The sequence below is a fragment of the Tiliqua scincoides genome, chromosome 7 (genome assembly GCF_035046505.1).
Source record: "Tiliqua scincoides isolate rTilSci1 chromosome 7, rTilSci1.hap2, whole genome shotgun sequence".
Taxonomy (NCBI): Eukaryota; Metazoa; Chordata; class Lepidosauria; order Squamata; family Scincidae; genus Tiliqua; species Tiliqua scincoides.
The window spans coordinates 48,278,897-48,482,596 of NC_089827.1; the positions used below are offsets into that span (position 1 = coordinate 48,278,897).

At 43.6% G+C, this 203,700-nt stretch overlaps 2 protein-coding genes and 2 pseudogenes across 3 annotated transcripts; all 4 read right to left on the reverse strand.

The window, feature by feature from the left end:
• Positions 1 to 5,656: 5,656 nt before the first annotated feature.
• ATP6V0A4 (ATPase H+ transporting V0 subunit a4) lies at positions 5,657 to 53,777 on the reverse strand. Of its 2 annotated transcripts, XM_066634657.1 has the most exons (20): positions 53,661 to 53,777; positions 51,941 to 52,019; positions 51,094 to 51,188; positions 50,297 to 50,422; positions 48,605 to 48,699; positions 47,718 to 47,844; positions 47,494 to 47,576; positions 41,580 to 41,673; positions 40,660 to 40,872; positions 34,999 to 35,149; positions 33,097 to 33,236; positions 31,556 to 31,713; positions 28,956 to 29,052; positions 26,156 to 26,274; positions 24,066 to 24,282; positions 22,806 to 22,913; positions 17,622 to 17,762; positions 8,037 to 8,154; positions 6,303 to 6,474; positions 5,657 to 5,747 (listed from the first exon to the last, which is right to left on the reverse strand). In XM_066634657.1, exons 1-20 carry the CDS (start codon positions 53,775 to 53,777, stop codon positions 5,657 to 5,659), a joined length of 2,541 nt encoding a protein of 846 aa, XP_066490754.1. The 2 variants fall into 2 exon arrangements, with proteins under 2 accessions (XP_066490754.1, XP_066490755.1); XM_066634658.1 differs by lacking the exon at positions 17,622 to 17,762.
• On the reverse strand, positions 20,369 to 20,487 carry LOC136657937 (5S ribosomal RNA; annotated as a pseudogene).
• Positions 53,778 to 80,735: 26,958 nt separating the features above from the next.
• KIAA1549 (KIAA1549 ortholog) lies at positions 80,736 to 202,430 on the reverse strand. The gene is made up of 21 exons (XM_066633492.1): positions 202,253 to 202,430; positions 130,072 to 132,789; positions 128,987 to 129,075; positions 125,622 to 125,799; positions 124,536 to 124,666; positions 123,321 to 123,504; positions 119,288 to 119,347; positions 116,285 to 116,430; positions 112,122 to 112,299; positions 109,861 to 110,042; positions 102,971 to 103,173; positions 98,845 to 98,969; positions 97,857 to 97,871; positions 95,547 to 95,752; positions 93,292 to 93,515; positions 92,109 to 92,253; positions 90,358 to 90,666; positions 89,561 to 89,613; positions 86,906 to 87,051; positions 84,912 to 85,066; positions 80,736 to 81,067 (listed from the first exon to the last, which is right to left on the reverse strand). Exons 1-21 carry the CDS (start codon positions 202,428 to 202,430, stop codon positions 80,813 to 80,815), a joined length of 5,880 nt encoding a protein of 1,959 aa, XP_066489589.1. The 3' UTR covers positions 80,736 to 80,812.
• On the reverse strand, positions 144,695 to 144,815 carry LOC136658038 (5S ribosomal RNA; annotated as a pseudogene).
• Positions 202,431 to 203,700: the final 1,270 nt, after the last annotated feature.

Here is a 203,700-nt window from a genome sequence, read left to right on the forward strand (position 1 = left end):
GTGATTACAGCAGGGTGACAGGACCATTGCATCCTGGACACCTGAGTCCTCGGTCAAATGCATACCAGCATTTGCAACCAAGTTTTTTGCATCCCAGACATTTGTTTCCCAATGTATGTATATTTATATTAGATGTACTCTTTTACTTTTAAAAGAGGTGTCCTGGACCATCAATGACTGGGATACATTTGACCAAGACACAATCATCCAGGACACAGATAGTTTCGTACAGTGGTTCTCAAAATTTTAGCACCCGGACCTGTTTTTTAAAATGACAATCTGTCGGGACCCACCGGCAGTGATGTCAATAACCTGGAAGAGAAGTCATGACCGGAAGTGACATCATCAATTTAGGCTTCAAACCTCAGAATTCAAACATTCCAGCTTGGAAGTCAAAGCAGAACATAGACTTGAATCATTCTCCAATCACACAACCCTCCCCCTTTCCAGTGTCCCATCTTTCCACCTATTCAGGACAAAGCACCATGTCTCCCCCCCCCCCCCCAGAGCCTCACCTGCCCAGTAGCTTTCCCCTGTATTTTCAGTTCTGTATTTTCAATGGCAGCTAGGCTAGGTGACCCACCTGAAATTGGCTTGCGACCTTCGTAGAGGGTCCTCACCCACAGTTTGAGAAATGTTGCCCTAGTACCTTACAACAGTAACAAAACTTATGGTCGAACTAGTTGTGATCCACAACGTGGAAGATGCCCCTTGTTTGTTAACTAGCCCCCAGGAGGGGAGGCAATATGGGTTGACACTATGGCAGAGAGACAGGTGCTTTCAGACTTTGCCCTCATCATGTTTCCAAGTCCAATTGCACACCCCTGCCCACTGCTATAACAAAAAAAGTATTAATATTAAGAAAATCTATGTATTGTATTGCTTTTCAACAAAAAGTGGTTCACAATGCAATTTACACAGCAAAATTAATGGTTCCGTCCTAAAAGGCTCAGAGCATTCCACAGACTTTCAAATCCTGCCTAGTTTGCCAGCTTTAAACTTCACTTTGACATAGCAGGAAGAGATAGAAAATCACTAAGGAAGTACTTTGAAGTTTGCTGGAAATTTGAATTACTTAATGCCCATCGCAACATAGCTGTTAATTTGCTTCCACTTGTCTTTGCACTTAAAATATTGTCCTAGACTGTGTTTCTCTATTGCTGTGCTATTTTTATTATTAAACATAAGTTTTTATCTTATTCTTGTTTTAAGCCTATTTTGTAACCTGCCTCAAACAGTTCTGAAGAGGCCATGCATATATTTAAGGAGCAAACACTGTAGGAGGAAAGTTGCTCAGGGAGCCACATGACTAGAGCAGGAGTTGAATCCAGATCTTCCCAGTCCTGGTTTGACACTCTTAAGCACTACAAACCATTGGCTACCCATTGGCAACCCAACTACAACTAACTAGTTAACTGGTCAATGCTAACTTAAAACTTCTTCATGGACCAAAGCCATGAAAGCAAAGGACAAATTTAATTTCATGGATTGAATGGATGTCTCTTACCTTTTCAACTATCAAATGTTGACAAATTCTGCTCACTCTCTTCTTTTCCAACCTGCAGCTACTCCTATGTGATGATACTCACCACGACCCTGTCTGGGGGCTCATCCTCTCAGTTTCAGCTGGCTTCATGCGTTGCGGCGCCTCTCATTTCAAAACCTTTGCCTCACGTTTAGGATTTCAGGCTTAAGGTTGGCAAGGCAATTATTGGCCCACTTTCAGAGAACAGGTGGCTGCACCTGCAGGAGTTGGACAAGAACATAATCGCAGGCTACATTATGGGATTTTGTGTGTGTGTGTCTTTTTTTAAACCAGGAACTTTTTTTAAAAATTCAGGACTTCCACAGGTCACACCTATTACACATCACTGCTGTGTCTTAAAAGGGCAACATCATTTCAAGTGTTGATGGAAAGAAGCCAGGAAGAGAAAAGTCAGGATGTCTCATTGGGCCATTTGGGGTGGCTGTTGCTGCAGAGGACTGTGTTTCTTCTGCACTCATGTTGAATCTAGCGGTTCTTTCCTTTATTATTTTAAAACATTATTCTGCCTTTGTTGCCAAAGAAACTCACAAAATATATATGATCATAAAATAAACACAACTGTAAAAATATTATCATAAATATATAGACATACTACTGCTAGTGCTACTACTGTTTGAACAAAACCAATGGAGAAAGAAGGGAACAGAACTAACAAAATGGGCAGCCCAATCCTGGCACCAGGAGGAACAGCGGTGGCAAAATGTTAACCGCTGTATCCCCCCAAGTGTGTTGAGGCCACCGGGGAAAAGCAATGGGCCTGCAATGAGCCTTCTCAAGTCGGCGCTGGCTATTTTGCCAGCACAGACCTGAGAACCTCTTTATAGGGTTTTTTAGCCTGACAGAGGATAGGATCTGGCAGAGGAGGCCTCCTCTGGTCCCACCCCCCTCCCGGGCCAGTTCCTCCCTCCCATCCTGCCCTCCCCCCCAGAATGCCTCCCCACACCCCAAAACACACCACCCAGCAATCTTTCTTACCTCCGACAGCAGCACAGTGTCGTCCTGGCGCCAGTGTTCCCTCCTCCCATGGCAATGTAAACATGCTTTTTGGCACATGTTCAGCACCTAGCACCAGTGGCGGAGCTCAGCACAAACACTAATGGCCCATAGGATTAGGCCTTAAGATACAATAAATTGGAATAAAGCCCCCATTCTGCAAATAAAACCAGCCCTTTTCCAAACTCAAAACAAAAACTAAAACACACAAAAAGGCAAGTCAAGTTTTAATTCGGCATATGAAGGAGCTGAGTTGTGAGAGAACACTGCAAACCTCCCTTGGAAGGGTGTTCTACAGATTGGTGTCTCTTGTAGCGCGTGTCAATAAATTCTTCCTAGAATGCTTTGGGAGAAGCCATGACAGGTATAAATCTGGTATACAGCCAACCAAAGCATGCTTTGTGTATAATATAGCCTGAGACATATTTGTAATCCCTGGAAGCAAAGGGATTTTTAATTCATTTCTCCCATCACGGTTCTTCACTTATGCACCTGAATCAGGTACTCACATCCAGGTGCAGGCCAAGATTCAGGCAGATGTGTTTTCTCTCTAGGTTCAAAAGACCATTTTATCTTCACTTCAGTTCACATGCAGATCACATACAGTTGGTTCCTAGTTTCTGGTACCTGCCCCTGAAATTTTGCTCCCTTTCAGCTCCTAGTTTTGCCTTGAGGATGCTTTGCTAACATTCTCAGTGTGCTGGATCATGTCTCAAGATTCTGCTACCTCCCCAGGGTCTCTAGAAGTTGCATCTTGGACTTGGGAATAATTGCATGGCCCTTACACTGAGATATACCTGGGACCTTATGATGAAGTCTATTTTGAACAGCTGTTAAAACTATGATCAGATAATTATGTTTTCACTAGTATCTGCCCAGTATAAAAAAATATACACTGGCTTTTCAACTGGTGGAAAGCAGGTGATTGCAGAGGAAATACCTAGAGAACGCAGTCTGGTATCTTCAACAATGTGCAACGGACCTGGTTTATACATATAGTAGAATAAAATGGTGGACCCTGAGGTGCTACAGAGGATTATATGACTTGAGGTACATAAGACAAAACTTTTCTGAAGGGAGAAAGAAGGAAAAAGTATTTGTTTCTGGTGTGCAGCTGGTGGGGCTTCTTGTTTAGTTTTAAGTTTAGTAGAATTCAAAACTTGTTCCTGTCACGATGTGTGAGAAAATCCCTAGCCAGGTAATGATAAACTGTGGAACAATTAAGATAATAAGGGGGTTCTGCTAGCGAAGCATATTTATGAACTCAGGCTTGCAACAAACTGAATGCTTCCCAGTTATTTGTGAATCCTTTTTGTATTCTTTAGGTGCCAGGAAACAGAAATGTGATCTTGTGCTAGAATCATTTTGTCATCTGATCAACCGTGGCCTTAAGCTAAGACAATACCTTAACATGTTTTCTCTGGAAAATCAACCCGGAAGCTCAGAGAGGGAGGCAGATGGGAGTTTGGTTTGGAACAATTTATTCCTTTCTCTTAGCAAACCAATGAACACGCAGATGATGTTTAAAGATACACACGGCATCTCAACAGCTTTATTCTGTGGAGCAACGCAGGGTTTACATCAGGCTACAAAGCTGTGCTTGCACGGCTGGAAGGCACAAGAATTAGTAGGCGCAAGAAGAGATAGGGTAGCCCTTCATTTCTGTGAGCACATGTTCCTCTCAACTATCATTATTATGAAGACGGGTACAAAGTCAAACACAGTCATCTGTCCCTCACAAAATCTGTAAACAAAGGCAGGAGTTAGCTATAGGCGCTAGAAATTTTAAAAAGGTGTATGTTTGGAGCTGTAATATCAATTAAGGGCCCAATCTTATTCAACTTTCCAGTGCTGATGCAGCTGTACCAAGGGGAGTGTGCTTCAGCCTGCAATGGAGAACAGACATGGAGGCAACCTCAACAACAGCGGACCTAGTGGTGGGCAAACAGGGCAAATGCCCAGGCGCTGAGTCTGTGCACCTCTAGGAACACATGGAAAGCCTCACTGAGACTCCCGATACAGTCGGAAACGGTACTTCCGGTTTTCCTTGGGGAATCCTCAGAAGGCTTCCCCACTCCGTCTAAAGGCTGCACAAGGCGACATCATGATTGAAAGGTAGGGGGTGGCTTCATGTGTGGGGGTGCGGCATCTCGTGGGGGGGTGGCATTGCGGACCTTTGCCCCGGGAGCGGGGAGGGGTAAGTCCGCCACCGCTCCTCAAGGTAAGGCAATGTTTGTTTGCTTACCTCAGGGGTACATTGTGGCTGCATCAGTGCTGGAAAGTTGGATAGGATTTGGTCATAAGACTCTAGTCCCAAGCATACTGACCGAGAAATAAGGTCCGCTTATTTCCAAGTACACCTCTTTAAGTCTAGGTTGCAAAGGGCTGCTAGGCCTTTAATAGTTACATAGAAGGGAGAGGTTCCAGTTCTCCCATCATGGTGCCCTAGTAGCAGCTGCTGTTTCGTTTTTCAACTACATTCACAGAAACCAAAGAAATACAATGTTGGCCTAGTTCTCACTGTAATGACAAATCTGTTGGACTATACCGCTTCATGCAACAGATGGGGTCTCATGCAACTGAATGCTCCTCTGAACCACAACTGAACCCTGCATGTAGAAAACAGGCATATCCCAAAAGGCTAGACTGAAACCCTTCTCAGTGACATCTAGTTTTCTTTGTGGAGATAATTTTTTTCTTGCATGGTGCAGCTTTCAGTCATGATAGTCGTGCAGCCTGTAAAGGGTCAACACAGAAGCTTCTTTGCCCCTTCACTAGGTCATCATTTCAGTTTCTTCAGCCTCTGGCCCAGGGCCATAAACAAACCCCGTTTGCATCTTTGTTTTGAACTGAACTACTACACATTTCTTTTTGACAGATTAGAGAGGAAAAGATTCTGTTAAACCATTCTCAGATGTTCTTAGAACAGTGGGTTGTTCTTGACCAGCTTCCTAAAGCTGGACAATCTCCCCATGTAGCCACATGCAACGTGAAGCCCCTACAGAAGGTTTTTTTTCTCCATCCTTCGCAGCGCCTAATTGTCAGAGATTTTAGAAAAAGAAAAAAAAAAACAGACATATGCCTGGGAATTTCAGGTTTCCAGACTCTGATCAGGTTTCATTCATCTTTTCCTTCTATGATGGTCTTAAAGGAGAATGGGGTAAATGCATAACCTGCCCCCGCATAGAACTTGTTCTGGAACTCCACCCTGATGGGGAAAAACAAGACACATCAATTAGAACAAGAAAGACCCAAGTCTTTAAATAAGAGACACTGCTGGAAGTCTTGTTCAGCTGTCTGTGGGCAACAGGACATCTTCCTAGGGCTGGGCTGGTTCCACTTGGCCTTGCCTCAGCCCCTACCTCAAACAAGAACGCCAGAGTGGCTTCCACACATGCCCTCCCACAGCGCCTCTTTTAGCTGTCCACCAACATTTAGCTGCTCGCCATTTTGAATATAGTTTCACAGAACAATAGGATATAAACCAATTCCACAAACAAATACTTTTGTTACAATGCAACTGAGAGGGTTCTAGTTGGGCAGATGCAATTGACATGCCAGCGAAGCAGCTACAGCGCCCCATATGCAGAGGTGCCCTACTACTGAACTTAAGACTCCTCCCTGCAGGTGGAAATGACAGGGGTCAAGGTACATGAAGCACTACAAGCTAAACATCAGTACCGTCACCTCCCTAGGCGAGGTTTTTCATTGTATCATTAATTTATCAGCCCCTTGCCTGCTGAAAACCACCCAGGCTACTTACCAGTGAAGCCTCAGCGCATGCAGGAAGGCAGAGAGGCCTTCCATGACTAGCAGAATGGCAACGGTCAGAGCAGCAAATACAGCAAAGATGATGAAGATAATGATAAGTCCTGCCCAGCCAGAAGACTGCAGCCCGCTGTGCAACACCATGCTCCAGAGGACCTCTGAGAGTTCTGCAGACCAATGGCGGGGGACAGAATACAGAGAAAAGAGGACTAGCCATGACCACCCAGATTCAAATCATCTCAGACATGAGATCATTGAGCAAAGGACACATTCCCAAGTGCAGGGTTGGTGAGTTCAGGCTCCTCTGCTAGAATTATGTCTGTAGTGATGCAACCTGAAATGTATGTTTCTTTGCTCAGACATATAACTCTTTGATGTCCATAATGCTCTATTTCCTGGCACCAGACATCAGACAAGGGGGCAGAGAGAGCTTACCGATGATCTCCAGCTGCCACCACTAGAGCATCAGCAAAGCATGGGAGGGGAGATGGAACTGAGAGGCCTGTTGGGGGTTGGGGGGGGGGTTAGGAGCAATCAGACCACATTGTGCTCCTGATGACATCCATCAGGGGCATGATAAGAACCAAATTGTGCTCAAAATAGATTAATAACACTTTCAAATTTGGGAAAATAGCTTTTGGGGGGCCCCAGACTGGAAGAATTTGTCTTAGGCATCAATAATTACTTCTGGGATCCAATGGGAAATTTTCCTTTTTTTCAGACATTAGATTAGGCATACTACCGCTTTCCTGCAACTGCACAGGGAAGCTCTACTTCTCAGCGACACTGTTAGAATGGATTTCTCTTCTCATTGCCCTGGGGTTGCCAACTGATCAGGATAGGCTGCCTTTGTGTCTTTAACAGCAGCCTGATATGCATAAAACAGTCAAGCTTGTCAGTTCAAGCTGATGTTAAAGGCACAGCTACAGTGCTAGTTGAAAAGCTGGCCACTCTTATTTGCTTCTTAGCAATGGCTGTCCTTGCATCGGGGGGGTAGGGCCAGATCCTAGTTCTGGCACAAGTGACTCAGTTGTGTAAATCGTTGTTAAGGATACCTTCACTCTGCCTCCCGAGACAATACTCCCAAACAGCATTTTGGGGTAAAAATTTGATGGGGCAGCCTCACAGAACTCAGTTATATAAGCTGAATGCATATTTATTTATGAAAAGACAAAGATCCATCAGTAGACCAATAAATGTCACCTAAATACCAAGATATGAAACTGACACATCACTTACTTCCTTGACCCAGCCTCTGTCCATATATCAACACCTCACTCGATCAGTCTTTTTAGGTACCTCTATGGTAGTGGTTCTCACACATTTAGCACCAGGACCCACCGGGACAGAATGAGAATCTGTCGGGACCCACCAGAAGTGATGTCATGACTGAAAGTGACATCATCAAGCAGGAAAATTTTTTAACAAGACTAGGCTGCAATCTTACCCAAGATTAAGTCCCATTGACTATCATTGTTAAAAGAATATACATAGTAGCCTGTTCAAAGTACAGATCTGTAACATTTCCCCAAATGCAGTCATATACCATGTAGCATCAAGCCTAATATATTAAAAATAAAATATTGAAACGAATGGGGACCCACCTCAAACTGGCTTGTGACCCACCTAGTGGGTCCCGACCCATAGTTGAGAAACACTGCTCTATGGAAATGCTTAGTATTCGTATGACACTGGTATGCAGCAGGAACAGCCCAAATGGAAAACTCACGTGCGTGGGCTAGGCTGAGTGCCCAGAGCCGCAGGTAGGAGGCTGTGTTGGAAATGCAGCCCAGGCAATATTCAATGGTATGGATGGCCTGATGAACAAAGATGTCTCCGAAGTTGAACTGAAAGAGACAAAATGCAAGAGCTACAATGGCCAGGATCCAAAAATTTGTGTGATGTGTTTGTGAGCCCAGTGGACTGCTTTTTCAGGCAGTAGTCCCAAGCCATTCTGACAACAGGATCTAGAGCAGTCTGTACACCTAGGTCTGATCCATGGGCCAGTTTCCACAACAGTGTTTTAAGATGAAAAATCACCAAGAAGTACCTTTTCCACCCAAAACTGACTTGGTAAAATGGTCTTGTGAATGCACTCCCTTATAATCAGATTTTTAAATTTATTATTATTATTATTATTATTATTATTATTATTATTATTATTATTATTATTATTATTATTATCCAAAATAAAAACAAACAACAAACACATAACAAATACACAACACAAAAACACACCATTGGAGGGTACAGGCAATCATATGTCAATATATCTAATCAATCAATACATATCTTCTAATCTTGTTCCTCTTCTAGTTTAGCCTCTTAATATCATTTATCTATCATTTCATATCCTACATAATATATCATGTATACAATACATTCATCTAAATGCCCATCTTATACATCTACAACTTCATTTTCAACCAAGCATAGAATGGTCTTCATTGCTCTATCTGTGTTGGTTTGCACTGTTGATCCAAAATCTCTGAAAGCCTATCCATTTCCGCTACATTCATTATTTTCTCTATTAATTCATCTTTCGTTGGAATTTTAATATCTTTCCAATATCTAGCATATAAAATCCTTGCAGCAGTTAATATCATAATAACTAAATACACATCGTTTTCTTTATCTATAATATCTAAGGTAATATTATGCAAGAATAACTCTGGTTTCAGCAGTATCATAAATCCAACAATCTCTTGTATTAGATTCCTTACCATTTTCCAATTTACTAGCATTTTTTTTACATGTCCACCACATATGATAAAAGTCCCTTCTTCACATTTACACTTCCAACAATTTTTTGATATGTTCTGATTCATTGTTACCAGTTTTACTGGTGTCATGTACCATCTATAAAACATTTTATATACATTTTCTTTAAAATTTGTTGCTCTAGAAAATTTTATATTATATTTCCAAATCTGTTCGCATTGTTCTAATGTAATGTTATGGCCTATATTTTGCGCCCATTTTATCATACTTTCTTTTATTGTTTCTTCATGCATCTCCAAATCCAATAGGAACATATACATTATTTTGATATATTTTTCTTTTGTTTCTAAGAGTATTCTATCAAATGGCGTCTGTTCTGAATAGAATCCTTCTTGTTTATCTTTCCCAAATTTTGAATCAAGTTGCAAGTGAGTCCACCAATCCATCTCCATGCCCTGTCTTGACAATTCTTCTTTTGTCTTTAATTGCCCATCTTTCTTCAATAAACTTTCATACCTAAGCATTTTTGTTGTCTCTAATAAATTCGGCTAGATACATGCTTCTAGCGGCGCCACCCATTGGGGGATTTTGGTATACATCTGTCTTTGTATTTTAGCCCAGATCCGTAATAAAGATTTCCTTAATATATGATTGTTGAATTGCTTATATTCGTTTGCTTTTCCATACCAAACAAATGCATGCCATCCCCATTCAGGATCATATCCCTCCAGTTTAAGTATTATTTGATCTTCTAATATAATCCACTCTTTAATCCATAGTAGTGCTGCGGCTTTATAATATAAAAACCAATCAGGAAGCTCCATGCCTTCTCTTAGTTTCACATCTTGCAAGGCCTTCATTTTAATTCTTTAATTCTTTCCCTGCCAGATAAATTTTGAGATAATTTGATTAATTTCTTTAAATATATCTTGCTTCAATATTACAGGGATTGTTTGGAAAAGAAAGTTTATTTTAGGCAAAGCTTTCATTTTCACTGCGGCAACTCTTCCCATCAACGAAAGTTGCAATTCTTTCCATTTTGTTAAGTTTCTTTTTATCTCTTCAATCAGTTTCAAATAATTATCTTTCACTAATGTACTTGTTTTCTTCGTTAATTGAATCCCTAAATATTTAATTTTTCTTCTTCTTCAAATTGTAAAAACATCAAATTCCAGTTCACATTATCAAATGCTTTTTGAAAATCTATAAAAATTATTGCCATTTGCTTATCAGGGTGCATTTTATAATATTCTAAAAAGTTCAATATCTTTCTCATATTATTTCTGATTTGTCTTCTTGGTAAGAACCCTGTTTAGTCTTGATGAATAATGTTTATCAAAACTCTTTTTAATCTTGCAGTTAATATTGTTGCAAAAATTTTATAATCCACATTGAAGTGAAACTGGTCTGTAATTCTGAATCTCTTTTTGGTCAAGCCCTTCTTTACATATGACTGTAATAATTGCTTCCTTCCAAGTATCAGGGATTTTATCCTTTTGCTGTATTTGTTCTATCAATTTTTTAAATGGTAACATCAACTCTTCTTCAAAACATTTATAAAATTCAGCTGGTAATCCATCGCTACCCAGCGATGTCTGATTTTCTTGTTTAGCAATTGCTTCTGAAATCTCACTAACTGATATTGGTTGATTTAAACTCTGATGTTGCGACATCTTTAATTCATTATTTTTTTTGTAAGTAATTCCTTTGAGTAATGCTTGGGATCCCTTCTTCCATATATAATTTTTCAAAAAATTTTTTAGCAATAGCAATCATATCTTTTACATTCATAGTCTTTTTCCATCTTCATTCTTTAATGTGTCTACATAGGATTCCATTTTCTCTCTCTTTAATTTATAAGCCAGCCATTTTCCAGTTTTATTGGCATTTTCAAAAAAATTTTGTCTAGCAAAAGTAAGTTTCTTTGCTAGTTCTTCTGTCAATAAAACATTCAATTTGTGTTGCACCTCTCTCATTCTCTGTTTTATCTCTGTTGCTGTAGGGTTTTGCTTTGCCAATAATTCTTGTCGTTTCAATTCTTTCTCTAATTCTATACATCTTTTCTCTCTTTCTTTTCTTTTTCTTGCACCTTCTCTTAATGCCAATCCTCTGAAAACAGCTTTACTAGCATCCCAGACCGTGGTCATTGGTATATCATGTGTAATATTAGCTCTAAAATAATGTTCTATTTCTTCTTTCAAACTCTTTTTAAATTTTTCATTTTTTAAACTGTTAATGTTCAATCTCCATTGAGATGGCTTTTGAAGAGTTTCAGATTTGCTCTTTACTGGGTTGTGATCTGATAGTATCTTTGGTAATATTTCCACTTCTACCAGATTTTTAATCCATACTCATTGTATCCAAAGAGCATCAATCCTTGACCACGTCTAGTGTCTATTTGAATAAAAAGTATAGTCTTTAGTTTCTGGATATCTTGTTCTCCATACATCTATCACAAGTGGTACTCAAACTTTTCTGGCCAGTGGCTCCCTTGACCCCCGTGGCTGTTGGCCATGACACCCCATCATGTTCCTGAGGGCTGGAAGTGACATCATTAAACAGGAAGTGGCCAGAAATATTAACTATATTAAATATATTAAATATAATATTAAATTTCAAATATATATTAACTATATTATATTTAACCCTAACCCCTGCTAATTGGGTAAGAGGCACTTTTTCAAGTGGGTGCACCATTTTTTTTAGCAGGGGGAGAGTAACTGTTTTATCAAATGAACTTTGTGAACAACCAGTCTGACCAACATTACACACATGTACCCCTGTGGACCCCAATCCAACTAGTCATTTCTCCCATTCTCCTTGGATAGGATTGAACCCTTCATTAATGTAAATGCAATTACATTTCTCCAGCAGCTGGTGGGGAAAACAAAAATAGACCATGAAAATACTGTATATCAGAGCTGATAAGGGTTTGGTTAGGAAGTTGATTTGTCTTCTATACTAGGAGATGTACAACTCAAGCCTATGCATATCTACTCAGAAGTAAGTCCCATTATAGTCAATGGGGCTTACTCCCAGGAAAGTGTGGATAGGATTGGGCTGGCAATCACTTCATCAATGCCTGATAAGTATTCCCTTCAAATAGCAAGGTTCATCACTTTAAAAATACAGCCTCTCCTCTTCAGTCCAACAACAAGATTAATAAATCACTTTAAAAACAGTACCCTTTTTCTGCTCCTGGCCAAGTAAAGTGTGTGCTTGTCTCTTCCCTCCCCCTTTGCCAACTACATGGATACAACTTTAAGGGGAGGGCGAGGAATTGGGAAGGTTTGGCGATTGAAAGGGGGGAGTGGAAGAGGGAGGGAGGTTGAAAAGAGAGATTTCACTTTGATGAGAAGCGATCCCAGGCTGGGAACTAGGAACCAACCAGACAAGGATCAGTGAGCGTTAAGGACTGCAAGCTAAGCATGCTCAGTACTTGCCAGATGGGGGTTGAAGAGCTTTGCAAACAACATGGAACACAGCGAACACAGCGAACACAGAAGGTGGCAGCCTCGGAGTGGAGGGAGAAGAGGGCGGGGCGGCAACAGCCACTCTCACAGCTGACGGAGAGGGAGAGCTGACGGAGCGCAGAGACGGAGCGCAGAGACGGGCTCGAATTCTGCCCAGGGGTGTGACTGTATCGCTGCGAGAGGACATCCCGTGCCTGCCTTTTGAGTTCCTGGTGCCGCCCTAAAGAGCTGCGCCTCACAGTTTGAATAACACTGATCTATCAGATACATCTCTTCCGCTAATTGTAAAAATGCTTTAGGAATTTGTGTTCTTTTTTCTTTTCTTTTACTTGCATCGATGTAGAATCCATTTGTCTATCAAAAACTGAATTAAAGTCTCCAACAATACAGCACTGTTCGTATTCTCTAATTCTTGTGTCTTTATATAGCTTTGTAAAAAATTCTTGCTGATTTTCCTTTGGTGCATAAATATTCACAATTAAGATTCTTGCATTTTCTTTTTGTAATTCCACCATCAATATTCTTCCATCTTGTGATGCATATATTAGTTTTGGTCTCGGTCTTTCTTTTACATATATGGCCACACACCCCTTTTTAAAAAAATCTGAGGCTACAAATACTTCTCCTAATTTTTTGTTCACAAGCAGTGCTTTATTCATATTTTTGATGTGCGTTTCTTGTATACAAGTTATATCCATATTTAACTTTTGGCAATTGAAAGAAGACTTTATTTTGTTTTTGAGGTGAGTTTAAGCCATTTATGTTGACAGAGTAAATACTCCATCCTCCCTTAACCATCATGTTTCTTTTTACTATTCACCTTCTCTTTTTGTCTTCTTGTTGCTATTGGTGAATGCCTCCCTGCCCCTCTAGTCTCTTCCTTCTCTGATTCCTCAGTTGTCTCTGAATCATCTGATTTCTTTTCTTCCAGCTCCATTTCTACACTTTCTAGTTCTTTTCTTCTCAGTTCCTCTTCCTCATTTTCTTCATTTCTTGCCTCACCCTGCTTTCATTGTTGAATTTATATTGTATCTTTGTGACTGGAATTGAAAAAAACATACCTTCCAGGAAAAGCCATCTATATGATATTTGCTTTCCTCTTAAAAATTTCTGCTAGCTCTTCATATTCTTTTCTCTTCTTTCTCACGTTCCATGGGACATGTCTCAGAATTTTCACTTTGCTACTCTCCATCATCCATTCCTTTTCCTGTGAGCACTTCAATATTTTATCTCTGTAAAAAGTTATGATGAATTTCACATGGATTTCTCTTGATAGTTCATGTTTTCTTAGATAAAAAGTGCTCACTCTTCTCGCTAAATCCAGATCCATAAGAATCTCCTCGGTGTGTCGATTCACTCTGATATTAAATCACCAATCAGACGTCATGTATCTTCCCCTTTCTGTTCTGGTACATTTTGTATTCTCACCACTTGAGCTGCACTCTCCATCTGAATTTCCATTAATGTTGCCTCTCCATCATACTGTTTTGTTCTATCTCCAGTATTCTAGATTGATCTTTTGTTGTCTTTCTTTCTAATCTTCTAATCTTTTGCGTATTCTCATCCATTTGGCCTTTAACAGCTTTCAATCGCACACTAAGATCATTTAATTGTGTAGTTAAAACATCCAGACTAGCTTGAACCTGCAGATATTGATTTGTGTGCTGCTAGCCTATCGCCACTAATTTCTCTATATTGTCTTGTATTGTCTGCTTCCAATCTTTCCCTTTCAATTCAGATTTTTAAATTATTATTAAGGACATAAGATATGAGCCAGGAAATCCCTGCTCCAAACCTCACCTTGACCATGAACTCACAGGATGTCCTTTGGCAAGTTACTTTATTACCTCTTAAACTTAGCTCCCCACACTGGGAATGCAGAGCTGACAGTCTTACAGGATAACAATTAGTGCAGAGGTTCCCAAAGTGGTGGGTCATGACCCACCAAGGTAACTGGAAGCAGAGCATTCCCCCTTAAGTGGTGTGGCCCTGCTCTGATGGCAGCGACAACACTGCAGCAATTGCAGTTCTATCTCTCCCAAGGGGCTTGGTTTTTTACCTGAGTGGCAGAGCTGGCCTAGAGGTTCACAGTCCCCTCCAATGTCCTCCATTGTTGTGTAAACAACCCTTATCTCCATTCAGCAGCTCCATTTTTGTATGAAAATGTGTGCTTGACCACCAGAGCCTGAGCAGTACCAGGACAGGGTCTGTTTGTGTCAGCCTGGGCAGACCAGCACAGGGGGTAGGAGAGGGTGGAAGGAGGGAGGAATAGAGATGGGAAGGGGGCATTTCAGGGCAGGGAGGGCAGCTCAGGGGAGGATAGGAAACAAGAGGGGGTGGGGTTGGCTGTGGTGATGCAGGCTAGAACCCAACCTCCTTCCCCAGCCCAAGTGGCGTTACTAGGGCTTGGATTTGCACTCATGAAATTGTGGGCTCAGATTCAAGTAGCCCCATAGGGCTGCTTGTGGCGTTGCTCAGATAAGGGAACTAAAATCCCCTTATTCTGAGGTGCAGCCCAGGCCACACCAAACCTATGACAGATATTGTGCAGGCCCAATTGGCCTGCTTGTTCCAGGGTAGATTAGCATGCGCCCAAAGCAGTTGAGACAATGTGGTCTATTCTGCATATGCATTCATATTAGATGGTGTTAGTCCATGGAGTATTCTTTTATTTTAAAAGGGGTTAAATTTTAGAACTTCACTCTAGACTGGAACTAGGTATTGCAGTGGCCAGGGGCAAAAGCAGCAGCTCTGTGTCTCCTTCTCCTTTGATCCCTAATGCCTAGAACCCAACCCATGATGTGATATCATCATGCTCTGAGCTTCCCTTATCCCCCTCCACATAGCTGGCTGTTGCTTGTGATGATCACACTTTGGGTATCTAAGAGAGAAGACATGTGTGGCTGCTGATTTTGACAGCAGCCACGCATCTGCCATAAATAACCAGGCCTAATGGCCATCACAGGTTTCATTGGGATATACAGTGGGTTGTATGTGAATGTATGTTAATTAGATTTCCCATGTATGAGTCTTGTGGACTGCATTTTTAGAAACAATTTTTCTTAAGACATTTAAACGGGAACGCTGATGAAACTTGGGTTGTTTTTTTTTAAATTTGTATCTGTTATCTGTGTCTGGAGGTTACATGATCATCCTAACTGTCTGTCTCCCCACAAAAGTGTAGCAGCCTGAAAAACTAAGAACTTCCTGTTGTTCGTTTTAATAACGTCTCAAACATAGATCACGCAGGGTTGGTTTTGATGCCACTGAAAAAAATATGGTGGAAACATTCTCCTGTGATTCAATAACTAGCTGCATATGTGAGCCCTCTGATGCTCACATTCTTGTCCACATGCTAAAGATAAAAAACCTCATTATTAAAATTCAATTAACAGTCTTTGTGGACAAGAAGCTATGGAAAATTGGAAATTTGACTATATTCATTATTACTGTTTGGGTGAAGGTGTTTACATGTATATGATATTATTTTGATACATGTGTACATGCATCTCTGTACATAAGGACACTTGGACCACACTTACTAATAGCGATGGCAACACTGTTAAGGCATTTCTGCAACAGAAAGACAGAAAATTTGGTACACACCTAGTGTACCCTGGATCACTAAACAAGTGCTACTTTCCAACTCGACAACATTCCGGATCATTAGACAAGTCTGAAAATAGGACATTTTTTAAATTCCTCTCATCTGAACATGCTATGAAATCTACCTCATAATTATTTTGTAGGTGTCTTATATGCACACTGATAGTTATCTATATTATGTATCTTATAGGATTATGTAACTAAGATAAAACATCTGAAGAAGTTTATCCCATAACAGCAGCCCGTACTTTATCAAAGAGAAAACCAGGCCAAATCACTGACAGAGGACATGTTGTGGTAGGATGTGCAATGGGAACCAGGAACATCACATTCATACAACAGAACTGGGAAGCACAAACTGTATTTTCCCATACCTCAACAATCCTCAAGTCAGGGAAACTGGGAGATTTCCAAAGGCTGCCATGACTGTAACATACAAATTATGTTTTTGTTGGCATCCTTCAGTCTCGGAAGACTATGGTGTCACTGAATGGTGGCTCTGAATGGTGGTTCTGGAACAGAGTGTCCTCTCCAGTGTGCGAAGCCTGGGTAAAGTAGGTATGGAGGATAGGCTGTTACCCATGCAGCAAATCCCCCCTCTCCACGTCGCTGAAATGGTCCAATGGAAAGGCAGAGGCCAATACGGTTGGTTCCAGCGGCGTCGCAGGAGTTGCCAGAACGTGACTGTGTTCAGCCATGAACTGCCTCAGGGACTCCGGCTCTGGATTTTGCCTCGAGGTTGACTCCTGAAGCCTTTTCCGTAACTGGATGTAGCCACAAGGCAGTGGAGGTTTGGGATCAGAGTTTTCCTTCTCTCAGATGAGCTGCCTTCCCAGGCTGACGAGCCCCATCTACCCGGTGGCTGTTTAGTCGCCTCTTACGACAAGTACAGCCAAACTGAGGGCCTATTCTTATCCCCAGCCCCAGGGGTAAAATTATGTTTACAGTATTTGAAAGTAGCACAATGCCTGTAACGTTCGGGAGGATGATAAAACAGAGACTACCTGTTTGGACTTTGCCCTCTTTGATCTCGGACGTGAGTCCCTCCTTGGCTTCCTTCCTCACCCCCCTTTCCTCCCAATCTCCCAAGGTGCAAAATCTCTCTCCATGAGCTCTGACCAGCCACACAGAGTCCACCATTCCATGAGATCAAACATCCATGCAACAGGAATAGTTCTAGGTTTCTCTATTCCAAGTCTAGGACCTGTATTACCAACAGGAATGTACATGCTTGCAGATTGCAAGTAAAATATTTTGCTTTGAAATCTTTTTATTGCCTCTACTCCTGTTTTATTGTTAGCAGCAAACTAGCAGGGTTTGGTGGGAAATGATTGGAAAAAAGATCTTCCGCTATATATGATTCTGCTTTTATATCATACACACACACACACACACAGAAGGGAAATATATCCCTTTCCCCAACATACTTGTACACATGTATGCATGAAAGTAAAAAAGAAAATGGGCATATTCCTTTGTGGTTTCCTTCATGTCTGTACATCTCCCAGTCCTACCTCTTCTTCATGATCATCTTGCCCCCCATGACCGCCACCGCCACTGTGGTCTTCTTGGCTTGCTTTCTTGGCATGGTTAGATTCAATGATCTCCACCTCAATATCGCCAGTGGGACTCTCTGATATCCCAGGAGACACCAGCTTACAGGAAGGAAAAAGAGAGAATAGTTATAGGCTCCTGCTTGGATTTCCAGTCACGTCACGCTGATTTCACAAGTACTGTAGTTGGAAATGTATTGGTATAATGAGATTGCATATTTCCATTACCAATAATAAAACGAACAGATGTATTCCTATATATGGCAACCTGTCTATTTTTCCATCTTTCAATGAACTTAAATTGAGAGCTGATTGACTTCACACCTTCACAAGGGTCCACATCCTTAACCCATTTTTACCCAAGCCACAGGCTTACACATTTGGTCCCTGTTGCATAAATACAATGTTGGGTAGAAACGCTTAAGCAACAGTTGGATTCTTCCAACTGTGATATAACCAAATAAGAGTTTATTTGACTGATAAATGCATGAATTATTAGCTGGTGTGGAAAAACGTATCATTGCACTCCATGCAGTGAAGCCATGCATCAAAGACACTGCAAATATTCCTTGCCCCAGTCAACATTCATCTAAGACAGGGGTGTCAAACTCATTTCATACAGTGGGCTGAATAACGTTCATGATGCCTGCTGAGGGCCGGAAGTGATGATGTCATTTGGCAGGAAGTGATGTCATTAACCAGGTCAAAACCAGAAATATGAGTTCTTGTGTAGGAACTCATTAGCTGCAAATGACAAGAGAAAATACACAAATCTTGATCATAATTCAAGATGGGGGGGCCAATTATCATGCGGGCCACTCTTTCAGCAGTGAAACCTCAGCATTGCTTAGCAGCTGAGAGCCCGAGGGCCAGATAAAAAGCTTCTGAGGGCTGCATCCGGCCCTCAGGCCTTATGTTTGACACCCCTGATCTAAGAAATTCATCCGACATGAAGAAATTCATAGAGAATGATTTTTAAAGGACTTGGTGACAAGTCCTGTAAATTTCCTGTTAGCTTTTTGCTTCATTTTCACTGTTTTTGGTTTTGACTGTAACTGGAAACAAAAAGACAAAGGTGTATCACAATGGTGTACAAACTGATTGGCATCAGAGAGATGGTTTATATATATAAGTCCCTCCTCCTTTATAAAATTGCATGGTGGGAGAGAAAGGAGTCTCTGGCAGTTGGGAATGAATGGACCATTGAATCTGAGAGAGATTTGTTAGGACAGGCCTATGAGAACATAAGAACAGCCCCACTGGATCAGGCCATAGGCCCATCTAGTCCAGCTTCCTGTATCTCATAGCGGCCCACCAAATGCCCCAGGGAGCACACCAGATAACAAGAGACCTCATCCTGGTGCCCTCCCCTACATCTGGCATTCTGACTTAACCCATTCCTAAAATCAGGAGGTTGCGCATACACATCATGGCTTGTACCCCATAATGGATTTTTCCTCCAGAAACTCGTCCAATCCCCTTTTAAAGGCGTCTAGGCTAGACGCCAGCACCACATCCTGTGGCAAGGAGTTCCACAGACCGACCACACGCTGAGTAAAGAAATATTTTCTTTTGTCTGTCCTAACTCTCCCAACACTCAATTTTAGTGGATGTCCCCTGGTTCTGGTATTATGTGAGAGTGTAAAGAGCATCTCCCTATCCACTCTGTTCATCCCCTGCATAATTTTGTATGTCTCAATCATGTCCCCCCTCAAGCGTCTCTTTTCTAGGCTGAAGAGGCCCAAACGCCGTAGCCTTTCCTCATAAGGAAGGTGCCCCAGACCCGTAATCATCTTAGTCGCTCTCTTTTGCACCTTTTCCATTTCCACTATGTCTTTTTTGAGATGTGGCGACCAGAACTGGACACAATACTCCAGGTGTGGCCTTACCATCGATTTGTACAACGGCATTATAATACTAGCCGTTTTGTTCTCAATACCCTTCCTAATGATCCCAAGCATAGAATTGGCCTTCTTCACTGCCGCCGCACATTGGGTCGACACTTTCATCGACCTGTCCACCACCACCCCAAGATCTCTCTCCTGATCTGTCACAGACAGCTCAGAACCCATCAGCCTATATCTAAAGTTTTGATTTTTTGCCCCAATGTGCATGACTTTACACTTACTGACATTGAAGCGCATCTGCCATTTTGCTGCCCATTCTGCCAGTCTGGAGAGATCCTTCTGGAGCTCCTCACAATCACTTCTGGTCTTTACCACTCGGAAAAGTTTGGTGTCGTCTGCAAACTTAGCCACTTCACTGCTCAACCCTGTCTCCAGGTCATTTATGAAGAGGTTGAAAAGCACCGGTCCCAGGACAGATCCTTGGGGCACACCGCTTTTCACCTCTCTCCATGAAACCTCTCACCTCTCTCCTCTATAGAGCCATGAAACAAAGGCTCCTTGACATCGAGCAACAGGATCTCTATAGTAATGCTTACAAAATCTGCTCTCCAGTACATCTCCATCTTTCCATCTTACCTGTAAGGAGCCTTAAGTATTTTTACTTTCTGGAATGCTCCCAAGAACGAAGGGCGTTTACCCTTGTGAGATGTCATGTCATTCCATCTGAGCAGTTATGTGGCAGATATAGAGGTATCCCAGTTGCAGACAGAGTTTGTCCATGCAGGCAGGGGAATACCGAAACACTCCCTCACATGTTATTACACTGGTTGGCAACCTTCAGTCTTGAAAGACTATGGTATAAGCCTACAGCACCCAGTATTCCCAGGCAGTCTCCCATCCAAGTACTAACCAGGCCTGACCCTGCTTAGCTTCCGAGATCAGACGAGATCGGGCACGTGCAGGGTAACACTATCCAAGATATCAGGATCTTCGCATAAGCGGCTTATCGCCAACCTTGGCCGCTTTCTTGGGTTGGAGCGACCAGAATAAATTTGCCTACTTACTTAGTGGGGCAAATGAAGAACTTTCTGGGGTGGTAGCTAAATATATAAATATTTATGTCAAGAGACATATCTCTCTGATGGTCACAAATGGTTGAACCTATGTAGTAAGATCTGGTTGGTTACGGCCGGAGGTAAACTGTCTGATTCATGCATCCCTCCGTTCAGTCTTTTGTTTTATACTGTTTGTATTTTAAATATGCCAATAAAGGTTTCTTGAATCTGAGAGAACAGTAGCTAGAGAGTGAGGGAGAATGGTTTAAGATTCTGTTTGCTATTTTGGCTTCATTCCAAGATCAAGTTATAAATATGGATTACACTTCCAGGAACTGTTAACAATCCCGGGAATGAAAAATATTGCATGAATAGAGTTTAGGAAGTAAGTTGCTTTTTATTGGCATGGCTTTGCAAAATTACACTCATTTTTCTACTCCAATTCATTGCTCCTTGAATGCATCAATAAAGCATCTTGTTGGGTATTCATGCAAATCTTTGCGTGCTGCTTGTTGCCAGATGACTGCCTTGAAATTCTCCCCCATAACACCTAGCACTCCAGGCTATTTACTGATAGAGGGAGTTTGAGATAAGGGGTGCTTCTGACTCTATCAAAATAGCTTGGTAAGCTAGAAAGTGGTGGCAATGAATCTATGGGGCAGGTACTCATCGGACCCAAATGTGTAACCAAGGAATACATTCCATTTATTTTGTATGTAAAACAATTACGAAGAGTTGCAATGTTATCTGGTTGTTCTGGAAGCACTATTTGGAGAGAGACCCGTGAGAAAATCAAGAATGATCAAGGTGTATTCCATGACACCTTACGAGAGAACACTCTGTTCTCTTACTCATTGTTAGCAGAAGGCCAGATTGAGCAATACCTCGTGGGAAAGTTGTTCTTGACTCTATGCTGGAGTGGGAGGTGGAGGGGTAGGGGTAGTTCAATCACGAAACAAAACATTTTTTAAAAAGAAGTTACACAGACAGAAGGGTTGAGACTAGACTTCTTTCTGAGATGCTACTTTTTCTGTGTGCAGGAGGCAATTGGGTGCTTGGGAGCATTGATACAATCAAGTCCCCACCTGTAAATTACATAAGAAAATTACGTAACGACGAAAGCAGTAAATTACATAAACCTGAAAACAAAAGTCTCTGAGAACAGCCACTCGGAAGCTTTGGTGCTGGACAAAGCCGGGATCTCTCTCTCAGCCTGTTCTGTAGGCAGTCTCAGCACAAATGTGAGACACAGATGGGTGTTGCCCTACTGAACCAGTCATGATTCTGGGTGATCCTTGCCTTTTTCAAGCTGTCTCAAGGGCAGGAACAAAGAAGGCATTTTGCTTGAGATGTCTGCAAGCCTGCTCAGACAACCTCAGAGATGGAAATCACGGAGTATGGCTGAAAAGTCACAAAAGAGATTGGATACAGCTGTGGAGCTTGCCTGCAAACCTCAGGAGAAATGCACTTATCAGAACTTCCAGGCCAAATGTGCTTCCACACCTCCCTCTAAAGGGGTCTGCCTTTCAGTTCCAGGTCAGAGGCCTCCATACAAGGCCACTAAAAACAACCAGTGTCCCTATTTTAAGGAACAAAAGAGCTGTATGATCTCTGAGTTATCCTTGAGAGCAGCTGCCATCAAGACAAGCAAGGGGAAAGTTTTCAAACCTTTTGAGATTTCACCAAAGCACACAACATTGGCTCAATTTTGTTTTTGTCCGCTGAAGGTCTTGGTAAATCTCCAGCAGGAGATGGGAGGACAGTTTGCAAGCTGCTGCCCTGAGCAGTGGGGGTCAAAGTCACATAATCATCTCTCCTGTACTTGGTTTTTTTGTTTAAAGTAGCAGGCGCAGCCATGGGTGTTGTTTTTTTTTTGGGGGGGGGGATCTGAATCAGGACCACTGTGCACAGGGTGAGATATACTATCCCTTTTCCCCTGTGCTGTTTTCCTTCCAAACCGCATCTACCAGAAAGCTGCAATTTCTTGAAATAGTTCAAACAACAGTTGGGAGGTAATGTTTGGTGAGAAAACAGTACTGGGAGCAAGTGTTAACCATGTCTCCTGGCACATGACAATTCAGATTTTGGGGTGGGTGGGTTGCTGGTGCTGCTGTTTTCTCCGACAAGCACAGGAGAAATCATCACATGCTGAACATATTGTCTAATTTCATCACAAAATATCCTAAGAAGGTCTTTTATCCACGCAGATGCAAGACCATGATGCAAGACCACTTGGTTCTTACCATACGCTGAGCTTTCAGATGATTGGCTCGAAGGATGAAGGGTTTAATCAAGAGCATCCAGGGAATCGAAATCAGAGCAAAAATTACCAGGAAGGTTTGCACTTCTTGCTAGAAGGAACAGATTTTAAAAAAAACATTTGCTTTGTATTTTGAAGGAAATGCATAAGGAACATTTCACATCAATTATATCTTTTTAAAAAATGCAACTGAATGGTTACACTATGAAATAACAGCCCCACCACATTCAACATTATTGCTCAAAGTTTGGACTCAGAATCTCACCAACTTTTTGGGTGACAAGAATCAGATGTGGTTAAGGAAGACCACTTAACCACAACTTTTACCATACCCTGGTACCAGATGGTGTGGTAAAATCTTTTCCATTGGAGAGGGGGATACAGAGACCCACTGGCGTCACTAGGGGTGTGTGGGAGGTGCGGGCCGCACCAGGTGACAGGAAAGGGAGAGTGGGGTGATTGCGCTCCGCTTCCGCTTTTGCAGAGGCAGAGCAGATCGCTCCACTCTCCCTTTTCCTGACCTGGGGCGCCCTGCAGGTGCTCGTGTAGGGCTTCCCGCACACAGGGACGGCTGCTGCAGGGATTGGAGGGTGTACCCCAGTCCCTGCAGCCCCCTGAGCAACGCGATCCTGGGGATCGCGTCGCTGCCTTCCCCCTGCTGCTTCCCCCCCACCCAAGCAAAGACTTACTGCAGGTTTCAAAATCCCGGAGAGTTTGAAAACCACAGCACTAAGGGCTTGTCATATGGGGAAGCATTCTATAATATGACCCCCCAAGCCTGCAGTGTGTAGCAGAACAGCCCAGGATTCTATCACCTCAGCTTACCACCTCCTTCTGTGCAACTGGAGGTCTCAGCCTCACCAGGTGGGATGACATGGACAAAAACAAGTCAGTATAAAAAAAAAATTAAAGGAGAAACCACACCGGAAAAACATTTCTTCATAAAAATGTATTAAAACTATCATCTCTTGGAATGAATGGTACTTTCTCAAGTTAAAATTATAATTGCATTTATTTATATCCCACACTTCTTCCAAGTGGCACATATGAAATGTCCACCTTTTCTCCATACAGCTACCCAATGAGGTAGTCTAGGCTGCACTGATGGCCCCAGGAATCTCTGGTGAGCTTCATGGATAAGGGAGATTTGAACCCACATTTCCCCAGTCCTACCTGCTCTGCTACCCAGGCTCTTCCCTGTCTAATAATACAAGATACTTAGGAGCAGATGAAGAGTCCATACCTGATGCCTGTACAGGGGACGATTTGACTTATCATTGTAACTAAAGAGAAACATGTTGATAAAATGGATGAGGATGCTCGGGGCTTCGTCGGCAAGGCTGGCATCATACTGGCACCACTTGAAAATGATCATGAACACCAGATAACCAAATAAGGAGAGGATGAAGATCATCTCTGGAATGAACTGCAGGACAATGTTGATGGTTTTCTTGAAATAACTGGAAAGATCCACAAGCCAAGAAAGGGAAGAACAACAGAGGGGATGATCAGAGTGGAAGGCAGAGGGTCACAGGATAACAAGAGAAGGAAAGTAGGAACTTAAAACACTTCCACATGGACTATTCAAGTCTGGGATGGTTACACTTGATTCACTCACTCTTTATGGGTGGGGGGTTCACATTACATTCTCATCCATCCATTGGCCAACCACCTTTTCCCTGTGCTTAAGTTGTCGCATTTATTAACAGATAAAGGCACAAATCCTAACCAACTTTCCAGCATGGCCATAGCTGTGCCAATGGGGCATGTGCTGCATCCTGCAGTTGGGTGGCAGTCAAAGAGGCCCCTTCAAAGTAAGGGAATGTTTGTTCCTTTACCTCGGAGCTGCACTGTCCTTATGTCGGTGCTGGAAAGTGGGTTAAAACTGTGCCCAAAATCAAATGGTTAGCACCAATGTTCCATCTTTTTTGAAAGGTGCACATTCAGATTCAGCAGACAGGAACAGGAAGGGTCAAAGGGGAAAGGTCCCTCTACTGTGTCTCCAAAACATGCGATACCTACAGCAGTGTAGAAGGCATGTTACAATTCCACATGTGACTGCAGGCATGAAAGTACTGGCAACAGGTACATCTAGAACCCCTCTGGACCACACTAGACCATCTTCTGGCTTATTTTGGTATGGAGGTTCCAGCAGAAATCAGTCACCATATCAAAGCCATCATATCAGATTACAAACCGATCCATCCCAAACAGAGTAAAAAAAACCCAAACACAAGTAAGTTACCATGAGAAATTGGATGGTGGTGTAAATAGCACCGGTTCTGGCAAATCAGAGCTTTGCAGGGGTGGGGTCTTCCTGTTTGTAAGGCTTTGAATTCCTAAGGATCCCCCCCCCCCCAATTTGGTGGTAGTGATTCAGGAACAGGAAGGGGTCAAGGCAGCTCACAAGGAGAAAGGGGAAGAGGAAAATCAGCTGTAGAGATGGCTGGGGGAAGTGGAAGGCTAGTAGGGAAGTATTTGGAATGGGTCAGAGAACTCTGAGAAACCATCCACAGCTTAAAAAGAATAAACCATTCCAAACTGGGCTGGGGGGGAAGAGTTTGTCCATATCTATTAGGAAGTGGAGGAGGGAGAAGCAGTGACAAAACAAAGGAGCAGCGTCTCTCTGCTGCCTGAATGTTGGGTGCTTTGCTGCACACAGACAAAGTCTGCTAACAGGAAAGGGAAGTTACACAAGGGCAGGCGACTCCTAGTGAGAAGGTGGGAAGCAAGGCAAAGTGTGGGAAAAGTTCCTTGGGCCCAAGGATGCCTGTAGTTGCCCCAAGGGATGCAGTGGATCAAGGAGCAGGGCCCACCTATGGCTGGTGACCCTGACAATCTCAGCCAACTCCAAATCTATCGGGATTTGGACAATGAAGGTGTGATTAGATTAAAAATAAATAAGGGCCAATACATATTACATTAAACACACTTTAAAGAATGTGTTCTTTCTAGACAGCAGTGGTGGTTTGGGAGGGGTAAGGGATCAGGATCTGCAATATGGCATAGGGAAGAAGGACTTCAGCAAGTTCCCATACCTGGTTCCTCTCCTGATGTCCCCCTGCCCTCTGCAGCCACTATTTGTTGCTTACAAGCTACAAATTTAATCTAACAAAGTTTGGCCCTTAGGACAAGATGATACTGATCTTAAATGTACAACTGGGGTGGGTGGGTGTGTGTGTGTGTGTGTGTGTGTGTGTGTGTGTGTGTGTGTGTGACATTTCTAAGACTACTCAGGGAAAACAGGGTTTCAATTCACTCACACAGGCTTCCCAGCAGGCCAATAAAGGACCAACAGCAGTATACTGGCCACGATGAAGCAGTAAAACTTACACATAGTTGAACAGGCTGAGGATCACCCCAAAGACCATGTGTACGATCCCCAGAATGACAGACATCTTCATTTTGTAGGAGTTTAAGAATGTCAGCTTGTTCTTGGCAATGTTCCAGATCTTGGAGAAATAAACATGGGAATGACTATCCAAATCAAAAGTAGGCCTTTAAGATCTTGCAATGAAAAACAGACGGCGTTGTCCTTCTTGGACTGAAAGAATGGTCAACTATCCTATCCAAGCTCATTTGAAAATTGTTCTGTAGGGTTGCACAAATCTTCTCAACCTTGATGGCATCCTTCTGCTGAAAGCTCCTTGCTTTAAAAAAAAAGTGCTCAGGGGAGGGACACAGAATGTGTCCTGTAGTGAGAAATAGGGAGGTTTGGCACTTAGTCTCTGCTGTGGTTCTGACCCCAATCACACGCATAACACCCTGTGTTGTCTCATGTATTCAAAAAAGCTTCATTTTTCCAAAAAAAGCATCAACTGAAAGCCAACTGAAGCTTTAAAAATACTTAAAATGCATGTTGGGAGGAGGCATTGAGACAGGAACCATGGTAGAGGCCAGATGCTCAAGTCCCCCCCAATGTGGTTTCCACCCCTTTTTAAGGCCCCTGCTGTGTACTATTTTATTCAATTCCTTATTTTAAAGCATAACACTCCAGCTCAACACACACGTGTCTCGTAATGTGGAATGCAGCTGCTCTTGCTTCTTATTATTACTTGGCCAAGAGCCATTTGATACAGAATCCATTGCCACAGAATCCAGCTGGAAAACTTCAACTGGAGTATAGGGTTGCATGTGGTGTCCACTGCATATTGGGATGCTCTCCCATTCCCCGCATGTAAAAAACCCAGCATGTCAGCATGTGTTCAGCCTAGTCTAGCCTTCTTCCCAACATGCTCTGTGTGCATAAGTACTTAATTAAATCAGGCCACTGGTGCAAAACCATAGCCCTGTGCAGAGCCATCCATTCCACCACTGATATCGGGAGAAGCATTTGCAATCAATGCTGCCATCTACTGGGCACTGATAACACTCACACTCATTCAGTCACTAACTTAACCTTTGATTTATCCTCTCAATCTTCATTCCCGGCTGCACCCAATTTTTAAATCCACCAGCCCACCATCTTCCCTCCCTCCTTCTCTCTGTTGTTTTCCCAGGTTCTAGTCTAGATTGTAAGCTCACTGGGATCAGAGACATTGCCTATGCAGCTCTCTAAGGCATGACGTACACTAGTGGCATGGAATCGTCTTCATCATCTATATATGTATCTGAACTCAGATGGTTGAACAATCAGTCTGTGTGCTTAACATGACCACCCACAGACAAGCTCATGGTTTCTAACATAATAGAAGGGTCATAAATTAGCATTATAAAGGGTGGGGACACAACAACGAAAGACTGGATGCAGTCTGAGTGTGCTCAGTGGCTCTGAGGAAATGGGCAGCCCTAAAGCCGTGCACAGTGATGCAGCAGTGCTGGTGTGGCACCTGCTGCATCCTGCAGGGGATTTTTGGCTGCTGGAGGTCTCCTTGGGATAAGGGGACATTTGTCTCCATGTCCCTGGGTAAGCCCCAGCAGCTGCAACAGATCAACTTGCAAGTCCACATTGATCCAAGGAAGATCAGGCCCAGGAAGGGGTCAGAATTGGGTGTGTGCCACTGAACCTGCCCGCTCCCCGGCCTGGTCTGCTCTCCTTCCTGCCCATGTCACCAGCTCCCTGTGCCACTTCACCCCTCCCTCAATTCTGCCCCCCACCCTGTTCAACCCCCTCCCCATCTCCCTCCAAACACCTGCATGGGCTTACCCGCTCTGGTGGGCCTCCTGATCTCTGCCAGCACACACAGGAAGGAAGGCTCCAGCCTTCCTGCCAGCAGCTTGTGCTGCCCCAAAGTGCTTTATGATGCTTCTACAACAGCCAGCACCAATGGAACATGTTCCACCAGAGCTTTCTTTCAATATCATTGGGCTGATACTGTTGAGGTGTCTGATGGGCAACGAACAGCAGCAGAGCTCAGGTGAAGTGGGGAGGGGGACATGGCCTGCTTGAGCCAAATGGGCATTAGGGGAAGCAAGATGCAACATTCTGTTGCAGCTTCCACTTCTAAAATATCAAGAATAATAATAGATACGGGAGGAGAAAGCTGGGTTAAGCCGCTTCTCAGGCATGTAGGGATGGCAGTCGGGGTACATCAGGTGGGACACTGACCACTCATGCCCTTCACTTCGCCAGGCAGACCCCTAAATTGTCAGTACAGTGGCAGCGGCAGCAACTCAATGCACTATGGGCAGGGGTGGTGGCGCCAAAGGCCGGTGCATGGATTTGTTCCAGAGCCCCCAGCAACTTTGCACTACATGCACGTATTTGGGTCCTTTCTGCCCAAAAGATGCTTGGTTTCCCTAATATGCCACATGCTAATCAAATCTGTCCTCACCAGCATGTGTACAGGGCTTAGTCCCTATGAACATTCCCCATTGCCACAGTACAGTTCCTTTCACAACTGCATGCCTGGGAGGATATACAACAAGTAAAGCTTTTCCCCAGCATGGGGATGCAGTGATGGGGAAAGTCTACCTGTTGAATTTCTGCCTTTCTTCGGGCTATTCAAAGGCACAAACACCTTTGTAGAAGGTAAAAGTGGCAATCTCATCTTGGGCCTACCAGCTGCCTTTTGAGCAATTGTGACTGTTGTCAGTATCTTCCCAGAAATCTCTGCGGCTGCCCCAACAAAGATTCCCTTCATATGATCCCCAACCAGATGAACCAGAACACGGGGATAACTGGTTTCATTACCGGATCGATTCCAAAAGGATAGGGGTTTCCAGAGTACACTCCTCGCACTGTTGGGCTCAGCTGGAGTCCGTCAGATACACCATGAACAATAGCATCACTAAAGACAAAGGAAGAGAAACAGGAAGAGAGCTGGGTTCTCAGGGGCTCCCAGAAGAGTGATGAGTTTCTATCTGTGCGCCATGGTGAGGAGTTTTGCTTGTTTGTTTTACAGAAGACCACAAACCATTGCTTAGACCTTCTCGGTGGTGGCCCCTGAACTGTGGAATACCCTCCCCTTAGAACTGAGAACTGCTCCCTCGTTGCTAACGTTTCGGCATGGACTGAAGACCTTTTTATTTCAAATTGTTTTAATTGTTGACAGGCTGGCTGGCGTTCTTGCTCTTGCTTTACATGAAAATCCACGGGGTTTGTTTGTTTTTAGATTTTTTAATTATTGTAAATTGTTTTTAATGATTGTTTTTAATGTTGTATTTTTAAATTGTTTGTAAGCTGCCTTGTGTGCCCGTTGGGCGAAAAGGCGGGGTATAAATTAATAAAATAATAATAATAATAGACTAGCTCTAAGTAGCAGTGGCATACCAAGTTCATTTGGCACCGGAGGCCCATAAATTTTTGGCACCCCCCATGACAAACCTTTACACACACACACACACACACACAAAACTATGTTTGTATATGTATAACCATATCAATAAAAATGCTTCTCTTGCAGGTGACTGCAGCCAGCACCAGCCATATTGCAGCTGCAGCTGGGTCACCCCTGCTGCCATCTTGGAGTGGCCCCTTGGACACCCCCCTGCAGGGGCAGGGAAGAGGCAAAGTGAATTTTTAGATCAGGAGCACTTTGCTAGATAGGTTTCCGAAAGTAAAAAAAGGATTCTTTCTCATTAATGCTGCCATCTTAAATATAAATGGAACTGATCCCATGAGGAACTGCCCTTTATATACAGCAAATTGATGCTTTTCCAATACATAGACTGAAGTTAGTAAAAAAAAAAAGCAGGCGACTATAGCAGGGATGGGAACTCGAGTCAGTGACTTGGACTCGAGCCAGTGATTTGGACTCGAGTCACAAAAATGTGTGTTTTTCAGTGATTCATTGACTTGTGAGTTGTGTGCATGGAAGACTTGGAAAAACACTCAAGTCAGGGACCCCCTGACCTGGCACTCATCCCCATGCATGCTGACTCGAGTTGGCCTCTGTCTGGGGGCGCTTGCTTACTGTTTTCACACACACACACACACACACACACACACACACACAGCCCAGCAGCAGCCTTGCTTTTTCCACGGCGGGCTTTTTAAAGGGGGGGTGACTCAACTTTTGGAGTCACTAAAGACAACTTGGCAACTCGGAAAGTGTCCCCGTTATGACACATTTTTGAGTCGAGCTGTGGGGGGGCAGTTACTCGACTCAACTCAAGTCAAGCCACGTTGGATTTTCCCATCCCTGGACTATAGCATCACATGGCTTGACTATAGCATCACATCAAATTAGATTTAACATTAAATGCATCATCTATCCCTGAACTAATTGTAAACAGAGCCCAAAGTTCAGTTTTGGTTCATACGGCGACTTTTTGAGCAATTACATCCCTGTCACTGCTGCTACTTCCTGCCCTTTCGCAGCAGGAGCAGAAAGGTTTTCCTTAAACACAGGATGTTGGGTGAGACAAGAGAGAGTAGTGAGTTGTCAGGAAACAGCTTAGACTTTCTCTAAATTGACAATGGAAACCGCAGTTACACTCATTAGAGGCCTCTCTGTGAATCTTTCATTCTTCCATCCCTGACAACTTGAACAGTCAAACAGCAGCATTCCAGATGTCAGGGAACCTAGAAAATGCTATTCAAACACTTAATATGGACAGCAAGCACCCTAGAAACTACAGCTCCTTGCACCTATTTGTTTATTTCACATTTTTATCCCACCCTTCCTCCAAGGAGCTCAGGATGGTGTGCATGGTTCCTTCCCAATCCCTGTCCTCACAACAACCCTGTAAGGTAGGAGGCTGATAAGTGACTAACCCAAGGTCACCCAGGAAGCTTCATGGCTGAGCCAGAATTTGAACCTGGATCTTCCTGTTCTAAGTCTGATTCCTGAACCACTACACCAACATAGACATGCTCATGATAGTGTACCAGGTATAAGGAGCCCTGGGACATGTAGCTCCAACTACATTTCCCAGGGTTCCTGGTGTGAAGCTGCTGTTACTAAAGGAATAGCAAAGGGTATTTGGGGGCTTGAGAATGGAATGAGCCTTTTAGGCCCAATGCATTCCCAAAGGGGTCCACATTTTGGAACAGGCTCAAATAAAATGAGTAATGTTCTGATTGTTTGGGAAAGTACCTATATTAGTCAAGCTTTTTCTGAATCAAGTCAAACAGAGTCCACACATAACTAGTTCACCTGTTCATGCTCTGCATCATTGGCTGCTGCTGGGAAGGGAGTAAAGTAATATGGAAGGTTGTGACACCATGACTCAAGATAAGTTTCAAAACATATTATGGAGGGGCTAGGCATGTGACCATTGTTCCCTGCAGCAGCCATGCATTAGGGCAACACCTAGCCTGGCTCACAAAACACCCAGTTTGCCACTTACGTCCAATTACCATCGATGTACATGGGGCGGATATGCCAAGAAGACCCGAATATGTTAAATGATTTGGAGAAGCAATCGTTGTAGATGAAGCCGGTGTAGATAGAGAAGATGCTCATGAGCAAGACCAGGTAGCGGCCACTGAAAAAGGTGTTCCAAATCTGCACAGAGAAAGTACATAAGAACATAAGAACAGCCCCACTGGATCAGGCCCTAGGCCCATCTAGTCCAGCTTCCTGTATCTCACAGCGGCCCACCAAATGCCCCAGGGAGCACACCAGATAACAAGAGACCTCATCCTGGTGCCCTCCCTTGCATCTGGCATTCTGACATAACCCATTTCTAAAATCAGGAGGTTGCGCATACACATCATGGCTTGTACCCCGTAATGGATTTTTCCTCCAGAAACTTGTCCAATCCCCTTTTAAAGGCGTCCAGGCCAGACGCCATCACCACATCCTGTGGCAAGGAGTTCCACAGACAAACCACAGGCTGAGTAAAGAAATATTTTCTTTTGTCTGTCCTACTCTCCCAACACTCAATTTTAGTGTATGTCCCCTGGTTTTGCTGTTATGTGAGAGTGTAAACAACATCTCTCTATCCACTTTATCCTTCCCATGCATAATTTTGTATGTCTCAATCATGTCCCCCCTCAGGCGTCTCTTTTCTAGGCTGAAGAGGCCCAAACGCCATAGCCTTTCCTCATAAGGAAGGTGCCCCAGCCCAGTAATCATCTTAGTCGCTCTCTTTTGCACCTTTTCCACTTCCACTATGTCTTTTTTGAGATGCGGCGACCAGAACTGGACACAATACTCCAGGTGTGGCCTTACCATAGATTTGTACAATGGCATTATAATATTAGCTGTTTTGTTCTCAATAGCCTTCCTAATGATCCCAAGCATAGAATTAGCCTTCTTCACTGCCGCTGCACACTGGGTCGACACTTTCATCAACCTGTCCACCACCGCCCCAAGATCTCTCTCCTGATCTGTCACAGACAGCTCAGAACCCAGAGTGCTCTCAAGATCACCAGGAACACATGTACAGTGTAACAAGTTCTGCTCTTTCCCCATTCCCTCTCCCTCCATCCCTATGTCAGTGGTGTCGCTAGGGGGGTGCAGGGGGCGTGGGCCACACCGAGTGATGCACACATGGTGTGACACCATTATTGGTCAAAATTTTGAAAATCTTGGTACTTTCGAATAATACCATCATGTTATGATATCATTCAATGTGTAATTTCATGCAGAATGCAATGAAACAAACCACGTTGAAATATCTCTATTCTATCAAAAGTAATAGCCAAGAAAACATTGGGAAAGGATGATGGTGCACCACCACACCGACTGCTCAGAGTATTGCCCTGCCCACTGCATGGGAGGAGGTCCATCAGGTTGCTGATGCACTGGCCTTCAGCACTGGGTGATGCAAACTCTAGTGATGCCACTACCCAGTGCAGTTAGTTTGAAAAGAAATGATTCCACTACCCCGGAATCTACTTTGAAGGGTTCTGCAAGGAGATGGCTTCACTCAAGGTCACTCACCTCATTATCGCTCTTCTGGGCTAAAAGGGACTTCTCGTTCATGACCATCCAGAGAGCAAAGCCCAGCATGACAGCTCCATGTCCACAATCACCAAACATCACCGCAAACAGAAAGGGGAAGGTGATTATAGTATAGGGGGCTGTGTGAAGGAAAAAGAGTGAACAGTCATTTCCTTAAAGCAGGGCCTTTCAGACTAGGGTGTTGGCCTCTGCCCCCTTATGGGGTGGGGGCAGCCAGGAGGCAGCGGCGCGATCCCCAGGATCCAGCCTCCCCCCGTCCCCACAAGAACTTAGAGTGGCTCAAACTCTCCCCGAAAGTTTGAAAACCGCTGCCTTAAAGGAAGCAGATTTAAGGAACTGCTGCCTTAAAGGAAGCATCACAAATTGAAGGCATTAAAGCCCGTTGCAGGCTGCTGACATGCCTTGATTGCACTGGGCTTCCTTTGTGATATGTAGGGATGATGTCAAACCCAGAACTGGGAAGTTCTAGGAATTAATTTCCCCAAGTTAGAAAACAACAAGCCATTGGGAGCCAAGGTCAAGCACTCCTGAAATTTGGGCCTAGCTTGCAATACCTCCCTCTGCAGTCAGATAGCTCTCCTTGCTATCCATTCACTCTGCTTTCCCAAAATTTACCTTAAGGGAAGAGGCGTCTGCAAGAAAAGTGTATCTACTCAATGGACTGAGCCGGTGGCAGTGGGAATTAAATTTCCCACGGTCTCCAGTGACAATGGACAGGTTCAAGGATGCAAATGCCAGGGTAACAGAATTCCTAATGTTATTGAGACAGGAGGCATTACAAGTCCATTTCTGGTAACAGGAAACTCCCTTACCCAGACTTCCTAGAGGCAACGGACAATCCAGACATAAGCTGGTATGTTTAAACAACAACGAACGGCCCATTGCTTCAAACTTCACTGAAAAAGCCAACCTGTATTGATCTCAGTACGTATAAAAACCAACCCGTGAAGAGGCCTTAGACACATGTGTTGTCACAATTTGGAATCACCAGATGGTGCTATTGGACAGCTTTGTCACAAGCCCTTTGAGGACAGGCAGTGAAAAAAATGCTCTTGTTAATTTTCCAGTGAAGTCTCTTTTGGAGCAAGAATCCCCACCGGTGTTTTCTCCATCGGAAATTAGTGATAATTGATCATTGTTAAAACAGTGGACGCTCATAATGTCTCTGAGTATCCCATAGGATGTAAGCATCACAGAGCATCCCATAGCTGGCTGGCTAGCTAGCTGGCTGTACTTTTTACATCACACTCTATTGCAGGAGTTCAGAGCAGTTTATTAGTATTGGCAACCTTCAGTCTTGAAAGACTATGGTATCGCGCTCTGAAAGGTGGTTCTGGCACAGCGTCTAGTGTGGTTGAAAAGGCCAATCCGGGAGTGACAATCCCTTCCACACCGGGAGCAAGTGCAGTCTGTCCCTACAGCAGTGTAATAAGTTTTTCACGCACGTGTGTGCATTTGTGTGTGTGCAGCACAAGTGTTTTAAAATGCAATGAAGCTATATCGTTAATTTTTCTTCTGATTAAACATTTGATCCATAAAGACCCAAAATATTGTTACAGGCCAGATAGGCAGGTCTGCTGGATTGCACACAAACAGGAATAGAGACCTTTCTCACTTTATCCCAAACACTCAGTCTAAGAAGGCAACTATAACAAAACGAAACAAAAATCAATCATTTGTATGCCACCTTTTAAAAAAAATGCACTTGGCAGCTTACAATGAATCAAAGCAGAATGATAATTCAATAACAAAACGAATACATAGCAAAAATAACATCTGCTTCAATATATTTAAAAGTTCCATGCGAAATCAATATACAGGAGAAATTATAACATTTCAAAATTAATAAATCAATTTTAAAAAGATATATAACCTACTTACCCGGATTGATCTCCCTGTAATTTCCTACACCGTAGGCATCCACAATGGTCTGGAACCCGGCAGTGAATTTATTTGTTCTGTTAAAGGTAGGAGGAGACATCTTGGTCTGTATAGCTGTCAGGATAGGGTTGATCATGGAGCCACTCCGTTCCTGCAATCAGATGGAAACATATTGAATTGTACCTACTCTACTTGTAAACCTAAAACTGGCTTTATAGCAGTTTGCGTGTCACAACATCTGCAAAAGAAAAATATGCCCTTTGTAAAAGACTGATGAAAGCTTTCTGGCAGACATCTCAAGTGACCTCATTGAACTACAGTTCTCAAGGTTCTTTATAGGAAAGCCAACGCAAGTAAATAGGTTGAATCTGCAGTGGGGATATGGCCTAGGACTACAGCAGAGAACTAAATTGATGAAAACATATATTTATGTGGATTCCCTACTCCCTGTATCCTTACTTGTGGGCTGCAGTACAGGCAAAAATAGCACCAAGCTTTACTGCTGAATATATAACATTACTAATTAAGACAAAACTCTTTGGACCACCATGTTGGAAAGGGAGACACCTCAATCCAAGCCTCAACGTTTCAGAAAAAATGTGATTAATTTTTTAAAAAAATGCATATTGTGCCTCCTAAATAAATAACTCAAAATAGCTTATAGAAAATCAGCATTAAAACAATAACACATCAATACGACCCTGAAAAGAAAACCAAACAGCCACTCACAAATACCAACCACAGTTAAAACTCACAAGTACAGCAGAAGAAGTAATAGCCAGAAAGGGCCAATCTGGCAAATTCAAATTGGCCAGATATGGAAGCCTGTTTAATTGCACATGTTTGATCTTGTCTGATCTTGGAAGCTAAGCAAGGTCAGGCCTGGGTAAAACTTGGATGGGAGACTGCCCGGGAATACCAAGTGCTGTGGGCTTATACCATAGTCTTTCGAGACTGAAGGTTGCCAAACAAAAAATCTTGACCAGACCTGAAGGTACAGAGCGAAGGTACAGAGCTTATGGGCTTCCTTAAGGAGACAATTCCACAAACTTGGTGTTGCCACCATTATTCCTTCTAAGGGATGCAGCTACGCACTCCCAGCTAAGCTCAGTAACCTGGAACTTGGAGCGCGGTAACCTGGAAGTTCGGTGATGACATTATCGCCATTCATCCAGAGGTGGCATCGGGACAAGTTGCAATGTTGTACTGGCATGGGTCCAGATATCACTGGAACAAGTCCACATTGATCCATGCAGGTAGATCGGGCCCTGGAAAGGGGTCACGATTTGGTGTGCACTGCTGCCACCAAACCCACTCAACTTCTGGGACTGATCTGCCCTCTCCCCTGCCCATGTCACCCCTCCATTCCACCCATCCTGCCCCATTTGACCCCTCCCTACCTCTCTCCACCAACCTGCACGGGCTTACCTTAGCCAGTGAATCTTTGGCTGTCTGCTGGTGCGTGAGAAGTCTCTCTGTAAGCAGGCCTGCAGCACACATCAGCAGAGGCAGTTTTGTGACTTCCACAAAGCAATCTCCACCAGCACAACACTGGTAACGCCAGCGGACACAGGGAATAGGATTGGGTTGTATGGCTGCAATCCTATACACACTTACTAAGGAATAAGGCTCATTGGATTCAGCGAGATTTACTTCCAAGTCAGCAGGTATAGGATTGTAATGTTGATGTATTATATTCAAAACAATGTAAGATATTGACATACTGCAAATATGCTATGACAATTTAACTGTAGAAAAAAATATATAAGCACTGCAAGTTAACATACTAATTTTAGCATGCCCAAAGAGCTTTGCATTAGTTATATAGGTACCTTCTAGATATAGTTATCTGAAGGGGGGAAAAAAAACACTTAATTACAGCTTTGAAATTGCCTGATAATAATAATAATAATAATAACTTTATTTCTACCCCGCCTTTCTCCCCGAAGGGACTCAAGGCGGCTTACAACATATTAAAAACAATTTAAAAGCAAATAAAAACATATTAACACATACTAAAAACAGCAGTCAGAGTAAAAATAGGTAAAAAGAGCATAGAGCAGCAGCAAGTCATAAAAGAATCAGGCCTGTAAAAAAAATATTAAAAGATGTTAAAAAATGTTAAAATGTTAAAAAGCCAAGAACTCAGAAGGCTTGCTTAAACAAAAGGGTCTTCAGGCCTTGCCGAAAGGTCTCAAGAGAGGGAGCCTTTCTTAAGTCAAGGGGAAGGGAGTTCCATAGCGTTGGTGCCACTACTGAGAAGGCCCTATTTCTTGCAGCCGCCCCACGTACCTCCCTAGGCGGCGGCACTTGTAAAAAGGCCTTCTCTGATGACCTGAGAGGGCGAGCCGGATTGTACGGGAGCAGGCGATCTCTAAGATACCCTGGTCCAGAGCAGTATAGGGCTTTAAAGGTCAATACCAGCATCTTGAATTGGGCCCGGAAACGAATGGGCAGCCAGTGCAGCCGCTGGAGAAGCGGACTGACAGGGTCGAACCGCCTACCTCCAGTAACCACACGGGCCGCCGCATTCTGCACTAGTTGCAATTTCCGAACCGTCTTCAAGGGCAGCCCCACATAGAGTGCGTTACAGTAATCTAATCTCGATGTCACTGAGGCATGGATCACCGTGGCCAGGTCTGCACGATCCAAGTACAGCCGCAGCTGGCGCACCAGCCGAAGCTGAGCGAAGGCCCCCCTAGCCACAGCCGCCACCTGGGAATCCAGGAGCAGCTGCGAGTCCAGGTGGACCCCCAAGCTGCGGACCTGCTCCTTCAGAGGGAGTGCAACCCCATTCAGGGCAAGCCGATAGTCCAGCACCTGCATCGAGGATTTCCTAACCAGGAGAGCCTCTGTCTTATCCGGATTTAATTTCAGCTTGTTAGCCCCCATCCAGATCCTCACTGCCTCCAGACAGCGCTCCAGGTCCTCAACCGCCACCCTGGAGTCTGGAGGAAAGGAGAGATAGAGTTGGGTGTCATCAGCATATTGATGGCACCCCACTCCAAACCCCCGGATGACCTCTCCCAGCGGTTTCATGTAGATGTTAAATAGCATGGGGGACAGAATTGAGCCCTGTGGCACCCCGCATCTCAAGGGCCAGGGTGTCGAACAGGCATCCCCCAGCACCACCATCTGGGACCGACCCTCCAAGTAGGAGCGGAACCACCGCAAAACAGTGCCTCCAGCTCCCAACTCGGCCAATCGGCCCAGAAGGATACCATGGTCGATGGTATCGAAAGCCGCTGAGAGGTCCAGCAGGACCAACAGGGACGCACTCCCCCTGTCCAGTCCCCGGCGTAGGTCATCCACCAAGGCGACCAAGGCGGTTTCCGTCCCAAAGCCCGGCCTGAAGCCAGATTGAAAAGGATCCAGATAATCCGCTTCATCCAAGACCCTCTGGAGTTGGGATGCCACCACCCGCTCAATTACCTTGCCCAGAAACGGGATGTTGGAGACTGGCCGGTAGTTATCCAACACAGTGGAATCCAGGGAGGGCTTCTTCAGGAGGGGGCGAACCACCGCCCGTTTCAAAGCGAGTGGTAACGTCCCCTCCATCAAGGAAGAGTTGACCACCCTCCCTGTCCACTCAGCCAGCCCACCCCGGGCAGCTCTTATCAACCAAGCTGGGCAAGGGTCGAGCAGGCAGGCAGATGGCCTCACACTCCAAAGGAGTCTGTCCACAACCTCAGGCTGTACAAACTGAAAAGAATCCCACAACACAGGACAAGCAGTTGCCAAGGGGACATCGTCAGACACTGTCAATGTGGCATCCAAGTTGTGACGAATACGATCGATTTTATCTGCAAAATGTTGCGCAAACACGTCACAGCGGCTGACCGTGTATTCCTCCTGGTCTACTGGGGGGGCCTGATGGAGGAGGCCCCGCACCACACGGAACAGCTCTGCCGGACGGTTGTCAGCAGACGCAATGGTAGCAGAGAAGAACGATCTCTTCGCTGCTACCACCGCCACGGAATAGGCTCTGTAATGGGCTCTACTCCGTGTCCGGTCGGATTCATCCCGAGTTTTCTGCCACCGTCGCTCTAGACGCCTGCCCTGCCGCTTCATCCTTCGCAGCTCCTCAGTGAACCAAGGAGCCGCTCCGAGTCTGCGACGTGGCAGAGGTCGCTCCGGAGCAATCTCATCCACTGCCCTGGTCATTTCCCCATTCCAGAGGTCAACCAGGGCCTCAGATGAGACGCCAGTCTTGGCAGTGGGGAAATCCCCCAGAGCCCTCAGGAAACCTTCAGGATCCATTAGCCTCCGGGGGCGGACCATAGAAAACGGTCCCCCGCCTCTGCGGAGGTAGGAAGTCGCAACAAGCCTAAACCTTACCAGGAAGTGATCTGTCCATGACAACGGAGTGATCTTGATCTCCTCTACGTCCAGATCACTGCCCCCATGCCCAGCTGTAAACACCAGGTCCAGGGCTGATTTGACAGGTATTGTATCTGTTCTGTTCTAACTCATTCTTAGAAATGGAACATTTTGAGCAGAAAAATACAGCAGTGGAAATATTTCTATACAGAACTTTCCACACCCAGATCTCTGAAGACATGCACCATTTTTCAATGCTTATTTTTGCCTTTGAAACTCACCCCTCTCCATTAAACTCTTTGTGCCCCAATGGTCCCACTGCACAGAACATAACAAAAGTAAAATCATAGAGAAGGACAAGCACTTCCATTAACTCTAAGCCAAGCAACATGTGCTTCCAAAAAGGCACCAAGAGAAGGAGAGTCTACAATTACCACCAAGAATGCCCACTGTGTATCCTTGTCTCGCTGGAATAATCAAAATGCAATGGGGATTATTATGAAGATCATCAAGGACCCAAACGAAGAAACCATCTCCAAGTTGCAAGATGGATACATGTTTAAAACAGCATCTTATATATTAGGGCAGTTGCAATATAAACTTTTTCCGTATATAGTGGAATGAAGCAGTAAAATGGAAGCCGCAAAAATGGCTGGTGTCAGCAAAGTCTACAGATCAGTGGCTCTCACACATTTAGCAGCGGGACCCACTTTTTAGAATGCAAATCTGTCAGGACCCACCGGAAGTGATGTCATGACCTTAAGTGACGTCATCAAGCAGGAAAATTTTTAACAATCCTAGGTTGCAATTCTACCCACACTTACCCAGGAGTAAGTCCCATTGATCATCATTGTTAAAAGAATATACATAGTAGCTTGTTAAAAGTACAAGTCTGTAACATTTCCCCAAATGCACTTGCATACCATGGTAGCATCAAGTCTAATATATTAAAAATAAAATATTGAAATGAATGGGGACCCACCTGAAATTGGTTTGTATGACCCACAGTTTGAGAAACACTGCTACAGATAATTATTTGTTTGGTTCACAACATATTCTGAGTGTCTTTTCTCAGGGTCATAGATTTCTGTGATAAAGTTTTCACAGTTAGGTCTCACCCAGCTGACTGCAGCTGCTTTCACTTTTTTTTACAATCTTGTTATGAAGACTTGCACATCCAATCCTATTGGGCTGCTGCACTGCTGGAGCTCAAGTAGTCGCAAGTGACAACAAACTCAGAAGAAGTCGTAAGAACAAGAAAGCACTTGCAGTCGATTCATCAACAACGACAGACTAATTTGGGTTTAGAAGTCCAGGTTCATTCCAGACACAGAATCTTACCATTCCTTGATTCAGAGCCCTTTTTATTCTGCCAGTGTCCACAACAGGGAACCAGATCTCAGCAATGACACACTGCTGGGTGACATCAATGTTACAAGAGTTCAGGATGTGGTAGATGGCCTTCATTTTCTTCACCTTGATCCCCCAATTCCACAGCTTTGCAGATACATCCTTCAGCAGTCCCTGACGATGGGACTCAGTTTGAGTGATCACCTGTAAGCCACATAAGGACAAAGTCACATCATTTATTAGAAGGTCATGACTCATTGATGATACTACCCCCCTCCCCCTAAAAAACTACTGATGTGATGGTACACACAGCTGCATCAAGATTCTTGTTGTGTGGTGTTTTACCAAGACACAGGAATACACATGCACATCAGTAAAACACTCAACAAAAAGAATGCATTGCAATCGTGGTATGATGACATCAGTACTCCTTTATTATAGCGCTTCATCAATGCACATGTGCCCATTGGCATCACAGAAAGGAAAATGGAAATTGTCTCGAGGATCTGATTGCTGCTGCAAATTGCACCTGCTTCAGTTCAAAATCAATTTTTAAAAAATATCCTAGCTAAATTAGGATTCAAGGAGGGCAACTCAAAGGACAACAAATTAAATCCTCTCAACTGTAATCCAGATTGGTCCTCTCATGACATGTTGCACCCTCGACAGGGCTGCATCAGAGGTCAATATTGTTGAGTAGCTGCCAAGGGCTCATCATCCTCAGAAGATCCACGACTGATCCCCAAGACCACCTCTGTGCCCACAGCCTGTGTGTGGTGGTGATGGAATGACTCTCTTGGGGTTCATGGAAGATAGTTGGCCACGGGCCTCCTGAACCTGTCCCTAACCCTGAGCAACCCCAGTGTCTTGTCTAAGCCCTGAGAGCAAGACCAAAGCAGAGCAAGACGTACAGTATTTAGATCATCAATCCTTGTATTCACACCAGCAGCCATTTCTCGTCGCTCTCCAGCCGACTCTGGGCAAGGGTACACCGTGGCACGAAACCTAGAGAGAAAACAAGGCAAATAAATAAGCCAGCTGCCATCACACAAAGGTGTTTGTTGTAGACTAGAGCAAAAACCCTGTTGCACCCACTGAAAACAAAGGTTTTTGTGTATTGAGTTCCCAACAACTTCTGGTTGTTTTTACTCCTTGTCTCAATATCATCTTGATACGTGCTTCCCTGGCTCTGCTTCACTCCATTGGCTACTGCTACCAGAGGTGGGGAAATGCACCCCACATAGATACAGGGTACAGTGAACTAGCCATTATAAAGGGAAAGCGGGGAGTTCGACACAGGACTTTATTAGGAGGGACAGGCTTGTTGCTCTTTGTCACACGTAATTCTGTCCTAAGTTACTAGTTCCTCAAATCCATATTAATTACAATAGCAAAAGTAACTTCTCAGAATTGTACTGTACCTACAAAAATACCTGGCCCTCAAAATATAGATTCTCTTTCTTCTTGTATTTAGACTTTTAATATTGAACCACCTGCTGCTTTTAAAGAGGCTTTGGCTTAGTGATGCTATTCTATCATTTTATGACCATTAATTGTTACAGTCTTAACTGATTGGTTTCTGCTACATGTTTTTTTAAGCCATTTTGACTATAAAATTGTAGAAAGACAGGGTATCAAATAATGACGCAAATAAGTCATTTACCAAGCTAACACATAATCACAAGACAATCCTTGTATCTATAGGAACAGCAGCACAAGGAGAAGGTAATAATGAAACAGTGCAATCCTAGGTATGATTACTCAGATGTAAGTCCCACTGTGCTCAATAGGGCTTACTCCCAAGTAACAGCCCAATCCTAAGCTGCCCTGCGCGCGGGACTGCCGCGGCACCAAAAATGGCTGCTGCAGTATCTTGTGCGCACCAGGCAACCTGTGGCAGCTCCTAGGGGGAAGGGGACTTTAATTCCCTTCCCCTGGGTAAGGGAAGTAGCCCCACAATGGGGTTACTCAATTCTGCAGCGGCTCTCAAGCTGGCGCAGAATCAAGGAGTCCCTTGTCGGGCTGCACAGTCCAAAAAAAGGCTCAGAATCCAATGGAACTGAGCTCCACCAGTCCCTCCCGCTCCCGCCCTGCACCCTCCCCCTGCCATGCTTCCTCCCTCCCCTCTCCCCACCCTCCCCTCCCCTCTTCACCACTTGGCAGTTTGGGTGAGCTACTGGGTGGCAGAACGCGGACCCAGAGTTGGAGCTGGCCCAGCGCAGGTTCACGTTGGGTCAGCTCCAGCACTGGGCCCATGGTAAAGTTTGCAAATGCACCTTATGGCTGGGCTCAGGATTGGGCCCTAAGTGAGCATAGGATGCAGCCCCACTGTGTTCCATGGGTCTTACTCCTAGGTAAGCAGGTGTAGGATTTCAACCTAAAGTGTACTTTTATTCCTTCATGTTAAACAGAACCACTGAAATACCATAATACTTTTTTGCTCTGATTCCAAGTCTTGAACAAAATAGTCTAAAAAAAAAAAAAGACAACTAAAACTCCCAAGCCTCTTTCATTATTATTTTAGTTTCATGTACTTTGGAGTTCTTAGCTCATATTTAAATTGGGACTTTTTAATCACACTTGAAAGATTATTCCCCTTTGCTGCTGTCCACAGGTTTTGCACTTTTCCCACATTATGGCAGCACGGTGGCTTTGATCTTCTAATCGTCCTTTTGCATAGAGAGTGTCAGTTTCACCCCACTGACACATACATCTGCAAAAGTTCAAAGAGAATTCACCAGGGTGCCGCCACAGTGATCGGTCTGCTCCAGCGTCCACATTAGCATCCAAGCATCCGCAAGTGAAAGGGAGCAGAAAGAGGAAAAGGCCCATCATTCCTGTTTCACCTCCTCCTGCTCATAAAGCTGCAGATGACTGCAACTTGTGAAATTGGCAGGGCAACATTATTGATAAGCAGCCATCTGCGGTCAAACCAGGAGGCAGAAGAGCGTTGCATATGTGGACAATCCTGCTCTGGATTAGCGGTACTGTCTCAAATCCCTGATTTTCATAAAACATCTGCTATCCACGATTGCATCTAGTTATAATCAAAATACTAGAGCGGGCTCCCAGTTTGGCCATAAGCCTGGCTGCCCCAGCTGGAGAGAGAACGGTGGATGGGTTTGGCTCAAGATCTAACAAGTTGCCACACTTGGTGTTGGAATTTTTTTTCCCCTGGTCAGACTAGCTAGTGACCAAGGACTGTCTTGCCATGCCGATTAGCTCACTGCATGATTCCTAGGGTGCTACTTATTTATTGATTTTAATATGCTTTAAAAAAAAAAATCCCACCTTTCCTTATTAAAAACAGCTAACAAATTTTTAAAAAATATAATAACAGCCCAATCGTATACTTTCCACCAACTGGCAGCGCTCCTCCTCCTGTGAAATGGGGCAGGGGAGCAAGGACTGAGGCAGCAACAGGGTGGGCGTTGGGCAGAACAGGTCCAGGAAGGGGGCACCTTCAGCAGCAGTGGTGGCTGGCAAATCCTAACCCTCTTCCTGGATCTGATCCTGTGGCATGGGAATCTGCACAGCCATTTAGTTCGTGCAGGTCCAAGTAGACCCCCCCCCCCTTCACAGAGGCTTACCCTCAGGGTAAGAGAACGATTGTTCTCTTACCCAGAGGAAACCTCTGCAAGTGCCATCCCCACCACAGGATGCAGCGGTAGCCATTTTGGTGCTGATATGTCAGTGGGAGGGTGAAGAATAGGACTGGGCTCTAAGAAAGCAACTCTATGATATTAAACAATTGAAAAGTGGATATGGTTTCACTCATAAGTCATTATATTAAAAGCTTTGCAAATGCAAAATAAGTTCTCTGATGCCTTTTAAAGATGGCAAAAGAGGGTCCCTGGTACATCTCACTGAAAAGGCCCTGTCTCTGGTGCCCAGCTAATGAACCCCAGTTACAGGCAGATCAGAGCAGCACCTTTGATGCTGATCTACAGCTCTAGACAGGTTCACTTGGCGTATACAGTCCTTGATCTAACCTGGTCCCAGTCTATGGAGAGCTTTCAAAAAAAAATTCATCATTTTGATATTAACCTGGAAAGTCAAAAAAGATGTGTACTTGCTAGAATATAAGAATTAGGTGGACTGTTTTTCTGGAGCAATTAATGAGCAATTGTAGTTTCTGAACAGTTGTCAAAAACAACCCCACAAAGAGAGCACTGCAGCAGTCTTACTTTTAATACAGCTTTCAGCAATGCACACAGTGCTCTACCTATGGTATGCTGTAGTTCGGACTGCATTATTTTCCAGTAGAGAGTTCCTAGGTAAATGACCCTGATGGCAGACAGGGGTTGGTTTGGATGTCCTTTCAGGTCCAGTCTTCTCTTTATTGGTATGGTATGTTTTTGAGAAAAAAAATTGCTTCTATATGGGAAGAGATCAAAACTGCAGTGGTAACATCTCCATTCCAGTGTTATGCCAGAATATCTCTATTCTGTGAATATCTCTATTCTAATCTCAGGTGGGTTCCCATTCATTTCTATATTCTATTTTTAATATATTACACTTGATGCTACCATGGGATGTGAATGCATGTAGGGAAATGTTACAGATTTGTACCTTGAACAGGCTAGTCAATGTTAGTCAGTGGGACTTACTCCTGGGTAAGATTGTTAAAACACTTGCTGCTTGCTGATTTCACTTCTGGTCATGACATCACTTCTGGTTGTTCCTGACAGATTCTAATTCTCAAAAGTGGATCCCGATGCTAAAAGCTTGAGAACCACTGCTCTATTCTGTAACTTCATCATATATGGGAGGATCATGTGGGATAGTGCTCAGATTAATGAGAATGAAAGGAAGCTACTTGTTTTGGGGGTCCAAACCCTTCGTAACAGACTTTATCAGTGGTAACCACACTGCAGGAATAACATCCAAATCCAGGGTTTTTTTCCCCCTCAGTTCCAAAAATCCATTGATAACATGGGCCTACAAAACTGAGGGTCAGAAAAGCTTTTCCCAAACTTTATGGTGGTTTCATATGAATTTGGGGTGCCGATTCCAAAAATGGCATCCGTTTTGCCCTATCATGTCTAGTTTTGGAGATATAGTATAGCCTCATTAGTGAATGGTTCAAGCAGCTTCCTCATATGAGGAAGCCATGGTGTAGGCTTCCTCATGAGGAAGCTGCTTGAACCATTCACTGAGGCTATACTATATCTCCAAAATTAGACATGATAGGGCAAAACGGATGCCATTTTTGGAATCAACACCCCAAATATACCCAGGAATTGGTGTAAGGAAGTGTTGTTGTTGGCCTGTGTAATATTGGCCTGAAAAATGTGTGTTGGCCTGTGTAATTTGATCCATGAGTGTAAATACCAATAAAGAAAAGGCAGTTCTGCTATGAATAGAGAGTAGGCATCCACTTCCTTTCAGAGATAAGGGTTCTTCAGAAATTCGTTAATTAACTAATGAGAGACATTCAAGGGAATTATACTTCTGTTGCATTACAAAAAGAAGGGACCCTCCAACACCTGTTTGACTGAGGGCGCAATCCTAACTCCTTATGTCAGTACTTTCCAGCACTGGCATAGCAGTGCCAATGGGACATGTGCTGCATCCTGCAGTTGGGTGTCACTCATGGAGGCCTCCTCAAAGTAAGGGAAGGTTTGTTGCCTTACCTCAGAGCTGCATTGCCCTTATGTCAGTGCTGGAAACCACTGGACATAAGGGGTTAGGATTGCGCCCTGACTCTCTGCATAGGAGATTCAAGGGCACCCTGGAGAACTGAAGAAGAGAGTGGAGATCTGTAGCATTGGCCAACCCAGTGGGGAGGGGGGAAGGAATTACAGAATTATATATTTCTGCTAGAAACTGGGACATTTTACTACCTCTTCTTTGTGAAGGCAGCTGTAGAAGAAGCTAAGCTAAGACGTACATAGAAGAGAGAATGAGATACAAACACATGGTTTTAAGGAAGCTACTAAGCTATACTGATAACCACACTACAGTTGTGAAGGTTCCTCGATTGCTCAGTTATATTATTATTTTCAGGCAGATTTGAACAAAAGAACTGAACACAATTGCAACTGAAGAGAATAAAGCATAGAAATGTTAGCCTTATGCAGACATCTGGATGCCACTTAGGGTAGAGCAGAGGTGCCCAAACCCTGGCCCAGGGGCCACTTGCGGCCCTCAGAGGCTCCCAATCAGGCCCTCAGGGAGCCCCCAGTCTCCAATGAGCCTCTGGCCCTCCAGAGATTTGCTGGAGCCCATGCTGGCCTGATGCAACTGCTCTCAGCATTAGGACAACTGTTCGACCTCTCACCTGAGCTGCGGGATGAGGGTTCCCTCCACTATTTGCTGTTTCACATCTGTGATGCAGCAGTGGCAGAGAAGGAAAGGCTGGCCTTGCTTTGTGCAAGGCCTTTTATAGGCCTTGAGCTACTGCAAGACCTTCATTCATTCATATAAGTTCCATCTCTAATAAATTCATGTATGTAAATTTATTCAAATTTGAAATGTAAATTAATTCTTTTTTCCCCAGCCCCAGGCACAGTGTCAGAGAGATGATGTGGCCCTCCTGCCAAAATAGCTTGAACACCCCTGGGGTAGAGGATTGGGACCAGAGGGGTATGACCCACTTCTGAGAGTACACCTGACCCATATGAAGTAGAGGGGTTGTAAGTGCATCATGGGGCAGGCAAGACTGGCCTGGTCCCAATCTCCACCCCTCTTTGTGCAAAGCAATCTGGATGCCACTTTGCATAGGACTTTCTTATCTGTGCCAAACTCTTTCAGCCAATCAGGGTGGTTTTCGACAGCATCTCAAGCGAGAGGAATTGCTGTTTTCTCAACAGCTCGTTTTACCCGTCACAAATCTTCTTGATTTTCAGTCGGAGCTGCTCCCCTTGGTAGAAGATAATGAACACATTCTTTTTCATCTCTTCTTTCTAGGGGAAAAAAGTGCAGCACAAGTGGAATTTTAAAATAGTGACAGCAAACTACTACGCCAGCAATTTAATCGTACCATACACAAAAAGCAGAAACGATCATACTAACGATGACAAAATTAAAGACCCATCTACACCTACAGTGATAGGATCCTCGAGGGGCGCATCCATTTCGCTGAACCGGAGATAGATGTTTCCACGGCAGGCTCTCCAAAGCAAACGTTCAAAAGGCACCATCCTTTCCCTTTTTATCACTCCAGCAATGAATCTGCGCAATACAAATGCAATGGATAAACTTACAGTCTGCTCTTCCTGTACTACGTGCCATCATAGCTCTATATATTCATGTAAAACCAGAATTTAAACATCTAAATCAGAAATGCTGCTGTTTATGCATGGATGGATTTCATGTTTGTGCTGATTCGTACATGGGTACACGCCACTCAGGGACAAATTACACATGATATCTAAAGTGTTACTAGTTTTGATAAACATGATATCTAAAGTGTTACTAGTTTTGATAAACTCTTTTTTCATTAATAGCATGGGACCACCACCCCCTATTTTACCAATTGGGACCATGCTGGGGGGAATCAGGGGGGCATGAACACTACCCCACCACCATGGTCCTGATCTGCAGGGAGCCAATCAAGCTGCTATTCACCTTTGCAGTTCACCCCTTATTCCTGAACTGGTTCAAAAGCACTGTTCTCAGTACAGATCCTTGAAAAATCTCACTCCTTATGTCCTTCTGTTATGAGAATTGTCCAATTATTCCTACTCTCTTCCTCACACCCTTTAATCAGATACCAATCCATACAAGGACCCATCAGAAGAAGCAATGCCTGCCAAAAAATGGACACAGAAGAAAGCAACCCATTTTATTGATACATTAAAATGTTTATAGCCCACCTTTTGAACCAGAAAGCTCAACACAGTAGCTCACAAATGTAAAATCCTATAAAACCACAATTCACATAAGCAGTAGAAAAAAAAAAATAACCCATAAAATAACCAATAGAGCTAACCCCAGTTTTGCAGCCACTGCTGCGGGAGTGCTTCTTAGCTCCAACAGCCCAGATGTGTCTTCATTGAAGAAATCATCAGGCAAATTAGCTTCAGTCTGAAAGCAGAAACAATATTTATGTCACAGATCTATTTTGAAAATCAGCTGAATGAGAAACAGTTGTCATCCCTCAGTTTTGTCAATGCAGCGCTCAATCATATTACTTTAGTACATACAAACTGGCTTGAAACGTTTGCTCTTCCCAGGAAATTCTGGGAATTGTGGTTCTGGGAGGATGGGCTCTCTCATAGCATCTTCAACCAAAAAGGGGTTTGAGGATGCTCAACAAACTACAACTCCCGAGATTCTTTTGGTAAACCATGACAGTTGAACTGGCAAAAAAAAAAAAATCAGTATCAGAGGAGCAATACCAGTTCATCTTTACTAGGGCAACTATATGTTGACTAGCCTTGGGATGGTTTGCCAGGATTTAATCCTGAGAATTCAGGCTTGGGTTGTTTGCTCATTGATGAAAACACACAGTCATACATTTAAAATTAAATACAACTGTGCAGACACAGACTGTACTTTTACTTTAAAAACAGAAGTCAGTATATTTACTCAACCCCGTATTTGGTTTCTTCCCAGAGCTTATTTTATTTGTTTACCTACCAAGTAATTAATCTATGGAACTCCTTGCCACAGGATGTGGTAATGGCACCTAAACTAGATGTCTTTAAAAGGGGATTGGACAGATTTATGGAAGAAAAGTCCATTACAGGTTACAAGCCAAGCCGACTATATGTAACCTCTGTGATTTAGAGGAAGCCTGTCTCTGAATGCCAGGTGGAAGGGAGTGGCAACAGGCTATAAGTATTTTGTCGTCTTGAGTGCTCTCTGAGGTATCTGGTGGGCCACTGTGAGATTCAAGAAACTGGTCTTGATAGGCCTTTGGCCTGCAGGCCAGAATGGCTCTTATGTTCTTAGGTGACTGCTAAAGGGCCTCTTCAGCAGAAGAAATGAGCTAGATATGTGGTGGACTCATCATCATCACCATCATAGGTGATTTCTCAATAGGCACTGTACATTATTTAAAGACTGACACGGGCTCTCTTTGCAAGTTTACAATCCACAAAAGCCATGCTAAGCCATTTCCTCATTTATCCTCAAGGACTTATTAGGGAGTCTTGAAAGAAGAGAACGAGAATGTAAGAACTTAACAGCAATTTGGATTCCCATCACATTGGAGGAGTTTAAGTACTTATTTAGGCTTGACTGGAGGACTCACTTGTGTAAGCAAAGAAATTAGCCACTGAAACACAGCTAACTAGACTGATCCAGGACTCCATGTTTGCTGCTCCACTGAAATCGAACCCAAACACGATGGAGGCAGACCCATATTCCAAACCTGGATGTGCCACAATCACGTAGAAGCAATGGTGGCACTACTGACCACATAGAGGGCTGGCCCCAACTAGAAGAAGAAGGGCTCAGCTCCCCATACCTGCGCGTCCTGTTTGCTCCTTAAAACAGAGCTCCTCAATCCACTGCTTTCTACACCATTGCAGCAAATCCAAGGTTAAACATATGGATCAGTCGCTATTGAATCTGGACTGACTCAGAGCTAGGTGTGTTACAGACATAGAACACAAAGGCAGCTCCTAACCTAAAGCATATTCCCCAAAGCGCATAGTACATCCCAGGCTGAGATCACCTCAAAGAAGTCCTGAGTTTTCTTCAGGAGATGTTTCAGTTCTGTGAGTTCTAGAAAGTTCTGCCTCAGAGTCTGCAGGTTCTGATTGGCCTCTTGCAGTTCCCCCTCCAGTTTTTCCAAAACTGACTGCATATGGCCAGAGCCAAAAAAAAAAAGCAAAAAAAAAAAAGCATGCCCAATTATTCTTTCACACACCTTGCGGCTATTACAACAGACTAATACAAAAATGATTACACGGTAAACATTTCAAAATATTTCTCAGCACGCTAGGCAATCTCGCAGCGAATATTAACACCTCAGTACTGTGGCCGGGAATGAATGATGTATGAATTACTGAAATGATGTGTACACACAAAACACGAGCAGCAGAAAATACCACAAACAGCCTTCTATTTGCATGAAGTGAAATGATGATGAATAACTTCTTATAGCTCGAGCACTTTTACTGTTCAATGGCTCTATTCTTAAATCATTCCACCCACCAGTTCCTGCCTCACCCTCATCACTATGTGCCAAAAGAGGGAGAGTGATTAATACTGGAGCTTGGGATTGTCCATGGAAATTGATTGACAGGAGATTCACGACCAAGCAAAGGCATGACTTCTTCACACAATGCACAATTACGTGGAGCTCACTGTCTCGCACAACCTCAGCGTGACATGAACAACCAGAAGAGCCCAGCCAGGCTGCATCAAGAGCCCAGCCTCCAGGATGCTGCAAACAGGACAAGAAGCCAGCAAGCCTCCCTGGTTGTTTATCCCCGGTGCATAAATGCATAGTGGTCTTGAAGCTCTTACCTCTAAGTCAATCATTTCTCGAGGCAATGGTGTTTCGGGATATTTCCCAGGCTTGGGAAGCTGCATTTCATCTCCCATCTCACTTTCCAAAAAGCCTGGAAGTAAACAAACAAAACTGCCACCTGATTTCCCATGAACAAAGAATGGTGTTATGGGCTGTGGCAAATAAAGAGAAAGCCTTTGGTCAAGATCCTTGTTGACACCCCCAGTTAGAGAACAGTATTGCACTTCCTTAACTGCAAATAATAATAACTCAGTCTAATATATTTATACACACATGCACCACCACCCCCAAAATAATAAACCAACCATTGTGATAAGCAGCAGGATTAAGATACAGCAGGATTCACTGCACCTGCAAGAAGAGTAGCCTGAATTTGGCCTGCATATATGTTTATGAGCATGTTGATATGTATGTTTAAACAAGAGCAATTGAGCATGGAGTTAATGGCATGAAGAGCAAAGTCATAATTCATGAAAGGGGTTGTGGGCTGAGGGAGAGAGTTGAGGGGGCCCTGTGGTTGATTTTGCTCATGGGATTGTTATAAACTATAACTTGATTATATGTGAAAAAGCCCATCCATCATTTCTGCTGCTATTCTTTAATAACAAACAACATCAGCAACAAATTGAGGATTGTGAAATATATAAAAGTACTCCCTGGCATGCAGTCCTAATATTGTCATCTACTCCAAATTACACTCAAGATTTGGGGAGTTTTTAAAGTGCTACTGCCAACAATCTTTGAAAAAAAAAAGAGAGCAACATTCACTAGAGAAACAAAAAAATGTCAGCAGTTTGTATTCCTGAGAACAGCACTGTAACACACGCATGCGCACAAACTTACGAAGAATCCTTTCCAAAGATTCACATCTTCTTACTTCGTTCACAAACTTTCTCTGGAAGCTGTTCACATTTGCGTTCAACTACAGAGTATTTAAAAAAAAAAATTTAAGAGTGATTATCCAAAGAGACTATCTGTAAAATTACACTGCTCAAAACAATAAAGGGAACACTTAAACAACACAATGTCATTCCAAGTCAATCACACTTCTGTGAAATCAAACTGTCCACCTAGGAAGCCACACCGATTGACAATCAAGTTCACATGCTGTTGCACAAATGGAGTAGACAACAGGTGGAAATCATAGGCAAGTAACAAGACACCCCCAATAAAGGAGTGGTTCTGCAGGTTGTGACCACAGACCACTTCGCAGTCCCTATGCTTTCTGGCTGATGTTTGGGTGACCTTTGAATGCTGGCGGTGCTGTCATTCTAGTGGCAGCATGAGGCGGAGTCTGCAACCCACACAAGTGGCTCAGGTAGTGCAGCTCATCCAGGATGGCACATCAATGCGAGCTATGGCAAGAAGGTTTGCTGTGTCTGTCAGTGCAGTGTCCAGAGCATGGAGGCACTACCAGGAGACAGGCCAGTACAGCAGGAGACATGGAGGAGGCTGTAGGAGGGCAACAACCCAGCATCAGGACCGCTAACTCCGCCTTCGTGCCAGGAGGAACAGGAGGAGCACTGCCAGAGCCCTGCAAAATGACCTCCAGCAGGCCACAAACGTGCATGCGTCTGCTCAAACGGTCAGAAACAGACTCCATGAGGGTGGTATGAGGGCCCGACATCCACAGGTGGGGGTTGTGCTGACAGCCCGACACCGTGCAGGACGTTTGGCATTTGCCAGAGAACACCAACCTCGCCACTGGTGCCCTGTGCTCTTCACAGATGAAAGCAGGTTCACACTGAGCACATGTGACAGACGTGACAGAGTCTGGAGACGGCAGGGAGAACGTTCTGCTGCCTGCAACATCCTCCAGCATGACCGGTTTGGCAGTGGGTCAGTAATGGTGTGGGTGGCATTTCTTTGGGGGGCCGCACAGCCCTCCATGTGCTCGCCAGAGGTAGCCTGACTGCCATTAGGTACCGAGATGAGATCCTCAGACCCCTTGTGAGACCATATGCTGGCATGGTTGGCCCTGGGTTCCTCCTAATGCAGGACAATGCTAGACCTCATGTGGCTGGAGTGTGTCAGCAGTTCCTGCAAGATGAAGGCATTGATGCTATGGACTGGCCCGCCCGTTCCCCAGACCTGAATCCAATTGAGCACATCTGGGACATCATGTCTCGCTCCATCATGTCTCATTCCATTAATAGGAATATTTCGTTCATTCAGATCTCGGATGTGTTGTTTAAGTGTTCCCTTTATTGTTTTGAGCAGTGTATAATGAATGGCAGGATGCTTGCACACATCTTCAGGGTTTTAGCGTGAACTTGGGCTATACCAAACAAAGATGTTTAGTCCATTCAGTAATAGCAAAATGGAAATAATAATATTTATAAAGACTTTTTGACAACTCATATCCTTTCCTGCTTTAATGACATGCGCACAGTTGTTTAGAAAAGTATCTCAACTGAAATCCATAACTCTGTCCTAGGGCAGTTAGGTCACCTTTGGAAAATTCTACTTCGCTGTCTAGTAGGAAACTCTAACAGAAGTGGAGGGAAAGGACCTTCTCTTGCTTCCCTTTCCTACCAAATGACTTCCAGCAGGGTCTACTTACGTCTCTGAATTGAACCAGACCCAGCTCCCCAAGTTCTGCCACACAGCAATAGGCAGATTCAACTTGCAGGAAAAGTTGCGAGAGGCACATCTCTTCACTTCGGAATACGGAGGCCATCTTGCGCCTTCTGTGGGACACAAGAGAAGTTCATAGAACAATGGCTTTGTCGTAGGGCCACTTGAGACAAGATACTTCCCCATCAACCACCCTGTGAGGAAGGTTCGATTGAGTGACCGGCCCAAGGTCACCCAGTGAGCTTTAGGCACAAGGAGGAATTTCAAACTGAAGCTCTGGGCTCACAGTCCATCGGAAGCCTCAATATCAGCAGTTTCTAAACTGTGGGGTGCAACTCACCAGTGGGTCATGAGCTGATTTTGGGTGGGTTGCAAACCCAGAAGAGCATTTAGTGGGCTACAGTCCCACATAGGCATCTAGGCCGGCTGTGTCTGCTCCTGAACGAGCTCTAGTGGGCCAGGTGGCAGTTGCCATGGCACAGGGCACTACCCAACAGACACAGCTGGTGCAGAGGCCATCTGGGCTAAGTGGCTGCAACCCCTTGAGCTGGCTAGGCTGGCAGGTGTTGGTACAGTGCCAGAGTGGCTGGAAAGTCTGTGAGCGGCTAGTCTTTCCCCTGGGCAGGCAACAGATGAGAGTAGAGCACAGCAGCAAGGAGGGGGCAAGGGACAAGAGGAGAGGGGGTGAAGCCCTTATTGGACAAGAAGGGATACCGGGTTGTGATGCTAAAAAGTTTGGGAAGCGCTGCTCTATATCATAGTGGCTTTCAGCCAATATGTGTATCATGTGTGACATGGCCCTAATATGGCTGATTTCTTAAGGCCAGGCACCAAACTCTTAGCAACAAAAATATATATATTTCCCCTTGACTTAAGAATGGCTCCCTCTCTTGAGACCTTTCGGCAAGGCCTGAAGACCCTTCTGTTTAAACAGGCCTTCTGAGTTCTTGGCCTTTGAACATCTTTTTAACATCTTTTAATATTTTTTTACAGGCCTGATTCTTTTATGACTTGCTGCTGCTCTATGCTCTTTTTACCTATTTTTTTTTACTCTGACTGCTGTTTTTAGTATGTGTTAATATGTTTTTATTTGTTTTTAAATTGTTTTTAATATGTTGTAAGCCGCCTTGAGTCCCTTCGGGGAGAAAGGCGGGGTAAAAATAAAGTTATTATTATTATTATTATTATTATTATTATTATTATTATAATATTTCAGATTCTTAGCTATCATCACAATTCAACATCAAGGTGTCCTGACAATCAGGGGGCCAGGAATTATTCTCAGCTTACTGTTTAACCTCTAAATTGCTTCTCATCATTCATCCTGCAAACTTCTCAGCTATGGGGGTGTGTGCGGAGGTGGACAGGGGGGGGAGAGGATGGAAATCAAGAGAAGGCAAAAGATATGAAGCAGATACAGAAATGGGGGCTTGCTCTGTGGCTTTTCCCTACATACTTCCCCAATCCTTTCTTTCTCCTGTCCTATTCCTGCTGCAAGGAACAAGGGAGTCTGGGGGAGGAACAGGATCATGAATTTGGATAGCATCCCCTTCAGGGAAGGAGGAGAATCTGCGCCACTACAACAGAGTCCTTTTGCCATGAGAAAGAAGCGGAGTCATTACTGATTTGTTTGATTTATAACCTTCACTATCTCACAGGCTCAAGGATCTGCAGCCCCCAAACAAATCACTTTCCTTCCATCTGCCTCTCCATTGCTTGGAAACTCTGTGATAACGTGGAAAATGTTCCAGGGAAATATGTTTAGGAGGGGAGCATTTAATGCGAATTAGACCATGATGTCTCTCCCAGAAATCTTGCATGCAAGGTAAAGCCCCTCTCTTGAAATGCACCTGGCCTGCGCTCCCAATATTTTTTTTCTGCTTCTGCAAGGGCCGTAAGGCACCCTGTTTTCCTTCTTGCCGCTCCGGGTGTCATGGATATGTACAGTTCAGGCCTAGTAGCATTGCAAGGCCTGAACCAAGCTAAAACAGTAACTCAGAAGTGGCTTGCATTTCCTAGCTGCTAGGATTTACATCTCATTGGAAGGTGATTATGTAGCACCTAGGCAGCCAGAAAGACGCCCACCAAGGATGGAATGCAGCTGCAGATCTCCAGGGGGAGGGAAGAGCTGAGAGGGTGAGCTTCCAGCCCCATTTCCAGAGGACAGGGTCTTTGTTCCTTGTCTCTTGGTGAGAGAGGTGGTGGGTGCACATCCTGCCCCGCCAGGACCATGTGGCCATAGGTAACTGGCCTGAGGATCTACAAAAGAAGCTGACCCAGGTGAGGGTTAGAGAATAATAGAGTTAGCCAGTTAGCTTTGTTGTTTTATGCTGATATGTTTCCTAGAAGTTTTTATGCCTCTAGCATTTGCTGCCTTTGTAACCTTTGTGTAACCCTATGTATTTAATAAAGTAGAAAATCTTTTTACCATGTTGGTTCATTGTCTGTTGGGGACAAAGGTTCAGAATCCTGCCTAGCCGTTCAGCAAGCTACCAAAAATCCTCATTGTGGACTAGTAACTTGAGGACTGAGACTTTAAGTAAAAGAAAGTGCTCAGTGCCTACAAGGGAGACAGTTAAGCCTAGAGGGTCTCAGTTTCCCTGGGCTGAGGCACTGGCTCTTACAGGGTGGTGGCAGTACTACCGAACAAGGATCTTTGAGGGCTCTAGGGTTCAGAACCAACAACTCTGAGCACCCAAAACCCTGGGAGTGAGACCCAAGTGTACGACACCGGGCCTGCCCAACAAGATTTAACTCAAATGGGATGTTCTGCTTGCTCAGAATCAAAAACACCATGCTGGAATTTCATGTGTCTAAAGCAAAAATCCTAGAGAGTTCATGTTAATCTCCATTGATGAATCTGTTTGAATGTGCCTGGATTCTCTGCAACCACTTCTTCCATAATACTGTACCTCCCTGATGTACATTGAACACTGATGTGCATGCTCAATAGCAGCGACTGCAGCTCTGTGCCCTTTTGATCCCTGCAGCTGGAATCAGATTTCATTATGTTATATGAAGTGGTGTAAATAATCAGGCTAAAGTAGGGAGCAGAGAACCAAACATTGTGTACTGTGTTCTTTAATATCCAAAGGAAATGGAAAACTATGATGCAAAAAAAAAAGTTCTATTTTGTTTATTGAGAAACAATTTATGTAGAAGTGGGTGCTGCACCTCCAGAGAATCTTTTTGCTTCCATGATTAAATCCACCCAGACTAATCTAGTCAGATGATTTTAGCTCTTGCAGATCTCCAGGCAGGAGATTCCACCATATCTCTAGCTGCAATATTCTATCACTATATATATATGAGTGACAAGGTGACTAATGCTGACTGAAGCTTGTCTTGTGCTTCCTGTAATCTAAACTGCACCAGTATCTCCCCACTTAAGTTATAACATTCTTTTAAGCCAGGGGTGCCCAAAGTTTATGGCAGGAGGGCCACATCGTCTCTCTGATACTGTGTCGGGGGGCCAGGGGAAAAAAGAATTAATTTACATTTAAAATTTGAATAAATTTACATAAATGAATATATTAAAGATGAACTTATATGAATGAATGAAGGTCTTGCAAAAGCTCAAGGCCTATAAAAGGCTTTGCACAAAGCAAGGCTGGCCTTTCCTTTGCTGCTGCTACTGCATCACAGATGTGAAAGAGCAAGCAGTGGAGGGAGCTCTCATCCCACAGCTCACGCGAGAGGTCAAACAGTTGCCCTCAAGCTGAGAACAGTTGCGTTGGGCCAGTGTGGGCTCCAACAAATCTCTAGAGGGCCAGAGGCTCATTGGAGACTGGGGGCTCCCTGAGGGCCACATTGAGAGGCCTCGAGGGCCACAAGTGGCCCCAGGGCCATGGTTTGGGCACCCCTGTTTTAAGCCTAAGGCCTTGATCATGCACGTGAGCTGGCATGGAAAAGTGTCAGACAGCATGAGCTGTGAGTCAGGATGCACTCAGTCCAAATCTCATCCAGCCTTGAACTGGCCTGTTCGTCTTAACCCATTTCTTCCCAGCCCACAGGTGGACACATTTGATCCCTGTTGCGTACATGCAACGTTGAGCAGCAATGGCTTAAGGCAAGCCACTATCAGTCAGTCTCAGCCATATCTCTGCAATATGAAAAATGACTTCTGGACCTGCCTTGCAGGGTTGTTGTATAGATTAGGCAGTGGAAAATGCCAAGTAGCACACTGGTTCACTTTTGAACCCGTCATACCCTGTTTATGTTAACGCCTGGTCCTTATTCAGGAGGAAGAGAAAGGGGAAAGGGGCATTTGTGATGCAAATGTGCATTCTGGACAATGCAGGTCTTACATTTTCATTAAACACAACTGAAGCAAAAAAAAAATCAAAACCTCTTCAACTATTACACCTGAAGACACCCTAAAATCTTGTCTGTTTCAGCCTATTAATGCAAAACAGTTGAGCCCTATTATCCTCTTTATAGGGGTCATCTATGTGAAGACATACAATACCAGTAATTTGGGGGGGGGGGGGAGGTTTCAAAATCCCCAGAACTTAAGAAAACAGGGAAAGGTCTAGAAAGAGGAAGAATGAAAGTGTACTCCAGACATCCCCTGTCTAAAGCAAAATATGGGACATTATGTCTTACTCCTAATCAATCTATTGGTCCATCCAGTGATTACCTGCTCTGACCAGCAATTTCCAAGATCTCAGAGGAGAAAAGGGCTTTTCCCACAACTGACTGCAATCCTGTCTCAGAGATATTGAGCCTAAGACTTTGTGCTCGAATAACCCATGCTTTCTAGGGAAGGTGCCTATGATCCTTCAAAAGTTTCTGACCTATCACAATTTCTGCTTTCAGAATCTTCATCACATCCTGCCTCTACAGCTTCAGACTTGATCTCCATGGCCAGAACGATTAGAAACTTAAAACAAAAATCTTGAATCCATGAGAGATTAAGCTATAACCTACAAGTCTCTCTTACCTCCCCAAAAATCCCACACAAAGGAAATTCTCCTACTTGTGGTTACAAAAAATAAAAGAAAAATCCTCAAGTAAATAAATGTATAATAATACAAGTATAATATATAAATAATTCAAGTAAATGAATTAAATTTACTTGAGGATTTTTTTTTTGTAACCACATCACACAGATGTGTGGAAGCCACAAGATGGTTTACAACACAATGTAGTTGTGAACTACAAAAGATCAGTTGATAAAAATGAATCATCATACGCATTCATTTCTGCTAGACTAGATTGGCCTCCCTGCCCCCCCCCCAGTTATAATTGGATCAAGCACATTAGCAATTAGAGAGTCTTGAAAACTCTATGCTACTAAATGTTAATTGCTAGTTTCAAAATACATATTTAGCAATTTAATCAAGGCCTAGATTAATTTTATTTTTTTCTGGGAGGCCCTTTGCTTCTGAATGGAAAACATTCAGCATCCGTTTATGTGTTCAAGTGATTTCCCTTTTAAAGAAAATTCAATAGGCTACAAAAACGCGGGTGCCCTCTAGAGAATTGCCGTAGTTCTCCATGCCAGCTCTCACCTCAGTTATCCACGCTTCAGTATCCTTTACTCTGCAGAGACTGAAAGAAATTCTGAAGCTGCTTCCAGCTTAACAGAGCAGTAAATGAAATGGCTCAGGTGAACTGGAGTTTCTAGGCATGTGTCCTTCGAAGAGCTGAACTGGTCTTGACCAGATGGAAGAGGTCTGGTTTGTCCCCCAGTTGCTGGAGTGGAAAGAACCAGGAGGCACCTTGCTCAGCCTCAACCTTTCATATCAGATCTGCACGACAAGAACCTGCAGTGTTGTGACAGCAGAGCAGTGTTGCCATTAACAACAACTTCAGATAGTCCCTATTGCCACAATTTGTTGCTGTTGACAGACCTTTGGGTGTCCAAAGGTTTCCTTCTTCCAAGGGAAGGAGTTTCCTCAGAGGAATGGTCCTCCTGTTGCAGAAAGGGAATCTTTGGAGACAGCCAGGTTGGCCCATCCGCGAGGCCGACTGGGATGATCACCTTAAGCAGCAGGTCGGTGAAGGGTGTCCACCTCCATCAGCCCATTGTCCTGTGTTCCTCTTCCCACTTGCTAAGGTTGGGGAAAAAAGGGATGTAGTGGAAGAGGAAGTGTGGAGGAAAGTGTGGTGAGCTAGACCAATCTTGGGTGCAGGGGCAGCAGAGGCTGCTCTATCAACAGGTCACGGGAGGCAGCATGCCACCTCAACAGCCAGGAGGTCTTGGGCCAGCCCCTGGGTACAATTCTATGGAATTAACCACTATTAACCACCTGTTAACCACTATTAGCAGGTAGAAGTCCCAAGCAGGCAAGGGAGTACAAATGCCTTAGCCTTCCTTTTCCACTTGTCACAGGAGCAGAAGGGGCAGAAAGCCCATCCAGTTCCGTCTGGAAACTGAAAGTTTGAGCTCAAGTTCCCTTCTCCTCATAGGAAAAACCTATGAGGAGTAACTTCTGGATGTTACATTTTCCGAAAAGGAGGGAGCAGCTATTAATGCCCCTTCTTCACAGTTCCAGTGTTGGGGTCCTGGAGCAAAGCCCTACACTGTGCCCCCTCTAGTGCCATCCCCATTGCCCTGCCCCTTGGTGGTGCATTGGAATTTAACACTACCTCCAGTGCTGGTGGTTTGGAGTTAGTCTGGTCAGATGGGTCCTGTGATGGGTGTGGGCCCTCAGGCAGATCCAACCACTGATGCTACCCTTGCTCATAATCCCAGAAACCTGGAGGATTAGCCTGAGAGCATGTCTAGGACCTAGTGAGGCTGATCACTAGTTAAAACTCTATAACTGCAGACCTTTAAGGCTATTACACCACGCAGTGTCACTTCCCCTCCCCTTTTTGCACTGTGCTTAACATCCATTCATTCTGGAGCACTCAAAACCAGGCTTCACCCTTTTTCTCTTTTTGATTGGTCCTGGAAAGGGTATTACCAGAGCTTGGATCTCTGTGTTGCCAGACAACTGAGAATTCTTATAGACATACAAAAATCGAGGACAGGATACCGTGAAAACCTTTGCACTCTTATATGCAAATATCTGACAATTTAGATTTGTCCAGGACAGCTCAGGCAGTCCTTAGTGTGACAAACTGCGTGTAATCACAGAAGTTTCATGCCAGAACCTCCTGACTGAAAAGAAAGCTAAATATATGACAGGAACTAGTGATATATGTACAGCGTGAATCATTGTGAGCAAGGCATGAATCAAAGCAAGATGAAAAGAAGAAAATTGAATATTCCTTTCCTCTCCAGCATTTCTGATTTTGATGCAATATAACCTCTGCTTAACGCCTTGGTTTTAGATCCTGCTTGTGAGGTGAATGTTAATTTATTTCAGTATGTCCAGTCAACAGTTTGGCTGCTGTATAAGCACAACTTCTGTGAAAGAATGCCGCCCCCCCCCCCAAAAAAAAGTTCTCCTTAACTAGTTTGACTATCAACAGACATGAAAAGCAAAGAACAACAAGCACAGCCCACTGGGAACTGGCTGGAAGTTGCTGCAACATCCTTAATTGGAGCTGACAGGTTGAAACATAAAACAAACTCCATCTGGGCTGGACAATCAAATGCTGAAGGTTAAATTCTAAATAGACCTGTTCTTCCACCCTGTTCTACAAATCAAGATTTTCCTCCTGAACTAAAAGCCACGATGAAACTGGGTTAAAAATCATCATTTAAAAAAAAAAATTTAACATTTGCATTATTTTCCCCACCCAGCAGCTGCATGGACAGAATTCTGGGTGGCCAGCTACACTCTGGACAGGAGCTATTAAAAAAAGAGAGAGGCCATGCCTGAAGGTCAAATGAGATGGGATATGGGAGTTCCATGACTATCAAGCCCTGATTCCTCGAGCACTTTTGCCCGCCACTCTCCTTCACACTTCCTCTTCCTTTTCTAATCCAGGGATGGGATGAAGAGATGCTGGCACATCACCAGATAAGGGGAGAGCATTTGACAACCTGTCTCAGGTGCTTGGAGATCTGGAACCAATCCTGCACTTAGCAAAGGACTGACAGGGGGCCTGATCCTTTCCAACTTTCCAGCTCTGATGCAGCCCCGAGGTATGGAACAGACATTCCCTTACCTTGATGAGGCCTCCGTGACTGTCCCTCACCACCACCACCACCACCACAGGATGCAGCACAGGCCCTGTTGGCAAGGCTACATCAGTGCTGGAAAGTTGGATCGGATTGGGCCCTCAATCAGAGGTTGAGAAGGCTAGAGGGGAGTAGACACCCGTCTGACCCAGCACACTGCTGGGCATTTGTGGCATTGTTTGTTTAAAATGTCTATCTTAAGATTTGTCATAAGATTCACAAGGGGAAAGCCTCTCATCTGTCCCAATCTGGATGTCCTTCCCCCTCCCCTCCCCGGTGTGTGGCTCTTTTATTGCACTGGGGAAAAAGCTTCCTTTGGCATCAATGGTCAAGACTTACTGATCAAACCCAAGGCATTTTGAATACTTGGTCTTCATCAGGGGAGAGCTCTTAAATCAATTCATTTATTGTAAGTAGGTACTACAGATGTTATCCACCATTTCTTAGAAAGTTCTGTATGGCATTTATTCTGATCAGCAGTGACGTAAAGAACATGAGGGGGGGAGGCATAACTCCAGGAAAGGAGTGCCCATTTAAGTCTGTTTGCTATTAACTTTGTGTCTCTGTGCGTGTTTGGGTTAAGCTCTCCTGGCAGTATGCGAGAGGTGACTTCAAGGTGTCTAGCACAGTCAGAGCTTTATTTCTCCTCCCACCAGTCTGGATGCAGCATTTGGCTTTGAATTGCAGTGGTGCCATCACTTTTTTAGCTGTTACCAGTGGCTTTCAGGACTGGCGGATTCAGAGCTGGGACACACAACATTCCACAATGACTCTACTGACCTGCCTCGCTGTTGCTGTCCTCTTGCTGTCTTCTGCTTGCCAGGGTTCTTTTTCCGAAGGTGAATCATTCATTTCTGCTCTGTCGTGACAAGGCTTGTAAGTGAGATATCAGGAAAGAGTGTGTGAGCCAACTGTGAAATTGGGAGTGAACGTGGGGAGGGGGTGCTCAGGAGGCAAGTGCGCTTGCATTGAGGAAAGCCCTGGAAAGTCATTGTGAATAAAAGGAATTCACAAAACTATTGGGATATTCATGTGGCTGTTGAATATTTTCAGAAGGCAACCATGGTTGGCAACCTTCAGTCTTGAAAGACTATGGTATAAGCCTACAGCACCTGGTATTCCCAGGCGGTTTCCCATCCAAGTACTAACCAGGCCTGACCTTGCTTAGCTTCCAAGATCAGACAAGATCAGGCATGTGCAGGGATTCATGGTTTCAAAGGGACCATAGCTCAGTGTCAGTGCCCCCAGAGATTCCTGGGTTCAATCCCTGGCATCTCCAGGCAGGGTTGAGAAGGTCTCTTGTCTGAAATCCAGGAGAACCACGGCTGGTTTCTGTGCAGACAATACCAAACTAATAATCAGAGCCCATGAAAGGGGGAGTAAATGGGTAATTTGTACCCAGGCCTAGGGTCAAAAAGGGGGCTCAGAAATTCCTTGGGATCTTATATTTTCCTCTCTCCCCTGAACTCACTGCCCGCGTGGGATGTTGGGCGCGCGGCTGCTGCTGCTACCGAAAGCCATATGTGCTGGGTCAAGGAATGCATACATGACACTCTTTAATTTAGTATCAAATCTGGGAGGAAAGCTATTTGATTTTGTGGATCTGCTTGCCATGAAGGAGTGTATAGGAGCTCAGGGACACAGATGCGGAGCTACAGCTGCTCCAGAAGTATGGTTTGGTGCAAACAGGACATTTTCCATTCTAGTGGGAGCCTAAATACCATGATGCTAATTTTCTGCAGTGATTTTCTATGTTTGAATGATTTTGGAGAAGCTTAGGAATGGGTTTGGTTTTTCATATTAATGTATCTAGCTGCTGATGCTGCATGGGCAGGTAGACCTGGGCTCTGTGTTGGGAAGCCCAGTGGACCTCGGTTCCAGGTCTTTTCCAGATGTTGCCCCCTCTCCTGTTTTGCCCCCTTCCCACACCTGTTCTGCCCACTTCTTCACCACCCTCCCCCACTCTGTTTCATCCCCTCCACTCCCCTCCCCCTTTGGGAAAGGGCCCCTAAGAAACTTTGTACCCCTTGATAAAATTCCTTTTGGAGGCCCTGCTAATAATATTTAACATTTACAACTTGTTCAGTATGTTAAGAAAAGTGGCCTATATTACCAACACTTAGCATTTACATCAGTGATTTTCAACCTTTTTTTTGTCTCGTGGCACATTGACAAGGTACTAAAATGGTCAAGGCACCACTGAACGCACACCATCAGTTTTTTGACAATTGACAAGGCACACACCATGCTGTTGGTGGGTGGGCTCACATCCCCTATTGACCCTACTAATAAATGACCCTCCCCCAAACTCCCGCAGCATACCTGCAGACCATTCGTGGCACACCTGTGTGCCATGGCACAGTGGTTGAAAATGGCTGATTTACATAATGCATTTTGAGTGTGCAAAATGCTTCGCATGGACTATGTGAAGATCCTTCAAACAGCCCCATAAGATAAGTAAGAATTGTCATATCTGAATTGCAGCTGAGGCTGAGTAGAAACTTGCATAGGACCACTTAACAAGTTCACTGCAGATGTGAGATTCAAACCACTGAAGTCTCATTCATAGCTCTGTCTGGTGCAGTGCAATCCTATCTTGCACTGGAACAAGCAGGCCAGGAGGCCTGTGCTGTATCCAGTGCAAGATTGGGGCCAGAAGTGGCTCAACTGAGTGCAAAGGAAAACTCTTCCCCTCACCCCAAGGTAAGCCACCATGGCCCCAATGGATCTCCTTGGACTTGCACCACCTCAGGAGGTTGCACAGGTCCAAGGAGAACAGACTGATTTCAAGCTGTTCTGCACTGCTCGGGGAACGGGTTAGGGATCTGGCATCACAGCCGGGTTAAGCTTTCTCCTTAAGATAAACAGAAGGAGAAAGCAGAAAAAATGATGGCGAGGGATGAAATCATCATCAGAAGAGTGGATACAGAAATTAGAAGAGTGGAAAATCAACAGGATCTAGAGGGGAAGCTGATGGAGATTGAAATAGAGAAGATGGACAGAGTAACATGGGTGCATAAAATACAAAATTTTCTTCACTGTTTTCTTCACATCTTCCAATTGCTCCTTGCGCACATCTATCTGTTGAGAGAGAGTCTTTAAACTGGCTTGAATCTGCAAGGACCAACTCATCTGCTGTCTTCTCATTGTGAGCAATTTTTCCAAATTTTTAAGGATCATCTGAGTCCAAATATCTGGAACAGGCTCCATCTTGCAGTTTCTCTCTGATCCACAAGATGTTCACAGCGTATTATTCTCCTTACTTCCACCACATGTTTTTTCAGTCAGGCATTTTTTGAATTTTTCTTACAGATAACAGTGTGATTAATGGAGAAAAACAAAACAAAAGAAACAGTCTCAAGGAGACACAACTGTTTCAAGTCTAATAAAAATTAGGACCACAAGTAATTCTGGATTTTAGTCCACACACCAAATTATATTTATAATTGTAATCCATGACCGATTTATTCCACTACAAAGATAATGAGCACTTTCAACATCCTTAAAAAGTTTCTCATTAACACCTTCAGTGTATCCAGGGCTTTTAGCCAAATCAGTCAATCAAAGCCGGGGACAATATTAACACATACTTATCTTAAATTTCCAACTTAAACTTTACGCTTCATGCTTTTTCTTCTATATGGTATCTTAGCATGGAGCCAGCAGCTTGACTGCAGACACTGCACCTCCCCCAATACTGTCCCTGACGATTAGGTTTCCGAGAAGAAAGCCCCCCCCCCCCCGTCGGGCTTTCAAAATCTCTGGTAAGCATGGTAGAATCCTGAATCCTGAGGTGACCCATTTTATTCTTTCCCATTTGTTTGACACATGGGCTTAAGGGCTGGACATTCATCCATAAAACAAATCTTTCAATTTAAGAGATGATCATGGCTTGTCTGTGGGCTTGCAGCATGCAACAATTTCAACCTTATCTTCCAGACACAAGTTTGCCAGGCTATCCATGTTGCTTCAAATGCTGGTTTGGGGAATGGCAGAGAGTACAGCCTGCATAGCTGCAAAACAAGCTGAGATATTATGACCTAAACAAGGCTTTAAAGGAATCTGTAGTGAGTGAGAGAGAGAGATACACATTAGAAGTTGCTTTCTACCAAGTCAAACCATTGGGCCATCTAGTTCAAGATTGTCTACACAGTTTGGCAGCAGCAGTCTAAGTTTCAGACATGATTTTTCTACCTTACCTGGAGGTGCTGAGGATTGAATCTAGGATCTTTTTCATGCAAAACTTGTACTCTGCCATAGTCTTTCTCCATGACAGATCTGGATCTTTGAATACTGGGCTCAACTCCCATCTTCATTTTGTGGCCTTGAGCAAATTGCCATCTCTCAGCCTCAAAATCCTATCTGTAAAATGGGAACACCTGGGACCTACCCAACAGGATTGCTGCATGGGCAAATGCAAAGGGTCTAAAATGCCATAGTACAGTATTAGGCTAGCAGTATTGTGTAAGCTATCTCTTTAGGTCTGGTATTTGCTCTAGAACAATTATAACAAGCAGATCATGTTCTCATAGTGCATCTAGGGGAAGGAGTGCTTTTAGCTCCCCCAAGATACAAATACAAGTCTAGTCTTGGATTTCTCTTTCTAAATAATGCGTTTTCCTATTCTTTTTGTTTTCTAGTGACTAAAGAACACTCTAACCTCCCTACAGAAAACATCCCTTGTCTTCGTGAGTATCTATTTCTTAATGCGTGGTGACATTTATTCACCTTCTGAACAGGCCATGTTGGGTATAAAGAGGTCTTACAGTGAATTAGTCAAAATATGCTCAGGGGTACTCAAAGGTCACCAAGTATCTGCTGCTTCACAGGGCTGATTCACAAATGATGGCTTCCTCACATGGGCATCACTTCTACATAGAAAATGCTGTATACACACCACCATGGAAGATAGTTACACACATGTCTGTTGTGCTTCATTGACACATCGTGGGAACTTAGTACAAACTGGAGTTTTATTTTGTTCACAGGTCTCATTCACTTTTTTTTTTCTTCTCCAAAACATCAGCAATTCATTGCTCTCTGCAAATGCAGTGGTATAAAGCCCTCTCACTCTGGGCCAAGATGGGCTCCAGTATAGAAATACATCTTAAAGTAAGCTACAGTCTTCTCCTGAGATACCAATTCCCCACCTTTAGGTGAAGCTATCTCTCTGCCAGCAGCCACACACTTTTGTGCTGATTCTTGCCTCTGGTTATTTATTTAGGGATTTTTTAATACTGATTTTCCATTAAAAAAAAAAATCTCCAGGCAGCTTGTATGATATAGAAAGCACCAGATTACATCAAATTTAAGCAGAGCAACACTGAACTAGTTGCAACTAAGCAACTATTCTAAGAGCAGCAGAGTAACAAACAAGGACAATAAACAGGGATCCACCAATTAAAAAAAAAAAAGTTTCTCAATAACCAGATCTTCAACAAGCACAGAAGTCAGGTACACTGGAAACTCCACAGATCTCCTGGGGCAGGGAGTAGCACATTTTGGGCTTCACAATGGAAAAAGCTCTTTGTCTTACTCTCACCCCCATTTTTTAACCTGCTTCCTTCCCATATCCAAACATATTTTAAAAATTTGGAGTCAAGTTGGATCCACAGAACAGGCAGGGAAGAGAACTACTATGCTCTCTTTGTGCAATTTGCAGGACCTACAGTATATCATATCCCAGCCATCAAAATATATGGGGTTTATGCATGTGAAACATACATGGTCTGGTTAAGCAAACATGGTTCTTACACTCAGGCACAACTTTAGGATAATGCACAAGAACAGCCTGCCAAACAGTCTGGTACTTCACTATCCTTTTCTTATTGAACCCAACAACCACCTTAAAGAACATTATCTGACCCAAGTAAAATTAAATGGGTTGAAGGGCAGAGTCTAGGCCACAGCTTTGGGTTCTCTGAGGCAAAATTTGGCGATGTTAAAAAAAAAAAGGTTGTATATTCTGGATACACGTATAATTTGGGTAACATTGTTTTGGAAGGAACCATGCCATCCATCCATACCACATGGTGTGTTTTTGTAGACATCATTGGCACAACATAGGTATGGCATCAGTCATGTAGAAGCAGTTCTTGCACTCTCTGCTACAATAGCTTATGCATTAGGGCCCAATCCTACCCAATTTTGAAGTGCTGGTGCCACTGGAGTGTGTGCTGCATCCTGTGGTGGTCACTGGGGCCTTCTCAAGGTATGGGAACATTTTTTCCCTTACCACAGGGCTGCATTGTGTCTATACCAGAGCTGGAAAGTTGGATAGGATTGGGCCCTTAGTCCACAGAGCAGTGATTTTCAACTTTTTTCATCTCACGGCACACTGAAAAGGCACTAAAATGGTCAAGGCACACCACCAAGTTTTTGACAATTGACAAGACACACCATGCTGCCAGTGAGGGCTCACATCTCCCATTGGACCTATTAATAAATGACCTTCCCCCAAATTCCTGTGGTACACCTGTGGACCACTCGCGGCACACCAGTGTGCCACGGCACAGTGGTTGAAAATAGCTGCCATAGAGGCTCACCAAATGCAGCTATCTGACTGGGGATTTGGATTTACTGCCCAACATTCTAGCCACTATATCACACAAGGTTTCCTGGTACAGGTATATCCTAATTGCCAGTGTTTATCCAAGCCCAGTGCAAGGTGTTGGAACTTATCTGGAAAGACCAATACAACCTGGGCCCCAAGAACCCAGGTTGACAGAACCAAGTAGGTTTTATCAACCTGCCTGCATGCCACAATCAACAATGCTTTCAATAAGGTGCCTCCCACATAAGGCAGATGGATAGCACGGGTCAGCTTTTTTCAACTGTGCTGGCCCACTGTTGGAACTCACTCCTTAGGGAGACTCCCCTGGGGCACTCACTGCTTTCTTGGAGGCACCAAAGCAAGAAGTTCTTGTTTGCCGATGCTTCTTGATGCGTTTGATTGCCTTAAATGCTGTTGCTCTTACCTGAGTTTTAACTGCTACCGATCAAGTACTATGCTATTGTACTATTTTATGGTTATATAATGCCCTGATATTGCTGATTGTGTCATATATACGTGTGCCTAACAAACAATCATCATATTCTAAGAGCAATGCTCCTAGTTAGAGAAACATAGTCTGTGTCCAGCGGTGCAATAAACTCAACCCAGATCAGCTGTGCCTCGGTTCACGTGTTATGTTCAACTGATTTGTGCTCAAGCAAAAAATATAATTCTGTTTCTCCATCACCAGATGCAAACTACTGCTCAGAAGCAGCTGAATGCTGTCAGTTTGGAGTGGATGAATATGGCTGGATTGCTGCTGCTGTTGGCTGGAGCCTCTGGTTTCTCACCCTTATCCTTCTCTGCATCAGTAAACTCATGCAACTCAGGCCCGATGAACCCAAGTATTTGGGAGCATGAGCCAGGAATAAAACTGACGGACGCCTCTACTTGTCATCGCCGTACAGGATGAAACAAGTGGATTAGGGAATTCAATTTGGCTCGTTCTGTTCTTGAAGTGTAGAAAGAGGACATGTACATGTAGGACATATAGGATTATATAAGGAGCCCAGGAAGAAACACAGAGTTAGGCTTACTTGTTTTTAGGCATTTTTGTGTCTTGCCAAGTTCCTGGAAGAGAATCCCAGCTCTTTATTGTTACTTTCATTTACTGCCCCATCAAACAAGATGGCACTGCAATTCTTGAATTACAGGTATAATCTAATTATCCATGGATTTTTTACCTTCAGGTTTATCTCAGCTGATGAGAAGGGCCCTTTAAATCAAAAAAGACGTTTAACAATAGCCTTGTTAATGGGGGAGAGGGCAGCCAGTAGAAAATCCATCAATCGTTTTCTCTCCAGGCACTTAGAACAGTCTCACTCCCAGGCAAGTGACCCCTCCCTTCCCCCTGAGCAAGTGAAAGACTGCAAGTCCTTATCACCTCCTCCATTCTTTCCCTTCACTGGGCTCCCAGGGAAGGGAGGGCTTGCTGCCTCAGCATGAAGCCTTTCTAAGTGCCTGGAGAGAGGCTAATTGCCTCTGTGTGCATTGCAAAAGGTCAGCAAGGCTGTTTTTAAATTGCTGAGCAAAAGGACATTGTTTTTTTTTAAATGGATTTGCTTTAATTCGATTTTTGCCATCCACGTGAGTTCTGGGAACGGAACCCTTGAGAATAATGAGACTCAACCTATACTCATCTGTGAATTTACTTCCTGTAGCAAAAGGACAATTTATCCCCTCTAAAACTAGAATGGAGAACGGCCCCCTTTTGAGGCATCTTGCAGTTACTTTTGATGACAAACCTCATGCCCTTCCGCAGAATTATATTTTGAATCAAAATCTGTTGCTTGCTTTGCCTCCTGTATATTCTTTTATTAATCCAAGCCAGGCACAATGGAAACTTGTAAAAACTGGCTGGTTCCTGCCATGCCCCATTCTCTCACATGTCATGATGTTTTGCCTCTCTATGGGACTGTGGAGCAAATGCAAGATCAAAGGTTTGCACAAGAGGGACATTGTGTTTCCCTTCTCCTCAGGCTCATTTCTCAACCATTACACAGTAAACGCCTTTCAAAAACCAACAGGTGGTCTTGCCACTAAGAATCCACTTTTTAAAAGCAGTGGCACTTGCTAAGGAAGTGTTACAGGGCCACAGTGCAGGAAGCATTTGACAGAGCTGTCAAGTGAAAGGAAAGGAGCTAATAGCAAACATCTGATGCACAGGTTTGAGATGTGGGGGCGTGCTTGTGGGTAAATGTAAGAGATTGCACACAGTCATCACCCTCTCCTCACTGTCATCACAACTCTCAGTCTCACATGCCTCAAAAGTAATGTTCTGTATTTACAGGCCAAAACTTCTTACAGACACCCCCCCCCCTTTAATCCTTTACTCTCCCAGAAGCCATCTCCAATTCCCAGTTGGGTCACAGGCAGTTCTAATAATTCTGCCTGCAGGTTTAGTTTTAAAGTATGCTTGGCGATGAGGCGGCTACAGGTACATCTGTAGGCTGGAACCACAAGAGCTTTTATTCTCTGAGAGCACTGACTGGTTGATTGGTGAGACTAATGGTAGGATGTCTCTCAGTCTGGCCAATGCTGTTTCTCTATCAATCTCACTCAAGGAGAAGTACAAGACAGGCACCAGAACTATATACTGGGTGTTGATTTGGATGTGAGAGTTTAATTTGTGTTATTTACTACCACAAGATGAGGTGATGATGACCATCTGTTTTGATGGCTGTCAAAGCTACTTGGACCTAATTCTCCATGAACTTGTTTTTCAGTGGGTATAAACCATAACAACTTCATGGAACCACCACATTTACAGGAAATTGACCTCTCAATACAAGTTGCTGAGGGGAGGGGAATAGCTTTTGCCTTCAGGCCCTACTTCAGGACTTCCTGGAAACATGTGATAGGCTACTGGACTAGATGGACCTTTGATCTGATTCAGGACTGCTCTTATGTTAATAAATACTGTTAATAAAGACTATGGTATAGTAAAGACTATGGTATGGTAAAGACTATGGTATGGTAAAGACCATAGTCTTTCGAGACTGAAGGTTGCCAACTACTACTATTAATAAAATAATAATAATTATGTCATTGGATTTCTCATTAGGAGGGACCTCTTCTAGGTGAAAAATAGCCCTTTTCACAGCAAAAGGAGGCAAGGAAATGACAGCAAATAGTTGGCAGAGGCCAGGCAAGACTTTCAGACAGCCAGTGCTGCGCTAGGCTATACCATGTAAGTTGCAGTTACAATTAGCAAACCAACATCATTTAGTAGCAAGTACCTTGCAAGAAGTCATATCTTTGATTAGGAACCAAATGTTCTGTTGGCCAGTGTCTCTATTGTGGATTTTTTTTTCTTCTGCTTTTATTGTGCATGCACTGTAATTTCAAGTATTAGTCACAAAACATCATTATCTTGGACATGCAAAATTAAGTTCCTCTCCCACCCCCTCAAACCACACTCATTAGACAACACAGCTCTCAGTGCTGAACCTGCCCCAGGAAAAATAGAGATATAAACCTGTACTTTTCCAAAATACACTGTAAACAAAGGGAAATTTTTCTTGTGACTGTTGAGTGATGCTGTGAAGAGTTAAGAAAATAGCACTTAATGAATAAGTACATGTCTGAGAACAATGTAACCCACTTTTTCCTTCTCCGATTCTTATTATTTCGTTGGCAGAAAATATATATTGATGTTACAGCACAGCTGTAAAAGGGTTAGCCATGAAAACGGCATCTTTGCTTGACCGGTTTTAGGGAAATGGTTCTCCAACTTCAGAATTTCCAAGTGGGTGACTGAAACATATCTGCTTCATAAGTGTTCATAAGTATACAAGGTTCCCTATGTATAAAAATGGTGGTTCTGCACTCCTTCAAATGGATTTTGTACAAAACATTTGAAGGTTTATTCACTAAAGCTACTATTGAAGTGGTCAAAAAGGAACTGAAGGAATTTCTTCCCCCTTGAGGGCTCGCCCAGGACCCTCTAAGGCTCTAGAAGTGTCCAAATGCTGCTAATCTCCCATGTGTCTGAATACATGAAACCATGAAGAACCGTGTCCTTTTCGCCTTCCTTGGATTTATCACCTGCAGTGTAAGTTTAATCTGTACTACCATTGATTTGCAAGAGCACAGACACACACAGCTGACATCTTTCTTTCTTGCCGAGATTCACTTTACTGAAAATAGACAATCAAGCAGATAAAATTGCTGTTTAAACTTTCTTGAAATGGATTCATTCATCTAAACCAGGGGTGCCCAAACCCCGGCCCTGGGGCCACTTGCGGCCCTTGAGGCCTCTCAATGTGGCCCTCAGGGAGCCCCCAGTCTCCAATGAGCCTCTGGCCCTCCGGAGATTTGTTGGAGCCCAGACTGGCCCAACGCAACTGGTCTCAGCGTGAGGGCGACTGTTTGACCTCTTTCGTGAGCTGTGGGATGAGGGCTCCCTCCAAGACTTGTTGTTTCATGTCTGTGATGCAGTAGCGGCAGCAAAGGAAGGCCAGCCTTGCTTTGTGCAAGGCCTTTTATAGGCCTTGAGCTATTTCAAGACCTTCATTTATTCATATAAGTTCATCTTTAATATATTCATTTATGTAAACTTATGTAAATTTATTCAAATTTTAAATGTAAATTAATTTTTTTTCCCCGGGCCCCCGACTCAGTGTCAGAGAGATGATGTGGCCCTCCTGCCAAAAACTTTGGACACCCCTGATCTAAACTGAGGGTTCTCAAACTGGCAGGTCGCCACCCAGCAGCCAGAGAAGGGGCAGGGCAGTGGGATGGCAGCAGAGTGATAGTCGGGATCATGTCCCTGCCTGGGTGAAAAGAGATTTTCACAGCTAAAGCCAGCACAGCCTGCAGGAGGGGTGTGTGTGTGGGGGGGGAGAGCCCCACAGACACCGCTACAGGGCTCCCCAAGCCTCCACAAAGCTGAAAACAGCAATCAGAACCACTTCCAGTTTGCGATTGCTTCACTGCCATCCCCCACCCTGCCTCCTAAGGGGCAGAGATAGGGCTGCCTACACCCTAGACATGTCTAACTCAGAAATAAGTCCCATTGGGTTCAGTAGAACTTACTCCCAGGTAAGTGTACATAGGATGGCAGCCTTAATGTTTAAAAGGGGAAGCCAAAATGGCTTATTCAGTGTGAAGAAGTACAATGGAAAGAATAGATATCTATTAAAGACAAGCTTTCTGATAACAATGTAGTTTGATTAGAGAGAAAAATCACCGCCCATATTTCATTTCGCATTGTCCCTCAGTCCCTAATTAATCACAAAAAATTTATTTCAAAAGTGCCCAAAATGCATGTGCTGCTAGCTCCCTAGTTACCTGTGGAGGGTGAACTGCCCACATTATGTCTTCATCAATTTGATCTAAGAGATGGTTCTTACAGAAGTTTCACTTAATGCTCAGAATGAGCCATTTATAACAATGATCCTATTACAAATTCACCAGAGAATTGAAAAAAGGCAAGCAAAAGAACTTTGCTGTTAGCACAAAAAATGCAAAACGAGGACATAAGGTTGACTTCCGTAGGCAAGGAAGCCAGTGCTGGAAATCTGGAGTGGGAGAGAGAAGGCCACAGAAGGATTGCAGTTTCATTAGAATACTATGGTTAAGGCCAAACTAGATACTACACAGAATTCATTTGTAATAGCTTCCTAATTAAAATAAAGTAGCCTGGGCAAGCCGTAGGTATGAGCGAAGGAATGACAGAGGAAGGGCTGCTTAACCATTTGCTCTCTAGCTATTATCTATTTTAAATGCCCCTTCCCCCCAATGATGTGAAAAAAAATTAGGCATCAATTCAAACTCACTGCCTGGTTGTTTTTCAATTTTGAAAAAAGCTGGAAGTCAGCCACACTTATTTTCTGTTCTTGCTCTCATGGCAACAAATGAGAGTTGCATCAATGAGAGTTAGATTTGAAGGATTTAGGGCAAACTCCTCAAGGGGTCCAGTGTCTGCATGAAAGTCTGGATTCATAGGGGCTGCCTCACTTACTTAAGTCTCAGGGTATGCTCTTATTGCTTGCATGGGGTGCGTGAAATCTTATGCCAGTACAGTATCAACCAAACTATTATTTTTATTTATTATTTCAATCCCAGATGTCTTTGTGTATACAAAGCTTGCTCACACTCACACTGCATTATGGATTTTTTAGTCAATAGCTCTGTCTATGATCTTAGCAGCATAGCTCGTGTGCATGTAGAATGTCCTGCCCTTCTTAATATACGGGTGAAGCAAGTTCAGATTCTGAATAAATGAAGCCAGACTCTAAATATTGCTGTTGAATAGTACACAAGGCAGAACCATTCACTCTCAATGGCTTGGTCAAGAAACTAGTTTAAACATGATAAGAGAGAATGTGGGAGGAACTTGGCGCATCTAGAAATAGTACTTTTTCTATTGTTTATCAGGGACCCAATAATCCCATACACTCTCACTTGACACTAAAGAGCAGGAATAGACTGATAATTTAGAACAGCAGGCTCCAAACCCAGGTCCACAGGCCAAATCTGGCACCTGCCGTGATCTTTCTCCCAGGTGCTTACCATTCCACCTGGTAAGCACCTGGTGGTGCCACAGATCGCCCCCAATCTTTGCACTGGCCAGCTGCGCATGCCTGGAAATCTGAGCACAAAGCTTGCTGGGGTGATAGACCCCAGAAGCAGCTGGCCAGTGCAGAGGTCGGGGGCGATCTGCAGTGCAAGAGGCCTCCAGGTGAAACTGTTAACTCCATGCATGCTGGGAGACCACTGATTTAGTCCAATGTAAACTTCTCCTGTACTTAGGACTTACCATCCACCAGTTTAACATCTTACAGCAAAGGAATGATCTCATGTCTTGCTGCTGCATCAAATGCATACGTGTGAAGGAATTTGACTTTACTATACTGATTAGGAAAGAAACTAGGTTTATCAAACACGGTATTTGATCAAAAACACACCAAGAGGAAAAATCCTATAATAACAGTAAGCGTATATCATATACCATCCAGCTGGCGTGTTTCTCGTGACATTTATTAAGCATATTCAAGTGAGCTGCAAACTACTCAGAACCAACTAAGTGGCCACTCTGTGTATGTCAAGTAGGAAAGCTTGAGAATGCTGAAAGGGATTGCAAATGTTCCAGTTGAATACATAAAAATTCTCAAGGACTCTGAGTGCATTTCTAATCTCATACTTACAAAGCATTTCCTGCTGCCTCCACTATTTCAGTGCCACAATCCCCAACACAGTACCTCTTGTGACCAGAGACTTGACTGGGAATATATATCCTAGCTGCCCTGGCAGGAAAACGGCACACTGTATTCCCACTGGAGTACGTATTGGAACCTCTGCCAACTCTGTCTTCCCCTTACCCAAAAATAAATTTCTGGAGGCCTTAAGACAGGGCAAAGGGGAGGCAACAGTCATTCATTGGGTGGTTGGGCCAAGCATAGCAGTGTTTGAGGCAGACTGCTCTGTCAGCTGTGTTCACTTGTCCTGGGCAAGGACATATTTAGAAGCACAGGTCCAACCTTGTTATACACGGATATTTTTATATACGGATTTGACTCAACACAAATGGCCACTGCAAATGAGAAGGAATGTGCAGATCCCTGGAGAATGGGAGAAATGCATCTATTTAAAATCACAGTTTAAAAAACTGCTTTTCTTACTGTTGTAGAGATAGTCATGCAAGCAATCATTCCATTCTTCAGCTGAGCCAGGCAAAGGCAAGGGATCCTTTCTATTTCTAATTCTGACTGCCTCTCTACAACAGCAAGAAAAGCTGTTTTAAACCACAATTGTAAAGGGACACACTTTTTTAAAAATTGTTTTTAACACATTTTATGGTATCAGCAGGGAGTCCTGTGAATGTCGAGACACAACCTTATTAGGAGCAAAGGAGGGGCGAGAAACTTGGAAGTGGGTCTTTTCCACTGCTTTTTATCCACGAATTTTTTTTATCCACTAGAGGAATGGAACCCCAGCGGAAAACAAGACACAACTTGTATACTGTTTTACTCTTTAATGTAAAGGTAGCTAACTTGAACTGACATGATAAAGTGGAGTACTTAAAATTAGGATAATCAACTCTCTCTTATAGCTAGTTCTATGCCTTTGCAGCATAGTAATTAGCATTTTTACTCAAAAAAAAGTCACAGTGATTTTGATGGCGACAACAATGACTTAAAAGTGATTTAGATATTGGCACCTGCAGGATTTGGACCAAACTGGAGACTAAGGGCCCAATCCCATCCAACTTTCCAGCACTGGTGCAGCTGCAATGCAGCTCCGAGAGAAGGGAACAAACATTCCCCTACTTGGAGGAGGCCTCTGTGACTGTCGTCCCCCATCCCCCCCGCAGGATGCAGCACACACCCTGTTGGCATGGCTACATCAGTGCTGGAAAGTTGGATAGGATTGGGCCCTAATACTGTTGCAAATGGGATTCTCTCTTAAATATCTACTGTAGTTGCAAATTCCCATAAATTGTGCTCTTTTAGGTGACGTCTGATAATTTCATAAGAATAATTCATATAGCACTTTGGAGTGCGCAAAGCACTTCACATGTGTTACCCTGATGTCATATGTACAACAACCAGGTAGGGCAGGGATGGACAGGTATGGAGCCTTTCAACTTTAGGGCTCCTGAACCTTTAACAATTGTGTAGAAGAGGGAATTTCAACAGGTGCAGCTGTGCATCTCACAGGAGACACGCTGCACCTGCTAAAATTCCCTCTTCTACACAATTGTTAAAAGTCCAGGAGCCCTAAAGTTGAAAGACTGGCCACCTCTGCAATAGGATGAGATTATTACCCCCATATTGCAGATGGGGGGGATTTGAGGCCGAGAGGGAAGGGCTTGCCTAAGGCCACCCAGTGAGTTCACAGCAGAGATGCAGTCAGTTGCAGACCTACCATTGGGTTTGATACAGCAAATGCCCCAAGCACAAGCCACTAGGACCCCATGGAAGCCTCTCAGAGGCTTTTGATGGGCTCGGAAACATAATTTATAGCATCGGGGAACCTCAGAGAGGCCTCCGTGACATGGACTAAGGTCGTGCGAGGCTCAGTAGGCCTCAGGTGAGTAGGGGGCCCTCAGTTTTCGCATGGGGGCAGCAACAGCCCATGGGGGTGCCATCGTGGACCTTTACCCTGAGCATGGGGCTGGGGAGGTCCGCCACTGGATGCAGTTCAAACCCAATACTTCTGGATGTACTACTCAGCCTCTTAGAGCCCAATTCTTAGAGCCTCTTAGAGCCCACCTCCACACACACACACCCTGCCAATGCAATCACACCAAAAAAGCACACACTGTATCCTGCGGGGGGAGGAAGCTTGGGAGGAGAAAGGGGAATTATTTCCCCTTACACTTCCACAAGCCTTCCACTTGCTAGTGTTTTCTTCTCAGAAATAGTTAGCTCAAGTCCAAAAAGAAAGTTGTGGGGAATCTCTGAACAGAGGGGATAGGATCCAGCATGCCACTGTCAGCAGTTCCACCCTCTTGGGCTCCTCCCAGCTCCCTCTTCCTGACCCCTCCTTGCTGTCTTACCTAGTCTGACGGGCGCAACAGAGTTGAAGCGCTGCTGCAAAGCAGTATGTGCAAAATGATTGCCAAAGAACTGCTCCGTGCCATTTTACAATAGCGGAAGTCTCTTCTGCTGTCATTACGGGCTGTGCAGGACTTTAGATAGGAGTGAACTGATAGCTACTACAATATATCAGCTACTTAGAACAAATAAGTGAATAATCTCAATTGCTCCAGTTTAAAGATCTTTATGTACACATATTGGCACATGGAACTCATGCTCATGTATAGGGACCTGTTTCCATGAAAAGGAACCCACTGAACTCATAGGAAATGCAAACATGGATCAGATCTTTCATTACTATTAAACAAGGATATTTTGGAGCTCCGGTGCCCGGAACAAATTTTTGGAGGAAAATGAATGTGTACAAATGTACGTAGTGCAGACACAAATAGCAGCCAAGCCAATTTTCAAAACACTGGTGAATTAACCCTTTAGGTTAGGTTAAGTCATCAAACCATTAATAGCCAAGACAGAAAAAGCATTGATATCACACCTCCATGCAAAGAACTGCTTAAGATTCTCTTTGTGTCGCCGCTTAAGCTTTAATTTAGTCTAAGTTAAAAACAAACCACCACCAAAAATAGCACTCCAACAAATTAAATAATTTAGTTAGAATTTTCACTCATTATTACGCAGGTTACAATTAAGCAATGGCTGTATGACAGTAAATTACATCTCACAACTAGCAGTAAAATTAAAATTATGTAAAAACTAGTGACAGATGCCTGGTTGGTATGTACCATTGTATCAGTAGGAACATGTACAAATGGAGAGGTTGCCTCTAATGGTGAAATCTAAGCGTCTGTTATTCTAAAATGGTATTTTACCACAACTTTTACTTTTTTGTGTGTAGGTGTAGATTTAATCAATAACAAAAATGCAGAGTGTGGTTTATGGTAAACTTGTGCTGGTGATGCAGTATCACCCAGGCTGGCCTTCTTTTTCAACTCATTTCAAACCACAGACCTGCCAGTTTTATTCTGGTGAACAATGGAAATAGCACACCTGCATTTAGGCTCTTTGGCAAGTTAACAAATAGCTTGATCCACCACCCCTACGCTTCCAAGCTCAAACACTAAGAGAGGTTTCACAAGTGATGTTAAGAATCCTTCTCAGGGGGCATTATAAAAACCATTATGGTATTAAAAAGGAAATTTAAAAAACAGGCATAATCAGAGAACTAGGACTGGCTTCAGCTCCTTGTCAGTGGTGTACTCAGATAGGGCCAAACTTAGGTTTGCTCCTACGTAATGTGGGAAATGTCCTTTGCTTGTTCCTTAATATTGGAGTGTTGTGCAAATCTAATCTGGCACATCATGTGCTGGGCAGGCATTTTAAAGTTCAACTGAGGATTCAGCCGCAACATATTTTACATTCACGTTTGATGCTTGAAAGCTAATTTGGTCACCTGTGAACAACTGGCATCTTTAAAAAGCTAAGTGCTTGTTACTGAAGGAGAGTGAGAAAAAAAGGATCTATCCAGGTTTATCTCTTGGGACATGATGCCATTTCTGATCTAAAAGATGGAGGGTTTTGCAAAAAAAAAAAATTAAAATTAATTAAAAAAATTAAAAATTAACAAATTTAATTAAAAATTTTAAAAAAGGGTTATAATTGAGATTGGGAAAATGCTTCCATATGAAATGCTTATATCATTATTAAACCACATAGCCAACATCAGAAGATGGGCCATTTGGGGCTTAAGCCTAAGCTAAGAGAGGAAAGAGGAGGCCCACATGAAATGGCAAGGGAAAGGGATGTTTAATTTTGGAGGCAAAAGGCTGTACCAGTTAAATGCTTTCCTTCAAATTAGAGGTGTCCACTACAAGATGAGGAGGGGGCAGGCAAGTTGAAGGGCAGAACTAGGGGCCCTGTGATCACAAAATCAGAGCCAGCCTTGACTGTTCATTTAAAACATTTCTACCCTACCTCTTCACATTGCCTGTGGTGAATTACTGTAAAAATAAAGCAGTTGTTGTAATGTCCTCGTGTACAATACTGTCTTCTCTGTCACTTGTGAAACTGCCTTGAACGTTTCCATCCTTTTACTGATCAGCCACAACTAATTTACCAATAAATTATTAATACCAAGTAAGTCTTCGCTTTCTGGCATTCCTGTCTTATAAAAAAAAAAGGAGGCTATTTTGTTTTCCCAGCCTGAATGACTATACATGATTATATCCTTTGTTTGTTTTGTTTTTTCTCCTTTTCATTTTAAGAAGGCCATCATTTCAACTTTGCAAACATCAGGATGAAGGGACACTTTGAAGCTTCAGCACCAGAAAGAACAAGGAAGAGTGCAGAGAATGGCTCCATTTGGAAGCACAGAGCTATATTTAACAACATCTATTGTTCTGGCTTTTTAACAGGTTGCTCCAAGTACTTTGTCTGAGAAGTCTTAAAAGTGTTTCGTGAAGGAGGTTTCTTGCACTGGCTCAATGCTGCCTCTGGTTTTGTAGGGTTTCCATTTCCAAAAACACATCAGCAGACACACATCCAACCTTTCTAGGGAGTCTTGTACCTTCTATTGACAGAACAGGCAATGCCCTCTTGCAAACACAGTTTTCCTTCGACAAACAAGGAGTCTCATGTGCAAGTGGATTATCCTCTTAGGGGAGAGGCATTGCCTACTTTGCAGTGCTCGGGTTTTGGACCAGAATTTTCAACTAACGGAACTCTTCCAGCCAAAAGCAGGATTATAAATGTAGTCTAAGATGCTACAAAGCAGGGTTAAAAGACACTTGTGTGTCAATGCCTCCCCCAGCTTTCCCTCACATTCTCACACTCACACACTCTCTTCTCTCTCTTGCTGTTGCTGAGTTCCTTTTCGGACATGTAATAATCTCGGTTATCATTCAGGCGTATTCCTCTGACGGGAAGAACAGGCTGTTGCTCCTTTCCCTCCGCGTTTTGCTTCCACAGGAAGCAGATACCTGTCAGATCTGCAACAATGGGGCAAATCAGCTGTGGAAGTTCTGCACCACTGTCTGTTTCTGAGAGAGCCGGAGAAGCTCCTCTCGGATTGCTTTGATGAGGGAGGCTGACGAGTGCCCTGGCTGGAGGTCTTCAGTGGAGCTGGTGTTGTAGCAGAGCCCGGGGCCCTGGTGGTTGCTGTGTGGCAGCTGAACAGGTGGTGCTGAGGGCTGACGGGCCGAAGTCCTCGGCATCTGGTATACTGGTGAGGAGGAATATTCTTGATGTCCAGGCGTATGCGTCTGGGGAAAGACACAGAGCATTAGTTTCTGCTTCAGTACAGGTGAGAAAGGAGAAGCAAACAAACAAATAAAAGAAGAAAGCAGCAAGTTTCTTTTGGATCTGAAATGTAAAATTAGAGGCTTAAAATGTCTATTTGGTGGAAAACACATGTGCACTGCTGAGTTGCTGCTGGAGTTTCAGGGATGCACTACAAGTTGCTTTTTAAAAAATTCTGGGTATTAATAGTGCTGGAGAAAGCACCATCCACTTTTATCAGAACACTGATACATGTAGTTTTTTCATATGTCTGAGACCAGAAAAAAACAACTGGCTGGGCTATTCACATATATCCTGTTATACAACTGACTACAGACACATTACATTAACACATGTTTGGACTATCTAAAAACAGCTATTAACTAAAGAGAGGTAAAGAGGGTTGAGTAAAGTCAGAAGGTAATAATATACTTTGAAATGCATGAAGGTGAGAAAAATGAAAATAGCCATATTGTTTTAAGTGCCATTAAATAAATACATTTGTCTGAATAAACAATACCTATATACTGATCCCCCAAATTCATATTTTGCACAATGATTGTGCCTGCTTCAACATCAAATCTAACAAGCCATACACCATAAGCTCTTGAAAGGAAAACACTCACATCTGCAGATTGATACCAAAAAGAGCAAAATGCAAGCACATTGGATAAAATTAGCTGCAGGAAGAGAGAACCAACAAGGGGCTGCAAAGCAACACTGAGCCAACAATGTTAACAATGGCAGCGGCATACAGAAGAGACAGATTCAGGAAATTCTGATGACAGAGAAAAACAAGCACTGAGAAGGGCGTTCTAGCAAGAACCAGCAGCTCACAGATGGATATTCAGTGCTGTGTCTCAGTGCAGTAGTAGAGGATTCACACCTGGTCATGTTGAGGTAAGGGGCCAAAGTGCTCAAACAGGAACCCTGTGGATCAGGCATGGACTTCCTCAATTAATGCTCAGAGAAAACTACAGAAAATTCCAGGTGGCAACCCAGAGGGCCACTCTGGATGCAATGGTTGATGCAATGCTCCAAGATCCACTGCCTTCCTTGTGGATGGGCAGCTTGCTTTTGAGGGAGGTCACTAGGTACTTGTCTTGTGGCCTGCCTTGGCCAGCTATGATTTTACACAAGCATAAGAAAACTGTATTGGACATAGTATCATGCAGCCAAAGATGCTATTTTCTGAGGCCTCCACACCTTTCCTGAGGCTGTGGGCTTAGTGTGCCTTAGGCTGCTCCAGCTACTGAGATGTTGCATAGGGCTTCTCTCCTAATATACATATAATAACATCACAGGATTATCACAAAACACACTAAGGGAAGAGACGTCCCCCTTCCAACAGCCTCAGTTTGTTGTAACCGGGGGTCATTATGAGTTCTTTGCATGCCCCTTCCTTGCATAAGGACATTGTGATGTCTTGCACTGAAGTGGTAAGATCCACAGTAGATATGCCCAGTGTCACAATGCTCATTAGAAGTTGACCCCATGACCCCAAAATGGGGACAAACTGCCCATCCTTGGTTTAGGACAGTGTTATTCAAACTGGGGCATCACGACGAAGGTCCCCAGGATCGTGCTGCTTAGGGGGCTGCGGGGGCTTGGGTGCATTTACCCAAGCCTCCTGCAGCCACCCCGGGGTGCAGGGAGCCCAGCGCGACTTCTGGCAGGGCTCCCCACAGCAGCGAAAGTGGATGCAGAGCAATTGTGCTCCACTTCCACTTTAGCGGGGGCAGGGCGCGATTGCTCCACTTCCACTTTCCCTGCTGTGGGGAGCCCTGCCAGAAGTTGCGCCGGGCTCCCAGCACCCCAAGGAGACTGCAGGAGGCTTGGGTAAGTGCACCCAAGCCCCCGCAGCCCCCTAAGCAGCACGATCCTGGGGATTGCGCCGCCGCCTCCCCCCGCCCCCACTGCCCCCTCCCCCTGCAAAGACTTACTGGCTCTCAAACTCTCCCAGAGAGTTTGAGAACCACTGGTTTAGGATAATGTCTAATTAGCAGAAGCATTGAGCAATTTCAGTTCCTATGTCAGAATTATGTAGCAATGTTTATTTTGCTTATAAGCTATTTCTACAATAGATTGATTTCTGTTCCAGTCCTCTCAGTTGGGCCCATGGCTGCAGATCTTGCTGATCTTCAAAAAAACATTGCTTTTCCTCTTCAAAGAGTTGAAGGTGATTTGATAAAAACATCATTGCTCATGGTGGGCCCCTTGTGCAAGACAAACAGCCCAATCCTACCTAAACTCCCATGTGGCAATGCAGCAGTGCTTGTGTAGCTTCCACTGTAACCAGTGAGGCTGCTGGAGATCTTCTTGGGGTAAGGCAATGGTTTCAAAACTGGGGCATTGTGATGCCCAAGCCAGGGAAGCCCTGTCTCTGGCCCCTAAGGGGTGGGGCGATGGTGAAGGCAGTGATGCAATCATGCCACTGCCAGTGACAAAAGGGTTTTTTGTGTTGTTTTTTTTAAACTTACTCTGTGGCAGTGCTGGCCACAGGGTCTGGAGAGACTGTAGACCCTTTTGCAGGGTTCCCTGTGCCTGCAAACTGCTGTAAATAGTGAAAAAGGCCACTTCTGGTTTTTATCACAAAACTGCAAGTGGCCTTATTCACTATTTATAGTAGGCATGGAGAGTCCTGCAGAAGGATCTGCAGGCACCCTGGAACCTACAGAGGGCCAGCACTGCCACAGGCAAGTAAAAAAAATCTTTTGACCCCAGCAGCGGTGCTATTGTGGTGACTGCTTCGCTGCCTCCGCCCCTCCCCTGCAAACACAGCGGATCCCTAACTTCCAGAGATTTTGGGAACTGCTGGGTAGGCCCAAGCAGCCACAATCGTCCAACCCAAAATCTGTGCCAGTTCTATAGGTGATGCAAGTCCAAGTTGATTCGTGCAGATAGATCAGGCCTGGAAAGGCGGTTAGCATATAGTGTGTGCCAGCACAAGAAGGGTTTGGAGACAAAGAACATGTTCATGAGCATATAACATGATTGAGAAGTACCCATGTTTTTCCCAAGGGAAAAACATACTCACACACAAGAGAGTCTTTGCAACAACTCAAGCATGCACAGTTTCGTTTAAAAATCCATGTTCCAGAAGTAGCACCGTGCATGAATGGAACTGGCAGGTCAAAGTAAAGCAGCATCAACGTATTTTGAAAAACACACAGTTCATTGTTGGTATAGTGATGGGCACCTTCAGTTCCATATGCAGGAGACCAAGTTTCTTCAACGCTAGGAACAGACCAGGTCTGAGGAGAGGAAGGGGGAAGAATCGCTGGGGCTTGGTCTTCCAAGGGGCCCAGGCCATGACAAAATTATCCCATTCTGATAAAATGCTTTAATTTCGTTTCAATCTTGCCCATGCTAAGTTAAAACTGTCAGTTAAAAACTTGTTTTAAAAGTGTAGAAACAACTGGTTTGTAGGAAAATGTAGGAAGGGGGGCAATCAGGTATCTGGGGCCGCTGCCCTCAGCAACCCCAGAACTGACAATGCTCCACTGACATCAACCAGACAATCTGTGTTGCTTTTCTGGGGGTGGGAGGGGGATTGTGTTTTCTACCGATAATTGTCTCGGAAATGCAATTTCAGAGAAGCAGAACCCATGGGAAACAGAGGTTGAGAGCCAAGAATGAGAAAGGAAAGACAGAGAAACAGATTCAGAGAACGGGAATATGAAAGAGACAAAGCAGCAGCTAAGGTCAGAGGAGCAAGTAAAAATGCCTTGGGAAGGAACTCCCAAAACAGGAAGAGGTATGAAAAAAAATTCAAAGCGAATACAACACTGCTTCAGAAACTATTCAAAGATGAAGCACAGTACTCACTGCATCTCTCCTAGCATATTCATCGTCGCCACGATACGGGGGCCACCCTGGTTCCCCCGGCTGGCCATGCCCTGCTCTGCCTGAGGGGATCTCCACTTGTTGACCTCCGATCCTGCTAGCAATTCCCACCTGAGTGAGGTGTTGTATCTGAGAACCTTAAAAGCAAATATTGTGTTTTTTCATCTTTCCATGCAGCAACAGAAGTGTGAAGGGCAAATAAAACTGAGGGCAGGAGGAGGGGAGGGTAAAAATAACATGGAAGTATATGAGGAGTGTGCAGAAAAAAGGTAACTCTGGATAGTTTTAAAAAAGACTCCCAATGCAGGGACAAGGAAAGGATTTATCAGCATGCAGCACTGTTAGCATTTCAGCTACATCCTTTCACTGGAGGAGGATGTTCCCATGTGGTTCAAAATCAGAACTGCATTATTATATACACGCATTGAGGGCATAGAGGTGGGGAAGGGGAAGGATATAGAAGGGATAATGCTTCTGGCCCATTGACAATGTCTTAGCCATTATTGATGTGTAAATTAAAGAGCATCCATTGAGGTTTGCATGCCAGTGATTTGCCCCGAGTGGAAAAGAAAATATTTGCTTACAGTAGGACACTCAGCTACACAGTCATAGCAAGATCCCAACTTTGAGACAACAGCTTTCAAAGCAGGTTTTTATAAGAGTATAAGCAAACAGGATACAATCTCTTGGCTGTTTCTGCCACCTCTCTGTTGATGCGGAAAGGCGCTGATCTTAGCCAATCAGATTAGTACCTTGAAGATTGTCCTCGGGGCTGCTTCCAATGCAAATGTTGTACTGGGGTACAGAGTACAACACACACACATGCACGAAATGTTCTCACATGCATATATCACAGCTTTCTCTTTTAATTCACATGGAAATAATGAAAGGGAAATGACTGGACACCACTTTTCTGTATTTGGACGCATGCACACTTTTAAAAGGGTGAGAGCGTATTTATCGGTCTATGTACCTCTCAGAAATATGATGGTATGCATGCACTGTGCATTTCAGTATCAGAATTCCATGCTTCAATTGAGCCTGCAAAGCTGCCCCTGGCTGGGAAGCCAAATTAACACCTTTAACCTGACTGGCTTTTAGCAGATGACAGCACAGTTCCCGTTATTAATGGCAACAGCAGCAACAGCCGCATTCACCTTTCCTGTCCACCTCTTCATGCAATAAATCAAAAGTATTACCTGCAAAGGCATGTCAGAAATGAACTGCCACTGGGGCATTATGGGAATCTCTTGAGGGGAACTCGCATCATACTTTTTCCCATTTTCATGAGTTTTTTCAGTTTATGCAAAACAGGAAAGTCACATCTAAGCCCTATAATCCTGCCCTGAGGATCCTTAGATAATGCACCTGGTAATGCTTTCAGCACACTTTTACCTGCTGCAGTCAAGTCTCTGATGTGCCAGCCACTATCTCTGACTCCAGCTATTGATGGAGCAGTGTTAGGAAACCTTTTGGAAATATAGTTGCACACGGAATGCCTAAGGTTTGGAACTGAAGAATAAATGCTATGGATCCTAGTGTTTACTACTTCTATCTTCCTAAGATCTTTATAACAGGGCAATTGAACATCATACACACACACATTGTAATTGCACAGCTGAACTGGACCCACAATTAACAGTCATGGCTCATCCTCTTCTATGTGGTAGGGAGTCATTTTTCCTCCATCTCCCTGGCCCAATGCTTGGAGTTCTTTGTGCTGGGTGTCCTGCCATTAACTTTCATGGCAGACCCACCTGCACCTCTCAAATCTAGATCCAGCCTTCCTGCTTCTCCCAAGGTCTGTGCATGTAGGTTATGTGTGCTCATGGGTGGAATGGAATGGTTCTTATCTGGTTTATAAGCTTAGGGAGTATCTTAGCTGCTGCAGTGCCACAGCTGATTATAAGAAGCACTAAAATGTAGAAGATGGCCAGATTGTACAAAACAGAATTATAGCAGTGCACAGTAGCTACCTGCAGTGCTTCCAACCGGTCGTGGCCGTGCCACTGATGGCATTTCCTCTGGGTAGATGCCTCTGGCAGAATACTGAACATCTGATGGCTGCTGGTCTGAGTGCATTAATTCAACAGGCGGAAGAAAACCTGGACCCAAGTTTTGCCTGTGGGCAGAGCAACAATGGAAGTCGAAAACACAGTGACTGATCCATTTCCTGAGTAAACAGAACTGTGCACAAAAAAACATGCCATTTGCCACTTGCCTGCTTCCCACAGACAGTTCTCCCCCAAACCACTACACCACAAAATACTACATGTATAACCTCTGTAGTACGTACTGAACTATGTAAGCACAAAGCTGTGGATTTTTCATGTGTGGTATGTTCTTTATTTTAGTCTTACAGATCTGTTTAGCTCTATTTGATAGCTAGGAGAGAACGAGAGCTACAAATGGAGCCACGCATGAAGCCTCCATAGCACTGTCCTTCCTTATGGCAACCTCTTCTAGATTTAACACCCACTACAACTCCTTGAGACTAGAGGAAAGACAGCAAGCAAGCTCCATAGATGCTGAACTGGTGCTGGGGAGAGACTGTTAGCACAGCCAAACACTGGTTCCCAATAATTATTTGGAAACATTTAACAAAATGTTATTTAACATCACAACCTAGACAATACACAAAGAACCTGTGTTTGTTTTATAGGCAGACAGGGCGAGGATGTGTTCAACAGACATGATGTTCTATCAATTGTTTATACACAAGAAGCATGCAAATGGGGGGGGAATGAAACTGCCCCCTTGCCTACCTTACTCTGCTGCTTTTAAACAATTTCCTATCCCAGCACATCAGAAGTGAGCCGGGCAGAGAAAAGAATGCTTTAAGTATCCAAATATAGAGATGTAAGGGGGGGGGGAAGAGGGATTCCCTCTCCCGCCCCCCACACCTTTTAGAATAAAAAGTACAGCTGCAGGTTGTAACACACGCATGGTTGCCCTGAATGTCTAGTTTGGCCATCACTTTAATGACTGTTATAAAACACTGGTTTCCTTTCCTCTCTCCTGTGGTCCCTTCCACTTTCCATTGGAAACTTACAGCCCAATCTTGAGCTCCTGAGGCTACCGCTTTATCCAGCAGGCACCGGGAAGCAGCCAAAGGTCTCCTCGAGGGGAGGGGACTTTTCCTGGCAAAGCCTGAGGCTCCATAATGCGGCTTCTCAAGTCTGTGCCAACTAGCTGGCAGACTTGAGAAACTCCATGTCGGGCTTTCTGGTCCGACATGGAGTTCAGGATACAGCAGAGCAGAACCCTGACAATCCCATTCCCCTCCTGCCCCAGTTCCCTCCCTTCCTGCTGGCACTGGGCCCAGCAGCTGACTGGTGTGAGTGAGTTCCCTGCTTACTGGGTGCCGTAAATGTGCTTTAGGGCACATTTATGGGAATCGGCACTGGTGCTATGGCTCAGTGCTGGAGCTGGACCAGTTAAGATTGGGCCCTTAGTCTGCAACATATTTCTGTTATTTTAGAAGAACGCAAGTTAGCCAAACAATAAATAGTAACAAAAGGAAGAGCACAGTACATGCTGATACTAGTTCCTTTTCTGGGGGCTCTCTCACATGAGCAAAATCAACCACTTAGGAATAAAAGGAGGATATAATGGAGGAAAGAGTGTTTCTCAGACACTACTAGATCAATCAGGGTCACAATTCTCAATCAAATTCTCCTAATTCAAACATGTTTGCAAATAGAGAGGAAAAATATGAGCAGTACCTACAGCACCCAGGTTGGTTCCAGCCTATTGAAAGTCTTGATTACATTACTACAGAGTAAAAGAACAATCTGTTTTACCAAGAGCTGGCTATTTAAACCACTTGACTATGACATTAATAATAGTTCAGTGCCCCACTCCACTCATTTGCAAGGGGATTTCAGCTCAAGCTTCGCAAAAATAAATAGGGGTGAGAGCGTCGAGCAGGCCTTTTTTGGTTAATGACTTTATGGGCTTGCTCATTTTTTCACTTCAATGATGTGGAATTAATCTGTAACAAAAACTGCTTAAGCCAGAGATAGGTGACTCCTATAGGCTACACTGAGCTGTCTGATGGCAATGGGTTCTACAAGAAGTGTGGGTAGTGTTCTTTATTATTTTATTCCTGCATGTCACCTTTCGGTATCATTTTTGGCAAGGAAAAACAGCTTAGAATGCTTGACATAAATAAAATATATCATACTGCCTCTCACCACTTTCTCAGATACTAATTAGACATTACATGAGACAATGAACCATCACCACTCCATTGTTCTATCCCTCTCTTCCAGATAATGCCTAGTTGTAGAAAATGCATGATGCGATGTTATCACACTGTGCATTTCTCTGGCCCTGTTTCCCATTATAAACTGATGGGAGGGGTAGAGAAACAGACAGCATAATAACATCACAACACATGTACAAAAATGAGACATCCGCAAGAAGAGAATAGAGAGTAATGGCAACATCTCAGTTTCTTAAAATATCTAGCTAGGACCTTAGCTCTTAAAATTTGGCTGAAGATCAGAAGAAAAAAGGTAATTAGCAGCTGTGATAATCTCCCAATCTTATCTGCACACCCTACCATATTTGGCATAAAACAAGAATGAATGTTAGCAGGAAAACAAAACATAGCATCAAACACCTACCTCTGAAGAAGGCCTGGTGCTGATGGAGGTGTCATCCCAAATTCCATGTATCTCTGGAATAAGATTGTGCATCAGAATATAATTTAAAAGGAAATGTATTTATTTATTTATTTTTTAAACCCTCAGTGGCTAGTTTCTTAGAATTTTCGTTCTTGAGCAAAAAAGAAAGAATGCAAGATTAAATACAATTTACATACTGTAATGTGTGTAAAGTTAAATGGGGGTGAATCAGTTCATGAAAAAGCTTTCGGCTGTTTTATGAATTTTATTTGCACAAAGTTATATAAAATTGCACATTCACTCATGCTAACATGCAAGAGTTTTCTGACATCTTGTATATGATGTGCAGTTTGGGGGACTGCAACTTCTGGGGTTTACTTTAAAATAACATGCATTGTCCAGCCAGTGAATTACTCTGTATAGACAACATAAATGTAGCGCAGGGGTGTCAAAAATGAGGCCTGAGGGCCAGTTGCTGTCTCCAGAAGCAATTTATCTGGCTCCATAATAATTGGCCTCTCTCGTATCTTGAAACTATGAACAAAATTTGCACATTTTCTCTCCTGTCAGTTGCAGCTAATGAATTTCTGAGGGAAAACAAAGTGCTAATTTCTGGCCATCATCTGATTAATTGTGTCATTTCCTGCTTAGTGATGTCACTTCCGGCCATCATGAACAGCCCACTATATGAAACAAGTTTGACACTCCTGATTTAGACAGACTAGCAACCCACAGGCTCTGCAAGCTTTAAAACTGTACATTGGAGTCCCCAAATGACCACTGTTTGGACTGCTTACTGTGTGAGCTGGGCCATACGGTGATCCCCATTGGTTGTTTGGCGTTTCCCTTGCTGCCCGAACAGGAGTGCCATTTGCTGCCTGTCCTCCTGAGCCTCCGGAATGTGTGATGGCAACAGAACTAGCTGCTTGGCTACTGGGGGCCACCAGGGCAAAGGCATCATCCAGGAGAGAATGCATTGTCTGACGGGCCTCTTCAATTGATGGTTGAGGAGGGATATACTGAGCAGGGTGTGGGGGTAGACCAGAGTATTTCCCCAGATCAGTGGAAGAAGGTGTGTGGGGTTCAGCAGGAAGGTCAGGATCAGACTGTAAAGAGAACAGAAAGATGGTGGGGTAAGGAGGACCATTCTAAGCCAGTGTTTCTCAAACTGTGGGTCAGGACCCACTAGGTGGGTCGTGAGCCAATTTCAGGTGGGTCCCCATTCATTTCAATATTTTCTTTTTAATATATTAGACTGGCATGTGACTGCATTTGGGGAAATGTTACAGACCTGTACTTTTAACAAGCCACTAATTATATTCTATTAACAATGACAGTAAATGGGACTCACTCCTGGGTAACTGTGGGTAGGGTTGCAGCCTAGAATTGTTAAAAATTTTCCTTCCCGACGTCACTTCTGGTCATGACATCACTTCCGGTGGGTCCCAACAGATTCTCATTTTAAAAAGTGGGTCCCAGTGCTAAATGTGGGAGAACCGCTGCTCTAAGCATCAGCAAGGGCATAGCTCCCACTAAGACTGGCTTTGTTTGTTATGGTTATGTTGTCTCAAGAACCATATTTTGCACAAGGCTTATGTAGCTATTATGCATGAGAATCCCTAATAGCATCCTCTTCTCCCAATTATTATTATGAATTCTATCCAGTATACTGATTTTCAACAAAGGAGAGCTTTCAAAACAGCTTACATAGCAAAAAGAATAACATGATGGTTCCCTGGTCCAAGGGACTCACATGTTTTAAGAAAAGACACCAGCCAACAGCTAGCTACCAGGAAGGATGCTACAGTGAGATGAATAGAGACAGCTGATCTCCCCCTGTGAATATAAGGGAGTCACCACTTTAAAAGTTCCCTCTTTGCCCAATGCATAGAGGTCTGGCTGCATTTTCTAGAATGCACTAATGCGAGGGGCGTGAACATGAGAGGACAGATGCATCTCATTCAACAGCTGTAGTGTGTTTAATTTAGCACATGATACTGAACTTCAAAATCTCACAATGATTAACCTGAACCTGTGAACTTCCCACACAGAAGACGACGCTACGTAATTGAATTGATAATTAAGCTGAGGACTGATTCATATTATGCTTGAGTACTTCACCATTCCCCATTCTGCGTGCCCCCCCTTCCCCATAAATGAACTGCTGTTTGCTTGTAGGAGTGAAGTCACATGTTGGTTCCACCTCTGTCCAGACTACAGCTGAGTATGTCCTTCAATGCTTTTATAGGGTAGGCATTGCAAATCAGACCTTGGTGAAGAAAGGCATCTTCTGGAGTACCAAATTACATCTGTTTTACCAGGAAAAAATAGTTTCACACTAGGACTAAAAAAATCCTACTCAAAATTTTTATGGAAGACAGAGGAACAGTTTTATAGGCTCACTGTTTATAGCATCTTCATGCAGTGATCTGATTCAAGCCGCAAGTATCAGTGCTTCTTCAAAACCAAACACCTTCCCCACCCCATTCCTAATCCACAGCTTATCACAAAGGTAGCAAGGGCTGACTTCCAAAGGATCAGCACATACTATGTATGCAGAGTTGTTGACTCCTGGGGGCCTCTTGTAAGTCCCATCACTGTCGGTCGTGATTAACCTATCCTTGTCAGCATCCATTGGACTACCATTTATTTGATGCCTTCGACGTTGCTTTGGGGAACGTTTGGCCCGTGAACTATGAAGAAATAAAAAGTAAAACACTAAACATCTTGTTGCTTAATATGACCACCTGAACTGATATGACTATCTGAACTGAAACTGGACTTTCCGAGTCATTTTACACAGAAACCTTGCAAAATTTGAACCACATTATCTAACATTTTCACTATTAAAAAAGCCAGAATATAATAATCTGAGTGAGTCGAAATTGGGTGCACAGTAAACGCCATCATGAAACGGCTTCCTCAATTACTTGTGCCTTCTTGTCCTCTAGGCTCACAAGATGGCTTATTAAATAATAAAATATTAAAACAGCACCATAGCACAGTCCAAGACAAAAACCAACAAAAATCTAAGATAAAAATCTAAACACCTATACAAGACACAGCCACTGAAAGAACTGTGAATGAATTAAAATTATACTTTAAAGGCCCATGGAAAGGCCCATAAAATGGCCTTGATCTGTTTCCAGAAAACCAGCAGTGAGTTTGCTATATGTCCACAGCCTACTTAGGGCAGTCTATAATTGAAGTGCCATGACTGAAAAGGAAAGCTCAGTGCAAGCAAGGAAGACACCCAGTGCACAGTCCATCCAGAGATCTTTATTGCTGGGAAGCTTTTATAGCAGAAGTAATGCTCTGAGGTATACTGAATATGCTGTTCAGACAGCTACATTACAATGAGCCAAGTCATTGATCTATCTAGGTCAGTACTGACTACACTGGCAGTGGCTCTTCAGGGTTTTTGGTAGGGGTCTTTGCCAGTGCTGACTGGAGATGTAGGGGCAGAACCTGGGACCATCTGTATACAAGGCAAATGCTCTAACCACTGAGCAAAGGCTCCTTTTCTGAGAGATCCATTTTAAAAATATAACCAAACACATGAAATGCTATTATGCTTCAGAGTTCACTATCACAGGCCCTCAATTGAGTCCAATTCCTTTTATACATGGACTTTCTTAACACACATTATTTACAAATCACACAGGCGCAAGTTTGGCAAAGTCTGCATACAGAATTGGCTCCTTCTCCAATTTTCCCAGTGTTATTGTTACCTCTTCCGGGGTTCTATGAAAACAGTGGGCATATTGCCTCCAGGGTCCAAGATCTTGTCTATCTGCATCTGTGCCTTGCGGTACATTCTCTGCTGCTCTTTGGTATCAATGACAACCATATCATCCACTATTGGAAACTCGTAGTGCCCTTTGCGCTTGGCTCGAAGTCGGATCTTGTTGCGATGATGTTCAATTTCAGATTTATGCCGCAGAGCGGTTTGAATCTTTTAAAAAAGTGAGAAACACAAAATATACTGTGGAACAAGCAACTTTTCTCTGTCTGCGACAGAAACAGAGTGTGCAGAGCGGTAAAAACAACAGAAGAGACAAGATCGTCATACATCCCACCAACACCTCAATAACTCATTCAACAGCTTGTCATTCTCTTATGGACATTGCAGGTAGAAAAATTATTACACACAGCAAGATGGCGAACACAGGGAGCCATTAGGGAGAGCATGCAGAGGATGTTAATAAAAAACGCATGACAAGCAGCAAATTATACTTCCTGCAAATTGCTATAAGAACACAGCAGTAAGTAAGCTGTTGGGGATCCAGATTATCTGCTTATATGGTAAACAGCATGTGCATGAGCACACATGAATAGATTAAGTTGTGAGGAATCCCTCAGTATTATACCCCCAAAGTTTTAATTACAGAGTGTGCCACAATAAGAACTCCCCTCTGCAGAGAAGTTCATTTTATGAGTCTCTGTCAGTCTCCCAAGCGCAGAAACTTTGCTATCTCCCTGCATTGGGAGAGACTGAAGGACCAAATTATACCTGATGCTGAGATACAACAGAATTGCCAGCCCCAGTGGAAGTTGACTAGAAGGGGGCAGAGCCAAAGTAATAAAACATGGAGAGACACAATGTACACCTTTCCTCCCTCTTTCCCATTTTTGACTGCTTTTTAGAGCAGATGGCAAAAAGATGGCTTGGCAAAAAGATGACTTCCCTTTCCAATTCTTTCCCTGTTGGTTTCAAGGGAGCCTTTAACAAAGGTAAGAGAACTTTCTTTTTTGCTTGGTGCAAAAATCAGCTTTACGCTGCACTCAGCTTCACATATACAAGTACCACATTCATTTTCTACATGCCTCTTTCTCTGTCATCATAAGAGTCAATGAGAATGTTATTTGTCCTAATCCAGCAAAGTTTTACAAACATAGGAACTCAGAAGGACGTACAAGGTCCCTAGAGTACAAAGGAACCTATATGGGGAGCCCCCACATAAGAAGTACATAAGAACATAAGAACAGCCCCACTGGATCAGGCCATAGGCCCATCTAGTCCAGCTTCCTGCATCTCACAGCGGCCCACCAAATGCCCCAAGGAGCACACCAGATTACAAGAGACCTGCATCCTGGTGCTCTCCCTTGCATCTGGCATTCTGACATAACCCATTTCTAAAATCAGGAGGTTGCACATACACATCACAGCTTGTACAAGTATACATCATGGCATATATACTTGTACGAGTATACATGCATATCAATAAGTCTGGCTTCTCTTATCCATTTCTTTCTACCAACACCTATGCAAAGCATTTCCTCCAAGAAAGGATCTGTTGTTGAGAATGAGAGGGGGTTCATACTGCTTTCATCACCTCAGAAAACTAGTTTGGGTCAGGCTCTTCCTAAAAATCATGCACTTGCCTGACACAGTTCAGCAATATAAGAGGCTGAAGTCAAATGATTTGTCAAGAAAACCAAGCAAACAGCCAGATTAGAAGGAATACTTGTGAGCCTTCAGTTTCCCACCCCAGCTCTATGGCAGGGGCCAGCAACCCTCTTCTGCACAGGTGCCAGACATGGGGCCCATCACCAGTAAGAATACATGAGTGTTTGATATGCATGCACAAACCTCCTGATCAGGCCATAGAGCTAAGAAAAGAGAGATGGGCACAGCAAGGAGAGGCACTCAAAGGAAGTGTTTGCCCTTGGTCTGCTTACACTGGAAGTCTTACAAACTTGAATTCTCTTTTAGGATCTCCATGGGCCAGGTGGATATATCTTTGAGGGATTACAAAGCAGATATTTAAAGGTGGCAGGCCACATCTGGCCACTGGACACAGGTTGCCCACCTCTGCTCTAAGACATATCATGGCTTATTCCAAAGAAGGCTACTAATTATGTAGGGTAGGGAGCCAGGAATCTCTATTAAACTATTTAAAGTCTGTGGTGTAGATATGTCTTAAAGTGGGAGATTTATAATCTTTACATTACCAATCATGAAACAGTTTGCAAAAGGCAATACCTCTTTGTTAATTTTGTTGGTTTCTGCTACTCTATCAGAAATTGGTTGGTTCTGAACTGGAGGTGCTGCAATTGGCTGCATGGCAATCAGTTGGATCTTGCTCGGGATCCTCCTGCTGACGTCTGAGGATCGTGACATTCTGTCCACGTGCTCAAAAATGGAGGCTGAAGAGTGTTGCTCCATTCCATTACTGATCTGTGGTGGGCCTGAATTTCAAGGAGAGATGAAAAAGCAGAAAACACTGTTGTTTCAATAATCTCAGTCATGCTCAAAGACTCTGGGAAAAGTTCTTCAGTAATACAGTATAACCTGGAGATAAACCTCAGCTGCAAGTAGGAATCTATAACTTGCTAGCATAAGGACTGGGTTGCTGGTGCAGCAGCCACTCTGCCATTCTGCAGGACACTGTCACCAGTGGAAAGCCCCAGAGGCCACACTCAGGCCTCACACTCCACTATCATCGTAAGGTGGCGGCAGGGACAGATCAGATCAGAGAGGCAAGGGGCTGGGCTGGATCTCAGCAGCTGCTGTACATACCGGATCTTATCTCCCCCTCCCCTGGGAGATGGACTCACCCCCAGAGCTGACATAGATCTGAGGAGCTCACAAAAGAGCTGACAAAAGACAAAAACACTAAAGAGCTGACATAGATCTGAGGATCAGGCCATGGAGTTAAGATAAAAGAACTATTAGGGATCAGGCAGTGTATGGGGAGGTAAGTAAAAAATATCTCTCCTGGGCTATCTGGTTCCTGGCTGGCACATAGCATACAGCTCAGGCTGCAATGGTGGCTCTGCCCGCTCTGGGCTGGCAGGGGTAAGATTAGGCCACCTATGTATTCTAGAGGCGGCACTGTTATGCTATCAAGGTCTTCATATGCTTGTGTGCACATACATATATCACTCCGTTTGAACTACAAGTGCAAGAGTGGGGTGCTAAAGGAGAGAGAGAAGGGCAGTGAGAGCAGAGAGCTCCTTTACCTTGTGATTGCAACTGGCATACATTAAATGTACTGGCAAAGACACATAGAGGGCAGTTCAAATGCTGCACACTCTACAAGTTAATTAATTCCTAGAAGGTTTATCTGCTACAGTCAGAATGGCTCCTTATGCCAAAAACAGTTTCATTACACTTTCCTAAGGCTATAAGGTTTTGCCTTATAAAAGCCACACAACTGCTTTGAATGAATATACACTTAATTCTTGACAGAGCTGACAACTTGCAGGAAGCTTACCAAAGCTGTGAGATGAGGAAGAACAATAGCCCTGCCTAGGTCAAATATGAGACTGTATATGGTTGCCCCCAAAAGATACATATTAGAGGGGGGGGAAAACCCACACAAAAAATTTAGCCCAGAAATTTAGCAGTAACACCGTCTTCTAAAAAGAAACACAGAATAAAAGAGGAAAAAATGCAGCTGCCCCTACCCCACCCAAACACATAAATGCTGGATGCACATAGGTTGTTGCAAGGACAGAGCGGGAGAGAGGAGATCCATATATAGTAGGTCCTTGGTATCCACAGATTATCAGTTCCATGACCCACTATGGATATCGAAACCTGCAGTATTTTGGTAATAATAATCCACAGAGGGTTATGGCACTGCAGGAATTCACCTCCTCCCCCTGGATGAGGCAGCACTGGCCTCCCAGCAAATTCAGAAGGTCTCCCTGATGTTTCTGGAAGTCACAGGAACAAACTGGAAGTGACTTCCAGTTGCGTTTGGGAGGGCTTTTGGAGGCTGGGGAAGGCTCACGGCCCACTTCCATGTGCCTTCCCTGGCCTCAGAATTCCTCCCAGAAGCCACTTCTGGTCACGTCTGGGAGGGCCTCTGAGGGACCACTGTATACCACCCTGAACTCCTTTGGAGAAGGTGCAGGGGAGAAAACAAAATGAATGAAATCAGGAATCAGATTCTGATATAAGCACCTGCTTTATAAATAGACAGATCTCACTATTCTCTAGAACTCTCCAGCATCTTGACCAGAGAGTATTCCAAGTCCTGAAACCTGAGATCTTCCAATAGGAGCTGCAACTGCCAGAGCTTTACACTGGGGGCTTTCACATATCTGAAAAGCAAGGGGGGAATTTGCCTGGGGCACCAGAACTGCAGAAGGGAGACAGCCAGTTGTTGAAGAGATAACTTCATGCTTCACATTAATGCATTTAACAATGCTTCAAACCATTAAAAAATAATATCACAGCAAACCCTTGAAAACGAAAAACAAAAACAAGACAACTGCATATCTGAAAAGCTGCTTGATTGGGAAGGCGATTAAGAGCTGGAAAATGGTGAGAAGAAAAGCTTACCCACTCTGTTTACTCCTGGCAGCATTAAGAAAAAAGATAACGACAGTATAGTTATAATTCAACAGACTGGCAGAAGGAGAGCCAGATCCTATTGAAAAGAACTCTATTATATTTTAATGTAAGGATTGATTCAAATATTTTAAAATGGACATGATACATAAACATCCCAAGAATGTATCACCACTTCAAGGCCATAGCAACAGAATATGGGTATCTGGCTGTCTTGAGTGCTTCCTGAAGAGCCTGATGGGATACAAGAAGCTGAACTAGATGGGCTCCTGGCTGATCCAGCATGGCTCTCCTTCTGTTCTTAAGGCAGTGGGCGGCATCTTTTTATCCTTGAATTATATACTAGAATCTTTCAAGACATACTTTTTTCATACATGGGCCATTTTTGATGTGGTGCTGAATTTAAGCTCGAAATCTCTCACCAAATTTTTGAAATGGAGAAGTCCTGGGAGGACTATACCATGAATATTTTTATCCCCTTTAAAATATGATTGCAGCTCTGTGGTGCAGTATCACACACTTTCACAGGTCTAGATTATAATGTCATGGTTACTCCAGGGTCTTGCATGGTATAGCGCTCCCTGGTACCCCCTGACTAGGGCGTAGAAAGAGGTGCAGTTTAGCCGCATTATCCATGGCGTAGGAAGAGGTGTAGTTGACCATCTCTGTTCTCTATCTTACTACCAAAGCATTCTATTATCATAGCTATTGGCAGATGTTGCAGTCATAAATCCAAATGTGAAAAATAATGAGACCAAAAGCACATTATAGACATATTCCATGCATGTTTCCATTCTCACACAAATCTATATGTTCCACACATCCATGAAATGACACTTCAGAAGCAAGACCAAACAAATGCATCTCCACTATGCTCAGTTATTCCTGGCCCACCTGTGTCTGGACTGTGAATAAACATAGGGTAGAAATTCTACCAGAATGATGAAAACTGTAACATATGACAGAGGGTGCAGCATACCAGTCTTGCTGACTCTGTGGGGTTTGACCTCATTGACAGCAGTCTGTGGTCTTGAAGTTTCTTCTCCTGTTTCTCGACCACTAGACTGTTCACTTGCAGTGGAGTCAGCATCTGAGGGGGAAATTCTGTAGGTACAAAAACCCCCAAACCAAATCAAACACATTTAATAAGATTGACACATTAATTGTATGACACCAAACTTTACCGAGTGGTGAAGACCAGAAGTGAAGAGCTCGAGAAGGATTTCTCCAAACTGGGAGACTGGGCAGCGAAATGGCAGATGCATTTCAATGTAAGTAAGTGTAAAGTCATGCACATTGGGGCAAAGAATCAAAACTTTTACATATAGTGTAATGGGATCTGAGCTGTCCGAGACAGATCAGAGGAGAGATTGTTGGGGTCCTTGTGGACAGCTCGATGAAAGTGTCGACTCAATGTGCGGCGACAGTGAAGACTGCTAATTCCATGCTTGGGATCATTGGAAAAGGCATTGAGAATAAGACACCCAATATTGTAATGCCGTTGTACAAATCGATGGTAAGGCCACATCTGGAGTATTGTGTCCAGTTCTGCCCGCCACATCTCAAAAAGGATATAGTGGAGATGGAAAAGGTGAACAAGAGAGCAACCAAAATGGTTACTGGGCTGGGGCACCTTCCCTATGAGGAAAGGCTACAGCATTTGGGCCTCTTCAGTCTAGAAAAGAGTCGCCTGAGGAGGGACATGATTGAGACATACAAAATCATGCTGGGGATGGACAGAGTGGATAGAGAGATGCTCTTTTCTCTCTCACATAACACCAGAACCAGGGGACATCCACAAAAGTTGAGTGTTGGGAGAGTTAGGACAGACAGAAGAAAATATTTCTTTACCCAGTGTGTCATTAGTTTGTGGAACTCTTTGCCACAGGAAGTAGTGATGGCATCTTAAAGGCAGTGATGGCTGCCTTTAAGAGGGGATTGGACAAATTTCTGGAGGAAAAGTTCATTATGGGTTACAAGTCATAGTAGGTATGTGCAAGCTCTTGGTTTGAGAGGCAGGCTGCCTCTGATTGCCAGATGTAGGGGAGGGCCCTAGGACACAGGTTGTGTCTGTTGTCTTGTGTGCTCCCTGGGGCATTTGTTGGGCCACTGTGAGATACAGGAAGCTGGACTAGATGGGCCTTTGGCCTGATCCAGCAGGGCTGTTCTTATGTATATATTCCACTTTTCTTTTGTGATGGAGCTTAAACTTCCTGTTTGAGTTTGAATGGATTCTTGCTGCATTCCTCTTCTGTGCCTTCCACAGCGGTCAGTAATATGCAGATTTCAAGAAACAAGGTTGATGGGCAGAAAGAGGAAGTATTGCTTCATTCAAACACAAAATTAAGTCTGAGGTTCAATGAAGCAGGACACTAGAATTAAACAAATTCATGGTGGATAATTCTACTGATGGGAATTATGTATGACATTAAAATGGAGCCCTCCACCTTTAGAAACCATCTCCATCACCAGATGGAAGCACACAGTAGGTTGACCACTCTCTTAAGTTCTCTCAAAAATAATGCAAGATGTATTTAGAGTTAATATAAGCTTATAGGAGGTAAGCAAGGTGGGTGAGGCCAAGTATAGCATAAAACAATATATCATAATTTAGCTACATGACTCTTTTCCTCAGAGTCCTGATGGCACATGAGGCAGCAATGTTGCCTCTAGCCAGTACCTGCATGGTAGAGCACCTGGGAACCCTTTACATGCTGCCTTGAGTTCCAGTATGGAAGCAAGAGGGGATATAAATCAGGGGTGCTCAATAGGTAGATCGCGATCTACTGGTAGATCGCGAGGCAAAATGAGTAGATCGCGGAGTGCCGACCCCCCCCCTTCAGGTGCCTCTGGGAGGAAACGCCAGGAGTAAGGCCCATTGTACTCAATGGGGCTTACTCCCAGGTAAGTGTGGCTAGGATTGCAGCCTCACAGCCTAATCCTAGGCATGTCTACTCAGGAGTAAGTCCTGTTATAATCAGTGGGGCTCAAGGTACACCAACATATATTGTACACATAAATGTTATATGTTATGATGGCGCGAACATTGTAAAAAAACTCTGGTAGATCTCCGGGCCTTGCTGGGTTTCAAAGTAGCTCTCGAGCCAAAAAAGTGTGAGCACCCCTGTTATAAATAGTCACTAAGGCTTCTGTAGCCAGAGTTACCACCTAAAGAAAGATTCATTTTCGTGTTCTAAGGCAACACATAAGGTTCTAATCACAAAGTCTAGATCGAATTCTGACATTTCACCTTAACTCTGTAGAGTTTTCTCAAGGAAATAAGATAAAATTAAAGTTAGCCGACACCTAGAATGACTGGAACTCACTTAAGGTAGAATAGCACATAAAAACTACAGCAAATACAGGTGCAACCTTTTTACACAAGGATTTTTTATTTGCAGATTTATCTCAATGCAAATGGGGGGAATTCAACGTCACACACACCTTGTTGGTGTCTTGATCCTTTTCAAGGCAGCCCAAAACACTGAAAAAAGGCTGCACAGAAACAGCCCTGGAGACATGGAAGAGGCTCCGGAGCTGTGTGTCTTGTGAAGGAACAATAAGACTCCTGTAGCCCTTGAGCTATCAAAGAGGCTGAAGAGGGGAAGCCAAGGGAAAAAAACTCTGTAGCCAGAACAGGTGCAGCAAGGAGGAGCACTCGCTCACTCTCTCACACATGCACGGGGCAGGTGCAGTAGTAACAGAGGGGATTGCTTTAAAAAACCCAGGGAGTGTTTGCCTAATTCCCCCTCCTTCAGATTGAGATGCTGCAGGCTCTCTGTGCTCCAGCCTACACAAGCAAAACAGCCCAGCAAGCAAGTCTTCCAGCAATCCTAAGCATTAGATTTAGGCTACAATCCTATCCACACTTTCCTGGGAGTAAGCCCCATTGACTAGAATGGGACTTACTTCTGAGTAGGAAGACATAGGACTGGGCTCCCAGGTTACAATCCTCTCCACACTTTCCTGGGAGTAAGCCCTATTGACTATAATAGGACTTACTTCTGAGTAGGCAGGCATAGGACTAGGCTCTCAGGCTACAACCCTATTCACTCTCTCTTGGGAGAAAGATCCATTGACTATAAGGGGACTTACTTCTCAGTAGAAAAGCATAGGACTGGGCTCTTAAAAGCTCAGTATTCCATCTGCGAAACAAACAGGGACTACAAGCAATAGGCAACAGCAGAGTACGGAGCAGGGAGGCAACTGAGAATTTATGTAAAATCAAGTCATTTCAGGTTTAGATCTGGCAACATGCGAATTTTCCTGATCACGGAGTTTCAGGGAATGGAACCCTCACACGTAAAAAGGTTCCACCTAAATTCCTGCCTAATGCTCAAAGGAAGCCTAAGCATAGTCAAATGCCACCTGCAACCAGCAGGGCTTATCCCCACTGAGATGCCAAGACAGGAACATGAGCTTTTATAGCCAGACTTTTCCAATAACTCAGCCATAAGTTAACCATAAGCCAAAATAAGTTAACCCATTTTTGCCCGGCCCACTGCTGTACACATTTGGTCCCTATTGCATATATGCAACGTTCTGATTTCAACCCCAATTACCTCATTACGCCATTCCATCACTTAGTTATCTGTTTCCTTTTTCCAATGTCTCAGCCTGTTCTTTGTTGAATCCCAAAGTGTTAGTTTTACTATGACCGGGGTCCAGGTGTGACTGAGCATTTCCTCTTTTCTGTTCATGTTGTTATAATACTTATGGATTTCATTGGCCTTTCTATAGATCATGCTAATATGTATGCATGTGTGTATGTATGAATCAATCAATCCCCATCACAAGATTTCATTTGGTCTATGCTTGGATGATTGGAAATTTAACTGCACAAATAAATCACGTCAACACCAGACTGTCACAGGCGAATCCTGTGTCTTCCCCAATTCTGAAGCGAGATTTTTTCACAATTATAAAGCAGTCCAGCAGAATAGCCCATAAAGGAATTGGGCACAGGTTCTTTGAGCATTAAGGTAAAGGCAAATTCCTGAGCAAAGGCTATTCAAAAAGTGAAAAAAGCCTGAGAGAGCAAAATAATCCCCCACAGCTAATTAACGTTAATCTGTGCCAAGCAATTTCATATCCTCTGAACTAACCTCCCTCTGTGCCGGACATTCTTGGATGGCTTTGAAGAGTTCTTGGTCTTAGGACTCGGCAGGTCACCGTTTTCGGAGGGGGTGGTGTCTTTAATTGGACCTGGTAGAGGAGTTGGCTCATGTATAATCAGGATATCATCTTTGTTGTGTTGGCCTAAATGCTGCTTTGCAAAATCAAAGCCCTTCACACTGGGGGCTTGTAGCTGCAGTTCAAAAAAGGAAGAAAAAGACAAAGCAATCATGAGCCAACATTGTAACTAGGCAAGCTAAAATTGGGCTAAAGAACCCAAAGATTTGCCAAATGACACAACAGCATGCAAAGAGAGCAGAGATGCACCACTACTGGAAAAAGAGAAGGAGTGGAAAATCATTTACTTGACAGCGTGACAAGATAAAAAGGAGAGTTTCCACAACTGGCTGGTTACAATCAACTTGGATTCTTGTCACAAACAATTAACCATTCACCATGATTTCTGTGCAAAGTAGTTTCTCTTTAAGGAAAAACTTAATTTCTAATTTTAATTATTGATATTTCACCTTTCCTGTTACAAAGATACACAAGGCAGCTCACAATACAAAACATAATATACTGTATACCACAAAAAAATGTAAGATCAATAATCTGAAAATACAGTATACAAGTACAAAATCAACCATCTAAGCACAAATACAAATTTCAGTGACCTAATAAAATTACAATCCAGGGGTCAGGTGAAAATAAAATGATTCCAACTGCAAAAGAGGGAGCCTGATGTTCCTCCCTGGGGGAGAGAATTCTACAAGTTTGCTGCCAGCAACAAGGCCCTTTTAATACCTATCAGGCATGTTTCAGTTAAAGATGAGCCAGAAAGCAGGACCTCTGAGGCCGATGTAAAGGTTCAAGAAGATTCAAACCAAAGAGGTTGTCCTTATGTACTACACAATGCCACAAATCAAAGCCATAATATAAAGGTTTTAACAACCACTTCCACTGCAGTTAAGAGTGCATTTATGCGTGTATATCCTGAGACACATCCCAGGAATGACAACTGGAGTAGATGTACCTAAAGGCAAGCAGCAGGCAGAGGGGAAGAAATATTAGGTGCCACAGAGATGCCCAGAAGCCTAAAGGGGCAAAACAGCCCCTTTCTTACATAGGAATTCTTACATAGGAATTTCTGTTTTAGACACAGTTTACTTGCTGAGCTTCCAGGGAGCTCAAAATCTCCTTTGTTCTGCATACACAGTGGTACATTTTGTTTGTAAAGCAGAACTGAGATTCCCTGAAATCTCAGGTACACTGCTTTAGTGAAAAAGATAAACAGTGAAAAAGTGAAAAAGATCTTTTTATACTTTTTAGTGAAAAAGATCTTTTTATACTTCTTAGTGAAAAAGATCTTTTTATACTTCTTAGTGAAAAAGATCTTTTTATACTTTTTAGTGAAAAAGATCTTTTTATACACTGAAAAAGATAAACAGTGTAGGTAAATGCACAGTATATCTAATCAAAATGTTCTATTTCATATATTTATAAAAAAAATACTGCGCATTTGTGATTTTTCAGCCAAACAACATTAAACAGAATTGTGGATGGAGTTTAGATTGTGAGCCCTTTTGGGACAGGAAGCGATTTAGTTATGTGATTTTTCTCTGTAAACCGCTTTGTGAACTTTTAGTTGAAAAGCGGTATATAAATACTGTTGATTGATTGATTGATTGAGTTGCCACTGCTAAGCAAAATGGTACCAAACACCCTAATGTTACTATACAACAGGTTGGAGAAGGCTGCACTATCAAGTTGAACCAGTAGATGGAGATAAAAGTTGAATTCTTACAAGAAAAGATGCCTACTGTCTCCTGCTTGCAAGTTATATTTAGATGGTCAATGCCATTGTGCTTTGGGATCCATAGTATGGATGTTACTTCTAACTCCTCTTTTCCTACTCATTCACATCACCTTGTGATGTCCCCTTCAGCCCCCAGGGATATCACATCCACCATATCTAACGCCAGCTATATAGTGCAATTCGTAAACAGATCTGGGCATGGCTTCACAAGTCAATTTCAGGGTCAAGAGGTTGATAAGAAGGTACAATCTATCATGTGTGTCTGCAAAAATCTAGCAATCCCTGGGAGTAATATTGCATGGAGCTTGGCTTGGACCTGCGTGGTCATGCAGCCACATAGCATTTGGGGAACACTGGTTCCACTCTGTAATCATTTTTTGATGCCCTGTTTTGCACCTTTTCCAGCTTTACAATATTCTTCTTGAGGTGTGTCAACCAGAACTGAACTCAGTATTCCAAGTATGACTGTGAACCAGATTTATATAGTGGCAATAAGATATCAGAAGCCTTATTCTCAGTCCCTTTCCAAATGACCCCTGGCATGGAATTTTTCTTCTTTCACTGCTGCACATTGGGTCAAACACTTGTCTTGCATGCATACAGTCCCAGGTTCAATTCCTAGCATCTCCAGACAAAAAGGGATCAGAAATAGCAGGGCTAGGATTTTGGTCTCTGACCTTGAAGAGCTGCTGTCAATCAGCAGTCAGTTAGGGTAGACAACACTAGGTAAGACTGGCCAGTTTTCTCAGTCACTGTAAGCCAGATTTGTTTAAGGTAACAGTAGGTCTGATCAAGGTGTTAACAAAACACCTGCAAGCAATTAGGAAATGTAAATCCAGCTATCAAATCACATGCTGTAAACTGGAGCAAAAATACAAATACAATGTGCAGAAAATTATGGCAAGATAATTTACTTATTTTCATAGGCATGTATCTACATATTATTCATATATGTATACTTCCACAAGCAGAATATTGCTTTGACATATAAACCAATATGGAAGCTGCCAAAGCACACTGCTTTAATGGGTAAGGACCTATATTTGATCACAGAATTATATTTCAGCTCTGGCAGCTAATCTATGAGCAGCTCTGGAGACCCAGTAAAAACGTCTTGCTGAATTATGACCTGGCAAAAATGCCAGTGTGCAGAATTCTGAAAAACTGAAAGGGGGGGGGGAAACAGAAAATACTAAATGGAGCTGCCCCCTCCCAAAAATAAAAATAAAAGACGCTTTGAATTTAGTTGTCTTCTTAAAAAATCTACAGGGAATTAGCAGCCAATGAGCACAACATTTGTGCAAAAATGAGTCTAATTTACGGTCAGCAGAAACTCAAAGCAGCCTTGATTGCAGACTCGTCCACACGGTACGACAACAGATGCATGTTGCTACTCTTCAAGCCAAAAGAAAAAGTGATAAATGCAGCAGATGGCAAGCTATGAGAGTTTTAAAAATATGCTGCATCTATTCTGGAACATTCTTTTAAAGCACTGATGTCCATTGGTAAAAGCCTGAGTGAACCCTTGCAAGTAAATTTGGACTCTCTTTCTTTCTTGCCAATCACTTTGATGTAACTCCCCTGCAGAGGTCATGAGTTTATCTCCACAATCTATCTTTTTAGCTGGGATAGTTCTGCAACAGCTGAGTTCTCAGACTGCATTTTGGTTTCTTGATATGTTATTTTATCGTGCACTTAATAAATACTCAACTCTTTAGCATTTTACTCACAATTTCAAATCTATTCTAGCACTCATGAGAGATAGGTAATTGCTTAACAAGGAAAATTGGGAGTCTAACAAGTACCCCTAAGGGCTGCACCTGAGGCCATGAATGGCTCAGCCCTGATGCAGAGATTGTTCCGCATTTCTTCTGAACAGATTTGACAGTTCTCAGACAGAACCTATTTGGGCTGAAGCTTTGCCAAGTATGAGAATCACATTAAGTCCTCTGAGAGGAGAGCTAAGAAATTAGTTCTGGGTGCAAGCACGTGCCAACATCTACCAGAGTGGCATTTGAGAAAGCCCTTCAAGTTAAAGATAAACATGCAGACTGAAAATGAAGGGACTAAAAATTCAGTTTTATAAATATCACAGTTTCATTCCTTCCATTTTCTAAGGAAACAAGGTCCTTCCCCAACACGGCAACATAAATCACCATCAAAGGGAGCCTCTTAAAAGACACTGTGGCTTACAGAGTAGATCATTCATATTTTATGTGCCTTTTATGTAATTCATCTGCTAAAAGGCAGCTCGGTCTTGGAGACTGATCCAGTGATTCAGTGAAGTCACTGAAGCAGGAATAGCTGAGATTCACCCCTTTGCAGAAGTTTCATGTCAGAAACAAGAAATATTTTTTATATACTGTTCTGCCTGCCTACATATAAATTCCAAAAGAATTCTTATTTATATCTACCACTTTGAATCAAATTTAAGCTGCAAAAGGATGGCTCCTTCTCGGGTGCCATGGAAGCAATGAAACTCACTTAATTTCTTTCAATAAGTTCTTACTATCCAAATTTAAAGATGTCTGAATCTACTATCCAAATTGCAGTAATCAAGGTCATGGAGCCTCCACCTGCTTGATTCACCATGTCATCGAAACAGCCTGTTAAACTGCATGAGTAATTAGGCTTTTTTAAATCTGCTATATTTGTTTTTGTATATTTATTTTTTAATCTCTTGATGTTGCTGTTTGATTGAGGGTGCAATCCTGAATGCCTTTGCACCGGCCCGGTGCATAAAGCACGTTTGCACCTCCATTCGAGTTGGGGAGGCCAGCGCAAGGACGTGCGCCTGCCTCCCCGTGCTGATGCAGTCTCTGTGATGGATTCCGCTGGCCTTTCCAGCCAGTGCAGGGGGTTTGGGGGAGTGTGGAGCAGGTGGGGAGGAGGCGTGGAAGGGCAGGTGGTGTGCAGGCCTGGGGGTAGGTGGGTGGGAACGGGAGGTGGAGCCAGGATCCAGCACTTATGCCAGATCCTAGCCCTGTTCCCGGGCAGCCTGGGCCAGCACCAGGTTCCTTGGATTTGTGTCACCTCTATAGGTGGTGCAGATCTGAGTAGCACCAGGGTAAGGAGAATGATTTCCTCTTGCCCTGGGCTGGCCTGAAGTCAGCCCCAAACTTGCTCTGGACACAGCGCAGGCCCAGAGGCCTGCCTGTTCCAGTGCAAATTAGGATTGCGCTGTTAATTGGTTAGAACTGGATTTAATTTGCTGTGCACTTTATTGTGTTTTATTATCGTAAGCCAAAAAAGGAAGCAAATTCCGAGAAGGTACAAAAAATAGATTTTAATATGAAACTCTGTGTGTGTTTTTCAGCAAATGTCTCCGTCTGGGACACTGCAACAGACAAATTCCTCAATATGAATAGCCACTAAACTAACTCCCCAGACAATAATTAAAATAAATAACAAACAGAGGTCAGACAACAGATCCCTTTTAATTTATGAGAGGCTATTTTGGCTGTTAACAGTGTGTTACTTGGTTGAAATACTGCATATTCTACAGGACCAAGTCAAAAAGAAAAAGCTACACATTGTAACATTCAAAATCAAAGCTTTGCAGGGGCACTGAAGGGGAGAAAACACACCAGTACAGAGCATTCCACCACGTGACATAAGTACGTCTTTCTATAAGGAAGTGAAAAGTGGGCAAAGCTGTTTCAACTGTTACAGGACCATTTGTAAATCAGAACCTCTGATGAACAAAATGCCCTTAGCAGCTGGTGAACTCAACCCTAAACTTGGAATCAATGGATCCAATTCTCATGGAGGCTGAGATATCACTTTTGCAGGTGCAGTCTTGAGCCAGCTTTGGACATTAAGGATGCAATCCTAACTTGTGCTGGAGCAGGCAGGCCAGCGGGCCTGCGCTTTATCCAGCGCATGTTTGGGGCCAGAATCTGCAACACGAGGCAAGGGGAAAGCTCTCCCCTTACCCCATGTTGTGCAGCACTGATCCCAATTGGTCTACTTGGATCTGCATCACCTTCAGGAGGTGGCGCAAATCTGATTAGACCAGATTTACATCTACATCATTTGGGAATGGGGTCAGGATTAAGCATAACCGCCGGATCCTGAGCCCACCTCCTGCTCCTCAACCACCCTCAGGACTGCCTGCTGACCACCCTCCCCCACCCCGAAATGCCTCCTCCCTGCCCTCCCCACACACCCCTGATGCAAACATACCCTGCCAACTCCAGGTCTGCCGCAGGGAGGACAGCGCAACTCCTTATGCTGACCTCCCTGACTCTGAAGTTAACGTAACTGTGCCTTACAGCACGTTTGCGACACCTCTGGGTCAGCACAAGTGACTTGTACTGACCTAGCCCAGGGGTTAGGATCACACTGCACGTTACAGTACAGAATGTACAAGTGAATCATCCTTCTTATGTTTGCGCACTTCTCAACACACTATATAATATGCATAAATATAGACATGGACTACACATTCACACTTTCTAAATTTGCACGTGTCATTAACATCCAAGGTTGCTTAGGAAATAACTTTTCAATGGCTCCTTGGGAAAAGGGGGCTTTCATCCCCCTCCTTCAGGTAAGGCAAGTAGCATAGGCAAGGCAAGGGTCAGCATAGAATTAAGAGCCTCCAAGGTGGGTGGGCAGACCAACACGGAGGCTCAGGATCCAGCGGAGTTGCAAATAATATATTCAACTTCTCTGCAATCTTCATATCCTCTTTACGTTTCCAATTCATTCTCTCATTATCTAATTGTTCAATTGTCTCCCTGATGCATTTCCTGCTTTTGATGTGTTTAAATTAGTTTTTATTGTCTGACTTGCTATGTGCTCCTTGCTTCCGTTTTCCACATCTCTTATTGTCTGTTTATCTTTCTTTTGCCATAGTTTGTGTTCCTTTTGTTCTCCTAATGTGAACTAGGCTTCCATTTTCTGAAGGAAGCCTTCTAGTTTTTTTATAGCTTCCTTCTTCACTTGTGAGTCATCCTGGCCTAGCGGTGCCTTTTCCAAGATATGTTACGCAGAGGAGACATTCCTCCTCCATCTGTTTCATAACAGTGTTGCACACACATACATACCACACCATATTACCTTCTGTCGCTGCTGAAGGTTGCTCATGGCATCTGGTTGAAATTCCAGCTTGTCGGTGCGGCAGAGTTTCCAGTACAAAATGATGATGATAAGCAGCACCACGGCTACAGGGACTGCAACACCAACTATGATCCAGAGATTATTCTGAGATTCTGGAGGTGACTCTTTGATTCTGTCCACAGCTGGAAAATTTTCAAAAGGATAGTGGGCAGGGGAAAGGAGGAGAAACAGAATATTTCACCTGTGACACAATTGGGAGCATATCGGTTTTCTAAGGCTGTTTGTAAAAAGCTCTTATCCCTTGTGAAGTAAATTTCTTTAAAAAAAAAGAAAAAAAAGAGTAGGGCAGACAACACATTCAGTTCATTGCACTGTAAATTCCTCACCTTGTGCTCAGCTTTTCAGGAATGGATCCCCATTAACAGAGCTATTACTGTAAAGATTCATGTGTGGGTCGTTCTGTGCACACAGAGTCTTTCCTATTTCTTCTACAGTGCAAAATGGCTTTGGGTAGGATCTATAGCTGTGCTGGGAGCTCTCAACGACCTTCAGTCAAGGTCCAGCAAACTTAGGAGCCAGGATACATTATGGCCCAATGACTACACAACAACCACTGACTCTGCTGCAACCGGTTAAGGTAATTGGAACAGTCCCTGGCCAGTAACAGGAACCACGGGCTGGCAGCCATCATCATGGTTGTCCTAGGGCCCATGAGCCATGCATCATCTGAGCCCCAGTAAAGACTAGGATTTGCTGGCGCCTGACATCAGCACAGCAGATATGGAGACTGCATACTGTTCAGAATGTTTCCTTCCAGCTGAGATAACAAGGAGCCTTTTTTCATGCAGCCCAGACTCTGGATTCTGACAAATTATGCTCTTACATTATTGGAATTATGCAGATCTCTCAGTCTGCTCAGCGCCTGCATGGGAGACTGCCTGGGAGACCCAAGCAAAACTCTAACAGCCTCACTGAATGAGATGCCAGGAGATTCATGATCAGATTTTCTGTGAGATTAAAGCTTTGGGGGAATGAAATGGATCAAGGGAAAGATACCAAAGGAGGAGGTACTTAACCCTTTCCCCATGCAGTTTTCCCTGTCTAAATACCCTCTCCCTTGCCATATAGAGAAAAATTCAGGTACCTTCCCAAAGGAGAAGGAGAAAGAGCATCATAACTAAGTCAAGAATGAAATATTAAAGAGAAAAAGTACCTTTGGTTAAGATGTTATATAATAAAACTATGCATATGATATTTGACATTTTCAGCCTTAGCAAGTCTGCTTACATAGCCTTCTGTTTCAAGTTATTTTTAATTTGGGGACAGCTCTGCTGCATATCGCTGCATAGGTTTCTCCCACTTCTTCCCCCTCCTCTTTGTGATATTCACTGAAATCACTAATTAAGTCTGACATATAGCTGATGCATTATATAAGTGAACAAAAGGGCAGAAACTACAATCCTATTACTAACAGGCTAGTAAAGAAAATGCCATCTAAACCAAGGAAAGGAACTAGAAGTTGTGTTCTTAGCTCATATAACCCAAACTACTTTTGCCTGCAGTAACTATGCCTTTTTAAATTCCTTCATCAAAAGAAATGGTGTTTAGATCAGCTTTCTACTTTCCCCCAAAGTCTTAATTCTCTTTGCCTCCCCCCACAGATTTGCAGTAACTCCATAAAGGTCCATATAAAGGAAAGACGCAGTGTGGCTATTGAAAATAAGCACTTCAACTCATTACCCGTTCATGCGAATGCACAGCATGTTCCATCTTAGAAGCTCAATTCAATCAATAGCTTAAAAACGTACACGTAATGTTTGTTACATTTTCATTTGAAATTTTAAAATAAGCTCAGAATGAAGCATATCTGGCCCCATATTAACTCCGGAGAGTCACTAGAAACAATAGTATACCAGTCACCATTGTAAGCTAATATCCACATAAATAGCTGGCCATGTGTCATATTGCATTTACTATAGATACAAAGCATGCAAAGTGAGTGCCGTACCATTAAGCCACAGCCCCACCACAGAACATTACATGATACTCACTCAAGTGACAAGGAATATCGTACCACACATTCACACATAATTGATAGTAAAACCATCTTCACTATAGGAGCAAATACTACAAACAAATCGATCCCCACACGGATTCATGACTGTCATTACTGAAGTGCCATTTGGTCAACGTATATCTGTATTATCCAAATGTTTTTTCAAAAATGCTGTATAGATTGCGTGTCACTTAGTAAGACTCACGCTGAGCCACTGGGCCTCGAATGCGGTATCCTAGAATGATGGCGGCCTTCTGGATATCAACTCTGTTAATCAGATCAGATGTCTTCACAGCACTGAGCCTTTCCCCATCTTGATCTTCCACAAAATAAACCAGCATAACTGGGCTATCGACTTCCTCTAGCTGTGACATGTTCACAATCTGAGAAGGCACAAAAACACATGCTAAACTTCAAGTTAAAAGTCCAGTATACACTGTTGAATGCTTTGAGACTCTTGTGCTGGTCAGAATAAAAGTATTCTCCTCCTTTGGATTGTTGGGTGTTTTTTTTCCCCTTATGGACCAACAGGATCCCTTATGGATCATGGTTAACCAAGACTTTGTGGATAGGAGGCAGCCCTAAATACAAAATAACTGACTATATTTGCTTGCAATATTCACTTTCACTCACTCTTTCACACAGCTAGGCCCCAAATGTCAACAGCTTGTAGTGGGCAAATAAAAAGAGAAAGATGAAAGGATATGCAAGGATATGGGTTAAGGCACAAAATGTGGGAGCAGCAATGTTGTAATCTTAAGGAAAAATTCAAGTTTACCAAGAGGGGACTGAAGAATTAGTGGTTGTGTGGTAGTGAGAGAGAAGTAACAGTGGTGGAAGAGCAGAAAAGAGAGAGAGACAGAAAAACACCAGAAAAACACCTGATCTTTAAAAAAGGGAAAGAGGGGGAACTGGGAAACTATAGGCCAGTCAGCCTAACATCTATACCGGGTAAGATGGTGGAATGCCTCATCAAAGACAGAATCTCAAAACACATAGACGAACAAGCCTTGCTGAAGGAGAATCAGCATGGCTTCTGTAAGGGTAAGTCTTGCCTCACAAACCTTTTAGAATTCTTTGAAAAGGTCAACAGGCATGTGGATGCGGGAGAACCCGTGGACATTATATATCTGGACTTTGAGAAGGTGTTTGACATGGTTCCTCACCAAAGGCTACTGAAAAAACTCCACAGTCAGGGAATTAGAGGGCAGGTCTTCTCCTGGATTGAGACCTGGTTGAAGACCAGGAAACAGAGAGTGGGTGTCAATGGGCAATTTTCACATTGGAGAGAGGTGAAAAGCAGTGTGCCTCAAGGATCTGTCCTGGGACCGGTGCTTTTCAACCTCTTCATAAATGACCTGGAGACAGGGTTGAGCAGTGAGGTGGCTAAGTTTGCAGATGACACCAAACTTTTCCGAGTGGTGAAGATCACAAGTGATTGTGAGGAGCTCCAGAAGGATCTCTCCAGACTGACAGAATGGGCAGCAAAATGGCAGATGCGTTTCAATATAAGTAAATGTAAAGTCATGCACATTGGGGCAAAAAAAATCAAAACTTCACATATAGGTGAATGGGTTCTGAGCTGTCTGTGACAGATCAGGAGAGAGATCTTGGGGTGGTGGTGGACAGGTTGATGAAAGTGTCGACTCAATGTGCGGCAGCAGTGGAGAAGGCCAATTCCATCCTTGGGATCATTAGAAAAGGTATTGAGAACAAAATGTCTGATATTATAATGCCATTGTACAAATTTCATGGTAAGGCCACACCTGGAGTATTGTGTCCAGTTCTGGTTGCCGCATCTCAAAAAGGATATAGTGGAAACGGAAAAGGTGCAAAAGAGGGCAACTAAGATGATTGCTGGGCTGGGGCACCTTCCTTATGAAAGGCTACGGCGTTTGGGCCTCTTCAGCCTAGAAAAGAGGCGCCTGAGGGGGGACATGATTGAGACATACAAAATTATGCATGAGAAGGATAAAGTGGATAGACGGATGCTCTTTACACTCTCACATAACACCAGAACCAGAGGACATCCACTAAAATTGAGTGTTGGGAGAGACAAAAGAAAATATTTCTTTACTCAGCGTGTGTTTGGTCTGTGGAACTCCTTGCCACAGGATGTGGTGACGGCATCTGGCCTGGATGCCTTTAAAAGTGGATTGGACAAGTTTCTGGAGGAAAAATCCATTACAGGTTACAAGCCATGATGTGTATGTGCAACCTCCTGATTTTAGAAATGGGCTATGTCAGATGCAAGGGAGGGCATCAGGATGCAGGTCTCTTGTTATCAGGTGTGCTCCCTGGGGCATTTGGTGGGGCTGCTGTGAGATACAGGAAGCTGGACTAGATGGGCTTATGGCCTGATCCAGTGGGGCTGTTCTTATGTTCTTACCAGGAAAATATCCAAAAGTTCCTGCCATGGCACAAGACCATGGCTTGAGTGTGCACTCTCTGTAGCCTGAACCAGGGCTGCAGGTAAGGAGTGAACCCCTAGGCAGGATGTAAAACACTTCTTTCACTAATTAGTATACTGCACTGAAAATGGTTCCAGTTGCAAGAAACCGCAGTGTTGAATAGGGCTGAACCATTATTATGTTCATTCAGAAGAAAATTATTTTTGGTATAATATTAAACCATTTGATATGCCTGAACTGTCTCTATTAACAAGTGAACCAATAAAAGTAGCTGTTATACTATCAAGGACAAAAATGAAAGAATACATGTTATCTGAGGCTATAATTTATGAATTTATTTTCTGATAGCTATGCTAGTAGCAGCACTGGTAACACTGTATCTCAGAGTGTCAAATTTACAATGGGATCACTGACAAATCTTTTGTTACAGCAGAGCTTCCAGGCTTTCCTGTAAAGCTAAGTGAATGAGGCATTACAGGCTTCAAACACAAAAAAGGCAACTGGATTTTAAATTCACATTTTTATGCAGAAATTATATTTCTTGGAAAATACATGTTGGAAAACATTTTATAAGATTTCTTTCCCCTGCCAAACTCTCTCTCATCTATAATTTGAAGTTCAAACATTAAAATATAATTGAGGATGAAAGAAAGGATAACAGTACAAAAAATGAAGGTAGCTCGTATTCTCTCATATGTACACTTTGTGACAGTTTTGTCATTTCCGGTTATTATCACTGCACACTTGAGACTATGAATACTGCTATTAAAATCTCCCTCTCCATGCATATTGGTTTGGAAAATATTTCCAAAAACAAAACACATTCAACTCGGGATTGCTTTTCTGATGGCCCAATCCAGTGGTTCCCAAACTGTGAGCCATGGTCCCTAGGGAGCCATGGAAACTAGCCAGAGGAGCCATGGAATCCTTGCAAAACAACCCACCACCCTATACAATATATAGGATTGTAGCCCTAATAGGGAGCCATGGCCAATGGCCCAGTAGGTCAAGGGAGTCGCCAGTTGAAAAAGTTGGGGAACCACTGGCCCAATTCTATGTGCTGTTGCTGGCATGTTGTCTCAGTCATCAAGAGTTCTTGGGCCCTAGGTTGTGCATATCCAGTCAGAGAGTCTTTCTAACTTTACCAACTACCATCTGTTCCTGTTGCCCCTACTCCCCAACAAAGCACTTCTTAAATCCCCCACCCCCTGATTAAAACATAATTTGTGGTTCAGATCTTGCATATTTGTGGAGAGGTGTGTGATGATTGAAGTGCATGTAATTGCATTTTCCCCATTTCTATCTCTCTCTCTCTCTCTCTCTCCATTTTCCCCATTGTCTGTAGATTTTTAGTTCCATGGAACAAATACATGTTTACTTAAACTCTTTAAAAGGTAGATCTCTCTTCTACTTACATCTGACAAAATAATTTAATGGTTAAAAAAGCAACTTAAACTTCTTAATATATGTGGTTTTGTTCTGTTAAGTTGCATACTCTTTGTGACCACCTGTTTCAGTATTTGTGGAAGAGTTCACAGCAAACTATTTTCTAGCACTTCTGACTATGACCTGACACATGGAAAGAAAAAAAGACACCCTGTGTCTTTATCATCTTCATCTAACTATGTTTGGAGAATGAGGAGGAGTTGGGATTGATGGAGACAGGAGGGAAAAGACGAATGGCAAAAATGTCATCTCCTTGAAGCAATAACTTAAGAAAAACAGTACATATGACTCCTACTCAATTCCTGTTAATACTATCTCTGCTCATGCAAGCCACAATGACAGTTAAAATCACACCTCTGCTTTAACCCCATCAAATTAAAAAAATACAGTAAAACATTATTCTAAAAATTAGGGTGGGGGAAAAGGTTGTTGCAAATCAGCAAATATTGCACAATTTACATTCCATTCTCTCTCTCCTGATTCAGACTGCCACTTGAATTCTCTTAAATACCTGTACAATGTTGTTCCCCACAAAAGTTGCCCTTCTCCATATTCGTCCCCTGCCCAAAGCTTCATTTAGTAACTGAGCCAGCTTTCGCTCCATCTCAGCCTGGAAAACTTCCTCTTGAATCTTCTGGTTGAGGACACCTAGGACAACTACAGTGGAAGCGGACATATAAACAGAAAATAAACACAAGCGTGTGTGCATTAGGGAGCAGAGGTAGGAAGAGAACAGTCTGCCTATATGTATTTGAAACTGCCTATTCAATCTGACCATTTGCAGTGCAAGGGACATCCTCCAAGAGGTGAAATAGAGGTTTGATACCTTGGGGACACCAGAGGCCTTGGAGGATAAATCACTGCCAGCTAGTACCTCTTGTAGTACTAAATGTCAGTTAGCATTACATGCATGCAAGCCTGGGCTTTGACGATCAAAAGTTCTCCTTCCTCAGCTGCACTTGCACTTCCTATGACCCTACTTCAAAAACAGAGACTTGGTCTTTAGTACCTAGTCTGTGTCCTAACATTCTTTGAAAAGAACCCGGTCTTTGTTTCTACTTCAGGTATTAACAGAAGAGTTAAGTGTGAGTAAAATTTATAGGTAGAAGAGTGTAAAAATATAATAACTGCAAGACTTTGATCTCTCCAGCTAAGAGGGAAATCACTGAAGGTAAAAGACAGAAACTGGAATAGCAAATTGGGTAAGGCAAACTGCTCATGCAGAAACCCGGAAGACAGTATAGCATGTCTTCAATCTCAACAAGCAGCTTTGCCAACAGCCATTATTTATGCCAACAAACTTGTCTCCATTGGTCCCTTCAGAGCCCTGATCTCCATCCCCTCAATAGCCTCAGAACATTGTGACACAATTTTAAAGTAAACTTGGCTACCACTTCCTTATTTTTATATGGGCATTTTTATATTTATGTGACTGTTTCCCATCTTTATGTCAGCATGTGTCTCTCCTCATTCAAGCCTAAGAAGATGTCTTTAGTAACTCCCCTTAATATTATCATTTGTGTGTTGAAAAGACAATGGAGTGATGGACAATGAAGGCTGCAACCCTATGCACATTTACTTGGGAATGGGTCCCAATGAACTCAGAGGGAATTACTTTCAAGGAATCATGCCTAGGATTGGGACGCATACGTCAAGCCACCAAATCTCACCACGAGAACCTGATATGGGACTGCTCATTTGATCAAGGATCAATTTGATCTACCAGAACATGCATTTCTGTAAAGAATGGCAATTAAAAAAACAAAAATAATTGTTTTGTGCTATTGCGTAACCCTGCATATTTCACAGGAATAAGTTCTTATTAAAGCAGAGAAAAAAACTAACTAAAATCCATATTACTTAGGATGGAATAACACATAGCAAAGCATATGGGTTGCTGCTAGCTACTGCTAGCCCTGTCTATTACTCTTTGCACTGCCAGCACCAAAAGAAACTGACACCAAGGCAACACTGAGAACACCAGAACACTGAGGCAAGAGGTGTAGCCTCACACCTGTCAAGTGTTCCTTTTTGCTCACACCTGTCAAGTCCATTCAACCAATGATAGCCGAGAGATGGTCTTGGGGGCTAGTTTGTGGTTTTCTGGGAAAGGCAGAAATCTCAATCCCCTTGTACCCCATAAAAGGACAGAGCTGGATTAATAATGCAAACATTTTGTTCCAGCAGTGGCAGAGTTACCTGTACTTTGCAATCTTACCCCTTGGGACCCTGGAGATGAACAAATGAAGCCCAGCTAGAAAAAAACTCTAGGTAGCTTCCATTAAGACTTTATTTCATTTGCCTTTAAATTTAAGACCTATCTTTGTTTAATTTCAAGTACCTGCCTGTGAATAGCTGAATTCTGCTTGATTTCCCATTTCCCTCTTTAAAGTAAGCAATTTTTATTTTTGAAAGCGTCACATTTCATCTAGTTCAGAGCAGAAGGCTACTGCCACTTGCACTATTAAGGCATGCTCAAGACTAATGACTACTCCAAAGTCAAGTGTGCCTAGGAGCAGGCCAGTTGGCTCTCCAACTGCTCTTTAAGCAACTGGCTTCCATGGTGAGGGAATCCTGGCAACTGAACTCTCTCCAGAGATGATGTGCGCAGGAAGGCACCCCTTTTCTTGCTATTCTCTTCCAGGTAGACGGAGTCGACTATTTCTGGGACTGACTTTGTGAAGCTTCTGTATCTATCACAGCCAACTTAGAAAGCACGCATGGTGCCTCAGAAGTTTAGGTGCATGAGCTGTGTGCTTTTCCTCTTCCCCCATTCACAGGAAGCTGCAACAGCTTCACTGAATAACCACAAGGCCTAAAGTAGAGGGGTTAGTATATACCCTTAGTGCTGAAAGCTCAGCAAGAGACTGAGCAAGGAAGGTAGAAATCCACTAGAAACAACGTAAGTTTTGGTCAAGGTTTCAGGCCTAAGAATTTACCCTGCTCTAAATAAATTTCTCAATCATCTTTTTGACCATTCACTTAGTTGGACACAGTCCTGTTAAGAGCTGCATTATTTATCTTAGAAGTGGGTTCAGAACTACAGCCTCTGGCTTGATTTAGTGCTGGCACTCAGGCTCCTGGAGGGTAAAACCCTCCTCCCATCCCCATGGGACACTGGGCACTATCACTGCTGCTGAGCGCTCAGGGTTAGACTTCCAAAGCCATGGGCCCTCTGACAGCACTCTACCTGGCCAATCTCTAACAACACTCCTGCAACAGCTGCTTGTACATACTAAGGCTCAGGCATGCCTACTGTCTCCGACTTCTTCCTTTTGAGCGACAGCTCCTCATGCCATATCACAACTACCATATCCTCCAACTTGGAGGAAAGTTGAGAAGCAGCTTGTGACATGGCTTGTTGACTGTCAATCAAAACTTAGATGTAAAAGATTCCACTTGACATGCTCAAACAGCTCTTTGTATTTAAGCTACTATATTCAAAATATAAAGATCCATTCTTCACAGTCTCTAGCTAATAGGTCATCATGGAATTATTCAGTCTTGTACATACCTGTTCTCACCCAGGAAGATTTCATCAAGTGAGATGTGTTCAGCTGAGGGTAATAAACAGCTGAGGGGGGAAAAGGAAGGGAGGAAGAGAAAATATTCATTATAACAGAAACTTAGCAATCAATGTAACAGCCAAGAAACAAGAGGCCATTTTATAATTCGTACTGAAATAGAGAAATATATTAGCCAATGTTCTGACAAAATTTAATTGATCAATTTAATAAATAACTGCAAGCTCTTGTGATCTGATCATTAAAATAAATTAATTCCCACAGAGCTATTATATATTTTTATACTGGGAGAGACTGAAGGGAGGGAAAGAAAGATCCAACAGAAAACTGGGAAGCTTATTATATTATCTGCAGAGTAGCCAAGTCTCCTGCCTAGATATACATGGGGGCTTCCTTAAGTGTGCCATCTTCCAGAATGTGGAATCTCAAGACTACAGAAGAACATATTCTCTCTCAAATGAAATGAGAACAATTATTTGGCTTTTAATTTTAATTATTTGGTTGAATTAATTGTAAATGTCTATGGTTAAATAAAGTTCTTCTCTTTCCAATACGAAGATTTAAAACTTGCTATTCTCTCTGTTTCTCAAAGTAAAGCCAAGCACATACAAATATGAGTTGTAGGGGGTGCTCCTTTGTAGCTGATGCTTAACAGCTGGCTTGCCAACACCTAGAAAAAGATGGTCAACTTTTATACTCTTTTATACTCTCTTATATTCTCCTGGCAGTGGTAATATTCAGAGTCTGTGTGATTGACATATTTGATGTCAGGAACTCTCCTCCTCATCTATTAAGACCGGCAAAAAAGAAACTCCAGTGAACTGTCCTCTGGAGAGGATCTTGAATTTCTAGCCCACCTGAACCTGAAGTCTTATGGTAGATAACTACCAGAGTATTAATTAAATTAAATAGCATTTTTAGTGATCTGCCTAAATTTATTAACCGATTATATTAAATTACCACCTAAACCTCAATAAAGGCACCCTTTTGAGATTGAAAACTTACAAAATCATAAGGTAAACGCAGCGTTACTCAGGTCTGCATAACACAAACAAGAGACCAGTCATGTACTGTGATCTGTTCTCTGCTGCTTTGCTATTCCCCCCCCCGCCCCCGCCCCATATGCATATACAATTGCTGAAATCTCGGGCAGGAAGTTAGAAAATTTATATAACAGCTACATTTTATTTATTTCAATAATAGTTTCAAATAAATCCAGGGTGATGTGGTTCTTGCCTATCCAGAAATGAAAAACAGCCACTGTATTTAAATTTATGCAAATTTAGAGTATATTATTGTGCAGCAGTAAGGCTGAGGTAACGAGAATGATAAAATATTGACACCAACACTTCTTTAAAACCGAGCCAGATGGCTCCTTTTTCGGAGCACAGTCATCGGTTACTCTGTGAAAACTCTGCATCCACTACTAGATGGATCTGTTACAGAAAAATGACTTCTCCAAACCATCTTATGCGTATATAATGTGTTCTTGTTTAGCACTATTACGCACCATTTTATCTATAGCATCATAAATATTTGCTACACAACACATAAAACATTAGCTTTCTGACAGGAGCAGTCAGGAGCAGGAGTAGGACACTGTTAAAAAGTGCTAAACCTTTAAATTAATTATCCTTAACTACACCTGCATTGCCAACCATGCAAGACACATGAAATCAGAAAATATTGACATCTAGAAAGGTTTTTTTCCTCTGAGAAAATGCAACCAAAAATGCTTTCCCCCCCTCAAACAATTCAGTGTATACTGCCACTGAACATAATCATAATCTTTAAAAGCTTCAAAACATGTTCGCATCACCACTCAAAAGTAACTGATGAAATTGGCAAAACTTTAATGTAACTGCCATGTCTAATAGAAGTGCTATAAACAAACAGAAATAGCTACTTCTTGCTTGCATGTGTTGATGGACACATAAATACTCTCCAAGTTTCATTATATGTATTTCATACAATGGTATTACCAGCATACAGCCCAATCCTGACATGCGGGGCTGCAGTGGCGCTGAAAATGGCTGCTGCTGCATCCTGCATATTCAGCAGGTAGCACCGAATGTCCCTCAGGAGAAAGGGATTTTTGTCCCTCCCCTGGGTAAGGTGAGTAGCACGACAATGGGCTACTTGATTCTATGGTGACCCAAGGGTCAGAACAGAATTAAGAGCCTCCATGTTGGGCAGGTGGCCTGACATGGTAGCTCAGGATCTGGTGGAGCTTCCTGTCTCTCTCCCGCTCTGCCCCCTCCCCCTGGAATGCCTCCTCCCCACCCTCTCTCTGCCCTCCCCCCATGCCCCCACCTACCTCTCTACTGCCCGACAGTCAGTGCGACTGCCAAGTGGCAGAACACCAGTGCCCCACTGGCGCTAGCCGAGTGCTGGGCTAGCACCGACGTTCCACTGGTGCTGAGGGCCATATATGTGCCTTACAGTGCTCACTGCATAAGGCTGGGTCCTTTGTTGTTTAACAGGGGTTGTTAAATGGGAATAGGGTCTCTGATAACTGGCCAGTTGATTAGTGGCTCCCACCGGTTATGATAACTGGAAATTTAAAATCCAAAATTCAAGACCACCTGACTATTTGTCATCTTCACCTGCTTGAGTATTTCCCACTAGCATGCAGATGGGCATATTAAAAATTTGCCTTATCAAGCACAGTAATTGTCACATATATTGAGAGTGTTTTAGACACATAGCTTTACCACACTTACCTATGCTAGTCCAGGCTAGACTACTGTACTGTGTTGCAGTAGTATAGCTAAAGGAGTGCAGAGGGTAGCAACTGCACTGGGCAACAAGCTTTAGGGGGGCAACAAGCTGAACTTGACACTGATAGCCAAAATTGTGAAAACCTTTGTATGTACAAATAATACCATCATGTGATATAACATTGGAAAGGTAATTTAATGCAGATTGCAGTGAAACAAACTGCACTGGAATATCTGTATTCTATCAAAAGTTATGGCCAATTAACCAGAAAATGAAAACACAACTACCTTATGGAAGAAAAAGTGGATTTCTTTAACTCAAAACTGATCTATGAGCCAATGAGATGTTATTATGATGCAGCAGGGAACCAATAAGGTGTTAATATGAGTCAGCTCTCATTTCCATGAATCATAATACAGTTACCCCTGCTAATTGAGTAAAGAGGCACTTTTTCAAGTAGTGCTCCTCTTATATTTAGCAGGGGGAGAATAACTGTCCTTTTCACCCCAGCACGGTGTCTCTAATCAACAAGGGGGAACACTTTTTATTTACTTAATTACTAATTACTTTTATTTATTAACTTCAGTTGGTTCAGAATACAACAGCCAAGGATGTTCTGGGACTTGTCAAGTGCGGTGTACTTCAACTTTGTTAAAAGATGTCAACTGGCTTCAAGTTAGTTTCTAGGCACAACTCAAAGTGTTCGTTTTGACTAAGTTCCAAATAACATGAGACCAGAAGAACTACCTTCTCTCATATGACCCTGCGTATTCTTAGAGAACATGTTCTGAGGTTTTGCTCTGGACGCTTTCACTTTTGGAAGGTAGGCGGATGGTGACCAGGTTAGGATAGTCTCTGTAATGGCATCCCATTTGTGTAATATCCCCAGAGATATTTGTATGGTACTGATTTATGCGTCTTGTAGGCACATAGTTAAAACATATTTATTCTCCAGAGCAGGGCCTCCAAACTCCAGTCGGTTTACCACCGGAATAGGAAGTTCGGGTGTGGTGCAAAGTTTTACTGTTCTAGTGCACAGCAAATAGTTTTCGCACCATGTGATCTCAGAGCTTCACACTGGGGAGCTACCTTTGATCGCTCTGTGCCCTGACTTCCTGGGGCTCCCCAGCACACAGCTCTGCAATCACACAGCACGAAAACTGTTTGCTGCACACTGGAATGGTAAGGCTTTGCCACTGCCATGCCTGGATTTATTATTCTTTTAACACAAATGTGGAATAGAATTACATTAAATACGCATAGACTCAGGAACAATAATCTTTGCTTTAAAAGAATACTCACGCTCTGCAATCTGCTGCACAGGAAAGCCCAGATAGAAACTGAATTCAACCACAGACAGATTCCTTAGTAGTTCGCTAACTTCAGACCCATTCAAAAATCCATGTTTTTCTTGAACACCAAAAACAATTCGTACAGGACCTTGCCGAAATACTGCTCTAGACCTACCCAGGGTTATGTTCAGTATCTGAAAAGACCATCGCAGAAAAGCAAACCACATTAGCATTGATCTTTCTTTCCTGACTCACAATTCTAAAACTACCAATGTCAGTGGAGACAACAATTTAATAGAACTCTCCCAGCACAAAATTATGCATGTCTACATAAAAGTAAGCTCCATTTATTTCAATGGGACTTACTCCCAGGTAAGTGTGTACAGGATTACAGCCTTCAACTGGTCCAGTAAGGTGCATTTATAACAGAATTCCAATAACCTTTTACAATTATGTAACACAATTTCCAACTCCTGTGTACTAATTTTTCCAGGATCTGTATACAGAATTCTCTTCTTATCTAGGCACTGACCCATGAAATTATAAAGTAAATGAATCCTTATTACATGGCTAAATAAAGTCTCATGAATGAGATAACAGTCTGAGGATAGGGTAGTGGCTAAATCCAATAAGGGCACAATCCTAATCAACTTTCCAGCACTGACGTAAGGGCAATACAACTCCAAGGTAACGGATCAAACATTGCCTTACCTTGAGGAGGTCTCCATGTCTGCCCCCAACTGCAGGATGCAACATATCCCACTGGCACAGCTATGCCAGTGCTGGAAAGTTGGTTAGGATTGCGCCCTAAATTGTAAATCAGGAAGTTTGAGTTCTGCTTCTGCAATGAACTCACTGGATGTTGACAGGCAAGCCATTACCTCTCAGCCTCAACAACCCTCCACCTGCAAACAGGGATGATAACACTGGCCTACCTTGCACAGAATTATCAATTGCTTCGAAAGTTAGAGGAGGCACAGGAACAGGGCTTTTGCAGGGTTAACCCCAGTTTTGTGGACATTCCTGCTGAGGAAGATGACTGCTTGATTTAGAAGGCATTTAGGAGTCACGCTTCTTTTTAGGAGAGCCTTGCATCTTCATTATAGTTCTGCTTTAAAATAATGACCTACATTATCTGGCTTCTAACTGATTTTTAATATGTGGGATGCATGCACTGTATTGAGTATCTATTTATTACTTATTGTAATAAATACATTCATCTCACCTGCACAGTGAAGTTAGAAATTTCCAGGCGATGCTTCCTCACCTCTCCAAAAGCCACTGTCAGCCCTTTTTCAATCCGCTGGCTGAAGTTACAGAACCCAGTGTCAACACTTTGAGGCACAAACTGAAGCACTAGAAGAAGGTTAAATGTTTGTGTTACTAGATGGTAGGGCTTGAAAACATGCCAGGGAACCTTCACTCCCAGAATCCAGCATCTCCCAGGCACAACATCACCTACTCAGCATTCCTCTAGAATTGCAGGGCAATTCTGACTCCTACACACATATGAACAGTGGCCCACAATGACTTAGACCAACTTTTCAAATCAATTATCACACCCGGTCCAAAATGTGGAATATTTTGGATTGGTTTCCAGTCGTAAAGTAGTCTCTGTCAGTACAATGCTAGTTACAATGCCAGCAGAGGGAGATAGGATTGGGGCAAAAATCTACTCTCAAATTATTTGTGTATTACTACACAAAAAATTTATTAGTTTACAACTATAGCCTCTAGCAACAATTAAATTAAATATCACTTAAAAATGAAATTTGAAGGAGTCAATGCATTAAAATACCATATCCTCAATAAATACCTAAATAAATATGATATTTTGTATGAAACAAAATTGCCAGTTAAGTGTCACAGGTGCCACAATGTTTAAGGCTACTGCTTATATAGTCCACCATCCATCATTTCGCCTTATACTGTCTTTTTTAGTAATTTTCACTGACAGTTTACATAGTATATTCAGGCATGCATATTTATTAACCCATTTCTTCCCAGTCCACAGGTTGACAGCCCACAGGAACATTTGATCCCTGTTGTGTATATGCAACGCTGGGCAGAAATGGCTTAATCACAAAAAAAACTCAAACTCAAATAATAGGACAGCTATAAACTTTGTTGAAAGTCAATATATAAATTTTTAAAATAAATGACTAACTAAAAATAGGGGTTTTTTTTGTTGTTGTTGTTGTTTTTAAAGAAGAGACCATGTTCCACAATACATTTTGGATCAACCATGTGGAATTATTATCTTCCTCCTGCATTGAACCAGAAGTGCCAGGGTGCTGCAGTTTTATCTTACCCGTCTTCACATGGAACTTGTGATCTGGAGCAGGGAAAGAAGATTGTAGTGATGAAATAAGAGGTAACGGACCACGCAGAAGGTTGCTGTTCACAAGAGCATTTACAACAGCTATTGCTGTATATACAAAAGGACCAGAAGTCACCAGAAATGAGAATTTAGGAGAAAGTTTATATACCTATTGAAAAGAAAGAAAAAATTGGAGAGTTGTTTTTCACACACACCCACACACACACACAAGTGGCAGTGTTTACTGCAGTACAAAATACTTTTAAAGCAAGACTGGAAAGTTTGTTTACCACTGAGAGGTTATACAGAAGAGGCAATGTCTAACTTGTAAATCCAAAATATACACTGTTCCAATGCTGTGATAAACCCTTCTCTCAACTAAGAGCCAGATCCTACCAGGCTTTTCCAGTCCCACCCCTGGCACTAGGCATCATAAAACTGCCATAAGGCACTGTGACACAGGCCAGCTGAGCTCACAGCACCAGCCGAGAGGTCAGTGACAGTTGGTGCTGGGCCTCAGCGCCAAAAGAATGTGAGCCAGGAGTACTGGGTAGTAAGTATACCCACCGGGCATCGAGGAGGCTTTTCAGGGAAGGTGGAGAGAGGACAGGCCGGAGGGTGGATCAGGGGCAGAGATGATGGGAGAGGCTGCCACCAAATCCTATGCTCCTTTCCAAGCTGAGCTGCCCAACACGGGCCTCCTCAGTTCTGCACCTGCTAAATAGAGGGCACCTCTCTGAGGAGATTCACTGGCGCCAGCGGAGCTCTACCCAGGGTAAGGGAACAAATGCTCCCTTCTTCCAAGGAGACTACAGTGGCTGCTCTGATCGCACCGAATACAGCTGAGACCATTTGGGCGCCGCTAGACCTCACAGAACCAGAGCACCATAGGATTAGGCTGTAAGCTAACCATGAGCTCCAGTAATACTAGCTCCAAATGTTTAAAGAATAGAATCAGGACAGAACCAAAACTGTGATAGCACTTTAACTCATGAGATTAACACATATTACATTTGAAGATTTTTATTTTGCCATCTTTTTCTGAGCCTTTAGGATACAATTTGTTTTCTGAAACCATGAGTCTAGTATCTTCTTAAATGCTGAAAGTCAACACAACAATTTTCAAGTAAAAATATCTCTACTGGACTTAACATAAATCATATGAGTCCAATGAATTTAGCGCTCCTAGCATGAAGTACAAGCTGGCTTAATTGCCCTGAACTGTCACAACCACAACCACAGTTTTATATATCCCTTAGGTCATTGTTTCTCAAACTTCTCAAACGCTCCGAACTCCCTGGAAACGGGGTTGGGATCCAGCATAAGTGCTGGATTTCAGCCCTGCAGTTCACTCCCCACGCCCCCGGGCTGCCTCCACGCTAGATTCAGCTTCCCTGTGCTGGCGCAGCTTACTCCCAAGGAGACGCAAATGTGCTTTACAGCATATTTGCAACCCTCCTGGGCCAGTGCAAGGGACTTGCACCGTCCCAAATGAAGAGCAGGATTGCGCACTTAATGTTTTATTCCTTTCACTCTGAAGGGAGTTAGGCCAGCGCATAGACATGCGCCAGCCTCCCCGCGCCACAGCAGGCCCCAGAGGATGGGTGAGTTGCACTGGCCGAGCTCAGCTGGCCAGGGGTCTGGGGAGACATAGGGAGGGTGAGGAGGAGGCAGGAGGGAGGCGTTCTGGGGCAGGGGGAGGGCAGGCATTCCCGGGGGTGGACGGACATTCCCAGGGGCAGGTGGGTGGGTATGGAGCAGGAGGCGGGGCCAGGACCCGGTGGTTATGCTAGTTCCTGTCCCCCATTCCCAGGTGGCATGTTCCTGACCCCGTTCCTTAGGTGGCACAGATTCGAGTAGACCCACTGCAGCCGCTGAAGCGCGACACAGGGAAAGGGGAAGTGATTCCCCTTGCCTCAAGTTGCACTGCTTTTGGCTTCAAACTTGCACTGAATGCAATGCAAGCACGCCAGCCTGCCTGTTTCCAGTGCAAGTTAGGATTGGGCAGCCCGTTGTTTTAATGTTTTGTTACTGTTTTTAATTACTTTATGGTAATACTCTTTCAAAAATGCATATGCAAGTCAATTCTAAGTGTTTTCAGATTCAGTATTAAGAGCTCTATAAAGCTAAAAGTCTTGCACCTCCTTTCACCCCAGAACCTGACCCCAGTAAAAGGTATCACTGTATGCATTTTGTTCTGCTATCTGCATTCTCACTGAGCCATTAATGCTAAACTGCAAGCACATATTTCAATTTTCCAAAGTGTTGCCCTTACTAGTACTACCCAATGCACACTGCATCATAAAAAATGAAACATCTGTCAGTTGTAATGCAAGATGTGCAGAAAAAAAACACTATTTACCTTTAGCTGTACTGCACATAAACCGCTTTATGTGCAGAGCTTAACACTAAAGTCAAGTTTGTTTGCAGAGAGAAGTTTCACACCAGGGAATGCATTTCCAAGATATCTGACAACAATTAATTAGGGCAGGTTATTATGCTGCTCAGCAGTTTCAAAACATAGGAAGCTTGGCTGTATTCCATTCCGATGCAGGCATCTCTTTCTGGAGGGAGGTGAGAACACTCCAGCTATAACATTCTGCAATTAAGGCAGAAAGCCGCCCTCTGCCTAAGATGGAAAGCAGGCGTCTAATCGCAATCCAAGCATGAGTTATTGCACAGAAATGTTTTCTTTGCCTTATGAAAAGGGATTGACAGAGGATGAGCCCAAGCTTGGAAGGTTACTTCATAAAAGAAGTAGACCTGCACTTACCTCAAGCACTAATTTAACCCTGTCAAGAGCCTTCCGTGGTAAATTAAGGGGAAACAGATTAGACAAGGAAGAAGCCACAAAAAGGGGATAAAAAAATGTTTATTCAAGTCTCCTTACAAACATTAGTAATGCATTTGGTTATGCCGCAGCAGATACAGAAAATACTCTGTATCTGCAGTATAGATGTTGGGTTTCCATAAATCAGTTGATGCAATTACAGCTTGTCTTTGCAAAAGCAGAACTATAATTCAGTGGCTGCTGAGAGTTCTATCATGCAGTGCAGAAGTTACAAAAGTTCTTTCCTCCATTCTGCTAATAACAAAGTTGGTTCAGAGCGAGAACAAATTTAAGGACTTAGCCTGGGACTTCCTAGGCCAACAGATAAGGAGAGGGCCTACCAACACTACAGCAGTATGCTGCAAACCTCAGTATTTCACAGGTGCCACAGCAGCACAAATAAGTAGGGCCAAGAGGCCAGTTAAATGAAGTGTGTATTCAAACTACACCCTATGAAGAGACCCTGTGAAGCATCCAAATGATCAATACCAGCCATATAACACAATGTGCATTTGAAATCTCTTACCTCCAGTTCTACTACTCTCCTGAACTCAATCTGTAGGATTTCTTTGATAGATTCACTGATGTTCTCAAGTACAGCTCTCCGGGCCAGCACTGAAAATTTCAAGGAACAAATACACATTAAGTTAAATTATGCAAGCACAAGTCAGAGTACAGCAACTTAAATGGTGGGACTATGCAGGAGTGGAGAAAAAACCCTCCCCTGGATGTAGTAGTAGTAGATGCAGAACCACAGGGGAATGTAAATTCTTACTTTGTGTGAGTACAGAACACATGCATGTCTCATCAGACCAGAAGGGTGCATACCAGTAAAATTTTGTGACTGCCCTTTTAAAATATTCCAAAGAAAGTTCCGATCCTTTCCTCTTCTTTGGTTCCAAGTATTTCAAAGGAATATGAGCGGAATTTTACACAAATGCAAACAAATTGCAGGCATGACAAAAGGTGCCTCTATTTTGTATTCAAGTACATCATGTAAAGCAAGACTGGGCCCCTAAATTCAGGTCCACGTGAGATGTCATGGTGGGAATTGCATTTGGTAGTTTGGCTGTAGCTGCTCCCCCAACTGCAGAGGATAGGGGACACGCAGGGAGGTACTGATGATGAAATGGTGGGTGTTTCTAACTGAGTTAATGAGGGGCTGCTACAGAGTCTACAGAGCAGGGGTGTCAAACTCATACAGTAGTGGGCCAATTAGCATTCATGGTGCTTGCTGAAGGCCAGAAGTGACGTTAAGCAAGAAGCGATATCATTAATGGGATAACGACCATAAATAAGCACTTTGTAGGAACTCTTTAGTTACATGTGACCGAAAAGGAAATATACAAATCTTGATCTTTTCAAGACAAGGCAATGCTCAATTATCCGGGAGGGAGTGATGGAAGGAGGCCTCAGAAGGCAAGGAATGCTATGGGGAAGGGGCATACCAAGAAGGGTGAGAGAGGGAGACACTGCCAAGGCACTGTGAGATTCCAATTATCATGCAGACCATCCTTTTAGCTGTGCTCTTGTGTGTGTATTTTAATACGATGTTATGAACTTAAGAAACAACTTTTAACCATAAAAATAATAATAAAAAAGAAGTCTTACCAGCTGTCACTAAGTATTTATCAGGGACTGTGATATCACAAACATAGGGCTGCCTGGTTGTGGTAGCTGGAGAGGTTGCCACTGTAACAGGTGGAGTGGTGACCACTGCAGAAGTTGAAAATGATGTAGGAGAATTCGAAGTACTGCTGGTACTTGTAGAAAGGCCTGTTGTGCTACTAAGAAAGGTGGCAGTAGAGGTTGGGAAACTGCTGGTAAACTCGATTGTACTAGTCCTTGTTGGAATGCCAAATTCAGTTGACATATTTACAGGTGAAGGCATCTCTGATGGTACAGGTGATGACACCATGTCCACTGATTCTGTAGGGGAAACCACAACGCTGCTTACATTTGTAGCTTGTGGAGGAATGTATTGGGATGTTGTAAAAAAAGTTGCCGTAGAAGAAACTAAACTGTGATTAGCAGTAGCACCAGTATCCTCAACAGTAGCTGTAGTGGTAGGATAAAGGAATAAAGATGTCAAGGCAGGGGTTGTCTGCAAAGAGGGGAGCCATGAGGTCACGTGTGGTTCATCCACCAAGATATTGCTGGTGAAGACAGGCTCCAAGACCGAGGTGGGCAGCATCAGTGTAGAGACTACTGTATCAATGGCTAAGGGTGATGACTCAAAGCGGGACGTAGCTTCTGTGAAAGCTGAGGTAAAATAAAATTCAGACTCTAGTGATAAGATGGATGTCGGTTCCAGTAACATAGAGGAGTTCATATAGAAACTTGATGATGGCACTATCGTAGAACTATGCTTAACTGGAACAAAGGAGGCATTTGAATTAAAAAATGAAGTCAGCCACGAAGGAGGTGGGGAAGCCTCTATGCTTGTGACATCAATAGCTGGGAGCTCAACTGAACCCAAGCTAGAGGAACTATCAAAAATCACAGGAGATGGAAGGAATGTGAGAGAAACCTGAGGTAAAAATGTTGATAAATCACTTGGCGTTATCAAGAAAGATGTGGCTCTAGTGGATGATAAAAGCGGCAAGTCCTTTGGCTCAGAGGGAAAAGGCGTTAATAAAAGGCTGGATGGAATATCTGATCTATCTACAGAAGATTCTTCTGTGGGGAATCCCATAAGTGTTTTGTCATGCAAATACATAGTTTCTGATGGCATCAATTCAGGTGTTTCCAGCAAGCTTGTGCCCTTAATTGTCATGGATGGGGTGCTCACACTTTTTGGGAAGGCAGACTCAAGAGTAAGTGTAGTGACATCAGAAGGTAGTGCTTCAGCTATAATACCAGATGTTAATATAGCCACATCAGTCACAGGGTAAGCCAAACTGACATAAGTGCTTTCCAGTGGTGTTATCTCAGAAGATTGGCCATAGTAAGGAAAAACTGATGAAAATATTTTATTTTTAAGGCTAACGTCCACAGTACCTGACTTGAAGACTTCTGTAAACCTTGAGGAAAAGGAAACAATAGGTCTTGAAGGAAAACTAGTATCAAAAATTTCAGGAGGAGATTCCTGCACGTCGTACTGGTCACCAACGACCGACGTGGGTGGTGCACCACCTTTTACTTCAGAAGCCGTGATCGACAGTGTCTCCACATAATCACCTGAGCCCACATCATTTTCTGATGGCCCTAGTGAAAAAACTGGCTCTGAGGGAACTGAGCTGAAGTCACAGTATGAACATGAAGTATATGGTCTAGTGAAAGGCACTGGGCTCGTGAAGCCGCTGAAGAACGCAGCTGGAGTTGGTTTTTCTGAACTGCCAGGAAAAACTGATGCTGTTCTACTAGAGGATTCATGGGGAAGTTCATGTGTAAACAATTCATCATTAAAAATACTATCAGAGACAGTCAAAACTGCAGTGGGGGGAGAGGGGGAAAAAACAAATGGAAGACGTGTTAAAAATGTAGTAGTCTCTGTGTTAGTTAACAAAACAGGTGTTTCCTTAAAAACACTCAGAGCAGATGAACTCCTTGGGCTGAGAGTTCCTGTTATACTACTATTCACACTATAGTAGACTTCAGTATATCTGTCAGTACTTTGCGTTAAAATATCTGGTATAATTTGGGTATCCTCATGTAGTTGTCTCATAAACAGGGGTGACCCTTCCTCAGGAGTATCAGAAAGCAAAGACGCTGAAGGGTCTTCATGACGCAGAAAACTCTCCCCTTCTATTCTGGCTGTTGCAGTCACACTCTGAGAACCAATGGAATTTAAATACGTTGGGGACATGAGCAAGTTTCTGCTTGGAGTCAGGGTCACACCTGCCACGTCAAAAGGCTTTGAATGCGGGAGAGAATCATGGGGGACAGAGGCAGTCCTTTGCAACGTTGTTTGTGGAGTTTCCATGTAGTCAACCAGTGAGGAGATGCCAGGTAATGAAGAGGCTTTTGTTGGCTTCAGTGGGTAGGAACCTGAAAGATAGTCCTCTGTGAAAGACTTTAATGAAGGAGTTTGCTGTACATTTGGAAACAAACTAATAAATCTATCATCGCCTAAGACTGCCTCATTGCTTGTTACTGAAATATCCAACGCTGGTACATTTTGTCCAGATGAAACACTGCTTGTTCCTTCTTGGTCCAATGAGGTCACCTCAGAAGAAGAGGTAACTTGTGATGACAACCCTTCAGGAAACACACTATTTGCCTTGGGCTCCATTGTGCTTTTTATTAAGGCTGGGTGTGTCCTGCTGCCCACAGTCCTTTGACTCAGCAAAAGTGAGGAAATATTCTGTTGCTGCAAACGTAATTCATCTAAAAAACAGAATGGGAAAAATAAGTCAATCATATTGTTAAATAAAAGGGAGGATTGAAACACTGAAGAGTAAACACTCTAATGATGGTTCATTAGAATTAGCCACCATCCAGTGGCTGGTAAGTCAAGGACGCACAATTGTATAAGATGAATGCAAAAATCAACCACTGAATTAGCATTCTTCAGAGTTTCTGCTTTCAGGAACCTCTTTCTCCATCAACTTGCCTGTCAAGGAATTTCTATACATGCACAGGAGTTTACGGCAGGCATGTAGAAGTTTCTGGGGCATGTTCTAACATGCACAGCTTATTCATACAGAACAAAGGCCAGGTATTAGGGGCTATGTTAACTGAAAGAGTACCATGGGACACACCCAACCAACTCTCCATTATGGATACGTACTGCAGAGGAACACTTGTAGTCTGTATTTCAGGGAAGCCTGTCCACCACTAATGATCTCACTGGGGACCCCCAGATAAGCTTCTAAAGAATGCCAAAGTTCTTCTGTAGACAGTTTAAAAATCAACCCACTGACTTAGCAGATGCAACATTATGATATGACACTTTTGTCATAGCCTTAAAAAGATTCAAATATTCCTTTGAATCATTTGAAACAAACAGAGGATTTCTCAGCAGCCAGGTCAATGTGGAGAGGGTTCCCTGAAGGTAGAATATTTGAGAAAACAATCAACCTAAAGGCAAAATCAGAATTGGTAAAACTGTTACATGTAAAACAAGTTTTTTTGAACCTTTAATAAGCCTACTGGGAACACAATGAAGAAATTATTATTGCGTTCATGTAGACAGAAGACTGCTGGACCTATTGTTAATAAAAAATAAATTCCTTATACTATATCTTGAGGCTGTTCACAAAACAATTTTGTAACTTATTCTTTGCATTTAGATCTCCTTAACAGATTTTGCCACAGTCCAGATTCAAAAATAAGTCAACAATTATTCAAAGACCGAAGCACTGTAAAGGCTTGAGGATACAAGTGCAAGGACGCTTCATGTTAATGCAAAGTTTGCCTCAGAACACAGGAAATTCATGATAAGAGAGCCCATAGAGCTAGGAAAATAAAAGCAATGATGCTCTATAAGTCTGACTGTTGCAAACAATTGCCCATCACACTTCAAAGTTTAGTCTTTGCTGGGAGCATTTATGCTTTTTTGGCGTTCAGCTCTGCTGTGATGTCATCGTGCAAGAAGCTACATGTGAAGGGAGGAATAAGCACTGCTTCTGCTGGGTTGACAAAAATAAATTTTTGAAAATATATCCCACAAATACTTAAGCTATACATTTTATTCATTCATTCATACACACATACATACCCTGCCTTTCTACTCTGCCTTGGGGCCCTCAAGGCGGCTTATAAAATAAAACATCAGTACAATATTAAATTTTAAAAAAAATACTAAAACATTAATGTAAAACCATTAAAACCATAAAAACAAATAAGATACAATAAGCTCAATTGGATCATGATTAAAGTTATGTTTCATAAAAAATTGCCGTCCCCCTGATGTCAGCATTTAAAAGCTTCTCTAAATAAAAAGTTTTGAGGCCCCACTGAAAGGATTACAATGAAGGGGCTGTTCGCAAATCCTGGGGGAGACAATTCAACAGACAGAGTGTCACCACGGAGTAGGCCCCATTTCTTGCATATGAACCTCTTTTCCTTAAAACATTAAATTGAAATGTCCATGACACAATCTTCTGCCTCTGGTAAGGCCTTAAAACTCTGATTAAAAACCAGTATCAGGAAAAGTTGAAGAGATATAAGCAAGGTTAACCGCAACATAGCACAGCATGATGCTTTCTCCCACAACAAAAGAGTGGCTGTGGCTGCCATTCATTCCTGGTTTAGAACAACTGGTACGTGCCGTGACCTATGTATATATGCTGATAGTCTGTGTCTTGAGTTCTTTAGAACTCAGTGAAGAGTAGAAAGAGCTCCTAGAAAATTTTATATATACATATACATGAGAAAGAAAGACCAAGCTATATATAAATGTAGTAGAGCTTGAAACTGTGTTTTGGTCAACAGTAATGGCATAATCAGAAGAGAACTTCCTCCTGCATCCTAGTAATCTAGTTATCCACAGGGAACCTTTCAGCTGACCCAAATCCTTAACCATAATGATGCATTGAAAATAATCAATCACCATCACCCTTGACTGAACTTCAAAATGTTTGCATCAACACAGTTTTGCTGCTGATTGTCCAGGCTTTTTAAGGCTTTGAATTTTAGAAACCTACAAGACAAAAAGGTTCCCCAATCAGTACAGCTTCAATGAGTCTCAGCGAATCTAATTAAGCAACAGCTGTTCAAAACAAAAGTGAGACTAAAGTTTAAAGGGAGGCCAGTGGAAAGAAAATGGTTCACGCTATTAAAAAAAAACAAAAAAAACACTATACTAAGTGAGTGAACACTACACTACACTTGACTGAAAGGTTCTCTTTCAGGCACATTTTTAAAAACTGGTAAACTTAATTGGGGCTAATTTGCCTATGTAGCCAACATTAAAAATAGTGAAATGTCTTAGAGCAATACTTCCACATACAAAACAACTCCAAGATGTACCATGTCATAATTCCCATGCCATAATTCACACGAATAGTCCCAGATGTCTCCAGAAGCACACGTCTGTACACCTGTGATTCTCAAGGTAGTGGGTCGTGACCCATCATTGGAACCTGAAAGAGTCACTTTCCCCGTAAGGGGAATAACCCAGAAATGGGTGTCCCGAAGGTGCTGCAATGATCACGGCACATGGGCACCCAGGCATGTTTAAACATACCTGCGGGGACTGTGCAGCCCCACGGAGTGTCCTGAAGGCTCTCAGCCCACTCTGCGAGTCCCCCTCCACTGCAGTGGGCTCTGATCTGCCTTCCTGTCTCAGAAACTCCACGCTCCAGGGCTCCAAAAAGCCTCCAGAGGTGAGGGGAGTGGAACTTCTCTCAGCTTCACAAGCTTGGGGGTGCAACCTCCTCAGAGGCAGATGTCGCATTCACAACCTGTCACTGGCTGGAAGGTTGTTAAGGGGCACGCACCTGTATCTCGAGGGCCAGAAAATAAATAAATGCATACATGGAGAACCAATTTGATGGGATTTTGATTGAATACAGTAAGTGGGAGAGGGTGAAAGGAGGAGGGGTTCCTCTAAACGGGATAATCTGGCGAGAGAGAAAATCAAAACAATCGCTTCTCACTGAATTCTCTTGGTCTTACCCAGAGATTTATAAAATAAGACAAAGATTGTTAGATATTGAGTTCCAAAATCTTTGTGAACTGGCAACAAGAGTTTGTTTCCCCCCCCCTTTATTTCTCCATCCCACTGCAACATGGACTTATGGCGCCATATCTGTTTTATGACTAATCCACTCGAGTGACGTGCCATTTCTTTAGTACCTGGTACCATCTATGGTTACAGAGGGGACACCTTATGCAGAATGCATTTTTCCCTGTAATCAGGGAAACATTGAAACTATTTCACACATTATGTTCTACTGTCCTCGACATACTAGTTTCTGTTCTGCCTATTTGGCCTACCTTATACTTAAAAGCAGGGGATCTGACATTTCTCAGGAGTAAAACTACCAAGGTAAGTTTATGCGGGGGCAAGGAGAAAAGCCACAATGCGATCCCCAGGATCGTATCGCTGTGGGGACAGAAGGGGCTTTTTTCTTAACTTACCTTCCCTGGAGTGCGGGGAGCCCTGCAGAGAAATTTGAGGAAATTTTAGTTCTCAAAACCTTTATGCTCCCCAGCAGAGACTCAGGCAGCCCCACTGGAACATACGTGAGGGCCCAAGAGTGCTGCGTATGTACAAAGTGGTGCAGGGCTGAGCAGATAGCAGCCACTTATGGTGCATTTATGGAGCCCCTAAAAGAGTCCTCAAGGAGCCCCAGGGTTCCTAGGAGCATGCTTTGAGAAACACTGCTTTACACAGTTACTCAGAAGTAAGTTACATTGTATCCACTGAAGCTCATCCATTGCTGACCTTACTTCCTGGTAAATGTGTTTAGGATTTTAGCTTCAGTGTATCTCAGTATATTTTGTGGTGACATCTTGCAAGGTGTTCTGACACAGTCCTTGTTCTGCTCCAATTTTGAAGCAGTGGCAATTGTGGGAAAAGTAGTCTTAATCCAAGTCTACCCCAGGGGAACCTCATTCTCTTACTTACAGTAATACCACTGTGTAACACAAGGGGTCAATAGAGGTAGGGCCCAGCAACTTCCAAATTTTGGGTGGTGACCTGCAGAGCCCACAACTCCTTTTGCACTCTTCCTATCTCCCCCAAGCAAAACCACATCCTTGCCATACCATGAGAGCAGCTATTATAAAGAACACACATGCAAAACCATAAAGCTATTCAGAATATTTTAGAAGGATGTGATTACTAAAGGAGAAGGAGTTAAAGTGTGGGTTAATGAGCAGGGGTCATGGGCTAGCTGCTACAAAACGAGCTAGAGAGCTGAGTTGAATGACCAGTTTCCTAAATACTGGAAGTCCCCTCTAAGGCAGCACTGACTGGTTGCTTTCTCCATCATAAAAGCTATTTCCCTTCCTGCTCCTTGTTATGCAGAGGGATTTCTGTGCAAGCAGCATGACAGCGGGGAAAACCATAGCTATAAAGCGGTAAGAGAATTGTCAAGCTATCTTCTGTTGCACCTTTTCTCTGCACTTTCCATGGTTATTATTTAGAATATTATTCTGAATGTAAGCAGATACTGCTCATACTGTTTTAAAAACTTGTCTCTGTAAGCATAAATACTAGAACTTTCAAGTTCTACACAACAGGTAACAGCCAAATAGGGGACTGCTTTCCTGAGCTAAGACCACTACTGATGCAAGCATAAATGCCTGTATATACCTGCCATTTTCAGCATTTTCCTATCATCAGCTCCTCCCCTCAGTAAACCACCAAACTGCATTATAACTCTCTTGAGCTCGGCACATGAGCTGTGGATTGGGGTATTGCTTTTGGTGCATGCATTTCCCCCCTCCCCCATTGGTTTCCCAATTTCCAGCTCTTTAAGCACAAGTACTGAATGCTATGTGGGGGTTTGCAGGTGGGAAGGAAAAAAGGGAAAGAAAGCTCTGCTACCACAGAAATACTGAAGCACACATCAGTGTGAACCCCTGGGGCACAGGCACTCAGCATTTATTTTACAGCATCATAAGAAATGAATCAAACATGCATGTTTAAAAAAAACATGCATATTACTTGTTTAAAAAGCTCAAGAAATTTTTGCTATCTAATTTTGGTCAGTCTGTCAGGTTCTCTTGCTCCTTTATGATAATATGGTCAAATGTGACAGGCAAAACAGAGTTTTCTTATTTTACAGAAAGATAAGTTTGCCTGGAGCACAAGCTTCTTATTTGGCCTGTATCCTTAATACATTAAAGCAGGCCTGATCACTGCTGTCAGAGTATTCTACTGGAAACAACCTATCCACATTGATTTTTCATCTGATGTTTCAACACCCTGGGCCAGCTGCACCACTTGCGTAAGTAGGCTGAACTTCTGACTCCCAAGGGAGTATGCATTCACTCTCACTCACTCAGGGAAGGAACAGGGTCCATAGAGTTCAGTATTTTCCTCCCCCCCCCCCCAATACAGTAGCCACCATCAAATAAAATAGCATTTGGCTTACACTCCATGATGTCTGCATGTATTTTTTATAAATATAATTTAAATATTTTTAATCAATCCCCCCCTCCAGAAGTTGCTGTGACAGACTGAGAGCCCAGTCCTATGCATGTCTACTCAGAAATAAGTCCCATTATATTCAAGGGGGCTTACTCCTAGGAAAATGTGGATAGGATTGTAGCCTGAATATAGTTCTGGAAAGAAATAAACTTTAAATCTCAACATTAAATAAGCAAAACAACAAAGAAACAAAATCTACAACAAGGACAACCAAATCAGCATCACAGCTATAAATTATGTAAGCTGTGGACCAATGTTCATTAAAACATACCACAGAAAGCCCATTAGATAGTGAAAATAAACCACAGAATCAATTGAAGATCAAAGCAGCACAAGGCATAGAACATAATGTTGTATGTACTTTTGTATTCTGGGGACAGCAACGTTCCTGTATCACACCCTACAACAGGGGTGGCCAACCTTCTCATAGAAGAATGGAAGAACATAGGTCACAGAAGAACTCTGAAGAACAGAAGACTGAACACAAAAGAATGGAATGAATTCCACTTTTTAACCAACTGTAGTTTAAAGAGGAAACAAGAATGGATTGTTACTTGGCTCTGTTGACTTCTAACGCAGCAAAACCCAGGCTGGTTCAAGGAGATGGCACCTGTGATACAGCTGTTCATGTCAAATGCATTCAGCCATAACTTCTGTACAATGTGACAGTCTCACTACACTTGGGGGGACAGGATATCTCTCTGATCACAACATCTCCATGCCACCAAACAGGGCTTAAAAATTATGTCTGCATATCTTGCTTGGTCTTAATCTTTCATGGTTAATCCACTTACCTACTGAATTTGTCAGGCAACAAACTGAACAAGTTAAGAAAGAGTGACATTCTCTGATCCACCCTTAGCTTTTTGTTTGTTTGTTCACTGCAAATAAGGATCGCTACTTGATATTCCAGAATAAGAGCCCTGTATATTGAATAAACTCATATAAGAGTATGCCAAAGAGAAACTCAAGGTTGGGATCCTAAACACACTTAGGAGTAAATTGCACTCAAAAGGAACTCATCAGTATATACCCCAGGTCTACTGCTACCCTGCGCTGTACTTCGTCCCCCTGACTTTACCATTCTGGTGTTCAGCATGTCTGTTTTTCCTCCTCTTTTTTTTTTACGGCTGCAAGGGCGGGTGGACTAATCCGGACATGGACATGGGTCTATGGCCTGATCCAGTGGGGCTGTTCTTATGTTCTTGTGTTCTTATGGAGACCAATGAGAAGGGGGATTCACGGTAAGTACAAATCTCCCCATTCTTCAGTGAGATCTTCATGTCCATCTTAGTCCTTACAAGTGGGATGTGCCCAAGCAGTGCTCCTCAAGGGTGGGAGCTGCCATAAGCTTATCAAGTCATGCTCTGGAGGATGCACCTTGCAAAGGCTGCATCCCCAGAGGCGATGGCGTTGATCTTATAGTGTTTGATAAATGCGTTAGGCGAGCTCCAGGTAGCTGCCCTGCATACTGCCTCCAGGGAGGGGTGAGCCCTAAATGCAGCTGAGGTGGTGGCCCCCCTGAGGGAGTGGGCCACTATGCCCTTAGGGGGGTCCTTGTCAGATGCCCTGTAGGCCTCAGCTTTGGCCTCCCTAACCCATCTGGAAATGGTGGAGGGAGACACCTTCCTGCCTTGGTCACCAGGTCAGAATGAGACGAACAAGGCCTCTGAACGCTGGTGGGCTGAGGTCCGGGAGAGATAAAAGCTCACCACCCGATGCACATCGAGGGTATGCCATTCCTGCTGTCTGGGATGAGAAGGGTTGCGGCAGAAGGTGGGTAGCACCACCTCCTGCGAGAGGTTAAACAGGGAGTTCACCTTGGGTAGGAAGGTAGAATCAGTGTGGAGGACAATCCTGTCCTCCTGGATCCGGCAGAGTTCCTTGGCTACAGAGAGGGCTGCCAGCTCTGGCAGAAGTCATGCCCACCAGGAAGGCGATCTTCTGCTATAATAGTTTTAGCGAGCACGTCGCCATAGGTTCAAAAGGAGGCATCATCAACGCCCTCCCTCACCAGTGTCAGGTCCCACATGGGAGCCCTGGTCACGGGGGGTGGGTTGAGAAAACTCATACCCTTGAGGAATTTTCTGACGTGCAGGTGTGATGCCAGGGCCCTTCCCTTGGGGGACCCTAGAATGGAGGCAACTGAAAAGGTTTCTTAAAGGGACAGCAGGCAGTATTGCCTGCTGGAAGGCAGGAGAGTTAGGGAAAAGGTAAAAAGAAGAATAAAATACCCTCTTAGCTTTTCCAGCGGGGGGTGGTTCAGGGGAGCTGAACCCAGTTCAGTCCTGCTTTGCCGAAAGGCTAGGCCAGGGAGGCTAGCCTTTTGGCTAGGCTAGGGGAGTCCAGGTGGCCCCTCCTCTCAGGATGACCAAAAGACTCTGGCCTGCCTACCTGAGAGGGAGGAGCTACCCTCTTGTAAAGACTAAGATGGACATGGAGATCCCACTGGAGAATGTGATGGAAACTCAAACTACAGAAGCATGCTAGGAGAAAAAAGTTAGACTCCACACAGACCCAGTTTGATGTGATGGTTTACACAGTATAAGGAGGTCCAAGTCCCACTCAGCCATAATGTTCAATAGATTAGGGGACGGCAAAAGGTCACTCCATAACTACCAATAGCTCTAAAATCATTGATGTGATTTTAGATGATTGTCATCTAAAATCAATTTCAAAACATCTTGTCTGCCCATCTTCCCCTCCTTTCCATGGTTTGAGTGACAGTGCTCCCTCCCTGGCTCCCAGGTACTCACATTCAAAACGCAGACCAGCCTTGTTCACAACATGGGCACAATACTGAACAGACTTCACTACTAAGGGGTGGGTGTGTGAACAAAAAGAAAAAAACCCCAAAATGTACATGATTGCCCAAGATGTCATTTTGACACTGGCTCCACCTCCCTGGCCAAAGGTACTGACAACAATGACGAAAAAGTACTTTAGAAGCCTGAACTCTGTCCAATGTCCCACTAGACAACCTTAGGCCAGCTGATCTCTCTCAGTTTTACCCTGTCTCATGGGGTTGTTGTGAGCATTAAAGGAGGGAGAGACAAACTTGTATGCCAACTGAGCTCTTTGGAGGAAGGCTGGAATAGAAAACAAACACCTGGGAAATGGGAGGAGGCATGTTTCACAAGCAGAGAAGAGGTATTACTGTCTGGTTTCCAGGATTATCCCATCCCCATGTGCCACATTCACACCACTGCTGAAGATCCCCTGAACCTCAAGAGTAACAGACAGCTGTGGTGAAGAGAGGATGAGGTTGAGAGCTTGCACTAATGATTCTCTGGGTGCCAGCCACTGTCTTAAATTAGCTGAAACACTTACAAGGATAAATAATTGTAGACATATGGTCACAGCCATGAATTGTATTCCAAAAGGGACAAGGAGGTGTCACAATGTTTGCATTCCCTCCACCCACAAGCAATCAATGGCAAGGCTGCTATGATCCAATTCTCCAAAGAATTCATGTCCATGTGTTTGATAAGGTTCCATGATTTTGCACAATAATTTTGCTACGGATGTGGATTTATTTTTACTGTGTAATGCTGAAGAAGAAGAAAACACTGGGGGAAGTGGTGCATTCTGCCTCACCCAAACCTGGATTTCTACAGAGAATGACAGAGAATTGCTGGGCTAAGATTAGTCAAGGCAAAACTGGGCAGAGAAGAATGCCAACAAAACCTCAGCCGAGAGATGCTTTACAGCAGAGATTATGAAAGAAGTTGCATTCTTCTTGCTAGCCTTGGGGGACATGTTCTTGTTATGACAGATGGCTATTAGGTGTGTGAAATACAATCTCCTCTTATTCAGCCCAGAGATGAGAAAGAGAGTGGGCAGGGTATCATGTGAACGCTTTCAACCACATCCACTCTTTGAAGCTTTCAGAAACTGTGCCTTTTGCTGGTTGCTGCGGCTGCTGCTGACTATCCTTTACACAGCACTGCTTCTGCCATCTCCAGTATGACCTTGGGGTTTAGGGTTTCCTGCAGACCATTTCAATTATTTACCTGGCATGTAATAGAGCTTTGTTATACTGGAAAATTATTCTCCTTTAGTAAATGCAGAGCAGCTCTGCTCCCTCCCCAGCATTTGTACCTATATGCAAAATTACGAACTAATGCTATTAAACTTATGAGGACATGGGGGCATTTTTCAAGAAAAGGGTTTTATTCTAGTTATAAAGGAGTCATGCTAAGACTTCCCTGTTTCAAAAAAATTGTGGAGTTTGACCTTGGACAGATGCTGCCAGAATTTCCCTAAAAACTTAGGAAACCCAGCTTCCAAAAAGCAGGTGCTTCCATCTCCCACCCTCACTTTCCAGTGATCAAAGTTAGATGTGTGCTTTTGGGAGGATGTTAACAGGCTGTTCCAGAACCACCTTTCAGAGCGTGATACCATAGTCTTTCAAGACTGAAGGTTGCCATGTAAGTTAACAGGTGCCCCAGAGAGGGCTTCATGGGGGAAAGGTGGGTTGAGCAAGTTCTATTTACCTCCATCCCTGACACAGCTGTATTGTACTGGGCTCAAGGGAAAAATGTGGCAAGCCATGCTCTTCCCTTGAATCAAGAACTTGCACCTGCGCATTGCCGTCTACTGCTACAAGGGACATTCTCCAGCAGCTGAAGAAAACATCCCAGAGGTCACAAGGGCAGTATGACCTCCCCAACACCATTACTGTTGATGCAGAACTTTTCCTACCCTGGTAGATTCCTTTAATTTCATCCTCAGTCATTTCCATTCAGTCTAACAGAGTTCAGACATAAGAGCTGCTGTAGCACAGTGAAAAGAGACTGCAGTACTAATCAGGAAGTCTCCCAGTTCAATTTATGGCTCTGCCATGAACTCGGCAGAAAGTTCTAAAGTTATCTCGCTATCTCAGTCCCCATCTGAAATATAGAGATAATAGTGGCTATTTTAACAATCATTCATTCCATTTTTCTTCCAGAAGGACCCCAAAAGAGTTATTGAGATGTTGTATTTGAGATGCTTTGAAAAGTCTGAAACCTTGTATAAATGTTACATTGTTATTATGAGATAAATACCTATTCTTTGTATAGTACAGCCAAGAGCTCAAACACAGCACAATTATCTATAAAATCCTTACAACAACCGAGAAAGGAAGGTTAGTGTTATTCCTATGCAAAATAGGACTACGATTGGGGAAATCAGATCACTACTGGGTCAATGACATTCACTAGGTGACCTTTGGCCAACTCCCACTCTCTTAGCCTTAGTTACTTCATAGAGTTTGCAAGCATATAATGAGCGAGGGGGATGGACCATCATGCACTTGACCCCAAGTTTGTTGGAGGAAGGATAGGACATAAATTTAATAAATAAGCAAACATTTTGCAAATGGCCAAGGGAGAGTAGCCACCTGGAGTAGCATCTACAGAAATATTTCATGTATTCCACAAGCCTGCCATTTCATGATTTTAAAAAAGCTATGCTAATTTGCATAAGGCAGGTTGCTTTTAAACCATCAAAGGGCTGAAACCTCACATCTATTTAACATTAATGCGTCAACTCTGCAGAGTCTGAATCTCCCATGGCACTCTGATAAACACATCCATTAAAGATAGATGAATGGTGGAAGAGTGGATAATTTGGCACCTCTTGCCATAATATGTTCCTGACTATTACTGTTAGAATTTTTACACATTCAAGTCACGTGGTTACTTTTAATGGACATTCTGCACTAAAAGGATTCCATCAGCATGGAGAAAAATATCTTTGGAGCTAATCTACTGATTATTTATGCCAATAAAGGTCTACTGAACTGAACTGAACTACTGATTGTTGCTCCCCCCACCCCCACCCCCCCAAAAGAAGAGGGTTTAGTAGAGTTATTTCAAGTTCATGACAGGGTTATTTATTCCATCTCTGTAGTAAGCTTGACTGTCAGTACCTTAATGCAAAGCAAAATTAAACAAATTCCTGCAGAAAATGCATAGAAATCAAAAAAAGAAGGGAAAAAAAGAAACCAAACATTCTACCACCTTTTAAAACAACCCTCATTAGAAAGAAACCAACATTGCTCTTAGAGATGCAATATATTTATTCACAGAAACTAAGCCACTCCACCACTACCACCTGTTATTCAGTGATGTAGTATGCAAGCCAGCTTGGTGCACTGGTTAGCATGGTTGGCAACCTTCAGTCTCGAAAGACTATGGTATAAGCCTATAGCACCTGGTATTCCCAGGCGGTCTCCCATCCAAGTACTAACCAGGCCTGACCCTGCTTAGCTTCTGAGATCAGACAAGATCAGGCATGTGCAGGGTAACTGGTTAGCATGGGCTTGTACAAAGAAAAAAATCCACACTCAGCAGAGGTGAACCACCCCGCGGCAAAACATAGCTTGTGCTATGGACATGAACTGGAGAGGGGTGCAAGAGCTCACGCTTCAATTGCTTCCCCATTTGAGAAGCAAATGGAGCGCATGCGCTGTCTCAGCTGCCCGTCGGACGAAATTGCCCGACCGACTGCTGAGCATGCTGCTATGCTAGAACTGCTTCATGACTGGGGAAGCAATGGAGCACATGCTCTAATGATGTCATGAGGCTGTGTGGCATCATGACATCACTGCATTGCCATGGGCGCCAAAAGCCCTCAGTACACCTCTGCCACTCAGTCACAAAGTTCACAGGATAACCCTGCTCAGTCAACTTCTAACCCACCACACTTGTCTGTTGTGACAATAACGTGAGATATCTGCCATGCCCATTTCTCTGAGCTCCATGAAGAAAAGGCTGGACAAAAGTGATATATGGATAACAAATATGCTGGGTGCAGTGCAGAAAGTGATGTGGTCACTATCTCAATGATCAAAAGGGCAATGATTCACAGAAGCAGTAAACCATTTATTTACGTACTGGATGTATGTACTGTAAACCGCTTTGTACACTTTTTTGGTTGAAAAGTGGTATATAAATATTCTTAACAACAACTACAAGAGAACATAGTACCCAAGGCTGGAGCGACTGGCCACTCCCAAGAACATCTGAGAAAGATATGGAAGCAATGGAGACAGACAAACTATCCAAGAAGGAAGGGTCAGGGCTGATGTGAACAGGCTGTCTAGTAAGAACACCACTTTAGAGCACTGGTTTAAAAACAGCACTCCTGGAAGGCGACAGAAGTGTCAAACGAAGGAGTCAGGTTTCCTTTGCTACCAAAGTTGCTTCCATGATAAAAGAGTGTGTGAGAATAAGGGGGATTGGGGGAGGGGGGAGGGAACTGGGGGGAATGAATTAAGCAAGTTGTAAATCTGCAGAAGTGTGTGACATTAGTTGGGAGAATTGGGGGGATTGAATTAAGCATTCTGATGATCTACAGGGGTATGTGAAATGAGCTGAAAGACCTGCTGTGATGGCTATGGTGGTGGTTGTCCTGGCAGCTGTCCTTCAAAGCAAAAAAAGAAACCCAGAATGTCTCTTGGGACAGTGAGGATGTTCACTGTTCTCACAGAGCATTTTGAGGAAGATTTCTTCTACTTCTTTCCCTCCTACTCCCAGTTCTTCTCCTCTCCTTTTTCCTTCCTACTACAGGGGGAACCTGTATCCGTGGATCCCGTATCCGCAGTTTCACATATCCGCCCCCCCCCCGGAGGTGAGGCTTCTGAGCTCCGCAGAGGACGTGGACATCCGCCTGTGACCTTGGCAGGCCTCAGAGTGGCCGTTTTTGGCTTAAAAACGTCACTTCCATTTTTCAGCTGAAAATCAGAGGCATTAGAGGAAAATAAAAGGCATTAGGAGGGCAGGGGAAGCCCTGAACCACTGTTCTTTAGAAGAATTCTCACTGAGATTTCAAGGCTGAGGTGAAGAGATTCCTCAGCAGAGAACTCAGTGCAGAAGTGATAGCCTCAGGGCAGGAAGTTTGAGAGCAGCTGCTTAAAAGGAAAGACTAACATACAAAATGATCCACAGACTGTCATGGACACACAGCAATCTCATGAAATGAAGCAACATTCAACTAGCCCAGGGTCTTGTCTGCAATTAAAACATCATTTAATGCCAGGCCTTTAGACCTGTGAAGTAGACTTCTTTGCCTCTTAAACAAAGATGTCAAGTTCAGCATAAATTTGGTACCACATTTAATGAAGGCAAATCTTTCCCCTAAATTTTGAATCTATTCTCTAATCCAGCAGTTCCCAAACTCCTCCAAGGGAATTGGAAATGCTGTGAGCTGTTACAGGGAGCGGGGCATGTGGGGGGGGGGTGGCCCCAACAGTACTGCAGCAATCACAGCCCATGTAATCATGCTCATGTATTTGGAGGTGTCCCGCAGCTTCCTGGAGGGCCCCAGAGGCTTGCAGCTGCCTCTGTGACCCTCCATGTGGCTGCAATGAGCTTTGTTCTGCTCTGGTGATTGCACAAACCAGAAGTGAGCTCCGATAGCAGATCAGAGCTCACTGGAGTGGCGCAGAGGGTTGCAGAGGGGGCTGCAAGCCTCCAGGAGTCTGTAGGATGCCGCCAGGTACGTAGGGACGGTCCCTAAGGTGCCACAATCACTGCGGTGCTGTTGGAGACCCATTCCTGGGACCCATTCCCTTAAGGGGGAATGGCCCATTTCTGGTTCCCCTGGCGACCCACCAGTTTGGGAACCACTGCTGTAATCTGTTAAGTGCCAAAGTATTAAAGTTGTCAGGGGAAAAGAAATCAATTTTTTTTAAACACCACAAGTAACACTGTGATTATCCTCAATAATATGTAAGTAAATTTAAAGAGTGCAACAAAAACACAAGTCAAGGCAATTAAATTTAAAAGTTAGTGTTCTAAAAACAACAGAATCCGTTTTCAGCTATCAGTTTGATATTAATTATATTTTCATTATAATTAAGAAAGATCCATGCAGTAAGATCAGAAGCTACTTCAAATTCATGCATCTTTGAAACACATCACTACAGGTTGAGACTAATTATCCGTGTGGGTTCCGTTCCAAGCACTCACGTGGATGGCAAAAAACGCACTATAGCAAATCAATTTTAAAAACAAAGTTTCTTTGCTCCGGTGATTTAAAAACAGCGTTGCTGACCTTTTGACTCTAAGATAAGAGACATTAAGAAGACAATCCATCAACCACTCCTCCTCCAAGAGCTTGGAAAGCTTCACTCAGCGCCTCCCTCCACCAATGCAAAGTGATCACCTTTCTTTCATGTGCTCAGGGGGAAGGGAGGGGTCCCTGGAGAGAGAAGGATTGATGGATTGTCAGCCAGCTGCTCCCCCCTTTCTCATTAAGGAGGCTATTGTTAAAGGACTGTTCAGTTTTTTAAACTGATTTTAAAGGGGTGCATTTTTCCACTTCTCCAGGGATCAGCACATTCCTTCTCATTTGCAGGGGCCATTTGTGTTGAGTCAAATCCATGTATAAAAAATCCATGAATAAAAAGGCTGGACCTGTACTGTAAACTCTTAACTTTTCCTAACACAGTTCAATTTAGGCTGCAATTCTATCCACACTTTCCTGCGAGTAAACACAACTGAACATAGTGGAACTTACTTCTAAGTAAATAAGTAAACAATTGTGTTTAGTCGCATTGTAAGTTCAGGGCATTAGGAGTTAATTCTTTTACTACATTCAGATTCAATTCAAATTCACTACATGCAATTACTCAGATTGAAGAAGTATAATTACATACAAGGGTTTGCGTACACATCATCAAAGGGGAGATAGTACATAATGTGTTCAGACACCTGATTCTAATTTAAAATGCAGTATTTTCACTATGACTTTATTCACATGGGAATAAACTAATGAGATTCCATCAACTTTTAGGAACTCTCTCTGAATGGAACAGAAAATAATCTTAACTTCTAATCATAAAACAGCATGCACTCATTTACCAAGAGCAATGAAGTCTAAGTAGAAGCCAACGTAAAATCCTATGGGTAAAATCCAAAGCTCAATCCTATGAGCAAAACGATTGGCGACGATGCCACCAAGCGCCCAGCCCCCATCGGAGGAGGTGAGTTGGCACGGTGGGTGGGCTGTGGAGGGAGAGAGCATACTGGGAGAAGCAGGGGCAGTTACCGGCAGCAATGGCACCACTGATATCCTATGCCCCTACTCAGCCTTGCCAAGCTCCCTTGGGTCCACTTGGACTTGTGCCAACCAAAGGAATGGTGCAGATTCAAGCAGACCCATTGGGAATCATGGTGCTCTGGAGTAAGTCAATCAGAATTTTGTTTACTTACCTCTCAGTTATGTCATGGTCCCCAGGCAGCCCAAAGGGTGAAACAGAGGCTGCATCAGCAACATTTGCCCCCACAGGCTGGTTAAGGATAGGATCGGGCCGTAAGTTTCACAAACACATTATGTACCGTTTTAAGACTGACATTTATTATCTCTCATTCCCTTCCATGTCTCTGAGTGCCAGCAGAGTTCACATGACTTGACTACCAAAGAAAGAGCCTTGTGTGTGGGAATTCTCTTCCCAGACACATTTGCCCAGTTTCTCCTTTATTATTATTTAGATGCCAGGTTATGTCTATCTTGTTCGCCAGCGCTTTCAAAAGCAACAAGAATTTTTGTCAGCTGCAATATTTATTTAAATAAATGTGTGCAATTTACTAAATAAAGACATTCAAGACAGCTAGTAGTCATAATAACATAAAACAAACAACTTTAAATCCAACAATAAAAAACACACCCCAATAATCTGTTCTCATTTGTATTTTTTACTGCTGTTTGTTCTGATTGTAATGTTGCCTGTAATGTGAGATTTTAGATTGTTTTTAGTGATTTAAGAGCTACCTGGAGGGCTACTGTGGCAGGAAAGTCAACTAAAAAATTCTTAGAAGAAATAACAAAACACATAAATGCTCTGCTTTAAGAAAAATCATCCTAACTTCTTGAACTTAATTAGTCCAGCGTAACATTGTTAGTAAGAGCCCAATCTCTATCATGGCTACCTCACAGTCACGCACCTTCCCCCAGAAATATGTATGCTATGCAGCTGCAGGAAGTAATATTTGCATGTGGTTAAGCACTTGCTTTTGGGCCCAATCCAGAGCTGTACGTGCCTGCTCACCACCGGCACACACTGTTGCAAACGTGCCATCAGGCACATTTGTGGGCATTAGCGCCGGCCCAGCACTGGGCAGCTCAGGATTGGGCTGTTACTTAGTAAAATGTGAAAATTCATACAACAAAGTATATGAGAGATAAGAATGCTTTTCTTTTTTGCAGGTCAGGGTAAACAGGGGAGTAAGATATTGTTCAAACTGGTGCAAAAACATTCAAGCAAAGAACTGAGGGACAAGAGAGAAGATTTTATAGCTTGTTAGAGTGGCAACAGCATGTGAGCTAGACCTGTATAATAACAGTAGTTGTGGGTGTATGTGCTCATCCTCACTAGAAGGGCAAGCAGTGAACTATTCAGTTCCTAGTAAAGGCTCATGGGTCACTCTCTCCTACTTTGACTGGACTTCTCATTGGTCTCTTTTTCCTATACTGCTGTTGTCTTGTTTCTTCCTGCCTAAGCAGTCATGACCAGTTATTTCTCTAGTTTTATTTTGCAGTATAAAGACACTTTTGTGTTGGCTCTGCTGTGAATAAATTTGTCTTTTCCACAGCTGTGCTAACACTGCTCATGCGATATTTGTTTTCTCCCTATTAGCAGACGTATGGAAACGTATTAAAGAGACAAACGTAATATTTTAACGCAAATTTTCAATTCAATTTACCGTAAACTTGAGTATTCAAGTTGTGCAATATTCCCTTTGTCAAATAATGAGTTTTAGGGTCCAATCCTATCTAGCCCAAGCACCAGGACTGAGCTCCAGAGCTGGCGCTGGGTGTCACAAACATGCTGTACATTCGCAGCACCAGGAATGTAAGGAGCACTGGTGCTGGGCCAATGCCAATTGTTCAGTTCAGTTCAGTAAGACCTTTATTGGCATAAAATACAGAGAAGAAAACAAAACAAAACAATAATATACAAAGACAACACAACATGAACATAAACATCTCCTCACACACTGCCCAGAGTTCCAGAGCTCTGCCTGGCTATTACCCCAGATAAAAAGGAAGCAACATTATCCAGAGTCTCAAAATCAGGTGTGGAAAGAAGAGACTGAAGCATGATTGAATCCTCCCAGCCCTGCATCCTAGCTAACAATGGGCCTAGATATTTCTTGCGTGACGCATCATGTAGCGGGCAGTAAAAAAAGGTATGCATTAGAGTCTCAACGCAATCCCTACCACACTTGCATTTCCTCTCTGAGTAGGGAATACCATTGAACCTGCCCGTTAACAAGGCTGATGGAAGAGCGTTACATCTTGCCAGTGTGAAAGCTCTCCGAGCCTGCGGGCACACCAGGTGGTAAAAGAAGGAGGCCAGTCAATGCCAATTGGTGCTGGGCCTCAGCACCAGGAAGAGGACTCTGCATGGCTGCCGACAGTAGGTCACACAGCCGGGTAGGCAGTGAGCCTTCTGGGAGTGTGGGGAGGGCGTGGAACTGGGGAGACCCATTGGCACCATGGCAGTATTACCCAGGGCAAGGGAGCAAACACTCCCTTACCCCAAAGAGACTCCTGTCACTAGCCCAGTGCCCAAAGGATATAGTGATTGCCATTTTGGTGCCACTGTAACCTTGGGCACTGGCGAGGATAGAATTGATCTGTTAGTAAAGTTTATGCTAATTAAAAAGAAAAAAGTATAACAGAGTTATACTTAGTTATACTCAGTTAAACTCCTGGTGGCTCTTTCTTCTGTGGCTGTAGTTGCAAGTAGAGTTGCCAGCTTACATTATTGGGTTGGAGTCTAAGTTTTTCTGCAGCAGACGGAAAGGTATGTCATTTAGGCAAGAAAGGAGGAAGTTATTTTTGCCGATTCTTCTTCCTTCTGCAGAGCCCCCCCCCCCAATTTCTCCATGAAGGTTTGGGGAACCCCCCAGAACTGAATGGCTTGTAGCACAGAGGGCTGCAGAGGCGAATGGGCAAAAATAACTCCTTTACCATATACAAATGGAAATGCCTTCCTTCTGCAGAAGAAATTTCATTATTTATATTGTACCATCAGTATAGCTGGCACTTTGAATTACATAAACAAAAGATATCCCTGCCCCAACAAATTTACAATCTAAATGCAAACACTGGGGTAGTGGGACCAACAGAGAGATGCTATCTATGAAAAAAAGTAAAAAGAAATGAATACAATATAAAACATGCACACACACACCCGCGCATGCACCTCAGTTTAATACTCAAACACCTGACTTGCCTAATGTTTCTAAATTATGGAAGACCACAGTATATTTTCATAATGTCAATAGAAAATTTAATGTAGGTGATTTTTTAACAGCACAATTATAAGGAAACCTAAAACTGCTCACATGGATGGTGACCTGAACATTTATCAGTGTATGCATAATCTCCTGGACTGAGACCTGGTTGAAGACCAGGAAACAGAGAGTGGGTGTCAATGGGCAATTTTCACAATGGAGAGAGGTGAAAAGCTGTGTGCGCCAAGGATCTGTCCTGGGACCACTGCTTTTCAATCTGTTCATAAATGACCTGGAGACAGGGGTGAGCAGTGAGGTGGCTAAATTTGCAGACGACACCAAACTTTTCCGAATGGTGAAGACTAGATGTGATTGTGAGGAGCTCCAGAAGGATCTCTCCAGACTGGCAGAAAGGGCAGCAAAATGGCAGATGCGTTTCAATGTCAGTAAGTGTAAAGTCATGTACACTGGGGCAAAAAATCAAAACTTCACATATAGACTATTGGGTTCTGAGCTGTCTGTAACAGATCAGGAGAGAGATCTTGGGGCGGTGGTGGACAGGTCGATAGAAAGTGTCGACCCAATGTGCAGAGGCAGTAAAGAAGGCCAATTCTATGCTTGGGATCATTAGAAAAGGTATTGAGAACAAAACGGCTAATATTATAATGCCGTTGTACAAATCGATGGTAAGGTCACACCTGGAGTTTTGTGTCCAGTTCTGGTTGCCGCATCCCAAAAAGGATATAGTGGAAATGGAAAATGTGCAAAAGAGAGCGACTAAGATGATTACTGGGCTGGGGCACCTTCCTTATGAGGAAAGGCTACGGCGTTGGGGCCTCTGCAGCCTAGAAAAGAGACGCCTGAGGGGGGACATGATTGAGACATACAAAATTATGCATGGGAAGGATAAAGTGGATAGAGATATGCTGTTTACACTCTCACATAACACCAGGATCAGGGGATATCCACTAAAATTGAGTGTTGGGAGAGTTAGGACAGACAAAAGAAAATATTTCTTTACTTAGCATGTGGTCGGTCTGCAGAACTCCTTGCCGCAAGATGTGGTGACGGCATCTGGCCCGGATGTCTTTAAAAGGGGATTCGACAAGTTTCTGGAGGAAAAATCCATTATGGGTTACAAGCCATGATGTGTATATGTGCAACCTCCTGATTTTAGAAATGGGCTATGTCAGAATGCCAATGCAAGGGAGGGTCTCCCAGGATGCAGGTCTCTTGTTATCAGGTGTGCTCCTGGGGCATTTGGTGGGCCACTGTGAGATACAGGAAGCTGGACTAGATGGGCCTATGGCCTGATCCAGTGGGGCTGTTCTTATGTTTTTATGTACTTAATCGTTACCAAGTACAATTAGGGATAGTTTTGAAACAATATTGATTCAATGGGTATTTCAATTAAGCAATCAATGTGATTGATTACAACCATTGCCCTCAAACAGCCAAGTTCTCTTATTTGTCAAGCCTCTTTGTTCTTAAAAAATGTCTAATTTATCCAGTATGCTTTTAAGTCATTCATAATTTACTAAGACTCAGAGGCATAACAATGTCTGGACATTAATATTTCGTTACACAAAGATCTGTCAGATGAAGTTTTTATAATCTGAGTGATTCTGCCATTAAACCCAAAGGTGCACTTCCACAAGGGTTATTTGTAATGCAGAATTCCCCTTTTATTCCATGTTTGAATCCCCTGAATATATCATCCCATGTCACTCTGTGGGAATGTGTTTCATCCTAGAGAAATGGCATTTCCAACTACCTACACATTTTGGTTTTTCTCAAAGGCCATTTCATATCATTTTTAACTTGTGTTTTATTTTTTTAAAACATTGATTTGATAGTTCACACAAACATTAACTGTCCAGCAAGGTGATCCCCAATACAGCTGCCAGGTATTCATGCAACTGCCCGTTTCAAAAGTTTTCATATGTTTGCTTGGGCCCAAAGACAAGTGTATGTATGAACTGTACCCTACTAGTGTATTTGGATACTGTACGTAATTTTTTAATTATATTCCGTAAAACTGTAACGTACTTTGGCACAACTCATAATATGGCACAGAAATGAGCTACCATTTGCCATAATTGTCAATGACTTACACACTATCCACTCTCTATCCCAGGGGTGTCCAACTCGTTTCATACAGAAGGCCGAATAGCATTCATTATGTCTGCTGAGGGCCAAAAGTGATGTCATTAGACAGGAAGTGATGTCATTAAACAGGTCATAACCAAAAATAAACACTTTTTCTCACTTAGCTGCAAATGGCAGAAGAGAAAACATGCAAATCTTGATATTTCAAGATAAGGGACAGTCCAATTTTCATGTGGACTGCTCTTTCAGCAGTAACCCCTCAGCACTGCTCAGAAACTGAGAGCCTGAGGGCCAGATAAAAAGATTTCGCGGGCCGCATCTGGCCCCTGGGCCTTATGTTTGACACCCCTGCTCTATCCCATTACGAAAAGGAAGTACTAATGAAAAAGGAGTCACTATGTGTTTCTAAGCTGAGAGTGCAAGAAAGGCAACAAAAATCATTGCAATAGTAAGAGAGCTGTTACCTTGCCCACACTCCCTGCTAAATATTCCCATCAAGGACCCATAATTATGAAATCAGGATTGAATTATAGGTTCTCTTTTCTGGCAGGCAAAAATAATACAGGGCAAAGAAGGAAATACCACCCACTCATCCACAGCGGGAGGTATAGATTTTATATTCTTAAAACAGAGGATTGCAACAGGCTTTATTTACCAGTATCCAGATTACTAATAAATCAGCTATAGAGCAAGCACCGTTTGTGGCTTTGACTCTTGGAAGACCCCTTCACAATATTGCTCAGTGTATGACATCATTTCCTGGCAACTTTAAACCAAAAGGAAAAACGGCCTGCCTTCCTCTACCCAGACAACTCATTTAACGATTCCACAATAGTGCTTTGGTATTAGTAGAGTCTGTGAAGCTTTCACTTCACAGATGGTTCAGTTTATGGCTTTGCTTACCATGTGGACACAGCCTCATCAAGCTGCTGAACTGTGTGTAAGGACACAAACAAAAAGCAGCAGATTTCAGCTTGCAAAACTCTGAGCAGGGAAGGTAAAGTTAAAAGGAGAGAAATGCTTTCCAATAGTGGAGTTTTCCTTTTTTTAAAAAATAAAATACTCAGGAACACCACTATCCACTGAATATGTAGTTTTCTGGGACAGGCTGAAACATTAAATCAAATCAAGCCCCCACTACAATGCAATAGAGAGAGAAAGAAACTTTTGAACTAAAACATTCAAAAAAGTTTTGAAACTTTTGCTGAGCTTTTTTTTTTTTTTAACTTCACAATAATTTATTTTGCTATATTCCTCTCTCTTGCTATGGTTTGTTATTGTTTGTGGGACTCTGCTGCACACATGAACTTACAACGCAAGGATCAAAGGGAGAACCATTAAGAAGCTTTGCCAGGAAAACTATAGTACAGCTATCACCTTTAGAGGGTGGAGTTGCAATAAAAACAGCTGTCCTGGATTAAGCATCCCTGAACCTCTATAAGACGTAGTTAAATGAACTTTGTGCCCTGACATCATTGCGCAGCGTAGTAGCCAGAATTGTGCAGAATATAGTAGCAGGCGGAGAAACCAGTCAGCCTCAATGTTTCCTGTCTGTAAAATGGCAATTTTTCCCTAGAATATCTTCTAAAAATGCTGAATTCCTTTAACTTGTGGTATATGTTATACTTGCAACTTGATATGTTGTCTGGGGTTGGGCTCACATGCTTGAGTTATCTGCTCTGCATGCACTTTTAGTGATTATCATTATTAGAAATATTTATATACCACTTTTCAACAAAAAAGTTCACAAGGCAGTTTACAGAGAAGATTAAATAATGAGCAGCGCAATCCTAACATGCCCTGAGCCTGCATAAAGACCCTTGTGCTGGCTCCTAAGTTCAACCAACATGCTATAAAGCACATTCGTGGCTACTCAGGAACAAGCTGGGCCAGCGCACAGACAGAGCCGGAGTAGCGCCAGGACAGCATGAGTTTGTGCTGGCCCAGGCAGACCTGCACATGGGGTGGGAGAGGGTGTTGGGTGACTCAGAATCCAGTGCTATGGAAAGCAAACTTGGAAAGTTACTGTTCAAGATTAGCAGATTAGGCTTGCTCTGCTTGTAAATTTTAAGTAATTACTTCATTTTAAAACAGAGACAACCTGCTGCAAAGGCCAATCCTCTGCATTGTGAGTATGATATTCTGGGAACTTATCTATCTCCTTGGTTTTCTTGAAGGAGAAATGTATCACCTCGTATGTATCTCTTCATGGCACATTTGCCTCAATGAGGTATCTGCCTCAATACCATCCTTGCCTCTCTTCATCCTTCATCTATCGTCTCTGTTCTTTACTTATAGTCCATCACTACTAATACATGTATTCTCTTTATACTCTTTATACTAATGTACTCTTTATACTAATGTATTTGGACTGACAATCAGCCTGAAGAAAACACAGGTCATGGTTCAGGATGTGGACTCACCTCCCTGCATTACAATCTCTGAGCATGAACTGGAGGTTGTCCATGACTTTGTGTACCTTGGCTCAACGATCTCCGACACTCATTCTCTCGATACCGAGCTAAACAAGCGCATCGGTAAAGCAGCTACCACGTTTTCCAGACTCACAAAGAGAGTCTGGTCCAACAAGAAGCTGACGGAACATACCAAGATCCAGGTCTACAGAGCTTGCGTCCTGAGTACACTTCTGTACTGCAGCGAGTCATGGACTCTTCGCTCACAACAGGAAACTGAGCGCTTTCCACATGCGCTGCCTCCGACGCATCCTCGGCATCACCTGGCAGGACAAAGTTCCAAACAACACAGTCCTGGAACGTGCTGGAATCCCTAGCATGTATTCACTGCTGAAACAGAGACGCCTGCGTTGGCTTGGTCATGTCGTGAGAATGGATGATGGCCGGATCCCAAAGGATCTCCTCTATGGAGAACTCGTGCAAGGAAAGCGCCCTACAGGTAGACCACAGCTGCGATACAAGGACATCTGCAAGAGGGATCTGAAGGCCTTAGGGATGGACCTCAACAAGTGAGAAACCCTGGCCTCTGAGCGGCCCGCTTGGAGGCAGGCTGTGCAGCATGGGCTTTCCCAGTTTGAAGAGACACTTTGCCAACAGTCTGAGGCTAAGAGGCAAAGAGGGAAGGCCCATGGCCAGGGAGACAGACCAGGGACAGACTGCACTTGCTCCCGGTGTGGAAGGGATTGTCACTCCCGGATTGGCCTTTTCAGCCACACTAGACGCTGTGCCAGAACCACCTTTCAGAGCGCGATACCATAGTCTTTCGAGACTGAAGGTTGCCAATACAACAACAACAACTAATGTATTCTCTGTATACTAATACATGTCGTTCTCTTTAACCCACATAAAAGTATATAGGCAAAGCAGGATCAGTGTGCAGCTAAATGGCCACTGTCCCAACAATATGCTGAGCATCAGTGTTGTCCCCAGCCTGTAGACTAAGGTGACTGGAAACGAAAGACCAAAGACTAAAGAAAAGTGTAGGTAAGTGAAAGCTGCTCCCAAACTTTTTAGCATTGCAACCCACTTTGTCCTATGTCAGGGGTGCTCAAACCCCGGCCTGGGGGCCACTGGCAGCCTTCAGAGGTTCCCAATCAGGCCCTCGGGGAGCCCCCAGTCTCCAATGAGCCTCTGGCCCTCCGGAGATTTGCTGGAGCCCATGCTGGCCCGACACAACTGCTCTCAGTGTGAGGATGACTGTTTGACCTCTCGCGTGAGCTGTGGGACAAGGGCTTGCTCCACTACTTGCTGTTTCACATCTGTGATGTAGCACTGGCAGTGAAGGAAAGTCTGGCCTTGCTTTGTGTAAGGCCTTTTATAGGCCTTGAGCTACTGCAAGACCTTCATTCATTCATTCAAGTTCCATCTCTAATATATTCATTTATGTAAATTTATTCAAATTGTAAATGTAAATTAATTCTTTATTTTCTCGGCCCCCCACACAGTGTCAGAGAGATGATGTGGCCCTCCTGCCAAAATGTTTGGACACCCCTGTCCTATGTGATGGGTCACAACTCAATGCTCAATGTTGTGCCACAAAGCATTCCTGGGAGGCTCTGGGAGCTGCTTCTAGGTCAGGCCAACTCCACAACCCACTCCATTGGCCTCCTTGGACCCGAGAATGCCTGCAAAAGCAACCCAGAAGTGAACTAGAAGTTGCAGTCACTTCCGGTTGCTTCCTCAAGGTATTCTGAGGACCACAGAGTCCAAAGGAGTGGATTGCAGGCCCGGCCCAACCCAGAAGCAGCCTCCAGAGGCTCCCAGGAATGCATTGCAGTGCAACATTAAGCATCACATTACAACCCACCACACATCAGATTGTGACCCACCAGTGGGTCAACCTACAGTTTGAGAAGTGCTGAGCTAAGGAGTAAAAGAATACAAAACACGAAACTGTAGGGCTGCAATTCTACACACTTTCCTGCGAGTAAGTCATAGTGAACTTAATGGGCTTAAGTCTGAGTAGACATGTATAGGGTTGTGGAAAAACACTTTTCCTGCTTTCAGTGCATGCATATTAAGGTGGTACCTTAAGCTATCTTACCTGTATGAGCGACGTTGTAAGCACTTCACCTCTTCTCTTACATCAAAGGTGTTTTGGTTCTAGAATAAATACATATGCCCTCTTCTTGTTTCCCCACTGTCTGTATTAGACTATAGCTCCTTGGAAGCAGGGGTTATGTTGCCTATATTAACTCTGTAAGGTACCATGCACACTGAGGCCACGGTTCAAATCTATCATATTCTTCTATTTTCTTCTTCTAAATATTCTTCTTCATATTCTTCTAAATATTCATGATCATATTTGTTCATCCTGATCTCTGGCAATTAGTTCCCATACATAGAAGCATTTGTGTGTAGGAAGCAAGAGAATGTATCTGAAGACACAGATACACAGAGAATGTGTATCTGAAGACTAAAAGTTAAGTCCTAACACATGTCAAAACTAAGAGAAGCAGCTAACATCAACATACAACATACAACAAACCTTTATTAGGCATATAGTTTTACAACTAATATCTCCAAACAGTCATGTATGAAGGTATATATTAAAAGAGAGATAAGAAATAAGGGTTAAAACACACCAGTTTGCTTACACAGTTACTCCAAGTTGCTTAGAACCAGCAACTTAGCCCGCTTCAAGTTGCTCAAATGTAGAAATTTAGCAACTGGAAGGGTCACAAATTCAAATTCACCTGCCAGCAAAAGTTGTAAATAGGTGATCTCAGAGAGACCTTTTTTGTTTCCTGACAATGAGGGGAGATACTGGTCTCTGAGAAGAGAAGCAGCTGACATTCTCCAAACACGTGAAACAATCTGTTCCCAGTAGAACAGGACAGATGACAAGAGAGCCAAACTCTGCACAGCAGATTTATAAAAATATTCTACTTCAAACTTAAAAGCTATGACTAAGCTACTTGTAAGGATTAAAAAAAAAACAAGCAGATTATTGTGTTTAGAGGACTTTCCATTTTTTCTCTCCTGTAAAATCAGTTTATCTCATTAAAGTATTACCTATAAAGGAAAAAAAAGGAAACAGCTTTGTAAATCTAGGCACTAAGGTAAGATTAGTATGTTCTTGACCCACCTAAGTACTATAACAAGAAACATTTCTCCATGGCAGCCCAGAGAAATATGCTGTTAAATATTCCATTTCCACTGTATTGTTGAGTCACTATTTAACACCTGGAGGCTGTGCATGCTCAGCTTGAACTACTTCCTTTGAAGCCCAACCCTAACCAACTTTCCAGCACCAACACAGCCACAAGGCAACAAACATTCCCTTATTGACTGCCCCCTCCCACATAATGCAACGAGCACCCTGTTAGCATAGCTGCATCGGCACTGGAAAGTTGTTTAGGATTGGGCTGTTGGTTGAAAATGAAAAGTTGGGGAAGACTGTCCATTCAGATAATTAACACAGAATAGAATTCATCACTGTAAACCTTGAAATAAATTTCATAGTGATTGAAGCCACTCAAAGACAATATACTGGGTAGCGGCGGGGAGGAAATCTATTAAAACCACACCACATAGTATGTGGAAAAGATGGTCAAATTCACAGAGCTGCCACCTCAAAAGAAGCTGCTTTCAGCTGAGTCAGGTCATTGATACATCAAGCTAACTCGGTACAGTACTGTTGCTGGGCCCAATCCTGAACAGTGCACGCCGGCGCACTTTCACAAATGTGCCATAAGGTATATTTGCAGACCCTACCACTGGGCAAGCGCCGGTGGTAGCCCAGCACTGGACTACTACTAGCCGGCCGCTGGAGCGCCACCACTCAGTGGTCGTGTGGACCGCCAAGCAGCAGAGAGGTGAGTGGGGGTGAGGGGGGAAGACGGGGAGGAGGTTTTCCAGGGAGGGGGGAGGCGGAGGGAGGGGGGAGAGGGCAGGGAGGAGGCATTCTGGGGGGAGGGAGCTGGGAGGGAGGGAGGCGGGACTGGTGGAGCAAAGCTCCATCAGATCCAGAGCCCCCTTGTTGGGTTCACCGTCCAACACGGAGGTTCTTGATTCACCTACCATCTTTGGGTTGGTGGTGAATCACGTAGCCCCATTGTGGGGCTATTTGGTTTACCCAGGGGAAGGGGACGATAGTCCCTTCTCCTGAGGAGCCGTCGGCAGCTGCCCAGAGCGGGCAGGATGCAGCAGCAGCCATTTTCGGCACCACTGCAGCCCTGCGCAGCTCAGGGTTGGGTTGTGAGTTGGCTGACAGCGGTTCTCCAGGATTTCAGACAGCAGTCCTGTCTAAACCTATCTGGAGATGGGACTGAATCTGGGAACTTTTGCACCATATAGATGCTGTACTACGCAGCAACTGTCCTTCCTTAGACTGTGTATCAGGGCTTAGGGTTAGAAGGTGCATCTGCGTTGCTTCTGAAGAAAGCTGGAGGGTCAATCTCCTTCAGTGTCGTAACATATAGAGATGCCATGAAGCAAAGTAGAGGAAATAATTCAGAGTAGCCAAAAAAAAAAGGAAATGTTCACGGAAAATGAAAAATAGGACAAATGTTTCTAAAGCTACAGTACAAAGGGCCACATAACTTGGCAAGTCTCTCTTGCTTTGACCTCTGTGTTCTAATTCAGTTGCCACCAACAGAGTAGAATATTGATCAAATTCCTCAGCCCTTGGGTCACCTTTTAGTACATACTAGCATGGCAGTATGTTGAGTAACTAAACTCTGTGTTAGCTTGTGCAGCAAACACTTGGAGGCAGTCAGGACTAGCTCAGTTTCCAACATGTTATAAAACTCAGTAAAATAAACTGCTTAGATTACTAATGACAGATTAACTGTACTGATCCCTTTAGATCAGGGGTGCCCAATCCCCGGCCCATGGGCCACTTGCAGCCCTTGGGGGTTCCCTATCCAGCCCACTGGGAGACTCCAGTCTCCAATGAGCCTCTGGCCCTTCAACTGCTGTTGTCCCGTAATGGCCCGACGCAACTGCTCTCAGCATGACGACAACTATACAACCTCTCACCTGAACTGTGGGACAAGGGCTCCCTCCACTACTTGCTGTTTCATGTCGGTGATGCAGCAGTGGCAGCTAAGGAAAGGCTGGTCTTGCTTTGTGCAAGGTTTTTTAAAGGCCTTGAGCTACTGGAAGACCTTCATTCATATAAGTTCCATCTCTAATAAATTCATTTGCGTAAATTTATTCAAATTTTAAATGAAAATTGATTCTTTTTTCCCCCAGCCCCTGACACAGTGTCAGAGAGATGATGTGGCCCTCCTGCAAAAATATATGGACACCCCTGCTTTAGATTAAGAAACACAGAACAAGTAAGGTGATGCCTTTAATTGGCATCAATGACTAAAATGTTGACAGCACATGCTTTTAAATCACACGGGACTCTTCAATGAGTACAAATGTCACATAGTTTCAAAAACAAATTACTACTGCAAAAACCTCTGGATGTCAAATGCTGATGTAGAATATCAACTATTTAAAAATCCACACATCTATAAAATGTACGCCAACAAAATTATCTGAATTCATGGGATGGGGGGGAGTTTAGTTTCAGCCCCTGAGTTAAAATTTTCTTCAAAAGCAAAACAACGAACAGCATAAGTGGAGGAGTAATAATATCCCCATATAATGTAAAGATTCAAGAGTTAACCCATTTTTGCCCAGCCCACAGGTGTTCACATTTGGTCTCTGTTGCATATATGCAACATTGGGCAGAAATGGCTTAATATATGTGAAGTGTTTTTACACTAAAATACAGTCTACAAATGCTAGATCTTAAAACAAGAAGCTCTTTCAGTTAAGGCATCCTTATTGGATGCTTTCTTTCAAATGTGCTGAATATTAATACCATCTGTTAAATGCAGAGAGATTACCTTTTTTTTCAAAATCTCATTATGATGTTATACATGGTTATTTCTCAGAAGGCTGCTTAGTTAAAACTTCAGCAGCTAAGGAAAAAAATGGATTAACAGCTTGAGAAACTTTCCAGTTCCCAATGAACACTGCCAATTCTGCCAACTAAAAAATTAAACAAAGGGACTTCATAAGAATGGTCCTCAGGTGCCAGAACTTCAGCATTCCCTGAAAGACCAGTTACATAAATAAAAGTCATGGAAATTAATGAGATTTCTTGCAACAATTTTCAATACTGCCACCTCATGTACTCTTCCATGTCAATGAATTCAAACTATTCAATACTGTGCGTCAACAACAAGACTCCTACAGAATAATGAAGGCAACTGTCTCCCCTTGACATGTGCCGCGGACAGTTTGTGGGGTGTGTGCTTCGTTTTGGTGCATTTTGGAGGATTTTCTCTGCATTCTACACAATAACAGCATTTTGCATTGATAATGGAAAGTCTCATCATGCAGACATCTGCCTATTTTAGTTGAAAACTGTAGGAGTTCAAAGGTTCAAGAAAGTCCCAGAAGATTTCTGAATTGGTTCTACAACTCTGTTTTGCCTCCAAACACCACTCTGACTTGTTTATGTGTAAGTAAAACCAATATGCTAAAATACAAAGAAAGAGAAATATTAGACCAGAAGAGTGCTAGGATGTGAGAGGAGAGATTAGATAAGAATTCCACTTAATTCACAATTTTATGAAAGTTTGTTTCCATTTACATTTTTGCTATGTCAGTAAATCCTCTTTTGCCTCTCCATCCTACAACATGAAAGCTATTTGGGGAAAAAACAAAACACCAAGTTCGTCGAAGTTTGCTACCATGATAGCATTAGTATTAGTATTGGCAACCTTCAGTCTCGAAAGACTATGGTATCGCGCTCTGAAAGGTGGTACTGGCACAGCGTCTAGTGTGGCTGAAAAGGCCAATCCGGGAGTGACAATCCCTTCCACACCGGGAGCAAGTGCAGTCTGTCCCTGGTCTGTCTCCCTGGCTATGGGCCTTCCTTCTTTGCCTCTTAGCCTCAGACTGTTGGCAAAGTGTCTCTTCAAACTGGGAAAGGCCATGCTGCACAGCCTGCCTCCAAGCGGGCCGCTCAGAGGCCAGGGTTTCCCACTTGTTGAGGTCCATCCCTAAGGCCTTCAGATCCCTCTTGCAGATGTCCTTGTATCGCAGCTGTGGTCTACCTGTAGGGCGCTTTCCTTGCACGAGTTCTCCATAGAGGAGATCCTTTGGGATCCGGCCATCATCCATTCTCACAACATGACCAAGCCAACGCAGGCGTCTCTGTTTCAGCAGTGAATACAAGCTAGGGATTCCAGCACGTTCCAGGACTGTGTTGTTTGGAACTTTGTCCTGCCAGGTGATGCCGAGGATGCGTCGGAGGCAGCGCATGTGGAAAGCGCTCAGTTTCCTCTCCTGTTGTGAGCGAAGAGTCCATGATAGCATAGCTGCAAAGAAAAGTCACTCCCTCTCAGCCACATCTCTTTCATCCCCCTTCTTACTAGAAATAATGTAAATGAACTTTGCACTTTCCAAATAATAGAGCTAGAGGTCTGATAAGATGCCACAATGTTTCATTCACTCTGGTGTAAAAAAAAAAAAATGCTTAAAGATAATTGAATAACAGCGGGATTTGAGGAAATATGTTCATAGCCCAACCCTAACCTGCCCTGTAGCAGGCAGGCTGGCGGGCTGGTGCTGCATCCAAGGCAGGATTGGCGATGAAAGCAGCTCAGCCTGGGTCAAGTGGAATTACTTCCCTTTACCCCAGGTAAAGCGGCAGCAGCCCCAATAAGGCTACTCGAATCTGCGCCACCTCAAGAGATAGCACAAATTTGAGCAGCCCAGGACTGCTCCGGGTTACTTGGGGATAGAATCTAGTATAACTGCCGCATCCTGGCCCATCTCCCTCTCCCCACCCACCTCAGAACACCTGCTGCCCACCCTCCCCCTGAAACACCTCCCTCCCGCCTTCTCCCTGCTCTCCCTATGCCCCCCCCCAACCCCTGCAACGGCTGAGCTCAGCCAACACAATCTTACTGTGCCGGGCCTGAATCTGGCTCAAGGAGGCCAGTACAATCCCTTGCACTGGCCTTCCCCATTCTTAAGTCGACGCGAACGTGCCTTACAGCATGTTTGCAGCACCCCTGGGTTGGCGCAAGTGACTTGCGCCAGCCTAACCCAGGGGTCAGGATTGTGCCCTTAACCTTACAATTACACTGGAGTTGCTCAGTGTGGTTCTCAAAATACAAGGTGGACCTCTCTGAAAGTACAAGCTGTTGCTAGAAGAAGCACAGTGTTTTTCCTAAATATACCGCAACTTCTTCCCAATCTTTGAACGTCATTCTTTAAAGCTCTACTCACCAATGCATTTCTGTCTTGCTGAAATATATCATGTGCCTGGCCTTCTTGCAGCCACCATTTCTGACCTGGATGCCTCTCCAGTAACATACCTACTTGCTCATTGGTGATTTTAGCATTTATCATCAATGTAGATAATTCTACTAACCCAGTTGCTTTCCATCTCCTCTGGACAGATTTTCTACTTGTCATAGCTGTTCTCTTGACCTTCACCAAGAACTGCTCTGTCTCTGATCTCCCTGAAAACAGAAGACCTATTGACTACCACTGTATCTTCAACATTATACACCAGCCTCCTAACTCTGTTTGGCTTACAGCATCTTCTGCAAACTCCAGTCCACTGATCCATTGGATTTCGTCTGATCTTAAAAGCTAAGCAGGGTCAGGCCAGATTAGTACTTGGATGGGAGACCACCTAGGAATACCGGGTGCTGTAGGCTTACACCATAGTCTTTCGAGACTGAAGGTTGCCAACCACTCTCCACCATTCTTAGACTACACATTTTTCCCCCTACAACTGTTCCCTCTGTCTCCAGGCCTGATCCAGTGGGGCTGTTCTTATGTTCTTATGTTCTCAACTCTGAACACAATTGCCCACTTTCCCAGCCATCTATCCATTCCTTCCATCCTCATCCCTCACTCACTCCATCCATCAGATTTCTTCATTCATGCTCTTGCGCTACTGAATGCCTGCGGAAAGAGCTAAAGAACTGGCTCACTACCTCCATTACCCTCTCCTCATCTGCCCTACATCTGGTCAAACTGGAGGTCCATAAATCACACCAACTGTCTTCAGCTCCTTCAATCACACAACAAGATCTTCAGCTCCTCTTCTCCACTTTTTAGGACATCCAAAGGCCTCCCCTTTCCCCTGCTCTCTACTCAAGACTTCACCACTCATGCGAATACCAAAACTGAAACTATCTGCTCGCATCTCTCCCCACAGCTCTCCTATCACCTCCCTCAACCCCTTCTTTTTCCCTTCTCACTTGATGAGTAACTACTCTGTTCTCTTCAAACTCTTCTACATGCACCTTTCATCTAACCTCCTCTTGGGTGCCATCTCCCCTGCTATTCTCTCTCCTCTCCACCATATCGTCAGCCTGTCCTTCCCCTCTGGCTGCTTCTCTACGGTATTCACACATGTCACTGTCTCCAACATTCTCAAGAAACCATCCTTAAGCCCTTCTTATCCTTTGCCTCAAAACTTCTGGAGCATGCTGCACGTTCCTGATCCCTTCTGATCTGTTTCTGCCTCCTGCACCCCACTGAAACTGCTCTCACAAAAAAATCACCAAAATCACTACCAGATAGAAAGGTCTACATCCTTCTTGACTCCTCTGTTTGATTTGATACGATCTGACACTCCCTTACTCTACTCTCTTTATGCTTATGTCTCCATAATTCTGTCCTCAGTGATTCTTTTCCCAGCTGGTTCTCTTTGTACCTGTCTAATACTATTTTTCACACTTCTCCTTTGGAGAAGCTGGAATGGCGCAGCAGAGAAACTGAAAAGCCTCACAACACCCACCACTGCCTCCATGCTTGTGTTCCGAGGCTGCCAAATGACTTCGGCAGGCTCAGAACACAGAAGTAATTAGCAGTGATATCATCACATCACTGCCAATTACTTCCAGGTTGGTGCAGGCGGAAGTCACACAAGGGTTATGCAGGCGCCCCCCCCAAAAAAAATGTTGGACCTCCCTGGTCTAAAACATTGAGGAAAAATCAGCTCTTCCTCTCTGTCCCCCTCAGCAAAAACACTAGCTCGTGTCCAAGACAGCTCTCACCTTGATTACTGCAACCTACATAGAACATATCCAATATGTTCCATTACACCCTTTTTCCAAGAGTTTTCAGAACGGTATAATTGAAAAATCAGAATAGAACAGAGCTGCAATTTCTCGGATCAGAAATGATTATTTCCTTGGCAGGAAACCCAACACAGCTGACTCCTCCAGAAGGCATAAACAACGCACAAATTCATCTGAGAACAGTTAGAATGCCTGCAAAATTGATTTTAAGATCAAACTGAATGCTAACGAAGATTTAGGATCATTACGTGGTTGCCCCTTTTCTTCAGAAAAAGAGTTTCTTGCCAGCAACAGCTGCCCTCTGAGTGGGTATTCTATGCAGCTCCACGTATGGGACTCCTTCCAGAAAATTGACCTCCTGTCCCAAAGTAGTGTTCCCAGCATGGGTTGAAAAAGCACAACCATAGACTTTCCTTTCAGTTTCATTCTGCAACTGTCACTGCAAACATAACAGAAAGTACTCTACAAAAATGGGGTGAAACTGAGCGGGGGGGGTGACGGGCATGCAGAGTAAGGGCAGGGACAGGCGAAACAGGGTGGGGGGAGGGTAGAGACAGCTGGAAAAGTCTTTGGAGCCCAGGTCTACCAACCCATGTGGCATCAGTAGTGTCCACAGCATCCCCAATTGTGTAGGGTTGCCAGCATCCCGTGCAGGCAACAAGTCTGAGGAAAATGTAAGATCCCAGGAACTTTCTGGGCCCCCTCCTTTGGCTCCTGGGGCCCCCTTTTGACCCTGGGCCTGGGTACAAATTACCCCCTTTACCCCCCTCTCCTGGGCCCTGCTTGAGGGTTGGCTCCTAACATCCAAAACAAAATGTGTTGAGTTCTGAACTAAACTTGTTCCTTCTTGTAGTCACCAGACTCCAAGCTAAAGCAATATCAACCCATGATTTCAGCTCAGCCTGTCCATTTCCTGAAGTCTTTGCTGCGACTGTTTTTTTTTCCCATGGCTCTCCCTCTTCCAGACAGTAGCTCTCTTTGGTTCTTTCTTTCCAAGTTCTTCTTGGTCTTCAGTCTAGCCCAAGTTAAATAAGATAAGACTGACCCTTCCTCCCTGTTTTAATCCAATCAGATGAACTCACCTTACATTTTACTTCTCTACGGTAATGATTTAACTTACAGTTTCTTTAGGTCTCCCGTCCCCCTTTCAGTTTTCTGAAAAGTACTTTAGGTTTCCAGTTCCTGGCCTCATTTTTTTTTAACCTTTCTGTCTGAAGCTAAACTGAAACCAATAAGAATGCCTTTTTTTCTTTCAGGCAACCATTTTACAACAGAATATGTATAGTATAACACCACTAAAAATGGAGAAAACTGATTTAATTCCTTCACATCTCCTGCCCAATCCAATATCAATAGATTTTAGAGTACAGAAGTCAAAAACTAATGATCATGATCACAAAGGCTACAGTCCTACACACACTTGCGGTCCTTCTGAACAGGCACAGTTAGGATTATGCTGCAAACGATTCACCTGACATTGCATTTGCCCCAAGCCCTTTTCATTTCCCAATCTGTCAAACACTGCTGGCAGATAATCAGCCGCTGGGCATATCTTGGAAGAAACGGCCAACTACTGAAGAGTGGAAGTAGGACTGCAATCAGTGACTTCAGAAATTATCATTTCTATGCTCCTTTATGAATATGAATTATTCCTCACATGACTATTTTCTCACCAAAATGAAACAAAATATTTTAAGGATCCCAAAATAAAGGAACCTGCAATAAATTCAAAGACATTTCTGGAAACAAGTTCCACACAGATTGAAGGTTAATATGTTATCATACACTATATTAAATTTTCATAATTAGAAACAAAGTGCTGAAATCTTCTGTATTCATTGGCAGATAAGGTTATATGCAAGTGGTAATAAAATAAAATCTTTTATTAATCTTAATTTAAACATTTTCATCTAGCAATATTCATCCAGAAACAACCAAAAGCAAACAACTGAAGATAACTTCACAGCCGAATCCTGAGCTGCCTAGCACACAGGGCTGCTGTGGTGCCAAAATGGCTGCTGCGGTATCCTGAGCACACCAGGCAGCCGGTGGCAGCTCCTCAGAGGGACACTCGTCCCCTTCTCCCAAGTAAGGGAAGCAGCCCCACAATGGGCCTACTCAACTCTGCATCAGTTATTTAGCCAGCACAGAGCAAGGACATCTCATGTCGGGCTGCGAAGCCCAACATGGGACTCTGGATCCGGCAGAGCTGTGGTCTGCCGGTCCTGCCTCCTCCCCCATCCTCCACCTGCCCCGGAATGCCTCCTCCCTGCCTCAACTTACCTCTCTGCTGCCCAGCGCTCCAAGTGAGCACCAGGCAGCAGACCACCAGCCTCCAACCGGTGCTTGCGTAGGCTTGTGCTAGGCCAGCTCCAGTGCTGGGCTGGCGCTAGTGCCTGCAAACATGCCGTACGGCACATTTGCAACAGTGTGCACCGGTGGTGAGCTCGCCCACACTGCTCTGGATTGGACCCTTATACAGAAACTCACTTGTGACAGTGAAGCCTCACCAACAACCAAGATGGGGTCCACCTCAGTCACTGGCGATGAAGCTGGCATGCCTGTGTCTATTTTTCTTCATTATGCTCACCCTTGCAACATCTCTCACTAGCTATAAGGATATGCTACTGCAGCTTCTAGAAGGGCCACACTGGTAATGAAGCTCATCAGTCCTGCAACCCTTTGCCAGAGATAAGAACAAAGGTCGGGGGCACACAGTTATATGCAAGGGGGCATGCAGAGATCCTCTGCAAGCCAACAACAGCCTGCAATACATTCATGGCCACCCAGATGTTGGCTACGCTTTTTTAACCATGGAGAAAGAACAAGGCTATACTGCTTTTTCTGCTGCTCCCAAGTCAACTTCAGCCAATGCTTGCTTTATCATTCATGAGAAACGAGTACAGAGCTGAGCAGGGAACAGTGAAAACAGTTTTTTTTTCCTTTCTGCCAAAGCATGTTGTTATAAGGCTATGCTCCAGGCAAACGTGCAGCCCAATCCTACACATATTTACTAAGAAGGCCACACTGAGCTCAGTGGAATTTACTGCTATGTAACTGTGCACAGGATTGCAACTTCCATTTGCTCTCTCCAGGAGGAAAATGTAGAGATGGTGTCTCCTCCATCAACCTGTCCAGTTGCTATGAGAGAGGCAGGAGGAAAATGGACAGAGAGAGACTCCTACCATCTATTGATTGGCAGGCTTGTGTGTTGGGTTTGTTAGGGCATTGGAATTTACCAATCAAAATATTGGCTACACTTGAGTGGCTCTATTGGCACCGCAAGACAGATTCATTAGCTTTCCCCTTCGGTCAATGCAATCTCAATACTTTCTAAATGACTTTGACTTTACCCAAAATAAACTGTCCTTGCATCGCAGAGAAAAAAGCAAGACCATCACTTAAATTCCAAGTCCAAGGACTGTTTTTCAGCATTCCACCAAAATTATTTTTGTAACTCAAAAACAAGTAATGACATTTATTTTTTTTTCCCCCTGCAAGGTTGGAAGAAGGGCAGTGCCCACTGTCACATTATTTTTCAGGGACTGTCTAGGTTGGAAATGGCAAAAGAAGCAAAAGAAGCAGGCTCATCAAGCATCACATGCCATTAACCAAAGCAAGGCTATTGTCCCAAAATGGTCCCATCACAGCCCAACACTGTAAAGTAGACTGCAGGTCTTCCAAAACACTGGAAAGAACCAAGAAGTTTGAGGAAAGAAGGGAGGCACAGTGCAGCTTGTTGATTTTGGATTAAAAACTCAGTCTGTTGACTGCAACTGCAACCTCCAAGTTCATGTAGTAGAAACCGAACTCATCAGAGACCATTAATTGCTGAGTCAAATTCAGCAATTCCCCAGATTGAGAGTGTTTCTTACCCTATTAAGACTGTCACATATGTTTACTCTTTTGGTACTTTCTTTCCTACATCCTTGACTGCTTTGCCTCAACACACTTTCCACTTGCCCTACAGTTGGTGCTACTTCGGTTTTCCTAGATGGGTATCATTTCCAAATAGGACAAAGTAACTGCAGTGCACATATACTACTATCTTGTCCATTTAGCTGTATTTTCAAGGGGGGAAAAGGTGTGGCCAATCACAGCTTCCCACTGTGCACACTCAACAAAATAAGCATGTGCATTTAATATAGTTTATTTTCAGGTCACAGACTTTTTCCTTATACAGAAGAAATATCTACTGTTTCATAGCTATAGCAGCCTTTTAAGGTTACAGGTTAAGAGGCAACATTTCTAACTACAATTATGTTCTAGCACAGTGTTTCTCAATGCTGCTCCCCTGATATACCACTTGTCACCACACTGACCTGAGGTACCACCAGAAGTAACTGGTCATGACATCATCAGAAGTTACTTCTGGATTTGAAGACCACGACAGAAGCTTCCAAGGTCAGTAAGATGCTCAGGGCGGGCGGGTGGGTGAGTCTTTTCTTGTGCTTGACAACTGCACACTGGAGCTCTGCCCACTGGCTTAAGCTTCCTATTGCCATTGGACGCTGCCATTGGACGCTGTGGTCTCACTGCCAGGCAGTGGGTGCGGTGCATACCACCCAACACCTCCCAGTGTACCACCGGTTGAGAACCCCTGTTCTAGCACTATTGCAAATAATAAAGCTCTTTAAAGAAATTTAAGAACTATTAATCCAGTCACCATACAAAATTCTGAGCAACCTATTATCATAGTTCAAAAATTACTGAAAAAGTAGACACGATCATTTGAGCATTAACAGGTGATGACTTGTAGTCAGAGAGCACCAAAGCGACCTAAGAACCACATCTAACTAAGCTGACCATGTTCTCATTTACACTTTCCTCACACTGCGAAGAAAACAAGAAAGATTATGGCCTAATCCTATCTGGGTCAGCCAACAGTAGAACATGGGTTCAGATGTTGACTGCCATATGGCAGTCGTAAAACACACTCCAGCAATGCACAAAGGATTGTGCTGCAGAAACACCAGCAGGAAGCAGCCTTCCAGCATCTGCTAGAGCAGTGGTTCTCATGCCTTTAGCACCGGGACCCACTTTTTAGAATGAGAATCTGTCAGGACCCACCAGAAGTGATGAAAATTTTTAACAATCCTAGGCTGCAATCCCACCCACACTTACCCAGGGGTTAAGTTCCATTGACTATCATTGTTAAAAGCATCTTCATAGTAGCCTATTAAAAGTACAGACCTGTGACATTTCCCCAAATGCAATCACATACCTTGGTAGCATTAAGTCTAATATATTAAAAAAAAAAAAGTATTGCAATGTAGGGCAGCCCATCTGAAACTGGCTCACAACCTACCTAGTAAGAAACACTGTTTCTCACAGTTTAAGAAACACGGTGCTGAAGGAGTGCTCTGGACCCATCCAGGTAGGTTGGACTTTGGAAAAGGTGGGATGAGGTGGGGGAGGGCAGAATGAGACAAGGGGAAGGCAGAACAGGGCAGCAGAAGGGTGGATTAGATCTGGGAAGGAGGCTGGTTCAGCGGCAGCTGAATCCTAGTCCCCTTCCTTGTCTCAATCCCACAGCACAGGTCCACACAGACCTGTGCTAGCAAATTCTCTGCTGCAGGTCTGAATAGACCCCTCCACGCTGCAGTGGCTTACCCCCAGGGAGGGGAACATTAGTTCCCTTACCCAGAGGAGACCTTTATAACTGACCACCCCCTGCAAGATGCAGTGATAGCCATTTTAGCATCGCTGCATTATTGGCTGGGGGAAGAATAAGATTGGGTTGTTAATCTTGCAGAATTCCAAAACAAACGTATTGATTCTTCTTTACTTGCCTTTGCTGTTGCATCATCCCTCCTAAATTGTTAAAAGTGTGATATTTAGAATTATCCCCTAGCTTGGAGACTGTGAGTGTCCTAGTTCTGCCACAACAGATATACCTTGTGAAAGAAGTAGAAAAGCACCAAGAACAGGTGGCTGGAAGGACTGGAAGATGCAATTCTAACAAACAAGGTTTCTTTTTATATTTAAATAAGAAATGAAAGTCTCTTATCAGCTTTAGGGTGGAATCCTATGCATGCTAGCCTGGCAATAAGCCCCACTGAATACAGCAGGACATTTCCAAGTAAACATGAATAAGGGTAGGGCTTTTAGTGCCAAAACAGATGTAACACAGTGCACCCATGATCAGACCTCTTCATGTTTGGCTTGTGGTTTTGTTTGGAGCCCTCCAAGCTGCCTTTAAAAAATAACATAAACTGCCCTTCTGAACTTGCTCTTGGCCCCTGTAATTGTAATTGGAAAGTGACTAAGAAGGTCCAACATGGACACATACTCACAAAAAAGACTTCTCAAACATAAGAGGACTATTAGAAAGAAGCTATTGGGGGGGGGAGTCAAAAGGTTCACGTCTCTGCAGACTACATGGGGCTCACTGAAAATCACAGCAACAGAAACTCAAAAAGAATGCGCAAAAAGCATGCCCCTTAGACAAGGAGGAATATCCTGATGATGTTAAAACACAGCATTTGTTGAATGATGCGTTCAGCAATGTAACTGAGAGGGTGGTGGTTTATTTACAGCAAATGGTGGCAAAAAGAATTAAGAGATAACACCTATCTTTATGAGGTAAATACTCTGAACCGCCTGGATCATCATATAGCCTTTCTATTAATATTAATTACCTTAGGTCCACATCTGTTGTTGTTGTTGTTGTATCTGTATTATATGCCAATAAAGGTCTGTTTGACTTTGAGTATGCCCCTACAGAAAGGGTGCCTCTCTCTTTTGCTTGTGGGGTCCCTAAGGCAGTGGTCAGACACTTGGGAACAATACTGGACTAGATGGGTCTCTGGCCAGATCAAGTAGGACTTTTCTTGTGTTCTTATGTACAGGCATGTTACAGAAGCCTCTATTTTCTTCTGAGTGGACCCCACAAGTTTGGAATGGGGCAGTTTGGACCAAGGAAATGAGACTGGGGGAAGGGTTCATTGCTTTTCTTCTAGTTTATTGATCCAATAAAACAAACCCAAGCCTCTCCTTCCCCCTCCCCCACAAGAACTGCTTCTAGAAGTTTTCTTCTTTGCTTTGTTTTTAAATCAGGATTTGTTTTTAAATCCCTAAGCTCAGGATCTTAGCAATTGTGCTAAAATAGCTTTCACTAGTGACAGGCGTCATGGTAACTTTTTCTGCTCTCTAATAAGAATATTTTGTTACAATGAACAGTGCTAGAAGGGCAGAACAGGGACAGGTATGGGTGGATAGGGTCCCAGGAGGGCAGGATTGACAGTGGGTCCCCAGCCTCATACTTATTTATTCACTTATTGGGGTCATAGCACAAAAAACATTTTCCCCTTTGCTGTTGTTCCTGTACTGGTACAATGAGACAACATTTCCAGATGCATTCATCTTTGTACCTACAGAAAAAGCAGAGTTACATCTACAATCCAGAATTTAAAACCAGTTTGATTCTTTCATTGGAGCAGGTAAAACTTACCAAAGTTTCTCAAATCCAGGCAACATGCAGAACAGGAGCAATTGAAAGCAAAGTAACTGAAAGCAGAAATTTTTAATTTCCTTCAACATGCAAAGGAAGAGAAAGGGGGAGCATGTAAACTAATAATAATTAGTCATTAGTTAATTATTATTATTATTATTATTATTATTATTATTAGTCAAAATAATCTGTCATCTGGTTTAGATGGCTATCTGAACTCACCCAAGTGATAGATTAAGCAGCTCCCTACACAACTGTCCAGGTAAGTGGAAGACATAAGGATGGCATCGGAACTGAACAAGGGTCTCAGCCCATCAGAGGCCTCTACCTGGCTGAGTCCTGAGAGAGACAAGCAGAGGGCACTATGGGGATACCACTGCAGGGCTTGTCCCAGGATACCCAGAAACCTGGCCCTGACACCAGGAAGAAATAATTCTGCCAGTACACCTTGATTCCACATGTCCCACACCTGAAATAAAGAATGATGGTTCCACATGTCTTTCTAAGATTCTTGATCCTTGTGGTTCAAGATGAGCAACCTGGTCAGCTTAGAACCAGCTGCTTTTAAAATAAATGTAAGCAAGCAAGCAAGCAAGCAGGGATGGGAACTTGAGTCTGATGACTTGAGTCCGAGTTGCAAAAAACACGTTTTGTTGACTCATGTACAATTGAGTCACATGTGCTGAGGACTCCGGCATTGACTCAGGTCTGAGGCCACCTGACTCAACACTGATTCTCCATGCATGTTCACTGTCTGTGTCTGGGTGTGCTTACTTACTTTTGAAAGACCTCATGGAGCCATCATTCAGATCAGGCGAGCAGCAGAGAAATTCCAGCCAGGAGGCAGAGAAGGGTTAATGTTTTGCTTTTGCATGGGGGGGGGGAGTGGAAGCAGGCTCACTTGCCTGTCTCTGATAGGAACTGATGATCACTGGACAAAGGATCAGTCTGATATTTCCTTTGGATGAGTCAGGGCAGAAGGAGGAGCCCAAGGGGGTTCTTGCCTTAGAACTGGTTGGAGAAGCCCAGGGAGGGGAGGAGAGATGGTTCATAGTGATCAAGCTTTCCAACTGCATGGCTCCAGTAATGTAACTAGAGGGGGTGCAAAGCACTAAATTTGCAGGAAGCCTCACTTCAGCTTGCAGAGCACTATATGTTGCACAGAGCTTCACTGCTAGCCAACCAGAACAGCTCTGAAGAAGGGACATGCAGTGGAAGGTGAGGCAGAACCACCCTATCGTAATCTATGGAAAGGCATTGCAGCTGCCCCACCTGCTTACACCCAAGGAGGCTTTCCTTACATTCGAGAAAGCGGGTATAAGGAGAGCCTCCTCAAGTATAAGCAGGCAAGGCAGCTGTAGTGCATTTCCATGGACAACAATGGGGCAGTTCTGCCTCACACTGACACCCCCACTCTGAAGGGGCTGCTTGTGCACCTGCGGTGAAGCTCCATTCACCATGCAGTGCTTTGCAAGCCAAGGTGAGGCTCCCTGCATAACTTAGTGCTTTGTACCCCTTCTAGCTACGCTACTGGTGAGCTCAGTTGTAACTTGGGAGGAGGAAGCCTCACTGAATGACCAGCTACAATGGGACTACTTCTGAGTACAGCTGCAAAGGATTGGGTCATTCTGGTAAGTCTTGCAGCTGCTGCGCATGACCCTCCTCCCTTTTGGGGAGCAGAGACTCATGACTTGAGTCAAGTCACACTGGACTTGCCCATCCCTGTAAGTAAGTAAGTAAGTAACTAACTAACTAACTATAGGAAGGATCCTCCCTCTGCATTCACAAATTACATAACCATAGTGGAAATGTTAGAAAAAAGTTAGCAATGATGTAGACCAATGTTTCTCAAACTGTGGGTTGGGACCCACTAGGTATGTCGCGAACCAATTTTAGGTGGGTCCCCATTCATTCCAGTATTTTATTTTTAATATATTAGACTTGATGCTATCATGGTATGTGACTGCATTTGAGGAAATTATAGATCTGTACTTTTAACAGGCTACCATTTCTATGCTTTTAACAATGATAGTAAATGGAACTTACTCCTGGGTAAGTGTGGGTAGGACTGCAGCCTAGGATTGTTAAAAATTTCCTGATGATGTTAAAAATTTGATAATGTCACTTCCGGTTATGACATCACTTCTGGTGGGTCTTGACACATTCTCATTCTAAAAAATGGGTTCCAGTGCTAGAAGTTTGAGAACCACTGAGGTAGACAGTTTTATGCCTGGGAGTCATATGCCAGCTTTTGATGCACAGTTCCCAATTTAGGAAAGACAAATATTGGTTCTGTGGTGCAGACATTTTATGTAGACTGACAAGAAAGTAGCTGCAGTTACCAAAGGTGCATCACTGAGAGGAATACTGTAAAAACAGGAGTCTATATTTAAAAGCTGCTGTTTTCAAACTCGCAGGGAGTTTGAATCCCACAGTAAGTCTTTGCTGGGGTGGGGGGAGGCAGCGGCGCAATCCCCAGGATCGCGCAGCTCAGGGGGGCTGCAGGGGCTTGGTGCACTTGGCCAAGCCCCCTGCAGCCCTTAGGGGTGCGGGGAGCCCTGCACAACCTTTGGCAGGGCTCACCAGGTCAGGGAAGGTGACAGCAGAGCGATCGCACTCCGCCTCTGCAAAACAGGAAGCAGTGCGCGATTGCCCCACTCTCACTTTCCCTGACGCGAGGAGCCAACAGGCGCAGGACGTCCTCGCAGCCAGGGACGGCTGCTGCAGGGATCGCGCCGCTGCCTCCTCCCTGCCTCCTGGCTGCCCTGCCCCTTAAGGGGAAAGGGACCAGGACCCTCAGGCTGGGGCATCACAACACCCCAGTTTGAATACCACTGATTTAAAGAATCCCTAATAATAGACATCAGAAAATGAGTTCAGTTAATCAAAGATTTTTTTAAAAAAAAATTTCTTTAGAAGTGAAAAGAAAACAAATGTATATAAATAAATCACATAATCATCTTAGAAAAAGTTTTGTAATCATTTGTGGCTTTTACAAAATACTGCTAGATTCAAAGCAGCATAGAAACCTTATAAATTCAAATGCAAGTGTTATTTTTTGCCCTTTCTTGCCCTTTCCTCCTCTAAATAAAAATAGAATACTCCAGTGATTATGAAAAAGTTCTTTGATGTTAACATTTTTACAAATCTAGAAAATGTGTTCTGAAATAACTGTGCACAGTTCTCTGTCACTGTAGTTACAACTATTAACTTTTTTTAATGCAACTTGTGTGTTGATGCAATTTCTGGCAACTTGAACTAAAAATAAACTAGAACAACCACAAAAATTCAAAGTGAAGTAATGGAACGATTTAACTGGCCATCCATGAGGCCAATAAAAATCTTCTTTTACAGCATTAAAGTATAGCTAGAATCACGTGAACAGTAGAGCACTTCAGTTTTCCTTCCCCCCTTTTTTGCTCCTACCTCAGATCACAAAGTAATTTGTAGCAGGTTGCAGGTTACAAGAATAACCTTGTAGGTTACAAGAATAACCAGGCACCTGACCCTTTACAATGACTTACACACTTTTCAAAACTGACAAGTATTCTCTGTTTGAAGTACAGGAATCTTCACGATCACAAGGGTCAAGTTAGTTTACTTGGGGAAACTGTCAAAAGGTCTCAGGATAGAACCAAAATGTGTTCTAAAGAGCACTGTTCAAATTTCTAGCAAGAAACAGCAGTAAACAAGAATGTAGATCTTCATCTAAAAACAGCAGACACTTTAGGGCCCAATCCTATGCAATTTTCTAGAGCTAGTGCAGCTGTGCCAATGGGGCATGCACTGCATCCTATAGTGGGGAGGCAGTCACAGAGGCCTCCTCAAGATAAGATAACATTTGTTCCCTTACCTCGGGGCTCCATTGCGGTTGCACCAGTGCTGGAAATTTGGATAGGACTGGATTGTTAGACAGTTGCACATGTCTAGTGACCGGTGGGAGAAATTTATCTACTTACAAGCTGATCCATGAAGGACTCACAACCAGAAAACATAGCTCACTTAATCCTCCATGAAGACCAATGATTCTAACTTGCATAAAACTATTCAGTGAGGACACAAAATGTCTATTTTTTTGGCAGAAATCAAAATTTAAACAAACAAAATGGAATAGGTTTGGATCCTAAATATTTATTCCATAAACGAACAGTTCTTCAATTCACATAAGGGGGCATTACTATTTTTGTAAATCTCCCTTCAGCCCCTTTGCATTCCCCTAGCAGACACAGGAAACATATGGGGCACACGGACTACAGCAGGAGAAGTGGAATCAAGGGAACTACTCCTCATTCTGGCATAAAGTGCCTTCTCTGAGCAGTAGTAATACTTCAGATCTAACCTAATACTGTACCGCTAAATGTAAGCCTGATATAATGGGAGGGGGGAACTAACAGAACAATCCTATGCAAATTTACTCAGAAGTAAGTGTCACTGAATTCAACAGGACTCACTCCCAGGAAAGCATGTATAGCAGTGGTTCCCAAACTGTCAGCCTTGGCTCCCTGAAGAGCCATGGAAAGTAGCCAGGGAAGCCACAGAATCCTCACAAAAAACTCACAACTCTACACAAGGTATAGGATTGTAGCCCTGATGGGCAGCTGTGGCCATTGGCCCAGTTAATCAAAGGAGCCACCAGTTGAAAAAGTTTGGGAACCACTGATGAATAGGATTGTGGCATAAGCATATTTTCTAACCATAGCTAAGCATTTTTATTCCACTATCTTATTTGTATCTTTTCTGGTGTTTTAATCTTTGTTAATTGCAAGACAGTTAAATAGTTAAAGTAACGATCCTCATCCCACTATTTTCAACAGGAATGAATTAAGCACATGCTAAAATCTCCCTTTGAAATCAGTAAGACTTTAAAAATTGCTGAGTTTTGAATGGTTTGTGCTCGAGTTCTTGTGCATGTTGCTTTCTTTAATATTCAAGCTCAAATCATGTGGGATATGGTTTACCAGGAGACCAGAAAGCAATATGGTTATAGAGCCTGGAGAAAACAATGGGAATATTACCAGTTCAGCATATGCACCATTCAGATAAAACAAAGGGCAATATCCTTTGCGCAAAGGGCTTGTATAAAGTTCCCAAACATTATAGCAGTTGGTGATGAGTAAGAATTCAGAGTTGCAGCAGGCTTTTCCCAATGGTTCAATGCAGTGTCCCTCAAATAGAAATGAGACAGGCCTCATGAATATTCCAGACGGCACCAATGAACTGCGTAAGAGTTTTGTATTCCATTATCGCAGCCTGGCAGTCAGCCACTAGTCTGGAGCAAAACAATTACTTCTGGATAAGTAGCTGTCCAATCCTGCTGCTGAAGTTGTCCTATAAACACATGAGCGGGCAGGCTGGAAAAAAGTATTCTGTAAACTGGTAAGTATAAACAAATTTATTTGCTAGGCTGAATTATGGCAAAACCTCAAACAATCTTCACACATTTAAAACATATAGTTTCCAGCACAGTTAATATGTAGGATTACAAAGAAAGTGCAGAAGAGGTAGGAGCAACAGCCTGAAACATATAAGGTGAGCAGCCCAATCCTAACTAACTCCCAGGGCGGCAGTGCAGCTGCACCAACACGGCTTCTGCTACATCCCTCGGGGAAGTTTTGCACGTTGAGACCACCTCGGGGTAAGGGAGTGTTTGTTTCCTCGCCCTGGGGTAAGCCTTGGCAGCTACCATGGGGTCAAGGGTCAACTTAGACCTACACTAGCTCTATAGCTGACGTAAGTCTGTGTTGAGCCATAAAGGCAGATCAGGCCTGGGAAGAGGTTTAGAATTCAGTGGGCACCACTGCCAAAAAACCCACCCCCTAGGCCTGTTCCACCCTCCTCCCTGTCCCTATCACCCCCCCCCCGTTCCACCTATCCTCCCACCCTGTTCCATCCCTTCCCCCCCCCTTGCATGACTTTACCTGTTCTGGCAGGGATCTAGTATCCATCTTCACATGGACCTAGCTGGTTGCCACTTGCAGCGGCAGCCAGGTCATACACACTGGCACTAACACATTCACAATAGCCATAAAGCTGTTGACACTTGGCGGAACACAAGTTCCACCTGTGTAAGCAGTCAATAGGATTGCGTTATTACTGACAGCACTACTTGCAGAAACCTCAGCTGTGAATAAGAGATGCATGTCTCTGCACTGAACAAGTAGGAAAACAGAACACAATCAAACTTCAGAAAAACCAAATAATCTTAAAGTGTGCCTACTTTAAGTGGTTTGCAGGGCATAGCACACACAGAGCACTTCAGCAAGCTTGGGCACTTGTGCTTCTTTTCGCTGCCTTCCCTTCCAATGGATAAACTGGAAGGAAGCAGGAACAATGCAACTTGGTGCCAGGGTGCAACGCTTTGGTTTATATTGAGAGAGCAAAACAGGAAGCTCTAGGTTTATATAACTATGCACAGCACCACAGCAACTGGCACCTTCAGAAGGCTGGAAAAAGTGTTGAAAGTTATAGAAGTTGCTGGTTGACTTTATGTTGTTCACCTACCAAAATCATGCCACAGCTTCTGGAAAAACAGCTAGGCAGAACCAGAAATAGCTATTTCCTGACCACTTAAAACCACTGTGGCTCTTTATTTCTTTTCTTTTCTTTTTTAAAGAAGAATGAATAACGCCGTTTGCTACTGCAGTCCGGTTTCTGTGTGTATGTATGGAAAAGGGGGGGAGAATAACTAACAACAATTTATCAAGCTATCCAGTACAACCTAAAAATGTAAAAAGGTTTGTGTCATGTTTATAACATGAGCATGCAATGCAATAAACATAGTCAGTTATCGTTATCCGCTAGGATTAGGTTCCTGGAAACCATCTTGGGTAGCAAATTCACAAATAACGAATAATTAATCCTATGGGATCAATGGGGTTAGATACAAGGGGTACCCCTGGGGGGAAGAGTGCCTTCCTTGGCATCAGAAAAATCCAGCAGAGATCCTCAGGAAGCCAGCAGAGTGCAGAAGGAAGTGCCAAAGTATCTCTGAATGCTGCAGGGACCCTGAGAATGGCTCCTGTAACCAGCACAGACACCTTTAAAATGACTAGCAAAACTTCTGCTGGCCATTTTAAAGGCATATGCACTGATCACAGGTGCCATTCCCAAGGTCCTGGCAGCCTCCAGAAGGTCTCTGCATAGCAGATTACAAGAACAGAGGCACGGATAATGAGAGAAGGTTGCAATTCTGCTCCTGACAGATAAGCAAATCACAGATAGTGAATTCACATATAAAGAGAACTGACTGTATCAAAAGGTACACTGAAGTCTGGTTTGCAAACAAGTCCACAAAAAAATTCATCACCTGAAAACATTTTTCATATACCAACATTTGCCACAAGTGGCACCTTGATAACTCGAAAGAGCAGCAGGAGAGAGAAAGAGATTATCAACTTCCTCCAAAGTGTAAAATCTTCCCTATTTGGTTTCCTGAAGGAAGGCCTCCCTCCCACAGGCAACCAGGGGAAGAGCTATTTTCAAGAAGATCAAAACATATTATGCCATCATGGCATTTGTAATAGGGCAAATAAATACATAAATAGTCCATATATGTCAATGAAGAAAACCAAGTTAGCATGGTATGCCTGGCAAGGACTAGGAAGGCTCTGCTTTAGTCACAGCACTCCCTGGGTGACCCTGGACCAAGTTTTCTCCTTCTAACTTATCCCACAGACCTGTTGAGAGGCTAAAGTGGGAGCCAGGAGGATCATGTATGACCCCCTTACAGTCCTTGGAGATAGAGTGTGATGCAACAAGACCACTGTTGCATTTCCCTATAGATCTCCTTGGTATTTTCTGATAATTATCTTGACATTTATTTTGTTTTGGGTGTGTCTCCTTAGCATTTTTAATATAAAGTTTGGATACGCCCTCATTTTATTACATTTAATATCCTAACATATAACCTCTGTCTTGTTTTTGGCATTTGGTCAAGAGACCACCCAGCTTCCTACTAAAAGATTCTTCTTCTATTTCTTTGTTATTATATTTGAAAGCAAAGATGTACAAACACAACAAAGCACAGCAAAACCCACTTCAGAGATGACTGTGCCAATATATACGACTGTCCAGATGTTTCTTTTATCACCCTGTGCATCTGCGCCCTTTTACTTCTGTGAACTACAGTAAACAAAATTATAATAATGTACCCTTCCCAAAGCATATGGTAAAGGGGGTGGTAGAGGTGGGGGGTATTTCTTTCAGATTTGAGGAGTTTGCCAGGCATATCCAATACAGCCCTGAGTAAAGGGTGTACTTGCAGGGTTCCAAACTACTAGGGATTAGCAACCAAGTGTCCCTGCGCCCATTAAGCACCCTGGGATCTCAAACCCCTCCTGCACCAAGTGCCTAACATGATATTGGGAGTAATCCCTCCATTGTTATATGCAGGCATGCAATTTATATTCTAGCACCCTTGAAAAAGAGCAGCAAGCTCAAAATGTGTGGGACAATCTTCTAAAATACAATGAGTCATCTACAGAAGCTTTAGATGTTCTCTTGTTTTTCTTTGGATGGACAGGACTGAGGAAGTTGAGTACAAAAGGAAAAGGAAAAGAAAAAGTTGGTGCTTTACATCTGTGAAAAATGTTTCTGCTGTTTCTTATATGCCTCCTGGAAGACAGGAACAGTAAAGAATCTTCCATCAAGCTGCACTGTGATGAGCTACCCAAAACAGCACTGGGGTGTGGTCCTTTTTCAGCACATGAACCTTTTGCTCCAAATAAACAAGAGCTTTATTAGCACAAACTAGTGAAGCTGCCAAGAATAAATGCATAGGGCCAAGGGACTGAAATTGTAACAAACAACATGCAAGCTCTCCAAGGATGTATGGAGGTTGTAGACCGTAAGAAACTTCTGCCAAACCAAAGCGAGAAACATCCTGAAGATAGCTGCTTGAAGAATCCCCCATTTGGTTTAGTAGCCCAGTTTTGTCCTTAACATTTGCATACACTATGTTTACTGCATCCCATTTAAAAGGGAAAAAAACTTATTTCACACCTTCAAGGAATTACCAGTTATACAAAATGCTGACCTGATCAAATCATCAAGACATAACGCCTTGACATAAATCACTCAGAAACGTCTGCCTTTCCTCATAAAACGTTCATAAAATCCAAGACCATCAGCTTGAGATTTCATTCCATACAACAGAAAAATTGGCTTCAGTGACATAGGGCTCAATCCTAACTGTGTCCTGGGCCAGCGCAAGTCTCTTGCGCCGGCCCGAGAGGGTAACAAACATGCTGTAAAGCACATTTGCACCTCTGTGTGAGTAAGATGCACCAGGGCACGGAGGTGCACTGATCCAAGGAGGCCAGATCCAGCCTCCGTGACGGCAGCAGTGGGTGAGTATGGATCGATCGAGCTCGACTGATGCAGGGGTCTGGGGCGGCCGTGGGGAGGGTGGGAAGGTGGTAGGAGCGAGGTGTTCCACGGCAGGGGGCATTCCCGGGAGCGGGTGGGTGGGGAGTGGGAGGCATGGCCAGGTCCTGGCAGTTAAGCCGGATCCTAGCCCCGTTCCCCGAGCAGTGCAATGCAACAACAGGCTGCTCCATTTTGCTCAGCTATGCGCTACCTCCTGAGAGCCGCTGCAGCTCTCCCCAGGGTAAGGGGAGGGTAAATTTTCCCTTGCCCCTGGTTGAGCCACAGACAGCCCCAAACTTGTGCTGGATACAGCGCAGGCCTGCTAGCCTGCCTGTTCCAGCTCAGGATTGCGCTGATATTCACAAAGAAGTCTCACAAAGTCCTTTGCAGAAAAATAAAAAATAAAAATACCCTCCATAAAATAAAAAAATGAAACCCCCTTAAGTATCAACACGCACACCATGGATCTAGGCAGACATTTATAAGGAGCATTACGTCAAGCCCAACTTGCTTTCTTACAGTGCAAGATTAATTCCTGAAGTTCTTTTTAAACTTCTGTGGAGGACAAATTCTAAATACTAGAGAACCTGCTTAAAGGTATCTCTTCCCCATCACTTCTTTTGAATAAAAATCACAGCAAGGTAGCTATTTTCTAATAAAGACAAAGTTTACCACTATCCATACATCTATCCAGACCTCTGTCCACGTTATCACCATCATTCAAACAAAATGTCATTCTGAACACTTGTTTAGAGAATAAGGGCCCAATCCTATCCAATTTTCCAGTGCAGCTGTGCCAATGGGGTGTGCACTGCATCCTGTGGTGCGGAGTTAGTCACAGTGCCTCCTCAAGGAATGGGAACATTTGTTCCCTTCTTGGGGCTGCATTGCGGTTGCACTAGTGTTGGAAGGTTGGATAGGATTGGGTCCTTAAATGTCATTCTCCTCCACAAGATAGAAGTTTGAACTTTTTTAGAAGCAGAAACTAGGATCAAGTCTTCCATGCCTGGTTCAGCTACAATTCCCCAACATTTATAAACAACTGTTGCTATCCTCCAGAGCAGGGGTGCTCAAACTTTCAACTTTAGGGACCCTGGACCTTTAAAATTGTGTAGGAGAGATAATTTCAGCAGGTGCAGCTTGTCATCTGTGGGATGACAAGTTGCATCTGCTGAAATTCTCTCTTCTATACACTTGTTAAAGGTCCAGCGTCCCTAAAGTTGAAAGTTTGAGCACCCCTGCTCCAGAGTTAACTGTTCAGGCTGGGGAGAGAGGTAAACTTGAATCGTATTTTTAGAGATTATAGATTGCCCATTGAAACAGCAGAAAACAACTGATTGAATAATATTTTTTCAAAGCAAAAATAAAATCTAAATCAAATAGGAAGTGCTAACCTTTTGCCAGTTTGAGCCTCAAGGTCACTTCTCAAAGATGCTCACATTTAAACTTTGGTGACTTTCAAGGAGAGGCAATTACACAGGTTGGGACAGTCCCAGGGTATCTCTATAAGGACATCACACCCAGATGGGGAGCACAGACAGTACTATAAACCGAGCCAGACTTGACCTCCCAGCATCTGAGACAACGCACTAAATGCTGCCCCCTCACCTGGTGATGTGCCAGGTTCTGCTCCTCCTAATCCCTAGATTAGAAAAGGATGACAGCGATAGAACAGAAGAGGGACACATGGTCCCACCACTTCCCTCTTCTCTACACTTCCTCTTTTGTTCCATCACTCTCTTTTCCTATCCAGGATGTGGGAGGAGAAGAAACAACAAAGGTAAGTGGAAGGACAGAGGTGGGCACCTTCTGTCAATCTGCTGCCTGAGACAGTGGCCGTGCAGTCCAATCGTAACCTTTGCTGGACTAGGTAGGCCAGCACAGGATTGGAGGTGGCTATGGCACAACTCAGGGTAAGGGAACATTTTTCCCCTTAACCCAAGCAATGCCCTAGCCACAGAAATGGGGTTACTCGGATCTGCGCCAGCTAAATCACTGGTGCAGATCCAAGAAGCCTGGTGTAAGAATGGGCTGCTCAGAAGGTGGGTTAGGATCTGGCCTAAGTGCCAGAGGCCAGTCCCATCTCCTCCCAGGCCTGGTCCACCCACAGGCCCGCCAGTCACCTGCCCTCTCACTGAAATGCCCTCCCCCACCCTCTCCAAACCCCCAGGCCAGTGGTCTGCCAGTGACACAAACTTACCAGCATAGGTCCGGATCCAACACAGGATGGCTGGCATGTGTCCATGCGCCAGCCTCCCCAATTCTCGTAGTGGCACAAACTTGCTTTACCGAACATTTGTGACACCCAGAAGCTGGCGCAAAGGACTTGCGCTGGATTGCACTCTCGGTTGACCTCAAGAACAGACCAGCCCTAACTATAGGGGAATAGCAGAATATCTGCTTTACATGCAGAAGGTTCTAGTCTCAATCCCTGGCATCTCTAGGCAGAACTGGGACTCATCTCTGAAACCCTGGAAAGCCACTGCCAGGCTATAAGAACAATATGGAGGTAGAAAGATCAACAATATGATTCCCTATAAGGCAGTTTCATATGCACTGTTTAAAAAAAATTGTGCTAGGTCAAATTTTGCATTCATTAAGGGGACGTAAGCAAGAAGGCAGGATTTCAAGTATATTGAGGGTTAGGTAAAACTTTTTATGTAACTTGAATTGAGCTTGAAATACAGCAGGAAGCAAGTTCAGACATGCCTTCACCATCTTAGCAATCAAAGTAGGCTGCCATGTTCTGCATCAGCTGGCGCTTCTGAAGTGCAATCAAGGGCATGGCCCATGTAGAAAACATTACAGTAGTTTTATTCTGATTTAACAGTACTATTGGGTTACTTTTCATTCTTTAACTTGTAAGTTAGTTGTTTTGCAATATTAAATGAGGTGGACTGTCTCATTACACATTCAAATCTAGTCTCCATTTTTAGAGCACTTTCACTGGGTATGCCATAGCATCAAATCTCATTTTCTGCAGCATAAGGAAATATGGCACACTAGAGGGCAAAGCAGAAGCACATCACATTATTTTAAAAAGTGAAGGAACATACATAATGCACAGTGGCATTTTAACCTGTGAAATTTATTACCATAAAGCACAATAAAAGGTAAAACAAGGATTAGACAAATTTATCCAGAATGTTTCAACTAATGGCTGCTAGCCAGCAAAAGCAAAGAAGGTATCCTTATGCTTTTAAATATGTGGAACTCTAGCAGCTGAAACCTAAGATCAAGTGGCAGGAAAAGGAATTTGCCACTCAGATGCTCTTTTGGTTTCTAGTATATTTTGTTTGATCCATTGGTCCATGTCAGACACAGGATATTGAAATAGGTGGCAGATAGATCTACCAGTAGCTCAATATCAAATTAGAGCCACAAAATAAACAAAACACATGAAGGAAAACATTTCAAAAAACATTAAGACAATCCTAAGATATTTTTTCTTTGTAAAAAGAATGCCCCAAACTGAGAATCAACCCAAAGTGCTTCTCTATGTGCTTTGTAGCCCTTGGCACACATATAGTAAACTTAAGAGGGCTTGCTTGGTCACTCTTAGAAACAGCAATTGAACGTACAGCTGGACACAAGTGGGACACTTCAGATGAAATGCCAAACCACGGCTTGGTGCAAAATGAAGTCACTCTGTGTTCGCACATTCTCTCCTTCCCTTGAACGCTCCATTTCCCCTCTCACTTCCAATCTAGCAGCAAACAGGATTTATCACTAAACTCACCAGGTTTGAAATCAATGGTGTTGATGAGACAGACTCCATCTTGACCCCTAGACAAATTTAGTATCGCAACATTCTCAATTCTGCCAGGAACAAGCTCTGTTTGTGTGAAATATGCAAGCTAGTTAAAATCAAGGACTACAGAAAGCAGTCAGAACTGGCTAAGATGGGACAAGTGCCAGTTAGAGGGTACTCGCTGAAATTATGTTGCTTATGCTCTCTTATGAGTTCCTTACCATGCGGGGAGGGGGAACTACCTTTGATCAAAGAATACAGCTTTCCTTGCCAAATCCACCTTTCGACTCAGACTTCTTTGTTTCCGTGCATCACTCTTGAATGTAAAGGGAGGGGGGCTTCCCTCTTTCTGCTACAAAGGAAGCTTGTGTTTGCTGCTAAACCAGAAGTGAAAGGGAAAAATCAGAGTGGGAAATGGGAAGAAGGAAATGTGCCCAAGCATCAAAACATGCTTAGGCACTATGTCTCCATAAAATGGCTGCAACCACTGCTCCTTCATTTGTCCCCTTCTGCTTCCTGCACTCCAACTTTTTGAAAAGGCCACGCAGGCATAGATAAGAAGAAAGAAACTGGTGAGAACAGTAGAGGTTAGAGTGGTGGGCTAGAGAGCACCCATCAACTCTAGTCTGCATTTCCCTGGTTTCCCTGCTTTCCTTGGTTTACCTCTGTCCTGGAACCAGCCTCTGCCTTTTGAAAAGGCAGGGAGTAAAGGTAGAATAGGAGATGCCTGGAAAAGAGGGGGACCACAAACTTGAGACTTTTTACCACTAATACTGGTGTAATCGAATGGTTCCACGTTGACCTCTGGGCAGGCCACTATAGCAGGAGATCTGAAAAGCTTGGTATTCTAGATACAAGGAAGTCTCAGATTGCTGGCATTTGAAAACCAAAACAAGAACTCAAAGTCATTAGGGAACACTCCAAAAGACAAGTCAGGGCATGGCATCAGGGCACATAATACAACCATCTCACCTACGCTAAACAGATCTAGTCATCCACTTGGGAGCCGCACTGGGATGAAAAAAGTAGAAGAGAGTTCCATTTCAGAACCCTCAGTGAATACCAAAATCAGTGGATACCGGGTCCACCTTTAAATGCCTTGTAACAAGGTCTAGACACTATACCAAATTCAGCCACTAGAATGACTAATTCAATTAGATTCCATTATTCAACCCTTCTAGTGGGTTGAATGCAGTATAGCGTTTATAGCAATGCATTCTGCGACAACAATGGAGGAGTAAGGAACCCAAAAGTGGATCTTTAAAGCTATCTTTAACCCCAAGAAGCTTTCAACCAGTGAGGTTTAACAGCATGAAGACGGATTTTGGTGCTTTTCTTCCTTGTTACAAGGCATTTAAAAGTGGACCCTGGGGTCAGTGGATACAGAGGTCCCAACTGTATAAATGTAACAAATAAAAAGAGCACTGGATTAGCTGAGAAGCTGACAACCAGCTAAATCCAGGAGCCAAAAGGCTGGTGGCACATGATTCAAAACTAGGAAGTGCTATAGTGAGTGAGCCTAGATGCTCTAGTTTTTCACTGGTTTTTTGTCAGATTTCTACACTAGGAACAGGAAATCTTCAGCCTCTAAACTCAATTAGGCTGCATTTTCCCTTTCTCCACCCAATCCTATGTCTTCTGTTAATTTGGCATATATGGGGGGAAAAAGTAATAAAAGCAGGGTGGTCTAAGGCAGGACTTGCCAAACCTGGCCCGTGGGCCAGATCCAGCGTTTGCCCAAATCCCTCCACTCTGTGAGCAGCTCTTACTGTTCTGCTGCTCTGTTCTCCAGTCATGCGTGCATAGGGACACTTGGGCAGTCAAGTCTATGGCCAGACATGCCAGCAGGCTTTGCACCAGAATGTCTGGGCCACAGACGCGACTGCCCGGAGCATTCCTATGCTCACATGGCTGGAGAACGAAGGAGCAGAGCAGTGGAACGGTAACAGCAGCTCGGGATGGGAAAAGAGTTTGTGTTGCACAGCTGTTTCTGCTTAGGAGATATAAGGATATAGGAATACTTTTAGGAAAGCAGGTACATTTTCAAAACACAGAGAGGTACAAGACAGAGGAACAGGAAGGCAGACTGAAGAGCAAGTTTCAGAACAAACCAGGATATGAATTACAATCCTATTTTAGTTTCCTAAACCAGTGGTTCCCAAACAGTGGGTTGGGACCCACTGGTGGGTTGTGACCTGATTTTTGGTGGGTTCCATAGCAGCCAAGCAGAGCCTTCAATGAAAACAAGGGTGATGGAAAGATCAGAAAACTAATAGCCTCACACCCTGAGGCTATTCAAAAAATCATATAGCTGCTGATTGCTCTGCAGCTCCTGGAAACTGAGCTCCTGCAGTTTGCAAACATGTGTAATATAGGGAGATAAATGTTTGAACATCTTTTTTGGGTTATTATTACTTGTAAGTAAATAAATAAATTTCTTTCTAGACCTCATTTTTTAAAGTCTTGTAAACCTAGGTAGGTCCCGACAGACTGTCATTTTAAAAAGTGGGTCCCAGTGCTAAAAAGTTTGAGATCAACTGTCTAAACCAGGGGTGTCCAAAGTTTTTGGCAGGAGGGCCACCATATCTCAGACACTGTGTCGGGGGCCGGGGGAAAAAAGAATTAATTTATATTTAAAATTTGAATAAATTTACATAAGTTTACATAAATATATTAAAGATGAACTTATATGAATGAATGAAGTTCTTGCAATAACTCAAGGCCTATAAAAGGCCTTGTACAAAGCAAGGCTGGCCTTCCTTTGCTGCCGCTACTGCATCACAGACGTGAAACAGCAAGCAGTGGAGGAAGCCCTCATCCCACAGCTCATGTGAGAGGTCAAACAGTCTCCCTCAAGCTGAGAGCAGTTGTGTTGGGCCAGTGTGGGCTCCAACAAATCTCCGGAGGGCCAGAGGCTCATTGGAGACGGGGCTCCCTGAGGGCCACATTGAGAGGCCTTGAGGGCCGCAAGTGGCCCCAGGGCCGGGGTTTGGGCACCCCGGTCTAAACTATGTTTCCTAAGAACCCAATCCTATCCAACTTTCCAGGGCTGTTGCAGCCATGCCAATGGAGTATGCGTGGCATCCTCTGGTGGGGGGGGCAATCAACGAGGCCTCCTCAAAGTCAGAGAACACGTGTTCCCTTACTTTGGGGCTGCATCAGTGCTGGAAAGTTGGATAGGATTGGCCCCAAATGTGGTAAAAACAAGCCAGGATTTCCCAATGCACAGTGAATTCCCAGCTTGTTCTAAAGCATGATTGATAATGTTTTTTCCTTTGACATATGAAGGGGAAGGTGAACACACAAGCTCAAGGTTTGGAAAAACTGCAAGGAATCAGGATTAAACCACATTTTGGCATGTAGCTTAAATCCTGCCTATGTTGCAGTCCTAATATCTTCCACCAGCTCTTTCTATTTTGCCATCTGAAGGCAAACATATAAACTTAACATTTTAAATATAAATAAGTATATATAAATGTTTGAGTTCTTGTTATGATTTAATCGGTGCTGAGATTTCTAAAAATTAACAAATCACTCTACTTTCCTCATCTTGTGTTCAACACAGGTACAGTAAAGACTGGTAAAGGTAGGCAAAGGGAAGACCAAGATATGGGCACTGTGATAAATAGAAGCTGGATATTTCGGGGGGGGGGTGACATTGTGTTGCACCATGAGAAGTCAACGGTGCCAAAAAATATTTCACAGAAAGTGGCGATACTTATTGCTGTCACCACAACTTTGAAAACTAATTGTACAGTAAAGAAAATATTATCCAGCCTATGTCTTACTAATAAAAATTCCACTCTTTTGCCAAGTGGAAAAAAGTGTATGTCTTAGCAAAACCTGCTTAATGCAAAGCTAGACAACTCTTTTGGTGTTAGGATCAACAAAAGCTTATGGGGCCAGTTAACTTGGCTGGTAATTCTGATGCAGTTGGGTGTCAAAATGATGAATGGGAACCTTCTTCAATAAGTTTCTTTTAGTAAGTAATTTCCATGGAGGGTGCTGGGACATTTACATCAGCCAAGGAAAAACGGGAAGCCAATATGGACCTATTTGAATTAATTAAGCCAGAGCCAGGAAGAATTTTCCTTGCTGCTCTGGCTACAAAGTCTGGCAGGTAATTTTTACTAAAAGGTCAATGTCTGCCATCCAAGAATCTTGTAATCCAAATACCTTTATTTAGAACACATTTCATATATTTGGAAGAAAAACAGTATGTGAAGTACTAAAAAGAATAACATTAAATGTATCATTTCAACTCTTTAGAGGTACACAGTATTAAATGCTACTTGTTTAACAGACATAATACCCTTTTCTCACTTCATATACAAATTTTGGGTGCACATGCATAAAAATGCCAGCAGAGATATTTGGCTAATAGCTCCAAGCACAAAAGTTGCATTGTAGCATCTTTCCTAACCCTAATTAAGTTGTGAAGCTCTTCTCGAACAAGTATTCAGAAATTACACTTACATAATACACTGAGGACAATACAAGATGTACAAAACACACCATCATCAGTGGTTGGCAAGAGTATATTTTGAAGTTAAACTCTGCAAAAAAATTCACCAGGGAGTTCACACCAGACTGCTATGCCCTCAAATAAAACCAAGCATATCTCATAAAAAACAAATTTTGGTGATCAAGCATCAGGATATAAAGATTTAAATGCTACAGGGTATTCTATGATTTGTGGTCTGTCTAGTCCTCTCAGCATCCATTATTTGTGAAACTAATTGTCAACAAAGCAATTAATACTATTTAAGGGTTTACCTCCAACCACCGCCAAAAAACCAGATCAATCCTTTTTTATTTTTGCAAAGGTACTGTGTCCTGTGCCAGACACAAACACCACGTCACCAGTAAGAACTACAGCTGGAAAATAGCTCAAGGCACCATGCCTTCACATGCCAACAGGATTTCCTGCACAAGAGAGCACTGTGAGATTGTTGTGCAGGAGATGAACACGAAGGATGACAAGCTGTACAGACAAATTAAACCATCCTCTGGTGAATGGCAACTTCTTTTGTCAGTCCATGTTTTTAAAATTATCAGTGGTTGTGGAGACGGAGCAAAAGCAGCATTCTCTGCAAGGAGGAAGGACAGGGCGGCACAATCCAAGACACTGCCTGATGCCATCGTGGGTCTGCCTCTACACAATTAAACAAAAATAGCAGCCACTTACCACACTCTGAGCAATTGCTTCAAAATGCAGAAGTGCAGGACTTCCAGTTTTATCTGAAGAGACATAACAAATGAAAGTGTGCCTTCATTCATGTGAGTCCTGTACATCAAACCAGAAGTCCTGCACTTCCATGTCTAAAGAAATGACACCAGGTGAAGAGAACCCCTCTCCCTGCCCCTTAATCTGCCACAGATGCAACCCACATCACTTTGCCTAATGGCCACCCCAGAGAAGACTTACTGACTTTTGTAGCATTTTAAGTTGCTCTCTCTTCCTGGATACATCAGAACATGCAAATACTGAGCTTCAGTCATGGTTCTACATGAAAGGTCATCAATACCCACTCACTTCATATGACAAATTCTAGCAACCATTAAACCCCAGCCCAAACACATTCAACAGAAAGAACCTCCACTAAAGGGCAACCACATTGAGAACACCACATCTGCACTGGGTCAGTCTCCTAACTATGTTACAGACTCACACGGACACTCCTTCCACACTAATTCTTCCTTCCCCTTTTGAAGTTTATTTATTTTTATTTATTTTTCACATTTTTATACCGCCGTTCCTCCAAAGAGTTCAACTTGATGTTGCCTTACAAATACACCAATGCTAACATCAACCATGGTTATCCTTAATCAGAGTCTGCAAAGGACTGCACACTCTGGTTAGTGCAAATTTAATGCTATTTCATGGTTAGTCCTCAAAAGGGAAAGGAAAGTGGAATTTGCAGGTGTGCAAAAACTGAAAACTCAAGTAGCCTGAATGTATCAAAATGTTTATCCCATACAACCAGGCCACTAAAGCACATCCTCCAGAATCAATCTTTCTAAGGTCATCCAACATTTTCCATTATAGGTGTGTGTTGCTTAACAACCTTCTGCTTAATGATGGACCACATATATGACAGTGGTAAAGCACAGCAAAGAGGCTCTTAATTAGGCTGTCAGATCTCCCATAGCCTGCAGCAGAGAGTCTGTTTACACAACAAAGAGGCTCTTAATGCAAAGAAGAGGCAATCTGTCTCCATTAGCCTGTGCAGCCAGCTACTTTCTGGCAGGGAGTATCTGTTTACACAACAAAGGCATAGATTGGGTTGAATCCTCACTTAACAACCTATGGAGAAAACATGGAGAAAAATTGAAATATCAGTAGTATATCCAGCATAAAAAGCAAAATAGTTCATTACAACATGGAATATTTCGAACTTGTACTTTCAGGACAAGCAAAAGATGCCTAACTCTGTGAATCTGGTCAGAGAGTCTGGAATAAACACAGATGTTTAACTTCAGAACACACACTATATACATAATGTAATAGATACACACAGTCATCTTGACAGCTGAGGGGCTTGGTGTGCATATGATACCGGAATCCTGTTATATACAGTTTATTTTAAACACAGTCCACTGTAACAGATGACTTACCGAAATCATTGGTGGATAGTTAGCTGTTAATCAAAAATGTTTTAGAGCTCCCCCCCCACACACACACACACACCTCAGTCCCTATGCAGCACATGCACTTTGAAGCAAAAGCATTCCCCACATAGTCAGCTGTGTCGGTGAATGATGCCCTTTTTTTTAAAGAACCACTTATTTCAAAACATTTTGGCTGTACTTGTCGTAAGAGGCGACTAAACAGCCACCGGGTAGATGGGACTCATTAGCCTGGGAAGGCAGCTCATCTGGGAGAAGGGAAACTCTGATCCCAAACCTCCACTGCCTTGTGGCTACATCCAGTTATGGAAAAGGCTTCAGGAGTCAACCTCGAGGCAAAATCCAGAGCCGGAGTCCCTGAGGCAGTTCATGGCTGAACAGAGTCACGTTCTGGCAACTCCTGCGATGCCGCTGGAACCAACCTTATTGGCCTCTGCCTTTCCATTGGACCATTTCAGCGACATGGAGAGGGGGGATTTGCTGCATGGGTAGCAGTCTATCCTCCATACCTACTTTACCCAGGCTTCGCGCACTGGAGAGGACACTGTTCCAGAACCACTATTCAGAGCGCAATACCATAGTCTTCCAAGACTGAAGGATGCCAACACACTGCAACTGCTGAATGATGCCCTGGCAGATCAAGTGACTACTTGCAACTCCCCTGAAGCATCTCAGGCAGACTTCGCAGATACTTAGGGCAACAAGAACACCAAGGGCCAGGCTTTTTAGTAAGGAACAGGCAGTAATGACAAGATGCAAAGTTGAGGGCTCTGCCTCTACTTCCATGGAGAGACAGCAGCCCAGGGAAGTGATTCTATAAGGGGAGGAGAAAGTGGGTGCTGTATCCCCTTCATAACAGCACTGAAGCCATAAAGGAAGGCCCAGCAGGCACAAGAAGTAGGACTCTTGTAGGTTGACAGAGGCCATTTTGACCCATAGAGGAACCCTTGAGCATGATGGGGTAAAGCCCCTAACCACCCTGTGCTGAGGGTAGGAGCCCCCACAGCCTTCTACATGTTGTGCAGCAAGGTAGTATCACACAGATTTCACAGGGAATCATATCCATTTATGAAAATGGTAATGCATAGATTTGTGGAAAATTCACAAGTTACTGCACATTGCTACGGGGTATGCAGATGAACAAATAACTCCCATAACTATACACCATGGGTTCCTGGTGATTCCTGTGGGTTGTGATGCCCCAGGACATTGCAAGGCACTCCCTGGGGAGCTGCAGGCTGCCAGCCAGCTAACCCGCTTGCTCTTACCAGTCTCTACAGTCTTCAAACCCAGAAGTGACTGGTGATGACATAATCGCCAGTCACTTCCAGGAGCCACACACTGTGTTTGCAGTACACTGAGACGTAACAGGACACAGAAGATTGGGAAGCACTGCTGTATACCAATAAAATGCATTGTGTGAACCAATAAAATGCATTGCGTGAATTTCATCTCATGGAATTTCCTGCAATGAAAGCCCACATTTGAGAACGTAAAATTCCCAACGTTATAAACATTCAAGACACAGATTTGCAATGTGAAAAGTTCTGCCAGTTTTTAGCTCACTGCATTATCAACCCACAAGCAACACCGTCATCCATAGCCCAGACCAAAATAAAAACCTCCCATGAGCCATCTTATCAGCCCACAACCAACCGCCACCTATAAATCTTAGTTTGCAGACTGTGGCTGGGATGCCTTCTGTGTCAGGAGAAAAATTATGCATGTGCTTTCAGCCTGTGGGGAGAATGAATGACAGTGCTGAAGGAAGAAAGGAAAGGATCACTGCTGTTGATTACTCTTCCTTTTCTTTCTACTAATGAAAGTGACCCATAAATACAATGTATTGTTAAGGTCAGCAAGTCATCCCTGAGGCAGACAACAACAATGACACCAGCTCTCTCAGAGGAGCAGCTTGAAACACATGTAAAGGTAGAGAATGTGGTGGCATAGCTGGGGTGGGCAGAGCAGCTAGCCTGGCGGGGAGGCTCAGTGGGGCCAGCAAGCAGCCCCTCCCTTTGGAGCCATTCCCAGTGGGGAGAGCAAAACAGAGCCGTACGTACATTTTAGAAGTTTGCAATTGGACATGTTTCTGGAGGAAAAATCCATTAAGGGTTACATTACAAGCCATCCATTACAAGCCATGATGTGTATGTGCAACCTCCTGATTTTAGAAATGGGCTATGTCAGATGCAAGGGAGGGCACCAGGATGCAGGTCTCTTGTTATCTGGTGTGCTCCCTGGGGCATTTGGTGGGTCGCTGTGAGATACAGGAAGCTGGACTAGATGGGCCTATGGCCTGATCCAGTGGGGCTGTTCTTATGAACTTGTTCAGATGCCACTTTTTAACCCAAATCAGCCCCACACATTCAATGAAGTGTGTGCTCACAGCCTGCACATCCTGACCTCTCTGATTTTCTTCCTAATCACTGGGGGGGGGGGGGGAGGTTTGTCCAAACCACCTATTTTCAAATGCTGCTGAAGCTACTGTTAGGTAGATTTATCATTAGGGGTAAGGGGAAAATTTTTTCCTAAATTGCTCCTCACACACACAATTAGGGACATTCTGGAGAAAACTGGGAGCTTCAATTAACCTGTGGGGCCAATATAACCTGAACTGACCTTGTGTCTTTGCATCTTGTGACAAAAAGGGTCTGTCTGCTGCTCAAATACTCGTATTAATCAGCACAACCACAAGATTTTAGTTTCTTATCTGGCAAAAATATAATACCAGTACGTGCTCTAAAGATGCAGCATGCTTGTACCTATTAACACTATTGCAAGATGCATGGAGAGAAGCACATGATCAAACTGGAGCCACACCAAGGGCCAAATGTTCAAGCCTCTCCGCCATGGTTTCAGGTCATTTTGCAGAGGAAGCCCTGATGCGTGTTTGTGTAAGAGCTTCTTTCCAGCCATACGCAACTCTTAGTCTCCAAGTAAGTAATTCCTTAGCGTTCTTACTAGGTTTAGAGAGCATAACAAATTTTCGCAAGTGCTCTATCAGTCGATATACAGGTGTGCCCCTATATCCAAAGGGGTTCTGTTCCAGAATCTCATACTGGGCACAATCCTAACCGCTTAGCTCAGTGCTTTCCAGCACTGACATAGTGGTGTCAATTGGATATATGCTGCATCCTGCAGTTGGGTATCACTCACAGAGACCTCCTCAAAGTAAGGGAATGCTTGTTCCCTTACCTCAGAGCTGCACTGCCCTTGTGTCAGTGCTGGAAAGCACTGACATAAGGGTTTAGGATTGCGACCACTGTTACCTGAAATCGCAGATACAGGCAAAGCTCCAGGGCGTCCCCGGGCCTACTAATGCCTTAAAATGCCTAATGCCTTAAAAATGTCACTTGCGATTTCTTAGTGACACCGGAAGTTGCATTATTTGAGCAGCTGAGCTCAGTCTGAGCCCAGCAGAGGCCCTTCCAGAGGTGATGGGTGCAGAGCTCCCCTCGGCTCTGGAGGGGAAGCATGCAGGGGACCCCCACCAACCCAATTCACAGGTAACAGAAATTGCTGGTATGGGCTCCCCTTGCATATTGTGGAATATAAAAGGAACTTGAAGTTTTTTATTATGTTCCTAAGTATAAAGACTTTGTTTATGACTAACTGAACATTATAACTGTGGAGAAAGCAACTTGTACAAATGCTTTATCAGAAAATATATTCGTTTGAAAGTGGGACATTTAAGTAGATGATTGAAATCAATCCAGCTTGTATGAATCCATTCAATTATTTACAACCTAAACTGTCTGAAGCCTAAATGTGTTGGCTCTAAGTCAGACCATAAAGCAGTCAATCGACACAGTCATAGTCATTCATTCTTTAGCATCTGTGATAACAGAATTCTTCATCTAATGTACTACAGAAATATTTAAATACCAGTCTGTCACAACAGAACACAACCTCTGCAAATTAGGCAATGAAATAAGCAAGTATCTTATAGAAATTTGTCAGTTTCAGTTACATGCTACGCAACAATGCAGTTCAGGCAAAACACCTTAAACGCCCTTCGGAAACAAGACATGAATTATTGTAATGTCATATCAGGAATACAGAACAGGGTAGCTTTTTAAAAGGCACTGTTCTGAATCAGCCAATACAACAATCAGCTGTCCTCATTGTCAGGTTTATAAATGCAACACAGAAGAAACAGAATCCATATTCATGCACAAATAAAAGACTGATACAAAAAGGGGGGAATGAAAAATCAGGAATTTGTCTCACCAGGGGGAAATGTAGAATACATACACTGCTTTCCATGAGGCCTTAAACATCACACTCTGCTAAGCCTTTGTGCATGCAAGTGAAATCACAGTAAAACCTTCCAGTTGCCCCTTGCTGTCATTTCTACCTCTATCCCCTGCCTTCCTTGAAACACCCTGAAATGGTGGGTTAGCCCACTGAGGCCAAACTTGTTCTTTGTAAGACAACATGTACATGAATGAAGTTATAGAAATAATAAAATATAAATATAAAGCCCACCCCCTGACATTTTTTGTGAACTACTTTTTCTTAACTAGACAGGTTAATATAGAGAAGTTTAGCAATGTGAGAGCATTCATTTGCAATGTCACAACAGGACATGACACAAAGTCCACGACCAATCCTAAATTTCAACAAGATTTCCATCTAAATTGGGAGAACAAGGAAGAGGCAAGGGGAAATCCACTTCTTTACACTTGGTTTTTTTTGGGGGGGGGGGAGAGAACAATCATATTCATTTCCCATGTACCTTTAGCCTCACTATTCACAAAGTTGTTCTCGGGCTGCACTACTCCACCCATCTTCAAAGCAGACAGGTGACAGGGCAGCAAAGTATACCTGGGGACAAAAACCTATCTGTGCAAATGTCATTTTTTATTTGATAAGTAGCAAGAAAGGACACAGGCCAAGTGTCCCTATAAGGAGTTTAGGCTGTAAAAGAAAATCAGCAGGAATTATCTGAGATGACCACAGGAAGCAAGAAATTCTTGGAAAAGTTGCACAAGAGGTTTCAGTCAAGACCACATTCAGGTGATGCATGGCAAAGTCTGGAAGACACAAACACCAAGCCCCCAAGATATGTGTTGGTTCTGTTCCAAAGGTTTGTTCGGACATTGGAATGTATTTTGGTCAAAACTGCCAGCTCTTGCTGGCCTAGTTCTATAAGCACTGGACTGCTCCTGCCTGAGCAAAAGCACCACAATAGATGAGACGCAAGTGCATGAAAGCACCAACTTGGGACATCCATACCTTGGGGACCCTGCGAACATGAAACAAATCAGAAAGAATCCCATGGTGTAGTCCAGGGGTCTCCAAACCCTGGCCCGAGGGCCAGATACGGCCCGTAGTGAGCCTCTAGCTGGCCCGCGGCAAGCTTCTTGTCCCTTCAGAGCTTCTGGCCCACTTGACCAAACACGATTGGAGCTGTGCTTGGTTGCATCTGGAGGGTGTTCTAAGGGCCAGAGAGACTGAATGATCCCATTCATTCATTTATTCACTCATCTAAGTTCCATCTCTAATTTACTTATATAAATTTTATATTTAAATCTTTTTCTAGCCCTCTACACCGTGCCAGATATTTGATGCGGCCCTCTGGCCAAAACGTTTGGAGACCCCTGGTGTAGTCTGAAGGTACATAATCCAAAAACCCTGCTGAAGCTAAGCAGGTCAGAGTTTGGTCAGTATCTGCATGGAGGGTTGCCTGGAAACCTACATGCCCTGCCTTATGTTCCAAGCAGCAAGGAAGGAGGAATATGACAGTAATAATTCTCCATCTTTTCTGTACTTTTTTAAAGTAACCATGTACTACAGTAAGACAGCTGAAGTGCATGAAAATGAATGTATCCTTTTAAATACCTTCCAAATTACACTGACCTCCTTGACAATTTCTTTTTTAAAAATCCAAATACATATCAATTCACTCTAGAAATGGTACAGCTAAATTTGCTATGAATCATAAGCCAAAACATTCATAATGACCTTTTCCCCCTTTCGCTGCCTTTTTAATCAAGATACCATTTTAATCAATTAAAAGTTTGTTTGGGCCCAACCCTATTCAACTTTCCCAGGATGGTGCAGCTGGAGGGGGGGCAGTCATGGAGGCCTCCTCAAGGCTTCATTGCCAATGCATCAGTACTGGAATTTTAAGTAGGATTGGCCCCTTAGGTTGATCTAACGAACTAATCAATTCATCACTGCAGCCCTAGTTTCCTGACCATGCTGGATTGTGATGAAATGTTGGGAATCAGATTAAAAAACCTCTAAATTCCTTAAATATGCCTGAGAAGAAATTACCACTACCTACAATTAGAAAATACAGTGACAATATTATAGTAGGAAAAAAGGCAGTTTATTTAGCATGCAAGCTTTTAGAATTGCATATCGGGGACTTAGCTGAGGGATGATCCTGAGAACTTGATTTTCTCTGTAAACCACTTTGTGATCTTTTACTGTTGAAAAGCAGTCTATAAATATTCTTAATTTAGTCATTTTTCCTCCTTTTTAACAGGAACTCCAATATGAATGGTGCCTGCACTACATTAAAGACATGGATCTTAAAGATGCAAAACTCACTGAAGCACCAGCAGCCATTGGGAAAAGCAGGTGCATGGAATGACTGACAGCTGTAAGCAAATAAGGGAACTGGGTGGCTAACCCAACAAATGAATTCAGTACTTCTCAAGATCTACAGTTCATGGGTCAATCTTCCTTGGCCTAAATACTCTTGACCTAGATACATGATGACAAAATCATCAACGTGCGATAATACCATGCTCTAATGATATTTTAAAATATGATTAACTAACACGATGGGGGGGTGCATATTAATAGTTCTAGAATCTTTATCAGGACTTTTCATCATACCAACAGCTTAGAAGACATCAGCAACAACAGCAAACCCAAAATCATGAACATGCCAATAGCCATAAGTACTTCTAATTGATGCTAAAATGTTAAAAATAGCTGAGACCACAAGAGATGGATTTCATTCCCATTTCCAATGACACTCTCAATGTTGAAGAAGTTCCCACCTGTGAGCTTGAAAAGTATAACTCTGATATATCCATATATCACTGCATCTTGTATTTAATCCATACGCTGAATTTCTCAAAATTATTTTACTTCCAAGTTTCACTTCTGACCCAATTCAATAGCCATTTAGAATAATTGAACAGTTCCATTCCTTTCCATCATTACTGATTAACACGGTGGTTAATATAAGCTTGCAAATGCCTAAAAAGGAAGGAATTATGACAGGTGACCAAAATGGAAAAGTCAACACTACTTGGCTATGCACAAGAAATATAATTTTAAGCTTATGTCAATGGCTAACAAAATTTCTATATCTTCAGATCAGAGACTTTAGTTCTTCCAATGAGTCACTGGTTAAAGAAGGATTTATACTCGGTTTAAAAAAAACTATACATCAGCAGATGGTGACTGCCTTTAGGATAGCATTTTCCCCTTCCTAAAAAAGACAGGGAGAGGTGACCGTGTGTATATAGGATGTGCAGTATAGTTGTGCACGTTTACCCAGAAGTATATCCCAATGTATAGGCTTTCTCCCTCTTCTATGAGCTTTACTCCTAGGTAAGTGTGCACAGCATTTCAGCCTCATTTCTACAACTGGAAGCCTACATAAGGAAACTGCCTATGCCCATTTAAGTATTATAACTGCAATAATTTTGTTCTATTATCAATAACGAGCAAAAAAAAAGCTTCCAATGTAAAGTACTGAGAAAATACCAACACACAAAGCATGAGAGGCACTGTTGTGAAGCCAAACCCAGATCCATAATGTGGTGTATAGTTGGGAGGGGGGAGAAAACTGTGTTTAGTCTTTCAGACTGGGTTCATTTCCTCATTTCAACAGTCTGTGGTTCCACACAGAGCTCCGTATTAATGTATCTGGAATCCTAGAAACGCTACTACAAGCTAACACTGAAACCTTTCCAAGTGTCAAAACATTTACTTTGGAAAATGCTCCAGCATTCCCCAGAAACATGCAAATCACAAATGGACTTCAAGTGTACATCAGTTTTTGGATGACATCATAGAAAACTAGATACACAATCCCCAAGCGAATTTCAAGTGGCCAAGTAGGTGACCCCTCCACAGCTTTTGATTCCATTTCAACAGCCACAGTCTCTCATTGTTGTCACTCTGAGTTGTTTCCTTTTGAAATGAGCTGTTAAGAAACATGTATGAATGCATGTATTAAGAAATGGGTTTCTAGCTTCAGTTTTACCAGGATAAGCCCAGCAGAATTTCTCTATGGGCACAGCATCATCCAAATCATACACTCCCTTTCCCTGATACATAAAAACATACAAGGGTGGGGAATAAAGGTTTTCAAGCTACTCAAGCATATCTCATTGTTTTACTTCTTTGACACTGTACTTATTCCCATTACGTTATTGGAGTGGAGAGATGAATCAGATTTTTTATTGAAAACAAATCCATCACAAAAATGTTATATAAAAAAAGATTCTAAACAGCAATTGACTGCAACGTACCCTGGGAATGTAAAACAGATGCAGAGCGAGATGCCCATAAGAGACATATTTTGGCCTCCCTGATGCCCACAAAAGAAGCTGGGAAGCCACATATGCCCCAGGTAGCACTGGCATAGGACTAAAGCAAGCTTGCAGGCAGGACCCTCCACCTTTCTAGATTCCCTTACCTGCTACTGGGGAAGCCAGAGAGGCCGGCACAGACAGCAACAGAGGCAGCAGCACTGGGAGACCTGTCCAAAGCACCAGGTGGCGGGCAATGCACCAAGGTGGACCCGGGCAACAGAGCACCAGCGTGACCAAGGCAACCATGAAGCATGTCATCCCATCCATGGCAAAGCCAAGCATCAAGTCATCATCTCGGCCCCCGCCGGCATCCCCCAGAAAAAAGGGCTGGGCTGGGTCCCCGCTTCCTCCTCTGAGCATCCAACACCGGCAGGCAGGCAGGCGGCAATCAAAGGCATGGGGAGGGGGTGCCAGCGAGTTCCCTCTCCCTTCCTCCCCGGCTCAGCCAAGGAAGCCCAAGGCGAGTCTCCGCTGGTGGGAGAGACCCCGGACCAGCAGGAGCAGTGCGGAGTTGCAGGTGGAAGGGCCGCGGTGCGCTGGAGGGATGGCGAGAGAGAGAGAGCAGCCAGAGATCGAGGGCGAAGAGAGGCACGGGCAGGAGCCGGGGGGGGGTGAGCCTGTGGAGGGGGGCCAGGAGAGAAGGGGGAGGAAGTGGAGGGGGGAGATGGGGCAGCTCGGGGCGTCCCGTTGCCTGGCCGGGAAGGAGTGGAGGATGGACCCAAGGACCTGGCGGCGGCAGAAGAAAGGAGGAAGGCAGGAGGGATGCACGACTAGGACCGGGGCGGAGGCGTGAGGGAAGGGAAAGGGCGGTCCTGAGCCGGGCTGGCGAAGGAAGGTGCACCCCGATGGAGAAGCAGCCCACGGAGGGGGGAGCGTGCGCCGGGGAAGGGGCGCCGCACAAGGTGGCCCGGAGAGGCCCCTCCCTCAGCGCAGCAGCGAAGGGGCGGCAGTGCCAGGAGGGGGGCAGGCGGAGGAGGCGAGTCTGCTCCGGCCGGGCCGCCGCTCTGGCTCTCCAAGAGTAGCAGCAGCAGCAGGAAGGGCGAGCGGGCTGGCCGGCCGCTGTGGGTCTCTGTCGGCCCTGCCCGGCTCCTCACATGGGAAGGGGCTCTGCAGCTGCTGCTAACGGGGAGCCTCCCTCCGCTTCTTCCTCGGCGTCCCCTCTCTGCTTCCCGGCGACGCTCCAGTCCCGAGGCGGGGGGAGGAGGCAGCCGGCCAGCCAGCCAGCCAGGGAGGAGAGAGGGGGGGACGAGCTTGGAGTGGCTGGAGCCGGGCAGGCCTCCCAGCACCTGCGCGAGCGCGCTCCAGAAAGACGGGGGAGGCCGGCGGGCGGGCGGGCGCGGCAGAGGCGGACTTTGGGTGGTTGGAAAGCTGTGCGCACCCGGCTCCCGGGCAGGCTGAGCGCGCGCCACCAAGTCCTAGCCCGGGGAGCTGGCCAAGCGCGCGCGCGCCGAGGAGGAGGGGAGACTTTTTCATTAACAAAAAAAGGAGGGGAGAGCGAGGCGGGGCCGCAGCGGAGGGGGGCAGCGTGACGTCACCGACTCTGGCCCCTCCT

Bases quoted from the DNA above. Each gene is read 5' to 3' on its own strand.
- ATP6V0A4 (XM_066634657.1), bottom strand. From the start codon at position 53,777: ATGGCCTCCGTATTCCGAAGTGAAGAGATGTGCCTCTCGCAACTTTTC. The intron at 47,577-47,717 runs GTAGGTGTAGAT...TTTTTCCCCTAG, and splicing joins CCCTCGAGGATCCTATCACT to AAAGAAGAGATGAAAAAGAA. The intron at 29,053-31,555 runs GTAAGTGGCAAA...CTTTGTCTTTAG, and splicing joins TACATCGATGGTAATTGGAC to TGATGCTATTGTTCATGGTG.
- KIAA1549 (XM_066633492.1), bottom strand. From the start codon at position 202,430: ATGCTTGGCTTTGCCATGGATGGGATGACATGCTTCATGGTTGCCTTG. The intron at 123,505-124,535 runs GTGAGATGAATG...TGGTCTTTTCAG, and splicing joins TTTCTAACTTCACTGTGCAG to ATACTGAACATAACCCTGGG. The intron at 119,348-123,320 runs GTGAGTATTCTT...TTCCCCCCTCAG, and splicing joins TGTGCAGCAGATTGCAGAGC to CTGTTTATTACCCTCAGCTG.